This window comes from Drosophila suzukii, chromosome 2R (genome assembly GCF_043229965.1).
Source record: "Drosophila suzukii chromosome 2R, CBGP_Dsuzu_IsoJpt1.0, whole genome shotgun sequence".
NCBI lineage: Eukaryota > Metazoa > Arthropoda > Insecta > Diptera > Drosophilidae > Drosophila > Drosophila suzukii.
This window is the reverse complement of record NC_092081.1, coordinates 5,992,126-6,254,821: the sequence shown is the minus strand read 5'-3', so window position 1 is coordinate 6,254,821 and position 262,696 is coordinate 5,992,126. Positions and strand designations below refer to the sequence as shown.

General features: G+C 42.9%; 23 protein-coding genes across 44 annotated transcripts; 10 read left to right on the top strand and 13 right to left on the bottom strand.

Moving 5' to 3' along the window:
- Nucleotides 1–31,223: 31,223 nt before the first annotated feature.
- On the bottom strand, nucleotides 31,224–34,745 carry fj (four-jointed box kinase). The gene has a single exon (XM_036814148.3). It carries the CDS (start codon nucleotides 33,458–33,460, stop codon nucleotides 31,682–31,684), a length of 1,779 nt encoding a protein of 592 aa, XP_036670043.3. The 5' UTR covers nucleotides 33,461–34,745; the 3' UTR covers nucleotides 31,224–31,681.
- Nucleotides 34,746–35,272: 527 nt separating this feature from the next.
- On the bottom strand, nucleotides 35,273–36,231 carry LOC118877107 (uncharacterized). Its single transcript, XM_065863860.2, has 3 exons — nucleotides 36,065–36,231; nucleotides 35,611–35,925; nucleotides 35,273–35,550 (listed from the first exon to the last, which is right to left on the bottom strand). Exons 1-3 carry the CDS (start codon nucleotides 36,140–36,142, stop codon nucleotides 35,365–35,367), a joined length of 579 nt encoding a protein of 192 aa, XP_065719932.2. The 5' UTR covers nucleotides 36,143–36,231; the 3' UTR covers nucleotides 35,273–35,364.
- Nucleotides 36,232–64,484: 28,253 nt separating this feature from the next.
- LOC108017725 (uncharacterized) lies at nucleotides 64,485–64,780 on the bottom strand. Its single transcript, XM_017084834.3, is given in 2 exon segments — nucleotides 64,485–64,663; nucleotides 64,666–64,780. Coding segments are annotated over 2 exon segments (294 nt in total).
- Nucleotides 64,781–85,182: 20,402 nt separating this feature from the next.
- Nucleotides 85,183–93,977, top strand: LOC108018235 (uncharacterized). Of its 2 annotated transcripts, none has more exons than XM_017085762.4 (14): nucleotides 85,183–85,275; nucleotides 86,543–86,963; nucleotides 87,948–88,055; nucleotides 90,638–90,735; nucleotides 90,796–91,086; nucleotides 91,160–91,396; nucleotides 91,453–91,581; nucleotides 91,634–91,763; nucleotides 91,823–91,945; nucleotides 91,998–92,087; nucleotides 92,359–92,409; nucleotides 92,614–92,686; nucleotides 92,852–93,162; nucleotides 93,773–93,977. In XM_017085762.4, exons 2-14 carry the CDS (start codon nucleotides 86,613–86,615, stop codon nucleotides 93,926–93,928), a joined length of 2,148 nt encoding a protein of 715 aa, XP_016941251.4. In that variant the 5' UTR covers nucleotides 85,183–85,275; nucleotides 86,543–86,612; the 3' UTR covers nucleotides 93,929–93,977. The 2 variants fall into 2 exon arrangements, with proteins under 2 accessions (XP_016941251.4, XP_036670048.3); XM_036814153.3 differs by having other exon boundaries at nucleotides 85,205–85,293.
- LOC108018236 (C-type lectin 37Db-like) lies at nucleotides 89,130–89,847 on the bottom strand. Its single transcript, XM_017085763.4, has one exon. The coding sequence runs from the start codon at nucleotides 89,830–89,832 to the stop codon at nucleotides 89,257–89,259; it is 576 nt and encodes a 191-aa protein (XP_016941252.3). The 5' UTR covers nucleotides 89,833–89,847; the 3' UTR covers nucleotides 89,130–89,256.
- A 529-nt stretch (nucleotides 93,978–94,506) lies between the features above and the next one.
- On the top strand, nucleotides 94,507–96,226 carry LOC108018219 (armadillo repeat-containing protein 6 homolog). The gene is made up of 2 exons (XM_017085738.4): nucleotides 94,507–94,747; nucleotides 94,807–96,226. Exons 1-2 carry the CDS (start codon nucleotides 94,631–94,633, stop codon nucleotides 96,082–96,084), a joined length of 1,395 nt encoding a protein of 464 aa, XP_016941227.3. The 5' UTR covers nucleotides 94,507–94,630; the 3' UTR covers nucleotides 96,085–96,226.
- nopo (no poles) lies at nucleotides 96,092–97,995 on the bottom strand. The gene is made up of 7 exons (XM_017085739.4): nucleotides 97,784–97,995; nucleotides 97,506–97,721; nucleotides 97,092–97,445; nucleotides 96,974–97,031; nucleotides 96,795–96,914; nucleotides 96,538–96,738; nucleotides 96,092–96,482 (listed from the first exon to the last, which is right to left on the bottom strand). Exons 1-7 carry the CDS (start codon nucleotides 97,897–97,899, stop codon nucleotides 96,243–96,245), a joined length of 1,305 nt encoding a protein of 434 aa, XP_016941228.3. The 5' UTR covers nucleotides 97,900–97,995; the 3' UTR covers nucleotides 96,092–96,242.
- Nucleotides 97,996–98,553: 558 nt separating this feature from the next.
- On the top strand, nucleotides 98,554–103,673 carry LOC108018149 (myb-like protein AA). 2 transcript variants are annotated; one of them, XM_017085614.4, is made up of 4 exons: nucleotides 98,554–99,271; nucleotides 100,400–101,359; nucleotides 101,523–101,554; nucleotides 101,841–102,296. In XM_017085614.4, the coding sequence occupies exons 1-4, from the start codon at nucleotides 98,925–98,927 to the stop codon at nucleotides 101,993–101,995; spliced, it is 1,494 nt and encodes a 497-aa protein (XP_016941103.3). In that variant the 5' UTR covers nucleotides 98,554–98,924; the 3' UTR covers nucleotides 101,996–102,296. The 2 variants fall into 2 exon arrangements, with proteins under 2 accessions (XP_016941103.3, XP_016941102.3); XM_017085613.4 differs by lacking the exon at nucleotides 101,523–101,554 and having other exon boundaries at nucleotides 98,555–99,271; nucleotides 101,841–103,673.
- A 1,392-nt stretch (nucleotides 103,674–105,065) lies between these two features.
- On the bottom strand, nucleotides 105,066–106,275 carry LOC108017821 (uncharacterized). The gene has a single exon (XM_017084971.4). The coding sequence runs from the start codon at nucleotides 106,139–106,141 to the stop codon at nucleotides 105,362–105,364; it is 780 nt and encodes a 259-aa protein (XP_016940460.2). The 5' UTR covers nucleotides 106,142–106,275; the 3' UTR covers nucleotides 105,066–105,361.
- A 767-nt stretch (nucleotides 106,276–107,042) lies between these two features.
- Nucleotides 107,043–109,462, top strand: LOC108017776 (transcription factor grauzone). The gene is made up of 4 exons (XM_017084899.4): nucleotides 107,043–107,244; nucleotides 107,305–108,245; nucleotides 108,300–108,681; nucleotides 108,741–109,462. Exons 1-4 carry the CDS (start codon nucleotides 107,125–107,127, stop codon nucleotides 109,008–109,010), a joined length of 1,713 nt encoding a protein of 570 aa, XP_016940388.2. The 5' UTR covers nucleotides 107,043–107,124; the 3' UTR covers nucleotides 109,011–109,462.
- A 901-nt stretch (nucleotides 109,463–110,363) lies between these two features.
- On the top strand, nucleotides 110,364–111,174 carry Ufc1 (Ubiquitin-fold modifier conjugating enzyme 1). The gene is made up of 3 exons (XM_017085487.4): nucleotides 110,364–110,597; nucleotides 110,661–110,960; nucleotides 111,030–111,174. Exons 1-3 carry the CDS (start codon nucleotides 110,475–110,477, stop codon nucleotides 111,099–111,101), a joined length of 495 nt encoding a protein of 164 aa, XP_016940976.1. The 5' UTR covers nucleotides 110,364–110,474; the 3' UTR covers nucleotides 111,102–111,174.
- Tmem131 (Transmembrane protein 131) lies at nucleotides 111,159–116,351 on the bottom strand. The gene is made up of 3 exons (XM_017085486.4): nucleotides 115,582–116,351; nucleotides 111,816–115,527; nucleotides 111,159–111,751 (listed from the first exon to the last, which is right to left on the bottom strand). The coding sequence occupies exons 1-3, from the start codon at nucleotides 116,146–116,148 to the stop codon at nucleotides 111,321–111,323; spliced, it is 4,710 nt and encodes a 1,569-aa protein (XP_016940975.3). The 5' UTR covers nucleotides 116,149–116,351; the 3' UTR covers nucleotides 111,159–111,320.
- A 1,630-nt stretch (nucleotides 116,352–117,981) lies between these two features.
- Nucleotides 117,982–124,572, top strand: ATPCL (ATP-citrate synthase). Of its 3 annotated transcripts, none has more exons than XM_017085324.4 (9): nucleotides 117,982–118,120; nucleotides 118,205–118,370; nucleotides 120,130–120,315; nucleotides 120,378–121,104; nucleotides 121,165–121,488; nucleotides 122,053–122,203; nucleotides 122,268–123,501; nucleotides 123,567–123,907; nucleotides 123,975–124,572. In XM_017085324.4, exons 2-9 carry the CDS (start codon nucleotides 118,212–118,214, stop codon nucleotides 124,141–124,143), a joined length of 3,291 nt encoding a protein of 1,096 aa, XP_016940813.1. In that variant the 5' UTR covers nucleotides 117,982–118,120; nucleotides 118,205–118,211; the 3' UTR covers nucleotides 124,144–124,572. The 3 variants fall into 3 exon arrangements, with proteins under 3 accessions (XP_016940813.1, XP_016940814.1, XP_016940810.1); XM_017085325.4 differs by having other exon boundaries at nucleotides 117,983–118,120; nucleotides 122,056–122,203; XM_017085321.4 differs by having other exon boundaries at nucleotides 117,983–118,120; nucleotides 122,005–122,203.
- Nucleotides 124,573–124,655: 83 nt separating this feature from the next.
- On the bottom strand, nucleotides 124,656–125,806 carry LOC108017985 (transmembrane protein 208). The gene is made up of 4 exons (XM_017085328.4): nucleotides 125,653–125,806; nucleotides 125,432–125,587; nucleotides 125,236–125,372; nucleotides 124,656–125,179 (listed from the first exon to the last, which is right to left on the bottom strand). The coding sequence occupies exons 1-4, from the start codon at nucleotides 125,656–125,658 to the stop codon at nucleotides 124,954–124,956; spliced, it is 525 nt and encodes a 174-aa protein (XP_016940817.1). The 5' UTR covers nucleotides 125,659–125,806; the 3' UTR covers nucleotides 124,656–124,953.
- A 263-nt stretch (nucleotides 125,807–126,069) lies between these two features.
- On the top strand, nucleotides 126,070–127,062 carry Pex11ab (peroxin 11). Its single transcript, XM_017085327.4, has 2 exons — nucleotides 126,070–126,339; nucleotides 126,392–127,062. Exons 1-2 carry the CDS (start codon nucleotides 126,162–126,164, stop codon nucleotides 126,943–126,945), a joined length of 732 nt encoding a protein of 243 aa, XP_016940816.1. The 5' UTR covers nucleotides 126,070–126,161; the 3' UTR covers nucleotides 126,946–127,062.
- A 73-nt stretch (nucleotides 127,063–127,135) lies between these two features.
- On the top strand, nucleotides 127,136–129,162 carry LOC108017983 (palmitoyltransferase ZDHHC3). Its single transcript, XM_017085326.4, has 4 exons — nucleotides 127,136–127,570; nucleotides 128,167–128,388; nucleotides 128,452–128,664; nucleotides 128,747–129,162. The coding sequence occupies exons 1-4, from the start codon at nucleotides 127,283–127,285 to the stop codon at nucleotides 128,903–128,905; spliced, it is 882 nt and encodes a 293-aa protein (XP_016940815.1). The 5' UTR covers nucleotides 127,136–127,282; the 3' UTR covers nucleotides 128,906–129,162.
- A 376-nt stretch (nucleotides 129,163–129,538) lies between these two features.
- On the top strand, nucleotides 129,539–176,411 carry Strn-Mlck (Stretchin-Mlck). Of its 17 annotated transcripts, none has more exons than XM_070994724.1 (29): nucleotides 129,685–129,845; nucleotides 131,395–131,572; nucleotides 135,211–135,502; nucleotides 135,720–136,204; nucleotides 136,718–136,809; nucleotides 137,170–137,382; nucleotides 137,446–149,168; nucleotides 149,364–149,948; nucleotides 150,144–152,010; nucleotides 158,246–158,956; nucleotides 159,013–159,753; nucleotides 159,885–160,592; nucleotides 160,656–160,828; nucleotides 161,182–161,269; nucleotides 161,743–163,066; nucleotides 163,359–163,491; nucleotides 164,462–164,630; nucleotides 166,379–166,424; nucleotides 166,683–167,554; nucleotides 168,061–168,478; nucleotides 169,208–169,595; nucleotides 171,114–171,422; nucleotides 172,301–172,575; nucleotides 172,638–173,147; nucleotides 173,207–173,548; nucleotides 173,606–173,707; nucleotides 174,035–174,212; nucleotides 174,330–175,035; nucleotides 175,743–176,411. In XM_070994724.1, exons 1-29 carry the CDS (start codon nucleotides 129,815–129,817, stop codon nucleotides 176,078–176,080), a joined length of 23,997 nt encoding a protein of 7,998 aa, XP_070850825.1. In that variant the 5' UTR covers nucleotides 129,685–129,814; the 3' UTR covers nucleotides 176,081–176,411. The 17 variants fall into 17 exon arrangements, 15 of the variants coding, with proteins under 15 accessions (XP_070850829.1, XP_070850830.1, XP_070850831.1 ...); XM_070994731.1 differs by lacking the exons at nucleotides 158,246–158,956; nucleotides 159,013–159,753 and adding exons at nucleotides 154,543–155,325; nucleotides 155,488–156,243; nucleotides 156,412–158,040 and having other exon boundaries at nucleotides 129,698–129,845; nucleotides 149,364–152,010; XM_070994725.1 differs by having other exon boundaries at nucleotides 129,577–129,845; nucleotides 149,364–152,010; nucleotides 174,330–174,882; nucleotides 175,746–175,887.
- Nucleotides 164,632–166,225, bottom strand: LOC108017784 (uncharacterized). Its single transcript, XM_017084925.4, has 3 exons — nucleotides 165,995–166,225; nucleotides 165,740–165,933; nucleotides 164,632–165,683 (listed from the first exon to the last, which is right to left on the bottom strand). The coding sequence occupies exons 1-3, from the start codon at nucleotides 166,129–166,131 to the stop codon at nucleotides 164,653–164,655; spliced, it is 1,362 nt and encodes a 453-aa protein (XP_016940414.2). The 5' UTR covers nucleotides 166,132–166,225; the 3' UTR covers nucleotides 164,632–164,652.
- Nucleotides 176,327–180,788, bottom strand: Cyp4aa1 (Probable cytochrome P450 4aa1). The gene is made up of 4 exons (XM_017084924.4): nucleotides 180,596–180,788; nucleotides 178,161–178,344; nucleotides 177,438–177,821; nucleotides 176,327–177,377 (listed from the first exon to the last, which is right to left on the bottom strand). Exons 1-4 carry the CDS (start codon nucleotides 180,611–180,613, stop codon nucleotides 176,431–176,433), a joined length of 1,533 nt encoding a protein of 510 aa, XP_016940413.2. The 5' UTR covers nucleotides 180,614–180,788; the 3' UTR covers nucleotides 176,327–176,430.
- Nucleotides 179,022–180,028, bottom strand: COX6AL (Cytochrome c oxidase subunit 6A-like). The gene is made up of 2 exons (XM_017084927.4): nucleotides 179,186–180,028; nucleotides 179,022–179,130 (listed from the first exon to the last, which is right to left on the bottom strand). The coding sequence occupies exon 1, from the start codon at nucleotides 179,516–179,518 to the stop codon at nucleotides 179,234–179,236; it is 285 nt and encodes a 94-aa protein (XP_016940416.2). The 5' UTR covers nucleotides 179,519–180,028; the 3' UTR covers nucleotides 179,022–179,130; nucleotides 179,186–179,233.
- A 1,766-nt stretch (nucleotides 180,789–182,554) lies between the features above and the next one.
- LOC108017841 (trypsin) lies at nucleotides 182,555–183,479 on the top strand. The gene has a single exon (XM_017084996.4). The coding sequence runs from the start codon at nucleotides 182,580–182,582 to the stop codon at nucleotides 183,360–183,362; it is 783 nt and encodes a 260-aa protein (XP_016940485.2). The 5' UTR covers nucleotides 182,555–182,579; the 3' UTR covers nucleotides 183,363–183,479.
- Nucleotides 183,480–189,547: 6,068 nt separating this feature from the next.
- LOC108017727 (chromodomain Y-like protein 2) lies at nucleotides 189,548–190,219 on the bottom strand. Its single transcript, XM_070994629.1, has 2 exons — nucleotides 190,130–190,219; nucleotides 189,548–190,015 (listed from the first exon to the last, which is right to left on the bottom strand). The coding sequence occupies exons 1-2, from the start codon at nucleotides 190,217–190,219 to the stop codon at nucleotides 189,548–189,550; spliced, it is 558 nt and encodes a 185-aa protein (XP_070850730.1).
- Nucleotides 190,220–233,168: 42,949 nt separating this feature from the next.
- On the bottom strand, nucleotides 233,169–245,877 carry Su(z)2 (Suppressor of zeste 2). Of its 2 annotated transcripts, none has more exons than XM_065863173.2 (6): nucleotides 245,562–245,877; nucleotides 242,637–242,859; nucleotides 241,514–241,769; nucleotides 241,182–241,422; nucleotides 237,264–240,561; nucleotides 233,169–235,164 (listed from the first exon to the last, which is right to left on the bottom strand). In XM_065863173.2, exons 2-5 carry the CDS (start codon nucleotides 242,806–242,808, stop codon nucleotides 237,271–237,273), a joined length of 3,960 nt encoding a protein of 1,319 aa, XP_065719245.2. In that variant the 5' UTR covers nucleotides 242,809–242,859; nucleotides 245,562–245,877; the 3' UTR covers nucleotides 233,169–235,164; nucleotides 237,264–237,270. The 2 variants fall into 2 exon arrangements, with proteins under 2 accessions (XP_065719245.2, XP_016941012.4); XM_017085523.4 differs by lacking the exon at nucleotides 245,562–245,877 and adding an exon at nucleotides 245,153–245,287.
- Nucleotides 245,878–262,696: the final 16,819 nt, after the last annotated feature.

Genomic DNA, 262,696 nt, shown 5'->3' with positions numbered 1-262,696 from the left:
GGAATGGAAACTGGCCAAGTGAAAAGATAAAATATCGGGCGGGAGCAAAACAGAACACTTCGCAGAGGAGAGTGGCAGTTCATCCACTTGTTAGTCGGAAACAGACGGGCCACACCACTGACCCAAATCCATGCGGACTCCCCAAGTCCAGCTCAACCCATCCATCCATCCATCCATTCAACCATCCATTTCCACATCCACATCCACTTCCACTCCCTATGTGGTCGGTTGGGCAAGAAATGCATTATTTATGTACGCTGGCCGCGCGTCCTCGCCCAAAAGTCAGCAATTTGGCATCATGACATGGCCAGCGTCCGAGTTCCAGGCCCAGACTCAGTACCAAACCCAAAACAAAACCCAGGCCCAGTCCCAGTCCCAGCAACCAGAACCCAGCTCCGATGATGCACGCTTGTCAGCCGCCTGCCAGTCACCGGAGAAATGAGAAAGGGCCTCTGAGTCCGTCTCTGAATGTCTGGTTAGCGTTTTTGCCCGGCCTGTTTGTTTTAGCGCCTGTTGTGACAGCCGTCTGCCAGCTTTTTGGCACTTGAAATGGCCCAAACGCTGGCCGAGTGTCGGGGGACTGACACAGATGATAAGCCGAAGCACACTCATTACGCACTGATCATGATCACGGGCTGTCAATAGGAACAGCAGTGCTCCTCTAGGCGGAATGGAAGGGCTCCACAGCAACGGATGGCGTAGATCCGGCAGATTAGGTGTCAGCGGGTTGGTCAAGAGTCGGCTGGGAAAGTCTTCCCTCCTTGGCCTTGAAAGATGTAACATGAGTTCTTCGTACTGTAAAGTAGGTTTACGTTTGAGTTAGAGCTATAAAACCAATAGGGGAGAGGCTTGTAGGTTGGGCTCTCCACAATGTTTCTACTCTATAGAATTTTTTTTTATTTCTTCGTTTTTTGGCGACAAAACTTAAAACTTCTTAAAAGCAATATAAACCAGGCTTAAGCCAGATCTTATCTACGACAGTCGGCAGTTGGCATGTCACCTTATAATTTGTTTATTCATTCAAAAAATGTAAAAAAATCTTTATAACATTTAAAAAAATTCGTAGCCATATCCATAAGTTATTAAACTCCTTACAAGCTTACTTAAATAAATAATTAAGAAAAAATTAATTGACCTTAACAATTTAAAGTGCTTTTAGAGAAACTTTTAAAAATTTTTTAAATTGGTTAATTATAGACAGTACACTCCGTTTTTAAACGTTTTTCTGTGTTTTTAAAAGATAATAACCATTTTGATAAAAATAAAGCCTTCTAAAAGTAAATTAAACCTTTAGATTCATAAGTTAATGAAGTAACTTTAACTTGCTAAATGCTTTATTAAAATAAATGCAAGTAAACACCGAACTGCAAATTGTAATTGCTAATTTATAATCGTATTAAATACTAAGTGCCAATCCTAATCAAAGGAATTATCAATAAAATACTATTACCATATTAATGTATTTGATAATAAATTCCTAAGACTATTTATTAATATAGTTACGACCTTCCAAATGGGATTTTAAAAGAAGGAGAATTATATATTGAATCGTAAGTAGTATAAAATCAATGGTAAGAGTAATTCGTTTAACATGACATAGTTGCTGATTGGTTAGGGTACTTCGAAGCCCCGGCAGAGAAACTCAAGATATCGGGAACTCAAAGGATGGACCAAAATGGAACCACCAGCCAAGCCAAGCCAACTAGCACCGACTTGGACTACAATCGCTGACCAAACTTGGCTCGGACACTTGCGAACTGTAAATGTTGTACGAGTTGAGACCCAGATTGATTGCTAATGTCAACCGACGAACAGATGAAAGACTCTCGGTTCTCACAACTCGTGGGCTAATTATGTTCTAGACGGAGTCAGGAACTTGCAGAGGATGGCAGAGGGAGCGGTGTCGAGTTGCAATTGAAAACATGAAATCATATTTAATTCCCCCAGCTCGAGAACCTCGTAGCAATCCAGCCAGTCTCCCAGCAATTTATTTGGCCCGGCTAATGAAGTCATTTGGCGGCGAGGCCGCAGGTTCAACGTGATTTGCCTTTGATTAGCATTGTGGCCCAATAAATTGACTGTCAATCCCGGCCGGGCCGTTTAGTCGGGGCCCTGTTTTATGGCCGGCCATTTGCTAACCCACGGCAAACATTTATTTGTTTGCCCAGGCCCTCGTTCTGGATTGCCATCGCCATCGCAATTGGCGATTGTTCACGCCATGGTCAGATCCTATCGGGCGACTCAATCACGGGACAGAATGGACTCTGGGATGACGCACAGAACCAGGACAAATCCTATGCTGATCTGGATAAAAAGTTTGTTTTATATGGTTAGATATTTTTTACAGAGAGAAGAAGAGAAGAAAATATTTCCAAAAAAAAGGACATATTTCATGATCTGAAAAGATATAAAGATGCCTTATGAAATATATTAATGAAATCTTTTAGGAAATCTACAAAAAAGAATTTAAGATCTTTTTTTATGATATTACTAAAATGAAATACAAATATATTAGAACACAAAATTAAAATTTGTTAATGATCTCGAGATGTATGAAAAATCCGTTTACGATGCGTGTTTTCTTAGTTTTGAAGAGACTTTTTCAAAGAACATTTAAATTAACCAAAACATCCAATTTCTGTGTGATATTTTAGCAAATCCCATAGTATTTTCTGAGTGCAGGTACATATATACGTAACTGTTCCTGTTCGCAGTTAGGTCGATAACCCGACCTCCGCACAGAGTCCCCAGTTGGAGGCGATCGCTGTATCTCTCGCCGGCATCTGTGGGATTATGTAAAACCCCCGGTACGCCCCTCATCTAAGCTCCCCCCGCCCAAGTTCCTGGTCCACTTCCAATTCCAGACTTGTGCATTGTTGTTCATTGTTTCGGCCTGGCCCACGCAATTGATTTGATTTTTGTGACACAATTGAATTATTTATTGGATTAATGCCCATACAGAAAGCGAGCAGGGAGCTTAAAGTTTGAGATCACGGCGGAAGTTGTGTACAATAACAGTTCCACTCCGGTTTTTGGCTCGAGATACATTCCAGTATGTAAAACAAAGGGGCCGGAATGCTATTCACCAAGGGTCGGACATAGAAGGCCCCCTGGGATGCCAGACCTCAAACACTTGGCAATTTGTTACGATAAGACAAAAGTGTCAAAAGCCATGCATACGCACAACAAGTCTGTCAATTAAGGCGAGAAGAGCCGTTAACAAAGGCCCTGAGAAGAAACGCCTGTTGATTTATACTGTGGAGCCCAGGGAACCTGTAGTCGCTCCCCCCACGAGAGCTTCACCTGAACTCTAGGGGTTGATTAGATACTCTATGCAGAACTGGTGGATCAAGTGGTGCCTTATATAGTAAACGAGCTCATAAAAATTTTTGTATATCATACATGAAACTTTACATATTCAGAATTAAACAAAGAATTGTTAAAAATAAGTTCTATATTTTTAGTTTGAACAGAATATTGGACTTATTTAGTAATATTATATGAGTACCTTTTAGGGTTTCTTTGTATCCCTATCAATAATGGTATGAACATCTCTTTAAATGTTAGATATATTACCTGGAATATTCCAATCTCAATCATAAATCGCATATACCCTTATAAAGGCCCTCGGCAGGTGGCGCTGCTGAATCATTTGATCGTGGTTTGACTCGATCGCTAATACCCAAGACAAACAATGAGTCGACCAAATATGAATGTGAAATTCTTATGCAAAATTACTTTATAATTTAATTTTTATTTGATTTTTGTGATTTTATTGATTTGCCGGACACTCCCAAGCGGCTTTTGTAGCGGTGCCCCTCCAAATGCCCCTCACCAAACTTCAGGCAGCTGTCTTTCTTCTTTTTATCTGGTCTGTAGATCTTGACTTTTTGCCTTCTTTTTTTTTGGTGGTAGAGGTAACCAGCCAACAATCCACAATTGATTAAAAATGTAAATTGTTTATTTATTTTAAACGATTTTTATCCACATTCGAGCATATACTCCGAGGCCTGAGCTTTGTTATGTAAAAAATGCTACGGGCCCGAAAAATATGAATGACTCTACGAATATGATTGTTTATGGGACTTTTCTGACCAGAGTCCCGGCCATTGGACAATGTTTGCCTTACCCTCGGATTGCGGACCTTTGGGCACGGATTAAGTCATAAAAATCCCATAAAAATGTTGTCGAAAAATCGTGTAACCCGACTATATGCCATGTGCTGTATGTGGTCGGTGCACATAAAAGGTTCTTTCGCCCATTAAAAGTTGCCTCCATAAATGTCATAAACTGTTGATCAGATCGCATAGCTTGGCCCCGTTTTATGGCCTGATTGGGGTTCGGCGGAGGTGCCATCTCTGGAGCCATATAAATTTCACGACTTATCAGCCGCCTCGGCTACCGTTGACAATCCACCGAGAGCCAGGTGAAATCACTTTCCACAACAGCACTGCACTTGAGAAAAATCAAATTGAAAATCTGAAATTTCGAATTTAACGCTTTTCAAGTTGCGGCATTTGTCAAGTGGCAGGGATCGTTGTTGCCACAAGTGGAACAAATAGACAAGGCCCACGAGAAATCAAGGTGTGTGGCAGCTGAAGTGGCCCAAAAAATGCTCGATTTTCGATTTACCCTGAAATATGATGAGGCGGATTTCGTAAATATGTTGGTTTTCTTTAATTAAACCCCATTGTGCAGAGTGCCAGGAGATAGAGAGTGGTGACGGCTAAAGTATCGACAGGGCGAAATTGTAGCAGCTTCAGATATGATTTATAATTAAATTTACTTACAATTCGTCTGATGAATTATTTACATTAATATTATAAAGTATTTTAGGCTATCATAATTATGATTCTCACATGTTCTGTATTGTAAGACGTTCTATAATTTACTATATTTTTATAGTTTTTCCCCTTTTGATAGGTTGATAAGCCATTTTCTATATTCAAAATAGAAGTACAGATTAATAATCGAGACTTAAAGAGGCCCACCGATCCCAAATTAATAATAAAATCCACAGTAAAAAGGTTGTATTGTATTCTTCAAAAAGTATGTAACAGGTTGAAGGAAGCGTTTTACTAGCCGGGTCGTTTCAGCCATGTCTGTCCGTATATCTGTCTGTCCGTATACCTGTCCTTCCGTATGAACGCTGAGATCTGAGAAAAGCTAGAAAGTTGGGATTCTTGAGTAGCGCTCGTTTATTTCACAAACGCCTATAGCCAATAGGCCATTATTTTAATTTTTTTTACCCCTACCATCCGCTAGGTGCCGCGTCAATAAAAATCCCCTGGAATTTTATTTTAAAAGCACTGTTTCTCGTTTTAAAGTTGGTTACCAAATTAACGGGTATCTGATAGTCGAACCATTCAACTATACCTTCTCCGTTGTTTTCATCTCGATTTACGTTGCTAATCGGGAGTTAGTGGGGCCTCCAGTTTTTAATTAAACGCGATTCATGTTGATATTCCGCCAGTGGCAGTGCGTCCAAATGTGAAGCGTCAGAAGCGTTTAAATTTCGCTTAATTCACGGCCTGATGCGTTGCGACAAATGCATCCACCTTGGGGTGGACCGCTTTTTCGGGGGCAACACCTCGGACACCCCTCCCCCTCCCCCACCGGCTTCCTTCAGAAGCCACAACAACCACATGCCGTGCTGGAAAGGACCTGGGTATTCTTGGTATTCCTTATTTTCGGTTACCCGGTGTTCGGTTACACGTTCGATCATCGGGTTTCAAAGGCCTCTGCGAGGAGCTAGGGAGTTGGGGGATTCATTTGCATTTATCTAAGCCATGTAGCCATAAACATAATCGGGGGAAAAACTTTCCCAAAAATGCGCATAAATTAATACAGTTTATTTATCAGCTTATTAATGGCCGCAGATTAAGACATCAGGGCGACCTGCTGCTCGGCGAGAATTCTGTTTCAGGTATGAAATTTTTCACCCATCACAACAAATGACTGAATTTCCGAAGAGGCCAACGGAATTCAATTCGGTTTTGGCCGCCTGCTGTGAATTTATGCGAAAAGAATCGAACGCGCTGTCGCCTCGAGAGATCTGCTTGGGCCATAGTGTGTGCAGATCGGAGATCCGAGATCGGAGATCGGGGGCTATATCTCCCCGTCGCAGTGCATTCATATTTAAAACAAAGTGTCATATGTCATAATGGCACCGGAGTTGAATGGCTCTCACTCTGGCTGACCGATCGTTGGGCAAAATGGTTGCCTGGCGCCATTTTCTGTGCGCTTTTTTTCGAGTTCCACCGGCAAGTGGCAATTACTTTCACTGTGGCAATTTCGGAGGGTCTCCAGATACAGAAGGCTGAAAAAACGAGCGGCAGAAGCAGTAGAAGTTAATGATGTTGCCACATGCTTTTTATTGGTGGTATTCCCCCTTGATGATGATGATGGCCGACCGGCAGTGGCAGTGGAAGTGGTGGCCCCTCCTGCCACTTAACCTCCCCCTGGCCCCCGACTTCCCTGCCACTGCAGATGTGGCACCAAAGCCCCCCTCCCCCCCGGCAGAAACCCCTCATAAACGACTTCAATTACATGCGAATGAATGCCGGTGTGTGCGTCTGTATCTGTGTTTTCAAGGCGGGGCTCCGGCAAAATGGCGATTTGGCCAGCTCGTTCTGCTTCTCCTACTTCTGGGCCCGTTTTGCCGTCGGTATTTGCGGCAGTGACGCACAACTTTCATCTGACGGATCGCTCCGAGGAGCGCAGTCGGGTGCCGGTGCCATGAGCTACTCATCAGCTAACGAGCAAATCGATGCCGGGGACAATGTCGCCGCAGCTCTTATCGCAACCGCTTGAAGACCGAACCGATGCAGCTCCATCTCCATCTCCAGCTCCAGCTGCATCTTTGGCCAGCCTACTCTGTGTTTGTGCTCCGCGTTGCTCCCAGCGATCGCTCACACACGCACTGCAAAAAATAGTGTGTAACGAAGGGTCTCGGGAGTAATCAATGATCAAGGAAAGGCCAACCAAAATGTAGATTTATGCATTTAGGATCATTGCTAACTTAAAATTACACTTGGAATTGAACAGCTTGTCCAATTTTTAAGATAATCCCCACATTACAAATTTAATTTGAGTCAAAATAGCTTTTTAACACTTTTTTAAAATTAATTTTTAGTTTTGAAATTAGTTTATTGGTTTTTAAGAACGAATGTTCTCAATTCAAGGACAATGTTCTCAATTCAAGAACAATGTTCTTGGATACATCTCTGTGTGTAGAAATTACTCATTTTTACGCACCAAGTTTTTAACCGATTTGGGTTACAATACTCATAAACTTTATTTAATAAGAAATATTAATATTGGAAAAGTTATTGATACCAAATAAATAGTTTGACCTGTTTTAGCATACTTCAGTTATGATAGGGATGTTTTATTTAAACTAAACAATTTGTATGACAAATGCTAACAATCGGTGAATATTAATTAAACAATTTGTATTAAAATTCCATGTAGGTTAAATCTTTTTAAAGACCTTTTACCTTTTTTAAGAGGTTCCGTTCTTTTCTCTCACTGCATATAAGGCTCGATTGAACGCTGATCGCAATCGCGAAGGCTGCCAAACGCTTCTATGCAAAGTGCCTGCGATTCCGCCTCTTGCACGTCCAGCTCCTCCTGTTCCTCCCGTGCGTCCCGTGCCTCCTGCTCCTGCTCCTCCCCCAACCCATCCCCATGCCCATCCCTCTGATCCGCTAGCAGCAGAAGAACCTGTTGCTGCTGCTGGCTGGTCCTGGGTTGGTCCCAACTATCAAGATGACCAAGGGGTGAACAAATTCATTCAGTCATTCATCGAAACAAATTGGTTGACTGATGATGACGACGACGCGATGCTGCCGAAGAGGTGGAGCTGAGGAGTCGAGGATTTGGGGAGTTGGGCAGTTGGGATCGGGAGAGGTATGCCAGTGACGGGCTTTAACTTGTCAATCTGGTTATGTCAATTTGCTGTTTGTTTTTGCCACCACCCCGTTGCAATCCCCAGTCCTGTCTATGTGGGCTGGACAGATCCCAAGATCCCGAGACGCCGAGATCCAGGTTCCATTTGCGTGTCGGGGGATTTAACATTTTTATTTATTCGTCGCCGGACGCATTTCCAAGGCACACTCGTGTCATCCGATAAGCCAGCCGGGTCTAACAATTACTATCGCATAAATAACCGTTTACCAGTCGGGCTAAGACTGCATCTGGAATCAAATCTACGATTGCCACACACGACACTATACACTATACCATAGCACACATACAACATATAACATAACACGGCGCACGGGGCGGCGGTGGCGACACAACCAAATCAATTTGTATGCGGACGTTTTTCGGACGAACCTAACCCGAAACTTGCTGTTAAATGGATGTTTATTGCGCCCCAGGGGGAGGGGATGGGGATGGGGCTTGGGAAGGGGATCCCGGTGGGCAGGGGCGGTGGCTGAGGGGCACCGGGAGGGGCGTGAACCAATTTACGCGGCAAACGCATGCGCACCAACGTCGATATCAAACGCCCATCTCATCGGGACCGAGCGGGGGAGGCTGTTCTACACAGTGAGATGAAATAATATAGTCAAAATGTTGGAATTGGAAAAAATTTAATATTACTTGTCAGTTTATTCAGTTCAGTTTTAGTTCTTACCAGATGTAATATTAAAATAGAAAGAAAAAGTAAAAGGTTCCAACTTCCTTCAAGTAACTGTATTCTTTTACAGTTCGTATTTTCCTTAACAATATTAGTTTTATTATACTAACTAACCACTTTGAAAAAAGAAATACATTTTATAAAAACACCATACAAAATTTGAAGTTTCTTAGTGCCTAAAGAATGCCTAATGAATGATTCTTATAGTGTTCATAGTGTGTGTGCCGACCGCTGTTGTACACTGTTCGTGTGGCGGCAGAGAACAGGAAAAGCTTTTCCCTATGCTACATTCCACTTGCTATAAATCCAAAATTTAAAGTATTTGTTTTAAACATTTTTCTTCTTTGCTAAAATACATTTAGTACGTTTTAAAGGATAAAATATGGCTTACTAATTGTATAAATAGTTAGACTTTCTATGTTAAGTGGGTGTTTAATCTTAGATAGATTTTAAAGATTCGAAAACACACTATAAATATTTTTAATATCGTTTCTTCTTATTGATTATACAAAGATTCTAGCAGATGTTCATTCGAGCTTTCTTTGACCCGAATCTGTCCCCAGCTGACTTATTAAATTTATTTCCAGTGCATGCTAGAAAGGTGTGTGCAGTGCAGATCAGTGCAGTGCTCAGCTCACTCGGTGGGTGTGCGGATAGATTCTCTGGGGTCTGGTCTCTGGTCTGAGGTCCCCAGTCTCCGATCGCTGCACGCCATGCGGTGGGGCGTGCGGGACTGATGGCATTTGCAACAATTGCATAAATTTCGCATTTTTATGACTGATAGTGTAAGAAATAGGCGTGGCACATGTGAGACGGCGATGCCAACTATTTGGAGCTGCCGGAGTCCGATACTCGGAGCAGCAGGCAATTGAATTTCGCCCGTGTCATACATGAAATATACTCGCACTCGGACTCCTACTTCTCCCCATTGCCAGATAGACCGATGGACAGTTGGAATGCCCCGGTCCTGTGGGTCTCATCTTCCTTTCAGCCATAGTATCTACCAGCTTTGATCAATTGGGCGTTGCCACGGTGCAACATGCGACGTCGACGGCGGCAGAGAAGGTTTCTTCAGCAGCATCGGCGGCTGAGTAATGGCCGTCAGGCGCCCGAGGACATCATTTCCATAATGTCCTTCACAGGGCAGCTCCGAAGCCCCAGCTTCTCAGGTGCACCGATGAACTATGTAGTCGAGAATCGAGAGCCGAGCCGGCCGAGTGGCAGCTTGTAACAGATTTGTATCGCATTTTATATGCCACAATTTTCGTTTGATATTTATGTCGATAATAAAATTAAGATGATGAGCGAAATTGCACTCTGAGCGGTGCATGAAAGGGGCGGCGACTTCCGAGGCTCCCCGAGCGCATATAGTGTTATATGTATAAATATATACGTATACTCCGGACTTTGGCCATCCCCGAGAGGCACGAACGCAGATGCGAGCAACCAATCAAGTGCAAGGGGCAGCTGTCGCAGGACCAGATCAATCTTCGGTCATTTGCGCCGTTGTACTCCTCGATTAACTCGATGAGAAAGCCTTAAAAAACATTCTCCACTCGAATTCCCCAATTTTTTTGCCAGCCCCAAGCTGGAGAGAGAACTTTACAGGGCTTGCAGATTCTGTTATTAATTTGCAAATAAATTTGACCTTATCTTGGGCTTTTTCGTTTCCTGCCCAATTGAGGGCCTAAAATATTTACAACCAGTAATGAAGTCTTATGTTTTGATTTCTTATCGAGGTTTATGGTTTATGTTTTGTGCTTTAAGATTTACTTAAATTAAATGAACTACAGTTCAAGCTTAAAGATTTTAAACAATTATATTTGCTCAAGGATTTATAATGATTAATTTGAAATTAAAAGGAGCATACGATTAATATTTATTTTGTTATGCGGATATGTAAAAACAATTTACAAATTGACCCAACTCTGATTATGGCTATCAACTACCTTTCTGAATTAATTTATAAAGGTCATGTCAAACTTTAGCACTGCATATAGATTCATAAAATATAGTTAGTTAATAGACTTTTCTTTCTCTAGAATGTTACCACTTTTCAAAAATGTATCCAGGGAGCTAGTCGAAACTAAAGCAAATTTCATATGGCCATTAGGTTTACAGATTTCTGCTAAAAGTCCAATGCTCCCAGTAAAAGTAGCTCTCAGAGTAATATACAAATTATCATATTATTGCCCTCGCTTTATAGATTTTCACTGGGGCATTACCATTTGCATAGTGGATGGACCAATTTGCCTTAATTTCGTTGTGCTCTCGGGGTGCCGAAAGTTATTGAAGCCATCTGAAGTGAAGATCGATGGGCAGGCAGAGTGCAGAGGTGCTCCGGAGGACCCACCTTCCCGGAGCGAAGGGAATTGCCGATTCTGATGGGAGATTAGCAAAGCGCTGCGAGCGAAACAAGCCAGCCATCCGGGCTTAGTGCCCGTGTTCTTGAGATCTGGAGTATCTGCTGTATCTGGAGTATCCACAGTATCCATACTGGTTAATAACAATAATCAGGCATGGCGAGTACAAGCCAAGTACATGTCGCTGCTGAAGCTGCCGCTTTTGGGGCAGCGATTTGAGGGGACCGATCCTCACATCCGGATGACGGCCATAACAACAGCTGTCAAAGGCCCAAAGATGAGCTCGATGGCTGACGATCACAATGACGACGACGACGATAATGATGATGAACAACGAGGCACCGGGCGTATGGGAAAGGGCTGCCTGAAATGGGGGGCCCAATGATCGACTAGAGACGTTCGGCTGGGAATTTCCAGGGCCCCGGGTGCAAATTACCACGAAAACAATTTCTGTTGCTGCTGCAACATTGGCGGCATTGGCATTGGCATCGGCATCGGCGGCAGATTGCCAGGATAAAGTATGTCTGTTGAAAGCATGCGTCAGAAAGGATTGAAACGGGCGATCATGAGGCGACAGAGACGGCCATAGCTGGCCAGAAAGAGAGGGGGACAGCTTCTGTTGGTGGTTGTTGCTGCCTCTGCGGTTGCAGTTGCACTTGCAGAGGCGTTGCTGCAGTGCCGCTGCTGCATGTTGCTGCTGTGTCTAGCTGGCAGATGTCTGCAATGTTTTTGCCGCACTGTCATTGATGAAGCATAAAATTATGGGAGGCAACATGGCAACTTGGGAAAAAGTGGGAAAAATGGCCGCGCGATGGATTAAAGACGGTTGGTTGGCTGAAGAAAAAGTTCTCAGGGGGGAAGCAGGTTGCAGGTTGCGCGCTGCAAGTTGCCAGTTGCCAGTTGCAAGTGCATAATTAAGCCTTCCGCCAGCGTGTTTTGCATGGCCGCGATTTTGCACACTCGAGCGGCGATTGGCTGCCGTGATTGGCCAAAGCTGGTAGTGCCCAGGTATCCAAGTAGCCAAGTTGCCACTGGCGGTGGCGGTCAAGCTCATAGATCATTGCACTTGCTCGGCGGCATTCCAGCGTTTTCCCCAATCCAGAGCGGCCTGACCACCTCTCGGCCCGATCCTCTCCTTCTTTTGGCATGTGTCGGCATCTGCATTGTTCAATGACTTTTTGGGAATTAGCCAAAATAAAAGAAAAGGCAGAAAGGCCGCCAGCAGCATATCACAGTTGCCAATTTCGATAGCTGTTGCAACACCTTGACATGGCACGCAATCTCCGAGCTCCAAGCTCCGAGCTCCAAACTCCTGATCCCTGTCGCCCACAGTCCATCTCTTTCCCACCTCACTTTTCCCTCTCTAAAATCGATGTGTGTGGCTCAGAGCATCAACCACCGTACCATCAATTGGCCAAAATCAACCGACAAGAGCAGCAATAACAACAACAGCAACTCCGCTTGACAACTTGTAAGCAAAGTGAGTGAAAATTAGTGAAAACCTCTAAAAGCTGCCAGCCTTATAAAGCGGTGAATGCGATTTTTCAACATTCTCTTCGGAGAAATACACTGCTTTTCAGGGCATATTGACATTCTTGTGGTAACAACAGAGATAGGTTTATAAAATTAAAATAGAAAGCATTTAAATTGAAAGACATTGCATTGAATATAAAGATGCCTAACTTGAGAGAAACGCAAAAATGTACTTCACTTAGCCCTACAGCTTTTAAATGTTTCACCCTTTTAAGGATTAAGCATTTCGTAAAACGGGAAAATTTTTAAACTTAATTTGTTAAAGAAATTGTCTTCAAATTAAATGAATTCAGTATTCGAAGTAAGCCTTTACAATATCTACTTGATTTAAATAATTTAAATCCGATTGAAAATTAACACAAAGTGCAACCACTTAAGAAGAATATATCAAGGAATGACAGATGGTCAAGCTATTTATATCTTATACATCTTGAGAAATAGTTAGTTAGTTTAGTCAGTTAAAGGAGTTTCAAGCAAGGAACCTGAGGAGAAGAATATCTGCAGTTTTCTATTCTTTGGGCATAGCTCTGCCCGTTCTCTGCCGCCACACGAACAGTGCACAATAGCGGTCGGTACACATACGTCGACAAGCTAGAGATCTGCATATAATACTCTGATTTTTGGTTTATTTGATAATATTGGTGGATTTTCCCTTTTTCGCCAGGTTGTAAGCTCTCGAGGCGGGCTAATCTTCCACCTGTTAGGGTGTTTCCGTATTTCATTTGCATGGCGCAGATACTTTCTCTGCCCCTTCCACGACGCGATCTTCCTTCTGGCCAAGATGGCCTGTCGCATTGCGTGCCTGGCATTCTACCCACAGCGTTCTGCTCCGCTGCGATCTCGTACCGCCGTACCGGCACTGTTCATATCCTGCGGACGTTCATAAACATGACAGTTTGAGCAATTTCCATCAATCACTTTTTTTGGCTGCTTTTATTTTGTGGGCTCTTTTTGCGCTCGCCGGGATATCGTGACTTTGGGGGCACGAAAGAAAAGCATCCCGATGGACGGGGATGGATTGCTGCCTGCAAGATTGCCAACTTGAATATTTTCACTTTGCTGCGATACAGGGATTCATTCTCTTTTTTGTGGTATGCGGTTGACCACTCGGGGTGAGGGGGCGGCTTGGATCGGATCGGATGGGATGGGATGGGATCGGGCTGGGATGGAGATCAAACAACAAAGCGGTTCCGCATGCTAATGAATGCGCAAATACAACAAACTAATTTAAACGATTCTCGATCGCAATCAAGGCGATGCCGGAGCTGAGGTCGAGCCTGTTCCAATTTTTGTACAACCTTAACACCAATCAATTAGCACTGGGGCAGCTGGGAAGGGGGTTGGAGTGCTGGGGGTTTGAGGTTTGGGGTTTGGGGTTCGGGAAACGCCGCCTCTAACGAACACGCACATGGACGGCATCTTTTGAGTGGACTACCCCCTCTGCGAGCACTTCGCACCTCGACTGGGAAACATTTGTTTGGCGCTGACCAGAGAAAATCCCGGAGATGTGGTCTCATCTTTTCACACGCTGCCGCTAAAACCCCACCCCAAAAAAAGAAAATCCATATACAACTCCATTTCCAAAAAAGAGCGAAAACTGAAACATCAAATTGCAATTAAGAGAAGTTCAACAGAAATATTACAAGTGTCCGCTAAGCAGGGGAAACTGGTTTTTCGGGGGCCCCAGCCCATACAATACCACGCCATGCCACTCCATACCATACCCATATCCAAATCCCGGTCCATGTCCGAGTTGGCGGCGACTTTCGTCTAATCAACTGTGCAATCGATGTTCATAAATTTATTTCATTTCGGACACAAATTACAAGAGTGTAGGGTGTTTAACATGCCATTCGCGTTGTAAGATCAATTGGGTTAAGCTTTGATCGAGAATCGATGAATTGTCGGTAGCAATTCAAATTTGTTCCAAGTTTTTTCAACCAAATTCGCTGGGAGCACTAATAAAATCGTAGAGACAGGCGATATTTGTTGGCGAACATAAATAATGTTTAAGTTATAGGTACGGAACTAAACATCCTGCTTACTACTTTTATACTTATTTATAACAGACTCCATTTATCTTATGTCTGCACAGTATTTCTAAAATGTTGGCATAAGTGGAGCACTTTAGAAATTCATATTAGTTAAATGGCACATTAGGATGAGTTCATTTATAAGAAAGAAGCTTTATCCCTTTATTATAGGAACAATGTTACTCACTTCAGTTTCAAATTAAGTAGGCTTTAATTTCCATTTCCTTTTTGCTAAGCTTAGTAATGAACTAAAATAATCTTCAATCAATGAATTAAAATAATCTTCATAATCTAAAAATCTCAAACGTCTTTTATAACCACTGCCAAATTTTAGCATAATGTTGATATTATTTACAAGTAACAATTCGTACCATGGCTTATAATCTTGGCACACTATTTAGAATCGAGCCCTTGCAACCGAAATATATCATCCGACTAAAGTTTCAAGTTAAATAAGCTTCGTTTTATTAAAAAAATGTACAATCACAATTTCCTTAGATGTTTTTAAACGTTTTTAAGATTCAGTGCCAGCTTCAAGCATGAGGTTGATATTATTTATGGGTAGTGATTCTACCACTACATCAGAACCTAGGCACGCTATTCAGAACAGAGCCCCTCCGAAATGTTACCATAAATCATCCACTAATGCCAGACGCCGGCAGCGAATGATTGAATTAGCCGGCCACGGCGATATCGGGCACTACCAATTTCGTAAATTAGCCAAATCTAACATGTGCGATAGCCGGCCGCGACTATCGTCGGTTGCGCCTACCTCAACCTCAGAGGCCGGCCAGAAAGCCCGAACTCGATCTCGAACTCGGAGCGACTGCGGAGTGGACCTGGCCAGAACTAGTTGTACAATAATTATCAGAGCCTAATTAAATCGTTGCTTTATGCGATATCAGCTACTTGTCGCTCGGCCGGCTTTCTGACACAGTTTCCCAGCCTTTTCAGACCCAAAGTTTTTCGGCGTCGTTTTCATTTTCGATTTCATTGGGATTTTCGCACTTTGCGGCGCAAATTTGTCGCTGCGTTTAATTAGCCCGATGGCAAGTGGGCGGTGGGGGGTGCGGCTGATAAATTGCTGTTTGGTTATGAAATTGAACGGATTTATGGCCGGACCCTCGACTGGCACACAAATCAGTGGCTTTCATCGCACTTGCCGCACTGGGAGAGTCGAAAAGTCCGAGCGCAGCGTTTAAGCCAGCACATAATTTACGCTTAAGCATGGCTTTTGACCAAAATCAATAAATCCACTCGGCACTCGCACAACAAAGGAAAATGTGCAGTCCGGTCTAGCCGAGGGACTACAGAGTGGGAAGAGGGGTTTGGAGTCTACGCACCAGCATGGCCAAAATCCACACCAACTGCACCACTCTGCACTTTGGTGCACCACCACCGACTGGAGTGGACCTGAGCGGAGTGGTGCTGCATCATCAACGCGCCACTGCGGCTGCGGCCTAATATCGTTCGAAATTTATGATTTTGTACTCTCTGCCAGTCGAACGCTACCTCGTCCTATGTCTCGGAAAACAGGGGTATAAGGGGACTTAAAGTTACAAGTACAAACATTTTTAAAATATATAAGACTTAGACAAATTTGAGATGTTATAACTTATAAAAAGGTCAAGATTCATTTCAAATTAAATAGATTTCTTACAAAATTATATGTATTTAATAATAGCGAAAGTCCCTTTAAAAGTCGGTGGTATCATTTCGTAATCTGAATATTTTTAAAAATGTTATGATATGAACCATCTTAAATTGCTTCAAAATGGATGATATGGTACTAAAAGTTTGCGATGGCATATCGTTGAGCTAAAATTTCTTGATTAAACTGTACTTAGCCAAGCAATATAGAATGGATATATAATTTTTTATGATTTCCTACGATATAAATATAAACAAATATTATATATATGGTTTAATTTTGTAATCTGAATATATTAAAAATTTATATGGTATGATCCTTCCTAAACATGGTACTAAAAGTTTGTGATGGCATATCGTTGAGCTAAAATTTCATTATTAAACTGTATTTAGCCAAGTAATAATGAATGGATGTATTTCGATTTTCCATTATCTACTTACTAATTTTTTATGATTTCCTAAGATATAAATATTTCTATTATAATAGAATAACTGAGGGGTATCCTGTTAACCCTTTCGAAAATTTGCATATCCTCAGCTGACCATGGCTATTTCTTTTTTAAGCATGAAGAACGGGCTGAGCCTTACACGTGACTCTCGCCGTGATGGACTGGAACTCGTCGGCGGTCGCTGGAAAGTCGAACTCCCGTTCCCAGGCGTTTGCGTGGGCGTGTCCATGGAAGGGCGCTGGAGGGGGGCGGGGCTAGGTGGGGGCAGAGGGCAGCGGGCAGCGGCCACTTATGTGTCTGGCAAAATATTGGCTTAACCTAATTTGTGTGGCGCGGCATTGACGTTTTTGTGTTGGCCACTAATCACCAGGTGCCCAAAGTTACGGTCATGGGAGTGCAGAAAGGGGGGCTGCTGAGTGAATGGGTGAGTTAGCTGGAAAGTGCAATAAAATTGCACCGAGACAGAACCGGCCCTGTCAGGCAGCTGTCGGCGATATCTTTCCGGCAGAGGAGCAGTGGTAGCGCCTCCCTGCTCCCCTCGACCATTTTGCATTCTGCATTTTCCATTTCCCAAGCCCCCCTTTCTCCAGAAACTAACAGCTCCACAGCCCCCAGCGTTTGGCTTATCTAATCTTCTGACATTTTCGGTTTAATTTGGCCAGCCGCCGCCCCAAGGCGTTTTGGAATTGCAACTAAGTCAAGGCCTTTTGGCCAAATTTTCATGCGTAGTCAGCGAATAGTTAAGGGGGAATAGGGGGCTGGCCGTCAACCGAATGACAGGTTAACCCACTTTCCCAAGCCGCCAGCGCACGCATGCGCATGACCAAAGCACTGGCACAATCCACAGTCCACAAACCGAAACCAAAGAGCATGCCAAAATATTTCACTTTGCCCGCGTCTGTCTAGTCAGCGATTTTCCCTCTTCATTTTCCGTAATTTCCATGGTAATGAATACTCACATGGTCGGCGACCCACTTGGCCAGGGAAATTGTCAGCGCCCGGGGACAGAGGCTCGATGAGCAATGGCAGCCCAAATGAAGGCACCGACTGCACTGGGAGCCATCAATAAACGGGATTTCCATCTGCCTGCCAGGGGAGCTGGTCAGATCTCTGGCCAAAGAATCGATAAAAGGATCTGGGGGAGATGCAGAGACAATTCGGGCTTTCAAAGTCACAATTTCGGGGCCGAAACTGCCAAGTCAAATGAAAGTAGAAAACTATTAAAGATCGCACAAACTACCTTTCGAATTTCTGCTCTACTCCCTCTGGTGAGTGTCAAATAACGGTATGCATTAACAAAACTTTGCGAGTTGAAATAAATACGAGACTGGAAGGAGTTAACTACACAACTATAAATGGGTAAACTATTCCTTTCAAATGGTCTACACATTTCATTTAATTTTGAGAGTATTTCTTAAAGGTGGGCAGTCAGTAAATCAACTTTAAAACTGTTTTGAATTACCTCTTAACTTCCAATAAAATTGTTGGGACAACTTTTACTAACAAATCGTTGTCTTACTTAGCTTTATTACTTTATAAACTGCCTATTAATATAGGAATTTCTTGAAAAATGGTAGCAAGCAAATGATGTCCTTTTTTTAAATGCACAACTCTAGATGTTTAGGGAGACATCTTTATAACAATTTTGTATCAATAACACTTTGGCTTACTTATGTTTGAAAACATAACCATCAAGATTAAACTAGAAACTTAAGATATTTTTCTTAAATTACCCATTGATATATGAAAATGCAGAAGTGTAGATGTTTTGGGAGACACCTTCATAACTATTTTTTATTAACAACACTTTGGCTTACTTATGTTCGAAAACATAACCATCAAGATTAAACTAGAAACTTAAGATATTTTTCTTAAATTACCCATTGATATATGATGTTGGCCTGGGCCATGAACAGGTTGCGGATTGCGGCAGCCACTTTCCCGCTTCAGTGTTGATTGATTGCCGCGAAAACAAACCCCCCAAAAAGGCCAAAACAAAATCCGAATGCAAATCCGTAGACTGTTACGTATCTTGTTGCCGGCGCTTAACAGCCTTTTGAATAGGCACTTCGCTTTTGGTTTTGGTGGCAGTGCAATTGGTTTTGGCCACCGCTACGCAGTCTCAATTCGGAGTAACAAATTGCTTGGTAAATGTTTGCCTAGTCGAGGCATTTTCGAGGCAATTGAAAGGCCGGGATGGATGGATATGGATGTGTATATGGAAGGTGGATGTGGATGGAGCTGTTGTCCTCGGCGCTGAGCGATTCCCACAGAAGCAGGTACCGCGATGACAAGTCAAACGGCGGACAAGTGGTCGAGAGCTTTGCTCAAGGGAATGTCAGACAGTAATCAAGCGAGCGACGAAATGAAATGAATTTTTTGACTTTGCTCCAGTTTGCGGAACTGAGAGAGCTCTATAAAATGCACATAAATAAATCAATGCCATAACCGAAACCATAAAAAGTCATAAAAGAGCTCGAAAACCAACACACGGGCCAAATCGAAACGGACAAAATTTTTGAGGCAAAAATCAATTACAGAAAATGTCGCAAATGGCGAACAGAGGAAAAGCGAGCGAAAAATGTTTATTGCCTTGGCGCTGGAATTTTCAAATCGAAATCTCGAGTACGAGCGTTTTGTTGCTAACCTGTCAGTGTGGTCAACTATCAACTATCAACCAGAGCAGTGCCGCAAAATGCGGCATTTGAGGTAGCCGAGGCTTTCATTGTCAATATGAAGTGAAGTCAGGCAGCAGGCGACTTGGACTCGGGCTCAGGCTCCAACTTAAGACTCAAACTCAAACACAAGCTCGACGACTGCACGCAGTGTGGTCGGGGCAGCTAACAAATGTTGTTAACAATTTCATGCTGGCAACAGCAACGACAACTACAACGACAACGACAGCAGCAACAACAACTCGAACAACTGTCAATGTGCATGAAATAGAAACATTGGCAAGCTGCGAGCCCTGGCACAGTCCAAATCCACAGCCCCATCCACATCCATATCCACAATCCAATGCAGCTGCGTCAGTGAGGAAATGCACAAAAGGCCGAGACAGACAAGCTGGCCCAGACACACTGACAGTCAGTCCGGATCGTTTCGAACTGGGCCTGAAACTGCACAGGGGAAAATGATTAGTTCATATAATAAGGGGTAGTAGGTATTTTGGGCTACAGCTACCAACAGCTTTGTAAGCATATCTTAATGGTTTCAAAAACAAAAGCATTTTTAAAAATCTTTCCTAGCTTAGCTATATTTTCATAAGATCTATGCCATCTCAAAGGAGTTTTAGAAATAAATACGTTCATAATTCTGTAGGTATTTATTTAATGTATAACGTCGGTATAACAAGAATTTATTAGATGATTTGAGTATGGTATATTGCCATTTTACTATAGGCTCAACGTTTGCCGTCATAAAAATATGTCCGTAGATGTGAAATGCGGGTTCCTGGCCTTTTAAAATCTATTCTTTTACGGCCAATCTACTTTGTTCCCTAATACGTCTTAAACGGCTTACTTTTTTAAAAGTTCGTATACATTCTCTCAGTGTTCCATTGGGCCTGGTTCTCCGCTTGTCTCCCGAAATGCAATTGAAAAATTGTGAGTTGTACAATAAATTCCTTCTGTGTGGGATTGCGAAACATTTGAGCTTGATTGAATTATGAAGTGCGTAAGCCCGCTCGCGGGCGGCAAGGGAACAGGGGAAGTCCCGGAGATCTGTCACAGTGACACACAGACAGCCCCGAACAAAAGACCGCAGTGAGTCACTTGGGCGGCTTGGGGCTCGAGGGGCTCGGGCTCCTTTTTGCATATGCAAATCATGCTGCTGAGGACATGCATTACGCATTTGTTAACAATCGCAGCAGCAATTGCTGTCTGTGTCTAGGCGAAGCTCATAATTCCAGCTTAGATCTTAGGTTTGCGGTGCGGAGAAAAGAACAGTCGGCACTCAGAGAAAATTTATACTATCATACTAATGTTTCTTCAATCTTTTTTTTATCAAAATAATTTAAATGGGCGGTGCTAGCAGACCTTTTATAAAACTGAAAAGACTTATTGTTTTTCGTATCTCTACTAAACTTAATTAAGTTTATAATAATTCATTTTTTAATATCGTCTGGGGCAGTAAGATACCTGTTTAATGCATCATTTAAGGGGTTAATCCACATTGATTTATCTAATATCCAAAATATGGGGTTTTTGCTCCAACTTTCCAAGTCATTAAATTTTATAGTAGTTTTTACAACCAAGACCAAAATTAAAGCTGGATTTTCTCGTAAAGGCTATATCTGTCAATCGACATTATATAATTTTCATATTGAGCCAAAGCCCATTTTAAAATACCTTGTTCCCCACGATGTGTTTGCATAGCTGCCCTGCAAAACCTTAGACCCCGGCGCGATTCAGTCAAATAAGTTACGCCACGGAGACCCGATTGGGTGTTAATGGAGGGAAATCTGTGATTGGGGCCTTGGGGGACCGGCGTCGGGATCCCATTCGCATTCGCAGTTTCACCTTCGCTCAATTACGGCGACCGGCTGACTGCTGCCACAAATGTCAACCGCTGCGGGGAAGCTTTCTTTGGCTGCCACCGTCCTGGAAAGGCTGAAAAGTCGGAAAGCCTGAAAAAAAGTAAAACTAAATAAAAGAGTGGAGAGGCTTACAACTCCATCGATCGGCGGTTTCCCCATTACCATTTCGGCGCGCCAAATCGAATATTGGCAATCTCCGACTGCGTGGGCCGTGCAGAAACAAAAGGCAGTCGCAGTTGCATTTTGCAGCAGCTGGGATCAGTTGGATGTGTATGATAAATCTGTGTGCCATGCATTATATTTCATTGCTTAATAAGCCCGGCAATCTCGGTAATCCCCCCTCCCCCCCTCGTGGGCATATGCGGTGGCAACTGGTTTGGTCGACGGGTCAAATTTTTATATACATTGTATCTTTCCTTTTTTTACTTTTGTTTTCCTTCGACTGGCAACTCGTGACTTTTCATATTTATGGGGACAGCAACAAGTTTTTGTTGTGCTTTCGGGCAGAGAAAGAGACACACAAAATAATATTTATATTTAATTTAATTGATCATTAAGCTTAAGGCCAGAGTTCGCCGTGGTCTCCTTGCTAAATTGTAATTAATTTCCTCCCCAAATATGCAAATGACCCATCCCACGATAAGATCTGGCCCCAAATGATTTCTTTCTAAATGCGGCATCATCACCGAAATATTTCTGTTTTCGGTTAATCACAGAGATGCAGAGATACGCGCGCGTATCTGGGAAATATTCCACCGACCTGTGCACGTCGCAAATATTGTTAATCGAACACCCAACAAGCCGATCGGCTACTGCGTTTACACGCGCTCCATTTGGGGGCAAAAAGGCAGGGGCGGCGTTTGGGGCAGGGGCAGAGACAGGGGCGGGGGTTGGTGTTGGTGTCGGGGGCATGTTCACGCAAGTAAGACAAGACGACGTGACCATAAGAACCACGAACACCAGCACAGCATATCTCTCAAACTCAAGCTCGAACCCGAACTCAGCCCAATCTCAAGCTCAAAGTTTGGCTGAGAGCTGGCCAAGCTAAATAGTTGGCCAATTTGGAATACTCTCGCTTGGGATACAGTTGCTTTGGGTACAGGTTTGCTTAATATATGAGAGACCGTTTCAGCATCATAACGTTAAGAAAATATTTTAAAATCCCGCTTAGTTCTTGATTAAACATTTAGTTTTGCATAGATACTCCAAACTGGAATCGTATTCTGATTAACGTTAAATTCTGTTTAATGCTTTTAAGTGTTAGGGTATGATAAACTTGCTTAGGCATTGATCCTAGAAATTTAATCTAGATTATAAAATTTTTTAGAAAATATTTTATTATGTTCAAATATTTCATTTATAAAGTACATTCTTTTGATTTTTGAAAACCCATGTTGACATGTATATAATTTATTATATCATAATTGCTCTGGACAAGGAAGAAAATAGCTTAAGTTAAATTTATCATTTATATTGAGCATGTTAAGATTGATTAAAAACAGAGATTAACATAGGAACCTTTAGTTCTAGCTGTCAGTTCTTCGGTACTTCTTAAGGTTAAGGAATGGGTTGATAGATGGGTTGATGCACAAAGATCCCGTTTTTAAACATCTATCCGATATACCAAAAAAGGGGGAGTTATAAAGTAGAGGGTATCTTCGTGCTCGCAGTGATCCTCCTCCACTTGTAGGCTTTTTCGCCAACTCTCTGTAATCAAACACCGAGCAGCGAGTACAGAGCGCTACTGTTTTCGACTAGGCGATTGCTGCATGTTGCTGCTGTGGCTGCTGCATGTTGCCGTTTTGCAGTTGCAAGTTGCCAGTTGCCGGGCGTGTGTGCTTGATGCCTTGGCACGCCCCACAGTTGCCAGTTGGTCAGGTGGGTGGGCCAAGAGGGGCCAAGGGGGCTGTGCGTTAATTATAAACGCATTAGGCCCGGCAAGGAATTAGAATTAGAATTAGCTTATCGCCCTCCGCTCACACCGTGCGCTAATGTTCTGGGGCCCCCCCTCGAAACAAAATGCTAACAAGGCGGAGGGAAAATAAATAAATAAATATCGTAAATAAAACGAATCGTTATCTCGTCGGAAACTGACGCCTTAGCCGGGTTAAAAGCAGATGGGGTCCAAGAGACCTGCAATTAATCACAAGCAACCAAATGATCCCGGGCTGATTTACATAATTTTATGAACGAACAAACAAATGAGGGTCGCAGTGAGGGAACTGGGGCAAACATGTTCGGGTATTTCGAAGAGATACGTACCATCTCCAAGCCAAGATTAGCCATTCCCCGACCCACAAAAACTCCTCCGAAATCCAATGAACCCAGTGAAAGAGCCAAAGTCAAGTGCTAGAAAGGAGATGATCAACTGTCGTTAAAAGATTTATTGCACTTTGGCATTCCTGCGATGTGTTCCTCTTGCAGCCTGACTTTCAGCCATTTCAGGCCTGGCCTATAAAAACCGGCAACAAAAACAGCTTGAACTTTCGACACCTTTTCGCGGCTGTGAGGAAATGTGAGCTTTGTGCTTTGTGTGTGTTCTGAATTGGTTTTGCCTTTATTTATTTCCCCTCGATTTTAATTGCCAGCCACGAACCTGCTGAACTTTCGAGCCAAGTGTAGGGTTACCGATATTAACGGCTTTCGAGGCGGCCCAAATGCATTTGCCACAGCCCTTCGGTCGTAATGAAGTAATTAAGTCTAGAACAGTTCCACTCTCCGCCAATCGGATTTGACAGGCAGCTGGCCAAGATGGCCAAAAGATCGGATCGGGTCATTAGCACAGCCGGACGTTTTTTTTCTGGCGAAATAGACCAATCAGGGGGCGATTCGGCGATCGAGTGGCGCCCTCCCTTCGGCTCATGAATAACGCTTTAATTGAGTTACCAAGCTGGTCAAACATTTGGACCCGGCGGTCCCGGTAATTTGACAGCTCAGTGATATTAACGCGATTTGACAGCGACAATGATGTGTGCTGTGTGTCTGTGTGCTCGAATCAAACAAGACAAATAAACCGACGATCTGCGCTCTGCCTTTTGTCAACCATCCATCAAAAAAGGCAGCGAAAAACACCGAACACCGAAAAACAGGAGGGGAGCTGAGCAAGAGGGGCTGCAGCATCATCATCGGCATCGGCATCGGCCGCCTCATCCATGTATTGTCAATGAAACTGGTTTTGTGTTAACATCATTCCGTCACTCAAGCGTCGTTTTGGTCCACTCTGGGCCAAATACGCACAAGCGGCTGCCTGGCAGACGGCATCGACTCCGACTTCGACTTCGACATCGGCGGTAAACGCACCGCAGCGATGCGCTTCGAAGATAATAACCAATATGCAACAGCAACAACCACGCGGCGGCAACACCAACAACCTGTGTAACGACCACGCCAACACCAAACACTGAGAAAATACACCGGGAAAAAAAGTTACTAGTGGTCAAATTTGGTTCATTTAAATTTCGTTCTTGAATACTGTAATACATTTGATGTTAAGAGACTCTAAAGAATATTCGTACTGAGTTCTGCAAATGTAAGTCGAATTTTATTAGAAATTAGAAAAAATTTCCTAAAAAAAAGTAATTCAAGAAGAAGTCACCACTAATTCTTAATTTTTTTTAACTTTACTTACTTGCGTGAACAATTAAAAAAAAAAATACTGACAAATGTTCCTAGTACACAAAAACTAAGTCGCTAAAAAAAAATTTTTTGACACAGTTGGGCTTGAACCTTGAGTATTATGTGACATTTATATATTTTAATTTCCATTCAGTATAACTTTTATTTAACATGCCTCTCTTTTTTCAATACAGCAATTTTAGAGTACACCTACTGCTTTACCAATGCCATCCCCTTAACCTATAAATATCTAAATCGTTTTTCCCAGTGCACAACCAAATCCAAGACAAACAGGCTCAGGCACAAACAGAGAAAAAGATATGTGGCTAGGGAATGCAACAAACGAGTGAAAACTAATGGAAAATAATGGAAAAATATATTTACAATAGGCAGAGCCCAAAGAACCGCTAAGGAGAACTCGAAGAAAGAGGAAAATCTTATAAAGATTTGAGTGACAGTAAAATGAAATGACAAAAGGAGGGGTGGGGAAGGCTGGGGCCATCCAGTGACAAACATTAGAAAGCTAATGAAAGTTAACCGCAGATACAAAATAAGAAAGAAATATCCACACAAAGAAGTATTTATATAGTGAGATCCACAGATACCGATGGTGAGTTTGTAGGAGAGTATCTCCGAATGGTTTGTTATTATTAGATTCGGGATCTGGGCGATGTGATAAATCGATTGGGGCACTGTTTGAAGGTTACTCTCAGCCACTTTGCATGCGATATTTGCATTTGCATTTGTTGTGCGACTCAATTAGAATATATGGCGTGGTCAGGGGTGCTGGAAGGGGGGGGGGGGGGGGCAGGGGCAGGGGCAGTGGGTCGGGGGCACTGACTGCACACAGCGTTCGCCCACGCGAATCTTGCAGCCATGCGAAACTGGAACTGCGACTGCAACTGCAACTCAGAATCGTCGGCCAAACGGCGCCAGCAGCACAGATGTGTCTGTGTGAGAAAATCCGAGCTAAAAACGGAATCGTTCAGATATATTTCACCTTACAGTGGTCAGCCCTTCAGAGAAATATGAATTGTCTGGGGCCAGTTATGAAAAAATATTAGAAAACAGTATTCAAGTTGCAAAAAAACGAACAACAATTATATTTTCATAATTTTATATAACTTACAAATACTTTTACTTTTAATAGTTAATCCTTATATGATCAAGAGTAGATACAATTAAAGCCAATATCTTAAATGTGTCTATAAAACCATCTATAATCTTGATATTCAAGTTAAGCAAATATAAAATTATATGGGTTTTTTAACGTATTAGATTAATTGGCTATGTTCATAAAAATTATAAAGCTATTATTATTAAAAAAGGAGCTTTAGTCTGTCTTTATGTACATTTAAATAATCGTTGTCGTCTAATGGCCAGTCCTCACTGTACCCGCTGTGTGAATTATTTTAGAGACCCAGCAACATGCAATAAAAGACGTTTAAGTGAACATTAAAGCTAACATCGTCCATTGGCCAATGCAATTACGGAGCTTTTGTCGCCGCCACCGGTCGCAAAGTCTCGAAAATGTGCAAGAGGGGGAGTAATTACAGCAGAACGTATCTATCTATGGCTGAAAATCTATCATAAACAATCTATAAATTTTCATTATGCAGATCGGGCGATGGCAATTGCTTGTAGTTCTGAAGGTCAGCCGGTCGGCAGTCAATTACATGGATTGGGGTGCGACCCAAACAACTAATTAAACAGATCCATGATCGCCGATTGTAATTGAAAGAGCAACAATCGGTCCAAAGTGGCGGGGGGTCCGCAGAGCCCACTTCTGCGATTGGGCTTTGGTTTGCGGCTAGCTCGAAGTTCGGAGCCCGGGGCAACGGGAATTTCCCCCATTACTAAGCATGGGTTGCATCTATTCCTGGGTCGGTTTTATGGACCTGGCCACGCCTCTGCTCCGTCATATGCATTTGCACAGATTACTAATCGACTCTTTGTCTTCATTTGATGGCTTCGGGTTTTAATTATTCGAGAAATGGTTTTCCGAAACAGACCAGGCCGCAGATGAGATGAGAGCCCGCATATCTTAAACGTTCCGTTGTGTTGTGATGGTGTCTCGAGCCCATTTTCAGGTGTCTGTTAATTTGTTTCTCCCCTCCTCCGATTCCCAATCCCCGGTTCCAAATCCCAATCCCTCCACCGCCCGTTGGGACTGCCTTAAACTCGTCTGCGTCCGTAGTTGACCCTCTTCGTCTTTGTTTAACAACAAATGCTTGACTTGGGCCAAGGTGTTAAAGCTTGTCTCCGCTCTCCGGGCCTCAGCGCGTTTTGAGTTTCAATTTTTTGTCCAATTCTGTTTTTTCAGTTTTGAGAACCGCTTTCCTTCTTGGACTAGTTCAGCTCGTAGGCCATATAATTTATGATATTCGAATGGTTTCTATGAAATGCTGCATGGAGCCCCGAGATTGCCTTAGATTCGGGGCCAGGCATGTCGGATTCGGTTAGATGGGCAGTGGAATTAGCTCGGAGGAGGGTAGCTGGCCGGGCTGCATGCATTTATAATTCAATCACGAGCAATTAACTAGGAAAATGCAGGGAAAATGCACGCACAGCCAGCCGAAGAACAAAAGACTTAGGCAACAAACTTGAAATTTCATTACTTTGCATAACCGCCCCCCTCCCTTCGCCTCCCTTTGCCTCTCTTTCTTGTGCGTTTTTGACAAATTTGTTTGAAAATTTCCAAATTGAAAAGATTCATTCATCAGCGGGCTGCTCGCATCATCATCATCAAGGTAGGCAGGCAGGCAGGCAGGCAGAAGCTGGGCCCAGGCTATGTTTAATGGATTCCAACAGCCCGTCCGTCTTGGGCTTGGGTTCGGGTTGGTTTTTCGGTGTATACACCTCTGCTGGGATGAAGCTCAAAGGTCCCATGTGCGATCTGACCCATTGTCGTTATAAATTAGCGCAATCAATCAACTCACTTCACCTGATTCGGCCGAAGAAGCGAGAGAGCAGCACAACAAAAAGATTCCAGTCTTTAGATTTCAGTTTTCGGTTTTCAGATCTCAGAGAGACGAAAACAGGTTACCGGAGATGCAGATAGATATGGCCCGGCCATCGAGAGGGGCCAATGCCATGTCAGATAGATCAGAACAAACCCAGACAAATTTCGGCACTTCGTCAATGTCAAAACGACGGAATCATTGACCAGTTTTGTTAAATAAATCAGCGAAATCGTTTAATGGTCTCAAAGTCGCAGCGCTTCGAGCGAGTGACTAAAATCAAAAGTTATGTTTTAGCAGGAAATGTCCACTAGGGGCTTATCGTACATCCCGCCGACCCTCTCGTTTGCCTATCAGAATATCAGACATCGACCTTTCATCTCTTTCTTCTTCCCGAGCCAATGTTAACAAGAGGAGACTCCCAAGAAAAGGCTGTTAAGCATCGGTCCGCGGGTCCCCGGCCCTCGGTGTTTTTCAGGTGTAAAATGAAAGAAGGTTTTTCATCAGATCCCAAAAGTGCCGACCATAAATTTTCGGCTGGCAACCTTTTTCCATATAATTTTCCCCATGCCCCCGGGGGTTGCACTTAACCGAGAAGAAAAGCGATTCGACTCAGAACTCTCCCTTTCTTCGCGGAGCTGCCATTGTCAGGATTATGGCATGATATGATTCAGTTCGATTCGATTTGCCGGCTCAGGGCTTTCTTTCCACGAGTGGGAAATGTTTTATTTTGTGTTGCAGCTCATCGGCACAATGTCTCTCATTATTCTCGCCACAAAGGAGTTGACTGTTCGGATACCGGAGTGGCTCCATATGATTCCAGCTCGCTGCTGCATTGATTTCTTATATATATGCTTCTTACGTAGCTGCAGGTGCGGAAGCAATTTGTTTAGAATTTTCGCTGTAAACGCACCAGCAACTGCTACAAGTTGCTGAGAGGCACTGCGGACATTAAATAAAAGCGAAAAGAGTAAACACACAACACGAGAAAATATTGCATGCAACAACGCGGAGCTCCGTCCTCATATACCACACTGTACCATACTAAACCATATAGTATGGAGTCCGGCCGCCAGTGCTTGTGAGCATACAAATATGCAAATTATTGTGCACACAGCGACCACGCCAACAGCCAACAGCCAACAACCAACAACCGGCGGACAACGACAACAACAAGGAGGAACTGGCAGATTTGTTTGCCCTGCCAGGCAGTCAAGAAAAACTGAGGCAACGACTTGATCGCCGGGCAACTAGCCAGGATGTATTGGCCGAGTCAACATACGGCTGAAATATATGGGCCTGAACTTGAAATTTTTATAGTCTGAAATTAGTTCGAAGGAGTGAGCGTACAAGTAGTTTGGGAGTATCTAATATGCTAATCATTTTATGCCCTACAAACATTCTGTGATTTGGTTGGGAAAAAGGAAAACATTTACGGGTTCTTCTTGTACTACAGTCACATTATCTGTTTTAGAAGTATTCAATTCATTTCGCAGACATAACTTATAATTTACGAAAATAAATAAATATTTTAATGTATACTTGTAAACCTATACTACATAAAGACATGATGCAATAGGTGAAGAAATAGGATCATAAGTGCATGTCTGAGCCACTTTTTATTGCCAAATAATAATAGCTTATAAAAAATAGTCTAACAAGTACGTTACAGCTTAAAATGTTTTTATGATTCATCATCTAAGATAACATTACTATTATGTGCACTGAAAATTATTTGTACTACCTTATTTCATTGATAATTCATACATCGATTTTAACTTGACATCATAAGATTGCAGATATCGTGATCCATATTGTACCTTCGCCTGCATAAATTCTTTATTCTTTCAAGCTAGTTATGAATACAATTAACTTTTAGGATCTGTTTGCCCGTGATCTAGATCAACGAAGTTGATTCTTTTCAAAATACAACCTCCGTAATGCCCTTTTTAGTGCTCATATAAGTTATATATCGATCAGACGGATGGGCTTTGAAAGAATCCCAACCTTTCTGTCACTCCGTCACGAGAAACAATTAGAAGTGGGGGATTAGCATTAGTGGCATTACGTTTTACGGGGCCCTCGGGCACTTTACGATCCGATCGTAAAGCGTTTTGGTTTCAGTCGCCAGTATTAATAAGTTCATAAAGCCGGCCCGTGGATGTTGGCACATTTGTTTGGTGTTTGCAGTTTTTGGGCCATAAACCGTGTAAACTGTAAAATGTAAACAAAGACTCGGTTGGTGGGCGCCCAGATCTGCGAGACGGTGCGTTGTAGTCTCAGGTTGCTCTATCTGGGCTCCTACGTTCCTCCGACCATCTCAATTATATTGTTTTATTATGGTTTCATTCTGGAGAGATGCCGAGAGTGGCCGGGCCCCCAGTCACTGCAAGCTACATTGTACGGCCCGGAGCTGTTGGAACCGAAAAGGTAAGACGATATTCGAAAATGAGTTTTGTGGCCGGGCCTGAAGTGGAGAACGTGTTAAAGTCACAAGTTCCCTAACACGTCTTTAGGTTATTTGATATATTTATTAAACTAGCCGAACGCTGCGCTCTTTCACTCTGCTGGAGATACTTTATCTGCCGCGTCCGAAACGGGTTATCAAAATATCTGTGCTCAGCTGAAGCGTGAGTTGATTAACTCTCGGTTGAGCCACATTTTTTGGTAGTTAGCACACGGGGATAACTATCCACCGAGTGGCCATAGTCACAGCCATAGCCATAGCCATGACCATGACCAGCTCCAGCTCCTTGGCAAAGCTCCACTTGGTTCATTTCGTTTTTATTTACGTGAACTACTCTGGTGTCCAATAAAATATACGCAGCGAAATCAGATGCAAAACGTGCGACAGGGAGGCAAGAGATTCTCAGCATCTTGTCGCTGAGACACGCGGACGCACTTAATGAGCAGCGATCTTAAATCTTAAAGTCGGACAGGGGCGGCGGTGGGGAGAACGGAGGGGGTTCTTCGATGGAGACGTTGTGTCCACAAGAGCGTGCATCTCAGGCCACGAATGCAAGTGTGTGTGTCTGTGTGTGTGTGGAAAGTATCTGGAACTGGCTCTGGCGGGGCTTCATCTTTCTGCACTCGAGAATCTGGAGATCGGTGGAGCCAAGAGAACCCGAGAGAGAGGCAGCTCTCAAATGCTTATGAAGATATTATGAAAAGCAGCACAAGATTCAGACCCCGACTCCATTTGCTGGCTCTGTGCGAGTGTGAGTGTGTGTATCTGGAAGTGGAGCCTGCATTATGTGGCAAGTTCCATCTCCATCTCCATCTCACCTGCACAAAAAGATCAATGACAATTTATTGTCATGACTATGTAAGTTCTCACAGGCGCAGGCGTGCTCAGATGGCCAGATACTCGTGTATCTGCATCTGCATCTGCATCTGTTGGATGCTTTTCCATATTTCAAAGTGACATTCGACTGGCGGATTTTGTTCGGTATATATTTGTGGTTTATTGGTTGTAAAGGTAAAATGAAATCTACTTAGGCTGGTTCCTTAGACAAATATCACACACATTGTTAACGCTAGCTAGGCTTAGTTTATACAGATACATTTACGGATAGGTAAGCTTAATACTCGTGGATAGAGTCTGGCATTTACAAGTTAGGTATTTTGGTGGATCACCCTTTAATACTCGGATCTCCTTTGCGCCAGTGGCGCGGGCAGACGGCTCCTTAAGAATACGTTTTCAAAGACTCTAATTTAGTGGGTTACAAAGATTGTAAGATACCAATTTTCTAAGACCCTCCTTCCCTTTACATAGGTCCGCCTGGGCCACTGACCCCTTGACTACTGCTATCCCGATCCAGATGAAGATGCACCCACTGCTGCTCCGGTATGTACAGCTTATCAGTCGAGTTGGGAGGGGCTAGGTAGCTCAATTCATTAGCTTCCCTGGCACTTCTGCACCTGACCCAGCACCCTGTCGATGCGCTCCACCAGGATCTTCACCGACTTGTCCGGCAGCGAAGGCAGGACGTCCCGCACGCCGGCGCTCGTCGTCCGCTCGAAGAGGTCGCGCAGCCGCCGTCCCGCTCCCGCCGCCCGCAGGCGACGCAGTGCCTCGATCGTGGGCCGCCGGAAGACGCACAGGTTGTCCAGCAGGAGGCTGTGGTACGCCTCGTACTTCTTCAGCAGCCGGTAGCCGTGGAGCAGGCCGCTCTCGTTGTCCAGGAAGACGAGCAGCTGCGAGGCGGACTGGCGGGCAAGGTTGTGCGCCGGCGCGGCCATGATGTCGGCGTTCCATTGGAAGTTGTACAGGTTATTAACCACGCGATCGAGGTTCGCGATCAGGTAATCGAAGACGATTAAATCGGACCATTGTGCCAATTCAATTAGTCGCTGCACCAGCGCTCCGTTGACCATCGCCGTTGCCGTTCCTGTTCCTGCCTCCTCAATCGCGTTTGATTGATGAGCGGAGCCGGGCGAACTGGCAGCCCCCAACCGCTTGAGTAATCCCTGCGTCTGTGGCTGCCCTTCGGGTTGCATGTGCCGCGTCAGGTTCCAGACGTCGTGCTTGTTGAGGTGCCGCTCCAGGGGCTGGAAGGGCTGCGGAATCCCGGCCGGCTCCAGGTCGGCCAGCCAGCGGGTCAGCACCACCGGTCGGCGCTCCTTCCACTGGGCCTGCGTGATGTCGCCCAGGGCGGCGGCCCAACTGGGTGTGCTGGTGTCCACCACTGTGGCGGCACTGGGGGCCAGGTTGGTTATGTTCAGCAGCTGCCCCAGGTAGTAGCTGAAGATCTCGCCCTGGATCTGATCCGTGTTCTGGCGGTAGCGGGCACAGGCCCTGGTTCCGTCCGCAAAGACCACCAGGCGGTTCTGCATCCGGCCGCATCCCTGCTCCAGGCGCACCACTCGTCCCTGCTCGCCCACGAAGCGCTCCCAGGAGAGCTGGTCCTGCGAGGCGAATCCCTTGGGCAGAGCCCGCTCCACAGTGGGTCCCCAGAAGACGTCGTCCTCGATGAGGCCCGCCTGGTGCTGGCTGGCGGGACTTGAAGACGGGGTAACTGTCTCCTGTGTCGGAACCAATCGCTCCGTCACCTTCTTGGACAGCCTCCTCTCCGGACCCTTGCGGTACCTTCCGCTGGCCGTGCGCTGGACATGGAACTCCTTGATGCTGCCGTCATCGGTGTCCAGCTTCTTCACCACCATCGAGTCCGGGGCATCCTTGTCCTGCTCCAGATGAAAGGCGTTGCGGAACACCTGCTCGGCACTCAGCTCGGCGTCCGCCTCCTTGATGAACTCCACGCGGTAGCTGCTCAGCGGCTCCACGGCGACCATCTGCAGCTCCTGCGTCAGGTCTGGCGGGGAGTCGGCGTCGGAGTGGGAGTCCAGGTGGCGGGGCAGGCCGAACATGGGCACGACCACGCCCAGTGCCATGCCGAAGACGAAGGCGGCCAGGATGCTCAGGAGGCAGGCGCGTCGCTGCAGCGAACGGCGCCGGCGCAGCGTCAGCAAAGTCATGTGGGTGGCCTCGCTGGGATTGGGACTGGAATTGGTACTGATACTGGAATTGGGATTGGGATTAGCCCTGTTCTCGGGCGCTGCGATCACGCTGCAGGTGAGTTGTGGCTGCTGAGGACGGCCGCTCAGGTCAAGGCCCACTATTTGCTGTGCTTGCTGTAGTTTCTGTTGTCCCGCTTCCAGGCGCTTGATGTCGTACATTTTGCCGGCGAGCCGAAGATCCCGATCCCTAGTTCCCTGTTGCAGCCCAGACCTCAGGCTCAAAGTTCAAGCCGCTCATGGGGGGCGGGCGATTTCCGTAGGGGGGGATTTCAGGGGGCCTTTACAAAATCGTGAAATTAATTTCTGTCTTTGTTTAATAAATATCGGTGGTTCTCGGTTGCTCGCTGACTGGCTGGCTTTTCGTCCTCCGCTCCTCGTTGGGGGACCGGTTCGAATTTTTCCTCTACGATTTCCACAATTGAAATTGAAACAAAAACCCAGAAACGTGCTCCTCCTGCTTTGGCTCCTTGATCGCTCGCTGATCGTCGCTCGTTTATTTATTTTTATACTCTCCGCTGGACCGCGTCGCTTTTTTAGCTTTTTTTTTCGCTTTTTTCGGGTTTGAGTTCGGTTTGGGGTTTGGGTTTGGGGTTTGGGTTTATCGATCTATTTTCTGCACGATCACTTGCTGTAATTTTTTATTATACATTTTTGCTGGCCGTTTGTTTGTTTGTTTGCTGGCGTTGTAAGCCCGGCGGGTTAATATTTTGCGGGCTGGCTGGGCTGGCCGGCTTGCCCTTCAGCTGAACAGTTTCTCTTTTTGTTTTTAATTTCTGGATTTGTGCAGTTGGCGATTCCGGTGCGCCGATAAAAGCAATTTCGTGGCTCTGAGCTATTTGCCACACCGGCTATATACACTTTGTATGCTATATACACAGGGACACACACACTTTGGCACTCTGGGTGGGGGGGTTCGCACTCGAATTCCCAGATTCCCAGCCTTCCAGCCTTTCAGCCTCCCGATTCGCCCCGATAATTGCCCGCGAAGGGGGCAAAGAACGCGACAAGTCTGTGTGTTTGGGCCCAGGGAGAAGACAAAGTCCTAGGCTCCGCTTTTTAGGCTTTATCAATTTAATTTCTTGTCTCGCACCTCGGCCACTCCAACTCTCCAACTCTCCGACACTCGGGCACCTTCGCCTCGCTTTACTTTATTTTATTTTACTTGACTTTATTTTATTTTAGGCTTTTTGTCCGCATTCGATCGTCGTCGCTGCGCACCGAACGATGTGAGGAATTTTTATGCCTCCGCTTTATGTATTTCGCTGTCTATGGCTTTTCACTCCTTGTCGCCCGATTCGCTTTCTGGTGTTCGAACGCGTGTTTAGATTGTCGCACTGTATCTGAATCGGAACTGGAGGTGTTGTATCTTCCACTTGGTGGCTGAGTATCTGACGGATGTGCGACTGCGCGCCTGCGTACCGCTCGCTTCGAGATTCGCTGACAGACTGGCGGTGGAGCGGCTCTCGCCGGGCTTAGTTAAAGACACGCGGCTGAGTTGGTTTGGCCCTCTCAATCCGCTCTCTCTCTCTGCGTTTTGGCCCGGATCCTTGGCTTCTTGCCGGTTTTGAGTCGAGTGAAACCACTGCGCTCTCCCAAGACAAGCTGCTCTCTATCCAAATCTACATTCTCTCTCACCAGCATAAAAAATAAAATAGAAATAATCCCAAAACAAGACAAATTATTTTTAATAAGACTTTTAATTGTTGAGTCCGCCTTTGGGTGTGTCTAGGAAAAGTGCCAAGACCTTATTAATGTTAATTGGTGGCAATCTGGAAACATTATTCCATCGTGTCGGTGATAAACACTAATTGAGTGTAGAAAACATGTTTTCCAAAAACAATAACGCCTCATTTTAAACTTCATTTTCTTTAGTAATAGCCATCTCTTAAGATTTATTTGATTGTTCAGCTTTTTTTAAGGATTCTAGGCCTTACAAATTATTTAAATGGGATTTATGTATATTAACTTAAAGATTTTGCTTTATTTTGAAATTATCTGTGTTACATTTTTAATTTTCGATAAAAGACTATTTTCATTCTGTTGGTGGATGGTATAATTAGTATTTACAGTAACGGATTTGTATAGACTGATAAATTGCGTACTTCATAATAGCCCCCTGTGAGTTTGACCTCAAGTCCTAGCTTATTGTTTGCATAAATCTTTCCACTAAAAGTGTAATTAGCCTCAGGTAGATATTGCGGTATGTCTTGCCCGATGAAATTAAAACGATTAACAAAATATGTGGTGTTCTGGAAAGAAGTAAAATTAATGAGAAAATACCTTAGATCTGAAAATGAAATAACACTTACTTTTTGAAATGGACACTTGTCGGGAAAGTTGACCACTGCCCTCCGTATAGCTTGGTAGTATGCTCCCAGCAAGGAGCGCGTATCGGTATGTTTTTTCAATTGACAAAAATCCAGTCTGAGATTCTTAATATGTGTGGACTTATTCTGACCTTTGTTCATAAGTTTCACATCGCAAACTCCCACCAATTTGTCGGCTGCCTTTTGGTCATCAATGGTCACAAAAACGTTTAGTGCCGTTCGTGAATAAAGTTGACATTCGATTTTTGGAAACACGTTGTTCCTTAAGGTACATTCTATGCTGTTAAACACTACTAGCTGAGGAAAAAATACAACATACATATATTATACACATTAAATAAAGATGGGTTAATATTCTTAATCTTTTGGAGAAAAGACTGCTAACAAAAATAAAAATATTTCAAAGGGAAATATATTGAATTTTATATTAAAAAACCTTTTTTGGTTCCCCGTCGGCGAGTGAAATCCATCCCAAAAGAGCCAGGGCTCCAAAGAGGTAGTAGCTTCGATACATTTTGCAAACTGAAATATAGAACGGAAGTATTTCTGCATAAAGTATTTGCTATGAAACACTTAAATGGGTCAATTCAACAGAAAAACAAATTGTAGCCGAAATTATCAAAGCTATCCGGCTGAATCGATCAACTTTCAATTAAAATACACGTGCTTGTATTTTGACATGTCCATGTAGAAACTCATGTAAAATTACTGTCAAGAGAAGCGATCTTGATTTTCACTCAATTCTCCTGAGCGAAAAAAGCACCTTTTGGAGAAATCTCTGAGAGAGGGAGATACAGAGAGAGAAAGAGAGAGAGAGTCCATTCTGTGGGAGGCTTTTTAGAGTGCGTCTCGTTGTTGCCCCTGTTGATTTTTATGCTCAACGCGGCACATTTGCTGCGCCACATTAAGAAACTAGAATTCGCCACGAAGGTAGCGGTACGAAGAGGCATGAAGGGGTTACCATTAAGATTACGTTGTGGGGAAGCCGCTCACGAGAATATCGGGGCACTTCCTCCCGGAAAAGAGGGATCCTTAAACCAAAAATAAAATCCTTAGTTTTTTATTTGGTATCATAAGAAATAAGCAATTTATATAGCTTTGGCAGGCGAGTTCGAAGTATTATGTTGCAGAAATTCCTAATAGCTTTCTTTAAAATATTCAAAAACTTGAAAGTGCTTTCCAGACAAAAAAAAACTTCAATAAATGACAAATTAGCTGATATAACTCATAGCCGATTGAGCTTAACGTGAAATATTATCTTAAAAAGTTTCTGATGTTTTACTTAAATGGGTTCAAATTTATTTAATAAAACTTTCTAAGAAAAAAATATTTTAGGGGCACAACAAAATTTCCCATAAATTTGTGTGGTAAGAAATAGAAAAGAAGAGCCTTCCTGTTCAGGATTATCATCATCATTCTAGGGTACAAAGCGAAGAAGGTAGAGCATTTCAGGAACGAACGAAATACCTAAGGAGCGAACGAAGCTACAGAACGGAGCCAGAAAGGAGAGAAGAACTCAAGTAAGAATGCGATAGTAAAGAACCGACATTTCGATATCCCCTATTATTTTATAGTACTTTAGATATGTAGGTAAAAATGTAATGGACTCAACTTAAACCGCTATCAAGTTTCCATGCTAAATCCCAGTACCCATATCAATTCCACTTCCTCTGATTAACTTGACACTTTTAGAGATCAGCTCTTTAACGTTTATGAACTGGAACTTATAATTTTACAGTTAAAAGCCCATTTCTTCTAAGACTGGGCCATTAAGCTGATACAAAACGCTTTTAGAGTGGTATCAAAATTATAATTATTGACTGTTTAAAGGGCACGAATATAATAAATTCCAAAACCCCAGAACCGCTCTGTATTGATATGCTAAATAAATATTCAAATCAATTTTGACTTTGAAAACCATATGCCCTCGTCTGCCAGGGATACTGGGTATGAAAACAGTTGGAAAAAATATGATCAAGGAATGTAGACATAACTTGACAGCGTGTTTAGAGAATTTCTACTCGGGCCCGAGGACAGAGTCGCGATCTGAGAAGACTCCGCTCCGAAGACTCGGCGGGAGAATCGGGAAGACGAGGCGACGGCAAGCGAAGATAACAACAACTTGGGCCGCTGCATTCTTCAGTGTCTGCGTAAGAGAGAGTGAGCCAGTGAGAGATTCAACCGGGTTTTGACTCAGAATTGGGCTCACGATTTTTCGGGTGCAGTTTAATTTAATAAAGTGAGAGCATGTTCGGGCCTAATTGAATTTGCAGTGTTGGCGCACTGATCGAACCAGAAATCAGCGCTCTGATTCGCCGGCAAACAAAACATAAAAACCAATGGGTGAAATTCCCAGTCGACAACCCACAATGCACAAGTTAATTATGCGCCAGTCGAATTTGATGTCTTTCCCAAAAAGCTTTTAAGTGGGATTTTGTTTGGGGATCGAACATTATCAGTTGAGCGCCATCAATTGGGAATTTCGCCACTAAAAGTTGACTCGGTTTCCATTTTGATTTGTCGCTATTTTTGTGTCTGTTTTCTTATTTGCCATATGCCCCGCAGTAATGTGTCTGTTGAAATCGTCAGTTTAAGTCAAATTAATTAACATTAATTTTTGTGGCTCGTTTCGAGGCATGAAATCAACCGGGTGCCTGAGCTCAGCTGAGCTCAGCTCTTTTCTTTGGATGTGTGTAAAATTAATGTCTGTTTTGATGATAAATTGGAGCTCGTTGGAGCTGTGTTTTATAGATTTCGTTTCTGACTGACTCTTGCCAATATGGTGGGAACTAACGAACCGCTGGTGGTCGCTCGGGGAGTTGGGGAGCAGCGCGTTATAGTTATGACCTGGCCAGCGCCGGGCCCAGGGGTTAATCGAATTAAACAAATACCTGACAGAGAGCTGAACTCTTTGAAAAATGATCTATTATGGGCCGGCCGTGTAACTGTGCCCTGTCTTCTCTGATTGCCTGTTGATGGCTGCCCGGCCAAGTTCGTTGCCTAAGTCTTTCGTTGTGGGAAACACACACATGCGAGCGCAGGAGACACTTTGCGGCGGCTCAGCTCTCGTTTTAATTATTTGCGGGCTGCGTATAAATTTCAGGCAAAACGAACGGGCAAAGAACCTCCAAAAAGTGAAGTAAAGAAACGGGGAAACACACTGAAAGCAAAATCAATTTGCGCCAAAGATTACGGGTTGGAAATGAAAAATGAATCGGTCAAAGGTGAGCAGAGAGTGAAAATACCTTGTTGAACTAACGATGTGGCATTGAGTAGATTGGATTGTGTTTAGAGGTACACTTTTAAATATTTTACTCTTAGGTTTTAACGGTTTATCGAGTACAACTAGTTTAACTGATTTAAATTCTATAGAACTTACATTCACTTAATCATTATTAAATTAGATTCGATTGACGCTTTAAACTTTGCATTAGCAAAGAAACTTCTTTTCTAACATTTCATCAAAACCAAATTAATTAAAATGTAAGTCGTTTATATTTTTCCCAGTGCAGGTACAGAAACGGAAAGCATTTCTCGAAGTTTGTTAAGCGCAAATTCCAGGGATGTTTGCAGTGCGCAACAATTTGGAACATTTTGTTGAACACAAGAGGAGCAAACAGAGAGCAGCCAGCGGAAAAATGAAGTAAAAAAGCCTCGGACAACGCCTTGTGGCCAACGAAAGTGAACTGTGAAGGACATGAAACACGGGCCGGTGCCCCGCCCCCTCCTCCAGCTGCCCCTTTTGGACGCGGCAGTCGGAAACTGGATGGAACTCGAGTGTTCGCTGCCTTTGTTTGCTCTGCTAGATTCCAGACCACTCATCCTAGACCCAGACGCTGGCGTCGTCGCTGACGATGACGACTTGGACGACCTCAAGAGGCAGGAACTCACTCACTGCACCCAGCATCCCCAGTATCCCCAGTGCCTCCTGGCACCTCGCCCTGGGATATCGTCACGGGCCGTCAGCGCCTCCATCCCCACAGATCCTAGTCCCAGCCGCACTTGAGCCCGGCATCAACCGCATCATCCAGCGTCATAGTCACAGTCGCAGTCACATCCATATCCACATCCCCATCATCGCCACTTGCCACGGACTGTGCCTGCGACCTCGACTGTCGCGCCATCAACTTGGATGGGTCTGTTGAAGCATCTCCGCAGACAGCAGGGCACAGTGGTTCCAGGTTCCAAGTGCTAGAAATAATGTACTGCCAAGTTATTCACTTTCTAAGATAATGTTTTCAAGGATAAATAAATAAAGATCTGCCAAACAAAAAAGGAAAACATTAATAAATCGATTATTTAAACATTTCAAATTGTATTCCTTCATTTTGTATGTGGGAATAATGTCGATGCTTTACTTCTTGAAGTCTAAGTCGAAATGTCCTTATTTAAATTAGATACACCTCTTAATTTCTTATTTATCCAAATTCCCCAAATTGGTCTTATCTTTTATACTTAATCTCAATTGGTCTTCACTACTTTAAACTTTGATGGTCAAAACAGAGACAGAAAATAGTGTCAGGGTCAATTTAATATAATTATTTTTATTCAGATATGTAAAATATATATTGGAATTTATTAGCTACTACAAAGACCTATGCCAGTATTAGTTTTGTAAACTTTGCTATCATCTTAAATAAATAAATATTATAACTCATACATACTTTCATCTAAGCAACTGTCATTTCTTTTCGATATTACATTTCCTACATTATCCAAGGAAGTCGATTACAATTTGTTCGGGCTATCCCATTTCAACCTCCTCAAAACCACTGTTTCGGGTCAGAATCATATTTGTAGCCAGACGCAGGGTCTGTGGCTTTAGCACTAGGTGCCACGGCCTGACCTGAGTTAAACAAATTCATTAAAAACTCGTCACTTTGCGCAGATCACGCTGACTTGGCACATCTTGGCTGGGGGCCCATCCATCCGACATCCAGTATCCACCATCCACTATCCACCATCCATTCTCGATCCTCGTCCTCTGGCTGCAGTCCTCCAAGTCTTCCACATCCAAGCTGCATCCTCGTGTCGAGCACCGGGCACTTGGTGGTGTGTTGGTTTTGGACCTGGCCTGTGTTTCTGGCCAATGAAGTGCCGGCCACGTTGCTCATTTTCTCAGTTTTAGGGCGATGGAAGGACCCTTTTGGGAGGCCAAAGACAATATTTTCGTAGCATCCCTTCACAGTGTGTTTGCACTTCCTACGGCAGAGCCTTGCGTTCTACTCCGCATGTTTGTATTCCGTTTCGAAAGGCACTTCAATCAACTTGATCTCCAGCACACCGGCGATCCTCGAGCCTCTTCCACTGGCATTTCTCTTGAGAAAGCCCCAGCTCCAAGCGCGAATCACAGACCGGCGATAAGCGGCGGTGGCGGCGGTGGCAGTTGCATGCTTCATTGACATCTGGTGGCGGGGGCAGGGAGCAGGCGGCACTGAGCAATGGAAGCCCGGCTCTAACGGCGGCTCATAATTGTGGGACCCGAACCTGGAAGAGATAGGTTTCCAGGAAGTGGGTACGCACTGATGCCGCCCATTGATGTCGCCACCAAATCAGCGAATTCCCCAAGCACATCGCCACTGCACTCCGTTGCTCCTCCTGGCGGATGAGTCAGACTGGTTTCCTCGGGATGTGGGAGTGTGGAAAGGGGGCCCAGAACTGCGACGACTTTCCCTTTCACCGGCATTATGAATTTGCCGCCATATATACTCGGTGCAGTATCGCCCATATGCGCACGCATCGATCCACTGTCATTCCCCGCCGCTGCCACCGAAGATATCGCTTTGCTATTCCCCTTTTATGGACGCCTGGAAGTGGAAGTGGAACCCTGGACTCGGATGAGGATCCCAACCTGATTCTGAACCTGGATCGCCGCCACAGACGCAAAAACCCCGAATAGCCGGCATACAAACGCGCCTGTAATTTTAAGGCCCAAGACCGGGGAATGGAGAACTCAGAACGAACCCGAACCCAAACCCAGGCCCAAACCGAAAACCGAACTGAAGACCCCAGCCCAAGACAGGCCAAGTATGACGATGATGACAAACAAGGATACCAAACTCAGAATACCAAGGAATTCTTTGGGATAATTAAAAGCACTTAAGTAGGAATTTTTTTCGTCTCTCCTTCGCTCTGTCTCCCTCTCTCCTTTTGTTTTTTGTGACTGTCTGTCGCTGCCTTGCTCCCTCTTAAATTTATATAATTTTTTATATAGTATACATATTATGTACGCGGACCGAGGAGCGATACATAGGCTGTCCAGGATTGCTAATTAACGAAAAGCAACAGGGCAGCGATTATATATATTTTAAATTTTGTATCAAGGCAGCAGTTTGAAAAAATTAAAGATACCAAATAATACCTGAAGTAATACAACAAAAGTCTACACTGGATTAAAACATAATTAATAGCCACAAATAATCTGTTTAATCAAAAATTTCTTAGTTTTTATAAAGCTGATAATTTTAAATATTATTTAACCCACATTTGCTCATATAAATGAAAACGATGTTATAATGAAACGCTTTTACTTATAAAATTATTTAATATATAAAAATAATTTGATTTAAGTGAGTTTGCTATTAATTAAAAATCTATTAAACAAGTATTTATCCGATCTATTTTCATTTTTTCTTTACTTTGCTTCACTTCCTTTAGTTGATTGAGAAACCCAGTCAAAACCTTAAGTTCAAAAGTCATAATCGTTGTAATTTTGGGAGTGTTGTTAATGGGATTGTTCACAAATTGCTTCGGTCATTCGGTTCCATCAAAACATTAATTTTTATTTCATTATTTGTTTTGCTCGCTTGCTCATGCAAATTCATGCCGGCGTTGGGGATTGCGAAATGCTTTTAGCTGATATTCAATATTTTGCCTGCGTTTCTGCATTCAAGGCGAACTTGAACTTCGTCGAAACCGAATGGAACGGAACGGGGGTTGTGACTGTGACTCTGGTGTGATTTGTGGGCATTTCGCGCGGAGACACTTCATTTATCACCTTCGCTGGAGCGGCATCGGATTCGCTTTGAGACCCGGCATCGGTATCGGTATCGCAGGCAGCCTTGACCTTGACGCAAGATTTCGCGACGAACCCGAAATCTGGCTGGGAACCCGGGTCTCCAGGAGCGGGGGTGATCGCAAAAACATTTTCGCCATCTCTCGGTTCCGTCGAGAATCAACATTTATTTGTGCGGTTTCGGTTCGGTTTGGGTTTCTGTTTGTATTTGTGTTTTGCTTTGTTTCTGGCTGGCTGCCTGCTTTTGGCCTTATTAATGATGCAAGGCGCGATAATGACGCATGCATACCAGACCGGGTCCCATAATACACAAATGCTAAGTGCTTCCGATCCAGCCCCCCTTTCTCCTCCCCCCGCCCAGCTACTATCTCTTCTAGGAGCTGTGGCACTGCCACAAAATGCCAGGAATGGTGTTAAGCACGATTAATTCATCGACAATCCACCTCAGCCCATACCATCCCATACCATCCCATACCATCCCATCCCATTGCCATCCCAATCCCATTCCCATTCCCATACCCATACCATCCTCGCTAGCTGGAAGTGCTCAGTGTCGAAGGCGAGCGCTAAATAAATAAATGAATTAATGGCCAATGCATGTGCGGTGCAGAAAAATCAATTAAATAAAATACGAAATACGTATACGGATACGTTAAACATGCTGCCGCGGAGCAGCGAACCGAGCAAGTGGCAGCAGTGGCAGCAACAAGTTGCAGCCGCCAGTTAATGTGCGACTACACTGAAAGTTGTTTGTGATTTATCCCCTTTAGATTTACTTATCTCATTAGGCAAAAAGTAAGGTGAATTTGTTTGTTAAATGAAAAATCTTTATTTTTCTAAATCAACTTTATCCCCTTTGAAGTTGTCCCCTTCCAATAAAATTCACTTATGCCAACAGTCTTTCCAAACCTCGAAACATGCCAAATAGTCCCTTTCCGATATAGCCATCTCCGCATTCTTCGATTTTTGTATCTGTCCATCGACTCAAAACGCGTTCACAGGAGTGGTCTCTTGAGTTATCTTATTTTATCCTGAGCTCATAAAATATTTTATAAATAATCTTATTTCTACAACGTCTCGAATGAAATAACAATATTGACACTATTTCTCGAGAGTAAAAATCAGAACACCCCTGAAAATTGTATCCTATTTTATGTTGAGCTCTTAAAATATTTGATAAATGATCTTATTTCTACAACGGCTCGAATGATGTAACAATATTGACACTTTTTCTCGAGAGTTAGAATCAGAACACCCTTGAAAATTAACTCTAATTTTACCCCCCGTTTTTCTCAGTGAATCTTTGTCTGGCCCGACTATGCAGATGCAGATGCCGACCGCTGTTTGCTCCTTGGCGCAGTTGGCACTGGCTGCGGCACAGCGATATTAAATTGTTACGCTTTGGACAATTTGAACACGCGCAGGCGCAAGAAAACAACAGCAAATAAAGTAAAATAAGGGGGAATAAAAATAAGGCTAAAACGAAGAGCGGCAGGAGAGGCCCAAACGCAATCGCAGATCGGTTGCTCGATCAATGCGGCAGATTGGCAAAGCAGCACTCCACTTCCACTTCCACTCCGATCCCGATCCCGGTCCCAGTTCCATTTCCAATCCCGACTTGGGAGCTGTCAGGCTGGGCCTCCTCTATAAGGTTGGGGCATGTGTCGGAGCCGTTGGATCCGCTCGAGTCGCTCGCAGTGGTAATTAACTCGTTTGCTATTGTAAATGCCTCATTGCAACACTTCTGATGCCGATTGCAACTGCAACTGCAACTGCGAATGCGGCTCAGCCGGATCAGGAGAGGCCACACCAGTGGGTGGTCCGCTGGTTGGGCGGCCTGTTTGATGGCCATAAATGTGTGATCCACATCCAAGATTCAAGATCCCAAAACCAGCTTCAGCCGTCGCTTATGAATGGGCTTAACCTTGAGTCGGGATTCCAGGAATTAGCGACACTTTGGCCACAAAGCACCCACACACACCGCTGGCAAAAACCCAACCCAGGCAAAAACTTTGAATATCCCAGCACCGAAAACCCGTCTAACAATGACAAATCTGAGCCGAAACTCCGCCAGATTCCCAGACCATGATGGGGCAGGCTATCCTCGCACGACATCGCTGCATACATGTATACTGTGGTACCTGCCACCTAATGGATTTTATTTGTGGCCCGCTCTCACACTGATCTTTAATTTTGTTCGTTTTGGTGCTGGTCTGAGTGGACTGAGTGGACCCGAGTGTCCCTGGCCAATGCGAATATTTTTATTGTGGTTAATTTGTGTTTGTTGTTCCTCCCGCTGACTCGGCTCCATTGGTCTTGGTCTTGGTCTGGATGTGATTGTGGATGTGGATGTGGATCTGACTATGACTCAATTAGCTGCGGTGACCCAAGCGAGGCCGCAACAGCAAACTGGGCGCAGTCAATGAATTGATGATGCCTGGGGATCGGTCATTTGATAGATTACGCGACCGTGAAATGATCAAAAAAAGAGGAACGAAACCAAAAATTTCACAGTTTATATGACGTGCTCGAATTGTTTGCCAAATTTAAATTGCAAACATAATTATTTCTCGGAAGCGGAATATTGCGAGAGGTATTGGAAAATAGACAAAATTTTTAAGGTAGCTTTATTAACCTAAATTGTAGATTGATTAGGGTCACCTGTGGACCATTAAAAAATGTATATGAAACCAATAACTAAACTAGTTAAGAAGTAAAATATGCAATAAGTAGTAAAGTAAGCTTGAAATGTTAACTACTTTGAATTTAGGCTGGACTGTATATGAGATATATCTTTGAACTATTACTTAACATAAGTGTCGGATTGTCGGTTGATTAGGGTCACCCGTGGACCATTAAAAAGTGTATATTAAACTAATAACTAAACTAGTTAAGAATTAAAGTATGCAATAAATATTAATGTATTAAGCTAAACTTGAAATGTTAACTACTTTGAGTCTATGTTGGACTTCGTATAAAATATAACTATTATCTATAACTTGTTTAAAGCAAATAAAAAAATAAAATATTTATCTTCATTCAATTAAAAATAAATAAAAAATGTAAGTCAATTAAATAAAGTAAATACATTTATATCCATATCAATATAGGTACATTACAGCATTTAGCGCTCTCAATATAATTTTAATTGATTCGTATCAGGGCACAAGAACAAGTATTTATCCCTGCTAAGTTCACTTCTCACTTTCAATTGTCCAACAGGGCCCTCCAGCTCCTTGTTACCAAATCCCACAAGATCCAGAAAACGAAAGACTTAGGCAACGAACTTTGTCGCATAAAGGAATCGGAGACACGAGCAACTTATGCAAATAACACCGGTTCCAGTGGTGGCGGTGTTGTTGTTGCTGCTGCTGTCGCCATTACCTGTCTGTGGCATGTTTGGAGTGTTGGAGGCGCTTCCTTTTTTGCCGCTCAGCCAGGATAAACAAAGACCTTAAGCAGACAGCAGGATGTGTCAGACATAATTTTCATAATTTTACGCCACGAATCTGCAAGATTTCTGGCATTTACTTGCGCCCCGCCCCGTTGCCCCTTTTTGCCCGCCAGTTCTTGAAATTTAATACGCCACCAGCAACAACAGCAACATGGATGGGGAGCGAGGGTGAGAAAGAGAGTGCAGTCCCCTGCCCCAGTCCCAACCTCAACCCCAATCCCAGTCCCAATCCCAATCCCAGGAACCCCGGTACCCCCGAGCGACTTCACCGCGTGGTCCTCACTGGTCGGTCGGGTTCTGAGGTGTGAATTTTTAACCGGATATGAGTGAAACGCATCTTCCAGGACAACCCAGACGACGCCTCCATCATCGTCGTCATCGTCAGGGCCGCGACACAATTCTCAGGAGACTGACTGACAAACCAGAACGACCGGGGGCTGGGTCGTATTTAATGAAATGATAGATTGACGGGCGGCCCCAGGAACTCCCCTCCCACTCGAGAAAATTTCACCCGAGCACATGCCACTTTGGCTTTCGTTTAATACATTCAATTCGCCGGCTCCCCCTGCGATTCAACATTTTGCCATCACTTTGCCAAGCGTTTTGAAGCCACTCGCATGTAAACAATCGAATTACACATGCTCGCCTGGACTTAACACCAAACAGATTAGATGAACGGCTCCCGGGAATGGCGATCGGATTGTGGGGAGTGCTGGAGCGACAGTTCCCCTGCAGGAGATTGTCTGGGAATGCAGCAGAAGCCAAGGAAAAGAGTCCACTTTCTACTCGGTAAGGTAAGATGGAAACCTTAGGGTACATTGAAATAAAGGGGGAAGAAAGAGAGGAACCACAGCTGAACAGAATAAATATAAATAGTATTTATTTAACCAACATTCAACATTACTTTTAAGGCAATGTTACTAAATTTTATAAAATAAATATACCAGAATAAAATATTATTAAATCTATTATACGTTTAAGATAAAATACTTTTAATAAAAAAAAAATATACTAAAACCAATTATTTTGGTTTTAAAAATGTTAAAACATCAATATATTTGCATAGTACAAATTGAAGTAGTAAAAGCCGAATTATGGCATTATAATGCATTGCGATTTCGAACTAAGAAATGCAAATGTAAACCCATTACGTAATATAGTTATTAAGACCTGTTTTTCATCGTTAAAGCTACAAACATTTATTCCTATTGCTAAAGATTTGTAAAACATTACAAAAATTAATTAAAAAACAAAAAACACAACCAATAACCCAGTAAAAAGCCACATAAGAGCATATATAATAAAAGTTTTAGGCCCCTGGTACGTAAGGTTTTTAGTGCTCTGTGGTTGCGCGATCGCAGAAAGGCCTTCTAACAACAGGCTCGGTTTAACGAGCTGTTAAAATTCAGCTGGCATCGGATATCTGAAAAGTCGGGCACTCGTCCGAGATGCAGCCCCGCCACCTCAATCCTCGGGGTTTGTGCATCCGAGTGGGTCCCTCGCGCAGATCGCTGGAAGATTGCGGTCCCTAAATGGCACGACGACCTTTTCACACCTTCCCCCAGCTCAGCCGCCTGTTCTTCCTATTGTAATATTTCATTTTTATTTTTTTCGGCCCTGACAAAGACGCGCGGTATCGATTTCACTTGCATCCGCTTTTGACAAACTTCTTTGAAATCGACTTTGACAAATTTCGTCTGGCCGAAGGGAAACTTTTCCTTTGTTTTTCGTTTTTCCGCTCCATCGTTTCGGGGTAAGCGAAACCCAGCTCGTGCAGTCGTGTAGACGGGTCAAAGTCATAGACAGATCTCTGAAAGCGGCGCCAGTCGCCGACTCGATCTATTTTTACACTCAGCGCATTTCCCATTTCCATATTCTAATTGCAAATGAAAGCAAAATGTCGCCAGCGACGCCCACGAGCGTCTGCCTTTCGGATCAGCAGCTATATAAATAGGTATATCTGCTGCTGGCTCCCAGTCGACTCGAATGCCAGGGCGATAAGTTGTCATAAATTTGAGCCAATGTCCGTTCGCCGCAAACTTAAATGCAAATTCGCAGCCCGAGCTGTTGTGGCATAATTTTTATGGCCAAACGCCTGTCAAACGCAATTGAATGAATGCGAACAGCATCCATAGACGGACAGAGCTTCAGATTCAGCCGGGCCAGCTGGCGACCGAGGCATTTAGTCGGACAAGCAAACTTACAAGCGAATTCGCAGTCGGGGAAATCGGGGCGGGGAGCTTACTTGGGCTTATCTCAAGTGGTGGCAGGGTATTGTCAGGTCTAACTCCTGCCAGTCGCCATTGGAATTTCAAACTTTTTTAAAAGGAATTCGGTGCAAATTGCATAAAAGTATCTGTGGAGATTTCCATAAGGTTAGTTAACACAAAAAAAAACCAATCAAAGTAGGTTCATCATAAAGAGATTTAAAAACAAGAGAGAACGCTGTTCCCAAGATTTCACACTTTATTTGATTTATCATTCAATTTTTAACGAATAGTCCGATTTGAACATTTTTTGGGATGTACGTGGATATCAATAATCTAAACCAAATAGCATTTAAATATTTACCAAATATAAAGAAATTTTGAGTCTTCATGCCAAGTCCTAACTTCTTAACTTTTATAGTTTCCGAGATCTCAGCGTTTATACGGACGGATTATAATGATAATATTATTAGTAATTTTCTATACAGATTATAAATTGACAAAATAATTTTAAATTGCTACCAAATTTAAAAGCATTTTTTATTTGTGTTTAATTAATTTACAATTTTTATTTTTAACATTCCAACATACAATATTTACACTGACGATTTATTAGATACAACTCGAAGTCTAAGGTAACTTCCAAGTTTGTGTCTTAAGTCTTTTGATTCGTCTCATTTTAAAAGAAGTTCGGAAAATAAAATAGATAAAAACGAAAGTGTATTCACAGATCCGCAGTCCAAACCCCAACTCCATTTGCTTTATTCAACAAGCAAATTCAATTGGCGCCTTTAAAGCATTCAAATGATTTACACCGAAATATATTCGCATTGCAGCTCAGCTGTGCGCAGCTCGATGGATCGATGGAACAGGATTCAGATTGAGATTCAGTTTCAGTAGCCGGGCACATATATCGTTAGTGGGCTTATTTGTCCGCCTGGAATGTGAGCTTGGCTAATCAGTGGCATAATTAATATTAATTTATATGAGAGTCAAGTGCACTTATCGGCGATTTGCATTGGCGCATGGCAATTGTCGCCTTCCTTCCACCGAGAATACCAATCATTTCTTGGCAGCGAAATGAAAGCACATACCAGCGAACAGAATCGAGTTGGACAACAAAGAAAGTCTAGAGCGAACGAGCTGGTGAAAGAAACTGTAACAAGTTCAGCCACTCAACCCGGTCACTTGGCACTTGGCACATTTTTATGACCGGGCCAAAGCGATACAGACTCGAACTTCGAGGTTCGGGGTTCTGGGATCGGAGTTCAGAACGGGGCTGGTCGCAAAGACAACTGAAAAGTGTTTCGTTTCGATTCAATTCTCGAGCCCCCATCTCGAGCCGGAGTTTATTTTGTTTTTTCTTAACGAGGCGCTGCCAAGTCACTGTCAAAATATTGAAATAAAGGAATTTTCAATTTTAATTTCTTTAGCGCTCATCGTTCAGCACACACGAACCACGTGAAAAGCCACGAAAGGGGGAAAATAAAGGCAGTGAAACGCTAACGTTCCAAGGAAGTGACTCTGTTCTTATGTTAATTATTGTTATTCTAAGCGCTAAATGAGCGTGGGTAAATAAAAAGAAGCGGCCCCCGACTGGAAAGTAAGTAGAAGCAACCTTTTTCAGAATTGACACATGCAGCAAATTATGTATGCTCGTTTTTTCCATTAACTGCCTAACAGCAAACTGCTGGAGAATGTGTTAAAAGATCGCAAGGTATTAGCATAATTTAACGCTGCATGTTGAGCTCAAAGTAGGCTTTACTGATTCGGCCTTACGGATACAATATTTACACATAATAAGTGAGGGCTCTGAATAGTTCTCGTTTTTTGTGAGGTGGGAAATACACTTTTCAGTGAAATAGAACTTAAAGATGAAGATACTATATGGTTAAAACTAAGATTATCTAAAAACAACTTAATATTTCTCTCTAATCCCTTTCACAGCCCTCCATAACAACCTTTCTGGACTGCCCCTGAGAACCCCATTGATTGCTCGATCAAACTGCGCCCATCCACTTTATTGCCTCACTTTCCTTTTCCCAAAAGGGATTACTTATTCAATCGGGACTCCCACTCCCTATCGACCATAATTTGAGTGCAGTTAAGTCCATCCACAATTCCGATTTCTTTTTTTATCAGTGAGAGAGGAATATAATTTTGATTCAGTTTTTCTTTATTCCCCTTCGCAACGAGCGTTTTCAGTTGGTTTTGGCCGGGCTGCAACCTTGCTGGCCTCCTCATTTATGCAAATTTCACTCAATATGCAAAACATAATCATTTTGTTATAAGCCACGGAGAACGCACTGCGGAGTGGACCAGAACTGAACACGCCCTCAGCCTGGAGAGCTGGCGAGCTGGAGAGGGGATGCAGCGACTCCTCCCGAGCAATAAAGCAGCCAGCTCTAAATAACTCAAACTATCACGATGCCACAGGAGATCGGTTCGGGATCGGGTTCGAGGTGGAGGATCCCAGCGTCCCAGCATCCCAGGAGCAGCAGGGACGGCAGGAGGATGAAGAAAGAAGGAGGCGGGCAGGCAGGCACACACTCAAGGCGGAGGACGATCAATCGTTTAAAAATTTAAATAATATATATGTTTGCCAGTCGGCGGGCAACTCGCAACTTGCAGCCCGCAACGCGAAACTGTAACAGCCGAGAGATGTCGGAGTTGAAGTAGGTGGAGCAGATTCAGCTCCAGCCAAGGAAGCGGGAGCAGGAGCAGCAGCAGCAGAAGGAGCAGGAGGATTGGGGCAGGGACAGGAGTCGTGGCAAGTTCAGTGAGTTGAACGCATATCGGGCGCATGCCCTGCGGGGATTTATGCTTAAAACGGTGCAGATTCCTGTGCCGCAGCTGCACAGAGAAAAATTAATACTTAAAAGAATATTTTAACCAACAAGTTCTTCTTTAAAAATTTGTATGACTTTCTTGTACTTGTATACCAATAAGGATTATTGAATACATTATTATACACTCATCATACTCATAATATCTGTAAAGTCCTTACTGTACTATAAGTTCCCATGTTAGTCTTAGTTATGTAAACTATCCTTACAAAATAAAAATAAAAATTAAAAATATTTATACTAATTACCACATTAATTAAAGTCTTACAACATAATGTAGCTATAACTATAAGCATTGCTAGAATATGAATACAAGACTAGAAACAGGCATTTTCTGTAACTCTAAGAACTATATAAAATTTTTAACTTTTATATTTTTCAATACCATATATATTGATTCAATAGAGAATTCATCTGTTCTTTATTTGGAAAGAGTATATAAATATTTTCCAGGTGCATTGTCGGAGTAGCCACAAAGGAGCTGGGGCTTTGGGCCAAAACAGGATGGTGCAGAAGGGATCTTCGGAGTCCCGAAGAGCAGACAGCTAGGCTGCTTATTAAGCGATCTAGTGATCGCCGATCGCCGGCCACAGTGTTTTTACAGGTTAAAGAACTTTTTTGGAGCATGTCGGGGTGTGTCTGCCGAGTGCATCTCCCCTGGCAGCCCGCAGTTCCCTTCCTAGGCGAGCCCGGCAGTTAATTGATTCGAGACGAACTTCTTTGGAAATCTCACTTGAAATAAGATTTATCCGGCCGTCGATCAATGCAGAATCATTGAAGCAAATTAATGAGGCACCGGGTTGACAATCCCCCAGGAATCGGGGATGATGAGTCACATCCATCCAGCGGAAAGCTGATCATGGTGATCCCCACTCCGAGTACGGAGTTCGGAGTACCGAGTACCAATCCCCCGCCGCCCGCGCACAGAAATCGCTCTTGATGGAGGTGTGACAGCTGCGCTTTGATTGTTTTGGGCTGGGTTTGGCTTTGGCTTTCGACTTCCACTCAGGGGATCAGCTAGGAATCCCTCGGACATTCCCCGTTGATCGGCTTACGCTGATTGATAATGTAGCTCAATTAATTGTGGATTGTAACTTCCAGTAGCTACTGCCCGGCATTCAAATGCAACTGTCAGCAGACCCGTCAGCCGGAGCTCAAAGCTCTGGCCCATTGGAGCGGAATGAATAGTAAGCCGCCGACTGGCAAACCGCAATTGGATGTAAACGCTTCCACCTCCAGAGATCCTAAGCTGCAGCGCTCAGATCCCAGACAACCGCAGAGATAATCCCGAATGTGGTCGCATTTTGTCGCCATCTTTCCGCCTTTGCTTTTGGTTAATGAAATTCAAAATTCATTTCGTTTGATTGCCGCTGCCAGGCAAGCAAATCCAATTGTCTGCCGTTCGAGGTGAGCCGAAAGGTGTGGCACTTGCCCCCCGAAAGCCACTGTTGCGGTGGCTGCCACAGGATGACGGCCTATCCGAGCGATCTGGAAATATAAGATGTGAGATGGGGCCAACTGCCGCGCCTCCACCTCTCACAGAGGCTCCTCCTGGCAGGCGAAAGGTTCCAGTGGTTGCCAGCCAAAGCTCAATCAGTTTACGCGGCACTCAATGAACTATTGTCTAAGAAAATTCTATGAGGAACGAAAGCATCTGCTCGAGACCATCAAATTTCTAGTTTAAATCAAGCATAATCATATTAAACTGCATGCAGCACTATATTATTATTATATTACAGGATCTTAGCTCCTATCATTTGCCATTAACTACTAATAGTAGTATCTGAGCGGGACACTTTGAAACAAAAAACACCTTGAGAGTGTCTTTTCGATTCCATTTTTCATAGGGTCCTAAGGTAACTGATCTTTTTCTGACACCTAACAATAATTTTTCATTGACCTTTCAAAGCATTCGTGGAAAGATAAAAGTAATATTTTATCTTTTTGGAGAATGATAAATAAGAACAATTTTACTCTAGCTCTACTTGCATTTTATAATATTCTCTGATGCTTACCAAAATACATAATCAGGATACTTTAAATCCATCGTTAGTTCTTTAACAGTTAATATGGTTTATTTTATTTATTTAGCCACACCAAAAATGTAAAACATTTTTTATGACACCATCTAAGAAATAGATAATATTATCGTTGTATCCTTACAGCATGTGCGACTTCAATGAAATGACGCACGTTTGTCGAGGTCTTGTATCGACATCAAATGCGGACTTTAGAGCTGCTTTGATTGACAGTTAAACGCCGCACTGCAATTTGCAATTTGGCACATTAATCATGCGCCGCGTGTTGCACACACATTCGCGGAACAGGTGGCAGCAGGTTGGCGCGGCAAACCCGACTCATTTGTGTCGATTTTTGTCGTCGTCAGGTGAATGTAAATGCGATTCGGTGTCGCCAAAAATGCCAGGCACGAAATATAAAAACCGAAATAAAAGCAAAAACTGTTTGATTTGCAAATGACATTCACTTTTTGCCGGCGCGACAAAAATTTAATCAAATCTCATGTAATTATGACATTTGCAAATGTTCGCCTTGGCGCGACTCCCTCTGAATGGGCGGCTATCGGAGATCCGAACAATGCCAAACAGTTAACCAAATTCACGAATAGCGCAGGGGTTAATTGTAAAAATATTTTCGAATCTTTGGGGACAATCTGCGAAGGCCGTTTTAAGACCGTACCTATGCAGGCTAAATTGGAGACTATTGCTTGGGTTTTGTGGGAAGCTTTTCAATCAATTCGATTCGTTTTACTTAGTGCCACAAATGTTTGTCTGAAAAATAGCAAACAATCTGTAAAATAAAATGATTATAATTATAACTATAGTTTAAATGCCTATAAATGTACTACTTTCATCTTTGAGTAAACATCCTTAATGAATGAATATGTATTGAATATTTGATAAATTCCATAGTTTAAATATAATATTTTATTCATACTTCAGCACTTTTGTCTTTAAATAAAAATCCATTAAAAATGTACATGCCTTAAGTGCTTGATAAATTTAACTATTAAATTTTATTCATATCTTAACACTTTTAATTACTGTAGTACTTATCATAAATGATCTCATTTTATTCCCTTGTTTCTTCAATATTTCCACTTAAGAATTTGCATTTATGTACCGAACCCTATGTTTTCATTGGCTCAGCTGAAGTTCCCCTGCCTGGAGGCCCTTCGGCCACTCGAAATAGTCAACTTCTCGCAATCGCCGGGTTCCCGCGGTAATTTCAGCTCAATTAGGGAAATGTGTAATTACTCGATGGAACAGCAGACGCGGCATTTGCGAGATAATCTATCTGGTTAGCCAGTGGTGCGAACCTCACTTGACCGGGCCCAGAAATGCAGGAAAGCCAAGCGGAAGTGGCGAGAGGGCGGCGTCTGGGCTCTTGACATTGTTTTTGTCAGCAGGCTTACATGGAACCGAACATGGACCTCGACTTTGGTCGGGAGAGGCCAAAGCAGCCGCCGGAGTGGGTTTCCGGGACCGGAGGAGCAGGAGGAACAGGAGGGACTCGCCGGGGATGGCATGCAAAACAAGCAAACTGACAGACAGCCAACCAGGCAGCGACATGCAAAGTCGACAACAAGAACAAATTGCTGCCGTTGGAGGTTGCCACAGCTGCCCCATCTGGCAGGCCGTGGAAAGCCGAGGAAAACCGGGCCGGGGGTAAATGGATTTGGTCCATGCCCCATGGTCCACGGGCAGGAAGACCAAGAAGCCGGAGACGGGCAGCTCCGTCATAACTCAGTCTATTGGCTTGTTAAGCGAATTTTCCAATATAGCCGCGTTTCAGGTTCGTAATTACGAGCCGTGTCTAGGGCCTCTATGAGCTTTACACTGAGGAAAATTAAAAGTTCGGATGGCTTCGTATTTTATTACTATCAAAAATATTTCTGGGCTGTAGAACGAACGAAATGTGCTTAGAAAACATGTTCCCATATAGGATAAATAATAAATCCTTAAAACGATTTTTGACCCATTTAAATTTTAATAAAATTATTTTACTACTTATTTTGTAAAAATAATGACATCTGTTATATCCTTAATATAGTTTCATAATCTACGTCATAAATCTAATCAAATTTCAAGTTGTAGGAACATTTGTATACAAATTTAAAGTACCAAAGCAAAAGGGTCCTACATTAACTTAAATATATATATTAATTAAATACAGTACTTTATTCTCAGTGTAGGGATCGTGCGTGCTTCGACGTAGATGAAGTTTCGATTGGTCGAGTGGGAAAGGTGACCGGTGGAGAAGGGCATCCTTCGATATTTATTTTTGCGTACGAGTATTTCGGCCTTTGGGCCATATTTTCGACTATAAATACCAAACCAGCAGCTCCGGCGTCTGCCTCCTGTTGCCTGGATGTCCCCATATATCTCCTGGATTCGCGGCCAGCTGGTGGCGCGTATTAAGCTATTTTCCTTGCAGCCCATGTCCGCTTATCAAACGCATGCGAGGCACCGGTCCAAGGATCAGGATCGAGGGGCAGAAGGGCTTCGAGTGCACTCGATTGTCCATGTCGAAGACCATGTCCATGTCCTCGCTTGCAGTGCGCCAAATGATTTATTAAAAATCTTTTATTATTTATAGTTGCCTCAGCTCAGGGCTGTCAAATAAGTTGAGGTAATTAATTAAGCTCCAAAGCCGGCTCTTGGGGGTGGTGGCGAAAGGGGGGGATGGCGGCGCCTTAATCCGTTCAGTGGTTACTGAATATGATACCTAGTAATACTTAGGGATATGGAGCATATGCTACAGGATCTACGAAACAATATCCGAAGAATCTGATTTAATATCACTTATTCTTCAATAATTTCAATTACATATTCCTTCCTCTTTTCTACAATAAATACAAATTGACTTTGCTTTTACAATCATAATTGCTTAAGCGTCATTAAAAAAATGTTTATTAAAGACAACATTATAAATACTTAACAGATTACATTCATTCATTCATTCAAATAATCTATGTTGTTTGCTATTACTTACCAAAGAGTGCCAAAAGGTCAGTTTCTTACCTAATAACTTTCACTCTTTGATCTTAACTCTCTGAGTTATGTTTACTCCTCAATGAAACTCATGCTGAAAGTGATTTTTTTGTTCGCATTCGAGGGGCGGCCATCTGACACCTGACTCTGCGATTGCGTGCGGCTAATTGAAGACCCGGGCAATGCAAACGAATCATTTGAAACACCTCATTTGGATGAAATGGAAATGGCAATTTTCGGACTGCCCAGCGTTAAAGGCGTTAAATGGCCCAATAACCGGCCGAGATCCGCAAAAAGCCGAAGTCGGCAAACGAAATCACAGAGCAAACCGACAAACGAAACCGAAATGCTGAGTTCTCTGTGTCATTAAGTGGAACATGCGATGGGTCTTGAAGGGCAGGGGAGTCTGCGGACTTGAAGATGGGGATACGGCAGTAAAAAGCCTCGCCAAATTAGAGGTTATCCATTTGGGCAAATAAAAGTCGAGGGCGTGCTGGAAGCGGCACAGATTCGCGGGTGTTAATTACTGGGCGCGACTCCTCGGCCAGAAGCCCGATTCCACAGCCAATTGACAGGCGGAGGAGCAGCTGGAATGCACTCGAGGATGGGTCAACTCTAGGAACCAGCAATTTTCCCTAATTGAAGTACAGCACTGGTGGTCAGTGGCCATTAACAAAGCTATTAAATAGATAGGGATTTATTAGTTATTACACTTTAATACTTTTAATTTAAATACGTGAGTACTCAAATGTGCCATCAAACTATTATAATAGATGCATTAAAACATTATAGACTGTAAGCTCCGTGATGTGAGAGTTCTCTTGTGCCACGGATTTGCATCTGTGTGTGCCCCATGTTTTGTGGCACGTACTCGATCCGTCTCGACTCTTGGCACCTGCTACTTGGCAAATTAATAAATGATTATTACATTACGCAGCCCCGTTAAGTTAAAAAGCGATTATGTCATAACGAGGGCACACACACCGCCAATTGTTGTTAGGCGGAAGAGAAAGAGACCCACTGAAACCGAGACGGCCACTGGGTGTCCGGGGATACGGAGATCGCGGCTTGGACCTCTCCTCGTCTCCCAATAATTTATCCATTAAGATTGCACGCGCCCGATTATGTGCTACGTGGCCCGGTCGGTTTCCCCGGTTTCTTTGGTTTCCCAGGTCCCGACCGCAGTTGGCAGCCTAGATGGAGATGGTTATTGGGCTCGGCCCACAGTTGATTTAATGCGCCAAATTATAAAATTGCTGTTGATTTAATTTTATGAGTGTAAACCGCTCCGTCGGTCCGAGTGTCGGCCGATCAGTCAGCGCTACTCGTCTTTGTTTACCATCTGCAACTCCATCTTCGAGTCTTCTGGTTCCAGTCGCACTGAGAGTGGAGTCCAACTCTGGCCGAGAGTCTTGTAACCATGTTCTCGCCGTTTATCGCAAATCTTCAGCCGCGGCAACCGCAACCGAAAAACTGCAAACTGCAAACTGCCAACTGCAACTCCAAAGGCCCAACTCCGCGGAAGGTGAACGTAAACGTGAACGTGAACATGAACGTGACATGTGAATTAGGAATCGGACATGGCACATTGGGCGGGAGGACAGGAGGGCAGGAGGGCTTCCAGGTCCGCTGAAAGGTACCCTCTTCCCATACACTTATCTTGTTCTCCTCATAAATTAATTGACACTAATATGGCGCTAGATATCGGATGTGATCTCAGCTGGGTTTTCATTTAAATGGATTGACCTCAGCTTCGATTTATCATGCAACAACCTGAATAGGGAACATAAAACATCTCGAAAAGCTTTCTAAGGCATTCTTCAGGCCACCAACAAATGCTTAAATACCGCTAAGCTGATTTTAAAAGTTAGCGAAACATAAAACTCAAGCGTATATTTTAGAGTCGCACATAAATCTTGAAAGGAAAAGTCAAAGAGGTTAGGTGGCTTAAAAACCTAATCTTCATAAAACACGATTGCAGAAGAACAACCACTCCATGTACAAACGTCCATCGAAGGGGATTATCCGCAGAAGAAAGATTTCTCCTGTTGGGCCCATCAATTGGCTCTCACATCTCTGTTCGCACTGACCTGCTTGGGTGCTGTCAATTAAGCAGGGACCCTGGGACCGAGTCCATTTCCATCTTTATTTCCACCTAAAGACGACCAACATGATCCGCCACCCGCTGCTCGTTGCAGTCAATAATCGAAATACTAAACCCGCTTAACTGCACTCTGCATCACTGTATTCCAAAGAGATACATATACGTGGAGTCGGGAACCGGGAATCGGGATTCGGGGGAGTTACCCGCAGATGGGGACGTGCACAATTTGGCGCCCTACTTTGGACCCTGCTCCTACGCAAAGGGCGTCCAATCTGATCGAAACGGAGCGCGGTTAAGTGTTAATAAATCGCTGGGGACCCAATGAAGATCACGGGGATTTGTTTCAAACTGTTTTTATATTATTTTTACAACTTGGTTTAAAGCGAGACCGAGGGCCCGGGTCTCCGATCTCCGGTCCCCGGTTATTACTTAACAAATTAGCTCAAATTAATCAGAAACGAAAGTAACGCCACATGCAGCACTTTGGGGTCAAGACAAATGGACGCATGCGCAGTGAGGGGCAACTGCGATCACGATCCGATCCGATCCAAACTATCCGTCCACCTGGGTGGCTGGATCCGAGTGTGATTGGCCGGGCCAATGACACTGTCCATAAGTGCATCCATTTGGCTGCACTCCCCACAGATCCCAGATGCTTCAAACAATTTGCAAGCTTTCAATCAACCCGGCTCGGGGTTCTGCATTCTGGATTGGCTCCCTAATCGATCACAGAACTCGTATTCCCGCTCGATTCCTTCCATCATTCATGCGATCAGCATTATCTGCCGTCAGGCATCGTTGTCAGCCGTTGCTACCAAGTGGTGGCAAGTGGCCAGATCCGGGGGCAGGAGCATCTGCATCTGCATCGAGGCATCGGAGCAACGCAGCATCGCAGCACCGAGTGCGTAAGAGGTTCGCCAAAAGCGTAATTAACGTTCGCATATTTTGCTGTCGGATTATCGCGAGCGCGACTGTGCGACAAAAGCTTCCTGTGCAAATTGAACGGATAATTGCGAGCCATAACTGTAAACACAGCCGATTCTTGAGGAGAAAGAGGCGCGGTCTGTCCCAAATTAAAGCAGGCTCTTGAATAGGGATTTATAATGATGGAATACAAATAGCATATAGGATGTTTTTAATAAAATATTACCTTCAATAACGTATCAAAAAATGGTATACAATTTATATGGTGCGCCTTAAGAGCAATAGAAGAAACAGAGATATAAATATTCATCAAATATAACACTGCCTTAATAATTAATAAGTAACATTCTTATTTATACCTATAAATATTTGAATATTTATTCTGGAAGATTGGGATCCCCCAACACCTAACCATTTTTAATTCACATTCATGCACAACAGAAAGGACTTACAGGTTTGAAATAAGAAACTTTCTTGAGTTGTTTGGACTTAAATTATAGTTAAATCATTATAAATTTATTATTATTATTATAAAACAAAGAAGAACGCTATAGTCGAGTACCTCGACTATCAGATACCCGTTACTCAAAGGGAAATGGAGATATGCAAGCAGCAAAGCGAAATTAAAATGCGCCACCTACCGGCGGTAGACAGATTTAAGCGTTATGGGCGTTAGAGTGGGCGTGGCAAATTTATTTTTGAATCAATCGATAGGTATTGACGACACCAATACATTTCAGTTAAAATTTTTTATCTAGCATCCAAATTGTGGGCGTCACAGGTTTTCGCGGTTTGTGGGCGTTTAAGTGGGCGTGGCAAACTTTTTTTTAGGTCAATCGATAGGTGTTGATGAGAACAATACATTTCAGTTACAATTTTCTATCTAGCATCAAAACTGTAGGAGTTACAGTTTTGGGCGGTTTGTGGGCGTTAGAGTGGGCGTGGCAGTCTACTGAAACAAACTTGCGCTGCGTAAGAAGCTCAGGAATCTGTACGCCAAATCTCAATAGCCTAGCTCTCATAGTTTCCGAGATCTCAGCGTTCATCCGGACAGACAGACGGACAGACGGACATGGCTAGATCGACTCGGCTAGTGATCCTGATCAAGAATATATATACTTTATGGGTTCGGAAACGCTTCCTTCTGCCTGTTACATACTTTCCGACGAATCTAGTATACCCTTTTACTCTACGAGTAACGGGTATAATTATTATTTATATATCTTTCATAAGGTGTTCCGAAGAGATATAATCAAAATCACAAAAATGTAACGACAATGATTTTCGTTTTAAATATCATTCTATTTAAATATCAGTTCACTTGGTGTCCCCCGATATCAACCCACCACCGATCCCAATTAACTAAGTATAAATCGCTGGCAATTAATAATCGCTCGACAATGTTTCCCTGCCAGTGAGGGTGGTCCGAAGACCCGGGAATTTCCCAGCACATGGAGACTACAATACTACGACAGTCTCGAGTGGTTTCGACTGTTTCTAAAATGATATGAGCACATTTTGGGAGTTTCCAACAATCGAACTCTCCTTTCATCCTCTCCTAATCCTTCGCATGGTCGCTTATCGCCCGCGCCCTGGACGCTAATTTGATGAGTCATCTGTGCCGACTTCGACTGCGGTCCTATTCCGATTGCCATCTGCCCCTCCCCGACCCCTAAACTAAGGCACCCCAGTCCCATTTCCATTCCCACTCCATGGCCCATTCACCTGAGTTCTCTACCTGCTCGAATGGGCATTGTCGTAAATTTAACGTTTGTCATTGAATGGGAGTGTTTAGGCATCATCTAGGGACGATATGTTTGTGTTTGTATTGAGTTTTCGTAGAAATTGTCACATGAAATGGGAAAGCGGGGAATGTCAACACACAAAGTGCGGCAGTTGGGGGAAAACTAGATGATAATCGGATCGTACCCCTGGGTATCTCATTTCTCCATAAAAATTGGTTACAATGAAGAACCAACTATTTATTTTTCTCCCCCGGGCGCAGCGCCGTTGCTGGGAACGTAATTACTTTGATATCCGAGCTGGAAGGCATTCCCGACCTATCGCTCTGAAATGGAGAATCCCATTTACACGGCTCATCGATCCAAGGGAAAGGACTTGTGCCGCTGGCGAAAGTCGGGATATGGCATCGAATTTGGATTAGTATCGGAATGGAGCAGATGTCTAGAGGTAGAGATAACATGCGGCCTGCGAGGAATTTAAGGGATTTACTTTGAGGGCCTTACATTTAAAAGGAAACATACTTTTCATATAACTTAAAATTAAAATTCATTTAACTGGGGTAAGATAAGGAACCATTTTATAATAATTTTATTAGTAATTATAGGCTACTTTTAATTACATTTATCAACCTTTGTAATAAAAAACAAAAATACAATTTGCATTTAAACAGGGATCTGTCAAGATAATAATCATATTTATATTAAGGTATTAAAGGTATTTAAATTAAGTTAAATAGATTTGGAATGATTTCTAAAAGCCTTGTTTCTCTTTCCAAGAAAATGTTAATCAATAAAAGAATTAATAAAAAGGTAATTATAAATCCCCGGGATTATATTAACCTATAAATATTTATTTTAAAGGAAATAAAGACTTTGATAGCCAGTGAATTCTACCCAAAATTTCAAGAAATCGAAATCAATTTCAAGTTTAACACCGAATACGTTTATGGGCCACCTTGGAGGGGGAGAATCCCTGGTCGGCTCCTCGGATCCGTTTTGGGAATTACTCTCTAATGCGAATCCCATCGCACGCGTGTGTTTGTGAGTCATCTGCGGTCGCAATTTCGGAGTCAGAGATTCATTGGCCATTCAGTTGCATGGGCTGCCCCCCTGCAGCTATCATAAAATGCCGGCGTCGCCAAAGGAAGTGGATCCGTGAGGAGCGGGAGGAAGGAGGCGGAGGAGGAGGAGGCTAAGGTCGGTCGCCTACTTACTCCGGAGCTGTCAGCTTATCATTTCGCTTTTAGCGCACCACAAGTCCCCAGAAAGTGTGTCCTGCAACGACGTCTGTGTGTGCGTAAGTACACTCAAAAAAAAAAACAGTCTTCTTTATATCAAACATAATAACATACAAGTTACTTGTCATTTAAAATAGAATCGAATTTTTATATTATAAAATCAATTTGTTTTTATGATTTTTTATTTCATCATGGAAGAAATAAAAAGTCTCCTTGCCTTTCATATTGTACTTACATTGAACTTTAAAAAACCCCTATTTGTTTAGGCAAGCATGAAGAAAGCTAGAGAGAAGAAATCCAGGGGACCGTTGTGATTGAAAGTTATTATTTTTCGTTGATGTTATATTGCCATGATGTTTTACTCTTGCTTCGCGCTCTGTTTTATAACCATTCGGTTTATTCCTTAACGCGATCTATAACTGGATATCAAAAGAAATTCAAATAATAGATTTAAAATTTGTATACCCACTACTCGTAAAGTTTAAAAATTATTAAAATCGGACCATTCTTAAAAAAGTTATGAGCAAATAAAGTGTGTCATCTCGGAAACAGCCGATTTGCTGCATGCATATCTCCATCTCCCTCGCACTACCTTCAGATGAGTAACGGGTATCTAATAGTAAAGGCTGTCGACTATAGCGTTCTTTCTTGTTTTTATTCCTATTTGCAAACATTTTCCCCCAATTTTTCGAGTGTATGTTGGGGGCTCATTATCGGAGTGCGCTCAATGGAATGTAATGGCGGCCCCGCCCCTTGGTCCACCACTTGACTTGGCCCGATCTCCGGCCCGCTCACCTGGCCCGCAGCTTGCGTGCTGGAACGCCGCTGTCTCCGCTGGCATTTCGTGTTATCCTTCAGCTCAATTTCGGCTACTTTTGGATGTCTCTCGGCGAGTTGGTCCATTTTTTCCTTTTGGATTGCATTGCATGTCGCATGTCGCACTCGAACTCAAAACTCGAACTCGAACTCGCTGTGCGTCCCTCGCCCTCTTTCCGTTCGCCTCTCCGTCCGTCCGATAAGGTTTTAAGTTATGACCTTTTAAAATGTCCAAATGCGGCGATAACACGTGATTACTACAAATGTATTCGGAGAGTGCAGCGGATCAGGATGCGCCACGAAAAAATCCGATCCGGGCCCTTAAAAAAAGAGACAGGCGAGTGCTGGATGGAGTGAGGGAAAGGGAGGGGATCAAGGCAGCTTGGCAACAGGCCACGGCAACAAATTGTTTTGGCCTCCAACTAACAAATGAAATCCTAAATCACACAGCACTCCTGCTGCTCCCACTCCCTCGCGGTGCTAAGGCTTCTGTCTGCCATCCAGGAGGACTGGCTGCATGACATACATGGGCTCTTCTGGGTGCCCCGGCCACATCGAGTAGCTCTTCATGCGAAAGAATCATAAATATCGATCAAAACGTCAACGTTTTATCTATTCCACAAATCGATCGTGCACTGTGCGAAATGCAGTATAGGGCTGCATTAAATAGATCATATGAAAACAAACATTATAAAATTAACTAATAGTCATCATCATTAGTTAACTCATTGGACCTTTTCATCTTGAGTTGACTAAAAGCTTTACATATATTACAAATACTTAGCATACCAGCAGAAAAGTTGTAAGCAATTACCAGCATTCACATGCAGAGATTATTAAATGAATGATGTGCTTGGAGATTCTACAAGAAGCGTGTTTAAAAAAGAATGATCATGATTATAATCAAGATACCCATTCTTCCTTCGACATTCCCAGGTTTCGCAGCCCTGGTCTTCCTGCTCCGCTGCCATTCACCATGTAAAGGGGATCCGGGGGGCCAACGAAGGGCTGGGTCCGATCACTTTGTAAATTGTTGGGCCTTGCATAATTTAAGCATAATTCTTATTTTATTCCTGGCCAGGAGTTGGTGTGTGGATGCTCCCAGGAATTTCATCTTTCGCTGGCGTATGTCGATATGCCAGATATCCGTCGCTCCGCGCGGTCAGCTACCCGACAAAATGCTCCAAGGGATTTCCCCCTCAGCCGCTACGCCACTGATTGTTACGAGAGGGGCTCAGGGGGCGTATATATGGCTAATAATAACAATAATAATATGCGTTCGCTTATCAAAATTGACGTCAGATCTTATTGATATGCATCTGGCAGTGGAGTTTTTGGCCAGCGCACAAAGGAAAATCGTGTCAGGGAATCGCTTGGGCTTAATTGAAGCGTTATTATGCGACTGTCACATACACGCACGTATGCAAAGCGTTCCCCCGAAACGTTTGTGGGTTCGGGTTCGCGATCCCCAGATCCCCAGGTCCCCGCATCCACCCGTCTACCCAGATCCCCAGATCTCGAGATCTACAGACCAGGTCCTGCTGCGCCTGCGCGAAACCTTCACCTTCGCTCGACTTGACAGATGCCTCAGAATTTTTAAGCACCGCGGGCCATCTCGGAACTTCTGCCACGGCAGCCGTCTTTTATTAATCAGCAGACTGTCCGGCGGAGGGGATCGAGCGGGGCCCGGCGGTTGCGAATATTATTTATATCGAATTTAATAATAATTCTTGAGCCGCTGCCGCTGCGTAGGCTGCTACTCTTGGCCAGTTTGATCAGCTCAGAAATTTGCATTGATCGACGTTGCAGATATGGACAGGCGGAGGCCAGAGTCAAAGTCAGGACAAGGTCTTTCACTGAGAGAAAAACAAGGCGTTTGGCTATCTGAAGAGAAAGTAGTTCTTGCCCAACTCGCTCACCTTGACTGAATGGGTGCTCAATTTACACATTGGCATGTGGTTGGTAATAGATGTTTATGTTGACAGCCAATTTGTTATAACTAGATCAGATAGATATAAAAAGAAAAAAAAAAGAGATAATTAGGTATACGAATACTACACAAAAAGCTAATTAATTCTAAACAACAATTTATTGGAAAGAATACATAACCTCCATAATTGAGTATCTGATTTTATTAGTTAGTTAGATTATCTAGAGCTGTTTGAATTACATCATAGTTGTATATTTTGGGACAATAAACCCTACTTTCTTTAACCTAATCTAAGTTAAATGTGTTTTCTTCAACATCATTACCTCGTATGTAGATAAATCAAATTTACTTGCATATACAAAAATTCTTTTTTTGGAAACATTTTAATTTTTTTATGTAACCATTTCATATATTCAAACGGATTATGTATCATATGTATTTAATTCCTTTTTATTACAAATTTACATATTTGTTTTATGTTCCTTAACATTTTTTTTTAAATTAAAGTTTGAGTGTCTTACTAAACATAGATTTAAACCCTAATCAAGTATGGGAGTTTTGAGTTTAAAGTTTAAGTTGTTAAAAAGAAGTATATATTTTATAATTTATATAATATTTATACTTTTCTGAGTGCATTGGGACAGTCAACAACGCCGTGATGTGGAGATGCTGCGGATGCCGATCGGTCTCAGCGCTTATGATGAACGATTTCGGGCGTGGGGAGGGGCACTTGGGGGGGGTGTGGGGATAGGGACAGGGGCGGTGCCAGGGGCGGGGGCGGGGGCGGCAGGAGCCGTTCAACTTTGTGTACTTTCGCCCGGGTGGAAAGTATGCGCCGCCCTTATTAGCATGCCGCGGACGTTCCCGGTCGGCGGAGGAAAGTGGGTTAGCCCCCATTTCTGCGCCTGCCCCTCTGGCTTAATGTGCCGTTTTGTTAAATTGCAGCGTTAAGAATTGCGCACATAAAGCATTTTGTTGTCAAACTGATTTCTGATCATACATAATTTTTATCTTGATCCAAATAAGCCTTACACGATCAGAACGCCGCAGCCGCAGCATCGGGCTGCCGAGACCCTAGGGCCACAGAAACCAGTAAGACTGTATCGATACCATGCCGAATACCTTACCTCGCCGTCGTTAATATATGCATGCGTGGTCAGAGGCGATATATATTTTTTTCGGCTGATTCGTAGCTGGGTCTTTTAATGGCGAATTTGCCGGGCAACAAATGAGTCCCGGCCATATGCAAAACGTATCGAAATTATGAGCATATCTCCAAAAAAGAACGCTCTGCTCTGGGGCGTTTCAAATGCTTTGCCTTATTTGTCGCTCCGGTAACGCCCCTCGCCCACAAAAAACGATGAAAATGGCTAAGTGGCCGACACTTAAGTGCACCATAAAAATCGGAACGCATAAATCATCCCCAAAATCCACATAATAATCGGTTAAATTGATGTCCGAAACACGAGTCGGCGATAACTATCGACTCCGTTGTCTTGGGCATGGCTTTAAATTGACACAAAAATCAAATCAACTTTTTACGGCCAAAGTTATGAACCTGGGTGTTTTATTGCCCGTCGTTAACTTTCGGGAATATCAATTTGAGTTTGATTATTGTTCCAAGCGCTCCATTGATTATGCGATAACTATCAATAAAAAGGAAATCCCCGATGATCCACAGCTGTTAAGGTCCAAAAGCTAAACAATAAAGCTGCGTGTCAGGGCTATAAGTCAGTTGGTCGATTTCCTATTACGAAACCATTACAACGATGTGCTTTATTACCCGAAAAGCAGGTTAAAACGGGAATCTTGAACAATAACCCATAATAAAATACAAATGTCATATCAAAAACTCAAACTTAAGTCAAGTTGATCAATGAAATACCTATCAATATGTCTCCTATTGCCCTTTGAATAATAATTAAAATGAAAAACTTTAAATAAATAGTAACCATCTACCATCAGGTATCAGGAATCAGTCAAATTATATTTAAAAAAACCAATTTTCATGAATTTTATGTACATAACAATCCTTTGAATACCATTTTATATGATTTCCTTGTACTCAATAAATAAAGCGGAAACAATGTCGTCTTATAATTTCTTTAATAAATTAAACAATGAAGTCTTTTGTAAACCGAATATTCTTCTTTGTTTTATTACAAAACATCCAAACATTTACCCAATAATACATATTTTGTGAATTTCTTCGCTTCCTTGACCCAGTTTAAATGGCGAAAAGAAATGAAAGACCCGGCCGAATCGTACATATCCCAGAAAATTATGCCCCATGTTTGCCTGCCCTGAACTTCCCTCCCACCTGAGCGGAGGGGCACATAAATTGGCTCCCAATATCCACAAAACGACAGTAAACGGTCATTTTTATCGAAATAATTGCATTTTGTTTGTTTGTTGGCCGTGTGTTCAGTTGGTTCAGTTGGTTCAGTTGGCTTTTTGGCTCTGACTTTGGCATTGGCAGCGAAAGTTTTGATTGCGTTCCGCTGGCGTTAGCAGGCCGTGGATAATCCACTCTGTTTCATTACGAGCTCGGAGTGCAGATGCCGGAGGGCCGGCCAAACGAGCCTCTGATTGTGCATACGCACGAAATCAATAAATAAAAGAGCGGCCAGAAATTGCCCGGTCTTCTGGGGACCCAGGGTCCCACTGCCAGCAAATGGAGGCCCACGCCGCCGCCCTTTCCCATCCCCAGGATGCAGCTCACCCAACCTCGGCCTGATGCGCGCCCATAATTCATTTCATTATTGTTTTGACATTTTATTTATTGAATGCGAACAGGCTCCCACCCTCCTCATCTCAGAGCCCTTTTCTTGCCTCTTTTTTTTTACGTGTACTTCCCCCGGACCCGCAAATGTTTTGTGCAAATTGTTAACGGGCTTGTTTCATTTTAAGGCCCTGGTAAGTGAGTGAAATCAATGCCTGCGATGCGTGTGTGTGGTCCTCGCGCTGGCCAGCAAACAAAAGACTTAGGCAACGAACTTGGTGCTGAGGGGTCCAAGAAAAGTGTTTTTCGAGCAAACAAACGAAATGCTTATGGAAATGTTACAGGGCAACGCAACAAGTCGGAAATTTACATAAATTGCCCTCAAATCAATTTAGTTAGCAGAGTGAACCGGTTCGGGGCCAATGGCTTTCATGAGCAATTCTCTTAACCTCCATTCAATGGGCCTGAAGCATCAATTAATGATCCGTAGAGAGAGTTTTCAATTAGACGTCCATTAAGATCGCATTCCAAATGGAGCACTCCACACTCTTCCCACGCGACACTGCCACGCCCACGCCCACGTGGAGCCGCCCTTCCTCATCGATTGCCCAATGCCAAATGGCTGACAATTAATGCACACCTCGCTGCACTTACCGACTTGATAAATTGGGTGTCCCAACGCCGCGCAGAAGTTATGGAAATTAGCCTGCCGCAGAGAGTTAATGGAGTCAAAACGCTTATAAAACTTATATGCCCTGCCGACTGCGGCAGCTGCAACGGCCAGAATATGACAATATGGCTGGAAATTAATCTTGCATAGAGCCGGAGACGGAGATCCAAAGTCCCCAGTCCCCAGTCCCCAGTTCCCAGTTCCCATTTCCCAGTCGCCGGGAGAGAGGGCGTAGGATCGTAGGAACGCAGGAACGTCTAGGCAGGATGTGGACTGCCATTGTCGCCCGGTTTCACTCGGTCGTCTGAGACTCTCTGAATGTGAACTTGATTATGTTTTATGAGACTCGCTGCCGATGCCTGTGCTGTTGCAGTCGCCGTTGCATTGCGTTGCATGCTGCAGATGCTGCAAATCCGCCAACTAAGTTGCATCTGTACGCCATTAGATGTCGCCCATAAATTGTGGTATCATTTTTTATACGCTCTTCGGACCGGCCATCTAAATGACCCAAGAAAGGGGATCCCTTTTCGGTTCTGATACCCGGTGGGCGTTTATCTGTTTGCCACTTTTTGATTTCATTATTCAGTTTTCCCCCACTTATGGCCCCGCATTCAGTAATTTTATCCCATTTGGGAATCAATAGGTTCTGGAAATAAAGCTTTAAGGTTAATCTAAGGTCAATCAATAATCAAACGCTGTTTTGGGTTAACTAATGGCACTCTGAGACCGGGTTGTACCCGTATTCAAGTTAGGAAAATTAAACAACATTTATAACAAATAATTAAACCATTAAGCACACAATTAACACACAACAATTTTATTATATTTGCTTATGGGAAAAATGTTATGATTTAAAAAAATAAGTATAACTTTTTAAATATAATTAAGTCAAAAATATTTTTTGTGGGGACGACAAAGTTGCCAACCTATTAAAATATTTGTAGATACAATCGAAACCTTTAGATTTTTGAAAGACACGTATGAGTAAAGAACAGAGAAATCATTTTAAAAACATTATTTTAAAGTGATTCCCATTTTAAACAGTAAATAGTTTTATAAAAAATGATCATAATAGTAATTATTTGATGTGAAAAGGCAAATACATTAATCCAAACTCCTCGCTCTGAAGTCCACTGTGCCGTACTCCCACGCAGCCTTTGCCCTCAGCTAAGCACCCTGCACCCTACCCCCTTCAGCCTGCCCCTACGCCCCTGTTTCGGTATCATTGTTGATGACATTTATGTCTTAATATTTTTGCAGGCCCAAATGCAAATGCAGTGGCACTCAGGCAGTACCGTTAGCCAGCGCCATTAGCCAAGTTGAGAGGCTCAGCGGATCTACACACACACTTATGCCAGCCATTAATTTCCATTTATGGATTAAGCAAGTGAGCGGGCCGACCAGCGGGGGGTGCTCCAGGGGCGGAGCTAAGAGGAGTAAGAGGGGTCCACAGCCCGCACGCACAAAGCCTTTAATAAATGCATCGCCATTACGGGCAGCACATGCTTAGGAGCAGCAAGGAGCAGCAACATCATCAGCAGTTGCTCCTTTGAGCCACAGTCACAGTCGCGGCCAGAATGCCCAGCTGGCGAACAACTCAATTGGCATCGCGGCTTTGGTTTCCCAGCTCTGCAGCTCCTCAGCTCCGCAGCTCCTCAGTTTTCCCGAGCTGCTTATCGCCAGTTGCCGTTGTGTGGCTGCAAATTCTGGAGCTGCACTCTCGCAGTGCCGCAGTTGCAGCTTTCCATCTGCCCCATCGGAGCCACTCGCCCCAAATCTTTAAATGCCGCTCATGTGATTTTTCTTGGTCGCAGCGCAATGGAATGGAGTCTCTGGGATTAGCGCGAGTGAGTAATGATTGTGGCCTGCGCCGGAGACGGAGATGAAGATGGAGGCCGGAACGATGTGGACTCATAAGTAGGATATGGGCTCATAAGTACGACCATGTGGCAGCGGGCAATGCACAAAGAACTTACCAATCTTTAAACTTAATAATTAAAAGAAAGGGTGTTTAAAAACAGTTTAGTTTAACAAAATAAGTTTTCTTTTAGCATGTGTATAGAGGGTAAAGACTATCCATTTCATATATACACATGCTAAAAGAAAAATTCTTTTGTTTAGAAAATCTTATTTATCTTGTTTATTTATTTATTGTAACATGATCTATGGAACTATATGAAGGTATTAAACTTAGAAAACATATGGGACTTCACTTAAGACATAAAGAAGTTATGAAGTCAAATGTAGGACAACACTAGAATAGATATGAGAAACGAATCAATCTCTTCCCCATTCCCTCTCACACAGAATTTTGATAAAATGTTTTTATGAATAGAACGAAATTTTTCAAATTGAAAATGTTTTCATTGTGCTTGTGTCAAGTTAAATTGGTGGTATTAAATCAGTGTATACCTACTAAAAAGTTGTTAAATAAACTCAATTTAACTTTTCTCTTCTCTCCATTCCGTTGTAATATTGAGAAAAATGATATCAAATTGAACTTACACGGATTTTAAGAACGAATGTTCTCAATTCAAGAACAATATACTTGCATATTTATCTCTTTGCTAGTAATGCAATTGGAATCCATGGAACTTATGAAGTCAAATGTAGACCAATACTAGAACAGATATGAGAAATTAATAATTCTATTCGGTGCATATTTTGATCTTTTAAATGAACTCTTTTAATGTTTAAACTAATTCCAAGTTGAAACCCAAGTGAGAAATGTTAAACAATAAGTGTACATAAAGCAAATCAAATAATATAAATAAACACAGATTGCATTCCTGGAACTCAAGCAATTGGTTACTCCATCACTTGAAGAGTGGACTTGCGCCTGATCCGGGATCGTGGATAGCTATGCAAACACTCTCGCCAGCGAATAGTCAAAGTCACACAAAGCCTTGAAATTCCTGCCCCCAAGCCCCAAACCCCGAACCGCAAACCCCGACCCCACCCCCACGCACACCCTTTGGGCAACTGTAACGCCCCTCGGGATGATGATTGTTCAGTGGGCGGGGAAGGACGAGCCGGGCCTGAAGATGGGATGGGACTGCCGCTGTTGATATTAATGTAGCCCTGTCCGAGTGGCAAATGAATGCCATCAATCAACGCGGAGCGTGCGCATTCACAGTTTGCTTCGAGGACAAATACAAATACGAGCCCAAACGCAAATACACGAAAACAAACACCAGTACAAGGAATATGAGTGCGCGCATGCGCAGAACGCTTTGGTTTTGAAGGAAAGGTCTGCTAACCAAACAAAACAAGCCAACCAGCACTGGGAGAAATCATGCGCTACAATTTGATATCACAAAAGATTTTAAGATCTTTTTTAATTAAAGATCACGGAAAATCGACAGATAATTAAAACCAAGCCTAAGTATAGGTACTACAGAATAAAATGAAATATAATGAACCTTTTTTACCTCCCCCATAGCATCCAAGCTGGATGGATAAAAAAAAGGGTATACAGCTTAACAAAATTTAATGAAACTGCGTGCAGTTGTGTTAAATGTTTCCATTACCTTTTAAAATACATCCAGCAAGTCCGTCGAAAATTAAACATGTCATATGACCATCAGACTTGTAACCAATTAAATTAGGGCTAACTGAGTTAGTAGTTAAGTTATAAACATTGTTGAAATTCAAATCTTTTAAAGGTAAGATCCCATTAATTTGTTTTCTAGTGTCGGTTCTACGATCCCAAATAGTACAATGTTGCTAATGATAAGTGCATCCTCCATAAAAGGATCATTTTAAGAACCATTAACGACTGTTCTCCCAGTGGACCATCCTGATGAGGAGCCACAGGCCAAGGGCGCGACTGGGGCTTCTTTGGCCGCACTTGACAAATGTGAGAGTGCGAAAAGCGCCCTGTTCGGGCGCCATTAATTGTTTCGCAGGGGGAGTGGGGCTGCGATTATCGAACGCCATATTGTCAGAGCTGTCCCTCTCGCTCGCGCCCATTAGGTGACGTCTTAATTGCCAACTCCGCGGCTGCGGCGGGGCGTTATAAATTAAATTTATGTTTTCTATGCAATTTATTACTTGGAAAATAACATTTATATAGAGCTTATTGCACAAGCCACCGATTGGAGGCTTGATCGTGCTGACAAGGCTGCGCCACGCCCAACTTCGGTTGAGCTTTTGATGATGTTGGCCTGGCCAAGGCAGCCGGCTTCATTTTTAGCGATCTAGCCATGTGAGCAGCCCCTCTTGGCCCCTTTCCCCATCCTCGAGAGATCTCACCGATCTGGTCTGCCCACCCGACTTCGATTCAACCTGAGATAAGCCTTGGTCGGGCGTCAGTTTTCCGCTTTTCAGCCGGCTTCCTGCAGCTGAGGCTCTGATTTAATTTGGGCTCCTTCTGGTCTGGCCGCAGCTTTTACCCAAGCGGGTCAACTCGGAGGTTCAACAAATGTCCCAAATTTGTTTGGCTCCGTTGTTGCCGCTTGCAATTCGTTAACTGATCTGCCGTTGTCAATATATTTTATGTTGTCTTCGATTATTTTCTGGGGGCTACGGCGGCCAAGTACGTGGGTTCATTGGGGAATTTTGCACTACTGACAGCCAAGAAAATATTACAGGGATTTGGTAAGTAATTAAAAATAATATATATACCATACATTGAATATTGGATGATTTCCAAACGAAGTTATTCTTCAATGTTTCCGAAAACAAAAAAGAATTTTATTTAAATAATATGCATTGAAACGTATTATACAATATTTTTGCAAATGTGTATTACACATTTATGTTTGTTATAGAGACTTATGAAAGAATCTTATTATAATTAAGTTTGATTTCCAAGGAATCCCTTCATTACACAATTCTCAAGAGCATCTAAGTATCGTTTGAAAACCTAACAGCCTTTGATTTAACCTTTTTTATTGGATTTATCGTCTTTTGTGCATCTCGCTACTCTCGTTTTTTCGTGCCCAACAACATGACAGTAAAAACAATAACCATGAAAATAAACAACAAAAAAGCGGATACTAAAACCGAAACCAATAAAAAAGTTCGAGACAAAAAATCGAATCATAAAGCATTTTGACATTGTTACAAGTCAGCGGGAGATATTTCACTTTTAACCTTTCGCTTGACTTTTCCGCAAGCCGGGCAAAATAAAAAACTATAAAACAAGGCCAAGCTGGGGGTGGGGGTATTTTCGGATACCGAGTACTTGTAGGTATTTTAAACAGCCTTTAATTTGCTCCCTCATTCCGATTGCATTCAAAATGCAACTGCAACAGTGCGTGAGCCGTGGGCAGTCGGCTGCTGGGTACGCTGGGTACAGTGCGGAACATCCATGCCAGTGCAGTATGCACTTGCCGGTGATTTATAGGGACCGTGCGTGGTTGCAGCATGTGAAAAATGAATACGAGATTTATAACATCAGCCTAATTGAATGTTTGATCCTGGGCATAAATAACCAAATTAATGAAAATGATTTTTAATAAATTTCTCAATTGCATGTTTACCCCCGGATCCCGAGTCCCGAACTCCTTATCCCGAATCCCTGCCATTGGATCCCTGGGTCCAGCGCAAAACTCCAACTAGACACGCTGCGAACTCGGCGATATCCTGCTGGGCATGAGTAATGTTCCTCTATTAGCCGCTGCATCACTCCGGCTAATGGAGGAGCTCTGGGTGCACTGGGCACTGCCGATGGCCAGCGGATCCATTGGATCCCCTGGATCCACAGCTGCCTTCGGTGTGTCATTCACCCGCTTAATTATGAAGAAATGCATCCCTTTTTGCGATAATTAATGGCGCCATTCGCTGGTCGGCAGCATTTTCGTTGGTTTTAGCTCAATTCGCGGATAATTGGGGCGGCAACATTGTAGCCATGTCCCGGCTTCCAGGTTCCAGTTTTCAGTTTCCAGGTTGCAGGTTGCAGGTTCCTGCTCCCGGGAACCCATGTTCCCATTTCCCTTGCGCTTTTGATTTCCCGCGAATCTGATCGCCGCATGATCGTTTGGCATTGGCATTGCGGCGCATTTTTGGTGGCATGCCCCGCTTGACAACTTCAATTAACGATTGCCGAGTGCGTGTAATTAGCGCATTTCGGTCCCTAAATCCCCCATATCGCCCCTTTTGGCCATCTTGCTCAGCAGACCGTTTACCGAAAATGAAACGAAATACACGAATTTTACGGTTTTGGCATACTTTGTCAGATATACTTGTATGTACAACTGGTGGCAACCTCATTCTCCTCCCCCAGAGCGAAATAAAAAATAAAAATAAATAAAATCTTGTCCCTCAGCCAATTTGGGCAGTCGGGAGTATCGAGATATCATCAATCGATAATGAGGAAATGGAAGCCGTTTGTCATCGCCTGCACTCGCGAATGAGTTATGTGTAGGTATGTCTTTGTTGGCCAGTTCCCCCGACAGGAAAACAACAATAAATGTCACAGACTAGGCAAAGGGTCTCTGCCTGGAATATCTAATGACCTAATGGGGCATGACTTCACTTTGACTCCCCTTTGAAGAGTAGTTCCCATTGGAGGTACCTCTTAAACAATGCCAAGGGAGTTCAAGACAACTGAGAAGGTAGCAATATTGGTAAGTATTTAGTATTTACTTATTTATTAAAGATGATAGTAAAGTTTACAAAACTTAGACTTACATAGGGGAGTAGAACTTACGGCATTGTAGAGGTGCAGAAACATCGATTTGTTTGGTCTTACATAGATGTTTGCCTTTTAAAACATCAGAAAAGCGATGTTTTCTGCACCTCTACTGCATGCCCTTCGACTACTAAGTATTTAATATAGTTTCGGGAGATTTTCTAGTAAATAAAAGATATATTTCTTAGTATTTGTACAAAAATATATTTAGTACTTGCTATTCCTATTAGGATCATGTTAAATAAATAACGCTATCTATAAGGACCGATGAGCCGTGCAAGAGGTATCTAGCTAGCCAAACCAATATACCCACAGGTTGTTTACTGAAGTCACTGACAGCTAATGAATGGTTGAGTTTTGAATTTTGAAGAGAAAAGTGCATAAATCAGCTCGCGGCGAAGAAAAACAATTCAAAATATGCGACACCTGCCACAAGTCACTCACTCATCCATTCCTCGGAGGCCCCACCTGCGATAGCCGAAATTCGAATTGAAATGCATCCCTCGTCACCAAGACATGACGACACTTTGTCTGCGATAATCCCGATGGAGGGACACTAATGACGCACCACTCGAATTTATAGTTCCGGCGGTAGTTGGGGATAGGGTAAGAAAACCCCGAGGGCAGATCCCGAAAGTAAAAGTGTGCATGCCTAATGCAACTCCCTTTGAAAGGCGGAAAGAACTCCAGAAGAGCTGACAACAATGGCAGCGGTTTTTGTTTTGGTTTTTTTACGGGGCGGGGACGATCATGGCTGCCTGGCTTCGGGCAATCAAAAGCACATCACGATTGCGAGGATGAAATTGAAGCCGCCTCTGTGTGTAAGCTCCCGGCCCCGCCCCCTCCGCCTTCTCGATCTACACGCTGAAAAATATTTTTGGTTTGGGTGGGAGTATTTGAAAATCTTTGGATAAATTCGTCGGCCCTTTATATTAAAAATTGCATGTCTTATTAAAATGGTTCAAGCGCTTTTTTTTGAAGAAAAGTATTCCAAAACAATATAAAATCATTTAGGAGCCTTTGTTTCTTTTTAAAGTATCCCTTCAGAATTTGTATATTACTATCAGTTATAAATAATATCATTTTACCTTTAAATATATAACTTCTTGAGATGAGAATTACATTTTTAAGTATTTATTATCCCCATGTAATCATCCCAGCTGTAATTGTAAAACAAAACTATAGATAGTTTTTCTTTCTGTGTAGACAGTATTGTCTTTATCTCACCTGGCTCCTCACTCAGATAAACTGTTGCCAAATCTCGAACTTGGTCAGCGGGCAGCGTTCACTCGCATTCATTCGCTCGCGACAGCATCATGCGAATTTAATTGAATAAAGTTTTGTAAGAGTTTTGTAATTGCCCCGGCAGATTAACAAAACGAATGCAGATAGCAGCCGGCCCGTAGTATTCCCCACTGATACGAGCCGGGCTCGGTGGTTTCATGTCTGGCCAGGAGCCATAATTGAGATGCTTTTGAGGCGATAATAAATTATGAAGGCAGAAAATGAAACGAAACAAAACGAGGTAAATCGAAAGCAAAATAAAGCGCCAAAAGCCGGGCCAAGAAAGTAAAATGTCGGCCGGGGAGAGGTGAGTGGACCCTATCGTTCGTGTGGGCAGGGAGAAGCCAAGGCAGAGACGATTAGGCCAGGGATTAGGCCAAGTCTGCAGGCCATAAATTATACATTGTATTTTCGATTCGGGCCAAAAGCTAACGGGACTGGGGCCCCGCAAAACGGTTAGACGGGCCAAAAAAAAGGGAAATCGAAAGTGCATCGAACCCGCATAAGGATTAGTCTGGCCCAGAATCGGCAGGTTTTCGGAGGCGGAGTTCCTTGAGCGGTAAAGTATAGCTTTTTAATTGAATGCTTAGGCTGGAATGCCCAACTTATCGCCAAACAGAGCTATATGCATATGGACAAAGGGACCCATTAATCACGGAATCAGCCTTGAATGTAAATTAACTCGATTGATTTATGTCCCCCGAATAAGATGTAAAGAACTTACACCTCTGTTTTTGTTTAGGAATGACCAATGACTTGGCTTAAATTTACATATTTTATGAACTAACGTTTTTGCAAGACCAGTTAGCTTATAGTCAAAGTGTTGTGTTTTCTTAGAAAATATAAAAAATACAAAAGATTATTTTAAGACTCAACGTATACAGGTAAAATTTTCGTAATGAAAGTTTGATTCCATGTAGGTAAGTTTCTTAGGAGTATTTCATTTACTGGTTGTTAATGCCTTACAGATCACATTTACAAATGGTATTTGTTCAGCAATCTTGTTTAACTTCAACCTATATTCCTATTTACATAATTTCCCGGCAAATATTTCTCTGACAGGCATCGTAACTATTTTTATAATTCGTCGATTTCGCAATTGAAAGCGTTTTGTTCGGAAAAAAGTAATTGAGAACTGTCATGCAATCTGATATGATTGCAAATGCGAAGTGCACATAAATTCGTTGGGACTGTCCTCGGATTCGGTTTCGGTTTCGGCGTTGGATTGGACCCCGGTTCGGGACTCGGCATTTGAGTGTTTCAGTCTGGCCTGGCATTTAGTAGACAATTAGCAGCATTGCGTGTCCAGCGCTCAAGGGGGTGGCGGGTGGCGGGTGGAGCAGCTCCTAAAAACCCGAGACTCGTGAGTAAGCCACGTCCTAATGGTCAGTCGCTGCAGGGCAGCAGCAGTTAGGGCCCGGCCAATCAGCTCGTTCCCAGCTTGGCCCGGTGCTGAGCCACCCCACTTCCTGGTTGCAACAGGGATCCCGGCTAATGCAGTGCTGCTAACTTGGCTAATTTACAGCAGATTAGGGCAAATATTGAAGGGCTTTTTTAATTATATAATGTTTGATAAAAAGAAAATCCCTCATTAGGGAATTCTTAGCATAATCCAATAAGTACATCAATTTAAAATATATTAATCATATCTACCAAGTTTAATCGTACATCACTCATACGCAATGTTGTCCGAATCGGGATACTCGTAACCTTATTAAAGTCTTAACATGAAAATTTAAATAAATACAAAAATGTAAGATACACAAGTGTAAGGTACTTCCTTGTAAATGGAACCCATTTGCCATGCTTCTAATTTTCAATAAGTTATATAAGTGTCTTGATCTATACTTAAAATATTTTAAATAATACAAGAAAACTTAATTAATTAACATAGGTAAATGACTGATTTTTCATGTAAGTAAGCTTTTATTTGTTATTTAAAATTTGCATAAAATATATAGATAAAATATAAAGATAAAAAGTTGCCTATTTTTTATGGCTTAAAACATTTTATTGCACTAGGGGCTGTCGAAGCCGATTTTCATGGTTAGTTCAGCGATTTTATTATTTGTTTTCCTTCTTTTTTTATTATTACCATGCTATTTTTAGCTTTTTTAATGTATGAGATTGTTTTGGACAGCAATAAATTGGCACCACTAATAAAAACACAAGCTCAACAATCGCATAGACGGCAGCGTGACTCATAAAACCGCGCTCAGGAGGCTCGGTGGGGAGGGGGTGTGGCGGTCGGGGGGCGGGAAAGGGGAGCACAACAAAAGAGAACATCGATTTGTGGCAGCGCCTGCGCAAAGCGTGAAATTTATGCGACCCACACGCAGCGCCACTCACGACCGCTGCAAACGTTCACCAATCCGAAGACTGGGGACTGAAGACTGAAGAATCGACTCTGAAGACTGAAGACTGAGTGCTGGAGATCGAAGAGCGAAGACGGCCGCCGAAGACGAAGATGAAGACGGCGAAGAAGACCAAGACGAAGCTGTTGAGGAGCAGCCGGCGAATTTCATTTCTCGCAATAAATCCATGACTGATTTATGTACTGCACAATCGTTACAAATCACAAACGTTTACGTTTACTGAATGAACGTCCGTCTGCAGCCTTATCTTGGTGTCTGTGTAAGGTGCACTGAGAAAAATATTGTTTTAAACGTAATATTCACACCTATTTTATAGAAATATTTTATGCTTTCATGGAAGAAAGCACCTTCTTTATAAACCATCATAGGATTTCTTTGACTTTTGAATCATACACTGTTAATTTCTAAACTAAGAAAATATGCAAAATTCTATTTAGTCATCTAGAATGGTCTTTCTTACATTAGATTTTATATTTCAATGATACAAAATATATATATGGATTAAAAAAAATATATCAGATCGATCAAAACTTTGAATCACTGAATTACCAAATCATCAAATCATGAAATCACCAAAACCTGGAATCATATAATTATCGAATCAATGAATCCTTAAGTCATAAAATCCCTTAAATATTTCTTATTCGGCTGGCTGCAATACAATATGGATGAAAACGGTGTTCGACTCTATTAAAGAAGCTCTGTATGCACCAAGTGGACCGTATAATACATTTTCGGCACAAAAGTGGATTTCAGAAGCTTTGTATGTTAAAGACGCGATGGTCACTAGCTTATTACTTCGTTAAGATGTGTTTTTGCTTGATATAATAATATCAAAAGATAGTAGTTTTTTTCCGTGCACCTGTTTCTCAGTGCATCTGCCTGAAAAAGTGGGGAGGTGGGTAAAAAGTAACAGTGCACCACTCACGTGCTGGCCTTCAGCTTCAATCAGCCCAACAGCACTCGTCGTGAAGATCGAATTGCATTTGAATTAATTAAAACTCTCGACGCAGACACGAGTCCGCAAGAGCTCAACGAGAATTTGTCAACTAAACAAGGCACAGACTTCTTATATATACAGGGGTGTCTGGCCCTACACATGTAGCACTTTATCGATTTCAGAACAATTGAAAGTTCACCGAAAGCCAACTGCAAACCACAAGTGACGTGAACAAAATCGATCAGCGACAACAGCAGCAAATAAATAAAAATGAAAAGAACAAAAGCTCTTCGCTGAAGTGCAGAGTGCAATGGCAACCATGGAATGGCAATGGATCGGGAGATTTACATACTCGACACTCAAAGAGCCAGGGAAGCGCCCGAGGATCGCAGGCAGTGATGGCAACTATCCGTCGACAGTTCTGGATTGGCTATTAAATGTTTTAGGAAATATTACGAAAAATCGATTTTAAAGTGACAAATTTCCAATTGATTTTAAATTGAGTGATACTTATAGGTACTAATATTATAACCATCATCTAAACAATGGAATGAAAATTTAAGGTTTATAAAAAAGCTTTACAATCAAATGTATCTAAATATTAACCTTGCCATGGTTTGTTTTAAATCTTGGGATCCTTCTTAGGTAATCACTATTTCCTATCATTCGAAAGAATATACTTTTAAGGTTTCAGTTGTTAATAAGCAATGTTTCCAAAACGTCTATACCTCTACACAAAATTATTTTTAGGTAATCTAAGATAATCCTATACATTAATAATGTATTGCAAGTTAGGATTGCTTAAAGAGTCGTTTGCTCAATATATTTTATTTAAAATTGTTTAACTTAATTACCCTTTGTTTTAAAAGTCACCATCAAAACAAAAATAGAGTGAGGCTAGGAAAATATCTGCCAACCGAACTTTTTTCGAATTTTAAGGGACTTTAAGTTGGAATTTGGAAGAGATTCCTCAAGCATCCTTGATATCATTTAAATTTTTAATTTTTCATCCCAATAGCCAAATTGGCAACACTGATCGCCAGGCTGTGTTCGAAGTTGTTATTGTTGTTCTACCTCCGTTGGCCACTTAAGTTGACGTCGCGATGCGCTGCTTGAGTCTCCTGATCTCGCTGCCTGCCCAGAGGCGCATGCCTGTCCGCTGCAGGGGGGGTGGTTGACGAGGATGAGAGGGGGCTAGAGGATCGGAGGGAGCAGGGCCAGGCTGGGGCAAAAGTATGACTAAATGCATGCAAGTTATTTAAATGAGACATTTTCAGAGTCCATGGCCAGGCGGCGGCATGTGAACAGCTCCAATTCTTGCTACGGCTTTTTGGCTCCCACTTGATGCACTAACAAAGGGTATCCCATATTCGAGCAGAGCCTTACAAAATTATAAAAGATATATATTCAAGATTAACTAAATCCCTTTAAAAAGTTTGAAACAACTAGCACAACTGGTGGAACTTTCAATTTATATTTAAGTAAGAACCCTAGTTTGTTCTTTTCATTTCAGTTAATTTATTTCTTTTACTTTAAACATTTAATTACTACTTATAAATATGATGAAAATAAAAATACAATTGGACTGAGTGATATTGCAATTCCTAGTGTACTCTTAAGTTAAAACATAATTTCTACAAACCTTTCGAAATATTATTTAAAGTACTATTGGGGGCAAAGAGTAAGGGACTATTTGGCATGTTTCGAGGTTTGGAAAAACCTTTGGCATAAGTGTATTTTATCGATAGGGGATTACTTTAAAGGGGATAAAATAGATTTAGAAAAATAAAGATCATTCATTTTACAAACAAATTCATCTTACTTTTTGCCCACAGTAGTAAATATATTTACTAACACCTTACAAGTAAGATTAGAGTATTTCCCCAGCGACTTGTGCCGCCCATATCCTTCCTCCACTCAACGCATTATCTCGCAGCTGGGCCAAGAGCAATGCGAACTATTTATGTACATTTTGCTGTGGCGGCTGTCACTTTTGGGTGGCTGCTCCACGGTCACAGTCGCAGTCGCAGCCCCAGTCACATTCACAGTCACGGCGGCGAAGGCGATGCCGAAGGGCGGGGACTGAAGCCGTGCTAATTGTGTCGCTAGTGTCAGATTTATGTGGCCCGATCAATCGGTAATATATGCCGGGGCGATCGGAACCCCCAGATGGCGATGGTGAGATGGTGAGCCAAGGAGTTGGGGAGCCCCGGAGTCGGGTATCAAATTATAATTCAATTTACGAAAAGACAAGCGACCACCGTGGTGGCCGCTAAACACATTCCTAGCCAGTTGTTGGCCGGGGAGATTGGCTCATAAATTGTCCAAATTAATTCATAGTGGCACCAATGGCGACACCTACTCGTTGTCACCGTTACACCTCGACCATCTCCATCTCCAGTGCCGGATCCCCCATCCTGCTCCTCGACCCACCGACTTTGTCAACCGGAATGGAAACGGGCAATCGGCATGGGAGAATGTTTACTTGGTTCGTTAGTCATAAATTTATTGGCTTTATTGAAACATCAATTTGGACACCATAGCGGACGACACCCGACCAGTTCAAAGTTACCCGATCCAATTGTGTTCCCCGGGAGGAGATATAGATATGGCGATGGTAATGGAACTGCTAGATGGGGAGATGGGCTGGGACGGGGCCATCAAGGTGGTCCATTGGTGGGACCAACAGCAGTGCCTCCTCATTTTCGGTTTTGTTTTTATTCCCCAGCGCCTAGAACAGGTTTCTTCTCTTCTCTCCAGATCGTCGGATCGCCGGCTTTTGCGGATTCCGATTCGAACCCTCGGATCCAGCCAATCGCTCGCCGCTTGCGCTGTTAATTTCCAACAATTTTACAGCTAGTTATGCAAATGCCCGGCTGTTTCTTTTTCGTTTGGAAAGTCGCCAGCTCGAGGCGGGCATAATGCCGATTCGGCTGGATGATCTCATGGCCGCGGCCCGAAGAGGCGGGACAATGGGAACGCTCAGAGTTGCCAAAGTACGATTTATGCCGCCCGGTATCTAAATAAAGTCTTCCCGATCTGGGGTGTTCTGGGCTACTAACGACTAGCCGGGGAAATATGAATTCCATTGATTGGAGGGTAGGTACAATTTCAAAATATTTGTTTAGAATCGATTAATTATGAAGTGCGAATTGAAGGGGGATACAAAAGTTAAATTTCATCAAACTAAATATTTACTAAAGATACTAGAAAATAAACTAATATCACTGTGTAAGAAAATCTAACCGTTCTTTACCTCGATGGCTGTTAGAAAATCTTATACGATTTGAATCCCCATTTTTATGTGTGTTCAACAAAAGTGTGTTCAAAGTCTAAAAAAATTGTGTTTTTTTTTAAGCGCAAGTACTCTTTACCTTTTAAGCCTCAAACGAAGTTATAAACAAAAGAAGAAAGATTAAAATCAAGAAAGGTAAATCATGATAAGATAAGTTGCAACAACCAACTGTTAAAGATAAAGGCCGGTGGTACTTCTATAGTTATGACCGCAGGTGTATTTCATTGACTACGACTTCTTTCGTTTATATCTCCCTTAAAAAAAAACCAAAGTTATTTCGAGTATGTGGTTAAAAAGATAAAGAGTGGCCTTCTCCAATTGTTGTAACAAACTAACAAGCAAATAATCCGCTCAACTATCATTGCGGTTCAAAAACAGAATTTTTTTTAACTTTGAGGTAACTTTACTCAGAATCCTTGCGTATAGGACCTTTTGGTAAACACAGCTTAAAAATTTTTCATAAGAGCTCCGGAAAAAATGAACATGGCGTAAATACAGGTAAAACAAGGAAGAACGCTATAGTCGAGTACCTCGACTATCAGATACCCGTTACTCAAAGGGAAATGGAGATATGCAAGCAGCAAAGCGAAATTAAAATGCGCCACCTACCGGCGGTAGACAGATTTAAGCGTTATGAGCGTTAGAGTGGGCGTGGCAAATTTATTTTTGGATCAATCGATAGGTATTGACGACACCAATACATTTCAGTTAAAATTTTTCATCTAGCATCCAAATTGTGGGCGTCACAGGTTTTCGCGGCTTGTGGGCGTTTAAGTGGGCGTGGCAAACTTTTTTTTAGGTCAATCGATAGGTATTGATGAGAACAATACATTTCAGTTAAAATTTTCTATCTAGCATCAAAACTGTAGGAGTTTCAGTTTTGGGCGGTTTGTGGGCGTTAGAGTGGGCGTGGCAGTCTACTGAAACAAACTTGCGCTGCGTAAGAAGCTCAGGAATCTGTACGCCAAATCTCAATAGCCTAACTCTCATAGTTTCCGAGATCTCAGCGTTCATCCGGACAGACAGACGGACAGACGGACAGACGGACAGACGGACAGACGGACAGACGGTCAGACGGACAGACGGACAGACGGACATGGCTAGATCGACTCGGCTAGTGATCCTGATCAAGAATATATATACTTTATGGGGTCGGAAACACTTCCTTCTGCCTGTTACATACTTTCCGACGAATCTAGTATACCCTTTTACTCTACGAGTAACGGGTATAATAATAGTGTACTCCTTACACAAAAAATGAAACAAAAAATCGTCAAGTGCCATTTTTGATTCTTTAGCGATGTGCTCCTATGGTAGGAATTTTGACGATTTAATTTTGAAAACGTGTGTTATTTCTATTATTGTCATGTGTTTCACCCATTATCTAAAATTTGTTTTTAGTTATCCATCGACTGTTTCCCAGTTTTTAAATCATATTGTTGATGCTAGTCCTAGTATTTCCCCTACTTAATATGTAATGTAAACAGTTTTCAGTTGCCAATCCGATTCCCTTAGGTGTTAGTTACAGTTTCTTTCTGCAACGAGAAGATTTTAAGTGAAACTTTCTCTCTTAAATCCATTCACCTTAATAACATTTTTTTATTTTATGGCTTTTATATATTTTAAATGCATTTTTAATCCACTATCTTGTAAGTGACTGTCAAAAGTGATCTGAAAATTCCTTTTTTATTTCTTATTAGCATACCAAATCAAAGAAACCCTTAACTTAGCAGTTCAAGTAGCTAAGATGTGAATTCTACATGTTCTATACACTCATTTTACAATAGGTTCGCGTCATGGCTAACAACATGTAATATACTTCACAGATGTAAGTAACATGTAGAAACTTAATTGGATTTCTTTGTAATTTTAATAAAAAACAAAACAATCAAACGAGAAAACTGATATTTTTCAAAGAACACTTCAGTGGTTTCAAGGGTAAAACCGTAAATCAATGAGCTGGGTGTGATAAGAAATACGCCTAATAGACATGATGGAAAAAGACATTATTTATAAGGGTAAAGTCATCATACGATCAATTCTTCAGATGCCAATTACAATTTAAAAAAAAGAAATTAAACATAACAAACAAACAAAACATATTAGGGAGTATACTTAAGCAATTTAATTTGTGAATTGAGGCCATTAATTATAGCTGTGGCATCCCCGAAAATGAACAAAACATGTAACAAAGCAATAAAAGCCACCCATTCTGTGGGAACAGATTGTAGCTTATAAAAGTTTACATCAGGATAACAGAGTCCCGTGTGCGCAGTCCTTTGAGGAGGAGGATGTGGGTGAACTTCGGTCCCACAGGACCTTCGCTATAAACAGACGAAACTCAACAGGTTTAAGCTCAGTTGGCTCTGGTCGCTCCTAGCATTCAATCGCGGAAACCGAAGGGAAAAATACGGCGAGCGCAGGGAAAACTCCCACGTACGGAAAACTCACATTGTGAGGGGCCTAACCACACATTCCTCGCACTTGTCGCTAATAGATAATTGAATTTTTTGCCATTGTTGTGTGGGAATTTAATGTGTGGCTTTGTGCAACAAGAATTAAAGAAACTTTTTATGTGCGTGCTGGGCGATTGATTGGAAGTGCGCCGCAAATATAAATTGCAATAAGTTACAGCTGTGAAATATAAAAATTAACTTAACTTCCAGTATCTCAATTATTTCCAAGTGTAGGCAATTAAAACTTTAATCAATAAATGTGCTCATGATAAGTGTGAAAAGTAAACCAACCAGCGGACATTGCGGCAATGGAAACAGCAGAGGATAAAGGATATGTGTCTACATAGATACAAAACGCAGGCCATTGCGCAAATTGTTTACTTAGGCACTACACTGGGCGAAAAGCGGGGTCCGCCCGGGTTCCGCCTGGGGAGCAGCAATCAAATGTGCTTTCAATTAAACTCAAAGCCCCAACCCCTTTGCTAAACTCCCACCCTTCTGTTGGCAACGCTTGGTTGCTTGGCTGCTCATCCATCAAATTTGTCGTCCTCCGTCGTCCTGACGTCCTGACGTCCTGTCGTCCTGTCGTCCTGACATTTGTTTGGCGGCCAGCGAATGGGCGGCCACGGGGTGGGGGCGTGGTCCGGCCACCCATATGTGCTTATCTGCTATTTTTCGCAATTATTCTACGAGCCCTCCTCATTACGGCCCCATTGAAACTCAACAAGTGTCGCCGGAGTGAAACTATCAGATACAAATTGAACACGCAACAATTATGTACAGTCCGCACATTTGCACTTCCAGTGCACTGAGAAAAACCACACCACATACCTCTGCTTTGTTTGCTGATTTAGGTTTAATGGAAAGTGAATAGCCCCTACATTTTTTTCATATTTTACAATTTAATTTAATCACTGCAAGCTTAGGGAACCGGTGTTATGTACTACAACATTACTTAAAGTGTTGGCAAATAACTTTCCCATGTTAAAAGCTCTATACAGCCTTTACTGTCATTATAATATACACTTTTTATGTATTTATAAAGAAAAACTAAGACCCCTTTTTTCGTCCGCATGTTAACATAATGTTGCTTAAAATACTTGGAAGCAGAATGGAAATTGAGAGGTTAAAAGCTATAGCTTTTAGATTTAAGCCAAGGATACAGTGTTGTATATTCATTAGGGTTCCATGCGTAATTTCTGTCTTGTACCTTGAAACCTGTCGAATTAAACCCTTTCGCCCGACAGATTCTCTCAGTGCAGTCATCGTGTTTATGAGGCACTGGCTCTCCACATCCTCGCCTGAACAATCGGCAATATGCTAAATGGAAAAGCGCACAAGTCTGGAGATAGCCCTGACCCTTGCCCCTGCCCAGCGGGCGGCAGTGGGGCTGTGAGCGGCAGAAAGCCGACCCCCAGCGTTAAGATCGACATTAGCGCTTGCCAATCGAACCACCCGATGGAGTCGCGAATGGCCCCCGGGCAGGGGAGCCCATCCGGCGAGGGGGGCCTGCTCCTGGTGCCCACACATCACAATCTGCAGCTCGATAAAATTTCCGTGCGCTCGATTAGTTCCGAGGATATATCGAGTGGCGGCACTGGAAGGTGTTGCAACGCCGCCGCCCGTAACCCGGCCATAAAAACGGGTCGGCGCCTGCAGCTGATGCAGGTGAGTCTTCCCCGGGAACTGGGCGAAATTGCTCTACAGGTGCGAAAAACAAACTTATACGGAGCAGCATAAATTAGCGGCGGCACATGCATCTTAATTAGGACGACTGGTCAGAGTCACGTGCCGCGGCATCCACAGAGTGCGGCTAATGAATGTCGCGATTAGCGGGCCACGATAAAGACTAATCACGCCCCCTTTGCCGCCTTTTCCACCGGTACCTCCTTGCAATCAGCCGCAGATAACGCCGAGATTGGTCCGAGTTCTTGCTCCACGGAGCACATATTGATGGCAAATGAGAATATATGACACAGTGGGTCAGGGGCGAACTATCAGTCCTTTGAACTTTATGTGGAATTCCATTTAAAGCCTAGAAATCTTTAACTTTTAGTTGCTCTGAAATATGAATTAGTTGAATTATAAAAATTAGGAGTCGATTTCTCAATGTCATGTCAACTTTTGGTACTGAGTTCATTGATGTTTCGGAAAAATTAAGTTTCTTATTACCATGATTATCTTTTCCGACTGAAAATGCCTATCTTAAGGGAATTTTCCGATTGAAATTGTCGGTTGACAAAACGAAACTGACAGCTAAAAGTTAGCATACTCTTCTTTGACAGACTTCTCAGACCGAATTACCCACTGAATCCGAGTGATGGAGGCTCCATTAATTTTGCATTGAGAAAAGGAATTTGTCTTTCCGAACGATTTAATTTTGTTTACTTTTTTTAGACAGATAACAAACTAGAATCTTAGCCTGACATTGAGAATGCAAAGCAAAGCGATTCAATAGATTTAATAGAAATAGAATAGGTATCTGAAATAATATCTTAGGCGAAATCAAATTCGACATTTAAATTATAAAGTTACCTTATTACTTAAATAGTTAATTAATTTAATTTAAGACCAGAAAACAATTCAATTCCCTGAAATACCTCGCCCACTGTAAGCAAGAACTCACTCATTGACATGCGAATCCATTTCCAGATGATAATACTACCATTTATACCAATATTGGCGTTGATTGTGCAAACATCGGTGACACTGCAAGAGATCCTGGAGTACCGTTCCGCCGTGGCCGACATCGAGACGCAGGTGAGCAGTTGGGTGGTTCGGTGAGTGGGAAAGTGGGTGGTCGCTTTGAGTGACTGGATGCGTCGGTGAAAAGTAGCAAACAAAGCGAATGCGCCCCGGAAATTGTGTCTTTGAGGCGTAATTAAAATTTATTACAGCGATTCAATCAAACGCCAAGTAGACGAGAGGGGCAGACTCCCTCCTCGATGGTCAATGTTCACTTGACCATCCCGAGAAACCTTGGGTCCGTCTGTTTGCTCAGGTAAGTGCGTCCAAGTCCCCGTGAAGGGTTCCGGAGCACGAGCTCGTGGCCAGGCACTCAACTGGGTCCTGCCCACATCCCCCAACCGCCCACTTCATCTATCCATAATGCAAATGCTGAGTCCTCGCAAGAAAATATGAAAGAGAGAATGGAAAATATTGAACGTACCTATATGAGCCAAAAGGGGGTTGGGAAGGCGGACAAAGTGAATTGATAAGGACGCAATGCGAAATATGCAGCGACAGTCGCCAGTGAAGGATGGGAGGTGGAAAGTGGTGAAAGTGGGAGGACGGTCCTTGAATAGGGGCACGTACTTAGAATGCAAAGCACACTATAAACAAATCAAGGAAAAGAAAGAAGTCATCGATGGGAGAACTTTCCAATGATCACATAATGGGATTGCTTTTGATTTTGTACTCATGGAATTTTGAGTTACATAAGAGGAACCAGGATTCCAACAAAAAGTAGGACGAACAATAAAAAAGTTTTATTAATATTATTAATACTATTTACATTGAAGTTATTAAATCAGAAATGATAAGGTTACCCAAAGAAACATTTTTAAGGCATTCATAAAGTTTGATAAAATATTAAAAGGAATAAAAATGTTTAATCAATATTATCAACATGAGGGTTATTAAAGTTATTAAATTCCAAGTGATAAGATTACTCATTAAAAAATATTTGTAAGGTTATCAAAAGCTTTTTATGGGTAGTAAGAGGTAGTAATTGTATCAAATATTTGTTATTTTGTGAAACCTGCCACTAAACCAAATTATTGCTAAGTAATTACCCGTTGTTATAAACTAATATTGTTATTCAAATACAATAAATTACATTTATGGAATTTAATGAATTGGTTTTAGCAAGTCCACCGAAAGTAAGAAAAATATAATATTTTAAAATCTAATTATTGACTGTTATATATTAGAATCATTCCAATCTGCAGTCTGTGTTGACTTAAGCGGGTATCTTGGCCTCGAAGAAAGCAGAAGTGTTGAGACATAGCTGGGTCTTGAAATATTGCAGCGGAACCTGGCAGATGAGTGGTGCCCATTGGGTGCAGTTCTTCACGGCCAGGCGGTGGACACTCAAAAAGACTTCTTCAGTGGTCATGGTGACGTTGGCCAGCAAAGTGAGGCAATCTCCGCTGGCCGGAGTGGGTTGCCCCGCTTGCCAGGGAAGATACAGGGCCTGCTCTCCTGTGCTCTGCCAGTAGTAGTCGCTTCTGGTCTCGCCCAGCTTATTTCCGGCAGTCCAAAACTCCGGTTGATAGGGAGCAATGATCGGCAGCCATTCGTTGATGGCATTCAGCTCAATAGAGTTCTTAATGCTCAGGAGTCCGGCGTTGAGCGATCGACAGTAGCGGTCCGACTCGTAAAAGTTCCTCCATTTGGTGTCCACCAGGAGGCACTTGTCCGCCACCTGGGTGAAATTGGTGGGACAGACGACGATGGTTTCCTCACCGGCCACCTGATAAAGTTGGCCATAGGCCAAGGCGACCAATGCGAAACAAACTAACTTGGGCCAAAACATCTTGAGTAACTGGCCCACAGTTGACCACCGGACTCTTTTATATGGCTAACCAGCTGGGGGCAGCGATAAGTCAGCCTTCTGATAAGGGTTCGTAGTGTATTGAGTGTACGCGTGTTTCAGGTTATCTTGTTATCAATTTGACTACTAGAGCTGCTTATCAGAAACTCACAAAGATCGCCTGACTAAAAGGGCTCAGCAAATTAGTAATCCCCTTATTCTATGGGATTCCCCAAATGCTGAACCAAATTATATAAAATAGACGATTTATGAACAAGCCATTAGCTTGAGTCATATTATTTTTTCATTGTTCATATAATGATTGGAGCCCTAACGACTAAAATAAATATATCTCTTTATCTACCGAAGAGTTACACTCGGCGTATACGTAATTTATAAGATAATTTTTAGCAACAAACGAAAAGAAAAGCTAAGATAACATATCATTTAAGGCTATTAAATCCCTTTCTTCAAATAGTTGCTTACCTACTTTTTAATTATCCAAGCAGACTTAAGTAAAAGTACTTATATTTCAGTTCGTAGAACTTAAGGATTTTAACAACTTATGGTTTCACTTAAAAATATAAGTATATAAGTCGTTCCATTTATGTTTGCTTTACAGTTTGCTTATGAGAAACCACTTAAAATTTTTTAAACTATTTATAATGGAAAGTGTTTTTAATTGTTATAAAACTAACAAAAACTTTTTTAAAAATTACTTAAAATTCCATTTAAAGATATCGTATTCGTAATTCTTCAGACTTTTTTTTTATTTTTATTAATATCTCTAAATATTTTTTTTTGATAGGTTACTATTGCCACTGACTTAGGTAAAGTAGTTACTCGGCTACAGCTGGAACGCTCTGAAGTAGCCTTCTACATCTTCACAAACGGCAGCAAACAGCGGTTAGTACACCGTCACATGCATTGAAGGACCTTTGCCTTATCCTTTTACTTCCGGAACAGGGCCAATCTTACTTTGAGATTTGCAAATACGGACCATGCCTTGAACAACATGACCACCTGGAGTGAGATCAGTGTTCCTACAGCTCCGGACGAGGATGAGGACGATCGGGAGATGATGTTGAACCGATACGAGTTCCAAAGCCGACTGAATGAGTTCAGGGATCGGGTGCGCTTGGAACCGGAGGAGAGCTCGATCACTGAGGTGATGAACTGGTACACATCCATCAACCGGGGATTGCTCCATCACCTCAATGAGCAGATCAAAGAAACAGACAACAGCGGCGTGTGGCGGTGAGTAGAGAGTTCTTGATAAGTTTTTAAATTTTATTTGGTTATATACGAAATTTTGTGATAAACATGGTAGTTATCTGGTGGGATTCAAGAACCTCCTCAAAAGCATAGAGTGCCAGAACATCGCAACTTCCTTTGGCATCAGGTACTACGGTCGAGGGTCCTTGACAGCTGAGAATTTTGTATCCTACGTTCGATACGAGTTCATGGCTCGAGAAATGATAAACTCCACCCTAAACTACGCTCCCATGCTGAGGAACATGTACACCAATATCACCAGCACCAAGAGGTTTCATCGGGCCAAACAAATGTGTGTACGGTGGGGTATTTATTTAATATTTATTCTTATACAGTGTTCTTTCACAGGGGCTCCACCCTGATTAAGAATAATCCGAATGTTTCGAACGAACGCAGTGCCATAGAATACTACGAGCTGATGAACAATTATACTGATGATCTGAGAATTCTCCAAAAGGCTCTGCGACGTCTGATCAAGTATGGAGGTTATATATATCATTTGACACGTATTTTATCTATTTTTATTAAGGGAGTATGTGGACAAGACCCTGGTGGAGGCTGACCGAAAAGAGGCCATTGGCATTGCCATTCTGGTTGTGGTGCTCCTGGTGTCGCCGGTCATCATCGTTCTGGTGAAGAATGCCGCGGCAACGATACAGGTTCTACCCTAGCCACCACATCTGACCACATTCGACTCATCTCTTTCCCCTTCCCATAGCATTATGCCCTGAATCTTTCCCAGAAGGCCAAGGAGCTTAAGCGGGAGAAGCGGAAAAGCGACTCGCTGCTCTTCCAAATGCTGCCGCCAAGTGTCGCCATGCAGTTGAAACAGACCCAGCAGGTGAGTCCGGGTGTGGGTGGGAATTAGGCAGGTCTAATTGACTTCCTGACAGGTGCCCGCCGAGCTCTACGAGGCAGTTACCATTTACTTCAGTGACATCGTGGGTTTCACTGAAATAGCCGCGGATTGTACTCCACTGGAGGTAATTATTCTGGTTAAGAGATTAGTTTAATGTGTCTTATTTATGTGAATGTTTCTCATTATTTTTAAAAACAATTGAATGTTTTTTTCTATGTATGTCTTATATCTTATATAAATTTTATATGTTTTTTAAAGTATATTGCACTTTATTTCTACTTCCCCAGAATCTCTAACAACTTAAATACGTATTTCTGTTTAGAAACACTTGGGTCTATTTTCATAGCAATAACTAACCTTGAAGTTTTTAAACTCTTCCTAAATCTTTTCTACAGGTGGTAACTTTCCTGAATTCAATTTACCGCGTGTTCGACGAGCGCATCGAGGTAAGTTTTTTATAAACAAATTTTCAGAGGATTTTAAACATTTTCAAATGCCTGTTAAATCCAACATATTTAGGCATTTTCAGTGGTAGTTTCAAGTTATTTCAACTTGTCGGGTATATTCTTCGAATAGAATAAATTATTATTATTAATTATATTGACAATTATATTTATACTTTTTAAATTTATATTTATTTTTAACCCGAGTGCTACGACGTCTATAAAGTCGAGACAATTGGAGACTCATATATGGTGGCTTCTGGACTGCCGGTGAAGAACGGTAATTTATGCAAATTCCGCTGTCAGTCAGTCAGTCATTTAACCCCGCCCCCCGCACCGCCCCCGCTGCTTGAGTGCCCCAAAAAGATTTGCGCTAATTTAAATTTCGTTTGTGGCCATGCGCGTAATTTATGCCATGGAACTTTCCAAACCGCTGCCTCCGCAGGGAACAAGCACATCACCGAGATAGCAACAATGGCGCTTGATTTGCTGGACGCCTCGTCGCTCTTCCGGATCCCCCGGGCGGGAGACGAGTTCGTCCAGATCCGGTGCGGAGTCCACACGGGTCCGGTGGTCGCCGGCATAGTGGGCACCAAGATGCCGCGCTACTGCCTCTTCGGCGACACGGTGAACACGGCCTCGCGCATGGAGAGCACCGGCGAGGCCCAGAAGATACATATCACCGAGGAGATGCACAACTCGCTGCAACAGGTGGGCGGATTCCGGACCGAGCATCGCGGGCTCCTCGATGTCAAGGTATAATGTTCAAGAAGATCTTGAAATTGTATGTTTAAGCCAAGGAATGTTTGAAGTCTCAGTATCGCCGAATTCTTTTAAAAATAACAATATTAATCTTATGTATTCTTATTTAAGCCTTTTTACTGACCGTTTAAAAAGGTATAATAAGAGATAAACGTCTTAGAAGTATTTAAAAAGAAACCATTGAAAATACTTTAAAAATAGTCAGGACCTGTCGCAGCGAACCTTCGGGAGCTTTCTATACAGAATGTCATTATTGTCCGGACGAACATCTGAACCACCATGGAAATTCGTAACTTCTGATTACATTTTAAATTTAAGTACGAATGCTTTTTATTTTAAGAACTTTCTCTCTCAAAATTTTATGTACGATTCGAGCTGTTTTTTTTCTGGGCGCAATTCTCGTTAGGTCATGTCTATCAATAGAAGTGTTGATATGTAGCCGTAGAATCCCAATAACTTCTCAAACGAATCTGTATAGTATAAGTTATTAGAAACCTCTGAACTTTGTAAAGATTTTCAATCCTTCGTGTTCGGATTTAAAAATCATTTTATCATAAGTGTTACGTAGTCTTACTGGACTCTGAGAATTGAATTTAATTTGTAGGGCAAGGGCCTGATGAGCACCTACTGGTTGACCTGCAAGGACGGACCTGTAAGGGCTCGCGAGGAGATCTCGTGGCGGGCAGACATGCAGCCCGTGTTCCTGGACCACCTGAAGCTGCACCCGCCGACCGACTACAAGCTTCCCAAGCGGAAATGAGCGACGAGCCACTGTCAATTTTCCAGCAAGGACAAATTAAAAAAAACCTTAAACTGTAGACGTAAATTATGGATGCTTTCAATGGCTTTTTGTTAGATGTTCATGTGTCCCTCTATCTATCTCGGTGTGTTACTCTTTTTAAACTTAGACGCTTTGGCGGACAACCGTCTCTATGTAACTGCAGTGTAAGAACAAGCAAGATAAAGCCAAAATAAAAACCGTATGTAATTAAAAAGAATTTCAATTTTTAATTTGGGAAAATTCACACACTAAACGAATATTAATTTCATAATTCTCAAACCAAAAAATGAAGATACATATTTAAATACAAAAATATTTTTGCCCCCATTTTTATAAAACCCTCAAAGCTTATCAGCTAATTTTTCGAAATTTGTGTATAGAAATTTCGACGTATATTTTTATACCACAATCCATATTTTCAGTGTTTTTAGTGGTGAATTAAGACAACGGTACTCTCCCAAGCTTCTTGAATCGATATCTATCGATACCTGGTCAGCTGGAAGTAAGACCGCAGCGCGAAGTGCGATAGTGTGACCGCAGGGAGTAAATTTGAACTGTGTCGGAGTGTGCGTGCGTGCAGGTGTGTGTGGGAAGTTGCAGACAGAGAGAACAAAGTAAAAATTTGAAAGGTAAAAAGCTGCAGCTGCTGGAGAGAAAGACTAAAGCGGACGATTCACTGCCATGGCCAAGGTTATATCGCAGGACACCTTCGACGATGTGGTGAAGGAGAACGTGGTGGAGTTCTCCATGACTCCATCGGAGGCGAAAGAGGAGACCATCAAGCAGTTCGAGGCGCAGGTAAGTAGAGCCGATGAGCTAATTTATCCAGATGACTCACTTAAATGGACTCCTTGCAGGGCATCAACCTGGCCAACATCATCAAGGACCTGTCCGTCAATCCGCAGACCGGGCAGCCCGTCATCAACGAAACGGTTGACAAGATCAAGGAGCACATTGGCCAAAAGACAGAGGACGTCACGCAGCTGCTGGAACAGCTGGCCACCTTGGATGCCGAGTGCCAGAAGTCCTTGGCCCATCGGGTGCTAGCCGGCAAAAATGGAGCCCACGATGCTCTGATTACCCTGCTGGAGGAAACCCTCTCCGCGGACTCTCCCAATGAAACGCTGATCAAAAAGTCCCTGGAGGCCGTCAACAGCCTGACGCACAAGCAGCCGGATCTGTTTGATGCCGAGGCCATGGCTGTGGTCCTCAAGTTGCTGCCCTTAAAAGTGGAAAGCCAGGATATCACTCTGCTGACTCTTCAGTGGCTGCAGAAGGCCTGCATCATGCACGAGGTGAACCGCCAGAATATCATGAACACCCCCGCTCTCAAGCTTATGAAGCCCCTCCTGTCCAAGGGAAAGGATCGTTTGGTGAGCGAGCTGACCGCAGTCTTCCGCTTTCTGGTGCTGGACGACGACATCCGCGTGGAGTTTGGCTGCGCCCACGAGCACGCCCGCCAAATAGCCAGCGAGGTGTTGCTGCCGCTGGTGGAACTTCTGCCTGCCTACCAGGATCCCAATGTGCTTGCCGATCTGCTGCTCACTATTGGAACACTGGCTGTGCGCCAGGAACTCTGCACCGCCATCGATGAGGCTGGTGGCCTGAAGTCTGTCTTCCAGATCATGAGCGTTAATCTGGACGAAGTGCGTCTAAATAGGGAGGCCTTGAAGTTGCTCCGGGCTCTGGCTGGCCACGACTCTGTGAAAGCTCACATCGTCCAGCAGGGCGTGGCCCCTATAATAAAGCAATTGCTGGAGACGCACCAGAGCAACGAGAACATCGTAGCCGCCGCTCTAGCCTGCGTGACTACACTGACACTCCGGGTGCAGGAACACAGTGCCGCCTTCTTCGACACTGGAATTGCTGAGGTGATCGTGGAGGCAATCCGCGCCCATCCCAAGCACAAAATCGTCCAGCGGAACGGAGCCTGGGCTATTCGCAATATGGTGTCGCGATCGCGAAACCAATGTGAAACCTGGATCTCCTTCGGCGTCGAGGATCTACTGAACGCGGCGATGAAGGAGCATCCTAGCGTGGAGCAGGACATCAAGGCGGCACTGCGTGACCTCGGCTGCAGTGTCCACCTGCGGGAGGAATGGACGGGAACGGCGGAAAAGAAGATTGCTGCCTGATCACACATTTGCCTTTTGTATTTTTTATATATTTACCGCTAACTTATTACTAGTGCCTAACTCATTCATTGGCTAACTAACGAAATCGGCAATCCTCAATAGCAATCGCACGCTAATACCCAACTTGGGCAGTCTCTTATAATCACATGGCTGTGGACTTATTTGCCCAGGTTGAAGTTCCGCAGGGAGCCGGCTTTTAGGCGCTGGTTGACATTCCGGGAGAGAACGGCAGAGGGTCTGCTACTGGCCGGACCGTCTTCTTCGGCGCGCTGCGCGAAGGGATCGATCTTTTCAGAGCCGCCCATTCCATTGTACACAAAGTTAGACCCTGTGGTGGCCGCCAAGCCAGTGCTGCTCGAGCTGCCCAGCAGCAGACGCGGCTTCTTGAAGATTGAGTACTGCGGGGATTTAATCCATTAGAACAATGCCATTTGCTTAAATTGATGCGCCTACCTTTTCACTGAGATCACTACTGGTTTTCCGTATGGTTCCGCTGGTCATACTCACCCCGCCGACTCCCTTAATGGGAGATATTTTGGACTTGGCCAGGCCTATGCTACCCTTGGTGTTCAGCAGATGGGCCAAGCCCACGCTGCTGGATTTAATGTTGAGATACGGGGAGGTGGACTCTTCGATCCGCTTGATATTCTCCTTCTACAGAGTTGGAGAACATTAATAGCTGAAGTTTGCTTATAAATGAAACTACTCACAACTGTAGGAGATATGGTGCTGCGCCTCTCCTCCCGCTTTAGGGCCAAAATGTTGCTATTTAGACCACGAGAAGCGTTAGGAGAGTCCAGGCAAATGGTCTTGCTCTCCAGAGACTGAAGCTGAAAATAAAGTATAGCTCATAAGGCAAACGCGAAGTATGAAAGTAAACCATGCGAACCTTCTCCTGCGCCTGGTAAAGATCGCTTTCCAGGTGGGAAACACGCTCCTCTAACTTGCTGCAATGGGGAGAGCAATGATTAATGACGATAACCACTTTTTCGATATGGTGGACATACCGTTTAAGTTCGATCTCCTTGCGCAAATCATTTTGCACCAGTTTGACTACGTTCCTGAGTTCCGACTTCTTGCTCTCGCATTGGCGCAGCTCCCGCTTAAGTGTGGACACCCAGTTGGCCAGGACGTGTGGATCGGCCTCGTTCTTGAGCAGGCGCTCGGCATCCGCCGAGCCAGCCGCCAGAATGGCCGACACGCCCTCCATGGCCTGGATCTGTGACTTTAGGGATTTGTTCTCCTTGCGCAAGCCATCCACCACATGAGCATCGCTCTTGAGAATGCTGATCTGCTCGGCATAGCTGCTGATGAGGAACTCCTTCTTCTGCACTTTCTGCTCCAGACCAGCTATGGTTTTGCTGCAAGGAAATGGAGAGGATTAGCCAGGAACTGGAGGGAATTGCTAGGCGAGGACTCACAGGCACTTCTTTTGCGTCTCCTTCAGATTCCGCATCTGCTGCTCGTCCTTGCTGCGCTCCTTTTCGATCATCTTCATGGACAACTTGGCGTTGTCCAGCTGCTCCTGCAGGGAACCCACATCGATGCGACTCACATCCAAGTTGGCCAGGTTGAAGTAGACCCTAAATATGTTACGGGTAGTGCACTTATTACGGCACTGGGGACAGGTCTTTGATCTGCAAAGGATTTAGAAACACGTCATCGAAGATTACACATATCCTTTTTTTGGTTTCCCCACCGATCGAGCCATTGGTTGAGGCAACTGTGGTGGAACATGTGCCCACAAACTGTGGCAAACACCTCGTCGGCCTGTCCAAACAATTCGGCGCAAATTACGCAATTTAAGTTCAACATTTTTGGCACAATTAACTACATAAAAACAGTTATTACAAAACAACAACAAAAAATGCACGCCGCACAGTTTGCGCGCCCAACGAAACACAGCTGACTGCTATCGATTTCACCACCTCCGCAAGAGCAAAATTCACCACTTCAGCAGATGAGGGGATCGATAGATTTGTCATTAAAAGTCAAACCGTTGGCTAGTTTTACGCTTTTCTAGCGGGTTTATTTTTTAAGAGGTAATATACACTTGTATCCGCGAAAAAATCAATTTTTTTGCTGTTTCCTAAAGTTTTAGTTTTAACAAAACTAATACAAAATGATATAGTTTTTTATAGCTAACTACTACAGCTGGCTACCCAAGCAAACTTAAACATCAAACGCGATTTTCTCGATATGCTGTTTCCCCGAGAAGGGTTTTGCGGAAATCGAAAATGTAAAAACATTTACATAGGTAGTTTAATCAATTATCTTGTCGGTAAACGAATAATTTTGGAAAAACACCGTAAGGCACTTAAAATCGATAAGGGGCCCAGCAGTTCGTCTTTACGGTAAATAACAAATAAAATCTAGCCTTTTCCCGCTGTTTCTTGCCACCTCAACGGGCCAATCGATACCTGTGCCAGCACTGTCGCGCCGTTTGCGAAAGCACACCGTGCGCTTTCGATAGTGCGACAGTGCCATCGGTGCCACCACTAATAGACAACTATAAAAGTCGTCGAATAGCAATAATAAATAGGAATAGTTAGAGATTTGTGCATTTAATTCCGTTCGTTAGTTGCGTTCCAATCGACCGCGGGCCCCAGTGAGCTAACTGCACTTGCACCCGAAGCGGAAGCTGGGCGAAAAGGTGTTTAACTTGGCGTGCGCATTTCGACACCTTTGTCAACGCTGATTCTTATTTGGTGGACCGACGACCAGTGCACACACACAGAAGCGCGCACACACACAGGCAGTCAGGCATTCAGAAGTGTGTGGAAGGGGCAGACAAACAACGGTGCGATAACAACAACAATCGGCAGTGATCGCGGCGAGAAATGGAAATGGCCAACAACATGGTCGGCAACAACAGCAGCGGGAGCAGCAACAACACCACCTACGGCAACAGCTACAACAACAGCACGGTGGACAGTGGGCACAGCTCGCAGGGTGGCAGTGGCGGCGCCGAGGGGGCGGGAACGGGGGCGCGGCTGCGGGACGTTTGCACCATCCTAAACGCAGGCGCCACCGCTTACCAAATCCCAACAGGTGGGTGTGCCTACGACCACATCATCGCCCTGATGCGGAACCTCGACCTGCAGGACGACGGCATTGTGCTCAACTCCAAGATCAAGACCATCGAGACGGACTACTGCAACATTGTGCGCGACGAGTCGATGCTGTGGTATGTGTTTTCCCCTGGTTCGATCCATTCCGTTCCCAGCGTTCGTCCATTGATGATTAATAATATCATAAGTAGTGTGTATGCTCGGTGCCTCTTTTCGCGTATAAATACCCGGTGAGGGGATACAGTGCGTTGCGGTAGCATAGGGCCTTCGATAACGCAACTTGTTGCACGTTTCTCCATTTCGATAGACGATCAGACAAGCCATATTTATGAGTTCCTATAAAAGCTAGCATGACTAATAGGCTTATTTGAGGAGCTTATGCCATTCCTTCGTTGGTTAGAACTTTTCATAACATTCTTCAACTGAATTAGGTGATTTTCTTTTGCCATGAAGAAATTTAGCACGTTCTTCACAAGTTCTCCACTAATCAAAGTTCAGGAATTTAATTATTTTATGCTTTGTACTCGACCCTTATATTCTTATTATTCCTTTAAATAGGAACCTATTTGAATTTTAGTAATTTTTCGGTATGTTTCCAAATCGATTTATATTTTCGAAAAGCACCGTCTTTTTGAATATTAATCATTTTATAAATGTATTCTAAATAAATTAAAATTTTTAATTTTTGCTATATTTCCAAATCGATTTATACTTTCGAAAAGCACTGTCTGTGTAAATATGTGCGCACAAGTTTGTTGTTTGCGACCAGGTTGCTCGAACGTCACCGTGTCTTAAAAATTTACAGCTTTCATACAAATAATCACGGCTAGAAAGACATCGGCGCCATCGATTCAATTCAAAGTGAACACTTTTCCCTCCGATTCTCTCAGGCTCATGCTCAAGTTAATTGCTGAGCAAATAGTTCGCAGCTTGGGCTTATCAGATAATGCTGCTGTGCCTGCGATCCGATCGTAAAAATGTGTTTAAAAACATACCAACAGTTGAGGGTAAAATAATGGGGGCGTTTAGCAACTTGTGGTGAAAACCATAACAATAAATCGTAGTATACGAAGGAAATGAGCGTGCATATGCATATTATAATTTAAGGAAATACACAGATCTGAAAATGAGGCTCTAAAAATAGGGGAACCCGTGCAGGTCTTTGTAATTAACAGTGTTAGTCATAGAGATGGTTCAACCTAATGTATTCTAGTAATAATCTTTTATTCTACTCTCATACGCAGCGAATCCATGGAGTACCTCAATGACAAGGCGCTTGGCGATGGTGATACTGCGCTGAAGTTCGCCCTGCTTTTCTCCTCGCGAAACTTTGACGCCCTGGCGATGAAGGAGACGAAGGTGCGAAGCGCAATGCTCAAGATCCTGGAGACGAACTTCCTTAACGCGGACACATACCGATTGCACGACAAGAATCGTCTGTACAACTCGATCACGCTGCTGGGCGAGTACTACCATAGGGTTCGGCTGGCGGACAATGCCCCGATCACCATTCTGGGCGAATCCCTGCTGGACCTGCTCACCCGCGAGCTGAACGACACGTCGGTGGTGCTGGGGACTCGGATCGCCCGTCTGGTGCTGTCGCAGATCACGCTGAACGGAGAGATCATGCGCAAACGCCACAAAGCGGAGATCGATTTGCTGCTATTCCACGTTCGCCGCCATTTGATCATGCAGCCAGCGCTGACCGCCAAGGTGAAGGCCATGCTGCTGATGGTGCTGGACCTCTTCTACAGCCACTTCAAGCACATCGGACACGACTTGGAGGCCATGTACACCAACTTCTTGGTTGTGGAGGATGGCGAGGAGGATGGGGTCAACAACAATGGCGCCAGCCATCCCTCTGAAGACGGCCGCCCGCAGCAGCAGCAGCTTCAGCATCAACAGTCGGAGAACGGCAGTAGTGCCAACACCTCTGCCCAGGACCAGGACTCCTTCGATCCTCCGCCGACGACGAAGAAGTGGAGCGAACAGGTTTGCGAGGACTCCTTCTGCGACATTGGCTACGGTGAGGCGGACCAGGGCGATGACAGGTACTCGGAAGCTGGGGGTCACTCATATCCTGCCAACAACTCTGCTGCACTTGGCCACCGGCGTCGCGGATTTCAACCGCGTCAAGTACCTCGGCCTCTAAAGCCGCAGCAGCCACAGCATCACCAGCAGCATCAACAACCACCCAGCATAGAGTATGTATTAAACTTTTAGTGGTGAAGAAATGAATCAAGAACAAATTATATATCAGTATAGACTGATAAGAATCTTTTGATGCTCTGATAGGTATTCAAAAAAAAATGATTTATTAAACTTATTTGTATAATACAAAAAATTGCAATTGTGATTTATTTATAGGGAAATTTCCAAGATTGAGTCAAGTCCATTAAGTAAGTCAAGAAAAATCTATTAATTCAAAAAAATTCATTTGTTTTCGAAATAATTTTTGAATTACAGCAAAACTTTGCTTTGATTTCAATTTATGTTTCTTGGTTATTAAGCAATTAAAATGTGACAAATTAAATGGTGATTATTAATCAGCATCTTTAGTTTAATTTTTGAAAACAAATTTAAACATGAAGTATTTATTTGTAGTGTAGTTTGATTAGTTTTTGAGTTGACTTTTTTTGTATAAATATTATATTCAACCGATATAACCGTGTACATCGTTGACAGCGCCAACTCCGACCAGTATCCATCCATGGCCAGCAGCGAGGATCGGGACGAGAGCAAGCCGCTCCCTAGCTGGCGGAAGACACGCTTCAACCGCAATCACGACGGCGACCAGACCAACGGACGGTCGCGCGACCAACAGCGGCGGTTCAGCGTAAGCTGCGACGATGATCACCACAGCGTGCGCAGCGAAGGCGGCGGGAACCTGCGACTTTACAGCATCCACGACCGGAGGAAACACTCGCAGGAGCGGATCGAGCGCAACATGTCTGGCGGTGGCAACTACAACAGCATCGTCAACTCAAATTGGGATCAGCGGGATCGCGACGATCGCAGCGAGCGCTCTTACATTAGTAACTACGAGCGAGGTAACAACTACAAGCGAGGTGGACGGTTCAACAACCGCAACACCTACGACAAACCGCCGCGATTTCAGAAGCAACAGCAGCAGCAACAACAGATGCAGCAGCAACATCAGGGAGGCCATCAAAAAATACACAGCGATACCTGGCGGCGCTCCAACAACGCCATAAACGTTGGCTATCAGGATGAGAACTGTGCATACAACTCCAACGGACCGGAGTCGAATAGTCGCAGCTCCTCCAGGGCTCGCACTCTGCCAAGACCGCCAAAGTCTCAAATGGACAAGACGGGCTATAGGTATAACCAGAGTCCCACACATGGAGGCGGCGGTGGTCCGCGATTCCCGCGCTACAGCAGCCAGAGTAGTTTGGCCAGCGAAGCATCTAGCTCGTTTGATCGCCGCCAGCAGACTTCGCCGCAACATCAGCAGCAGCATCAGCACCAGCGGCATCGCCATTTCACGCGCCGCTCCCAGCCAGACGTCCATCAACCCCAGGGCGAGGACAACTGGCAGGCTCAGGGTGGTCAGGGCCAGGAGCAGCAACCCTCTGGTAAGGAGGAGAGCGAGCTGGTGCGGAATGCCCAACAGACCACAAAGTACATGAACTATCTGTCAGCCCAAAAATGAAACAGACAAATAGGTCGTCCTTAGGGCAGCAAAATACATTTGTAAACTAGTTAATATAGTTTATAGAGTCATCCCCAGCCACTTCCGCATATACTAAAACTGTTTTCAAGTCTGTTTAAAATTTTTTCGTTAGTCCCTGAAGTGTAAGCCGTAATTGTATCCTAATGGAGGTGTATATCCACGTAGACTGTTTTTCGTCTTCAACTGAGCTCAAATGTTTAACCAATTCAGCCCAATCACAAATCAGATCCAACTCAAATTCAGGCTCAATTAGTAAACGAAATACAACACATGCATGCATTATACATCGGATCCAATCAATTTGTAAATACCAATAATTATATATATAAATGTCTTATGTAGTCACACACCACATAAACACTCCCACACAAAACACAGTCACACACTCATTTTTATATTTATATATACAAACTGTTTAGAAACTAAGTACAAAGTCAATGAAACAAAAAAAAAACAAAAAAAAATCCTATTTCTATTGAAAAGTAAAAGCCTGTTGGTTAAATGTTAAAAGCATGTTGAGCATATAAATTTGTATTTTAGCTAAATATATACATATATATTAAATGTCATGTTACAGTGCAGATTGGGCAGATTTATTAAACGAATTATACAAGCTAAACGTATTTTTAAAGCAAATTTTGTGAGGCCCTCTGTTGGAACAACAGAGCCAAGCCGGAGTGCAGAGAAAAATATGAATTGTAGAGATATACGAGTAGTCTTATATAAATAATTATGTTCACAACATGCGTAGGTTCAAAACACTAATCAGAAATTACATAGCGTCTAACACATTTTAAATAAAAATAATACATCATGAAGATTAATTAAGCAGAAAAGCTTTTTTATATTTTATTTTAACAAGGGACAACGACCAGTACCTCATAGTCAGGTATATTTAATTCCAGACCCCGATGTGGTATGTACATCACCTCATGAGATGGATGCACTTTTCCCAGTCGCATGATTCCTTTATATTGGCCACGTCCCGTGTAGGTTACTTCTCCATCCTCAGAGTATCCGGTTTGAAGGGCATCCGATGAGTAACTTCCTTTCGTGCCTGGGACCCATTTGTAATGGCAATCGGTCAGAACTAGAACTTCCAGTTCGGTGGACTCGTAGGCCTGGCAGTCCCAAGAACATAATGCTGTTTTGGTCCTTGCCACATAGCTCGCTGGCAACAAATCATCGTTCAGGTAGACGCGAGCCACATATGTGCAATTGCCTTTGTCATCAAAGCCACATTTGACCACGCCTTTCGGAAGCTTTTTTAAATGAATATCCAAAGGAACCCATTGAACAGGTAGTTTAAATGGCTGCTCACCTTCACCATCCTGTTTATTTGAGAAATTTAAATATATCCGGCGTATGCTATCCCTGTGACAGCTCCCTCGGCATTGGGGGCAATTCAGGGACAAATTTAGCCAACGCGTAAGACAGGATTTGTGGAAAATATGACCACATTTGGCGGACGAAAATATCACATCCCAGGGTGTGTAAAACTCGGCGCATATAGCACACATAACTCCGAGAGATGACGATGGCTTAACCCGGGCTTTGGCTTCCATTGGATTGAAAAATGTTTACGATTTACAAAAATATAAGTTTTTATGTAAAGAATTGAACATTACTTGGCTGGGTCAGCAGTAAATGAACACAAGACAATCTGTTCAGAGAAACCTAGCACCCTCTTATTTTACCTACTTAGAGATTTCCGTTCTTATCAATCTGGCCGGCTTAAACAGCTGGTTATCTCTGCTATACACTTTGAATCGACGTTTAAGATAAGGTATTTGAATTGTCCATTTAAAGATTTATAATTTGGACAAATTCCTGGTAAGCTACACAAAAAAAAAATTATGTGTTTCGTCCTTGAATCAAGTATTTTCGGAGTCAAAAGAAAATTGCGTTTTACTTAAGAAGTACGTCGTTCATAAATCTACACTGTTTGCATTTAAATTTAGTAGGTGTTTTTTCTGAGTGTAGAAATTAGAAATACTTGTAGAAAAACCTTATGCGAAATATACATTATAATATATAATCTGCAAATATAGATATTTTAGGCTTGAAGCTGAACGCGGTCATTTTTAAATGATCTCATTTCTATGTGTTGCATACTTACATGTGCCATATCTGATAAAAAAAATGTTGATAAGTAATAATTGAAAAAAATACTCTTTAAACGCGATCTAAACATTAATAAATAAAGAAGTTTTTTGATTCGTCTTTTATAATTTTCAAATCTTTATTATTTGCTAGCTATCATGCTGATCAGTGCAAGCAAAAGCAACTGTACAATAAAATTTCGGGAAATGTAATAGATTAACATTACTGATAAGGCTCGAGACAGAAACTTTGAGGTAATATCATATACCTATTGGGTTAGGGAGAAATTTAGTATCGGGTGTTGAGGATTCAGAGGTGACACTACACACTCTTAAATGTAACAGACGTACATATACATAACACAGATTCATACAATAATAAGGCGTAGGTGTTTCAGGATGCAGCAGCATTAACGTTCGGCCTGCTCGCGTGGTGTGACTACCAGGACCTCGTAGGTGTTGACGTTGACCTCCTGACCCCGGTGAGGGATGTACATAACCTTGTGAGAGGGATGCACTTTACCCAGTCGAAGAATGCCCTCGTAGATCCCGCGACCCGTATAGGTGACCTCATGCGTCTCGGAGTAGCCCGTTTTCAGGGCATTCCGTGGATAGGTTCCATCCTGGCCGGCCACCCACTTGTGGTCACAGTCGTTCAGCACCAGCAGCTCCACATCGTCCGTCAGACGGTGGGCCCTACACGCATGCGATCCAAAGGCAGCCTTCTTCTCTGGCACATAGACGGAGGGCAGAAGATCATCTTGGTAAAAACCTCTGGCCACATAAGTGGGCAATCCGTCCTCGTTGGTGCCGCACTGCACCGCTCCCTCAGGCGGCAGGTGGGAGTCCGGAAAGCTGTTCCTGTCGAGATCCATGGGCACCCATTCGATGGGCATTTTGGGCGGCTCCTGATCATCGTACTCCGTGGCTTCGGAGAAGTTCAGATACAGCCGGTGGACGCGATTCCGGTTGCAGGCGCCCCTGCACTGCGGGCAGGTTCCGGACGTGTTCAGCCAGCGGGTGAGGCATTCCTTGTGGAAAACATGACCGCAGCTGGTGGTCGAGAAGATTATGTCGTTTGCCCGGAAAAACTCGTTACAAATTGCACACAGAACGTTCAGCGAAGGCGATGAGTCATTGGTAGAGGCTGCGCCTTCTGCGGCGGTACTTTCCATGTTGTCAGTCTCCATGTTTTTGTGTATATGGCGCCGAGCATTAGCAAGTGCTGTCCTCCTGTTTTATTCCAGATTTATTTCACAATGCCCGGAAAACGATTCATATCATTTCAACTGCGCTCTGCTTAATTAGAGATGGTACCAAAATAAATACCAAATTTACTGCTATTTTGAAATAAAGTGGTATTTTTTCAATACTGCTAGAAAAAAAGCACAAAAACATCTGGGGTATTCCCAAAATGGTTGAATTGCTGACTGGTTGAAATTTGGTCTGCTGTTTATCAGCTCTTCCATAAAAGCTCCATTTTCAGAAATTATGCTGGAAGCAATAGTCGTCACATTATTTCACATTCACATTTTAGTAGCAGAAGTAAGCATTATTTACTTGAAAATCAGTTTTGAAAGTAAATTTCTAGTTCTTCTTGCCTAACTAATAATTTTAGGCATTAACTTATAATGAAAAATGAGATATTACGTGTTTTTAGTTTCAAAAATGTTGACAACTGGTCATAGGTTTTGGGAAATTCGACAGAAAACATTTAGGGTCGGTCTCTCAATTCCTGATATTTTCTGCAGAATTTTCAACAACTCATCATTTTAACAGTTTAGGGAATAGCCAATAAAAATTTGTAATTAAATTTCTTAAACGAAAATTGTGGTGATAAATAGTGGGAGTAATTAATTAATTTAAAAGACAGTAAACTGACATAAACTTTACACATCACTTGGGAACTTTGGGTGTTTTATTAGGAACTTTAATTCAATTAATTATTTTACGCTTTAAATTACTTCAAAGTGCCTAAAGTGGAAATAAAAAAATAGAAATAAATCAATAACTATAATTTTTGAACAAGAAAAGTATGGTTCTACTACTCGCGGCAGATTATCGATAACAGCTAGTGATGGGGCCAATCAGCTGTGCATCGGCCTGTTCTCATTTGTAAGTTAAAACGCATTGTAACGCACTTTGTACGCTTACAGGCGCACTTTCGGTACAAATGCCTTGTTTTCTGTGCACTCAGATTGTCGATGAAGCAATCGGCAACATAGAATTCGCGTCGGAGGAGGCCGATTCATTGGGCCTGCGATGCATCATCGAGAAACACTTCTGGCTGCAGGTAAACAAAACTCGACACCTTTTCCGTTGGGTACTATCAACGAGGATTCCCCACTTTCAGATCCCTGAATCGGGCAGCGGCTATGTGTGCGGCGCCTGCTGGGAGCAGCTGCTGCTCTTCCACAACTTCTATTTGAGTGTGGAGCAGGCCCACAAGGCGCTGCAGCAAACGGTTCCGGAGGATACGTCTCCTACAGAAGTTGATGCGCCCCAAGGACCCTTGGTCAAGAGCGAGCAGGCTGAGAGCGTGGCCGCTGCCGTGAAGCGCCGACGAGGACGACCCCGTAAGGAACCTCCGAAGGATGCCAGCGAGGAATTGAAGTGCGTGCTGGAGCAAATCAACCTGAACGAGATAAAAATCGAGTTCCCCGAGGCCGATTTAACCATCGCCGATGTGCTGGAGGATCAGGTGGAGCACGAATACCTTTCCGACGAATGTATCAGCGGGGACGAAAAAGAGGATGAGGAGGAGGAGCAAAGGGAACCCCAGCCGAAGATAAAGCGAAAGGCACGCGGACGGCCAAAGGGACGTGGACGGGTGCGACTAGCTGAGCGGCCCAGTAAAGACGGTGTGCCCAACACTAAGAAGTCGCAGGAGTTCAACGACTTCATCCGCGAGCACTACAAAGTCCAGTGCCATATCTGCAGCTCTCCCATGGAAGGCTTCTCCGAGATGCTAGTGCATGTCCGACGCGAGCACAAGCAGCGCGGCTACTCGATGTGCTGCAACCGCAAGTTCTGGAAGCGGGGGTACCTCGTGGACCACCTGCGCCGTCACCAGGACCCTGAGCTCTTCAAGTGCTCAATCTGCGCGCGCGTGATGGGTCACCGCCGCAGTCTGGAGCTGCACATGCGCATGCACGATATCAAAACGCGCGGTCGCCTTTACCATTGCGATCACTGCTCCAAGAGCTTCTACAGCGCCGTTGTTTGCGAGCGCCACAAACTGACGCACGTTCCCCGGGAGCAATGGCAGGTGAAGTGCACCCACTGCGAGAAGACGTGAGTGACCAGATTACACAGTTTTCTTCATATCATAAACGTTATTCTCTGCAGATTCCCCACCCAGTACACAATGCAGCAGCATGTCAAGCTGGTCCATTTGAATTTATATGCTAAGATCTGTGATGTCTGTGGAAAATCGATCAGAGGACGCGAAGCCTTGGCCAGGCACATGAAGGAGCACACTGGCGCGCCACAGGCAGCGATTAAGTGCCACTTGTGCGACTCCACGCTAACCACCAAATACGGTCTTGCGCGCCACATAAAAATGATGCATACCGCCGAAAACCTGAAACCGATGCAGTGCCAGTACTGCCTAAAGATCTCGCCCAGTCTGCAGGCCCACCAGCACCACATTAAGTACACCCACAATACGGCGCGTAGCCATCAATGCCCTATGTGCGAGAAGGCCTTCAAGCGACCAAACGAGCTGAAGGTAATCTTAGCTAAATTATTCACCGCTTTCGATCAGCTATTAAGCAAATGTCTTTGCAGGAACACATGACAACCCACACGGGAGAGGTTTTATACACTTGTCCCCATTGTCCGCAGACCTTTAATTCCAATGCCAACATGCATGCCCACCGGAAGAAGGTGCACCGCAAGGAGTGGGAGGAGAGCCGCCACCAGCGGTTCAGTCGTTCTCGAAAATCGGACACAATTATTGCCTTGAGTGTACGCAAGACCACGGAGACTAGGCAGGATGTCGAGGCAGGAAATGGGGAAGCGATTTCATCACCCAATAGCCCTGGAGCAGAGTGCTAGCACTATGGCCCTTCGACCCAATAAAAACCAAATGAGACACTATGGCTGTTGTTGTGATCAGAGCGACTCGAGGGCAGAATGTCGAGGCAGGAGGTGGAGAAGCGATTTCATTACCCAATAGCCCTGGAGCAGAGTGCTAGCACTATGGCCCTTCGACCCAATAAAAACCAAATGAGGCACTATGGCTGTTGTGTGATCAGAGCGACTCGAGGGGTAAACAATTTGTGAGATCTTTAATGGAAAACCCTGATTCGATGGGATCAACAGGCTGAATCCGGTTGTGGTTTCCGCTGGCTTCAGTGATTTCCAGGACTAAATTCTTATATTACTTATTTTTATGGGGACAAGATAATTGTAATCTGGGAGAAATGTAATCGTCAGACTTAAGGAAAAACTTTTTGAGTGGTTTTATAATAGAATACAGCGGAATATCTATGCACTACTTTATAGTATGCACTTTGAATTTTATTTTGACTTACAGACATAATATTCTAATTTTGGTCAAAAGTGTGAAACAAAATATGTACAAATTTGATGTTTGTCACGATATTTGTCTCTATTTCTTTATTTTATATTTGTGTTTACCTTATTTTAGTCACATTTAAAATAATAAAGTCTGGAAGGGTATTAAAACTTTTGTTTGCCGTTTTCGTTAAACCTAAAGTGTATGAAAGGCCTTTATGCAACGTATAAGAAAAAGATAAACGAAAAGAAAGCGTATTTCGTTTTTTTTCGTGTATCATTTAAAAAAAAAATACCGCATCAAAGTCAGAGTTAATTCCATATAAAGGCTTAAATATTCAAATAGTCACTGGACCAAAATTTGTATTTTTCAAGACTTTGTTTAATTGCACACTATTACTGTGACGCTCTTCAAGATTTTGTTCTTTATCGCTGCCTTTATATTGTTGAATGGTAACTAAAAACAATACGAAACGGATCTTTTCCGTTTTATAAGGCGGGATTTAATTTCGCGCCTCTTATTGGCGCCAAGAAATCGATTACTATCGATTGTTAATGAATTGGCAACCAACATTACATCTTTGCGTATTTGAAATAAGGTCTAGTCTAATTTAAATCCGCTAATTGTTTGTTTTATATATCTAAGTTCAGGTCTGACTTTCTTTTACATAGAAAAAAAAGTACACACAATAGAAGTAACACCCGATAGTTTAATGAAATAATATCCTTCAGAAGTTAGAATGGGTTTTGAAGGTCCGAAAATATTATTTTTTCCAAATTTGGGTAATATCTTACCCTAGAAATGGTTAAGTTATTTAACTGACAAGGCTTTTAAACTACAATTCTAACCCCCTATTATTTATTTTTGACTACGCCCCCGCCAGCATCCACCTGGCTCAGCTGTTGCAGTTGTCTCTTTCGCACGCACAATCGTGAACGTGTCAACTCAACGCTTTTGTTTTCCCCCGAGTTTTCCTTAATTTTGGCCATATTCCGGACGAGATGGTGGACGACAGCACCCGGAAAACGCTGAGCAACATTCCCCTGCTGCAGATACGCGCTGGGCCCCGTGAAAAGGATGTGTGGGTGCAGCGGCTGAAGGAGGAGTACCAGGCACTGATCAAGGTATTCCAGATCCAGATACAGTAGTCATATCCAGAGATTCCACTAAACTATCCCCGCTCACAGTACGTGGAGAACAACAAACAGTCCGGCAGCGACTGGTTCCGACTGGAGTCCAACAAGGAGGGCACCAAGTGGTTCGGAAAGTGCTGGTACATGCACAACCTGTTGAAGTACGAGTTCGACGTGGAGTTCGATATTCCAGTGACGTACCCAACCACTGCGCCAGAGATCGCCCTTCCGGAGCTCGACGGCAAGACAGCGAAGATGTACCGCGGCGGCAAGATCTGCTTGACGGATCACTTCAAGCCCCTGTGGGCCCGCAATGTTCCCAAGTTCGGCATCGCCCATGCCATGGCACTGGGTGTAAGTATAGTCCCTTGTTATCTTGTAGTAACAAATACAGATCTCTACAAGACTATTCCCTTTTCACAGCTTGCTCCCTGGCTGGCCGTAGAGATTCCAGACCTCATCGAGAAGGGCATCATCTCGTACAAGGAAAAGTAGCTAACTAAAATACATAGATGAAATAACTCGCAACTGGCAACAAAACAATGAACAAAGTTTGATATGAAAGTCATTTATCTTTGCGTTTATTAGTCAAAAGTCAAATTGGAAAAGATCATTCTGCGTTCCTCCATCGTCGCGTATCCTAGGTATCCTAAGTGGTAAGAATTTCATTTGGTTGATTCGGTTTGATCAGTGAGCTTGCTCCTCGTCATCCCCTTAGTTCATGTGATTATGGTTGTTGCGCTGCGAGGACTGGCGCCATGTATCGGACCAGATTGAGCTGGGCGAGGTGAAAGGATCGTACTGCGTGGGCAGACTCTCGCCGGGAACTGCAGTTCCATTTACCGCTCCCGCTAGGCCCGGTTCTTGTGCAAGGTTGTGCGTCTGGGGTGCGTTCTGCTCCAGGCCTGGCGGAGGACGCATAACACCCATGCTGGGTGTGGCGTCTGGCCAGGAGGTGTATCCCAGCGGCGACCAATTGGTGGCCCAGTTACTTGGCTCCAAATTCGATAGCAGCGAAAGTTTTTCCTGCTGCATCTGCTGATACTCCAGTTTCTGGGACTGCTGTAAAAGCAGCTGCTGCTGTATGATCAAGTCGCTTCGCTGCTCCCATTGCTGCTTCTCCCGTTCCCGTTGCTCGTAGTTAACTGTTCGAGAAAAAGATGATATACATTAGGAACTTATAAACTCGTAATTGCAAGAGCTACTTACCATCTGGAGTTGAGAAGTCCACCTCTGCGTTGGCAAACAACGAATTGCTGGCCGTAGCTGAAAGAGGTTCCCACAACGATGTCACAGTCGGTGGCGTGGAGTTCTTGCGGCTGTCCCCGATCGGTCCTAGATCACTCGAAGAAGTCCCGTGACTCCAACCCAAGCCGTTGTCAGTGGGCGCGATTTGCGGCGTCCGCACCACATCCCGGAAGGAGGCGCGACTGCTCATTTCCCAAGGAGAGCTGATGCACTTCAGAGCATCCGGCGAGGATGGCGGCGTGGCGTTGTTTGTGGTCTGCCCAAAGTTCAGCTTCTGACGCTGCTTCCGCTCCGGCTTCTTGAATCCAACTCCAGCACTTCCTGAGCCATTCGTCAGCTTTTGCTCCTTGCGGCGCTCCCTTTCCCGCTCTCTTCCCGGTGTCTTGCCCATTTTCTTCGCTGATCCGTTCTGTTCCTTAAGAACGCGTGGCTCTGGTACCTTGTTGGGCTTGGGCGATATGTTCTCCTGTTGCGGGGGACTTGGTTTGGCCAACGGCTTTTCTTGTAGATCCACGACCGGGGTTGAGGGTTCTTGCTTGGGCTTGGATGCCGCTGGGGCCACTGCAGAAGTCGGTTTAACCTTCTTTTGGGGACGAACTTGATTTGAGATGGGAGCAGCTTGGGGCGAAGGCGTAGAAGATTTTTTAACCGGCTTAGCTTCCGGTATGGGTGCTGTAGCAGCAGGAGCAGCAACAGCAGTAGTAGGAGGAGTAACTGGGGTGCTCACCACCGTCTTTGGTTTTGCTTTTTGAAGATGCTTACTCAGAGCATTCATGTCCATGCTCCATGGTGACCAGGACTTTGACTTTGACTTAGATGTCGCGTTCACTACACTTCGCTTGCGTAGTTCTTTAACTTGGCCATTTCTGGCCTTCTGCTGTTGCACAGCCTCCGCTTTAGCCGCTGCCTCCTCCGCCTGCAGCTTCACTATATTCCGTAGATTAAAAGTTGGCTGCAAGGGTCCTTTGTTCCTGGCCGCATCATAGGCACTTTGCTGAGCCATTATGGCTTTCGCATCAAACACAGCCGCCACCAGAACCAGACCAAAGCTGGCCAGAAGCACGACAAGTGCGGCGTTCTTTAGGGAGGTCTCCCATCCGGGTCTCACCAAAAGAGAGGCGCACAGCTCCACACTTTCCGCAGGCATTTGCGCTAGGAGATGATAGCTTATATCGTAGGTGAGGTTTGTCAGCAGCGTAAGGGAGCGTTTGACCCTCGAGGAAGTAAAGTCCGCGCTGAAAGCAATTTCCACTTTTCTGGTTTCGTTCTCGCCGAGATCAAATCCCTCGCAGTCCATCACCTTGAAGCCAAAATCCTCACAGGGCAGAGAGCCAATTAGGAAGCCTTCGATCCTCATGGGTATTACACCCGAGTTGCGGGCAGTGAAGCTACGGGTGGCTACCACTGCCCCATTGCCTGATTGACAACCCTGAAACTGGTCAGTGGCCATTTCGAAGAGCAACGGCGATGCGGATCCCGGCCGACGATTCCCAAAACGGAACTGCGACTGCACGGCACGGGCCTGCAGCCAAACGGCCTCATACAATGTGAGATTGCTCCTTACGTGGAGCAGGGTACAGTATTTCTCCGGCATCTGGGCACTGAAGGTGATGGGGATGTTTAGACTGGCACCTCCTGGCAGCAGGATGGGATCGCCGGCATCTGGCAAGGCAAAAACCTCCTTATCTGTCAGATAGCAACTTGTTGAGCTGACGTCGATCACCTCGTGCGGTAGAGACAGCTGGGTACGGCGTGCAAAAGCCGGATCCGAAAGGAAGTAATCGAGCAGAAGCGGGTTCTGTGAGGGATTCGTCAGCGTGATCCACTGCCTCTGTACCTGGCCAACCTCTATAGCCGGTGTAGGGGGTATTGGCTGAAACTGCACCAGCTTTGGCCACTCAATGGGTATGGAAAAGTCCAGCTCTAACGGCGGTAGCTCCTCGCTATGTAGCGTCAGAGACATGGACGACAGCTGGCGTCTCAACTGCCTGAAGAGTTCCGTGCGCTGCCGCAACTCCACTCCGTCATAGAGGAGATTATTGTTGATAACGCCACCGTGTCCATCGCCTCCTCCTGGAACGCTGGGGAAGATGGCTAGATCATTCGTAGACTCCCTGATGTAGCACTGATTCCGACACAGTGCCGCCGGCTCGAAGTAGATGCGCCCAACCTTGGTCAGCGTTTGCGGAGCAATCGTAGTGCCCTTGGCGTTGAAGTCCTTGAAACGCAGGCCCGCCGGAAGAGCAAAGGATACGCCTTTTACATGCACCGGGTGTGTGAAGCTGGAGCGGATGCTTAGCACGGCGGTGCACATTTTTCCAGGAAAACAGTTTTTGAAGTTGAGCTGCTCCTGCTCAATCTCCAAGTGGCCCACCGAGGCCTCGAATTTTACGCGCACGCGAATCACCTCGTACGGCGTCCACACTTTAAGGGTTCCAAACGTGGCATCCGCTTCGTACGTCTGGATGGCCACCTTAAACACGGCGATCTCACCGGCGCGAAGCTCTGTGCATAAATGCCAACCCTTTGTCTCATTCTCGGCACTCACCAGATGTTGGCCTCCCGTGGAGCGGCAGCCCAGGAAGGTGCACTGCGAGTAGACGGTTTTTGGGTGCTTGAAGAACCAGTTGGTAATCTTCACGGGCACCGGGTTTTCGTTGCGGAGAATCACGAATCCGTCGCGTGACATCTCAGCAAATGGCACAGTGCCCAGATCTAGCTCCAGGTTGTGTGCCTCCTCCTCCAGTGGACCCTGGAAAAGTTTAAGCACAAATGGCTGCGTGGACACATGTAGGCGTCCACTGCATGAGACCAAAGGAATCTTAAAGACCGTGACGTTCGTCTCGATCCTCAGGAAGGATTTAAACGCCACCTGGTCGTTCAGCAGGTTCAGGCGCAGGAGTTCCACGGACTCGCCTGGCTGAAGAAGTATCCTGGGTTCGCCCACTGGGGTTACTTCCAAAATAGATTCGTCAACAGGGTCTGTGAGACTCACGTTGAATAGAATAAGAGGCATGGCGAAGTTGTTCCGCACCACCAGCGATCGCTTCCTCTCCAGCGGTGCACTTTCTGCGCCTTCTGCGGAAGTGGTTACAAACTTTGTGACGTTTCCATCGAAGGAGAGACCTCCATGGAAGATCTCTGCCCGCACCACCACGGTGAATGACTGATCCGTCTCGGGAATGGAACTGGTCTGGTTACTTTTGATCACCAGCAGATCATTAATGGTCTCGCTGCCTTCAAACAGCCTGGGATCCAACATGATGCTCGTGTTGTTGGCGTCGAACGAGAGACCCGGAATCTTGCGTAGGTAGCTGCCGAAGAGCAGGCTGCTATCGTCGTTCCGAACATCCAGCTTGAACTGGAGGACATCCGGAGCATTTAAGGTGGCCACACGGCCAAAGTCCGCCAGCGGATTGCGGACGTACGGAGAATGCTTAGGCAGGATCTCGAACTCGACGGGAATGACCAGGACGTTCTCCTGGCCAAGATCCAGCTCCGGCTCGGAGATCTTGATGCGTATGTAGGCGCTGTGGTTACCAGCAGTGCGGCCATGGAAGGAGATCCTAATGACCGGCTTCAAAGTGTGCGGCGGTATCTCCCACAGATTCTGTGGACCCTCCGACCCGCCGCTGGGCAGCTCCAACTGGAACTCGCCGCCGCTACTGTATATCTGGAAAAAAGTGGTACTTAATAATGGAACTGCACAGCTCTAAAGTGATTTTACCTCGAGTATCTGCAGCGGCCGCTCGTGCGGATTGTACATATGGATCTCTGGTGTCAGAGTCGCATTCATGGGCGCCTTGATCCCCACCAGCGGCTTCAGTCGGTACGGGCACTCGCTGCCCTCGCCCCGCACCGCCAGCTCGGCTTGGCCGAAGGAGGTGTGGATCAGCAGATCGGCGGCAATGGCGCCCAGTTGCCGCGGCAGGAATACCACGCTGAAAGTGGTATTGCCTTGGGGCGGCACCTCCCTCGAGCCCAGGAAGCTGCTGTAGAACGCCGGACTTGGCCCGGCCACCGCGTTCAGCTGGAGCGTTCTATTGGAGTGCTGGTTGAACAGCGTCACCGTCTGAGTGCGCGCCTGGCCGACGGACCACGTTCCAAAGTCTAGGCGGGACGGCACGAGCCGAAGGTCGCGCAGCAGTTCGCCCAGGTCATGGACTGGCGGCTCCTGGAGTCCCAGGAAGTTCTCCTGCAGCACCTTCTCGCCGCTGGCACTCAGTGTGAGCAGGACGATAAGGATGAGCAAGAATAGCCGTGGGATCGGCCTCAGCTGAGTTTGTGTGGGCATGGCGTCTGTCTTGCCGTGTCCCTCTGTGTGTGAGTGTGTGTGTTTTGGGCGGCGGTTGCGCTGCTCCGGGTGGCCCACTTCCTGTCCAGCTACTAATCTCGATCGGGGTTTCCTTGGCGCTGCGTTTTATTTATATTATCCAATATCGCTGGCTAAAAATATTCGATTTCTGGTGTTATTTATCCAACTTATCGGATCCTCTTCTTCTTCGATATCAGGAGGATACTTTATTAATCTAAAAAATACCAAAAATACCGTCATTTATATAAGGGTAACCATATTTTACAGTACTTATTGCCTTGTTACACCATGTCGGGTATCCTATCGAGGGAGCCAATAACCCGTTCCTTCAAAAAACCTCTGGAGTATATATTTGATTACAAAAGAACACTTTTTAGTAATAATTTTTAATTATCAAATTCGAATTATAATTATTTATATTATAACATAAATATTATCGAGCTTCGGTGTGGCCGTTGGGATCATACAAGCAAACCACTCGGGTCAAGAAAATACCAGTCAAGTAGGGTATTTAGTCAGCTGTTTACCAGCTGCTCAATACGAACACCCTTATCAAAATTGTAGCTATTGGACAACATTATTGTTTTTGATTTACTGCAAATCACCTTATTTTATTAATAGGCCAAAGCACTTATGTAACATTTTAGAATCATTAGTAAGCATTATTTACATTAAAATAAATAAATAATGGGTAGTCCTTAACTTCTGAGAGATGGTTTGGGTGCAGGCCTTAGTGCAAGGGCTTTCGCAGTCGCGCCGAAAAGCATGCTTCCAATTCGTTTTCCCCCAATTATATCGCCTTGTATCCAAGGGAAAACAGTGAAAGAGTTATCGATTCCCGCCCATCGCGGCTTTGCCATCGCTAGGTTAATAAGAAACGACAACCAAAAGAAAGTTGCAGTTTAGTTTACGTGTTAATAATAATCGCAGGTCGTGACGCTGAGATAATTTAAGTGAGTGTCCAGGATGTCAATAGCCCTTGCCGGCCACATCCACCCCTTGATCTGATTGAAAAAGGGGGCGAGGGCGGGAAAAACATGGATAGAAGAGATTTCGCACAGATCGCTCCACAAAACCACACATACACACGCAATTCGCACAATCTTGCAGAAATATTAATGCGAAAACCTGCAAAATATTTTGCAATAAACAGTGGCCACGCTTAACGGCAGCTTGGCCTGCTGTTTGGTGATGCAACTGCCTTATTGATTTTGCCCACTTTCACCGCTTACAACATTCGCTTTTAGTTTCCGCTTTATACATAGTTTCACCAGGCGGTCGAAATTTCCATACGCATCAGCAAGGCGTGAACTTCGTTTCCAGATGTAAATTAGATCGGGTGTACTTGCAAAGTCATCACCCCCCTTTGAAAAGTGCTCTCTTTTCGAATTAGATTCCAGGCAAATGGGAAACAATTCGCGAGCAATGCCACTAACTTACTCTTTAGGTATTTCGGAGAAAGTTCAGCCCTCCGTTAAGGTGACCCACTGACTAACTGGGTTCGTTTCGTTGCAATGATATGATGATAACCGGTTCCGAACAAGTTCCCCCACACACTCAGTGGTCCAGGGCCAGATCCCGTTGTATAGTAGCCCTAATCTCCCAGAGAGCGAGTAGAGCTGCACACAAATCACCCAAAATTCTGAAGACCCGAAGCCGAAGCTGAAGCCGAGGCAGCGCTACGAAATCGAAATCAGAATACGCCTGTTGCTGGCTCATTTTCGTGGCTGGTGCTGTCGCATATTCGATTTCAGTTTACTCCCAGACGCGACGACGTGCAGGTTGACTAATTGCTTGGTCCCCCTAACTCAAACTCAAATCCAACCCCCCAGCCAAACCCAGCACGCACACTTAGAAGAGAACTCGAAACCTATTGCACCTGCACACAGTCGCGCTCTAATCAATTCTAAGTAAATAAATCAAAGTTTGAAAGTACAGGCAAAGTCAAACGGTACGCGCGAACACGAGCCCTCCTCTATTCGTCTTTGAAGAACGCTATAAATCGAGCTATACCATTGAACTTGTTCTATTACAGCTTCATCATGTCGGCGAAAGCAATCACGGAGGCCTCCGGCAAGGACATCCTGAACCGCCACCTCAACGCCCACGGCGCCGGCGTGGCCACCTGCCGCTTTGCAACAGTGAACTCCAGCACAGATTGGTCCAAGCTCTCCGTCGACCAGCCCTGGCTGCTGACCACGGTGAGTGCCAGTTAAAAATAGCCGCGGAACTCGACGATTGCGAATCAGCCGATATGCAAGAACAACAATTGCGACAGCGACAACAAACGCTAGGCGGGATTGTTGAATTGTCATTGAACTTGACCTCGTGGTGGTAGCTCTACCACGCCGTGGACGGATGACTAAGCGCGGCTCCTGATAAGAACGAATTGGGCGCCAGACGGGCGATTGGTTTTCCGGAATCTGCGGGGTAGACGGACGGGCGCACGGCTCACCCGACGGCGCACTCCAGTTTTTATCAGATGGTTCGGGCTCCCAGTCGGAGGTCGCGTGGCTTGGCGCAGCGTGGCGTGGTCTTGGCCCGATTGGTTATCCGCCGGCGGATCAGGCTCACCTCATTTGCGAGCACGATAAGCGTGCGTGGAGCAGATTGGGATTCTCGATCACGCACCTATCTCTGATTGACCTTCTGATCGATAGTGGAAAATTTGGCTGTAGCCCAGTACTTATCTTGAGGGTGAAGCTTGTTATTATGGTAGATTGGGCGATTCGGTGGAACTAATATGTACTGTTTTTGCAGAAAAGCCTCCATCATCAAAATCCAAGAAATCGAAATCTTATCTTTAAGTTATTTGTTGATATTAGAGGGAGCGTCTCGTTGGTTCTATCTAACTAGGTTTAAATGTAAGCGGTAGACGTTGATCTAGTCCAATTCGAAATCCATTGGCACATTTTATGAAATAGTTGAGTGGGTTTTTATTAGATATCTATCTGTCGCGAATTTTTTTTCAGCAGAAGATCGAAATCCACTAAGTTTAAATCTTATCTTTAAATTATTTGTTGATATTTGAGGGAGCGTCCACAGTTATTAGGCTTATCTTAAAGGGGTATTTGTAAGGTGTAAAACCAGAAAGCAAGAATAAAACTATGATGGAAATCTATAAGCAAAATCTTATCCAAAATTATAAGTTCCCAATTCATTAAGTCATAAAGAAGAAAGTATTAGGAGCCTATTTTTAGAGTACTTCAATTCTTATCTTGAACTTATGACATATCCCAATGTTACCTCTCCATGGGAAGTTGCCAAGTACTTATATTAACTTAGTGATTGTATTTGCTGAAGAATCCCCGTTGATAAAGATGTTTACCCCTCCAAAGTGCGATGGGTAAACAACCACTTCTAGTCTGAACACACAATAAAACTCGCACAATAACAAACTGTGCACAGTGGTCATTCTTCGACACAAAAACTTTAATTTTTCCGAATTTTAAGATGATCCAAATTCCTCAATGATTAACTTTTATTTTATGATCCCACATTTTATTTGAGTGCTTATATTTGAAAAACAAGAAGTGATTTTTAAACAAATATGACAGCTTTAAAGTCACTAATTCTGAATTGATGGAAATGGGGCAAAAACTACTGTGTTTTAGAGTTCTTTCGGCTATAATTACACTACAAAGTTGATCGCCTGACGACTCGGATGACATTTCGTACTCGTACTGTTTGCTCAATTTACACTCGTACGATCTTCTAATAAGCATATGAGATGTGCTTTTGTGTGGGCACAAGTACAGGTTCGGGTAGGGGTACGAGCACTGGCATTGTCATTGCCAATGACGCGAGAACGACCCCTGGCGCTATCGGCTGATCTTGCCGACAGATGCTGGTCGTTGGAACCGGCTCCGAGCTCAGGAAGCTCAAGTTCAACGATTTTCGCTTATTTTTATTTTATATTTTGTACACATTTAATTAACACCGTCTTTTTCTTTGTTGCAGCCGCTGGTGGTCAAGCCCGATCAACTGATCAAGCGCCGCGGAAAGCTGGGATTAATTGGTGTCAAGAAGACCTTCGAGCAGGTGAAGCAGTGGATTGGTGAGCGCCTCAACAAGGACCAGAAGATCGGAAATGCAGTCGGCAAGTTGCGCAACTTCATCATCGAGCCTTTCGTGCCACACACGGATGTGAGTTGTCTATAGTTTTTCTTCCTTGAATATCTTCTTATTGCTTATAACTACTCTTTCAGGCTGAGGAGATGTATGTGTGCATTTACTCGCACCGCGCGGCCGACACCATCCTGTTCTACCACCAGGGTGGCGTGGATATTGGCGATGTGGATGCTAAGGCCGTGAAGTTGGACGTTCCTGTAAACTCCACTCTGTCGCTGGCCGACGTAAAGAGCAAGCTCTTAAAGGAGGTCAAGGATGCTGGCACCAAGGAGCGCATTGCCAAGTTCATTAGCGCTTTGTACACGACCTATGTCGATCTGTATTTTACATATCTAGAGATCAACCCTCTGGTGGTGACAGCCGATAATCTGTACATCCTGGATTTGGCGGCCAAGCTGGACTCGACCGCTGACTTCATCTGCCGTCCCAAGTGGGGCGAGATCGACTACCCACCTCCGTTTGGCCGTGATGCCTATCCCGAGGAGGCCTACATCGCCGATCTGGACGCCAAGAGCGGTGCATCGCTCAAGCTGACGATACTCAATCGTAACGGTCGCATCTGGACAATGGTGGCGGGCGGTGGCGCCAGTGTCATCTACTCAGACACCATCTGTGATCTGGGTGGAGCCTCCGAGCTGGCCAACTATGGAGAATACAGTGGAGCTCCTTCGGAGCAGCAGACCTACGAGTACGCCAAGACGATCCTCAACCTGATGACCTCCTCACCAAAGCATCCTGATGGCAAGGTGCTGATTACTGGAGGTGGCATTGCCAACTTTACCAATGTGGCGGCGACCTTCCAAGGTGAGAGATATAGCTTGCCTATCTAATCAGCCATCAATCTAAATGTGATTCTCTGTGCAGGTATCATCACCGCCCTGCGCGAGTTCCAGCCCAAGCTGGTGGAGCACAATGTTTCGATCTTTGTGCGACGTGCCGGACCCAACTACCAAGAGGGTCTCCGAAAGATGCGCGACTTCGGCAGCACTCTGGGCATCCCTCTGCACGTCTTTGGACCCGAGACCCACATGACCGCCATTTGCGGAATGGCGCTGGGCAAGCGACCTATTCCCCAAGTGTCTAGCGTTGAGTTCTCGACCGCCAACTTCCTGCTGCCCGGTGGACAGCAGGCCCAGGCAGATCTTAAGGCGGCCAGCGATGCTACCGAGACTTTGGGCTCCGGTTCCGGTAAGTAGATAGGAATGAATTGTGAAGTAGCTGGGTGTTTTAAGAGTTTGTGTGCGGCTAACCCGGGATCTCACTAATCCATTTTAGCTGTAACTCAATGAACTGTTTGTATCCCTGCTACAGAATGCAACGCATCGATCGTCCTCACTTATCTGATCTCTCTCTTTTTTCTCTCTGTATTTTGTATGTTTGCATTGCTCGCCCTCGACTACAACGACAACGAATCTTGTCGCCACACTCACAAAAAAAAAACTAAAAAATATCCACAAAATCCTCCACCAAATTATTAACAAAACCAAATTCGAAACCAATTTGAAATGCTCGTTTGGCCAACCGATCTGCACCCGATCTGATCCCTCATAACCCCGTGTTCGTGTAATGTGTTTGTTTGTGTATCGTATTGGTTTGTCGATCTTCTACACGTCCTGATCTCGCTCTCTGCTCCTCCATCATCATACAATCGATCCCTGACATCGATCTCGACTCTCGTCTCTCGACTCGTTCCATTTGGGATAGCCCTGAGCCCGACCGCAGCTAAACCGATTAAACTACCACCTATCTCAGCAGATGAGGGCGACAGCGCTAGCGTCGCCGGTGCTCAGCGCAACGGATCGAGTCTGAACCGAAAGTTCTTCTCCAACACCACCAAGGCGATTGTGTGGGGCATGCAGCAGCGGGCGGTGCAGTCGATGCTCGACTTTGACTTTATCTGCAGGTTAGTCAGAGTTTGCTACTAATTATATCAATCTCAAATACATATAACTGGTATACTCTTTTAGACGCGATGAACCTTCTGTGGTGGCAATGGTATATCCCTTCACCGGGGATCACAAACAGAAGTACTACTGGGGTCACAAGGAAATCCTCATCCCCGTGTACAAGAAAATGTCTGATGCCATTCACAAGCACAAGGATGTCGACGTTATGGTCAACTTCGCTTCTATGCGCAGTGCTTACGAGTCGACGCTCGAGGTGCTCGAATTCCCCCAGATCCGGACAGTAGCCATTATCGCCGAGGGCATTCCGGAGAACATGACCCGCAAGCTGATCCTCGAGGCGGACAAAAAGGGAGTCGCCATCATTGGACCCGCTACCGTGGGAGGTGTTAAGCCCGGCTGCTTCAAGATTGGCAACACCGGCGGTATGCTGGACAACATCCTGCACTCGAAACTGTACCGTCCAGGAAGTGTGGCGTATGTTTCCCGCTCCGGAGGAATGTCCAATGAGCTGAACAACATCATCTCGAAGGCTACCGACGGCGTGATCGAGGGTATTGCCATCGGAGGAGATCGCTACCCAGGCTCCACTTTTATGGACCACATTCTGCGCTATCAAGCCGATCCAGAGACCAAGCTGCTCGTCTTGCTGGGAGAAGTTGGTGGCACCGAGGAGTACGACGTGTGCGCCGCTCTGAAGGACGGTCGTATTACCAAGCCTCTGGTGGCCTGGTGCATTGGAACCTGCGCCAGCATGTTTACTTCCGAAGTCCAGTTTGGGCACGCCGGATCCTGCGCGAATTCCGATCGGGAGACGGCCACAGCTAAGAACAAGAGCCTGCGAGAAGCAGGTGCCTATGTTCCTGATTCTTTCGACTCACTGGGCGAGCTCATCCATCACGTGTACGGTGAGCTAGTGAAGACTGGTCGCGTTGTGCCCAAGGAGGAGGTGCCGCCACCAACAGTCCCCATGGATTACTCGTGGGCCCGTGAGCTGGGTCTCATCCGCAAGCCCGCCTCCTTCATGACGTCGATCTGCGACGAGCGTGGCCAGGAGCTGATCTACGCAGGAATGCCAATTAGCGAGGTGCTCAGCAAGGACGTCGGCATCGGCGGCGTTATCTCGCTGCTGTGGTTCCAGCGTTGCCTGCCTTCCTACGTGTGCAAGTTCTTTGAGATGTGTCTGATGGTCACTGCGGATCACGGACCCGCCGTTTCGGGAGCTCACAACACCATTGTGTGCGCCCGTGCTGGCAAGGATCTGGTCTCCTCAGTCGTCAGCGGTCTGCTGACCATTGTAAGTTATCGAAATGATCTATTTAACCATTACAATCGTAACACATCTTATGATTTCTCTTACAGGGCGATCGCTTCGGAGGTGCTCTGGACGGATCTGCCCGTCAGTTCTCAGAGGCGTACGACACCAACCTGCATCCCATGGAGTTCGTGAACAAGATGCGCAAGGAGGGCAAGCTTATCCTGGGCATTGGCCACCGAGTGAAGTCCATCAACAACCCGGATGTGCGTGTTAAGATCATTAAGGAATTCGTGCTGGAGAACTTCCCTGCGTGCCCGCTTCTTAAATACGCCCTGGAGGTGGAAAAGATTACGACCAACAAGAAACCGAATCTTATCCTCAATGTGGACGGCGTGATAGCTACCGCATTCGTGGACATGCTGCGCAACAGCGGCTCATTTACCAGGTGAGCGGATAAAGCTGGAAGTGGATTGGGAACAGGAACTTAACACACTTTCTTCTTATTCTTTCAGTGAGGAGGCACAGGAGTACATCAACGTGGGCGCAATCAACTCACTGTTCGTCCTGGGCCGTAGCATAGGTTTTATCGGCCACTACATGGATCAGAAGCGTCTCAAACAGGGCCTGTACCGCCACCCGTGGGACGACATCTCATACGTCATTCCCGAGCAGTACAACTAGGCGGGCAGATCGTGCCGCGTCGATGTTATATATTTACGTATATACAAGCATATATATATATTATTCGGAAGTTGTTGTAGTTAAGCACAGATGTATGATGTTAGGCAGGGAGGTAACCCGCTCCCTTGGCTGGAATGATCCACCCCGGTCTATCCGCGCATGTGCCTCTCCCCAATTCCCTTCCCCTCTCACTTAACCTGCATTTAAAGTTCTTAAGTTACCATCATTACCCTCGTTGTTCTTGTAAGCTGTGCGAGCCTTGGAGCCCGTAGGGGTTTTGGAATCTAGACCTAGTGAAATTTAGTGCTCCGAGCCGCACTACATAACAGTACCCCAGCATAACACTATTTGATACTTTTATACTTTAGTTTGGATGCTCACAATTGTCTAGACAACAAGAGAATAAATTGTTGCAAAAGCTTAATTTTATTTTTATCGCCCTTTTATTGCTTATGATTTGAGTCCCACGCTCCCTTTGCCAGCATCTCGAAGAGAAACGGACACTGCACTAGTTCCTGCTGCACTGAAGCACATTTATTTATAAACAATTACACGAATATATTTACAATGCACAAAAATTCGGCGGCACCTCGGTGAGGAAATGGAATTTCCCTCGCGGAGCTTGTCGTCTTGGAAAATTCACCGCAATTAAATCGCACAAATGCTTTGACTAACTAAAACCGTGAATTGTCTTTTGTCTCGAGCAGTTTAATTTGCTGAACATTTAACAATTTGGAAGCGCACACACAACTAAGCGCAGAATCTCATGAAAACCAGGAACCCCTTAACCACTAGAGCACAGAGTGTCTCCTATCTCATGCGCCGCATCTTGCGCTCCATCTTCCTTTGCTTTTTCTCGTCGACCTCGGGATTATCGTCCTGGGCGTTTCGCTGCGAAAGCCAGGGTTGAATGACGGTGCCCCAGAGCATCCAGCCGGCGCGGACTGGCGCCAGAAGGAGCACCAGCCAGAAGTAGTTAGAGATCAGGGCCAGCAGCAACGTGCCGGAGGTGAGGATGATCAGGTCCTTGACGTTTCTGTAGGGAAGTCTTTTGTAAGCAAAGTGGGTGGATACTACTTTTGGTGCACTTACTCCGCTATACCACCTTCCATGTTCAAATCGTTGCCGGAGTCCACAAGAGCCCCGCTCTCAGAGTATTGCGCCTTCGACATGAAGACCATAAACTGATAGGAGCTGCCGAGAATCAGCAACGCCAGGATGTGCATGAACTGTGGGGGAGTAGGAGACTTATGATTAACCATGTTAAGGTGGACGTTCGAAGTCTTACCACCGAGGTTTTGGTGACTTCAAAGACGAGGAAGCTGAGGAGCAGGGCGGGTGCAGAGCATCCAATGGCCATGTTTCGGTAGAAAGCCAGTGTCGTCTTGTTCTCTTCAACGATTTGCTTGGCGCCCTTCGTGCCCTGTTTGCCCTTCTGCTGCGGCTGCAAGTAGACAAACGATTTTGGGTAATCCTCGAGAGCGTTGTCCTGGTGCTGGAGGCACTTACCGCCATGGTGGTATTGCTAGTTGTGTGTCAGGTATTTCGAAACCAAAATCGGACCACTTTTTACGTGGCGAAGACAAATTTTCAACAATGCGAATGATTTGCAACACTGTGTGTGATAGGAGAGCAGTGTTGAGAAATACGATTTTCTCTTTTTGCTAGCAGAGGCGTAGTGATCAGAGGGTAAATTTATAGTAGGTGGTTATTAAATTATTTATTTCAGATAAGTAAAAAGTTTTGTGTTTGTACAGAAGATGTTGTTTTATTATTTATTTATTTAAGTGGAAATCAGTTTTTGTTTTTTTACAATAAACTGAATTAAAAATAAATTTCGCAATACGATAATAGTTTCACATAAGCCTATGCCTCGCGCCTTTTTCAAAACGAAAGTCTTGCCATTCAGTGCGAAACGTAGGAACAGCTTATGAGTCCCTTCAGCCAAACATTCGACCTTTGGATTTTGGATCTAGCTTAAATTTGAATTGCTGCACAACTAACCGTGCGGTCACAACATGAATATGGATCGACTGGTGCAATTGAACAACCAGGCTGGCGGTCGGGACAAGATCGCTCGACTCGTCCAGTATGCCTCGCGGGCCATGTGGGATTCGCTGGAGTCCGCCAATTCCAGCCCAGCGCTGGTGGACAACTTTAAGACGATCGAATACATCCTGAGCACCTTCCGGAAGTGTAGGTATCCTTTTGACCACTCAAGTGCCCATCTAATCCCTCCAGATTGCAGTGCTCCGCTTCGGCAAGTGCGTCGATGTGTTCTACGGCACCCTGAAGACACTCCATCATCCGGATCTCACCATTCGAGTTACGCTTACCCTGAGCAAGCTGTCCCAGTCGCTGTTCCTCTTCGCCGACCACTTCCTCTGGCTAGCCAGGACGGGATTGACGGCGGTGAACGCCAAGCGATGGTCCACTATCGCCAACAAGTACTGGCTTTTCTCGATCATCATGAACCTGTGCCGCGATTTCTACGAGATCCTGAGGGTTCTGGACCTGCATCGATCCGGCTGCAAGGGCGGAATCTCGCGCTGCCGCATTCCCACGAGCATTAACTCGCCGGAGGACTTCAAGCGCCTGGCCCTGCAGTCCTACGTGCTCGTGCAGGGACACAAGGACGTTGTGGTGGACACGGTGAAGAATGTGTGCGACTTCTTCATTCCACTGACTGCCCTGGGCTACACGAGTCTCACGCCCCGGACAATTGGACTCCTGGGAGCGATATCATCGCTGGCCGGACTCTGGGCCCTGCTGGAGCCCAAGGCCAAGTTAACGCCTGCATAACAACTGATATTAAAAACCTTGTAGATAGGGCCCCATATTTCCTTGTATCTATTTTAATTGTTATACTTGTATTTGTGCTCGGATTAAGTTGAAAGATAAACGAACGATTTTACGAAACCACCTCGCCTATCCGCCCCCATGTTACCGAACGGGGCGAATGGCGAACAGCTGACGCCACCTCCCCCACAGTGAATGGCAGATTGGTACGGTTGTGTTTTCTGTTCCGCATTTGCCCCTTTATCAAACGCATTTTGGCCAATGGTCCGCAGTCCGGTGGCGTTATCAGGGAATTGACGAGGCCGATGCGTCACCTGAGCGTGGGCTTGATCCGGACACCATGAACTACTCCTACTCAGCTCTCTCGCCCGGCGGAAGCGGAGGATTCGGTGGCGTCGACCAGCACAACCGATGCTGCGGCAACAAGGCCTGGTGCGTCAAGGACATCTGCGGCATTGTCTGCGTGGTCATGACCTGGCTGCTCATCCTGTTCGCCGAGTTCGTGGTCATGCGGCTGATCCTCCTGCCCAGCAACTACACGGTCTTTAGCACCATCAACATGATAGTGTTCCAGGCACTCGCTTTCCTCGCCTTTGCCTCGCACATACGCACAATGCTCTCGGATCCGGTGAGTGGGTTATGGCCAGTGATGGGGGGGTTCGTATTTCATTGCCCCTTATCTATGTGGGTAGCAGATATCCCTGATGGGCATGATTATTGGAAAATATAGATGATTCTACAAAAGCAGTCGAATTTTTATGAGGTAAATGAAATGGGGGTTTTTAGATTATGGCTTAGTATCTTCCTTAAATCTAGATTTGTATCTATATATAGGACAATATTCTATAAAAATCTATTTCGAATAAAAGATGCAAAAGTTTTTTCACTATGTAAATTGGAAATTTGTTTTGTAAGTAAAGGTTTTTAGTCCACAAATCCAAACTCTAATATTCAAAATATGTTTTTAAGTTGCAATACTTTAATAGAGAACTGCACGAGTGGTGCCATAGTTTCCTTCATTTTTATTACCCTACCTATGTTTTTTAAGTTATAGCTCATAAGCTCATGACTCATAATCAATATTTTCGACTTGATTTACTCGAAATAGTCTACTTGAAAATGGATAAATGGTTGGTTTTTTTCAAAAACTTGATATTTTCAGTAGGTAAAATAGCTACTAATTAAGCATTTGCTATAAGTAACCGTAATTAAAATCATTTTCAGGGCGCTGTACCCCGAGGAAACGCCACCAAGGAGATGATAGAGCAGATGGGCTACCGCGAGGGCCAGATGTTCTACAAGTGCCCCAAGTGCTGCAGCATCAAGCCGGAGCGGGCCCATCACTGCTCCGTTTGCCAGCGCTGCATCCGCAAGATGGACCACCACTGTCCGTGGGTCAATAACTGCGTGGGCGAGAACAACCAGAAGTACTTTGTGCTCTTCACCGTAAGTGCAACGCTCTTTACCGAATCGAGCCGCCAGTTAAATGCTCTTTCCCCCGACCCGTAGTTCTACATAGCTTCGATCTCCGTGCACACGCTCTTCCTGGTGCTCACCCAGTTCGCGGAGTGCGTGAAAAACGACTGGCGCACCTGCTCGCCGTACTCTCCGCCGGCCACTATTTTCCTGCTGCTCTTTCTCACCTTCGAGGGCCTTATGTTCGGCATATTCACCATCATCATGCTGGCCACTCAGCTGACGGCCATCCTAAACGATCAGACGGTGGGTGCTTGGCTAGATCTCAGCACGGCATTATCGGCTAACTTTCTCCCATCTCTCCCGCTCTCTCTCTCTCTGACAACAGGGCATCGAGCAGCTGAAGAAGGAGGAGGCCCGCTGGGCCAAAAAGTCGCGCCTCAAGAGCATCCAGTCGGTGTTTGGACGCTTCTCACTGGCCTGGTTTTCTCCCTTCACGGAACCCTCGTGCCGCACAAGGTTCAACTCGCACTTCTACTCGGTCTGAGCCAAGGAGCTGGAGTTGGAACACGGACTAGCTTAATCGAACAATACTAACTAACTAACTAACGTACAAGGCAACAAGTTGTCGCCACTTGTTGCGCCGCTGAGTGCAATTTGGTATTTTGTAACTGCTATTTTTCGATCAATTGTCAACTATATTTACTATAAATCGTATGCGTGTGTTTAGGCTTAAGCAAAAGGATTAAATGTTCATTGCCTTGGCCAGGTGGAGATGTGTACTTACCTGAGAGCCCTACTAAATGCCTTGTGTTTTTACCATTGGGTGAGAGTAGTCCCCCAACCAGAAGACATGCGCGGCATCTCTGATTATTTTGAGGAGAGCTCTCTTCTCGGGCTGCTGCTGCTGGTGATCTGTCTGCTCAGCTCAGTTCGGTTCAGTCTGAGAAAAACGATCGGAGATCCAGGAGGTGTCTGCTGGACGTGGTGTGCGCCATTCGAACGCCGATGCTGTGTTGTACATATTGTTTATATATAGAAAGATAGAACATCTCTGTGTTCCCAAACGTGAGTGCGAGTGTGAGTGTGTGCGAGTGTCTGGTGGATTTCAAATTGGAATTGGAAGAGGAATACGTGTATATCCGCTGCACCAGCCACAGGCCAAAAATGTGAATATATCCTAATTACACATTTACCGATCCATTGTGCCCGACGAATACGCGTAATTACCAGCGGAAAATTTCATTTCAGTGAATCGGAAACGGAAAAATTCAAATTTCTACCGTCGTTTGTGTGCGGCCCGTTCTAAATATAAATAAGAAAGAAATCGCTTTCGGTTAATGCCGCGTTGAAAATACCCAACCGACCATACTGCGCCCTAATCCTACACAGCAAGTCCTGAAAGTCCCATGCCAAAGTGGCCCTGTTTCGGCTAATTATATAGCGAGACCTGAGCATGGAAAGATCGCCAGCAGCCAATGCCGCGGGTAAGCATCATAGTCCAAGTGCCCCGGCGCCGGGAAAGTGAGAGAATCTCCTTTTTTCTCGCCACCTAAGGCCCGTTCCCGTTCGCGATCCCGATCCCGGACCCGAGTAGAGTACTTCATGGCTATTTGTGTGGCTGCGCCATGTATTTTTATGGCCTGCCACGGGCTCCGTCTCCGTTTTCCTCCTCATCGCCATTGTATGGCCATCAGTGCGGTTACGTAATTGTGAATTGAGTATGAGAATTTTTCATAATTGTACGTTGGAATATGCGCTGGCCGAGTGTCATTATTGTGTCCGCATCCCGGCGAGGATCGCGGACCGAGTACCGAGTACCGTGCGTTCCCATCTGCCGAAATACTATTTACGAATCACATTTGATTACGGCTCCCCATGCAGAAGATTCGACATGCTCGCAAATAGTGCTTGTTGACGCGTATGAATAATATTTGGAACTATTTTTAGTGAATATTCCGAATACTCGATGTTTGTGCAGGGTGTGGGGATGAGCACGGGACAAGCGAACTTTTTAGTGTAAACACAAACATTATTAGTCCAAGAACTAGAATGTTTATTGATTTTGGATTCGGAAAAAACAAATGTGCAAATTACTATAACTTTTTTAAAAAGAATTTCTTAATATCCAGTAGATACATTTTAAAGACTAAAAGGTATAGGGTATAATTGATATACTAATTTGTTTTTCATTTATAAAAACCTTCTATAAAAACAAGGCCATTTCACTTGGTTTTTGCTTACAACTTAGTTTAACAACTATAGTAATCTCTATTAAAATAGATATAATTCTTAATTTAATAATGTCCGTAGATACTTTTCATAAATCGGGGAGAACAACTCGAAATTCTCATAAGCACCAATAAAAAGCTCTAAATTCATAATATTATTGATTTATTTAAAAAACTTTAAATAGGAATGAATGAAATTCTGTGTCAGTCACACTTTATCCTATGTATTTATCTTTTGTGACCCAAAAATAAAAAAAATAATTTTTAAAATAAATTGTCATATTTTTGTATCCCGGGTTCTACAGAAATCGGTTTTCACAACTACATACCACATCTTTATGTATGGGAACAGTTTATCATAACGAAGTCTATGTTTGATGTTGTTTAATACACAGAAGAAAACTATTGGTTCAAAGTGACAATATAATAGTTAAAGGACCCATCGAATTGTTATTTTTACCAATGAAATAGTAAGCAAAGCAACCAAAAAATACACATTACTATTTTGAATAGTGGCTAAGGTTTTTTATAGTTAAGTATTGGTCAATTTAACAAATGACCTCTTTTTTGTGTGTAGTTATCTTGGTTAGGGTATTCTAACGTCGAATTCAATTTGAATTGGCAGCTCTCCTCCTTTGTTGCCGGCATAACTATGTGTGTTTATGTATGCCCCTGGCAATTCTTGACATTTCGCAAATATTTATGATAATTTGTTCGGCAGACGGCTTCCTCCGCCATCGAGACCTATAAAGCGATTAGTCATGCTTATAATTAACGCACTATGTGTCCTAAACCCACTTTGCAGAGCCTCCTGGCGAGGACGGAGGATTCGAGGCGGACCAGCGCCGACCACCTCGCATCACGTTCAGTGATAACTCCAGCTCCCTGATCCGCTGCATCCCCAACGATCGAGCCACCTTCTTCGTGAAGATCGACTGCGCCGAGGAGGATGAGCCGGAACTGCTGCCCTTCAAATTCGAGTGGTAAGTCATAAATCTGTCGGGCAGAAGTCTATTTTCCCTCGCTTACCTGTGCACCCGGTGAATCACCCGTCCTTGCTCCGCCCGGTCTGCTGTGCATAATGCCGAATGCCAAAATTTGCGCATTAGCATATGAGTTCCCCTTCACGGCGACGGATTTGCTCAATTGAGCGGACCGAGAGCAGAGCGGATCCACCGGCGTCTGCGCCGCCAAAGAGCACCGGGTACATCTTGGGGTTCCGTTCCGATTTTCTCTGATTTTTCACCATGGGCCGCGGAAGCTCTTGAGCGGCCAGTTCCACTTTGACGATCGGCGCATTAACATATCCGTTGCCCAGCGGGCGGACACACAGAATAGCAGCAGTGCGGCCGCAGTGCTATACGAGAGTTCTATATATACCCACCACTGCGTATACGTGCTGGTTCGTGCAATCTGGGGGTGTCCACGCGGCGGATACTCAATAAATCATCTGCACATCGAAATCAATCAAACTACGCGAGAATTCCAGCGGAACGCGGTTTGAAAAAAAAAAACAGGGAACCTGGTGAATGAGGGTGGCGGGATCGCTGGCCGAGATCTGTAACGAACGTCTAATTATAGCCACATTAACAAATCGCCGCGAAACTTTCGTCTGCCTTGGACTTTTTGTTATTTTTGGGGGTTGTCTTGGGAAACAGCGCAGGAATTTCGGCGGTGTGCGTCAAAAACGTTTCAATTAAATGCCCTAAAAGTGTTGAAAATAGTTTTTCTCAAACGAAAACGAAAATTACATAATGCGCCTGGCGGAGAAACAAAGCGGAATACATAGGTAGAGAGTGCGATCAGTGTTTAGCAATATCCGCGAGAGCAACGGATAAATAAATAAAGCGATTCCGCTGGGCCCCCAAGAAACCACCTAGGAACCCCCAAACAACAGACACACAATCGAAACAAGAAACAATTTGAAAATTCTCGAACTCAGGGAAAACGACAGCGAAACAACAAGTTATTAGCAGCGCTCAACATCAAAAAACACGCAGCCCAAAAATAAATTGGCAAACGCGTTGCTGTCTAGCTAGCGTTTAAATTATTGCAGTGCGCGGTTCTAGCCGAAAGCGAAATACAATTAATAGCGAAGCAAGTTCAAGCACTTATTTATAAACATTCCTGCCTCGAGTTCGATTCAGAAACATTTTGTCCAATTTTCTCTTTCACAAAATTGTTATTATTGTTTTCGTGCGGTGGTGTTTGCGGTGCCTGTTTGTTTGCGTTTATTGGGCAATAATTATGCCACATAAATAAATGACTCTTGCGCCTCAAATGTTTCGGTAAATGTTTGCACGTGCAATATGAGTAATTAAAATAAACTGTACATAAACAAATTTTAATATCCTAGAAAATGCATTTTTGTTTACATAGTGACGGAATGGTTTAAGATCAATGGCATATTGTCTATCAAACAAAAACACCTCTTAGCGAGGTAAAAATCTAGTGACGAGCGCACCTTCAACAAACAAAAGTTCTTCTGTTAGAAAAACGTAAACAGTATTTCAAAATACCTTTCTAACGACATATAGCATAAGCCTTTAGCTTTAGTAGTTCACAAGTTAGGAGTGTACGAAGTTAATCTACTTATAGCTGTTTTTCCGCCAAGCTAGCGAATTTTTCCAAAAAGGGTAGAACTAAAGTTTCTAATATTAAGCTGTTTACCATCGTCTTTAATTTCAAGGACTCTAAAATAACGTTTTGGGACAACATGACAAACAAAATATTGTTTTGCGTATAACTTTTGAACGGATCATCGGATCTTTACAAATGAGAAGCCATTCGATGCGTATTTCAAATGAGAAATGTGCATTTATTTCCATCAGACCAAATTTCCACTTTTACACTTTCACCGCTCTTTTTCCCAAACTAATTGATCTTTTTAAAGTCTTGGTATGCAATGTTTCTAGTTTTTGGGATACATTTTGATTGGTGTATCATCAGCTCTATTCCCTATGTCTGCTTAATAGGAAAATGTCGCCCGCTGTTTTATATTCTTATTTAGTATAACTTACTAACAATATAGGTAATAAAAATAAAAAAAAAACACCGCAGTCTTGTTGGATATGAAAGCGAATCTTCCAGTGCAATTCTACCAATTATCAAAGTCAAATATCTTCGAATCATTTGATATTACTATTACATTGTGTTCCTAATTTAAACGGGAATTAATTCTTCTTTCTCTCTATTCGATTAATCAGATATGTTATGTTTCAATGCCAAACTTTCCAACTTGTATGTGTTTTCTTTATTTTTTAATTTACTACTATAATACCGTGCAGCACTACACAACAAATACCAACTATTTACTTTTCTCTCCTCTACCAAACCTTCTTTCTCATGCATTAATTATTTTCGACATCATTTCGATGGATTTACCATTTAGGAAGTGTGGGAGGGAGGAGAGATAGATATCAGCATATGCATATATATATTTGTATAAAGTTTTGTTTACTATAGTTTTAACAGAGCGAACATTATTTCAGTGTGCTAATGTTTCAAGCTGCTCTCATTTATAACATTTCAGTTTCATGGAAAACTTTCATGCCAACATTTCTAACAAATCGAACAGTGAGAGAATGTGTGAAGCTTTTAATCCCAAAACCTAAGTTTGAAGAATTCAAGTGTATTTTAATTAAATCATTTACTGGGGCGTCCCCCTTTATCAGCCGTGAAGGCACTTAAAGTGGAAGACGTATTTGGCTTTGCATTGGACTAGAACTGCACCACGAAATGGCCTATTTCAAGACCACCAAATATCCAATGGACCGCTGAGAAGATTCCAATACATGTGCTATTTATAAGCATTCATTGCAGAATAAGTTCTTGGGAATTATAAGGAATGAAACCCGAAGGATTCCTTGACCCCCTAAAATGCTGCTAACAAAAGATTATGTCACTAAATCCTATTGGAAGCAGGTAGTGTGACCGTCGATTAGCAGAGAATTTCAAGATAAAAGGAAATGGAAAACTTGCACATGTTTGTGTTGTTACAGATACAACCCGAACTACTATTAATTATATCATACAAATAAATGAGCGGTTTATTTTACAGTGGAGGTTTATTTTGACTTGAACTGTTTTCAAAATGATTAAAAACTAAATTAACAAACAATAATTTTCGTGTCAGACTGCATGGCCGTCGATAGGCAGAAGCCGGTATATCGAAATATACCAAAAAATACCAAGTCGCTTGACCTAGCAATCTCATGATTCAATAACTCAAAGCTAATCTTTCTTGAATAACAGGTTGTATAGGCTAAAACGATTAGATATTAATTAAAATTTGGAAAATTTAATTATGAAAAGAGTTTGACATTCCGTGGGACTTCAATTGGAAAGTGAGGTGAATTCGGTCAAATTAGCTTTCAACTGCAAGCGATCGTAGTTTTGGTTTTTAACCAAGTCAAACGGCATGGGCAACGGATGCTCCAAATGCTGCCAGTGCAATGAGCACAAACAAATCAACGGCACTCTCTCCTCCGCCTCGTCGGTCTACAGGAAAAGGTGATCTATTAACCTGCTTATTTTTATAAGGATTAAAGTCACTTTACAAAGCTCAGGCTGATTTAGATGCTTACTTCTAGGCTGACCCTAATCCTCTTGTGATTTTTAGGACCCGAGGCGATGTTCCCATCGAGAACTCTGACCGCTTTCGCATCACGGCCACCAGCAATGCCGTTCAGTTGGCCGTGGAGCATGTGCAGCGGGAGGATGCCGGCCACTACACGCTGTTCGCCCGGACGAAGAGCCAGGATGTGGTGCGCAGGCACGTGGAGCTCATCGTGGAGGACAGATCCACGGGCGATGATCCGCCGGTGTTCCTGCGCCGCCTGCTCGACCTTTCTGTAAAAGTGGGCACCCGGACACGCCTCCTAACCGAAATACGCAGTTCCACAGATCTTAAGGTAGGCCAAAGTTTCAGGAGAGGGTATTCACCTGGCCATGAATATTTAAATAATACAAAGAAATCCTTAAATAGCTTATAATTTATGGTATTTTTCATAGGAATAGTTATACAAAATATAACTTAACATTATTAGATTTCCCCATCTTATGATAGTTTTGTCGTCATTTGTTACTTTTTATTATTTTTAATAAAACTAAATGTACTATTTAATCTAGCTAACCTGGTACAGAAACGACCGCAGGGTGTGTGCGAATGACCGCATCACGGAGGTCAATGAGGGCACCTTTCACTATCTGGAGGTCAGTCCCGTGACGCTGGATGACGGTGGTCAGTGGATGCTCATGGCGGAGAACTTTGGTGGACGCAACTCCTGCTTGGGAACGCTGAACGTCTTGGTGCCGAAGGCCTACAAAACCCCAGAGTTCGTGGAGGAGCTGCGTGCCGTGCTGACGGAGCAGGGAACCGTATCGCTGGAGTGCAAGGTGGTGGGCGTGCCCACGCCCCATTTGCGCTGGTTCAAGGACTCCAAGGAGATCAAGGCGGGCGACATCTTTGCCCTGACCGCCAACGCTGATGACCCCACCTCACTGGGCACCTACACCTGCGAGGCACGCAACTGCATGGGCGTCACCTACTCCAGCTCCAAGGTGCATGTGGTGGGACGCGGGAGTCGCGAGGGATCCCTGAAGCCGGCGGACAGGTGAGGAAAGATAGTTGTTTAACTTAGCTTGTATCTTTTTACTACTGAAAGTACTTACTTTCACCCATTTGGTTTAATTTTGAGGTATATGACGTCGGTTTTTTAAAGTTTTTTGCCTTTCTTTACTTTTGTTTTATATGTTAATTTAACGTATTTACAAGTTACAGTACTAATAATAATACCTTATATTGGTACAGTCAAAAAACAACTAGTATAAAATTTCTATTCGCGTTCTTATTCTTCCAATACTTTGTATAGATATAACCATAACATATAGTAATTATTAAGTTATTTACCTAATATTTGTGTAGCCAAAGAACAAATAATATAGAATACCTACTCGCGTTCATGTTCTTCCAATACTTTGTATACATATAAGACATAAGATATTGTATCTATGAAATTAATTACAAATTACAATAATCAAAACTATATTAAAACACATTTTTAAATTTGTTAAGATCTTATTAGGGGTTTCCCATGTATTTTACTGATGTTTTTATCTTTTCGCAGCGTGGCGAGCAATGCGCCACCTCCGATATTCACGAACGAACTGCGGGACATGAGCCTCCTCATCGGGGATACCATCATTCTCGGCTGTCAAGGTGAGCACTCGGAGTGTAGTACGTAGCTCTGGTATATCGGAACCAGAGAAGATCTCCTGTTGGCACCGGGCCAACGTGGTTTGTTTATCTTCTCTCGGTCACTCGGACGCGCTGGCAAATTCGCACCAATTCTCGCCGGCGCTTGTTGTTTTTAGATCGTGCTCTAGAAACTTGAACTCGATCGCACGGTCGGAATGCCTCGAATGTTGAGGTGGGTCATCAGCATTTGCGGCAAGTGGCGAGCAAAACAAAACCGCTAATTGCCCGCCAGAGAGAAGAGAAGACCCGATATGCGAAGAGCACATATATTGTTTACCCGATCTCACCGATCTTTCCTCTCCTCCTCCCCCATTCCCGCAGTGGTGGTACCGCCCTGGCCCAAAAGCGTCTGCTGGTACAATGCGAACGGACGGGTGGAGACCGCCGAGCGCTACAAACTAATCGAGGACGGACTGGGCGTCTACATGATCGAGGTGAAGCCCTCGGAGTCCTGCGATGGTGGCGAATGGAAGTGCGTGGTGACCAGCTTCGATGGCAGTGTGGGCATTACATCGTGTAGCGTTGCCATGGATAGTGAGTGAACTGGAATTGGAATCCCCTGAAGCAGAACAGTACTAATCCGAGTTTTTATTGCAGTCCCCAGGAACTACCGCAAGCCCAGGTTCATGGAGAGTCTGCGCGCCGTTCTCACCGAGGAGGGCCTGGTCTCCTTTGAGTGCAAGGTGGTGGGCTTTCCCACGCCAGTGCTCAAGTGGTTCAAGGACGGCCACGAACTGAAGCCGGGCGATGTCTACCAGCTGACGGGCACCAACTCATTGGGCACCTACTGCTGCATCGCCCGCAACTGCATGGGCGAGACCAGTAGCACTGCCGTCCTCACCGTGGAGGACATCCAGAACCAACTCACCGACGAGGAGCGTCTCGTCTTCACCCAGCAAAACCAAAACCAAGCGCCAAAGTTTCTCACTGGACTTAAGAGCACCGATGCCAAGATCAACGAACCCTTCCAGTTCAAGGTGGTGGTGAAGGCCACTCCGGATCCGATACTTTCCTGGTTCCGTGACGAGCTGCCCATTGATCCGAACGAACGATATAATCATTACCGGGGCGAAAACGAGGACTGGCTGTTGGACATCAAGTCCGTGGAGTTTGTCGATCAGGCGGAGTGGAAATGCGTGGCCGTAAATGATTTTGGCACCAGCATTACCTCCTGCTTTCTAAAGCTTCAGATTCCTCGGCACTACAAGAAGCCCCGCTTCCTGGAGTGCCTCCGAGCGGTGTTGACCGAGGAGGGAGCCGTGAATCTGGAGTGCAAGGTCATCGGAGTGCCCCAACCCGCTCTCAAATGGTACAAGGATGGCGTGGAGCTGAAACCGGGCGATATCCATCGCATTATTTCTGGACAGGATGGGACCTGCTGCCTGGGCACCTACACCTGCGAGGCACGGAACTGCATGGGTGTCGTCGCCAGCTCGGCATCGCTTTTGGGCTTCGAGGATGCCCAAAAGAGCCAGCAGCAGAAGAGCGAGCAGCTGCACGAGAACGAGCTGCAGAGGAACTACTCCCTGTCCACCATCCAGGAGGAGCGCACCTCCCAGCTGTATGAGACCCCTGTCGGTGACATAACCATCGATGACAAGGGCGACGTGTCCTTCTCCTTTGACGGCAAGGAGGTCTCGGTTTCACTCTACGAGACCCCCGATCTCACCGAAGAGGAGGCCCTCAAAATTGTGGAAATGTATGCCGATCAAATCTCGGAGCATGTGACGGAGCACAATATAGTGGAACTGCCACCGCTGCGTTTCGTCAAGGAGACCTCACAGTCGGGAAAACTTTTGATGGAAGCCGTGGTCATTGACATTTCACCCGAATATTTCACAGTCGAAGATGATATGCGAACTGAAGCCGATATGGATGACATTTCCATAAACGAGATCACGGTGCATGGATCTTCAGGAAGGGAAGACAAAGTCGACAAGGAGACTCAGCAATACGTTCAGGAGTCCTTTGACAAAATGGAGGAGGAGCTATCGCTCTCAGCTCCGATTCGAAAGCGGAAGAAGTCCAAGCCCACAGAGACGGATGAATTCTTCAGCCTATCCAAAGCCTCGGCTTCTGGCAGCCAGGGCGAGGAGGAGACATCCGATTTGCAAACCTTTGCCAGTGCCCAGATGTCCGCATCCCAAAAGGGCGCTTCTGGAGCTCAAACCAGTCCGGAGAAGGACAAAGATTCAGCGGCACCGCCGAAACGGAAGAAGTCCAAGAAACCCACGGACAGTGATTCCTCCAAGACCACTGAGGATGAAGCTCGTTTACAGGACATTTCAGGTGCCGTGGGAGATGGACTCCTGGTCACACCCTCCTCCCATGCCAAGGCCGTCACCGACGAGAATGAGATAAATAAAAATTTGATTGCACTCGTTCCGCTGGCGAAACTGCTCAAGGTAATTGAGAATCACTTGGCAGCTGTCGAGAACGAGGTGATGGAACAGTCCACCATGATGATGACACCATCGGCTGCAGATCAGAGCATAGCCATCATTCGCAACATCATAGATCCCATCAAGCAAATCGAATCGAAGCTTCGAGTCTATTCCGGCGAGACTCAAATCGACGCCCTTATCCAATCCATGGACGAGGATATTCGACGGCTGCACATGGGCCTGCAGGTCATCGAAAAGTGTGTGGAGATTGACGAGACTGGAGCAACGCTTATCCAGCGCACCAGTGTCTGCATTATTGACAGCGTGGCCGACCAAATGAAACGTGCACTGGAAGAGCTGAAGATCGTAAGCAGGAAGTTTGAGTCGGAGTGTCTACGGGCACAAATCGAATTAACTGCCGACGACATCCAACAGGGATTAGAGATCACGCAGGGCACTATTAAATCACAGGCCCTTCTGCAAGAGGCCCAGGAACTGGAGGCAGCTAAGCACTTCTCCGAAGCCGTGGAGAAAATGCAAGAAGTCCCCGATTCCATATCTTTTGCAACCATATCGGAGGCCAATCTTCCTAGCGAAGCAAGCGCTTTGAAAGAGATTTGCCAACCAGTGGCGAAGATTCAGGAAGCCCTGGAACGCGTCGAAATGGAGCTCTCGTTGGAGGAGTCAGAGGAGCAGATATATAAGAAAGTACACCAGAAAGTACTCGAGAGCATTGTGGAGCCCATTAAGAAGCTTCAAAGCACGCTGCAGGCAATCGAGGATAAGACAGAATCCCTGGCCGGGTCCGAGTCAATGGAGCAGAAAATCAACATGGCCATTCTGGATATTGTCACCCCACCCCTCTTTGAGCTTAACAAGGGCCTTGAGGTAATCCTTAACGAAAAATCAGACAGTGTGGAGGGAGGAATGCTGACTGTTAGCACTGTGGAATCGATGGTTCCACCTCTGCAGGAGATTCAAAATGGCTTGGCGCAACTGGGGCAAGATTTGGAAAGTGGTCAGGCCACCATGCCTCAGGAGGAGCATCGATCTGAGCCGGCACTGGATGTGGCTGACACCCAGAAACTTTTGCAATCATTCGCCCAGGCTGTTTTGCATTTTGAGACGAACATCGAGAGGATCTCTCCCCGACTCTCCTCCAACGTTAAGATTCGATTGCTAAACCTAAAGGACGAACTATCAGCTTTAATAAGCACAATTCTTGAAAGAGACATAACCGGACATCATGTAGAGCTGCTGGATAGACTGAAGCGGCCCGTCGACGAGCTGAACTACTGCATTCGACAGACAGAGGTCAAGAATATGACCGGTTCCCTGGCGGACCTGATTGAACCCCTGAGCATGTTGCAGGAAAACACTCAAAAAGGTCATGGCCGTTTGCTCACAGCTCGGGAACCCGATCAGCAAGCTCTCCAGACCCTGGACAACATACGCAGCATCATTCGCAACGTGGTCATAGACATTGAGGAGCACGAATTTAAGATTCTGCAGCAGGAGATTCAGCAGGATGAGGAGCAAGCCTCGCAGCAACACGATAAATCATTTAGTGCCTTGCGGAAGGTGCTAGAAACAAAGGTGTCTCTGGAGGAGGCAGTGGGCAACATTGAAACGCTGCAGGAAGCCCTAAATAAAATAAGTGAAAGCCCAAAGGCGTCTGAGAGAGTGAAAACCTCCTCCAATGAAGCTCAAGTGTACCTACTTCGTATCCTGCAGATTGCCAAGGGATTGGCTACATTCAGCGAGGCAGAGACAACGCTCGATGTCAACGAGGCCAACACAACCAGAATTCTCTTCGAGTGTGGCAAAAGTTTTGCTGACTTGGCTAAAGCTCTGGACAGTCCCGATTCTTTGACTGAAAACGAATTTATAAATGCCCTGAATCAGTTTGGTGATATTGTTGGCCAGCAAAAGCAATCGATGGATGAGAAGCTTTCTATTGCCAGTCCCCTCTCCAGTCTGATTCATGTGCTCGAAAATCTGAAGCCTTTGAAAGCTTCTATGGAGGATTTATCCACCTTGGACGATGTATCAGTGCTTAAGTCAGCCGCAGAGTCTTTGCCAACTGAACCGGAGGCGGAACCCTTAAGTGCCGAGAAACCCTCGCCCTTTGCTGTCTTACTATCGGACTTGAACCAAGGAATTACTTCGGTTCTTTCACACTGTGAAGACCCTGACGTGGTCTCCTTGTCGGGAACAGGTGCCCAGCATGTCCAGGAAGCTCTTGTCAAGATGCAAGAACTGCAAAACAGCTTGGCATTGGTTCAGGAAACTAACGTGGTGGAAGCAGCTCATCCCTTATCAGAGGCAAGTCAACAGGGCACTTTTGCTGAGGCCCTCTGCAGTTTGGAGCGATGTGTTCTCCAGGTGGAGGAGTGCATGGCCCACAGTGGCGTTGAAAGTCTTACTGATCTTGAATTGTCCAAACTTAAAGCCTTGGCCACTCCATTGCGTGATGTTCGGCAGTACTGCGAACAGATTGATGTACAGCTTCTGGAAAATGTCGCTGATATATCTACGCAGGGGGATATATCCGACTTAAAGAGCAGTGGTCATCAGCAAACCGTTTCAGATCATATCCACGAAGTAGCTGTTGTGGAAGAAGAGCCGAAAGTGGAGGTTTTCGACATACAACAGGGTGTCGCTAGTGGCATCAAGCAACTAGAGGCTTGTCTAGAAGTCACCCAGACAGATGCCAACAAAGAGCTCCAGCAAGTTGGCAAAATAATGGAGCAACTAAAGTCGGATCTAGAGAATATTCAGACGGCTCTGGTCACGGATACCGTTCAGCAGGAAACAGTTCTGGCTCAGGCGGAAATAGCCCGCACCATGTTTAGATTGAAGGAATCCTTGGTACACACATATGAATCTGGCCTTGTGGATTCATTGGAAAACGTGGAGAGTGCCTTTGAAGACATATTGCTTTCGTTGCCAATACTAGAGACTCAGTTAGCAGAGGAAATGTTTGGCAAAATCGAAAAAGCCTTCGGCAACTTTGTGGCCTATTGTGAGCGACTAGAAGCTGTGGATCATCAACAACTTAAATCTCTCACGAATCCTATTGAAAACCTTGTTCGTTCCATTGGAGCTGTCGCCACTCAAGCCACTGTCGATGTCGATAAATCCTCAGCAGTCGTTGTTCAACTACAGACCAGTCTGATGGCAGCTTTTCGAAGTCTAAATGAAGTTAGCGAGCAGGTCGGTAACGAGGTGTTGGGAGGACTTCTTAAAACCCAAAGTAGCTTAGTGACTGTCTTCGATTTTATTGAGAACAATGACAACACAATACGAGTTATAGAACTTCTGCAGGAAATTGATTCCATTACATCGGAACTAAAGGCATTATCTGAAATTCCTGTGGAGCCTACGGTGCCGATTGACATTAGCGTAATTATTGAAAACGTTTTGTCTGGAAAAGCTTTCCTTACCGAAATCGAGGAGGGACTTCAAGCTAATAGTCCTCAGTGTATTCTTTTGCTCGATGAAAACACTGAAGATATCGCTCAACTAGAAGCAACACTCGTCCAAATTGAGAAAGAAATCCTATCTCAACCGCAACTCACTCAGATTACCGCTAAGCAATTTACTCTCATAGATACACTGCAGCTCCAGATAAGTATTCTACAGGAAAAGTTAAAAAAGCTGAATGTATTTCTTTCTGAACTTCAAAGTCAATCGGACGTATCGTCGCCTGAATCGGCTTTGGATACTGACTTAGATCACAAAGAGGGATCAGGGAGCCAGGAGGACATTGAACCAGAAGCTAAACGACCCAAGCTTTTGGAAATTGAGCAACAACTAGATTCTGACACTTCTGTTATCACTCAAGAAGTACCTCCAGAAACTACAGAAGATAGCAAGAAATCAAAGGAAAAGGAATCGGAAACTCAAAAGGAAAATCAGTTGAAAGGAAAGTCAGTTGTTGACCAAAAGCTAGAGGATAGTTTAAAATCCCATTTGGAGCAGACTGAACTGACATTGGAAAAGGCAAAGATAGATAAGATGGAAAATCCATCTGAGCTTTTGCCTCAAGGTGCATCTCCAGAATGTATTTTAGAAGCTTTAACGGAGAAGTTATCCGAATCCCTTAACAATAGTGCAAATAGTGAAGCAATAAAATCTATTATTACAGAAGGCCAAGATATTCTTGATAATATAAATGATATCGACAAAGTTTCAAAATCAATATTCAAATTAAGGGAGCATATAGTTCACACTTATGATGGTAAACCCCCAGAGGAACAGACAGACAAAGATCTTGCTGAAGAAATTATTGAATCACTTTTCGATGCCTGCCCAGAAGCTACTGAGCTAATAATTCAAAACTATATTAAAGAAATTAAAACCAACGTTATTTTAACAAAGGCTGCTATTCAACTTATAGACGATAGCAACATGTTCATAAAGCCATCACTACTAGTTCCAAAATTGGTTAATTTGGAAAGAATTTCAGAAAAGACTCAACTGGAACAACATTTTGATAAGTCATCTGAAAAAATGATTAGTCTACAGCAGAATTTGATGGACATTTTTATTATACTTGATGATCTTTTAGATGAAAAGACGGAAAAAATAAATCCTAAGATAGAAGAAATAAAGAAAATATTGCTAAGTGAATATGACTATATCGAGAAAAAACAGGGTCAGCTAAATACGGCTGTAATTCATGGAAAAATACAAATTATTACTCAAAAAATTCTTACCATTTGTGAGGACTTTAAAGATCTTATAGAAAAACAAAACCAAAACAAGGATGAAGCACTTGAAATAAAAATAGCAGAAGAAAAGGAGCAAGACGTGGTAGACCATTCAGTAACAGAACAGAAGTCTGAGATCAGCGTTACTGCAAATAAACCAGAAAGCGCAAAAGTTTTGGAGAAGCACATCCTGGATGAAACGCAGTTGGAAATTGAGGTTCAAAAGCAAGCTGACAAGGACTTCGAACAGGAGTCCCAAAAACCAGAAGTAACTGAGGTTGTTGCGGAGAAGGTATCCGAAGAAAAGATTGAAGAGCCCAAAAAGACTGAAGTAAAGGATACCGACACTAAATCAAAGAAGGCCAAGGCTTTGGAGAAGCATGACCAGGAAGAAAAGCAACTGGAAGTTGAAGCTCAAACACATGCTGTTACAGATATCGAACAGAATTCCCAGAAACCAGAAAAAAGTGAAGTCTTTGAGGAAAAGATATCCGATGAAAAAATCGCAGATCCCAAACAGGATGAAATAAAGGATACTGAAACTAAATCAGAGAAGGTCGAAGCTGTGGATAAGCAAATTCTAGCAGAACAGCATTTGGATGTTGCTACTCAAAAGCATGATGAAAAAGATGCCGAACAGAAACCAGAAGCATCTGAGGTCGTTTCATTTGAAGCTCAAAAGCAAGCAGACAACGATTTCGAACAGAAATCCCAAAAACCAGAAGTATCTGAGGTCGTTGCGGAGAAGACATCCGAAGAAAAGATCGAAGATCCCAAAAAGGCTGAAATAAAGGATACTGAAATTACATCAGAGAAGGCAGAAGATTTGGATACGCAAGTTCTAGCCGAACAGCATAAGGATGTTGAGACTCAAAAGCAAGCTGACAAAGATGTCGAACAAAAGCACCAGAAACCAGAAACATGTGAGGTCATTTCGGAGAAAATATCAGAAGAAAATGTTGAAGTACCCAAAAAGGATGAAATAATGGAAACTGAAACACAATCAGAGAAGGCTGAAGTTTTTGAGAAGCAAATCCTAGAAAAAAAACAATTGGAAGTTGAGGCTCAAAAGCAAGCTGACAAGCCAGAAGTAACTGAGGTCGATTCGGTGAAGATATCAGAAGAAAATGTCGAAGAACCCAAAAAGCCTGAAATAAAGGAAACTGAAACAAAATCACAGAAGGCAGAAGCCTTAGAGATACGACTCCTAGAAGAAAAGCAATTGGAAGTTGTGGCTCAAAAACAAGCTGACAAAGATGTTGAACTGAAATCCCAGAAACCAGAAGTAACTGAGGACGTTGCGGAAAAGATATCCGAAAAAATGGTCGAAGATCCCAAAAAGCCTGAACTAGAGGATACAGACACTAAATCAGAGAAGGCCAAGGCTTTGGAGAAGCATGACCAGGAAGAAAAGCAACTAGAAGCTCAAACACAAACTGTCACAGATATCGAACAGTATTCCCAGAAACCAGAAGAAATTAAGGTGGTTGCGACAAATATATCCCCAGAAAAGATTCAAGATTCCAAAAAGCCTGAACTAACGGAAACTAAATCAGAGAAGGCCAAGGCTTTGGAGATGCAAATCCTAGAAGAAAAGCAACTGGAAGTTGAGACTCAAAAGCCGGCTGACAGAGATGTCGAACAGAAATCCCAAAAACCAGAAGTAAGTGAAGTCGTTGTGGAAAAGATATCCGAAGAAAAGATCGAAGATGCCAAAAAGACTGAAATTAAGGATACTGAAACTAAATCAGAGAAGGTCGAAGCTGTGGATGAGCAAATTTTAGCAGAACATCATTTGGATGTTGTTACTCAAAAGCATGTAGAAAAAGATGGCGAACAGAAACCAAAAGCATCTGAGGTCGTTTCGGAGAAGATATCAGAAGAAAATATCGAAGAGCCCAAAAAGCCTGAAATAAAGGAAACTCAAACAAAATCGCAGAAGGCTGAAGCTTTGGAAAAACAACTCCTAGAAGAAAAGCAATTGGAAGTTGAGCCTCAAAAACAAGCTGACAAAGATGTTGTACAGAAATCCCAAAAACCAGAAGTAAGTGAGGTCGTTCCGGAGAAGACATCCGAGGAAAAGATCGAAGATCCCAAAAAGGCTGAACTAAAGGATACTGAAATTATATCAGAGAAGGCCGAAGATTTGGATAAGCAACTTCTAGCAGAACAAATTCAGCAGGTCGTTGCCGAGAAAATATCTGAAGAAAATATCGAAGAATCGAAAAAGCCTGAAATTAAGGAAACTGAAGCAAAATCACAGAAGGCGGAAGCTTTGGAGAAGAAAATCCTAGAGGAAAAGCAATTGGAAGTTGAGGCTCAAAAACAAGCTAACAAAAATGTCGAACAGAAATCCCAAAAACCAGAAGTATCTGAGGTCGTTGTGGAGAAGATATCGCAAGAGAAGATAGACGAACCAAAGAAACCTGAAATAAAGGATACAGAAAACAAAGCAGAGAAGGCCAAGGCTTTGGAGAAGCAAATCCTGGAAGAAAGACAAATGGAAGTTGAGGCTCAAACACAAGCTAAAGCAGATTTCGAACAGGAATCCCAGATACCAGAAGTAACTGAGGTCGTTGCGGAGAAAATATCAGAAGAAAATATCGAAGAACCCAAAAAGCCTGAAATAAAGGAAACTGAAACAAAATCACAAAAGGCTGAAGCTTTGGAAAAACGACTCCTAGAGGAAAAGCAATTGGAAGTTGAGGCTCAAAAACAAGCTGACAAAGATGTTGAACAGAAATCCCAGAAACCAGAAGTATCTGAGGTCGTTGCGGAGAAGATATTCCAAGAAAAGATTGAAGAGCCCAAAAAGCCTGAAATAAAGGATACAGACACTAAATCAGTGACGGCCAAGGTTTTGGAGAAACAAATCTTGGAGGATAAGCAAATGGAAGTTGAAGCTCAAAAGCAAGCAGACAAAGATTTCGAACAGAAATCCCAAAAACCAGAAGTATCTGAGGTCGTTGCGGAGAAGGTATCGCAAGAGAAGATAGACGAATCGAAGAAACCTGAAAAGAAGGATACAGAAAATAAAACAGAGAAGGCCAAAGCTTTGGAGAAGCAAGTACTGGAAGGAAATCAATTGGAAGTTGAGGCTCAAAGACAAGCTGACACTGATGTTGAACAGAAATCCCAGAAAACAGAATTAACTGAGGTCGATGCAGAGAAGATTTCCGAAATAAAGATTGAAGATCACAAAAAGCCTGAAATAAAGGGTACAGATACGAAAGCAGAGAACGCTAAGGCATTGGAGAAGCAAGTCCTGGAAGAAAAGAAAGCGAATTCACAAGAAGAAGTACTGAAGACTTTGAACGACAGATTTATGGAACTATCACTGGAAGTGAGCTTTAGTAACAATGATATTTTGGCAGAATGTCAATATACTATCAGTAACCTTGAAGATATCAACGCAGTTGCCAAATTGATGTTTAAAATAAGAGAGCACATAGTTCGCGTTTATTCTGGAACAAACGCCGCAGATCAAAAATGTAAAGAACTTTTTGAATCATTTATTGAATCGCTGTGCGATGCCTGCCCTGAAGCAGCTGAGCAAGTTATACACAATTATCTCAAAGAAATTAAAACTAACGTGATTCTAACAAAAGCAGCAATTCAACTTATCGACGACTGCAATATGTTCACCAAGCCATCATTATTAATCCCAAAACTTGTAAATCTGGAGAGAGTTTCCATGAAAATTCAATCCGAAACACATGTTGATAAATCATCTGAAAAAATGATTAGTTTGCAACAGAGCTTAATGGATATTTTCGTTATCCTCGATGACTTGTTAGACGAAAAGACGGAAATATTGAAACCAAAAATAGAACAAATTAAAACAGTATTGCTTAACGACTATGACTATGTTGAAAAGAAAGAAGGTCAACTACATACCGCCGTAATTAATGGAAAAATTAAAATTGTAACGCAAAATATTCTGACTGTTATTGAAGACTTAAAAGAACTGACAGACAAACAAAGTCTGAAGTCAACCGAAGAGCTAAATCAGGGTGAAGAGGGCCAAAAAGAGATTGCTGCTGGAGAAGAAGATCAAAAGGTTCTAACCGATCAGATATCCGAAGAAAAGGTGGAAGAAAGCCAGAAAACCGAGGTTAAGGACTCTGAAGCTAAGTCTAAGAAAGCAAAGGTCTCGGAGAAAATACCAATCGAAGAAGAAAAGCTGGAAGACAAGAAACAAAAACAGGCTGAGATCGCTCCTGCCAAGAAAGCTCAAAAGGCAGAGGTTTCCGAGGTTGTTGCTGAAAAGATATCCGAAGAGAAGGTAGATGAAAGCCAGAAGTCCGAAGTTAAGGACTCTGACGCTAAACCTGAGAAAGCAAAGGCCTCGGAGAAGAAACCAATCGAAGAAGAAAAACTGGATGACAAGAAACAAAAACAGGCTGAGATCGCTCCTCCCAAGAAAACTCAAAAGGCAGAGGTTTCCGATGCTGTTGCACAAAAGATATCTGAAGAAAAGGTAGAGGAAAGCCAAAAGACCGAAGTAAAAGAGTCTGAAGTTAAATCTGAGAAAGCAAAGGCCTCGGACAAGAAACGAATCGAAGAAGAAAAACTGGAAGACAAGAACCAAAAACAGGCTGAGACTGCTGCTGTCAAGAAAGCTCAAAAGGCAGAGGTTTCCGAGGTTGTTGCAAAAAAGATATCCGAAGAAAAGGTGGAAGAAAGCCAAAAGACCGAGGTTAAGGACTCTGAAGCTAAATCTAAGAAAGCAAAGGCCTCGGAGAAGATTCCAATCGAAGAAGAAAAACTGGAAGACAAGAAACAAAAACAGGCTGAGATAGGTGTTGACAAGAAAGCTCAAAAGGCAAAGGTTTCCGAGGTTGTTGCAGAAAAGATATCCGAAGAAAAGGTGGAAGAAAGCCAAAAGACCGACGTTAAGGACTCTGAAGCTAAATCTAAGAAAGCAAAGGCCTCGGAGAAGATTCCAATCGAAGAACAAAAACTGGAAGACAAGAACCAAAAACAGGCAGAGATAGGTGTTGACAAGAAAGCTCAAAAGGCAGAAGTTTCCGAGATTGTTGCTGAAAAGATATCCGAAGAAATGGTGGAAGAAAGCCAAAAGACCGAGGTTAAGGACTCTAAAGCTAGATCTATGAAAGCAAAGGCCTCGGAGAAGATACCAATCGAAGAAGAAAAGCTGGAAGACAAGAACCAAAAACAGGCAGAGATAGGTGTTGACAAGAAAGCTCAAAAGGCAGAAGTTTCCGATGTTGTTGCACAAAGGATATCCGAAGAAAAGGTTGAAGAAAGCCAGAAAACCGAGGTTAAGGACTCTGAAGCTAAGTCTAAGAAAGCAAAGGCCTCGGAGAAAATACCAATCGAAGAAGAAAAGCTGGAAGACAAGAACCAAAAACAGGCTGAGACCGCTGCTGTCAAGAAAGCTCAAAAGGCAGAGGTTTCCGAGGTTGTTGCAGAAAAGATATCCGAAGAAAAGGTGGAAGAAAGCCAAAAGACCGAGGTTAAGGACTCTGAAGCTAAATCTAAGAAAGCAAAGGCCTCGGAGAAGATTCCAATCGAAGAAGAAAAACTGGAAGACAAGAACCAAAAACAGGCTGAGATAGGTGTTGACAAGAAAGCTCAAAAGGCAGAGGTTTCCGAGGTAGTTGCCAAAAAGATATCCGAAGAAAAGGTGGAAGAAAGCCAAAAGACCGAGGTTAAGGACTCTGAAGCTAAATCTAAGAAAGCAAAGTCCTCGGAGAAGATTCCAATCGAAGAACAAAAACTGGAAGACAAGAACCAAAAACAGGCAGAGATAGGTGTTGAAAAGAAAGCTCAAAAGGCAGAAGTTTCCGAGATTGTTGCTGAAAAGATATCCGAAGAAATGGTGGAAGAAAGCCAAAAGACCGAGGTTAAGGACTCTAAAGCTAGATCTATAAAAGCAAAGGCCTCGGAGAAGATACCAATCGAAGAAGAAAAGCTGGAAGACAAGAACCAAAAACAGGCAGAGATAGGTGTTGACAAGAAAGCTCAAAAGGCAGAAGTTTCCGATGTTGTTGCACAAAAGATATCCGAAGAAAAGGTTGAAGAAAGCCAGAAAACCGAGGTTAAGGACTCTGAAGCTAAGTCTAAGAAAGCAAAGGCCTCGGAGAAAATACCAATCGAAGAAGAAAAGCTGGAAGACAAGAACCAAAAACAGGCTGAGACCGCTGCTGTCAAGAAAGCTCAAAAGGCAGAGGTTTCCGAGGTTGTTGCAGAAAAGATATCCGAAGAAAAGGTGGAAGAAAGCCAAAAGACCGAGGTTAAGGACTCTGAAGCTAAATCTAAGAAAGCAAAGGCCTCGGAGAAGATTCCAATCGAAGAAGAAAAACTGGAAGACAAGAACCAAAAACAGGCTGAGATAGGTGTTGACAAGAAAGCTCAAAAGGCAGAGGTTTCCGAGATAGTTGCCGAAAAGATATCCGAAGAAAAGGTGGAAGAAAGCCAAAAGACCGAGGCTAAGGACTCTGAAGCTAAATCTAAGAAAGCAAAGACCTCGGAGAAGATTCCAATCGAAGAACAAAAACTGGAAGACAAGAACCAAAAACAGGCAGAGATAGGTGTTGACAAGAAAGCTCAAATGGCAGAAGTTTCCGAGATTGTTGCTGAAAAGATATCCGAAGAAAAGGTGGAAGAAAGCCAGAAAACCGAGGTTAAGGACTCTGAAGCTAAGTCTAAGAAAGCAAAGGTCTCGGAGAAAATACCAATCGAAGAAGAAAAGCTGGAAGACAAGAACCAAAAACAGGCTGAAATAGGTGGTGACAAGAAAGCTCAAAAGGCAGAGGTTTCCGAGGTTGTTGCAGAAAAGATATCCGAAGAAAAGGTGGAAGAAAGCCAAAAAACCGAGGTTAAGGACTCTAAAGCTAAATCTAAGAAAGCAAAGGCCTCGGAGAAGATGCCAATCCAAGATGAAAAACTGGAAGACAAGAACCAAAAACATGCTGAAATCGCTTCTGACAAGAAAGCGCAAAAGGCAGAGGTTTCCGAGGTTGTTGCAGAAAATATATCCGAAGAAAAGGTGGAAGAAAGCCAGAAGTCCGAAGTTAAGGACACTGGCGCTAAATCTGAGAAATCAAAGGCCTCGGAGAAGAAAGCAATCAAAGAAGAACTGGAAGACAAGAAACAACAACAGGCTGAGATCGCTGCTGACAAGAAAGCTCAAAAGGGAGAGGTTTCAGAGGATATTGCAGAAAAGATGTCTGAAAAGAAGGTAGACGAAAGACAACAGCCCGAAGTTAAAGACTCTAAAGATAAAACTAAAAAAGCAAAGGCCTCGGAGAAGAAACCAGTCAAAGATGAGAAACTGGAGGGCAAGAACCAAAAACAGGCTGATATCGGTGCTGACAAGAAAGCTCAAAAGGCAGAGGTTTCCGAGGTTGTGGCAGAAAAGATATCCGAAGAGAATGTGGAAGAAAGACAAAAGACCGATGTTAAGGACTCTAAAGACAAAATTAAGAAAGCAGAGGCCTTGGAGAAGAAAGTACTCGAAGAAAAAAAACTGGAAGACAAGAACCAAAAACAGACTGAGATTGCTGCAGATGAAAAGGACAATAAAATATTTGACGTCAATGATGTTAAAGTTGATGCTGAGAGGACGGCGGCCTTGGATGACGAATTAGTTATTCCGAAACGAAAGCCGTACGATGCTGAAGATACTGCCGACTCCAGCAGCTTGCAAACGTACAAGTCAATGGGTTCTGAGTACAAGGATAGAAAGGAGTCCCGAAGTGCCAAGCGGAAGCCAACTGTGGACATCCAACTGACCAACCGAAACACGGCGTCTGGCAGCGACCTCAAGTTGACTTGTGGGCTGTCAGGTCACGACATGAATGTGCAGTGGTTCAAGGAGAATTGTCCCATCGAGAATGGTGCCAAGTACAGGAGGACATTGAACGACGGACTGTCGTGCCTTGAAATTAAATCGGTCGAACTTACTGACTCTGGCATTTACCGCTGCATAGCGTCCAATCAAAATGGAGAAGTCGAAACTAGCTGTCTTGTGACTATATACGAAGCACCTTCAAGTAAATTTGGCACTCCGCCAATATTTACACGCAACATTCGAGGTAAGTGCCGATTGTGCCCACTCTACCTAGTGATCCAATGCCCGAATTTCAAACTTAATTAGTGCTTAATTGCGAATGCAGATATTTCTTTCGTTTCGCATTATGCACCTTGCATTTACTTGTACGTAGTTGTATGTAGCATAGTCTTAGTATATAGGAAGCTAGTTTGTAAGGCTAGAATAAATCGCGAACTTTATGATATGTCGGGCGAATTTACTTCTTGACTAACAAATCGTTTCGCACTTTCGGTTCGCAAATATGGCAAGTGCTCAGAGATTAAGGTAAACGAGGCACTTTATCATCGCATTTAAATAGATTCCCCTTTAAATAGCTCATTTAATTCAAATGGCAGCCGTGCTCTCACTTATATAACTTCGTTTACTGCCTGAATTCAATAAAAAAGTGCCTGGTATTTAAATAGAATCGCATTTTGGCAATCAATGTTGCATGCGTGTGTTTGTGCGACGTCGGCAGCGAACAAAACAGAATTCGTAAAATTGTTCTTAGCATAACAATCAATTGGGGACTAAGATCGATCCGATCCGATCGATTCGAGAAGGAATGTGTTTTCGAAATTTTCACCACGTTCGGTGACAGTCGTGAATCTTCTTTTGCATCGAACGGACGTCTTACGTCCCAAAAATCTCGATCGAACCGTTGCGGGCTATATATATTGATTTAGAAAGTCATACATATACGACTCGGACGGATATCAATTTTTTCGGTTTTCATTTACGAGTTTTATCCTTATCCAAAAACCGAAAGAGGCCGTACGAAAACGATCCGAAATGGGAGAAACGGAGAACGGGGATATCGAGCCACGGGCTTCGGCCGAACCGGAGGCGGCATCTGCCCAGGATACCCTGCAGGTGCCGACGCAAAAGAAGCGCAAGCTTAAGTCCCCAACTCCTGGAAGCCTCCGTGGCCGCAGTGCCACGCCCATCCATGGAAGGAGTCAGACCCCCTTTACCCTCTACATGACGCGACGCAGTGCAACGCCTTCGACATGGCGCAGCATTACTCCGTTCCTGAAACGCGAGGAAAAGGAGAAGACCCCCTTCGAACTGGGTAGGGACATCAAGAGCCAGACCACCTGCAATATCGCCGTATTCGATCGCGCCCTCGTTATGGATATTTCCGAGCCGTTGGACGTGCAAAAGCCCGTGCGTTACATAACGTCCGATTTGTCGGTGATCGATCGCGCTGCCGTAATGGATGTGTCCAACGTTGAGGTTATCTACGTTGTGGAGGAGTATGAGGAGGTCGAGGAGGAGGAGATCATTGAGGAGGTTAAGCCGAAGAAGAAGGAAAAGAAGGCCAGAAAGCCGCGCGTCCAGCGCAAGTCGATCGACAAGGACATGAGTCCTTCCGGTGCCGAGGATGGCGAGGATCTGGGCGACTTTGGCGCTGACGATAGGGAGGACAGTGCCGACTTCGACGATGGCGATGAGCCTGTTAAGAAAGGCAAGAAGAAGGCCCCGCCCAAGAAGAAGGACAAGAAAGAGAAGTCGCCCAGTCCGAAATTGACCTTGAAACTGGAGATCGGCGGCGGCCAGAAGGCCAGCAAGAAGATGTTCGAGCAGCAGCAGGCCAAGCCGCCGCCGAAGAAGAGCAAGATGGTGCTCCAGATGGAGGAGCAGGCGAAGGCAGCGGCCAAGGCCGCCGAGGAGGCGGCTGCGAGGGCCAAGCCCAAGGGCGAGACCTTCGAGGAGCGCCAGAAGCGCCTCCAAGCAGAAAAGGAGGAGCAGGACCGTCTGGAGGCCGAACAGCGGGCTCAGGAGGAGGCTGAGGCGGAGGAGGAGGAGGAGGAACCATCCGCCCTGGGCGAGGAGGGTGAGGAGGGCACCGAAGCCGGATACGGCGACGAGGACCAGGACCAAGAATATAACGAGGAAGACATCGAGGAACGCGAGCCCGAAGAGGAGGAGGAGGAGGTGGTCGACCCGAAGAAGAAGAAAGAGAAGCGCCGCGGCAGCGACTCCTCCGACGACTTCGTCCGCCCCGATCCTCACGAGGAAGAGCGCTGGCAGCGTATCGCCGCCGTCGAGGGCGAGGAGTTCATGCAGCAGATGCGCAAATACAGCCAGGCCAAGCGGGTCAGCGAGAAGGAGCGCGACGCCGACTGGCAGCGCCGCAGGGAACAGGCCCGTAATCCCAAGTTTATCAACTTCCTGTCCGATCGAGCCGTCGAGGCCGGACAAAGTGTGCGCCTGGCCTGCGCCGTGGACGGACCGGAGCTATCTGCCAAATGGTTCCACAACCGCAAGCAGCTGGAGCGCGACGGATGCCACCGCATCATTAATAACAACAACATTCTGGTGCTGGAGGTGCTCAACACCACCATCCTGGACTCTGGGGAATACTCGTGCGTGATCTCGAACCAGAACGACGAGACGTCTTCGTCTTGCATTGTGACCGTCTATGAAATATTCAAGGACGAACCCAAACCCCCTTCCATTCAGTACATCAAAGGTATTTGTCGGTCCTTGGGATAACTTGGCACTCCTAAGATCTTCTAATTGCCCATTTCAGAGTACTACCATCTGCGTGACGACGAGCTGACCATCGAGTGCCACGTCCACGGCTACCCCCGACCGGTGATAACCTGGTGGCGCGGCGCCTTCCAGGTGAAGCCTAGCTACAAGTTCACCATGCTGGAGGAGGCGCACGGTGTGTGCAAGCTGCTGATCTACAAGCCGGGCAACAAGGATGGAGGCATCTACACCATGAAGGCCTTCAACTCCAGCGGTGAGGTGCAGATCAACCACACGGTGGAGGTGGCCCGCAACCTGCACTACCATGTGCCCGGCATCTTCCACGCCCGCGATAAGATCCAGCTAGACAGCTTGAAGCAGGCCAAGAAGGCCATGGATGAGGCTCTCAAGTCGAAGGCAGACTCCGACCTGAGAAGGGCGGAGGCGGAGGAGGAGCAGCAGCGCCTGCATCCGGCAAGGGCCACTCCGGAGAAGCTGGTGCCTGCCAAGCAGAAGTTGGCATTTGCCACCCAGCTGCGCGATCGCATGGCGCTTGAGGGTTCCACCGTTAAGTTCGTAGCCACGGTGATTGGACCCTCTCCCAATACCCGCTGGATGAAGGACGACAAGTGGGTGGTGGTGGGCGGCAACATCAAGAACCTGTCCGAGGAGGGCAAGGCCATCATCGAGATTAGCAACGTGACCGGCGCCGACTCCGGTGTCTACAAGTGCGTGGCCAAAAACGATCTCAGTGAGATCGAGACCTCCTGCTACTTCAAGGTGTACGCGGCACAGGCGGATGGTGACGAGTCGGAACCCATTTTCGCCCTTCCCCTGCGAGGTATTCCAATCCCCCGTTCTGTGTGTGGTGTGCTCTGTGGCCAACTGTTGTCGGTTACACGATCTCATGTCCATGTGTGTCCGTCGTGTGTCGATGTTCTTTTGCGATTGAGGTCGATCGCGTACGAAAATAGCCAAATTGATTGATTGACTTTGTTCTCAGATGTGTACCATGCCTCGCAGAACGATCTGATTCTCGACACGAAGGTGCGCGGCAACCCCCGCCCAGAGATCTCGTGGACCAAGGACCAGATACCCGTGGTGATCGACGATCGGGTGGTGCAGATCGAGCACTTGGACGGCATCTGCGAGCTGATTATCAACAAGCCGACGATCAATGACAACGGCATCTATGTCTGCACCGCCAAGAGCAAACTGGGCACTCAGTCGACCACCCACACGGTCGTTGTCGACACCACTCACACGTCGCGTCGGTCAAGCATCCTGTCCGCCATTGCCATGCAGGAAGGAGGCGAGTCAGCCGAGGGGGGCAAGGCCAAGGGCAAGAAGAAGAAGAAGGACGACGAGCCGGAGGCCGCCGGAGAAGGTGGTTACGAGCGTCGCAGCCGGATGCCGGATCCTTCGCCCAAGCAGATGCTGTACTTCACGGTCAACCTATCCAATCGGTATGTGGCCGAGGGCTCCAAGGTCAAGTTGCAGGCCGTTATTGGCGGACCCGAGCCGATGATCAAGTGGCAGAAGGATGACCAGAATGTCACCTATGGACCCAACATTCGCAACATGAACCGCGACTGCTTGGCGGTGCTAGAGTTTGTCAATGCCCAAGTGGAGGACTCGGGCACCTACTCCATTATTGCCCAGAATGAGTCGTGCAAGATCACCACCTCCGCCATGCTGCATGTCTACCAGGCCAAGGTCAACACGGATGTGCAACCCGTCTTCATTCGCTCTCTGAAAGGTAAGGTATTGGATGTCGGATGAGTGTGTTCGATCGATCGGATCGAACAGTCTATATTTAGCAATCGACATGTATGATTGTGCAATGCCATTGATCGCATTCCTTATGCAATGGCTTTCTTTTTCGGGATGAGTCCTTATGTAACCCATCTCGGTGTTTCTCTCTCAGAAACCTATCACCTGAACACCAACGAGCTGATCCTGGAGACGGCTGTGAGGGGTCAACCTACCCCCGAGGTCCAGTGGTTCAAGGACAGCATCGAGATCCAGAGCGGCGGTCGCTACCAGCTTATCGAGCACCAGGACGGCACCCGTGAGCTCATCATCGATCGGCCGGACAGCAAGGACTCCGGAAAGTATGTGCTCAAGGCGGAGAGTCGCGCCGGCAAGATGGAGATCTCGCACTACGTGCTCTTCGAGGGTCAGGCCCATCACATCTCGGACAACATCCACGGTGTGTTCCATGCGGACAAGAGCCTTCTGCGTCCCAAGGAGGTGGAGAAACCGGTGGAGAAGAAGCCTGCTCCTGCGCCTGCTGCCGCCGAGCCGGAATCCGAGGCTGAGGATGGCAAGACCAAAAAGCGTGGCCGCAAGGAGGAGGATGACTCCTCGGCCTACGCAACCGATTACGCCTCCGATACCGCCAGCTTGTCAAGCAAGCGTCGCGAAAAGAACATCGCGATCCACTTCAGCACTTCGATGAGAGATCGCGTGGTGGCCGAGGGATCCAAGGTGAAGATTTCCTGCTTCCTTGAGGCCAAGGAGCCCCAAGTCAAGTGGTTCAAGGACGGCGAGCAGATCCAGAACTCGCCGAAGATCAGGGGCAGGTACAGCGAAGGCCTGTGCCTTCTGGAGATCACGAGCGCCACCGCCGAGGACAATGGCGAGTACAAGTGCTGGGGTCGTGACGAGACCGGTGAGGCATCCACCTCGTGCCGTCTGGAGGTGTACGAGGATCCGGGCACAGGTGACGTGCCACCCACCTTTACGCGCAACATCAAGGACACGATGCACGGCAAGATCAACGAGCTGCAGCTGGACGTACATGTGCGCGGCCTGCCAACTCCCTCGGTCACGTGGGTAAAGGATGGCGTCAAGGTGGAGAACAGCGACAAGTACCAGCAGGTGGACCACGATGACGGCACCTGCGAGCTGTTCATCAGCCATCCGAAGGCCTCGGACAGCGGCAAGTATGTGTGCCAGGCGGAGAATCGCGAGGGCAAGACGGAGATTGTCCACATGATCACTGTGGAGCCGCGAGTCAGGGCTCCTCGCATCTCGCCGCCCAGGGAGGGCAGACCTCCACGTCCGACCGGTGATGAGGAGGCAGCTCCAGCCGGAGAAGAAGGCGCCGAAGGTGAAGGCGGCGAGGGTGGTGAGGGTGGCGAGAAGCGCCGCAGGAAGCCCAAGCCGGATGAGGAGGAGCAAACCAGCTCCAGACGTGAGGTCCCACCGCCGCCGGATCTAAGGAAGCGCCTGTACTTCAGGAACTTCCTCTCCAACCGAACGGTGAAATCGGGCAGCAACGTGAAGTGGATGGTGAATATAGATGGACCTGAGCCGACGGCCAAGTGGTTCTTTGGTGACCAACCGATAGCCTTCGGACCGAGGAGCAAGATGTCCATGCAGGACGGTATCGCCTGGTTGAACCTCGTCGGAGTCACTGAAGAGGATGCCGGAGAATACACTTTGCGGGTCAGGGGTAGTGAAAACGAAATCGTGAGCACTTGCAATTTGTTTGTGTACAGCACGGCCAAGCCGGAAGTTATTTCGCCCACCTTTGTAGTGGGTATCAAAGGTAGGACGCTCTATGTATGTGGGTTTCTCCCAACTGAGTGCGTTCAGGTGATTGTCTGTGTATCTATGAATCTATGTATCTTTATTTGTAGCCCTAGGTATTCTTTAAGAAAACTAACATCCTACTGCACCACTTCCTTCGCCTTTTGTAGTACTTTGTCTTATGTGTCTTGGGTCTTGTCTCTTTATCTCCGTCCATGTTCCAGATGCATATCATTCCCAGGGCAACCAGCTCACTTTGGAGTGCAAGGTGTCGGGTAGTCCCAAGCCCCACATTTACTGGCAGAGGGATAATACCCTGCTGCCCATTGAGGGCACCAAGTACCTGTATGCAGAGCAGAGCGACGGAGTGAAACTCCTGACCATCACCAACTTTGGCAGCAACGATTCCGGTCTGTACACTTGCTATGCGGAGAGCGAGAATGGGCAGATGAAGATCAGCAAGTTCGTCCAGGCCTCCGACTACGTTAGAGAGCGAACTGCCGAAAAGAAACCGATTGACAAGGTCATCCAGGAGATTAAGCGGGAGGAATCCTCACCTGCCTCGGCCAATGACAATGCTGCAGCCAAGGCCAAGGCTCGGGAGGCTAAGCTGCGACTGAATCTGGAGACCAGCTTGAAGGCCATGACCATCGGCAGTGGTAACAAGGCGCAGCTCATCTGCTATGTGACCGGCATCATAGAGGACGTCCACTGGCTGAGGAACGATGAGCGTGTGACCAAAGATGCCCGCCACAAGATCTACAACATAAACGGAGCCATCAGTCTGGAGATTTACGATGCCCGAGTCGAGGACAGTGGCCACTACAGATGCGTGGTTAAGAATAGTCGACAGACTGTGGAGAGTGCTGGCCAGCTAAGTGTGCTGGATCAGTCTACTGGAAACTTGCCGCAGAGCTTCTCCAGTGGTATAATAGGTAACTATACATAGATCATTATTGAAAATTTCAGCTGATTGTGTTTTTTCTTTTAGAATCCTACGATGCCCAGCGAAATGAGATAGTGCTAAGTTGTCAGGTGAATGGAAGGCCCAATGTCAGTTGGATGCGCGATGACCACTCTATATGCAATAACCGGTACAGGGCAATCGAAGAGCCCGGCGGTGTAAGGAAGCTGATTATTCGCAATCCCATATCTTCGGATTGTGGAATCTTCGCCTGCTATGCCGAGCACGAGGATCGCATCGACTCGACTAGCACCACCATTAAGGCGGCCGATCTAAAGCGCCTTATTAACGTTAGCCAGGAGGAGATTCCCAGTATTAGCGATCATGATAGCTCTCACTGGTCACGAAGTCAGTCGCACTTGAGTTCCGGAAGCCAAGTGAACGGCAATGGAGAGCTTCATCGAGCCGGAGATCGGGTCCTACGCAGCGTGGGCAAGGCGAAGCCGCTGTTCCACACCCTACTGCATGATCGCACTGTTTCGGAGGGGGCCAATCTTCGACTGCTGTGCGCCGTGTCGGGAGACGAGAACACCAACATCGAGTGGCTGAAGAACCACAAACCCCTGCCCAGGGATAATCGCTATCAGACGCTCTACATGAACGGGGAGGCTTCGTTGGAGATCTTTGCTGCGGTGGCCGATGACAGTGGCAACTACACCTGTTGTGCCACCAACGACTTTGGCGAAAGTTTAACACATGCGCAGCTTCGTGTGTACAAGCATTTCAAGGAGGCCACATTGCCAAGTACTTTTACGCAGCCAATCCGAGGTATTACCCGTCTGGAAAGAGCTACGGATTTCATCTTCGCCTTTGTACATCTTTGATGTTCTAACCGCTTCTGTTAATCCACCTGTTTTTAAAAGCACAGAAACCCTCTAACAGTTATCTTCCCTTTGCAGACACATATTCTCTCAACGAGAATGAGTTGGTTCTGGATTGCCGCGTGCGTGGCCAGCCGCGTCCCGATATCCAGTGGGTCAAGGGAACCGAACCCATCGAAAGCAACGAGAAGTACAAGCTGAGCGACCAGGCCGATGGCTACGCCAAGCTGACCATTTTGAATCCCACGGAAAAGGATTCGGGCGTTTATTGGTGCGTGGCCCGCAACGAGGGAGCCGAGAACAAGATCTCCCACCAGGTGGACTTCAAGGGCCGCCAGCACTACTCGCTGCAGAAGACGCACGGCTTCTTCCACCGCGACCCCAACAAGCCGCACTTCCTGCTGCCCTTGGGCAACCAAACGGTCTGCAACGGCGGCACCGTGGCCATTTCGGCCGAGTTCATGCAGACCAGCACACCCATCGAGGTGAAGTGGCTCCGCGATCGCCGGGTGGTGGATGGACCCAATGTGAAGGCCTTGACCGACAAAGGCGTCTACACGTTGACCATCATGAATGCCGGTCCCGAGGTTGAGGGCACCTATACCTGCCGCGCCTCCAACGCTTTCGGTCGCATCGAGTCCAATGTCAACGTCGACGTTGCCGTGGGAGCTGAGAAGGATGAGCGTCCTCCGTTGTTCCTGTCGCGACCAGACACCGAAATGAAGATCGCCGTGGGCGATCCCTTCTCGCTGTCGTTCCGCATTGCCGGCGATCCGAAACCGAAGCGTAAGCTGGACTCTCTTCCCCCTGATGTGGAGCAACTTCTAATATGGATTCTTTATTTTGCAGTCACCTTCATGAAGGGCACGAAGGACATTACCCAGTCGGATCGGGTCAGCAAAGAGGTGTCCGACGACTACACAAGATTCTCTGTGCAACAAGCCCAGATCTCCGATTCTGGCACTTACTTCGTGGTGGCCCGCAACAACTTTGGCACTGACAGGATATTCGTCACTGTGACGGTACATATCTATATCTGTGTCGGGATCTGTAGATCTGCAGATCCCATAAGATCTTTGCAGATCTCTTTCTGTTGCTTGTGGCTGTCCCTCTATCGCTTTCGCAAACTAACCGCTGCAATTATTTTTCTCTTCTCTGCTTTTCTTCTCTTATTCCAGATTAAAATACCCAAAAAGAAAGAATCCGAATAAAGCTTATTAATACAATTTATTTTGCAAATTTCGAACGCCTCCCTCAACAAGCACCAAATACAATTACAATTATATCATACTTAGCCCTCAGTCTACTTTCCTGACCTGACTCTATGTGTTCATTCAAAGCAATAAATATATCGTTCTGACTACAAAACTTATAGGTAAACCCGCGCGCTCGCTCCGCCACTCCAACGCAACCACGCTGGGGCCTTCCCCTGGACAGCTATAGCGACACTTCGTATTTCAGAGGTGAGTTCTACATGGTGTTATATGGTTATATGGTTGTTAGGGTCTTGTGATAGTCCGTTTTGTCCCGTGTTGTCCGTTTGCGTATCTGTCTTTTGTATCTCTACTGTAAGACATAGCCTTATTTGCCTCTCTTCCAGATCGGTTTAATCGCCCCAACAAACCAAACAAACAAACGACAAAAGAAATTTCCTGTGAGATCGTAGAAACCCAGCACACAAAAACTATTCCTGTATTTATCTTTTGTTAGTATTTCTGAACGATTGACTTAATTACTTTTATTATCGTACCTACATATATAAATAATGTATTATATAAAGCACAGCAATCCAGCTTATACATTTACGTAGTGGAAACAAGAAAATAAAAAATATTTCTCCGGGGCGTAAAGAGTTTTAATCGAGGTCATCCTAAGATTCAGCACCAATTCCATTTAAGGCTCATTTACTTACGTCTTTTTGTGTACCATTCCTCAGATCCACCGGGTTGCATTTCCACCGAACCCCTGGTCGTTGATTCTGGACCCACCCACATCTCATTGTCATGGGGCAAGCCGGTTAGTGCCAACTCTGCTCCGGTAATGGCCTACAAGGTGGAGGCCTGGGTTGTGGGTCACGAAGGCGGAGCCTACTGGCGGGAGCTGGGCCTGACGCCCATCAACTCCTTCGACGCCTTTAACCTGAAGCCCAACGTGGAGTACCACTTCCGAGTGACGCCCAAGAACCGATATGGTTGGGGACCCACTGTCCAGACCAGCAGTGCCCTCCAAGTGGGCGGCGTCGAGTGCCTGCCGGAGTTCGTCAAGATCCTGCCGGGCCAGGCCAAGGCTCTACTAGGCTCCTCCTTCACCCTGCAGTGCAACATGCGTGGAGCGCCGAGGCCGCAGGTCAACTGGTTCAAGGATGGCATTCAACTGAGCAGCAGTTCGGAACGCGTCAAGATCAGGCAGATCGGTTCCACCTGTGCCCTCACCATCGCCACGGTCAGCGAACTGGACTCCGGCCGATACACCTGCGAGGCCACCAACTCGAAGGGCAGAGTCTCCACCTTTGCCCGCCTCCAGGTTGTCTCTGATTCGCGGATCTATGAGGCGGACTCGCGTCTGAAGGAGATTGCCCATGGTCGCAATGTGGCTGATGTCGGTGACTCACTGCCCATCTTCACAATGCGCCTGAGGGATCGTCGCGTCCAGGTCACCTACCCAGTGCGACTCACCTGCCAGATTGTGGGCTATCCCGTACCGGACATCCTGTGGTACAAGGACGATCAGCTCATCCATACCGATAGGAAGCATCTCATCAGTGCAGAGGGACAGTTCTTTACGCTGGAAATTGCCGCAACCACGCTGGACGACAGCGGTACCTACACCTGCTTGGCGAAGAATGAACTGGGCTCCGTATCCTGCCACTGCACCCTGGTCGTGGACAAGGGCATCCGGGCCTACATCTCACCCGATTTTTATGTGCCCTTGGATCCCTTCTACATTTTCCGTGAAGGCTCCGAAATCCGCCTGTCCACAAAGGTGGAGGCATATCCATCTGTTGGTGTCACCTGGCATCGCAACGGGATGCGTCTGCGCCCCAGTCGTCGTCTGACCGCCACCCTGGACTCCAATGGATTTGTGGAGCTCATCATTGCCGAGGCTACGATGAGGGATGCCGGCATTTATGTGTGCGTTGCATCCAACGTTGTGGGCAAAGTAGAGACCATCTGCCGGGTGGCAATTGAGGAGGAGGAGAACAAGTCAATGGTTCCGCCACGTCAGCTGGAAATTCCCAGCATCAAGACTGATGATCTTCCGTAAGTAAAGCATATTCCGGTTTTCTAATTCTCAAAAATGTCAAGATGTAACACAGTTGTTATACAATTTTAAATGGTTATAGCCAGAGAAGTACTTAATATTGTTTAGGGTTTTACATATGAGAAAGCATTTCTTTGAAATCCATATTTGAATTTTGAGCAAAATTTGTATCCAATCAAAAATGATTTTAAATGTTATCCGACGTCCAGAGATTATGTTTTCCCAAGAGCATTTAGTGAACTCCGGAGCGACATTATAGAAAGCCCTAACTAATGATGCATTTTCCCCCAGTTATTCCAAGGAGCCCCTGTTTGTGGTCAAGCCGCGTTCCAGCGAAGCCTACGAGGGCGACAATGTCATCATATTCTGCGAGGTGGTCGGCGATCCCAAGCCCGAAGTCGTTTGGCTGCGCGATTTTCTGAACGTGAGTATATGACGTTTTTCGCGAGAGTCAGCTTGTTGCGCATGCGCAGTTCTCCGGCGGTCAGTCAGTCAGTTGCATTCGCGGCGTCAGCAAATGTGGGTCGTCCAATCACTACCTCCTCTCGCTTCCAAACCCGTTGTCTTATCAGAGGCTCAAGTTCAGGTGAACAGCAGCCACGTGGGCCCTACTGGCATCAGGAAGTTGGACTATACACAATTTCCGCCAAGTTCACTATAAAAAGGCAGCGCCCAGTGGGCCAGACACTTTAGTAGACCGTTTTTTTTGAGTTGCCACAGTTGCTCGCGCGGATAGAATTTTTGTTGATTGATCCGCGAGTGCGCGAACAAAGTGTCCAAACAAGCGGAGCATCCCGCCCAGAGGTAACCAGCCCAGAACCCGATACGGCCATATAGTGGCTACAAAAGCACGTGAAGAATAGAGCGCAGGGGCAGCTGGCTCGGATTACGGACAAGTGCGTCATACTGAAACGGTGCGCGTTATACAAGACCACAGATCTTACAAATCCGAATCGCTGTCAAACGCTAATTCAAGTTCAACCCATATCAAATAACAGGCTTGTTCGCAACAAACAATTACGCGAGCCAAAAAGGAAAAAAAGCGCAAAAATAAAAAATATTATTAGCCACTGTCGTGCACTGTCGACCAAGGAAGCGAGCAGGCAGGCAGGAGGCGCCGGAGGAGTAGGAGGTCAGGGTGGGCAACGTATACCCATTACCAGTTTTCCTATTCGACAGTCTCGAAACTCAATTTTGTGCTTATATGGCCATAAGCTTAACACAATAATAACAACGACAGCAGAGCCGTCCGCGTCAACGGCTTCGATATTTGTATAAAGACAGTCGTGATTCATGATCTGCGACAGCCGCACAAGTCCTTATAGACGAAGCTCATCGCGACGTGACCTTGAGTCAGCCAGCCCACTCATCGCACCGTTTTCTTTCGCCCGCAGCCGGAGTACTACAAGGACGCGCCCCACTTCCGGCGCATTGGAGACGGACCAGAGTACAGATTGGAAATACCCAGCGCCAAGTTGGACTTCACCGGCACCTATTCCGTGATAGCCAGCAATTGCCATGGCGAGGCCAAGGCTGTAATATCGCTACAAATATTCGCCAAAGGTAAGTGTATACTTTCCATTTATTAACCAAACTGTGGGTAGATATTCATAAGGCGGGGAAAGACTACGTCGCGCCAGAACTCCTCGGCCATGGCCAGCAAACTGGACACGAATTCCGGATCTGCCTGTACCCAAACGTAGTGCAGGGCTCCGTTGACTTCGAACGTCGGGCTCAGCACACAGTAGAGCGCCTTTTTCACATTGGCCGCAAACATCTGGATCTGTATCTGGGCCATGTACTTGGGTGCTATTGACTCGCGAGCCTCGAGGTACTTCTCAAAGTCCTCCTCAGTCTTTGGCGATTTGATTTCGACGATGTGATCGTCCGTTATGCCATCGGGGGCGGCGCATAGAAACGGAAAGCTCTCGTGCAGGATCAGTCCGCACTCGATATAATTCTTGTTCTCCAGCTTTTCCGTCTGTTTCAATATGAACCGCTTGTGCTGCTTCTGCTGCACTCGATCCTCGTTGTTCTTGTCCCGTCCCTTGCAGAACATCATGTTGAAGATCTGATCGTCATCCTCGGCACTTTTGCGGTTGATGATCAGGTGCATCATGGAGCAACGGATGCGCATGTACTGCACCTCCACCCACAGTCGGGACTTGTACTGGTCCCGAGTCACCTCGTATAGGCTTTCGATAATTCCGGTCTGAGCCAGTTGCTCCGTGTGCTGCACGTAGGTGGCCAGATCGACGATGTTGTACTCTGCTGCCCTGAGCAGCGCATGGTGAACGAACAGGGGCTCGAACTCATCGGTGGTGTCCACACATTGGCGATAGAGAGCGGAATCCCTGCCACAGGTGGCAAGTTCCTCTAGAACGGTCTCTAGGAAAGCCTGTCCCTCGCTGGCGCTCAGCTCCTTAGAATTCAGTTCGCTCTCCAGTCGCACCTCGTCCTTGGGTATCATGTCACATATGCGAGTGGCCGCCGTGGGCTCCGGTTGCACCAGGTTTTCCAGTTCGTGGCCCCAAAACTGCACCACAGCGGAGGGATTTCGGTCGGTGCTTTTGCTTAGCAGCCAGAAGGTGAAGGCCACAATGTGGGCACAGGTACCTATGCAGGGTTAAATATTAGAAGCTAGTTGCTCCCGGGCAAAGGGTAATCCTAACCAGATGTGGGGCACAGGCTGCACTGACCATCCGTGATGATACGGGCACTTTCCACGACCTTGAGCGCCACATTGGCGTGGGATTCCGTGTTGGCAAAGTCGGAGGCGGGGAACACGAGTCCCTTCAGTTCACAGGTTTCGCCATGCCTCCTCATCTGAACATAGTCCGTTAAAAGATCACTTTTTTCCGTGGAACTAAGGGGAGAAATGGAATATATTTGATATACCACACAAGTGCGAAAGAGATGGAACTCACATTTGTTTTGTTTTGTCAGAGGCGGCGGATAGGCAGAAATTGAACACCATTCCGCTGTTAAGAGTGGGTATGTTGTGTATGTCTGCCTTGCGGAAGCCGGGCTCCAGGTCCATGGGCACGATAATCATGCCCCTCATATTATAACTATGACCGAAATTTAGCAAGAAAACAAGGAAAAAACTTTGCTAAAAATAAACATTGGATTGGTTGTTAGAGCAGGTAAAAAGTCGATAATTGCTATCGGTTGATGGGATATCGACGCTCAGCAAAGACACCAACCTTGTAAACTGCTTGTCTCGTAGCAAGCAGTTTATATTGGCGCCAATTTTAAAATTCCTTTAAATGTTTATATATTACCACTTATTTACTCTTTACTTTCACCAGATATACTCAACAAAAGCCGCATGGATAAAGTGCACACGAGACATGGGTGAGTTCATCTTGTTTCATTAGAGAAGTACAAAGTACTTGAGGCAATATTTGCACAGATAGGTGTACTAATTTAAAAGCCTAACTATAACAAGTGACAAATTAAGAAAAAATGAGATTGACTCTCTCTTTTCAAATGTGTTAATATCAACTGTATATGCCTATTAGGCCTCGATTCTGAATTGAAATACTCAAAATAGTGGCTAGGCTACATTTTAGCAGAATAAAAAATAGTAATAATATTATTAATAATCCACAGCAACATCGAGACCCTTCCCCGATTCGTTCGCAACCTGCGAAACCTGCGCTGTTGCGATGGGGATGCGATATCGCTGGAGTGCCACGTCGAGGCCGATCCGGAGCCATTCATCATTTGGGAGAAGGACGGGCACGTGGTGCCCAGCGATCGGGACTACGTGATGTCCTTCGATGGCACGAAAGCCACGCTGAGCATTCCGCGTGTGTATCCCGAGGACGAGGGCGAGTACACGTGCGTGGCGAAAAACTCGGTGGGTCGCAGCCTCTCCTCCGCCTGCATCATCGTGGACGTGCCCGAGGAGAAGGAGAACATGCTGAGTCGCCAGCTAACGCGTCCCAGTGGCCTGCTCTCCGCCCACTCCACGCCCCGTTCCACGCCGAGATCGACACCCGCCAGGAGCTTCTCCCCGCTGCGTCTATCCTACCGCACCAGCAGCATCGATCTGTCCGGAATTTCGGAGCGCAGGCGAAGTGACGCCCGCAATGCCATCACGGCGCCCAAGTTCCTCGCCATTCCCTACAACCGCGTGGTCGAGGAGGGCGACAGCGTACGCTTCCAGTGCGCCATCTCCGGACATCCCACGCCGTGGGCCACCTGGGACAAGGACGGCCTGATTGTCACGCCCACGCCGCGCATCGCCGTCAAGGAGATCGACGACCTCCGCATCATCGAGATCGATGAGGTGTCCTTCGACGATGCCGGCCTGTACCGCGTCACGCTGGAGAACGACTTCGGGCGGATCGAGGCCACCGCTCGCTTGGATGTCATCCGCTGCTCCCGCTACTCCAAGTCGCCCTCCGTGCGTAGTGTGCGCGCCTCCTCCTCCCGCCGAAACGCCCACTTGTACAGGCGCATCATGGGTCCATCCACAGGTGGGTGAAACTTTGAACTTCTCTTTCAATTGGTTTGAAATTTGAAAAAAGACAAGATTTGTTATTTGTTTTCTTCATGAACCGATTTTAAAATAGAGATGATTTTGTTTTTGAAGATGAAAATAGTCTTGCAACCAAATGAATCTTAGCTCACTTTTGAGATCTTTAAAACGGTTTTGAAAACCATTTTTATTAGGTTAAAGTTCTTTGGTTCGAATTATTAAAAAATATTGATCTACGAGTTAAAGTGCATAAAGAAGGAATGTCTTCATCATAAAATAGTTTATTTTAGATAATACTTTAAACAAGATTGATTTTTTTCTAGGACTAAAGAGATAAATGGAGATTATTTAAAAGCTTATTCAGTAGTTTTAAGTGAATTCCTTTCTAACAATTTCCTACTCTCAGCCTTACAAATCTGTGAAGTAACTCATGTTTAATGATCATAGAAATGCTTACTTTCTTGTGCTTTCAACTCAAATACCTATTTTACTTAAATCCCACAGCAATTGGCGGACGCATGGCTCTAGCAAGTGGCTATCGGGGCTCCTCGGTGCCTTCGGTGAGGTTCTACCACAACAACGTGGAGCTGGAGGAGTCGGAGCGAGTGCACATTCTGCTGCAGGAGGAGGAATCGATGGCCCTGCTGATCGTGGACAATGTGACGCGAGAGGACGAGGGCCTATACACCTGCATCATTAGCGGCGACCACGATCCCCTGATCAGTTCCACCGCAGTCACCTTCCACGAACCAAATACGGAGATTCTGAGGCGTCGCGCCGTCATCACGGAACCACTGCCTGAGATTACTAAATCGCTCGAGGGCGAGGTGATCGATCTGTGCTGCGCAATCGATTGCGACGAGCCCTACAGCTACGTGTGGCTGCGGAATGGCGAAATTCTACCGGACAGTGATGAGTTCAAGTGAGTATATCTGATGAAGTACCTGTAATTGATCATACAGTTTGTTTATGAATATATAATATATGTCGGAGAGGAAGTAAAGTCTTTAAGGTCTGACCATGGGTTGTGCTGGCAGATACTAGTTCTCCGACATATACAAATCGTTGCTACATTAATTTCATAATTTATTTTATTTCTTATTTAAACGTTACAAATATTTTCGACTCCAATTGATTACAAATGTTGTTTATAAATATTTATAGAGTATTTGTTATTAAGTACATCCCACCAATTATTAAACTAATTAAATTAAAGTTTATGGAGACTCAAAATATTTTTAGACCACAACCCCATAGATACAAAATACATTTAAAAATGACTATATATTAAATATTTTTAATTTTGTTTATTATAGATATTATTTTTTATACAGCCCTTCTTGGCTGAACTACGTCGAAACGAACTGATTTAATATAAAATCTGTATCGTTTTAATTATGAAAAGACAGTTTTCGCAATTAACCGAACCATTTAAATCTACAATGTAGTAATAAACCTACAATATAGTAATATTATTCACTTCAATTAATTTGTGAGAACAATGTAAATGTGCTGACCGCAACTGAGTGTTTTATAAGCACCCATTTTCGAACGATTAGCCTCGATTGAATAACAACGTTGCTTTTCTCCCTTTGTGTTCGCCATACGCAGCGACAACTATTTATCGCACTTGTATTAATACTTATTGCAGTTACATTGATCACGGCAATGGACGTCTGTGCCTGCGAATCAACGACGCCTTCGACATTGACTCGGGCATCTACAGCTGCCAGGTGTTTACCAGCGGAATCAATGACTCCGCCTCCACCTGGAACTGGAGCTCAGCCTGCCACTCTGATTCCCTGTCCATATCCAGCGGATGCGACTGCAGCACCAGCGGGGAGCTGTGCGTTCTGGAGCGGGATCTTCGTGGGCAGGATGAGGAGTGTGTCCAGCTCCTGAAGTCCCCACTTCCGGTTGTCTGCGGCTCCGGAGAGGAAGCCCTGTTCTACGCCCGTGTTTTCCCCTGCCAAGCGGAAGCCGAATGGTACCTCAACGGGCAACTTTTGGCCCACTCGGATGACTCACTTAACATGACGGTGCGTATGCGTAATAAAAGTAATAAAACCCGAACAGAGCGATTGGCCCCAAAATCGCAAAAACAGAGCTCTTCATTTCGACTCTTGCCTTGCCGCAGGCTGCTTGTTCGCACCTTTGGCGGAGAAAACAATAATAATAATTGTGTGTATCGGTATATCGGGCCAGAGTCGGAGTGTGTGAGAGCATGCTCATTTGCATAAGCCGCACATATTGGAGGCCCAAAAGCGAAGATTGAAATACGCCGGCAAGCGAGCTGCATGCCAACGATGTCGCCTTTGCTGGGGAAACATTCGTTCGTCGGCGCTCAAGCGGCGCACATCTCGGTGCCCTCGGTCCCCGGTTTTAAGACCCGAAAATTCGCAACTATCAGATACAGATACACCCCCGATCCAGATGCTTGGGCAGGCCAAAGTCCCAATCTCAATCGGAATCTCAATCGAAAGCAAGGGCGTGACAAGATGTCACAGGTAGGCGAAGCAGTTCGATTGCACTTGCATCCGAGTGCGAGTGTATCAATGTCGCTGGCATTCATGAGCCCTCTATAACTATCCCCCTTCGATAAGGTTTGTGCTCCAATGAAAATGAGAGCGGGCGTGAAAGTGTCATTGTCACGATCGTTCGGTCGCCGCTCATGGAATTCCGTTTGGCGAGGTCCGCTCGGGGTCCCATTCCCGTTCCCGATTCTCCGTTCTCCGTTGTCGGTGCTCGCTTAATTGGTGCGTGCCACGGAGAGGCCTTTCAGTTCTATAGCAACCTCAGTTGGCGTCGCGTCACTATAGTCTGCTTCGGTCCCGGATCGGATCGGTCGCTCCCTCTCCTCTCCAGACACTTGTGCACACAGTATATAATTGTTTACCCATGTGAACGGGCTACACTGAGAAAAGAGTTCAAAGAACTAAAAGTTAACAGAAAAGTTGTCGTTGAATCACTGTACTTCATTGCTTATCCCAAAAGTATTATAAAGTGGGTCGTAAAAGATATATAGTGGCGTACTTTCAAATATCGGAATTCCTTTACCCCAATTATAATATTTGGTAAAATGGATTTCACTTAAAAATCTCCGTTTTGTACTTTTATAAAACAAACAAAGTGGAATCATGTTAATTATTTGTAAACCTATAACTTAAGTTATATTCTTTTAAAAAACATCTTGAAAGGTCTCTTCGCTTCGCTTGACACACTTTGAATTCAATTAACACATAAGTAAATATTTGATGGAACCAATTTCCCTTTTCACAAGATATTTAGGTTGGCCTTTCAATACACTAAAAGATATTTAAAAACCACTCTCTTAATTAAGAAAACCAAACCGTTTTTCTGAAAATATCTATCAATAACATGGTTCTTGATTATATTTATGGCTCAATAAAATATCAATTGATAAAGCTTTGAGAAAGCCCAATAATATTCTTCACTTAAAGAAGTAATTATTCTTTAATTAAGAATTCTATTACTTTTTCCCCAGTGTATATAAGATTCCTAGCTAATCCTCCATATGTTCTCTACCCTTTCTTCAGTTGGAGTCTTATCCAGAGAACGGCATTCGGCTTCTGCGCATGCGTGACGTCACCGCCTCAAGGAGCGGAGAGATCTGCCTGCAGGTGAAGCACCCCCAGGCGGAAACCCGGCGGATACCCGCAACCCGTACTTACACCACCCTCCTGGTACTGCCCGCCATCAGGGGCAACAGCTCCAGCTCCTCGCTGGCGGCCAGAAGCTGCATTTTGAGACGCCCCGAGGACTGCACCGCCCTCATCGGTGGACATGTTCGGCTGAGCGTTCGCTACGAGCCATTCCCGGGCACCAAAGTCATCTGGTACAAGGCGGTAAGTCCTCAAAAGGGGTTTATAAATATAGAAATACCTATATCATTGTGAGGCAGTAGGCTTATGGTAATTGGTCCGGTTTCGAGCCGGAGCGAGGTGTTGTGCAATCTTGACCCAATTTGGCTAAAGCAGGCAGACCAGGGGATTATGGATCCACATATTCCATATTCTTTATCTGCCATAAGCCCACTCTGCACCCTATCTCGATAGCTCACTGTCTCGCTTTGGGCATTTAGCCTAGGTCTCCGATTGTTGTGACTGTGTCACGATCAGTTTGCGGTGTTGTTCGGTCGGGCTTGGGTTCGCTGGGCTAGTTGGGCTGCTTGGGTTGCCTAGACTGGCTACGTAATGGTTGCAAACCGCAAATGCTGGGCGAGTCGCACCAGCGAAGGTTGGCTGCCAGAGCTTGAGGTACACTACCAAATAAATCACCCCGAAATTGAGTTATTCGTCATTCTTTTATCTTGAAGAGGCACCAAATTTATCTAACTTTCACACTAAAGGCTGTGTAAACAATATATTTGCAGAAAAAATTACTTAATCCGTACAGAGATAAATATCAGGAGGCATTTGATGCATTGAATAGTGTTAAGTTGATATTGAAAAATGTAATTTTTCGATTTTCCATCTTCATCAATAAATAAAACTTAAATTAATATTAAGAACTGTATTTGTTCTTGAATTTATCAAAACTAGTAATATTTCTTATCAATTTTTCTTTGTAATACAGAGACTTCTACTCGAAACCTTAAAGATGTTAATCATTTAGGAAAATTAAATCTTAAATATAATATAGTAACCCTTCAAGCCCTTCAGTAAATCTTCCTTTTCCCTGTGCGTTTCTCAATTTCTCACACAAATCTCTCTTTTCCCCACAGTGCCATCCCATTGTTGAGAGCTCCAATGTGACGATCCGGACTTCGGGCCAACAGTCGACGCTCTATATCACGGACATCTCGGCGGACGACAGTGGCAAGTACACGGTGGAGGTGATGAACGACTACGGCGTGGAGGCTTCGGCTGCCTCGGTGGCAGTTGAAGGTCCTCCGGAGCCACCCAGTGGCCAACCCAGCGTATCCCTGGGACCAGATCGCGTGGCAGTGGCCTGGTGCGGTCCACCCTACGACGGTGGCTGTATGATCACGGGCTTCATGTGAGTATTCTGAAGTAGAACCCCTTAAAGGCTGATCACTCACATCCTCTTTAAACCCCTAGCATTGAGATGCAGACCATTGGTGAGGACTGTGATAAGGACAATTGGCAGCAGGTGACACGAGTGGTGGACACCCTGGCCTACACCGTCAAGAACCTCCAGCCGCAGATGCAGTACCGATTCAGGATTCGTGCTGAAAATATCCATGGACGCAGTGAACCCGGTCAGGCCAGCGAACTGGTGCAGATCACCAGCAAGCCACAGAGGACTACAGCGGATGTCACCGATCATTTCGGCCAGTCGGTGAGCGTCCAGTCCGGCGGAGATTTCAAGTCGCGATTCGAGATCATTGAGGAGCTGGGCAAAGGACGCTTTGGCATCGTCTACAAGGTGCAGGAGCGCGGTCAGCCGGAGCAACTGCTGGCCGCCAAGGTGATCAAGTGCATCAAGTCGCAGGATCGGCAGAAGGTGCTCGAGGAGATCTCCATCATGCGTTCGCTGCAGCATCCGAAACTGCTCCAGCTGGCAGCCTCCTTCGAAAGTCCCCGGGAGATTGTCATGGTGATGGAGTAGTGAGTATAATGGATTGCCTTTATAACAAGATCCCCACTCATCTTGTATGATTCCCCAGCATTACTGGTGGTGAGCTATTTGAACGCGTGGTGGCTGACGACTTCACCCTGACCGAAATGGACTGCATCCTGTTCCTGCGACAGGTCTGCGATGGAGTGGCCTACATGCACAGCCAGAGTGTGGTGCATCTGGACCTGAAGCCCGAGAACATTATGTGCCATACCCGCACCAGCCACCAGATCAAGATCATTGACTTTGGCCTGGCCCAACGGCTGGATACGAAAGCCCCCGTCCGCGTTCTCTTTGGAACGCCCGAGTTTATACCACCAGAGATCATTAGCTACGAACCCATTGGATTTAAGTCCGATATGTGGAGCGTGGGTGTCATCTGCTATGTGCTGTGAGTGCAGAATCTGGGTTATTGGTTTAGTTGCTCTGTGACTCCGTTCTTTTCCAGGCTATCGGGTCTCTCTCCTTTCATGGGCGACACCGATGTGGAAACCTTCTCGAATATTACAAGAGCCGATTACGACTACGATGACGAGGCTTTCGACTGTGTGTAAGTCCTATGATACAGTAATCCTTAAGATGTACCTCTTAATAATGAAATCGGAATAATAGTATGAGTTGTATTGTAGCATGTCCATTAACTCTTTAAAAATTCTGGAAAGTTTTGTTTCCATTTCTAAAGAATTCGACTTCTGTTATTCATAAATCAATCTAATGCTCTATACAATGGAACCTATCAAATATGTCAATCTAGATAATAAATAACCATAGAAAAACCATCCAATAACTAAGTTAACTAAGTCAAAATTGGATCCTCTTGCTCTGAAGAACTCACTATTTTATCTATTATCCTTACTTAAGTCTGCCCTTTTTATAGTTCCCAGGAGGCCAAGGACTTTATCTCACAGTTGCTGGTTCACCGAAAGGAGGAGCGCCTGACCGCCCAGCAGTGCCTGGAGTCCAAGTGGCTGTGCCAGCGCCATGATGACCATCTCAGTAACAATAAGATCTGCACGGACAAGCTGAAGAAGTTCATCATTCGGCGCAAGTGGCAGGTTAGTAAATGCTTTAGCCAGCTGCTCCCTAAGATCCTAACCCAGTGCTTCTACCTTTTTAACCCTGCCCGCTGTTGCTTGCTGCTCCTGCTACTGCTGCTCCTGCTAATCCTCCAGAAAACGGGCAATGCCATCCGTGCTCTTGGACGCATGGCCAGTTTGTCGGTGTCGCGAAGGAACTCAGCCATTGCGTTGGGTGCACTGAGTAGTCCGAGGCCCTCGATTTCGGGACTGAGCATGCTGACGGCCAGTGCCATTGGCATTGGGATGAGTTCCCAGATGACATCCCTCCACGAGGAGGAGGACGACTTCAGCGTGGAGATGCCACCAGTGGAGAAGCGTACCGTACTTAAGCTGCGCGATAAATCACAGTGTAGTGAGCGAAGTGACTCCGGCTACAGCGAGTGCTCCAATTGCAGTGGAGCCCAGGAGACGCTGCTCCTCTCGTTGGCCAAGTCGAAGCTAGAGGCAATTGCCAAGGCGAGCTCCTCCTCGCCCACCGTTGTCCAGGACACGGAGCTTCACCCTGTCACTCTGGAACTGCCCGTCAAGGGCGGCGAGGCCATCATGCGTTCCGACTTTACCAACACCATCAAGATGCGCAAAAAGTCACTGGAGGACAGTGCCGCCCGGGAGAAGCCAAAGGCCAAGCCCCAGGTCAAGCCTCTGTGTGAGTCCAAGCTGAAGGTGTCCCAGCTGAAGGACAGGTTCCAGGTGTCCCCTGCTCCTGCTTCTGCATCCGCATCCGCTGCTAACAAACCTCCGCTTGCCTTTGAGCCCTTCAAAATAGCCAAGGTGGCGAGTGTGGGACGCATCAGTAGAAGTAACTTTGTCCCATGACCCCGAACGGATCTTGAGTGTATTGCCTACAGTTTTGAAAACAATAATATTAAACAGGGAACTAAACTTAATTTATTTTTTGGGTTTTAAAATTATAATTGCTGACCAGTAAATAACTTGAATCATGAAAATGACATCACTTAAATCAAACAATTTCTACCAAATTATCTCTTACATATTAAATGACTTTCATCCATTGCATTATTTATTTTAAATATGGAAATATTACATTTAACAAATATATATAACTAAAGGGCTTACAACTTATTGACCTTTTAAAATGCCTTAAGTAAATGTCTTACTAATTACATATACCTTCTACCCTTATTCTAATATTTTCATATTTAATCATCCTTTTAAATATTCTTTTATTGTACTTAACTTTTATATAAAATACGAAATTTGTAATTCAATATGCAGCTAATTGTTCTTACAGTTCCACTTTTTTTTATCAGCTTACTAACATTTTTAATTGACTGTATAGATAATATCCACTTAATTTACTCACGATGACAAATAGGTCAAACCATAACCTTATCGTTTTTAAAATAGTAAACAACATAATCAAAGAATTCTTATAATAGGCGATGAGTAAGGACATACTGACCCTGCAATATGATCATGATCCGTTTGTGGCTCATCTTTGAAACCCACTTCTTGATTAACCCCCTGTTTTTTTTTGTGTTACAGCAGAGGAGTCGGGGAAAACGGGACGAGGCACCGCTTCCAGCCTGCCCAGTGGATCCTCTAAAGGCAGACCTCCTCAGGCGCGATCCATGCCCAGCTCTCCGCTGCCCCAGCGATCCGCCACGCCGACGCGGCTGATGAGCCAGCGGGTCCGCGAGGCCGCCGAGCGACTTGCCCAACAGCACACGGTGGCCAGTGCTCAGCGGCAGTTCGGCAATGCCAAAAGTATTGGCAATGGTAATGGCAATGGGAACGCGGCGAACACGGAGACAGGTCGCGAATCACGCGCTCGACGTCTCATCAACCGATTCAACAACGAAACGCAGCATATCACGTCCTAGATTAAGTCGGTTAAATGGCGACCAACATAACTTTATTACAGATTTAGCAGATATAGCATTGTTAAGCAAGAAACCCCAGAGAAACTCTACGAACACTCGAATATGAAGCGAATGCGAAGCGACTGCGGATCAGAACGCACCCACAATCCAGGATCCACAACACACAGTGCACACCCAACCCCCCACTCACAGTAGGATATGTCGGCATCCAGGTGGATGCACTCCCTCCAGTCAGAGGGACTGTACTTAGGCTAGAGGCAGCTAAGTGTTTAAATTATTGTATCGATTTATATACATATTTACCATACTAATTAAAGTTAATGTAACGAAAGTGGATCAGAAATCAGTGATCAGTGATCGGTTAGCGGATGATCGCGGGGCTTGAGGCGCACCCACAGTCCGCCGGAGGCTCTCAGCGTGATCCGGAAGGTGGCCGCAATGGTGGTCTTCCCGGGGACTGGGAGCAACTGGAAGCTCCTCAGCAACCGCGACACAATGGTCTTGATCTCCATGATGGCGAACCGGTTGCCGATGCAGTACCTCGGTCCGGCGCTGAACGGAATGAAGGCATACGGGTGGCGGTTCTCCGAGTTCTCCGGCGAAAACCTCTCCGGCAGGAACCTCTCCGGATCGGGATAGATGCGGGCAAGACGATGGGTGGCATAGGGGCAGATGAAGACGTTGCTGCCGGCGGGCAGAGTGTGATTCGCCAAGCGAACCTCCTCGCCCAGCTTGCGGGCAATCAGCGGTACACTGGGGTACAGACGCAGTGCCTCCTTGATGCACATCTCCATGTAGCGCATCTCGTGCAGATCGGTCATCGAGGGAGCCCTATTGCTGCCCCCGAAGATGGCCTCCAGCTCCTGGAGACAGCGTTCCTGGCACTCGGGATTTTGCGTGAGCAGAAAGAGAGTGAAGGCCACGGCAGCGCCTACCGAATCCTGGCCAGCCAGCATGAAGGTGCAGGCCTCGTTGACGATATCCTCCTCCGTGAAGTCCGGATTGCTCTCGGAGATCTCGATCATGTGGTCCAGCAGGCACTTTCGCTCACCATTCCCATTATTATTGTTTTGGATCTGACGACGTCGCTGGATCATCTGGCGAGTAAAGTCATTCAGACGCTTCTTCTGGTTGAGCTCTTCGTTGGCCATCTTGGTCCAGTGGTAGATCCCGTCCAGCAGCAGCCAGGGATGGGTAAACCGCGTGGGCATCATAAGCTTGCCCTGGCGGAAGGGTGAATCCTCCATGCTGACCGCCTCCTGGCCCTTTTTCTTGATGGGCACTCCCAAAACGGCCTCTGTGAATGGTTGAAAGATTTAGTAAGGGAAATACCTCAAGGAACCCCCTACAGACTCACCATTGAGTATGTCCAGCACACAGCTGTTTACATATTTGGCGATATTGATCTCTGTGCCCACGGCGGAGGCATCCAGGTTCTCGTACAGCGACTGGGAGGCATCCACAAAGGTGTCTATGAACTTCTCCAACAGGCTGTGATGAAAAGCTGGCTGGATGAGCCGGCGATGGTTACTCCACTTTGAACCACTGCTGGTTATCAGCCCGTCACCCAGGAAGTTGTGCATCAGTCGGTAGAAGAACACTTTGTTCGTGTGCTTTTTGGAGGAGAGTATAACCTGCAGGTCCTCTGGCTCCAGTACGGCAAAGAAGGGGAAGAGGAGCACCCAGATCCGCACCAGCGATCCATATAGATCAAAGGCCTTTCCAGCGCATTTATTCATCACTGCAAGAAGGGGTTTAAAGAATTAATTTGATTTCACATACTCTACATATTCGTAGTTAAATTGGTACACTTTGGAAACTTACGGTGCCGTTTTCTAGTGTGCATATTAACCTAAAAGTAGGTTTTAAACTCAAAATATAAAACGTTTAAAAATTTTTAAACCAGTTTTTAGTTTAACATGCTGACTAAAAATCGTTACAATCGCTTTTATATAGCGAATTCTTAAAGAATTTCATTTGATTTTTGACTTAGTGAGATTTCTGTAGCAGTAGACAAAAGTAGAGATACGAAAAAATTCATTCTGATAATTTCTTTAGGGCTTTTACTAAGGGATCTTACAGTCCTTATCCGTGACCAGCATGCAGTTGCCCAACAGTGGGAGCGATGGTGGACCCGTTAGCCTTAGCGATAAGATCACCGATCTCAGATATGAACTCAAGGTGGCGTAGAAGGTGTAGATACTCAGGCTAATGACCACGAGGATCAGGATCGAGCACAGCTCCGACTTGGTAGCGCGTTCCAGCTGTAATTATAAAGTGATAAACACTTGGTCAGTAAGTTATGTAGATAATTGCATTTGTAAACGGATCAATATTTAGTTTGCCATCGAGAACCGAGGCTCTCGAAACGCACTTCATCAGCTACGCACTATTCGGCGTATTTGGAGTCTAATTAACTGGGGATCTCGGAGCACTTGGGTATTTGTACTTGGAAGCTGGGAGTACTTGTACTTGCCCTTGCCGCTCGTGTCGCAAGTTTTCGGCAAACACACGCTATCGTAATCGCAATCGCAACGAAAGTATAAGTTATGTATCTAACTGCGGTGTGAATTGCTTGGGCCAACACGGCGTATGGGCGATGCGATCCATGCGATGCGATCTCTGACTTTGGAGCAGATATGTGCGAGTATGTACGTGTGCCTAAAAGATCGATTAAAGCACTTCCACCTCGCCTATAGATGTACGTGTTATTTGGCCCATTCGTGTCAGTGGTGCAACAGGTTGCGATGAGCACAAAACATGACAAATGATGATGGCCGACCAAAGTTCCAGGGACAATCTTTTGTTTTGGCCAGTTCCCACACACCACTCGACCCCCCTTCCTATAACTCATTGTTTGGTTCTGGGCGAGAGTAAAAGCCCGAACCATTAGCGAACCAGATGCGACAGGTCTCAGGGCCAAGTGAAACCACAGACTGACTCAGATCTCAATGATTAATTTATTACTTGCGAAGAATCTGCAAACGAGGGGCCACACAGGTGATGTAATAATAATTACAAGTCCAAAAATCAAATTACCAAAGGGTGTTCTGGAGGGATACAGGTTAGATTACCAGGCCAGGGATCCGGATAGATGGATCTTACCATGGAAGAGTGTTGGGAAAATCGATAACGGGGTAAGAGAAGAAGTGACTAGTCCTCCTCGGCCACCTCGTCCTCGTAGCCCTCGGGCAGGGCATTGACCTCGGCGTTGTGGAACAGGCTGCGATTGCCGTCGCCCCAGGGGAATCGCTTGGTCCTGCGCCTGAGGTACTCGTACTTGGCGAATGGCTCCCGCTCCACGTGCTTGTGGCCGGAGAAGGCGTTCAGGGCGCACAGGGCGATGGCCGGAAGGGCCAGCAGGAAGGTCACCCGCTTCCACAGACCAGCGGTGTTTGCGGGCATGGTGCCCATCTGCCGGATATCGAATCTCGGCATGAATCTCGGAAATCTCACAAATTTATTCTGACGCTTTAGGTTAGGTTTAGTACGGTACGTATCCCAGATAGGTACTGGTGAAGGAAACTACGATTCAATCTGATCCACAACGCCCACGCCTGCTGCTGCCCCGAAAATAGTTGGCAAATTAGAAACTCTCAAGGGGATCGTAGACAAGGTCCAACAACCCCCAAAATCTTTGTTTAATCAGCTCAATATTTAACCAAAGTCCGGCGTAGCGTTTAGAAGGCTTCCGCTCTTCTATTTCTTTTTATATTTTTCGGTTTTTTTGGGCACGGCATATCCAGGCTGCGAGGTGTGCAGAACCCGCGTGTTTGCTCGCCAATTGGCACCTGCTCACTAATAAATATACATCATGATTATTTACCACTAATTTCATAAATTATCATAATGGTCTTCCGAAACGAGATGCTACTTGCCGAGACGGCCTGCTGGAATCTAACGCCCAAAAGTAATTCCCGCTAAAAATGTTTCATATACTAACTGGGTAACCAAGGCAGGTGAGATAATTCATGGAAAAACTGAATTTAAATTACAGTATTTGTTACGATTTTAGTTTTCTTAAGTATCTTTAGTACTTAATTTCTTGAAAAAGAATAATTCCGTTTAAGAATTGAGCAACTAAGACAGGTGAGAAAATTCAATAAAAAACGAAATTAAAATCAATGGATTAATATTCGCACTTAGACTTTTCTTAAAAATCTAAAAATGTTTAATCTTCAATAATACGTTTACTGAATCATAAATGATGTCTTGTGTTTAGACTGATTTATTTTTATAAAATTATGTTTAAACTGACCCCTCAAAATAAATACTTGATACAAATTTAGATTATGTTATTATCAAGATTACTATATATATAGAAAGAGTATACACTTATAATACTAATACTGGGTTATATCCTTGGCCAATCACAATTTAATATTTGCTTGCTTTTAAAATGTTAAATCTATAACATTTGCATATATTCTTGATTTTTATGAAATTTTTTTGAAACTTTAGAGGTACTTTTAAAATTTGTTTCGTTTCAAAATGCTTTCATCTTTTCTCACTCACCACTTTTTCCACAATCATTTTTAGTCACTGTAATTGAATATATTTTTCGAATCTTTATTCACAAGTCCTTGCCACGAACACTTGGCTTGGAGCCGCACATGGACGGTCAAGTTGGTTAGTGGGTAAATCCGTTTTTGGGTATTGTTATCCAGAGTCACTTTCGCCGACTGATGAGCTGCAAATGCGGGACCTCCGCCGGGCGGCGTCTATTTATAACCGTTTTGGGCCGATCAAGCTCGGCTTAAACCCGCCGAAAAAGAGCGTACGTGTCTCCGTCTTCCTCTCCGCCACCGCCCCCGAATTCCCAGATACCCGAGAGTATCGAGTATAAGTAGTAATTGCCAACTAGTCGGCACTCGAAGTGCTAAGTAGCTAGAAGTGGCGGTGATGCTGGATGCCCCGGCCAAGTGGCGGGGCAATCAATTATCCGTTTTGTGCCCTCTCTGGATCTACGCTTGTTTGATGTATGTACATACCATCTCCCCTGGAAAGGCATAGACCCTACGCGATTCTTCCAGTGGCACTTCAGTCTCAACGATTTGAGTGGTGGAGATCTCCCCCAGACGCGTGCCAGGGGATCGAACTTTGCTCGGAAATGCAGCCCGTCAGACGGGCCTCTTCAAGATATTAATTACATCAATCATTGGTGTTTACCGATCTAGTCGTCAGAATTTTCGCAGTCCAACACGCGGGCTTTTAACGTCATCATAAATTCTAAAAATTATATTCGGGAATTATTTCCGCGAAATTTCTGTTTGTGATAGATTCGTATGCCCACATTGTGATGTTTACGGAACTCGGATATATTTACTTTTTATTCATTCATTCACAATTCTCCTGGATTTGGGTTTTCAGGTGTCTTTATTATACCCAGAAATATGAGCTTTTCATTTTTTTACATATTTAAAAAAAATCTAAATATTTTTTTGATATTAAAATGTAATCTTGTTATATAGACTTTATGGATGAACAATATCAACAACTCCTAATAAGTAGGTGTGTGCCTTGTCTTAAAGAATCTTTATTAGCGGACCAGTTGTTATTATGGCTATCAACCCATGCGCTGGGCGGATATAGGGGATAGATCTCCCTTACTCGATTTAAAAAGCATATGTCATATGTATTCTATTCCAAATTTTTGATTTCTACTTGACACATTTTATTTATATCCCCCCACAACCAAATTCTGGATCCGCCACTGTATCAATCTGATTAGTATATCGCTTCTGTTTGTGGTAGCTGCTAATGGCCATTTTGGGCTATTAACAAATCTTGGACATACAAACTTTGTTATTCATTCACTAAAAATACTCTTGGATTTTGAGATTTTAGATAGAAAATCTTTCTTTATATCTAGAAAACTGATCTCCTAATAATCCCTTTTTCGCACCACCCTAATGAGTGGGTAGTTGCCACGTTTTAAATAATCTTTATTAACAGACCTATTATTATTATGGCTATCAGCTTGATTAGACTATCGCTTCTTGTACTGTTCTTGTGAGTACCCTTGCACCACCGATTATTATAGTAAATAAATCTCAGCTAACATTTCCGACGCCACTTATCTGGAGACACGATTCCATTGAGTTCGCGACTAAGATTACGGCTTAGACTAGACTTCTTAGTCAGTCCTGATGAGTAAAGTTCAATGGCTAATGAAATAGGGTCGACCAGTGACTCAACTGAACCACTAGCTGATAATCCACATTGGGTTCCCCTTAACTGGTCAGTTGGCTTTCTTGTGGCTTTGTGGTCATTAGGTCTTTAGAAGCCACCGCCCAGTTTATAATGGATATAAAAAACGTATTGGTCTGTGAGTCCTATAAACTTTACGATATCGTGCCAGAATTTTATTAAAATCCAAAATTGCTATCGGGGATCGGGGATGATCGCTAAATTCGTCGTTTTGTGATAAGTGATAAGCAGGTGAGTTTGGCCCTATATAAAGAGTCCCCATCGAACCACTTTTTAAGTTTTTCGGAAAATGTCACTGCGGTTGGAACTGTGTCTTCTGGGGCTTCTTGGCCTGGTTATCCTAGCGGAATCCGCCTCCATAAGCCCCCGCATCGTGGGTGGCGATCAGGCGGACATCTCGGACTATCCCTACCAGGTTTCCGTTCGCCTGGAGACCTATATGCTGCTCCACATCTGCGGAGGATGTGTCTACGCCCCCAAGGTTGTGATCACGGCCGCACATTGCATCAAGGGACGCTATGCCTCCTATATCCGTGTTGTGGCTGGTCAGAACTCGATTGCCGATCTGGAGGAGCAGGGTGTGAAGGTCAGCAAGCTGATCCCGCATGCCGGCTATAATAAGAAGACGTATGTGAATGATATCGGTCTGATTATCACGCGGGAGCCGTTGGAGTACTCGGCCCTGGTGCAACCTATCGCCTTGGCTTTGGAGGCTCCTCCGTCGGGAGCCCATGCCGTTGTGAGTGGATGGGGCAAGCGGACCGAGGAGGATGAGGCTCTGCCCGCCATGCTGCGTGCCGTCGAACTGGAGATCGTGGAGAGGAACACCTGTGGAGCCCAGTATCTGACCAAGGAATACACGGTTACCGATGAGATGCTCTGCGCCGGATATCTTGAAGGTGGAAAGGACACCTGCAATGGCGATTCCGGTGGCCCATTGGCCGTGGACGGAGTGCTCGTGGGAATCGTATCCTGGGGCGTGGGATGCGGTAGGGAAGGGTTCCCTGGAGTCTACACCAGCGTCAACTCCCACATCGCTTGGATCGAGGAGCAGGCGGAAGCCTATCTCTAAAAAAAATGTAGAAGAAATGTAGAAATGTAGAGTTCTAAAGCTGCAGCGAACAAAAATTAATCGAACAAAATATTACTTTAATATGTATATTAATAAATACGAAATGAGCATTTAAAATATATTTGTTTTTAATAAAACCAGTTTTTGTAAAACCGGTAAAGTTCTTTATAACAACTTTAAACTTTGTTCTGTGATTATTTATAGTAGTCGTTCGAGAATAAATATCGCGTATTTTCCGCCTTTGAATTATAAATTAAGCATTTAATTTAATAACTTAACAAAAGGCCAAGTTTATGTAGGTGCATAATAATTAAATTTAAATTTTATACCTCTTTAATAGAATGTTGATTTTTTAATTTATTGGCCACGTGTCAAATAAATAAATACATCTGTGCACACATGTTTTTAAATGCTTTTAAGACACAATGTATACTTTAATGTAACATAGTTATTTAGGTAACGCATTTTATTTAACCAATTCTTATTCTAAGTATTTAATGGTAAGATAACGTGATTTTATAAATAACATTAAAGTTATATAACGAATAATAGCGAACATTTTTAAGTTATAAATAAAAACGAAATAAGGAAGAACGCTTTAGTCGAGTTCGTCGACTATCATATACCCGTTACTCAGCTGACCAATTCAATTTATTATATAATGGTCCGGCCTAAACCACTTTTGAAACACCGATAGATATTAACAAATTAAATAAAATGCAATTTACACCAAAAAACATCTTCATTGTCACATTGCAAAAAATCCTGTCAAATCCAGCCTAGCCTAAGCCTGTCAAAAAGAATGGCAAAAATATTAGCAACGAGACCATCAATATACTTAGCAAAAAAGCCAAGCAGGGAGCCTACCAAAATGCAAACAAAAAAAGAATGGCCTGAAAAAATCCTAGCAATAGGCCTGGAAAAAGCCTATCAATAAGGCTATAATGAAGCGGGGCTATAAACCCGGCACAGGCATGGCAAAAATGAGCCTATCGAAAAGCCTAGCATAAGCCCGACAAAAAGTCTTTAAAAAAGACTGGCAATAAGCCTAGCATCAAGCTATTCGTCGAGCCTGAAAAATAAACTTTCCAAAAAGCCTCAAAAGGTTAGTTGTCATAAAATGTATGATATGAATCATATTTTACCCGATCTGGTAACACCAACCTCTCCTTTATCTTTAACACCATTTGCGTAGCAAAAAAGAAACCGCGCTCTTTGCTAGTATCGCTGTAGTTAAATAAATAAATATAAATTCTGAGAATCCACGTCGCCATTGCTCAATATCATTACTAGCTCATAATTTTAATTATTTGTTAGCTCTTTATAAATAAATAAATAAATAAATATAAATTCTGAGAATATCAAAATATGGTTTGGGTCCAGACTTTAATGTAAGCCGTTTGTTTTTTTTACGTGTAGGTAAGTTAGTTCGTACATATACCTCACACTGTGGTACGTATATTTATTCACACACCCCTCAGATAACTATGGAGGTTCGTGTCCTTACTTCACATACAGTGCGGTTGCCGTCTTGGCTAACCGTATGATCAAGTTTCCATATGATCGTACTTGCACAGTGGGTGTGCTACAGTATTTTTCACCAGTATTAACCAGGGCTGCTCTATGTTTCAAAACCGAGTGATTAATATTTATTAGATGCAGAAAAAACATCGAAGAACGATATTTTATTCATTTTATTTTACGTATGTATTCCTAGGGAGCTCTGCTAACTTCGGATTGATTTTAAAGTGGTATAAAAAATAATTAAACGTGAATAATAACTTCAGTTTGCAGAATAAAATCGTCAAAATGAAAGCTTTCTCGGTTTTCTGGAAAAGTTCAGCTTTAAGCGGTAAAACAAAATGTATTAATTAGTAAAAAATGTTCAGCCCACCAGATTATTGGGGGTGATTACAACTTATTTTCTAATTACATAAAAAAGATGTACAGAGCAGTAAACGTGATCAGCCAGTTCTGGCGAAACTGGCATAAAAGGCTTTGTGTGTCCTAAACAGACTTCAACAGAGTCTGAGAGAATTTTTGTAAGGCATTTGTGACCGCAGGCCGCTCTTAAACCAAACGTCGTTGATCAACTTCTATTTATCTAGAAAAATTAGAAGATTACCAAAATTAAGAATTCAATTTAATCTCAAGTCTAGCGGCTGGACTGCTACTAACTAAGCAAAGGTATACACGTTTTTATATAATATTCTGTTATTCTTATAATATTTTAAAAAAATTGATGCATACATAGCAACATACAGAAACTAATATTAATAGAATTAATAAAGAATACCCTTTTTAATCTAGCTAATAAAAATGATGGCGTATCATCATTGGCAAATATTAGTTTGGGAAAAACCTCGAAAAATCGCAATTGTCGTTATCGATGCTTTCCCAGCAGAAGAATAGGGACGAGTACTACGTATGCCCGCTTAATAGCTTACTCGGAGAGAGGGGTTTTTTGCTTCAGTGACCAAAGTTCGCCTCAGCGACTTTTTCTTCCATAAGAAATACACGTGCTAAAAAGAGACGGAAGAAAGTCGCTACAACTCGGTTCAGCGGGAAATGGGACCGCACACTCAAATCAATTTAGTATTTCAGTGTTTTATTCAGTATTTTTGACGAGTTTTTTCTACTTATCGTTTCGGGATTTTATTTAGAAGGAAATGCATTTGGACTCCAATTGCTCGGATATATCGAAATTGTTATTGGTTATTGGTGCATTCCGAAGGAGCCTTCCAACGACAAGGTCAGCACATTGTCTCGTCTTAAATGGCCAGCCTCCAGCTTATGTCCTTCTGGGCAAGAACTGGTACAAAAAATTAAATTATTTATCTAAAGAAAAAGCCATTAGAAGGCGCATACACCTCTCAAATTGTTGCCTAAGAAGTAAATATATTCAAAAAAGGATGGTGATATAAATACTAAAAGGTTAAAACGGTTCTAACTGGTATTGTATTTTAAAACATTTAAATAACTGAAGTTTTAAAAGGACCATAGGGGGAACCCATATGCATCGTTTTTAGCATTTGTTGCTCCTGCAGCAGACTATGCTGACGTTTATCACTTCGGATACAAAATCATGTCAATTACCAATGTTGTTATGAATCCGTAACACATTGATATGAACACTTGACAGATAATTACATTTTCATGTCAAAGTCTTCGACATAGTTGTGTGACCACAACTACTCTATTTTTAGATATATATTATATTATATTATTTGACTGACATTCCGCGGTCCCCTGACAGTCTACAAAAAAATTTTATAGAAAAGTTCTTAATTTTACTGTAGATATTTTAATTTGCTATTTTTTCGTATCTCATACTAATATATAAATATAAATTTAAATATATAAATATAAATTTAAATATATAAATATAATTTAAAAAAAAATCCAGACGAATATGTAGGAGTTTTATATTTATTTCTACACAAACATGAATGTGACATAAAAAATTTTAAATTGACATGAAAGAAAATTAGTTTATTAAAAAAAAAAACAAATGGACAACATTAACGAATTTTACTTTTTACATGTAAAAGGAATAAATATTCTTTAAAGAACTTTAGCAACATAATGGCTTTATTGTTTGCATTGCTTTTGTTTTTTACCTTGTAATAATAATAAAAATTTATTTCATTGCAAAGTGCTCAACAAGTGGAGCTTTCTATTTTGGAGTTGCTTACAAATTCAACTTTAACCCCTTTTTTATAAAATTTTTCTGAAGATATTCTATTCTAAGAATCTGTACACCGTACTTTTAGTCGCAGTACAATGCTTCTTTCACTTGCCGTCGAACAACCCCGAAAATGCCAGGAGTTCGTGTTATACATACACACGCAGCGACGGACCGCGATTCCCTTTGTTTTGACTGCTCTTTGCTCACTTTGAAAAGATATCTTTCCATATGGCTGACTTTGAATGGAAGGGGTTTGGTTTTCTTCTATGTCGTGTTCGCAAATGAATAATGAAGGGAAAACGTGACGGTTTTTTTTTTGTTCACCAAATGATTAAAAGATTTGGCCTTTAGGCTAGGCTTTAATAACAGCTCAGGCTTGGCGAACACAACTGTACCCGAGCAGAAAGTGTCATTAAGCTAGGGTCTCTCAATCATTTCACCATTTACTCGACTTTTGGCGTTGGTATATTGCTTGGCAATTTCCTGCTTATTCGCCTCAACCACCCGGTTAGCCCATCAATCAATATTCCATTAAGCTGGCCCGAAAAGTCTCCCCCAGAAAAGGGAAAAACATCCACCCACCACCCAAACTCGGAAAACGCCCAAAACGAGTACTACTGAATTGAATCGAAGTTACTGGCCAATCATTGAGTCGCACTACAATCGGCAGCCTATGGCATCGCGGTGGCTCTTCGGCTTTTCAAATCCGACCAATTGCAGTGTTTAATGCCTAGAAACCCGACCAATTGCCATGTTTCGCCTCTGCGATTTCGCCGCACGTGCCGTTCTCTTCGGCTCGTCATCGGAACCGGTTTTCTCTGCCTTTTACTTTTGGTGGTTGTTCTGCTTTGCTCTCTCTCCTGTGCTCTCCGTCGGCCGTCTTCTCTTCCTTCATTTTCTTGGGGTCAAAAAGTGTGCTGCCTGTACTTTCTGGACCGACTTCCATTTTGAACGTACCGCTGTCCCAATGCTCAACGAAAATAAATTCGGAAGAAACCTCGCTAAATTTAATGGGGCTTTCAAAAAAAATGAAACACTTGAAAAGTGCTGATTTTATTGCACCTTATGTTCTTTCTTTTTTAGCAAGAATTATTATTGATTAATCACTGAAGTATTAAAACGGAAACCGGACTTTACTTACTACTGACTCCCTCGTAAAAGAGACCAGTTCTATGGTTCTTACTTACACATTTTCAACCCAGCTTTCGAATTCAGCTGGCTTGGGACTCTGTTTTCAAAAACTAAAATGTACTTAGTCGCTTTTCTTGGGGTCAAAATGTGTGCTGCCTGTACTTTCTGGACCGACTTCCATTTTGAACGTACCGCTGTCCCAAGGGAAATAATTTCGGAAGAAACCTCGCTAAATTGAATGGGTCTTTCAAAAAAAATAAAACACTTGAAAAGTGCTGATTTTATTGCACCTTATGTTCTTTCTTTTTTAGAAAGAGTTATTATTGATTAATCACTGAAGTATTAAAACGGAAACCGGACTTTACTTACTACTGACTCCCTCGTAAAAGAGACCAGTTCTATGGTTCTTACTTACACATTTTCAACCCAGCTTTCGAATTCAGCTGGCTTGGGACTCTGTTTTCAAAAACTAAAATGTACTTAGTCGCTTTTCTTGGGGTCAAAATGTGTGCTGCCTGTACTTTCTGGACCGACTTCCATTTTGAACGTACCGCTGTCCCAAGGGAAATAATTTCGGAAGAAACCTCGCTAAATTGAATGGGTCTTTCAAAAAAAATAAAACACTTGAAAAGTGCTGATTTTATTGCACCTTATGTTCTTTCTTTTTTAGAAAGAGTTATTATTGATTAATCACTGAAGTATTAAAACGGAAACCGGACTTTACTTACTACTGACTCCCTCGTAAAAGAGACTAGTTCTATGGTTCTTACTTACACATTTTCAACCCAGCTTTCGAATTCAGCTGGCTTGGGACTCTGTTTTCAAAAACTAAAATGTACTTAGTCGCTTTTCTTGGGGTCAAAATGTGTGCTGCCTGTACTTTCTGGACCGACTTCCATTTTGAACGTGCCGCTGTCCCAATGCTCAACGGAAATAATTTCGGAAGAAACCTCGCTAAATTGAATGGCTTTCAAAAAATAGAACTCTTGAACAGTGCTCATTTTATTGCACCTTATGTAATTTCTTTTTTAGCAAGAATTATTAATTAATCACTGAAGTATTGAAACAGGGCCAGAAACGGACTTTACTTCAAACGTAGAACGACTCCCTCGTAAAAGAGACCAGTTCTATGGGACTAATCAATTTATCAACCCAGCTTTCGAATTCAACTGGTAATGTCCGTGTTCCCGTCCACTGGAGAGGGACTCTGTTTTCAAAAACTTAAATGTACTTATATATTTTTAATGAACATCAAATTTAAAATCTTTTCTATCAATACTTTTACATATGATTTTCATATAAAATTTCTGCTGTTATCTCTTCGGGTTTTTATTTTTAGCTATTTATTGTTTCAGTATCAGTAACATCAAAAGTGCTCGGGATTTCCATTTTTGGCGGCAGGAGCGGGGTTGGCCTTGGGCTTGCCCAGATTGCGCACAGTGGTCGACGGGCGGGCCTTGCGTTTGTTTGGCGGCTTCCTCGAGGTTGAGGCAGATGTGGAGTGTGAGACCGAGGAGCCGGTGTCCCCATTGGAGCCGGCGATGTCCTTCTCCTCGTTGTCGCTTTCCGGGGCGGTACCGTTTTTGCGCGACTCGAGCTTCTTGCGGCTCAGCTCCTCGACCACCTTCTTCTTGCCCGGCTTCACCATGTTGCGTCCGGTTTTCTTGGGGGATTCCACGTTCTTCTGCGTGACCAGGTCGCGCTTGAACTTCTCGATCAAGCCCTCGCAGGAGAGGTTCGACTCCGGCTCCCAGGTGTCGTCCTTGGCACCGAAGCCCTTCCATCTGATGCGGTACCATGTGTCCTCGGCCTTGGTGTAGCCCTTCCAGCGAACCTGAAAGTAAATGGAACACATGTATGTATAATTGTCCATGATGAAATAGCCCTTCATAGGCCCAAAACAGAGTTATGCAATAATAGCACCACCGTCGGTGTTCTTAAACATTACTAAATCTCCATCCTCGCATCCTCCTGATCCCCACTCATTTGCACCCATCCAGAGTGGCTGGCGAATGTTTTTGACAGCTTTCAGGGCCATGCCCATCAGCCTCCCGACATTTGGCGTCACTCACTTCCCTCCTTGGGTCTCCATTTTCGGGTTTTATGCTCGTCGGCCGTCACTCTGGATTTTGGGATCCGGAGTCGCTTTTTGTGAGCCAGCCTCTGAAGTCTGCCTCCGTTCGTGTTTCATTTTCTGCCCCTGACTGACAGGCCATAAAATGGCTTCTGCGCCCCCGCTGATCCCTCATTCACGTCAGCGATGGCAGTTACAGCTGCTTTACTGCTCTGCCAGCCGTCCCGCTGCAAATTAGCATTTTTAAGGAATTGCCTGTCGAAAGCTTGGATTTATAGAGGCCTCCGGTTGGCAAAAATTCGGTAGTGGAGCTGTAAAAAACGGTAATTTAGGGAGTGCGTTACTACTGTACCAGTTTCTGATTGTCGTTATTGATGGTCCCAGTTTATTTTTACTTTAGAATTATAATATGTAAAAAGGGGATATGTTTTAAATAATAAATTTTATAGTTGCAATCTGCAGGATAAAACAAAAAGAAAATGTTTTGCGCATAAAATCCAATCTATTAGTAAAGTCTACCAACAAAGTACCTTCATATTATATTTCATTTGACCATTTAATTATTCACTTTTAAGACACAAAAATCACAGATTGAGTATTAGTTTATATTACTTAAAACATCAATAATTTAGTTTTATAACAACAAAAAGCGGTGCTCACACACATAGTGAGTTCAACTAGAATCAATTTTAATTTTAACTCAGTTTGTTAATTTAAAAAAGAAAACACAACTTATATGAAATCTACTTAACATTCTCAAAATTAAAATATTTCAGCACCCTAAATGTCTGGCTGGTTGAATTTTTAAACAGCTGTGACTAATTTTCAAAAATAAAAACAGCTTCCATTTGATTTTCATTATAAGTAAATGCCCAAAATTATTAGCAAGGCGTGAAGAACTAACCCTAAAAATAACCTTTCTACATTGATTTTAAAGTAAATAATGCTTAATGTCTATACCAAGTGTTACAGAGTTGCCGTAGCTTCTTAAGGAAACAAGGTGACAACTCTGGTTTTGAGGAATTTATCAATTTAGAGGTTGTGAAATTGCTGAAATTTATGAAAATGAAGTTTGTTTGTAATAGTTGACCAAAATTCAACAATTCAGCAGTTCAACAGTTTAGGGAATCTTCTAAGCATGTTCGAAAGACCTTCATTATAACAGATCAAATTGACCCTCTGTTTATATCCCTATACTTTTAGTGTGTATATCTAAAATAACGACCGAACCACGAATAAAAATAATAGAGTGCGAGTCCCATTTCGCTAACTGACAGTTATTACCGCTGGCCAAAACAGAAATGCGACCCCGACCGCATAAAATGGCGTCAAAACTGAAGGTCAGAGGGGAAGAGCGGTGACTTTGGCATCGATTGACGTCACACAGCGCCAGACACGGCACCCACACACTTGCAGTTCCGCACCCGCACACACACACCCACATCCACTTGGCAACCAACTGTAATCTCGAAAAATAAAAAAAATGAAATTTAATCGGGGGAGCAAATATTTTCGCTTTAATTGAAAACAAAAACGCGCAATCGAAATGCCAAAGCGTCACGCAAAAAGTTCTATATTTAAAAATTACCCAGGGCCGAATCGGTTGAAAATATTTATAAATAAGCGCTGTAAGCAGCGAAAACGGGTGAGCAAATTAAATTATCGCTACGATTTTCACCTAACGGGAAATTCGAGGGGAAATGGGTGTGGGGGAAGGTGCCGAAGGACACTAAATGAAAATCGAATTAAAATTCGCCAGCACGTTAACTTAATAATCGTCACAAATGGCGCCAACGTGTGTTTTATACCCTACAACCACCCCTTCAGGCCATGCCACTCCCCCCGCCCAGCCGCCCACCACCCAACGCCCCTTTTTGGTTTGTTCGTTTTCGCCATGCTACGTAATAAATGAAAAGCGGCAACGGCGCTCTATCAAAAACCGAATTGTAGTAAGTGCGTAGGTGTGTGTGTGTGTGTGCGACGACTGACAAGATATTCGAACTCAATATTTTATTCGAAATCCCAATCTCTCTCTCTCTCTCTACTTCTCATCACAGCGAATTCGCCGCGTGCTAAAGCCGGCTGTTGTGTGTGTGAGATTTCGAAATAGAAAGAGAGAGAGGGAGAGAAAGAGAGCCGTTTGTTCGAAAAGCGCGGAAAATTTCACAAGCTGCTTCCTCTTCTTCGGTTCGCTGCGCGCCACTTTTCGTTTTTGGTCGTACCGAAGTGAAAATGGGCAACGCCGCTTAGCAAATCCCATTTTCAGCCCCCCAACAAACACAAAAAAAAAACCCAAAGCGAGAATTCCGTGTTTTTCGGCGCTCCGCCAATGTTAATTGAACGTTTCGTTTCGAAACGACGCAAAAACAGGCCTGCAAATGTGTTTTTTCCTCTTCTCTCTTTTCATCACGACTCCGCTAATTATATTTCGCTGTGATCTTTTTTGCTGGAAATCTGAAAATCCGCTGGGGCGCTATGTTTTCAGCTCATTTGCCGCCTCAGTGGCCAAGAGTCCATTGTTTTTCCCGCTTGTCTGCAAAGTTGGCAAAACAACCGAGCGAACGAACGAGCTTTGTCTAACAAATTGGCCAAATTGCGGGGGACTGCGAGATTTGAAAGGCCCGCTCGCGAAGAAGAAAGAAAGCCCTGGGCACTGACAAAACTTTGCTCCACTTCCCACTTTCTCCGAATTAGCATGAATAGAAACGGGAAATTCATCGCGAAACTTTTGCAATCCTAATGCCAAAACCAGTGGAAATACACTCATCATAAATTTTAACCACACACACCAATGAATCTTTTGTGCCTTTCATGAAAATAAAATAATGGGCTGTAAACTGCAAATATAGTTAATTTATTTGTTTAAGATGATAGTAAAAATAATGTAGTATATAGTAAATTATAATTAAAACGAGTAATATTCTAGCAACGTCAAGGCTCGAAAAAAGATTTTAAATTTTTTAAATTGATTTAATAAGAGCTATATTTTTAAAATATTTGAAGCTTTCTGAGCTATCAAGGCTGATTATTGGAATGTCTTTATATTTGTCTAACATATTGTCTTCCAAGGTATTTTAAACTTCTGTAACGTCTTGCTTAGTACTTGCATGAACAATTTGGTGAAAATACTGCCATCCTCGCAGAAGCAACTTGCTTTTATTCGATTAAATTCTCCCGAGTTCATGGAAACCCATGTTTCTGTAATACAATTTGTTTTGACATACAAAAATGTGATTTGTCTTTCAGAAAAACGAGTCAGATATAAGTAAATCGATGCCGATTTCTACGGTTCTACATTGCCACGACTTTAGTGTTGATGGTTAGCATCGGCATCTCCGAGCAGTACTTGAGTATATTTTTATTTATTTATTTTCTTTCGAAACGCAAAACATGATTTTTCTTTTACGCAAAACGCTATTTTTTTCGTTTTGAAAACGACACAATTTTTATTGCGTTATAAAAAGTAAAAGGTCTTTTACCTAAAATCGTTTTTATTAGCAAATAATAGATGACTTATTGTTTGATTAACATTAATTTCTCACCATCACAAGAGCAATTATTATTGCATTTGTATATATTCCTAGTACCGCCATCCCACAGAAATCGATCAACCATCTATTATCCGTTGAACGGATGGTCCAAAAGGTTTTGCCGTTCCGAAAATTTTCCAGTTAGACCGCCATCCAAATTCGACGGACTTTAAGGGACACTTTTATGCGAGACTTGGGCGATGTTTTTTCGGCGCAACTCGAATTCTTCTTGAAAGGGAAAATTGACAAGCAACATTTTGGAAAAGGGAGGAGCAGAAGCAACAACATCTGTTTCCAACGGATGGATTCTATTACCCTCTGCACACAGCCGCTTAAATACATAGAGAAGCGCCGTAGCGATCAGCTGATCGGCATAAGCAAACCGTATCCGAATGTAGAGGATGTGCAAATTCAGTGGCTTCGAAAAAATGCAAAGCAACGCAAAACGAAATACAATTTGATCGAAACATGTGGTATGTTTTCATCGCCAAATGATTGTTTCATTACTATTAGCAAATTGATCAAGGATAAGATTTCCATTACTTACCATATTATTTGCACAAACAAAAGACAAAATGTGATTGGGTTCCGCGCCGGCAGATGTCAGGTCTTGCCAAGAACATAAGCTGAAGGTGGTTTGTTTCCTTAAAAGTTTTAAGTTTAGCAATATTTATTTTCCAGATGAGATCAATTGCTGGGTTCCCAGCCGTTGGAAGGCATATAGGGCCTACAGCAACAACAATTTCCTTCTAACGGCGCCGTTGCATATCAACTGTTTTTCTTTCTCAAAATATCCTGAAACTCCAAGTACAAACATTACATGAACTTGTAAAACAAAAAATACTGATAAAACACTGGAAAACAGAATCGATTTGCGAGTACGGTCCCATTTTCCACTTTTTCCGTCTCTTTCCTACACGTGTATTTCTTACGGAGGAAAAAATCGATAGGGCAAAATTTGGTCGCTGAATCGAAAACCACGCTGTGTGAATATTTCGATAAATGTATCGTCGCGCACACAAACAACTAAAGAAACGGTGAGAAAATGAAACGTTTCGACGACGAAACGATAACAATAACTTTCCGAAAGCCTGAGCACGTAACAACGAAAACAGGAGCCTGTCTGGTTAAAGATTAATTTTGATCATTCAGTTTATGACCGCACGACGCACACGACATAAGTTTTTTCTAAAATAAACTAAAAATTGTATAAGGATTGTGTCGAAAGAACGCAAAAATGACAAAGGTACTTGATTATACGAATTAAAATGTAACTAAGACAATATAACAACAACAACAACAATAGTAGAGTATCGGCAAATATCTTTAAAAAAAAATTGGCAAATAGGCAATACATAATCCCATTGCTTAAATGACATCTTTCAGATACAGTCGAAGTATTTTACTGGGGTGGCTGGCGACTATATCTTATTGATAGTAATACATTTAATCTTTGTTTATTTTGTATGCAGTCTGTGCTTAGCTGAAATTGGATGTCTAATTTTTCATTGCTTTAAGCAAAATATTCGGGACCTGGACTCCCTAATCAAGAGGCCATTCCACCAACAAATAGTCTTATAAAAAAGAAAAGATAAATGTTTTAAAGCATTGAAATAATCTTAGTACTTTACCTTTGGAAAGAATAGGTCGTTTCTCCTGTTCTGATTCGGGCTAATCATGTTCCCTAATGATTCTTAGCATCGAAATAATATTACTACTTTACCTTTGGTAATACTAGGTAGTTCCTCTGGATCGGATTCGGTCTCATTATGGTCCCGAGCACCGATGGCAGTTTTGCAATTCCGCTGGAGCTCTGAGATTGCTCCGGTCGGTCAGGGCATGCTGAAGGCGTTAAAGTAAAGTTAACAATTTTTTGGAGCTGGGGGATGGAGCTGTTGCGGGATTTGGAACTTGAAATCGAAATTGAGCTTGAGTCGAGTTGGGTTTGGAGCAGTCTTTTCAGCTTTGTAATCTTTCTTTTATCATTATCTCAAATTTAAACAAATGGTTTTGTGAATGTTTTCTAGCCGACAGCTTGCAACAGTAGTACAACTTTTTAAGATATTCTGTATTTTACCCACGTTAGGTTGGTCGTTATTGCTTCGTTTTTCTCTTCTTAAAAGTTAAATTTAATTTAGGTAAAGTCGATATCATAACTAAAACGTCCCTTAGACCAATTTTTTCTAATTGAGCTTTTGTCATCATCTGAAATTAACACTGATAAATACATTAGCTGATATAGTCTGGAAGAGGTATTTAAGAAAATCCACTTACAAATTAAAAGTACCCAATTTTCTTGCACAAACAAAGCTGGAACATTAAAAAAGTCAAAAAAGTCTGCCCACAATATACAACTGTTAATAAATAAACATAAAAACCATAAATATTTTTTAAAAAAACCTTAATAAAAAGGTATGTGTAAAACAATTTCCGCATTGTAACCAAACTGATAATATGGCAATCTACAAATTGAATAAATCGGAATGCCGCCAGATTTATAAAATCACATATAAAATCAATTTTGGTTGGTAAAATGTAGGACACATCATTTGGTTATTTGTTTTAACAAAACATTGACAATTTGAACATTTTCTAAATCGGAATGCTGCCAGATTTAATAAATCACAGGTAAATTTCAATCAATTTTGTTGCTTTAATTCTCACAAGTAAAATGTTGGTTATTTGAGACAAAAGATTCCGAATACATCAAAAAAATATTTTTTTCCATTACCCAAATTCTTTTTTCAAATTAGGGACATTTAAAAATACGTAATAATACGGCAAGATACGTTTTTTAAAAGACTGAGATGTCGACAGGCGTCGAGCGGCAAAACGAAATATGTATGTATGTTTGTATGCACATAAACTGAATGCTCGAAAATCAGGCACAAATCAAATCACAAAAAAGAGTAGCCGCAAAATACGCACATAAATTTTGCGTTCATGTAAATGAATTTTTCGAATTCCGCTTTGTGGTCGCCACTTTGCCGAAGCAAAGACGGCGGTAGAGAGGGAAAAAGTGAAAAAAGCAGAAAGAAATAAACAGAAGCAGCGGCAAAACGCTGATGTTCCAATTCAGCGCAACTTTCGCTAGTTGTCGCCGCTGGGGCCTAAAAAACGGGTGGGGTGGGTAAGAAGAGGAGAGGAAGGAGAGGGGGTTTTGGGTGGGGGGACGGGCGCTGTGCAAACGTCATCAACATAATTTTCATCACTCAGAAATATGCTGATGAAAGAAGCCGAACGAAACGACGAGCAAAGCCGAATGGCAAACGAACCCACGAGAGAGAAGAGAGTGGGAGAGCAGCGGAGAGGAAAGAGCGCGAGAGCGTGGGCAACGGAGCAAATACACAGAAAGAAATATGGCTGATTTGACTTAAAAAGTTATGTACAAAATAAATTCGTATATTACTTTAATAGTGGGTGTTGGTAGGTGCTAGCCAAATATTTACTCCTGTACAACATTTTTTTTGTTTTACAATTGATTACAAGCAATCACTATAACCTAATATATGGAAAGCCGCTTACTAAAATATTTTTTTGGTGCCGACTTCAAATGAAACACATGGAGTTGAAATTTGGATTCTATACCTTTACAAGTTTGGGTTTATTATTAAATTTTTAAATTTAAATAAACAGTTTTTAAAACAATTGTTATACAAGATGCTTAAATATCTTTTAACATGTACAATTCTACTGAAGTTATTTTTCCAGTGTATGGGGTGGCAGAGAGACGCGCACACAGCACAATGCAACGGAAGCAACTCATCGTGGCACAATGGGCAGACTTTGTCCGAGGGCCCTCCACCACCCCCTCTCCACCCTGCACCCCCCTCTCCCACAAAACGAACGTTTGCCGTGACACTCCATTTTTATTTTCCGTCGCTGGCATGAAAGCAATTTCTGCAGCTACACCCATGCACACTCCACCCTCCCAACCCCTTTGACCTCCCGCCCGCCCACTGGCCGCCGCACTAATTGGAACACATGATAAAGTAACTTTTGGAGGCAACACTAAAGTTCCAAGAGCGTCTGGCGTGGCACTCACATAAACAGGAAGAAAAAGTACAAGATTGTGCCCTCAATCAGTGAAGAAATGTTTAAATCTTTATAAAACTAAACTGAATTGTATGTCTTGCACTTTCCAAGGAAAATCACATAATGAAATAGATATTTGCTAAACTAAAATCAATATATCATGATGTTTTCCGACATTTTGAAGTCCATTTTGGTTTTAATTCTAAATTCTTGTTGAGCCTTCCTAATCAACGCCGAAAATATGAATTTGTAAAATTGATATGTTAAACTAGAGGAACCTCAAATGGAGTTTCGATGAGTACTTTCAGGTTTTAAAATCCAAACAGTGGTTGCACTCAAAAACCCCAGCAATGTGACAGCTTAAATCTTAAAACTGGACCGAAGTAATTTGTTAAAGTCCTCCAACAATTTTAAAAGCTATTATCAATTAACCAAATAGATTCAGAACTATTGAATCTGGCACATTTGGTACAAAATTACTAATAATCGGAACACCCAAAAATATCTTTCTGAACCAAATTCAAATTGTAGTCTGAAAATTGTTCAGTTTTATTATATCTTGTATGTTGTTTTCCTCTTATCAGAAACTGAATCAAGATTAAGAACTATTGAATCTTTCAAATTTCATACAAAATTACGTGTACGAATCAGACAGAAATATCTTTCTAAACACAATTTTAGTTGTAGCTTAAAACTTTTTAGGTATATCTTATCTTTTTTTAAATTTTTCTAGCACTTGTACAACAGCTGTTAACAAGCTATATCTGGTAAAATTGTAATTTAACCTAACCTAATTTTCGTCAAAATCGAATAAATCTTTTTCCGAATTGGTCGACATCTCAAGTGTTCTTAATAACACTTTAAAATAAATTAAATATATGCCTTGAAATTCAAATATACGTATTCTTAGTTTCTAAATATATCATTAAAAATAATTGTATTCGAATAAAGTCGTGAGTAATTATTGTCGACTTTATTTTTCCTACGTGATCCCACCCACACAGAATTAACTTCCCGACATTTGTCACAAAAGGCTGCCAACTTCCCATGCTGCTCTTTACCTTTCCACATTTGCAGTTTTCCTCTTTCGTTTTTGCGCAAAATGTCAAAATATAAATCAATTAACTTTCCGGAAAACTTTCGGTAGAAACTTTCAAAGCAAATTTATCGCTGCCACATCGTGGTGCAAGTTCCCTGGGAATGGTGGTGCAGCGTTATTTATGCGGCAAGAGAGAGAGGGTCATTCGTGCGCCAGACGGAGTGATATGTGGGATCCTCAACCACTGAGTGAGTGGGTTGCCGTTGCCTGTCGTTCTCCATTTTGTTGCCCGAAACTGCGGGTCTTTGAGATGTGGAATTTATTGGCCATAAATGCACAGAGTTTTAAAATATTAATGCATAAAAGAGAAAATAACTATACGTTTGTAATATACCGTTTTAACATAGTTCTGCAAGAAAGATAGATATCAATACGATTATAATAGATCGTTTTCGATTTTTCATTAAATTTATCCATGCAATCAAGAATAAATCCAATACGTTATGTACAAAACTGGGCATCCTTTTGGTAATGATACTTAATTATTAACAAGATCATATGCAGTTATATTGAAATCAATTAAAACTGTAGTTCTTGTTTTGTCAATCTATTTATTCTCGTGTTCACTGGTCTATGATTTAGTAAATCCACTCATGCGATTTCCAAACCTTGAGACAATCAAACAGTATTGTACTATATCTCACGACCACATTTCAAAATGGTGGAAGAAACATGAATATTCCCCAGTGATCGTTAATAAAGCACGTGGAATTATGAAAGCATTTTCATTTCGTAACGCTATTGGCAACGGCTCCCTGAGTGTCTATTATTTATGGCGAAGATCATTATCTGTAGCCATAAACTGCTTGATAGATCCATCAATTCTCGGCCTTGGCCCGTGCCAACTTTCCTCCACAAACAAACAAATCTGTGCGCCGCGAAAGTTCATTAATTTGGACCATGTTCGGCCATAGAAAGTTGATCACTGACTCGATCGATCTTGATATCCCAAGCACGAGTGCCTTCAAAGGCCTTCATTCGCCAGCTTTATTTACAAACAAATAAGACGATCGCATTTATATACATTTATATTTGTTCATATTCGAAATTATATCAGACAAGCAGTTGGACGTATTGAAGTAATGATAAACAAAGGAATCATTTCAAACCCAATTTCAAGGCGAGCAAATGTTTACACAGAGATATGGCGTGATATTGTGAGAGTCAGCGATAGATTGGAGGAGAGGAAGCATTTAATCAGTGGAATTCATTAAGTTGAATGGAAATGAAAAGATTAAAATAAACAAATTGAAAATGCGTCTGCTAATCTGTTGATCTTGCTCGGAATTCGACTCCCTCTCTTTGGGTTTCTGTCGTAAAGATTATATTATTTAAAGATCTATTCGTATTGATCTTATAATATCAGCTTCCAAAATAATCTTATATAATACCGCATGAACTTTGTATCTCAATCTCCCTTTCAACCATTTTTCGTGCTATTTGTTCATTTTGTTTGATCTCCCACTCTTATTGCCAACGAAATTTGATACTTTTTGCCAAGGAGAGGAGACAAACAAACAAACAAACTCGCACACAAACTCGTACAAACACTCGAAAACTTAAAGATACCCGCGAGACTTGGCTGTTCGAACCTGGTTTGAAATTGCGAACAGCGACTCTGAATTTAGATGCCGATAAGTAAAATGTATCTGCGGCCAAAGCTAAAAATCGAGGCGCAAAATTCAATGCGAAAGCAGCAACAACAACTAGGCACAATACCAAAAGCGTAGCCCACAACAACAACTAAGACAACAACAACAACAGCAACTACAACTACAACAAACACAATAATAATAGCTTGCATAAATGGAACCAGTTTTGAGGCCGAGGAGCCCAGCTAAAGTCGAGACTTTAGTTAGCGTCAGCTTTTGAGTAAATTTATGCGGCCAGTTGAGAAGAGACTGCGGAATGGAGGTGGCTAGGAGGGGGGAAGAATTGGGGAGGCAGAGACAGAGACAGACAGACGGCGGCCTCTGTTTAGACATCCAACTTCGGACCAGAGAGCCTGAATTTCAAACCAATTCCAGCGACTTCGTTTGAGGCCTTTAAGCCGACGAAACACACGGAGAGAAATATAACACCGAAACTTAACCAAGACTCGGAATTTTAGCAACGAAATACTTGGCTATTATAAATACATTTGTAGGTATGATCTCATAGTAAAATTTTTTCAGATCTTCTGAAAAGGTTCTTCAATTTAATATATTGTATCTCAAATCTCGAACCGCCGAAGAAAAATGGTAAGCATATGCAAAATCTTAACTCAACTTTTAGCTTCCTCATGAGTTTTATCATTAAAATTAATGTCATGGTTGCCAAATACTTTCGAGTCTTACCTCTTCAACAAATTATAAAGTTAATAATTTGGTATAAGCAAAAATATGTTTAATACCTTATCACATCATTTCCAAAAACTAAGAAATTTGTTGGTGGGGTTGAACAGGTTTTATAATACCGTTCTGATAAGGTAATTTCAAAATACTTAGGCAAAGGCAAGCGTTTAAAAGCGTTCAGCGTTAAGACCTTTTTAATAAATACATAACTGAAACCTTTAGACTGATAATGTCGATATAAATTGTTTAAGAAGAGAATCCTAAAATAAATAACTCCTGGTTTATGGTTTTTTCCTGTGCAAAAACGACATGTGAATATTAATGCCGCCGATTCGGATCGCAATTCCAAGTTCTGGTGACAAAATCTGTAGACTGTCTTCCGCTACTTCTTCGTTCTTCTCCTCTGTACTCTTTGCATTTTCGTGCGCAATTTCAGCTTTTTTTCGATTGTGCAAATCGCAAATGAGAACGTGAAATGCCAAATGGGATATTCAATGGGATGGGATGGGATGCGTGTTAAGGATCAAACGGGTTTCCACAGACTATGTTGCAAAGACTCCGCAGTGCCGCTTGACAACTTGATAAAGATTTCATGCCTTTGATTAATATGTTAAGTCTCGACAAACGGCCAAACGGGACTCACCGGCAAAAAAAAAACAACTCACCCAGCAAAAACCGCAACGGGGAAGGAAAAGTGGGGAAAATCAGGCAACACGCACGATACCAAGGTGTCCGGAGTCCAGAACATGACAATAAATTAACAGCCAGTTGCAGCCGAAGGGAACGGAGGTTAAGCAAAAACCAGGATGTTTAGGATGGGAGTGGAGGAGAGAAGGAGGGCCACTCGGAAAATTCAATTGATCATCGACCACTGACAATCCCAACATCTAATTTACCTTCGTTGTTTCGGAGATGATTTCGCTAGAGAATACCTACAAGGAGTACTCTGTTGGTTTTAAAAACGAAGGAAAAATAACTCGTTTATTTGTAGGTAGCGACCCCCATATCTTTTCATTTATTCCTTTTTCTTTCTTACTAAAAAAATATAAGTTTAATTGCTTATATATTTTCTTAAGGCCTTCCTTCTCTTCCTTATGGAAAACTAAAAGGTTTAGTTTTTCATTTTGTAAATGTTACCTGCACCGACCAGTTCATAGATGTATGTATTCCGGTGCTGTTGTACACAGTACGTGTTGCGGCAGAGATCGAGCACAGCTATTTCCTTTGCTCTCTTAATGGGAGGCCGACTACTGCTAAAGTTTCAGTTTACCATGAGGATAAAATAAACAAATTGAAGTACTCGATTTTAATACTAAGTTCTTTACCATTGATAAATGATCGTTTTATCTGATGATGTTTTGAATTTCCATCAATTGTCAATCATCAAAATTGATAACCGAATACGTTAGAGTAAACTTTAGAATTCCATAAACAAATTTTAAAATAAAAAATAATATTCTCTTTAAATATGATTGACAAATGTATACTAATATTTTTTTAAAGTTAAGACTCGATTTATAAATGTACCAATGGCTAAGTAAAAGCTGTAACCGATGGATCTTAGTACAGAACCTAGAATCATTTATGTTCCGAATGACCATAATTTCGTTTCGAAATGCCCACTAGACCATTGGAAAATTGATCGAGCGGCGGAAAAGTTTATTTTCCGAGACAATCATTAACTCGCCTAATTGTAGCTCAGGGGATTCGCCCCCTTGGCGGTCAGTGGCGGGGCAAGCAATCCGAAAATATCTATCGTAATGTAATCAAATGTCGAACGCATAAAATGGAAATGAAAGGAAAGGAAATTGAAAACGGACCGAGTCGAGGAGGGTGGAAGAACCACCCCCAAAGTGCATCCAGCAGGCCATGCAATAATGTCCTTAACACAAAAAGTCAAAACCAAACGAGAGCTGTTTTTGTGGGTGGGCTGCACGAGTGGGTAGAACGATGGGTGCGTAGTTGGGTGGGTGGGTGAATGAGAGCAAAAGAATGCCTGAGGCGAGGGCTAGCAAACGGGTACAAAGCACGCGTCGAAAAGTTTCGTGTGCCCAGCCTCGGAAAAACAGCAAACACACATACACACATAGCTGCAAGACACACACACACACACACACACACAGAGAGAAAGGGCCAGGAACAGGAACAAGGACAAATGCGAGGACAGCGCATCAAAGAGAAGGAAAAGTTTTTGCTGCTCTAACTTTCTGTCGCACTTGCTGTTGTTGTTGTTATATTTCCATCCCACAATCCCCCCTCCCCTCTAGCTTTCCTCCTGAGCAAATATTTAATTTTTATAAAGCCTTCATGCTCTCTGCCCTCCTTGTCTGTGTGTGTGTGTGTGTGTGTGTGGGCCAAAAAGGCTCCCTGGGCTTTAAAAATATTAAAGGATAAACGGCCAACGCACATAAAATGTAAACTTTATGACACTGCTGAGGATATCCCGAAAGCTTAGCTCAGGGATCAAATGGACCCAGCTGAAAGGGGAGTTTGGGTTGAGGCAAGTCCAAGGGGGAATGTCTCTCTCTATTAGCCCTAGTCCTAAATAAGTAAAGACCCTGAATAGGTTCCATCGTAAAATGCATGACTTGCGAGTTACTCGAGCTTTACGTGTGTCCTGCCCCTTTTCATTGACAGGCATGACAAGTACAGCCCATTTAATAAGGGCTGTACATGTCAGTGTGACCAGGTAAATGAAATTAACATAGAATCAAGAGAAAATCCCTAAGTCTCTTTAACTTTCTGTGAGAGGAGGTGGCTTGGGGATACTAAAAAATTTGTATCTTACTTGACTAATTAAAGAGATCTGTATAGAAGGCACTGTTTTAGAGTGGTTTTTGTTTCAAGCTCTTATATATTCCCCATTACTATAACTTTACGTGTGTCCTGCCCCTTTTCATTGACAGGCATGACAAGTACAGCCCATTTAATAAGGGCTGTGCATGTCAGTGTGACCAGTCAAATAAAATTAACATTGAATCAAAAGAAAAGCGGTAAATCTCTTTATCATTCTGTAAGTGGAGGTGCCTTAGGGATATTAAAACATTTGTATCTTACCCATCTAATTATATATATCTGTATAGAAGGCTCTATTTTTTGGTGTTTTTTGTTTTAACCTCTCATATATTCAGCATTACAATAACTTACTTTACAATTATTCAAATTACTCAAAAGTTGATTTACATATTCATTGGGTTACATAACCCAACCCTTTTCGAAAAAGTTTTCCAACACTTTGCCAACTCTGGTCACCCTGAGCCAGTGCTTACAAAATGGAGTTGCCCTGCCTTCGTACGTGCTGATGCTTTGTGTTTGTGAGCGTGTTCGAGGCTACCAAAGGGCTTGGCTGGCATTCATATTCATGCCGTTCAGCTCACTCGCTTTCGTATTCCTATACCTATACCTATACCTATACCAAAAATAAAGGCGAAACCGGGGGACGACTTTGAGGTGGATAAAGGGAAGGAGGGAAAGGGCACTTTCGAAATATTCTAAAAGGGGACCGAGGACGAGGACTACACAACAGAATCGAAGGACGAGGCCGAAGCCGCGACGAACGGCGGAAACATGTTCAATTATCTGAATTGCCGCTGCTACCACCCCGATATACATATACCTATGTCGGTATATATGCAGACAGTCCACAAAGGGCTATGGAGAGTAACAGAGAGCAAGTCCTGGATAGTCCAAATGCTTCGGGGTTAAGCTAAATTCATGCAATGAGGTCGTCCTCGTTCTCCACACCCCTTCATCTGAAATTTGTGGCGGGTGGATGGATGGATGGATGGATAAATGGTTGGATGGGTGGATAGATAGTCGGGCTGTCGGAGGGTTAAGGGACTACGGGGTGCGGGGTTGACAAGGACTGTGTGTGCAACATATGGAATTGGCGTGTCGAGTGTGACGAGGTCGTTTTGTGTGGGTGGGTGCTCCAAAAGTGGGCTGAGCACACACACAGACATAAAACACTCAACACGGCATGAAAATCGGTATGGGCTGCCCACATGGAAAACACGTCACTCGTGAGCCGTAAAGCGCCCCTGGGAATTCGCCAGATATAATTTATTTTAAATCTCGCCCCGCTCTGTCGTCCGCTTTAAATGGAAATCATTTATTTATGCCCGCATTCCCCTGTCCCGGAAATAAAATTCCCAACAAAGTGCTGGGGAAAATATTAAAAACGTTTCACACACAGATCCTAATTAGCTGGCGAGTTGCCTAATTGACGAGGGGAAAAAATATTGTCCGCAGTTCGGCAATAAATACCAAAGGCTTCGGGATGAGTTAAATTTTTTGCTTCTGTTCGGCTTATGATATTAAAACTGGTCTAACAGAAGCTCTGAAAGAACATTATTTTACTGATAACTGGTTAACATATTAAAAGAAAGTCCCAATCAAACAGATACTGACAAAAGCATAAGGGTATCAATATTTTTTAAACAACCTTAAGCACATTTTAGTAAGAAATAAGTATACTGTCCGTTGAAACAATAAATCGGTTGAAAAATAAATCAAGTCGATTATTGTTAGCCGTTACTCTGGTAACCAATTTTAAATTGTATTCGCCTCCAAATGTGGACAGATGGTGCCAAGTATAATTATTTAGACGTACGTCATGGGCTTTCTAATTTAAACAAGGAAGAACGCTATAGTCCAGTACCTCGACTATCAGATACCCGTTACTAAGCTAAAGGAACCAAAGAGAAATGGAGATATTCAAGCAGCAAAGCGAGATTGAAATGCGCCACCTACCGGCGGTAGACAGATTTAGGCGTTATGGGCGTTAGAGTGGGCGTGGACAACTTTTTTTTGGGTCAAGCGATAGGTATTGAAGAGAACAATACATTTCAGTTAACATTTTTATTCTAGCATCAAAACTGTAGGAGCCACAGTTTTGGGCGGTTTTTGGGCGTTAGAGTGGGCGTGGCACTCTGGTGAAACAAACTTGCGCTGCGCAAACTGCATGCCTAATCCCAGTATTGTACCTTAAATAGTTTCCGAGATCTCAGCGCTCATACGGACAGACGGACATGGCTAGATCGACTCGGCTAGTGATCCTGATCAAGAATATATGTATATACCTTATGGAATGGTATATACCTTAGGAAGCGACCCCTTCCTTCTGCCTGTTACATACCTTCCGCCGAATCTAGTATACCCTTTTACTCTACGAGTAACGGGTATAAAAATGTTGCGTTTTGATAATATCTAAGTGTGTCGATATATATTACACAAAAAAACAAGAAAGAATGCAATGATTGAGTGCCTCGACTATCGTATACCCATTACTCAGCTAACCAAATTAACTTATTAATCCGCATGTCAAGTTTTAATTCTTTCATTTTGAAAATGTGAACGTCGAAGCGACTGTTTTCGATTTCGCCAGTTGGCTCCACCTAGCGATAAGAAGTTTATTTGCTCATAACTTTTTAATAAATGGTCTGACTTGATTTCTTGGCATGTAGATGGGTATTGATAAACAAATCAAACATCGGTATAACAAACATGACCTCCACTCGAACCTATAGAATCTGTATGCCTAACTCCCTGACAGACAGACGGACATGGCTAGATCGACTTGGCTAGTCATCCTGCTCATATAGGCTCGGAAAAGCTTCTATCTACTTGTAAGATACTCTTAAACTAGTATGTAATTCAATTTAAATATCAAAAGAATCCAGGGAATAACAGTTTTAAAACAAACTTATTCTGCGCAGAAACCACTAGAATCTGTACGCGAAATGTCAGCTTTAAAGTGGTTACAGAAGATAGGATAGGCAGAAGGACATGGCAAGATCAACTCGGCTAAATCAAACGCCTTACCACTCAACAATCTTCGATTTACTCTTTGAAGTGTGTTACCATAATCGGTAGTTTCTCGGCAAAGCGCTATTAAAAAATTGTTTCCCCAAACATAACCCTTATCAATTTTTAAAAATTAAATCAAATAAAGACCTTTAAAAGGGTCACATTTGAGTAACAATGCATTGTAAGTTCAGATTTTCGAAATATGTGTTCAAAGAACATGTAAATAACTGGAAACGTAGTAAGGAAAGTTTATGACCGTCCCAGATATCTTTCAAATATATTTTTTCATTCAGAACTTAGCTTGAATTCCACTAATCCGAGATTTGCAATACAAATTTCGTATAATGATTCAGAGATTATTTCTATAGATACAGTAAGGGGATTTCATTATGACCCGACTTAGTCCGATCCATTTTCCGCATTCCGTCTAATCCGGAAACCCGTGAATGGGTTGCGCCACCGTCACTGCTGTTTTTGTATCGACACAGCAGGTTGCCAGGGACAATGGACGGGCACCCTGGCAGTTGACATTTGGCGTTGCCTTTTGACCCCTTGCTACCCATTTCTCATTCGTTTCTTTTTTTTTTGTTTTTTGGTGTTGTTGGTGGTGCAATTAACCACAAAAGGTTTCCTTTTGTCACTCACTGGGTCTTCGGCCCTCTCGCCTGCACTCCCTCCATCGAATGAGTTTCCTATTCGCTTGAGCGGACACTGCCCAAGAAATGTTAGGTTAGCGTGGTTATCCAACGAACTTGGCCACATTGCTTTAAGTCATGAAATAATAATAGGCTTCTGCCCCCGGCCCAACTTTAATGGCAGAGTTATTAACTTTCGTCCGGAAAGTGCCCTGCCATCGGATTGATTGCCATTGTCCTTCCGCTGGCATTCAACCTCTCTCTTATCGCTCGACATGATTATTATTTTTTTACTTTGTACTTTCCCTCTTGGTTCTCGGGTAATTTGGCCGTTTTTCGGTGTTTTTCCAACAAGATTGCTTTTGCCGCAAAGAGGAAATAAAGTTTATTTGTCAAGTGGGGAAAATGTGCCCCAACGGCAGTGACTTCGTCCTTTGTTATCCCTGCCACAAGAAACGCGGTCCTCTGTAATATTTTGCGAAATAAACAACCCACTGCATGAATTATCATCTATTAATAATAATTGGCAAATATTCTTGGAGAGTATTTCAAAATGAGATTACTTTATAAGGACGTTAGAAAAATATTGCCGGAAAAACTTTGAGTTCAAAATGATCGGAAGAATAAATAAATATGTTTAGACATAGAGCAATTTCAAATAATTGCTTCGAATACTCAAGGCATATTGTTTTTGAGGAAAAGAATGTAAGGAGTAGAAGAAAGAATATGTGAATTCTTCGCTCTGATTCACCATAAAATTGTAACCCGAATGCCACGCCCACTCTAACGCCCAAAAACGACCACAACGATAAGTTATGCTTAGCGCCAACATTAAAACTGCAGAGTACAAATTTTACATTCAGATTCTAATAGTCCCTATAAAGCCCATGCTTGCTACAACCGATTACCACTCTAACGCCCATCTATTTATATCTATTGATGTACTAAGACGTGGTTAAATCGGACACTTAATTTATAAGTTAAATTGGTTTGCTGAAAAACGGGTACATGATAGTCGAGGCACTCGACTACATGAAATAAATAAATTGAATAGAGGATAAAGAATGTCGATCCTTACATTTTTACATTTTACACTTTTTTCTTTTATCTACTGGTTGTGACGTTATTGACGATGTTCTCCAAGAATCCCTAGATTCTTCCGCAGCGCAAGAATCTCTACAGCTACTTGCTTAATCCCCCGTTACATGCTTTTATAGTTATCGAGATATCGTACGTTCGTACGGATGATTTCGTGCGGCTTGTGGGCGTTAGAGTGGGCGTGGCGCATTCGTATAATAAACTTGCTGAATAAGAAGCTTAGGAATCTAAATCCGAAATCCCAACTCTATAGATCTTGTAGTTTCAGAGATCACAGCGTTCACACGGACAGACGAGCATGGCTAGTTCGACTAGACTAGTGATCGAGGTCAAGTATATATATATACTTTATTATGTCGGAAACGCTTTCTTCTATCTGTCACATGTTTTTCCCCGGAAACAATATACCCTTTTATTTTACGAGTAACAACTATAAAAATAAATCTTATGAAAAGAACGAAAAATGGGGAATAAATATAAAAAGAAGACATTTAAAAATAAATATGTGAGTGTAATTTTCTCTCTTTATGCTTGGTTTTTAATGACCAAGTGATAGGCTAAAAAGAAAGCTTTAAGATCTTAGTTGTTATACGATGGATGTATAAGCCATTTTATAAGTTTTGAATTGAGTCGAATAAAGCTTCAACACTATACAAAGCGAAATTCAAGTCCCATTTTCTCATCATCATGTTGGGCTTATACATGTATAAAAAAGTACTTTGTACAATAAGAAATATTTCACAAATGATTTTTTATATCTTAAACGCAAGCAAAATCTCAGACACTTGCATGATTTCCCAGGAAGCACTTTCCGAACATAGAAAATTTCCCTTTCACACAATTAAATTGCAATTTCAGTGCTGCAGCGGAAGCTAGCCAATTCAAAAACGATTTCGACGGCACAATTCTGGCCAAAGTATCTCTATTTATGTATCTAATCGACGTCGCTTGCCAAGTTTTTCAGTTGCCGAGGAAATAAACTTTTTGCGGCCTTGCCACCAAAGCGAATCAATACAAATGAGAAATGGAATCGAGTGTTTGAGTATGGCAAACATTACCTAATCAGAGTGTCAACAGACTGGCGATTGTATTTTGTTTGTGGAAATTATCGGGCGGCAGCGGCAATCAATAATACGCAATAATGCGAAATGCATTAATGGAGCGGAGCGGGCCGAACGCCCCATAAAACTGAAACTGAGTGCAAAATGCAAAATGCAAGAGTCGTAAAGCGAAAAGAAAGTCATAAATTAAATAATTAATGCAATAAAATTTTATAAATATTGCAAATGTGTGTTTTTGTTGCACCCAGCGTGAGGTGGCACTGCCAACGGCAGCAACCAGTTTATGGCGGGGCTAAAATAAATGCAAAAAAAATCGAACACAAAAAAGATACACGAACACAGAACCCGAGTGCACAGAACAACAACAGATACAAGGCGGCGCAAATAAATGCAAAAGGCCTTCGCTTTATTTGCAAGTACAACAGCCACAACAACTGCGAAATTGAAATCGAAATGCAAATTAAAACGATCAATAAAAATGCGAATATGTCAATAAAAGTCAAATGCAAATTTGTTTCATGTTTCGAATGCAACCGAAATGAAAACAGAAGGAAAATCGCCAGCCAGAAGAAAATCAAATCCCTCGGGTGACGAGAGACGCGAAACATTTGCGGAAAATTCACTGAAATGGGATGCGATTAAAACGGAATGGTTGCGAACTTTTCTAACTTGACTTTTGCCAATTTTGAAAAACACCAATAGTCTATAGACATTAGACTAAAATGTATTAATATAAGTATTAAAAATAGTAGTCGAAATATGAAATACACCTTCATTTAGTATTTCTAGTTATGGAAACAGACCTGTCTTATCTGTAAAGTTAATCTCCGCAAACTTATATATGATCATTTAATCATTTAAGTGTAACTTGTATAGAGCCATTTTTATTGCTTCCTTATTGCAGTATTTATTATAGTATACAATAAAACAATTTCATTAAATCCGCTTGCTTATGTTTTATTATTTAATTATTCAAAAGCTCGAAGCCTTTTTCGAATGTAAATGTATTTTTTACAAATAGCGACTACCAAGTGACTAATAAATTGTGTTATATAAAAAACAAACCACATTTCTATTCAAGCTGTAACGAATCACAAAGGAATTGGTAAAATGATTCTTAAATATTTTCAATCTCTGTGGGACACCTGATTTTTACGCTTATTTTAACGGCAATGCATTCTTTTTCGTCACTTTCTCGGCTTAAAAAAATATAGTAAGTGGTATTTGTTGGCCGGAAGTTATTAGTTTTTACTTTCAAAGAGGTCATTGCAGGTTAATTGAAATGTGACAGAAAGGGATTTCCTAAATATCAATATTCAAAGATAAAATGTAAGACCAATTTATATAATAGATAAAATTAAAAAACAATTTTGCAGAATTATGTTACTAGAGCCCTAATTATAATATCATCTCGTAACACTATAGTGCGATCCTATAGGATCGTTGAAATAGGAATAATATATAAAACAAAGAGTTTCATTCGATCCCAAAATGGAAAATCGATGTTTGAAAAAATGGTATTTCTTCACATTCCATTTGAGGCCCTTAAAAACAAATGTAATTTGACTTATACAACAAATTCAATATAGGCTGTAATATTGAAAAACCAATGCGGAATGACTGACCATTAACTGATTGCGAATTGCAGGACATTTTGCTGCCATCCAGGCTATTTCCGAGCAACCTGGTCCCTTTGCAGTCGCAACTTCCAATCAAACGTGCCCATTACGGGTGGCATTCGACGGCAAACCGCAATTCAATTTAGTTGGCTCTTGGGCAAACCTCCTTAACCTCACGTGCTGGGGTTTTGGACCAGCCCAGAACCCAGAACACAGGGCCTGGAAACCGCAGTGAAGCCTGGCCGAAACGATCGATTTAGGAGCATTGGCGCCGTTTGCTGCGACACAGGAATTTCAATGAGCTGCAGTTGTGCAGTTTGGCGGGCTCTGCCTTATTTATTTATTTATTTTTACTTTCCGCCCGATGGGGCCTGTGCCCCCATGGGTGTTAAAAATCGAGAAGCGAATAAATTTCCGTGCTCACGGATACAGAGATACACAGATACAAAGACACAAACAAAGGCAGCCAAACGTGGCATTCGTGCAGTGCATTCCCTGCAGTTGTAGCGCCCACTTAGCGCAGATACAGATACACAAGATACGCAGATACATGCGGCGATATGTGTCTGGACCAGGCTGAAATCGGGGGACCCAAACGGAAAGAGACGGGGCGAGTGCCAGAGAAAGAGAGGCAGCAATCAGCGTCATTAGCAATTGCCGATGTGGAAGTCTCCCCGACTTCTGGCGACTTCTGGCCACTTCTGGCCGCTTCTGGCCTCTTCTGGCGACTTTTCGCGTAGGCAGCCGTTGCAAATGGGCCAGTCGTCGCGTCGCGTCGTTGCTAATTAAAAAATGCTCGCCACAAAATAAAACTTAATTGCGATTTCAATCGCGATAACGGCGAGCGCCGAGAGCCACAAGATTCGAGATTCGGGGCCGAAAGCCAGTTGCCAATTGCGACGGCACACGCGGCGTATGAGCGACAATTGCGGCCACAACACAATTCAACACACAACAGAAAAACTTGCCTCAAAGTTGCACTTTAAACTGGTTTTCTTGGCTTCTTACTGCCGGCAAGCTTGCACTTAATAAAGATTGATTTACACACATTGCGGTCTGCCGGTGGGGAGTCGGCCAAGAAGTAACAAAAAATCAACGAAAAAAAACGAGGTATACGAAAAAGCCTGGGTAAGTCCAAAGTTATTGCAAATGAAGCCCGCTCCCTGGGATTTCTTTCGGCTGGACAACACAGTGCAGCGATGCCGATGTCTCTGCCTCCAATCAACCGGCTGCTGGCGCTGTTGCCATTTATGGCCTTGATTTATGTATCTCAGCTACTGGATCTCTAATGCGCACACAGATACTCCACTCACACACACACACTTAGGTCGACAGGGAGCCTCATGCATAAAAAACGCCAGCCAACAGGCATATTGAATTTATTTGCCATTTATTTCATTTCCTTGGCTTTTCGGCTGGCAAAAAATCACGGCTCTTGAACAGAAGCAAAAGGAAAAGAGGAAGGATTTGGATTTAGTGCACTTCTAAGTGTGTGCACGAAAAGAAAAAGGTACTGTATACAGAATAATATGGGGTTTCCTGGATTTATAGAGGCAATATAAGCTAATAAGTTAAAATGCTCTAACTATAAAGTACTGACTTAATTTATCAATTTCGAAGTTACCTTTAAGCTGGAGCATTATTAAAAAGTACACAGAGAAAACTATCTAAGAACATTGTTCTTGAATTGAGGACATTGTTCTTGAATTGAGAAAATTGTTCTTGAATTGAGAACATTCGTTCTTAAAAACCGTGTAGGTACACTGGTATCAATATAAGAACGAAATGCTGAGAAGAGAAAAGTTAAATGGAGTTTATTTAACAACTTTTTGATAAATATACACTAAGACTAAACTAATAGTTTGTTTGTACATACAGTATACTTAAATACCGCCAATTTAACTTGATTCCAGCCAAATAAAAACATTTTCAACTTAAAAATGTCGTTCTACTTTTAAGAACATTTTCAACTCAGATGAGAACGTCAAAATGTTCTCTGTGTATTTAAGCATTTACTGATCTTCTTGAACTTTAAAAATATAATTTTACAGTGCTCTTATACCATTTTAAATAAATAGAAAACGTTTACATTTCACAAGATGGTACCATGAAGGATTAAAAAACGGGATCAAATATTTGCCTGTCATAATATTTTTCAGATATTCCGGTAATGAACCATTTTAACAACCTAGATCCCAAAAAGGGACAACCAAACGAACATTACGCAAATGCCCCGAGATAAGTCCGCTTACGGTCATATCTCAGTGGATTAGATTGGCACATCGTTAGCCGCCGTTTAGCAACCCCAAAACAAACCCTCTAGATACCATGCCTTCGGAATCGAACAACCCCCGAAATTTCAAACAATAATCGCCCACAAAAAACCCACCGAGTTGAGGACATTTCCCCGGAAGAGGACAAAGCAAATTGAATTCGAAGAATCAGATTCAAGATAGCAGAGCTTGAGTTCCAAGTCTTGTCTTCAAAAGTCGCCATTGTTGTTCAACTCCGGATATCAGCAGCATGCATCCACTTCACTTGTTTTTTATTCGGGCAACGAAAACGTATACTTGATCAATGTAAATGAGGACCTAATTGAGGATATGAGGTGCACAGGAAAGCCTTTGTAAACGCTATACCATAATTTATGTTTATTGCTTTCTTGAGCTAGTTTAATCTTTTCTTTATCGTTATTTTCCTTTTTAGAAATTTCTGGATTATTATAAAAATAAGCGAAGAATATTTTTAAACAAGGTTGGACACTGGTACAAATTTACTAACTTTACAGGTGTAAACTATTTTATATTTATAGTATAACAGGGTGTTTTACTTTTAGGTTAAAAAATTCACTTGGTCCTACATACCTCTAAAAAGTTAATGTACCTTTAATCCATAGGCACAAAAAGTATCAACTGCAAACACGTTACTTTACTTTACGTATTTAAAAGATCTATTGACTTAGCTTTTTACATTTATTTGTTCCTGATATATGTAAGTAAGTATTCAAAACATCATCGATAATAACAGTCCCAGAAATATCTGATGTATACAAAATACTTCCAAACTTATTTCGAAAAAGAGTACGTTACCTTTTTAGCTTGGTGATTATTTTGCGAAACCGCTCTTAAGTTTTAGCAGTAAATAATGTCTTTTTAACCCAAACCAACATTTATCCGAAATTGGAAACCATTTACTGAGAACGGCAAAAGCACTCAGAGCTCAGGCCACCCAAATAGAGTTTGCTTTGCGCTCGAATATCAGACAAACATAGTTTATTTTTAGTAAAGTCAACTCCGGTCTGCTCTTTCCCCACCGAAACGAGCTTAATGAGTCCAAAGTGATTTTAGTTTTCAGCTTTTTTTGGGCAAATGCAAATGGGTTTTTGGTTCCGTCCTAAATTGCGCTGAAGAGTTGGCAAACATTTGCGCACATATTTGTCTATTTAAAAACGAATCAGCCAAATATGTAGTATAAATGAGAATAAAGCTGGGAATTCTGAAAACGGTCCACGTCTCAGCCAACTACTTTCCACTTCAACCTGTTCAAAGACCGGCCTTTGATATATGGTTAAATACACGTATTTCTGCGTGGCTATAGTAGATTCTTCAGATTGCAGACGCGCGCAGAAATTGCTTTGGAAAATTTGTGCCATCTCATGGCATTTAACGCGCTCGGAACAAAGCTGAAATTTTCTACTCCGGACAGGCCGCAAAAACCTCAAGACCCCAGACCAAAGAACCGAGACCCGAGACCTCTCCCGAGAAAAAGCTGCTAAATAACATCGCACAGATAGGCCAAGTTAAGAGAGGGGAGAGCTAAGGGGCATCTGAAGTGGCAGAACAATGAAAACGCCAAAATACAAATACAAAAGGCGAGCACAAACGAAACTAAGGCAGCCACTAAAACTAAAAGCATACAAATGAGCATCTGGGTGAGTATATGGCTATGTAAATAAGTACCCACAGTTGCGGTCAACATTATTGCGAAAAGGTTGAGGCAAATAAATTACGGTGGTCTGCTGTAAAAATAATAATATGAATAATTAATTTTCTTGAACAAACATTAAAGCATCTAATGGGAGTCAGTTAAAAACCATATTATATATTGTAGGAACAATATTACTAAAATGTATTATTCCAAACTTAAGAAGTACTGTTGGTACTTCATTCATGATACAGCAGACGATTTATACTTTAGTTAACGATAACTCCTTTATTAAAAAATAAACAAAAAAAGTAAGTATGCCATATTGCTTATTTCAGATATCTTAACAATATTACAAATTAAAATAACAATTTTTTCCTTTGGTTTACTTAGAAGTTAGAAAAAACTTAAAAACTTGATACATTTTGTCCACAAAAGTGATGATACATTTAAGAATAATCGAAATATTGATATTTAAAATCTTGCCAATAAATCTACAACTTTTAATAAGTACAATCTCTAACTGTTTTAGGATTTATGGCAAGGTAATAAAAGTTACAGTAGTTTTAAACAAACTATAAGTAAAAATAACACCTTGCTATCTTCACTTTTATTTATCTTCAATCGAAGACTAAATAATATTCTCACCGCTTTTTCGTTATAGGTGGTTTTTGCTACTATCTTTTCGATAAATTTATACTTTATACCAAGAAATGAATGATACTTCCTTAGACATTGCTATTATATTGACCGCAATTGTGAGTACGAATATCAGACGACGCGCGCACACTGTTTTGCGAGAGTAAATAAGTTTTTCTACGGTTTTTTTATTGCACGACATTGCTTTAGGTCTAAATAAAAACAAGACAGAACAGTGCGAATAATACGAAAAACAGCAGCCACGCAAAAGTTTCTTATCTTTAGTGCCCTGCCGAAAAGTCGCAAAAAGCTGACGTTGGCGTAGGAAGAAAAGGGGAACTGAGCGTTAAGTCGCTAACTAGCAACATGTCGCAGAGAATCTCTGTTTCCAAGGTGGAGCCTCTTTACAATTAATGCCCTTTCAGAGGGTATTGTAATTTTCGCAGATGTTTCCAACAATATTCAGAAGAATCCCTAAGCCTTTTAAGAGAAATATTCTTGATCAGCATTTACTCACATGTCGATATACACCTAGATATATTTCTCATTTCGGTTCCTTGTTTATTATACTGTTTCTAGGAAAAGACAATGCTTAATATTTCCAAATCAAAATTGATTTTTAAAAGGTAAATATTATAAAAGTCAGTTGGAACGGAAGGATTTTGACTTTATTTGATAGCATCTATGTATTTTAGTGATCGGAGCCAACTATGGTGAACAAATGTAACTTTTGTGAATCAAAGCGCATCAAAGTCTAATCAAACAAAAGATCAATATCGACAATATCGAAACTAAATAGAACAAATTTGGGGTTTTGAAAATAAAAACCATCAAACTATTAATCCATTAAAAGACATTAGTTGTTCAGAGGTATTTTACGGGAATCTTAATAGAATCGAATACTTTACCAAAAGTTAATGTTTTTAGGACCAAAGGTTTCATTCCTTACCTAAATGTGATTATACTGTTTCTATTCAAACATAATTCAATATGCGTCATAATCAATGATTCAAGTAACAGATTCTTGAGAATCTTGAAGTTCCTGTTTAAGAATGCTGGATATTTAAATCTTCTAGTTCCCAAAGCCTGCACCGCAAGGGTATTCCAAGCTTTAGTCCCCGAGGCTCATCCTTCCTACTTGTTTTCAGACTCTTTGTATGCTTTTTTGTGGGGGTTTTAATTTGCTTCTTTTTATCTGCTGGGTTTTTCTTTTTCCCCGTCTTTTTTTATGTTTTCTTCGCACATTGAGCCCACCCACAAGTGTGTGTCCGTCCGATTTTACCTGTCGTCATCGTTAAAATGAATACATAAGTGAGTGAATGGGCGAGGGAGAGCGACTGCTCTACAACGCGCCTCTTCTCGCCGCCTGCATTCGTTCTACTTTGCGTCTGATGACTTTGTCGGGGTTTCGGAATCGCTTTATGTACATATATAGATACAGATATGTGTGTGCGGCTCTACCTACGGGTCCATTTCACTCCACTCCAAACAGAATAAACGGCGGGCGGTGGCGTTTTTATGGCATTTTATCTCTCAAAAGCATTAGCACAGCAGCCGCAACAGAAAAAACAGGAGGAGGGATATGGCTTTGTTTTAGGGCCTCGGAAAGTGTGGATTTTGGTTAGGAGAACCGAGCCCCGAGATGAGCTACGTCATTTGCCGACGCCATTTTATGCGGCAAAGGTCGAAGGGCGAACTTCCTCTATTGAAATTTGATGATATCATCCGGATACAGCCAAAGTTTTGCGTGTGTGTGTGTGTATGCTAGAGTGGGTGGTTGGCGATAAAACGTGCCGATTACCAGAGCTTTACGAGTGAAAATGGGTCCCATGCATATCTAAGCAAATTATGGCAATTGTCGGCAAAAAGGTGTTGGGGAATTACACTCGTCGCTTGGGGCCAACAAATTGTGAAATGTGCTTGAACGAGCATTGAATTCACATTAGCCGAGGAATTATTATGCAAAGTGTCAGCTTTTATGGGTTTTATGGTTCTGTTCGTCCGTGTCGACGGTTCTCCCGAATCTTTGACTGTGCGACCGAAAGACATTTCTGGGGAATTGATATAGAGAGTCTAATGAAACGTGTGAAAATTGCTTGTGTGAAATAAGCCATAACAATAGTGATAAAATATTCAGAATTACCACGTGATAACATTATTACCTTGTGGGTACCTTAAGTCAAGATATTTATGGGTTTCCAGTGAAAGTAAGAAAACAAGTGATCATAGTTTTTCAATTGTAAACTCAGGGAAAAACTCAAGTACAAGCAGCCTTGATTTACCATTTAAGAACGTTCGTGCCGAAAATGTTCTCACATTGAGCACATTTTGGATTTGGACTCTAATAATTCCCAACTGTTTATTCTGAAAGTGTTCTGTAAGCGGCAAGTCGTAAATAAACTTAAAATATTAGTATTTTTTAGATATATCTTGTTTATTTCAGTTTGCAATACTTATTTCTCTTACTAGTATATAGTTAAAAACCAATTTAAATTTACAATATATGTATATTGATTTTAGAATTATTTGTCGTTAAATCATGCCTGCAATGTTCTTACTTTTTATTAAATCGTCCTCGTTTTCAGTACAAATGTGACTAGATTTAAGAATTATTCATACCGAAAGGTTCAAAAACCTAGTACTTTCGGTCTTGAAAATTCCTGAATTTTGTTCTCAGGTTTTGTACTTTCCATGCATTGCGAAGTTTTGACACCGAAAATACTTGATTCAAGCTCAAATTGCTTGTTTTTTTCTGAGTGTAGCTAATTTCGAATAATAAATTCCTCGCTTGGAAAATAGTCGCCATAATCGCTACCATGCTCAGCCAATTTCCAGATAAATCGTAGGCCTCCGATGGCCTTCAAGTTTGCCTGAATATCAATTCATTAAAGTTAATGAATGTAATGAGCAAAGCACACACTCAATCAAAAGCGGTGCCTGTTTTATTCATCTGCGCTTATAAGGCCCCGGCAATTTCGAGGCCTCTTTCCGTGCATCTCGTCGAGCTGAATATCAATTCGTTGACTGGAGTTTGTTTTTATGGATATTCTGGCTGTCGTCAAATTTAGTGCTTTCGGTTTCTATATTTGTCATAACTCAAGAGTTATGACCAATAAAAAACGTCTCAAAATGGCCGCAGCTGGTTTTCATATGCGTCTCACTTATAAGGCCCAATATCGCAGGCCGTCATTAAGGAAATTGCGGGCCTAACTTAATATGGAAAGATGGTACTGAAATAGGAAAATATGTGATCACACGATTTCCTTTTTAAAGGGTACATTTCTAATTGAATAACCTTCAAGACCAACCTCTTTTCAATACAAAATGAATACTATCTTTGCTGCAGACCTGCTTTCTCAGAAAGAAGAGCAAGTTATTCTTGAAAATATTTGAGAAGAGTATTTATACTCTTTGAATTAAAACGGATTTTGACCAAAACTGCACAACTGATGGTATATACCTTAAATATGTAAGTTAATTATTGAAATCATAACATTTTCTTACCCACTTAAATATTTAAATTCGTTGCATTATTAAAGTATTCCAGAAGAAGACTTTAAAGAAACTCAGCTCAAAATTATATTTCTTGAGTTCAGTTCATTGGTATTCTTTTTGATGTATGATATGGGCACATAAATATGCAAATTTGATGCCCATGTCAAATAAGTTTCCGCCTGACCAAAGCCCGTATAAATAAGCCTTTAAGAACTTTCGCTTCCTGATTCGCATTCCTTCGAGCTGTCTGCACCACAAATATGCTACACTTCAAAATCCGAAAAGTTTTCCTAAGCTTAAAGTTTGCAAACTTGCCACATATAGTATATGTAACATAGTCCAGATGTGAGCATTTAATAAGCCCTCCAGAAGGGGGAAACAGAAACAAAGCTCATAAAATACTTTCAGAGATTTCAAAAATCAATTTCAGCCGAGCGGAGAGCGAGCAAATCGCATGCATAATTGAACTTCCTGGATGCTGGGTTCTGCATTCTGGCGGATGGCAGTTCGGATGCAGCAATGTCTGCAGCTGGGTAGCGACGGCACCTGACTGCTGCACCTGATGTCCGACGCTCCTTTGAATGCCAATCAAATTGGCGCACGTCGCTCCAGGGGGTTATGATGTGGGTCGGGATCCTACGTGCACGAGGCGTCGTCAAATGGCTGTCAAGGGGGGCCGCCAAGTTGAGCGGATGCGGGATGTGACGCCATTTTCATATTACTCTGCCACAGACTGGTCTCAAACTCAGCTCAACTTTGGGGCAATTGTAATCACATCAATTTCATTTTAAGTCCCATCGACGTCAAATGACGCGGGGAACTTTTCAGACTAAATCACTTCTTGTCTATAAAAACAGGAATAACAAAAGATTTCAAGTTGAAGAACAAATCAAAATATTTTGTGTAAGGCTATTACTTAAATTTTAATAACACAAAGCTTAAGGAACCAGTAGACAAAAGATTTAAACCAAGGTCTGTAAAAAGGAGGTATATAAGACTTTTATTTTCCTTACCTCTTTTGATGATTTTTATACACTTCGTAGACTGATGAAAGTAAGATCTTAGGTGTTATTTTTGACCTGAAGATAAACTAATCTTTAAGTAAAATCTTTAAAGTATTTTTCAAGTTCTTTTAAACTAAAACCCTGGATAGGCACAGAAATTAAATTGATGTTCGTAAGAATTCCACCTGAATTCAACGACAAGCGATGTTGCACCACACATAACTAATACTGGTAGATTTGGTTTTAATATTAATGACTTATAAGCTTTCTAAATATATTATTTATTGGTTAATGAACTGAATAGCTTCAACTATGTTCTTAACATTGTTTTTGGTTAGGCAGTTCATACTTAAGCCCCTCACAACATCCGAAATGATATTTAAAAAGAATATGAAATAAAGTTATGACTTATAAGAAATGACTCACAAGAATCTGTAAACTCAATCCTTAGAGAGGATTTACATTTTTTGAAAATGACACTGTGAATCACTGTATTTTGAGCCTCAAAAAGTGTGATAAAATTAAAATCTTTAAAATGCAGAACAATGTTTTGGTTATTTGAACGGGTTTAAAATAAGTGTTGACGTAATACAACACTTTTACAAAGAACTTTTATATTGATAGTGCAAAAATGGTTTCAAAACTGAACATATACATTTTCGTTTGGATATTAAGTTAGGAACTGTTTCACTGTACATGCAAATGTACTAATTCTAATGACATGCGATAAATAAATAAATATTAAATAAATATTTCATAATTACACAAAGAAAATTCTGACGTCTCATTTGAGTTGGAAATGTTCTTAAAATAGAACGACAAAATGTTTTATGTACATTGGATTTATGTACATTGTATATCTCAACAAATAAACTATGAGTTCAGTCCGTAGTGTATACTTAAAAGTTGTTAAATAAACTCAATTTAACTTTTCTCTTCTCACCATTTCGTTCTAATATAGAACATTGATACCAAAATGTACTTACACGGCTTTTAAGAACGAATGTTCTCAATTCAAGAGCAATGTTCTTGGATATTTCTCTCTGTGTAGGTTTGTATATTTTTTGGACGGTTATGATGTACCCTACAAATTTTATTTGTTGTAATAGAGTTAGATAAATTGCTATAACAAGAACTTTTCAATGTTGAGTGATATTAAAAGTATATACAAATAAAAGTGTTAGTAATATATTCAAGTTCTACGTTTGAATAATCATTTTTACAGCACGAATGACTTTTTAGTCAACACATGTTTGCAGAAATACATTTTTCCCAGCTCGGCTGGCTGAAAAAGTCGTTTGGGCCACGTTAGCGAAGGGCCATCGAGAAGCGGGTAATTAAACAGTCAGCCCAGACACTAATTACATTAACACTTGCGGTTAATTTGAATTTATGAAATGCTCTTCAAATGCTGAATAATGAAAAGCTCGCGGCAAAGTTTATCCCTCAAGTGGGGGGAGGGGTGGCGGGGTGGGGAAAAAGGAAACTTTACGAATATAATTAAAACGATTTTCCATGAAATTTAAAATGAAATTTCGCTGCGCAAAAAGTTGCCAACAATAATAAAGGCGAGGTGAGGAGAGGCGAATGAAAAAAATAAATGAAATGCCAAATAAAGCGAAGCCGTTGGCTGATTACACACACCAGCGCACTGGCACACGGCACACGAACACACGCCAAGTACTCGGGTTGCTCTCCCTCCCACCCCACAACCCCTCCGCCACCCACCACCTACCCAGCCAACAACAACTCAAACAGCCAACGAACTGACGAGAGCTGAAAAAACGCTAGAAAATTGCCAAGAAGAGCGGTCTCTCGGGAGAGAGAGCGAGAGTGGGGAGAGCAGCAGCCTGAGAAAGAGAGCAGTGGGGCCAAGAAGGCGTCAGAAGTGATGGAGAGGGAGTGGCAGGGGGTGGCAACAGGGGAGAGAGCGAGAAAAGTTTTACTGCCAGCAATTGCCACGTTTATGCGTTCGAAAATAAAACGCAGTTTGATTGCAGTAATCACGATAAGCCAACTGATTACGCGAATTGAAAGTGATTTTAAACGTGATTATAAGGTGAATCATCAATGATTTTGTCAGCGGTTTGATTGATTCATATTTGATTTTACTTACATACAAATGCGAAATAAATATTTTTTTTTACTTTCCTTACACCCCTATGTACTCTTTCTAAAAGGTGGATTCGAACTCCTATTTCCTACAAAAATAAGTATTGATACCTCTTTGATTTGTATTCAGAAGAGGAATTATGAGTTTTAAAACTCACTTAAGATTTTTTTTTTCAAGTTTTAAGGTCTACTTGGATTTAATTTATACCATAAACGCGATAACCATCGTGTAAACGGACTTTTCTGGGCAAAGGACTGAGCAACTGTTGAGAATGGCAAAAGAAATAGCGGGGCATTGCTGATGAATGGGAGCTGAGAGTCTTGGGGGGCGGGGGTGGCCAAGGGGGCGGAGTGGGTGGGCGGCATTAGCAGCTACAACAACTACAAAGAGCCAAGGAAAAGCAACAAAGGCGACACATGACAAATGGCGCAGACTGCGACGTCGACTGCGAAGCTACGAAACAATGTGCGGGTGTGAGTGAGTTAGCAACTGTTTTTGGCCAAAAGCAAAAACCTTGAGCTGTGAAAACTCAAATAAAAATAATACGAAAAAAGAGCAGAGGCATAAGCAAGTGGCAGCAACAGCAACAACAAAAACAATCGCGACGCTGCTCCATTTTTGGCGCGCACTGCAATTTAAAATTGCTGTCAGCCAGTCAGTCATGAAATGAAATACGCCAGCAACAAGCTACAAAAAGAGCACTAAAAAACTACAAAAAAAATCCTACAACAAAAAACAATACAAAATACAATACAACAGCACATCGCTTTCAATTTGTTCATACGAATTTATCGCTTGTCCGAGACGCTCTGGAATTTCGACCGAAACCGAAACTTTTCGTGTTTTGCTTTGTGGCCAAAGTGCAAAATAAATGTTCTCGACGCGCAAAAAATGATAGCAACAACAAAGCTCACACTAGGAAAATACAGAAAAACAAAATCCGCACGGCGGCGATAAATATTTCGAAATTTAATTTATAGTTCATCGGCGGAGGGTTGCGACCTCGCCAAAAAGGGGATGGGAATATGCAAAATGGAGGGCGCGACACGTTCGCTTCCGAACTGAATCATAAAGCACACTGTTAATGAAATCCATGGAAGAGGAATTTTGCAATCATAGCTTCATTTCACAATCCGCTTCATTTGCAATCCCATGTTTAGAAGCTACTGAGAAACGGGTACAGCTATCTTTGATAATCGTATTACCCATTAAAAGAAGGGAAGAGAGAGGTCTTTGCTATAAAAACGTACACTACCAACTGTGCGATTAGAATAAACAATGGTTAACGAAAAACTCCAAATTGATTTATTTGTTCAGATCTTAAGGGTCCATAATTTATTTTAAATATTCCCCATTCAACAAATTAAAAACCTACACACAAAAGAACTTTAAGGTACAATTGACCAATATAATAGTTAAATGGGCCCAACCCATCGAATTGGAATTTTACCTATAAAATTGATACTTTCACAACAACAGAATATATTCAACATACCTTTTAATGGTAGTTTCACTATTGAATAGTAACAAAAGCAACGCTAAAATACACGTCAATACTTATACTAGTTGCTCACCTTTTTTAGCAATTACGTTACTATCCGTAATTGTAAAATATTGCCCATACCATTAAATATATTGCGAAGTTATTGAAAAACGGGTACAATTATCTTTGATATTTGTATTACTATAGTAGTTAACAAAATAGATGAGGGTTGGACAGTGGCGGATCTAGGGTTGCTGGCGCCCGGGGCAAAGCGAAAAATTCCGCCCCCTCCCTATTTGCTGTACGAATAACATTAGGAGTATTTAAAGTGTAAATAGGTTATTAATTATTAAAAGATTTATACAGCAGAGGTGGCAGCCATCTATGCTGCATGTAAATACGCTGACAAGCAAAAGAAAAAAGTGGTTATCTGCTCTGACTCCCTATCTGCTGTAACTTCAGTTACCAACACCAATAACCAATCTTTCTATACCGTTCGTATTCGAGACATCCTCAACCGCCACCAACCAAAGATTATATTACTGTGGATTCCAGGCCATAACAATATTCCTGGTAACGACACAGCAGACCTAGCGGCAAAAGAAGCTCACAAATTCCCACAGGTTATGGAATGCAACTATAACTTTACAGACACACAGTTATTCATTAAAAATACCTTCAAAAAACAAATGGAATCGATCTGGCAAAACGCATCTAACCACTACAAATATTTCAACGAAAAAAAATTATCAATTAAAGATTACACCATCCCATCCGAAGACAACATCAACCGCAGAGATCTCACAAAATTCTTAAGACTACGTTTTGGACACACTAGATACACCCATGAGCATGTTCTCAATAAACAACCCCCACCCCAGTGCGAGCACTGCAGTACGCGAAACAACGTGCGGCACTTTTTCCTAGAGTGTCCAGTTCATGAAACTTCAAGAAGCAACACCCTCTCCATAAAGTCACCTGATGCCCTATCCCCAAAATCCACCAATATCGCCAGCGCCAATGTTTTCATCAAGGCCATACGCTTATATAACAATATATAAATTTTGTAAATAACCATATATAAATACACTTTTTCAGAAAATATGTAAATAACATCCTCCTAGCTTAAGGCCCAGTAGCTATAGCTAAATTAAGTGGTTGATGGCAATTTGCAATTGTCCCAAAACCAGAATATAAATAAATAAATAAATAAAATTATTAAAAGCTTATATGTTTGAAGAATTGTATTTCATATCGATTCTTTTGTCAGTTACAACGGAAAAAACATTATTATTTGTGTTTTTGCAAGACAAAAAAATATTACTTTTAGAATATAACTTTGTAGTCGAGTGATGCTGCTACTTCATTTTCGATAGAAAAATATGAATTCTCGAAACATATATTGCTAGTCGGACTCGATTTAGCGCCTCTTAGATTTGGCGCCCGGGGCGCTTGCCCCTTTCGCCCCCCCCTAGATCCGCCACTGGGGTTGGATATACCATAAAAAAGGAACACTACCAACTGTGCTTTTAGAATAAAATACGGTTAAGGAAGACATGCTATTGATTTATCTGCTCAGATCTCAGAGGTCTGCTAACATTTCAATTTAAACATTTTCAGATCCTGTGCCTATTGATTTGTCGTCATCATGGCCAAAAGTAGGTATAAAGCTCCACAGTTCCATACGTTTTGTAAGCTTATAACCTTCACTTACATCGTAATTAGAACGAATTGTTCAGATTTGGCACGCTATTGCCCACAAGCAAGATTTATAAGTTGAAGATGTACTTAAAAGTCACTTGTGTCATCAGTGGCAGATCTAGAATTTGGTTGTGGGGCGATATAAAAAAAATTTGTGACACCACAAAATTTGAAAAAAAATACACATTACATATACTTTTTAGGGGAATTTCTGTAGTAGACATCACAAAATTTGGAAAAAAAATACACATTACATATACTTTTTAGGGGAATCTATTCCCTATATCCCCCCTTCGATCCGCGCATGTGTGTCATAAATAAAAGGTGGCATTTAAGATAATACCGTACTAACATGCAGGTATAGCTATTTTAATGATAACCCTAAAAAAAATTTAATATTTGAGTAAGTGAAAGAACCTGATAAAGTAATGCATGTTTGTATCTGCACTTTAAGGCAATCTTCTTTTTGTGCACATGTAGAATTTTAATCAATGTCTAGCCAAGGTGGATTAAACATTTATGCGTCTTTTGGGCATACAATTACCTAATTGACAGCTTTTCATCAGGCAGTACTAAACGAACGTTCCTTGCTTGAGGATTTGCATAAATCAAAGCAAGTCTTGTAAGCATCCATATTTCATTCCAACTTGAGGTCTCAATCAAGAGATTGACTTGATAGCTGTGGGGGAATGACAACGTAATGCAACAATCCAACTTGGGAATTTGAATGCAATTAATGCACAGACTTCTGTCCGACATAAATTGAAATGAAATTGACGTTCGATCGAAGGGAGCTGGCTGCAATTGAAAGCAATTTTGAATCAATTAGAAGTGAATTTGAGGAACTCGGCGCGCTGCTTTCAAGTAGCACCGCCACTTGATCGCTGCAGATACAGATACAGATACATAAGTATCTGAAAACCACTGGATCTTTTCTCACGCACCGAGAAGCTCCCGAGAAACGGAAAATTGGAGAATCAGAGAATCAGAGAAACGCCGCGCACTTCACAAATGAGTGCACATCATTTTTGAACGAGGCCGAGGAGCAAAAGAGGTAATAAAACAGAGGAACGGAGCAGCTCGTATCATCTTCCATTCCCGCTTTTTGAAAAACACGCCAATTGGTCATGACTCCGACCTCCGTGGGGCCACAGTCCATATATGTATACGATGTGGTGTATCTGTATCTTGCAGTGCGTGTGTGCGCGCCTATTATTCGATTAACTCGAATCCCCCTGCAGCGGCAATATAAACTTTATACGAGTTACGCCCAAAGTCAGAGCATCCTATCAACAAAACAAGGCAACTGCCACAGACCAAAAACCGGAGCCAGCAACCGTCGGCTAAAACCCGAAGTTCCGAAGTTCCAACGGAAGGCAAAGTTCAGCGAATATGGCCAAAGAGGAACAGAATCGTTGGAAGACAGGTGCAAGCTCCCACACACAGCTCTCAGATGCCGAATACATCTACAGGTCCATAAACAACGAGCCCTGATTGAAACACCTTCCGTTTACCTCATCTCGTCACCCGTCATCACCCCTGAAGATGCGAGAAAAGAGAGGGATTGCAAAAAAGATTGTGTTCGGAAAATGAAAGCAGAATATGCCCTTTCCGGAGCACCGGAAAGGTTCTGAGTATAGAATTACGTTTTTGACTAACCATACGGTTTCTGCCAAGTAAACTACTTTTGCTATCTATAAATTTTATCGGCAACTCTTCTTTTATTTGATATACGAACTTAGTTAGGACCTTGAATTACAGAATATATTTTGATTGTATTGAACTCTATATTACCGCTAAACCTTTGTTCACTTGAGGAAGTTACTGTATTCCCACGACCATAGAAAAACCAATAAACTTCTAAATACCCAGGTGCATGTCTTAACACCCAGTGTCATAACTCCTGGGATTCTTTTTGTGCCCATGCTTTTTCTTGTATCATAAAGCTCAAGGGCGTTATGACACTGGTTTTTACGACATGCACCTAAATAACCAATAACTACTCTTAAAACCATAAGGTAAGACTTTTCCTAGAGTTGCTAAGATGCCAGCTTTACTTCATTAAAACTGAATTGAGTCCTAACATGTAAAGTGTACACCTGTTATGTACAATTTTAAACCATTGCCTATAAAAACGTACTTACTTATAGGGTGGTACTATGGTAAACTTTAATAAAATGTTATAGGATTAGTCGCTTTTGTTTTCCTAATTATAGGATATTCCTGAATGTTGTGATAAGTCTAGTTACCCAATTACAACGTGATAAATGTTGAATGTTATGATAAGGTTAGTTACCCAGTTAGAACGTATTTTTAAATCACTACACTTAATAGCATTTGTTTTATATTAAAGACCATGTTTATAAATTAATTGAGGTACTTTACCAACTTTAATTTAGCATAATTCCATTTATTGATAAACTAGTAATACTTTAATTGATGTTCCTGCTAAGTTACCAGATTTATATAGAAAATTACTAAACAGAGATGATTGCATAGGAAAAACTACCAATGCTTCACAGTATGTATTGGCTCACCCAAAAATAAAACTTCCCTTTTGATGGTTCAAAGTTCAAAACTCGGCGAAACTCTGTGAATTTTGAAGAGCCGAAAAGGCCACGTTCCAACCCCGTCGACCCCCCTCCCACGCACCAGAGTCGCCGCCTTTGGCATCCAATGAAGCCGCAAAACTGCGGTTCGGCCTCCTCGCTCGGCTTTGTACCCTGTTTTCCCATCGGCACCCCTCCTTAACCCTCCTTACCCGCCGTAGCACCCCTCTTAACCCTCGGCGAACCTCGAAGACCCCTTCCCAACCCCCGGCGCTTCGCTTCGTTGTGTTCAAAATGGCAAATTGCCATGCTAGCCATGCAATCCATGGGCAGGGGGATCGGATGGGCAGGAGGGGTTGGTTGGTTGGTTGGTTAGTTTCACAGCAAACTGAACTGATGCAGCGAAATCAAATTCGTTTTGCGTGTTTCGCATAACGTCTGTGCTCCCCGTGTGTTTCCCCCTCTTGACCCCCGCCCCTTTCCAGACTTCCAGACACACCTTGGTCGAAATAGCCCCATCCAGCCCCCTTGGCCCCCTCAGTTCCAAGTCCCCGTAACTCCTGGCCTCGTGTAAATTCCAAAACGTGCCGAGGATTCGCTTGGTTAACGCTCATTTTGTTGTTCCCTTGCCATATATGTTTGTGTATCGCCGTCTCTGTTTCTCAGGGCCCTGCATGTGCCTTCCCTCTTCATTAACTTTAATGGTTATACACGACGCATAATACCTTCTTCGGATCGGGGATCAAAGTTGAGGCTAACTTCCTTTATTTTTGGCACTTATCGCCCGCAACCGATCTGGTTCGAAAGTCGAAAATTGCCAGCGCAGATTAGATTCGGACAATTCCGCTTTTATGGGCACCCTAAAACTAATACGTTCTTAATTGGGAGTGATTTACGGCTAACGAGATTGGCCTAATGCCAACAAATATTTTTACAGCCCATCAAAACCTTATAAAATTAAACAGGCATGGTTTTTTAAGGGCAATAGTTGGATATGCATCTAGAAAAAATTTACAACTAAGGAACTGTGATCCTACGTTGAGAACTTTACAAGTAATATATTACTTGCATAAAACCCTGAAACCAAACTACAAAGGGCAGATAACTAGGGCATTTGAAATCCGACTATTCTTATTATTTCAATAAAAACATTAGGTATACTCATTTATATTTATTGGACTTGATGATAAGGCAAAATAAATTAATATTAAGATAAGAACACCTGGGTAAAGAATCTTTAGTTCAATCTTAGAGTAAGTACACATTTGTCTTCATTAGTTGATAATACTGATAATACCAGAGAGAATAACAATCTTCTTCTTCGTTCCTACTACTAGATAGAGTACTACTAGTACTACAGCCATTAAACTTTTTCACTTTTAATAACTTTCTGCTTCAAGAAACATTGACGCCTCAATTTGTATTTACATACCTGTCAATATCTAGAAGACACTTGGGATATGGCGAGTATTATTTCAAATATTCAAAATATTCACTTTAGCAACAAGTTATTAAACTATGCAGATCGATTAGGTGCCCTGCCCACTCGGTACTAATTAGCTATGCATATAATGAGTGCAATCCATTAGCATTAATAACTGTGCGCGACAAATCGTCGGCACGGGCTGCAAAAATGCCAGTGAAATTGCTCCGCTACACACTGATAATATCAATTACGTAAGCTAAGTAAGTAAGGTATAAAACACGTGATTAATTAGCATATTTATATTGGCGACACCGCCTCAAATATTTTCATTATTGTCAATGTGTAAAAGTTGAGCAACACGTTAGCTTTCAGAGCTGGGAAAATTGTTTATTTCAATCTACAAACAGTATCCATTTTAAAACAAAAGAATAGTTTTGGGCATTAGCTGTTCACCACCAAGTTCGTCAACACCTTCGGGTGTATTTACATTTTGAGTTAGTTATCAGGGAGTGGGTTTATGGTTGGCGACAGACATTTGATTAATTGGTTTTTAATGCCAATACACTTGAAAAATATTGCCTAAGATATAGGTACTTTCAATTAGATATACATAAGACAACACTTGTTTTAAACTTACTAAACATGTATACGAAGTTTTCGAGAATTCCGAACTTAAGATCAAACATTTTTAAGATATGAACATATCATATCATATGACATCATTTCGGCTAATTATTTTTTTTAACTAACTTCTAAAGGCATTATAAAACTATTTCAATGATATTACTAAAAATGTACAAGCTCAGTAATATCCTTTTTGATTGAAACACACTTAAGGAACACTTCTTAAAGAAGGTATTTTTTCTAGAAGAAAAAACGATTCTAACTCAAGTTACCTTAAAGGTTTAAATCAATTACAATTCTTTATTATTGCAATGATTCCTATGTATATTGATGTTAAAATCAGGAAATAGTTTGGTTGACTTTGAAAAATATATTAAAAAATCTTTTCTTTGAAATTAGAATGTAATATTAGCTGTATCTACAGTTAGGTAGCCATTAATTAAGTTGGCCCGCCAAGCGATACGACGTACAATAATGTGTCAGCGAATCAGTTACATCAGCAGCGAGTCGGGAAAACAAACAGATAATAAATCATAACAGCTAAGTGTTTTCAATTACCCAATTTACCAATCGCGAATCGCAAAGCTGGGCACGTTCCCGCCGAAACAGTCGCAACAACTAATACTTAAATGCCATTTATCAGGAGGTAATGTCGGGGGTTGTGGGTTTCGGTGGGGTGTGTTGGGGCATTACTGGGTGGCGGGGGGTGCTGGGGGGCGGCGAGGTGGCGGCACATGCCAAACGGGTGGCCGGATGGAGCGGGACAAGGCGATTTGGAAAGCTTTCAGCCGGCGGAGGCAACGGCAACAACTACAATGCAAAGCTGATAAGTCTGTTTTCGCAACGACAGCAAAAAGTCAAACGGCGTCTGCCAACCCCCCCCCCCCCTGCTTTCTTTTCCTCTCTCCCTTACCCTCGCTCTCTATTTTCCGGGGGTGCGCAGTAAAGTGCGACATTTTGCTGCTGATTAAGTAGCGTTCGTTTTTAATAAAAGTACGACAAGCAAATAAAACAACAAGTTGCCTCGAAAGGCGATGGCATCGTGACACGACCACAAATATCGTTGGTGCAAAGAAAATATTGTTGTAAGATCGGAAAAGGTTTTTAAAGGCATTATCTCAGTTTCATACATAGAAATGTAAATTTAATAAAGTCATTGCATTAGAAACTTATTTACGTTTCCATTCTCAAGATTAAAAAACTCTTTTTTTATAGATTTGGCTTCTGCCGCCACACGCACAGTATACTTCTTACCAATGTTGATCGACAAGTTGACCATTGTACAATACAAATACACTAAAGATACATAACACACATGTACATACATAAATATGTACATAAAAGAAAATACTTTCTTTTTCTTAGGATTGGGATATTTAAGGATAGAAGATAGATAGATAGATTTTAAAGAGGTATGCAATATCAAAACGACTTAAATTTGTAGGATAGGATAATTAAGGGTAATTTTGGATAGGATTAGAGGCTTAACATGTCCTAATGTCTTAAATTTCTTGAAGAATACTATCTATATAACATGCCTTATCAAGTTCCCATCGCTGATACCGTTGGCTGGTGCATAGCACACATGCCCAAAAAGAACCTCAAAAGCTGCTGCTTAGTGAGGCAGCCTTCCTTCGGCTCGCCTTCGTCCTTCGTCCTTGTGCACGTCCTCGTGAATCCTTGGCTTCGGCGGCAATCGCCCTTGCAGAAGGTTACGCCACTGGGCTGGAACTGATGGGGGAAGGGGTGGCGCGCTGGCACGTGTCCTGTTATGTGGATGCGACTGTGGCAAGACTCTGCGGCTTTGCGGGGAAACAGTGACCACACTCGACAAAATATATACTACACTTTACTTTTGAACTCGGATATATCTATTAGGCCACATATCAGTGAAGAGGTATCTTAAGCAAAAAAGAATTTGGAACTAATTCTAACCATATTGAGCATACAGATTCATTTTGACGTAAATAAAAGTATAGAAAAACGTTTCCTTTGTATAAGTTGTAAGCAGAACTAAGCTAACTAAACATTGTTTTAATTTTAATACTATTAAAACACACAAAGACCTTGATCTTTCCGCAGTTTACCGCTCTGGTGTCGCTATAATTCCCAACCAGTTTTAGAGCTGCAGTGTAACCTACTTCGATCGCTTACCAAGACAGGGGTTTCACTGCTAATGATTGTAGTTGGCTACTACATTAGACATTTATGTACAGTGAAGCCTCTTTGCTCCTTTTTGTGTGTTGGCATAATTTCGAGACTTTGACTTCTTGACATCCAAGCCGACATCAACTCGAGTTGGCTAAAACCTCTCACTATTAATAAGCATTGCACATAGTTAAGTTTTTAAATATAATTTTCAATTAGAAGAAAATAAATGATCTTTTTTGGGAATATTTATACCTTTAATACCGTTTACCTATAAACCGCAAATATTTGCAGTGCAGTCAGGATAGGAGCAGCGACAAAGGGCTTTGGTTTTAGCGTGCTGCCATATGTTTCCGCCACCCGCTCCTTTATGAGGCATGAAAAGCGTTGAAATCCGCAATGCCAACAAGTAACTGCGGGCCAAGCGGGGTGGCAAGACATCGGTGATTTGTGGACTCCGAGGACCGAGGGGAAACGATGGAACGATGGGTAACTTGAGCCGACTTCCTTCGGCCGAGGCGACACCTTCTGTCGACGCCGGGCGCCCTGATTTATCCACAGCCCATAAAAATATAAAGCCACACTCGCATTTGTTATACACTGTGTTCCATTTTCATGTTTTTATTGTTTTCGAAAATCAGCTAATTTAACTTAGTGTGTGAGGGGTGTTCCGTGTGTGTGTGTGGGTTTCATTTTTGGATTACATTTCGAGGGTTTTCTAACAATATTACATACAAGACGTGTGCATACAATCAGATTTCTAAACATATATGCTTTATATTTAAGTATTCATAGGTTTATTTAGTTAAGGTGTCCAAACAGTACAATATCCGCTTAGATACAACTGGATACATCTCGTATATATATCTCGATAATAGGAATATAAATAAATATACAACAATCAGGAGTCGAGCCAAAGTTATTGGAATAGCTGGATGTCGATCCGAGTCCCGAGGCCTTTCAATTTGTTTGATTGCCTGGAAACTATGTTAATTTCGCGCCGATCACGAGGGATGCTGCCAACGAGCAGGGGTTGCAAAAAGATACGGATACATCATGGGGTGGATCTGCCACCATATTCTACAATCCAGCTATTCCTCTAAGAAACTCATACAATTTAGTGTTTCCCTTCCTCCCTCATAAACTTTTTAATTCATTCTTCGCTTAAAATATGTACAGACGATATATGCATAAATAACAAAACAAAAAATATCAGCTAAGAGCAAGAAGAGAATAAATGTACGAAAACCTAAAGCCTTTTCGAGTGTACGAATATCGTAAATATAAGAGGAGTATATCAATATTTTTATAATGCGTGTGTTCTTGTGTATATATAGTATTTCATTTGGTCGAAGCTCTAAAAATTAAAATTCATTTCCAAGTGCTGGGGTGCTGGTTTGTATCTTTTTTCTTACTTTTTTGTTTGCCTGGCTTCGATTTTTAAATTTATGTACAAAACTCGTGCTTCAATTAAGCGCAACTCGCTTAAACAACTAATACGAAAAAGTATCTACAAGATATATATATATATTTATTCGGGTATATGTATATAAATATACGCATGTGTGCCAGTGCGAGTTTGTTATTTTCATTATTCCGTTTTGTTTGCTTTTGTTTATATATGCCCAAGTATTGTTTTGTATCTTTTTATGCCTGACACGCTCGCTCAAAGCGGCGCAAAATCGTTAAAATTTTATCGCCCCGATGAGGAACGTGAGTGTGTATCGGGTATCGGCTGTATCTTTTGCCTACATACGAACAATCTGGCTAGCTGGCCCAGCCACCACCACCGAATTTTCACACTTCGTGGCAGTTTTCCCGAAGGGTGTGGGCCAAACACTTTCGGCACTCGCTGTATGTTTGTGTCTGTAATCAAATATTCCTGATACGATTTCCGTTTTCCTATCAGTTTGTGGTTTTCTTCTTAGTTATTTTATCTTCAAAAACAGTTTTACTATCGCCCTTTTTTAAAATAATTTGCTATTTATTAGTTTTTGTTTGGTTCCGTTTGGACTTTCCCCAAAAAGCAAAAAGCCAACCGAAGATCTATCTATTAAAGGCATGTGTTTGTGTGTGACCTTATCGCGGTTTAACACATATTTGCTGTTGATATTTTATAATTAATTTTGTTTTTGCCTTGCCTGCTTTCGAAAATGCCAGCGAACGCCAGCCGTTTTGATTATTATTCTCCTCCTCGCCTCTCTCGCTCTCTATTGGATTATTTATTAATGAATTTTGTTGCTGGCATTTTTGAATTTTGCTTGGATTATTTATTTAGTCGCGTACTAATTCGATTGCAAATGTTTGCACATACGTATGCAAATGATGCGGTTTCCCTATGTGTAGATATTGCTTAGCGTTGAGTGTATTTCGGATTAGTTCTAAGGCTTACGATCCATTCTACTGATTAATAAATTGCACTTTTCTTCGGGAGCGAGGTTGGGGAACTTGTGCTGCAGGTGTTGGATCTACTCTTTTGTTCCTTTTGTGTAGTTATCTTTCATCACCTCCGTTGCTGTCGGTATTCTGCAGATTCTCCAGCGGCGCCACAAGATACATTTGCGTTCCGCACAGCCACAGAAACGCTGCAAAAGAGACGAAAAGAGGCAGAGAATGAATGAAAATGCTATTCGCCTTTCTATGGGTGAAAATACAAAATGATGTAATGACTCTACGCGGCCGATGTTCATTAAAAGGCCAACCAAAACAGAAAAAAGAAAAACACAACACGAGGGAATGCGCTAAGCCAAAAACCGAAATAATACAAAAAAAACAAAATGGAAATTAAAACAAGAAAGTATCTCAAAGTCGAGTGACACGACCATAAGATGCCCTCTATCTATGGTAACTTTATTAAAAACGATATGATGAACATTATTTTTGGGATATGAGTAGATAGGGATATTACAAACATGTTCCACGAAAATAAAATGAAATATCAGCAAAAACTTTATTTGTTATATTATATTTATAATGACCAAAAATTCGAAATACCCTTAGGCTTAGTAAGCTTTGTAGATTTATACATGGGTTAAATATTTGTAGGTTTGTAACGACTGAAAATGTAGAATACCATTGAGCCTAGCAAGTTATATGGGATTAATAGTTCCAGTTGTTCAAACGGACAAGGTTATTGAATCTATATCTAACCGGAATGCAACTTTTTGCCATGCTACAAACATAGGTACGTGTTCAATATACCATTTTATTCGATTAGCGGGTATACGAACACATCCAAAAAGTCAAAACTCAGTGTAGTAACGTCTAAAATAAAAGCAAAGGCAAAGAGTCGTATGAATGACCGACCACGACCGCTGCCGAGTGACGAGCGACAAACAGAGCGAGATGGCCAAGGAGGGAGCGAGAGAGGCAGAGCGTACGTAGAAGATACATTATTTGTGTATAATGACTACTTGAGAAAAGCCAAAACAGAAAATAAACAGAGACAAAAACAACAACGATGGCTAGAAAAACGAGGCAAAGAAAACGCAAAACACGAAATGTAATTTGTATAATTTGAGTCTCAATTCCATCAAGTGTGGGAAATGCGCCAAAAAGAAAAATTATATAGCCAACTCATAAAGGAAGTGGGAAGAAAGAAGGGAAGCGAAGAAGAACTAGCCAAGTCGCCGAGTTCAAGAAAGCTGGCTCTAACAAAAGAGTTTACTTTGCTAATGTAGCGTAGAGCTTGAGAGGTCACAGTAGATCGTTAAAAAGAAAAACAATTAAAAAAAGAAAAAAAAACACTAGGATCGGTCAGTCAAGCTTATTTAGGCGATAGCAAAGAAGTTGAATGAAAGAATGAAACTAGAGCAATTAGCAAATAATGAAAGCATAAACTTAAACCATAAACCATAAGTTAAAATGGTTATAAATGAAAACGTCCAGAAAAACAACTAAATATTATAGAAAACCAAGATCTAAAGTTAAGAAACTAAAGAGAAATCATGAGTCTACATCATTAAAGTCGAACCATATGAATTCATTTTTTTCAGGGTTGCCAGAGAAATCCCTTAGTGCAGAATTCATGTAGATTCAAAAATCATACCCAAATTCAGCGCTAAGAGATTTTTATGAAACCCCCGTATGCTACAAAACAACTAATACATTATAAATATTGTTTCTGAATTTAAAATGTTTTGAACTTTTTTTGAGCATTCATTCAAAATTAAACAGGTTTATGCAAACTAAAGAAAAATCGTGTTAGTCATATATCCAAAAAAACTTTTAGGTAAAATTGACCAATGCAATAGTTAAATGGTCCGAAACCATTGGATTGTCAATTTGACCAACGAAATAGTTACTCTCCCAAACAAAACAAACTTACCCAAGTTACCATTTTATGATAGTTTTACTGTTTAATAGTAACGAAAGCAACAAGGTGAAACACGTCACTATTTTAAATAGTTCTTGGCCGTTTTTACAGTTAGGTAACTATCCGTATTGGTAAATTTTACCCATGACATTTTTTTGTGTGGTACAAATATTCTTGGATCGAAAAAGGTCTAAATAGGGGATTTTTCACGGAAAAGGATGATTCAAAACCACTTTTGAAATTCTTTTTTAAACATGTACTGCTCCTGACAATGTTTTTGTAATAAACCAAGAACCTAAAATGAACCCCCTTCAACATTAAATTCCCAAGTGCTTAGCCTAGATATATGTAACTAAAAACGACACTCACCTTGTGACTAAGCGGAACTCGCCACCGGGGCATTGGCAATCTGCACGGGCGGCTTGGCCAGCGACTCGGGGACTCCGGATCCGCTGGAGACGGCGGAGGGCATGGGCAGCAGGGTGCTGGCCGCCGAAACGGTGATGGCCGTCTCCTTGGCTTCCGTCCGCGAGGCTGCTCCTCCGGCCGTGGTCGTGGTCTTGGCCAGTTCCGGTGACTTGGCCGCATTGCTGCTCAGAACGGGTGGCGCCTCCTCGGCGAGGGCAGCGGCCTTGGCCTCGGCGCGTATATTCAAATTGGCCGCCACCTGATCAATGGTCGTGGGCTTCTTGGTCATGGCCCGTGGGGAAGTGGCTGCACTGCATCCAGAGTTGCTGTTACTGCTGTTATTGCTGCCAGTGCTGCTGGTGGGACTGAGTAGACCCGGATTACTGGTGGCTGTCTTGGGCTTTTCCTCGGCCCGCACAGTCAGTGGTTTGCTGATGCTGGTGGCCGCTGCACTGGAAGCCACTGGCTGATTGCGAAAAGCCAAAGCCGAGGGATTGGGTATGCTCCTAACCGAAGCGTTCTGTGGTCTCACCAACGCATTGGCATTCTTGGGTTTCGTGGAGCTGGTGGTGGTGGTACTACTAGCGTTATTGCTGCCACCGCTGCTGGCCGCCTTGATGGAGATCTTCTCCCTGGCCGTCGCCGATTCCGAGAGCATATGCAGATTCTGCAGATCATCGCCGTTGCTATTGCCATTTGAGTTCGAGCCACCCGATGTGGTGGTCGATGGTCCACCATTGCTGTTGGCGGATATGTTCTGTTTGATTTTGTTCAAGGCTGCCTCCAGGCTGTTGCTCGTGCTGTTGTTGTTGTTGTTGTTGTTGCTGTTACCCGCGGGCGGTGATGTGGGCGCCAATTTGGCGGTTGTGTTCCTGCCCGGGTTAGCTGATAAATCAAGTATATCGGCATCCTTGGCTGCTCCTGCTGCTCCCGCCGATGCCGATGTTGCTGCAACAGCCGCCTGAACTGCTGGCCGAAACTCGCGCAAACTCGTTTTCGACTTGTCCAATGCGGCAGTGCCATTGGTTTTGCCCTGGCACCCAGCTGGCGGGGATTTCTTTGAATTGGCCTCTACCTTTGGGCTCGACTTTGATGGAAACGAGTGTGGAGTCGTGGCTGTGTTGCGCAGATTTATTAATGCAGGCGGTGATGTGCGATAAGCGTTTGAGTTTGAGTTGGAGCCGGAGTTGCTCTTGTTCCTTTGGCCGCTAAGAGCAACTGACAGCGGCGGCGACTTGACAATCGCTGGAAACGTGGTCATCGGCATGGGCAGCGGCATTGGTGGCGACTGGCTGGTCCTCTTGGCCGCACTGTGTCCTGGTTGCTTGGGCAGAGCCGCCGGTGGTCCCATCAAACGGCCACCGGACGTTGCCGGCGGGCTAAGAGGCGGCATCGTTAGGCTCTTGCCCCCCGCACTTTGTTTACCAGCCGGCAATCTCACTATTTCCAGAGCGGGCACATGGCCAGTTGGCTCTGGAAAGGCATAAACCGACGGCGTGGTCCTTGGCCTGGGCGTAATCGTCACTTGAGCGGAGCTGGGCAGGCTTAGACTCAAGTTGGCGGGACATGTCAGGGGCAGCGTTGGCTTGCTGCCCATTTCGGGTCCATAGGAGCGTATCTGAGGATTGGGCAGAAAGGCGGCCGCCTGCGTTTTGTGCATCTGCATTTTGGCCGCATAGCTAGCCATCGCCTGGGCCTGGCTCATTCTCGCCGTCTTGGCCGCTGGATGCGATTCGTCCAGGGACAGGGAACGCTTTGGCTGCTTGTTGGCCGCACTGGCTATGGAACTGGGTGTGGACAGGTAGCGTTGCATGTGGTACATATTCCGGTTGGTTGGAACTTCTGGCACAGCAAAGTGTCCACTGTTTGGCTGGCGATTGTTGTTGCTGCTCAGCGGCGGTTTGACGGGGTTTGTTTTAGCCAGGCTCTGCTGTGCCACAGGTTGATGTTGCTGTGGGGTTTGCTGTTGTTGCTTGGGCTTTGCTGTCACTGTTTGTGGAGCAATTGGCGTTGTGCTGGGGGTATAGGCCTTGAACAAACTGGGCGGCAAAGGCGGTGATGTGGGCAAGGTCAATTCCTTGGTTTTTGGCACTACCACCTGCTGTTGCTGCTGCTGCTCTGGTTCCGTTGTGGGCGTGGGCGGCGGCGTGGGTGCTCCACCCACCACTAGGCTACTAATGCTCCTAGCCTCCTCGCCCAAGGTGCGATTTAAAGCCTCCGAAGTGCTGGTACTGTCCAATTTCAGCTGCTGGAGAGCCAGCTCTCCACTGGCAAGCGAATGGGAACGCTTAAAATCCAACTTGTGATTCGGTTTGGCCGTGATCTTCACTTTCATTTTGCCATCCGTCTGCGAGGAGATCTCCGCATGCAACTTCTTGCGCTTGCCATTCGCATCCTTGGGCTCCTTGGAGTGCTTCTTCTTGCGCTTCCGATGGGAACTGGATGTGGTGGTCGAGGTACTGGCATCGGCAGTGCCCAAACTACAGGTGGATCCATTGGTGGAGCTAGAGCACGAGGACATGGGCGAGGCATTGGGACTGTATTTGCTATCGGGATTGGCGGCAACACTCTGAACCAGGGGCTGCTCAATGGGCTTCAGGCCAATGTTCTTGGCATAGGTTTCCAGATCGAGTTGTTGTTGGATCGAGGATGAGGTATCCTCCAGTCGCGGACCAGCCGACAAGGGCATGCTCAGCTTGCTCTTCATGCTGTTCAGTTCGATCTTCAGCTTGGGCAGATGGCCCACTCCCTTTCGATTCGCCGTCTTCAACTCGAAGTCCTCAGCATCGACGTAGGATTTGCCCAGTTGCGAGGGGGGAATGCTGACCACTATGTTCATGTTGGCCTCCAGAGGCTGAGGTTCCCGTTCCCTAGGCAGGAGATCCTGCTCCTGTTCCGGTTCACTTTTAACCTTGGACACGGCATAGTCACTGTAGCGCATGTCGTTGCTCCGCAGACTCTTGAAGGTGCTCACCGGTGATTCGGGTTCTGGTTCCCGTTTACTCATGGCCACTCGCTTGTTCTTCGACGAGGGCGAAACCTTGGGCGATGTCTTGCTACGCGCCTTGGAGCGCGGAGAAACGGAGTCCATTTCCGATTCCAGGTCCTCGGCAAAGGTCACCGATTTGGCCGACTTGGAGCGACGCACCGAGTGCTCCGGTTCAATGTCCTGGTTAATCCTGGATAGGTTGTTCTCATCGTTTTTTGCTCGCTCGTTCTCGTAGAGCAGAATCCGGTAGCAGAAGGCCATGGGCGATTGCTAAATGGATTCGGAGAGGGGAGAAAAAGATAGGAAAAAAAAGGGCAGGTTGACAAGGGTGGAAAATTGAAAGTGGACATTGAACGCTAAACTGCCGGCACAATTGGATTGGGTTTCCCCTGGCCAAAATCTATCGGGTAATTGAGATAGACCACAAAAAGGGACAATAGACCGACCCACACAGAGGGAAAAAGGGCGTATTTTACACTTAAAACTGACCAAAGATGGATCGGTTTTTAGGGTCTGCTCTGGCAGCTGAAACACCGCAAATCAAGAGACTTTATAATCCTATTTCCCTTTAGGATATTACGAGTTTTATATTGACTGTAGTTTTTAGAATGTAATATGTTTAGTGGTTTTTAAACTGATAGATTTTATTAACATTGATATGGTAAGTTAAAATTATATTGTAAACAACACACACATATTTCAAGTACTTCCAATATCAGAATGATTTTTCTTGTTTAAGCTGTTGTATACAAATACTATTTGTCATGGTTACTAAACCCTTAAAAAACTGGTTTTTAACTTGTTGGAAAAGACCAAATGATTACTAAGCTAGATATACCTCCACTTACTCGCTCTGTGCAGGGAGAAGTATGATTAAAAACTTCACTTACCCGACTCCAGTTGTAGCAGTAACCCACGTCCATCAGCGTGAAATTGGAGGGCAGAACCTCGTCCTCGTAGGTCACCTCCACCTCAACCAGCTTGTTCTCTGCCTCTATGTTGTACTTGGAGCAGAGGAAGCGTTTCAGCAACTCCACCCGCAATCCGGCGGCGCACTGCAGGTAAATGGTGGGTGGCACCTCGCCAGGACCGCACTGATGCAGCATGGCAGGATGGTATTCCAGGGATAAGCTGTTCGATAGATAGAAGATAGAAGAGAAAGGCAAGAAATTGCTTAGCTTAACCCGTCAACGCTTTTTTTCCCCCCGTGATGGTCACTTACCTAACGAGTTCCGTGGTGGTGAAGAACTCCTGCTCATGGGTCGTTTGTTCATCCACCAAATCCTCGTGCTGCTCCTCGAAATCCGACAGCTCCTTGCATTCCCTTTGATAGAGACCCGGCACCAGCTTATAGATCAGCGATCGCAACGTGTCGTCCGATTTCAGATTCAGTTCGCTGATTTCCTTGCCTCCGCTGGCCTTGCAATCCGGACAATAGACCGTTCGCAGCAGATGTTTCAGTATGCAACTGCGGCAATCTGTTGGGGAATTACAAATGGAACAATATAGTACAGGATATATTTTGGGCTCTACATGAACTATAAATCAACCTTTTATAGATTAATTTCCATTTAAATAGAAAGTGTTCTTACACATATCTTGACTTAAGTCAGTAATTGATATAATATTTTACAAAAATAATAATCATCAGTTAAGATAAAAATAGATTTTTTTTAAATTAAAACTAATGTGATCGAAATAAAAGTAAAAATGGAACAAACGTAAAATATAAGTGATCTCTTCAAAGCAGTGGTCGGCAGCGGCCTATCTAGTGAGCATAGGGAAGTGTTCTGCCCATCCTCTGCTCGCTCACGTATAACGTACATGTTCGTGTGACTTCGGCATGGGTCTTCGGGTTATTTTTTCTCAACTTCGGCGCGCTTTTTTGTTGCTGCGGCAGAGGATCTTAGTGCAAAGCAGAGAAACGTCTCGCTTTAGCACGCCGCGCGCAAACTTCGTGTTTGTTACACTCACACTAATGCAAGGCAAACTTGTAATGGTATGTGTGTGCCGACCACTGCTTCAAAGCTTTAATTGTTAGCATGGTAATCAGAACTGAGAAAACTTTACAATCTTGAATAGTTTCATCTATAGAAAAGAAAACATGGAAGTTGATTTTGAAGTTTCTCATAAGATCCGAGTGACATAGTACTTGTAAATTAAACTTTTTATAATCAAATCTGTTCTTTATTTATTAAATGAAAACAAATATGTTGTTTATTTATTAAATTAACTAAGAAGAATTGAAAAACACATGCACAACATCTAGTTTAAGACTTGTTTAAAGAAGTTGTATCCTACTTTTATGGATATGTCAGAGTTTTATAGAGTTTATAATCACTTACAGGTGTGGTAGCAAAAGTCCACTGTGGTTGGATCGATCATGTAACCGCGACAAAGTCGGCAGGTTATCAGATCGTGGAACTGCCGCACATCCCGAGAAGCTGGAGATGCGGAACCCATATCCGAGTGTGGTACCTCCGGTTCCACCGTTTTGTGCGTGATTTTCAGGTGCATACTGCTGCCTATTCCTCAATCCTTACTTTTAGTAGCCTCTTTTTTGGGGTCCTGGAAAGGGAAACCAAGATTGGGGTTAAGGGGCGGCATTTCCATGTATGGCATGTGCTCAACAAGTGACAAGTGACAACTGATGATGGCTAATCAACTGTTAGGGTCTCCTCGTAATAATGACAAAGGCTAGAAGAGAGCGGGCCACAATGGCCAAACAAAAAGTAGGAAAAAGACACACAACTGTGAGAACCAGCAGACAGCCCGCAATCCCATCGCCAAACCATCATCACATCACCATCATCACCATCATCACCACCATCATCATCATCGTTGTCGACATTTGTGGTTGTCGCTCGTCAACAAAAAAGCCACAGAGGCAGATATATCAACCGTGTATCTGTATCTTGTCCCAAAAGATATGGCAACGTCAGCACACTCGCACAATACAGAAAACTTTAGACTAGTAAGGCAGCCATCCATATCCATGAATCGGAACAATGTGCTGCAAGCTTACAAAAATATGAAAAAAGGAAAAGAAAAAAAAAAAGAACACAAATGTAGCAACTTTGTGGGCGGGTTGAGAGGGGGCTTTTGGGAGGTGGGGTCTTTGGTCTTTCGGGCGCCCTTCGTGCCACAGAGGGCACCTAGCCGAGAGAAGCCGAGGAGAGCCGAGAGAAAAGCACAGAAAACGATGCGATGTGCACTCGACGGTGTACTTGAAGCTAGTTTTAGCTTGGCGCCCCTTCTCTTCGGCTCTTCGTAACCCCAACCCCCCACTTTTCCCCATAAAACTACGAAAATTACGCTTTTGTGCCCTGCACACCAGTGGAAACTGAATTTTCATCATTATGGCGATGCCCTGACGATGATTACGAGTTGATGGCAGGCAGCCGAGAGTTCAGGGCAAAGTTCAGGGCATTGTGGATCAGCAGGTTGTTCGGAGACCTCGTATCGGAAAAGTTTGTGATGCTCATAGAGGGTTCTTAGGATATTGCATTAGGATTGGGTGTACTTTCTTGGTAAGTTTTAAAACTATTCCTATTTTTATTTAATTTAGTGCATATTCTATGTTTTTAAGGGTGTTTTAAGGTAAATTAAGATACTATTATGTTGTTTTCCTAGTTAAATATGTTAGTGCCAGTAAATATACTAGATGGGATTTGTATTGAAGTACGTTGTATTTAGCATTTTAAGCTGAAGCTTTACTTTGCATTGGAACTACAGTCCAAACGTAATATTTTAAGGATGGTTTATAAAAAGAGTTCAATTAAACACAAATTTACGGGATTCTTAGAGACTGACTTTATATTCTGAACGAAACTGATAGATGGAAAAACTAATATGGAAAAAAGTGGTCTTCAATCCTTGTTTCTCAATTTGCGTGCTTTTCAAATAAATAAAGGATTACTATTTTTGGTTATGTCCTTAATTATATCATAATTATCTGTGCCCCTATAAATTCAAAAGACTTTAAATTATATAAAGCAAGACAAGATTACTTGTAAATGACAATGTACTCTAATCACTTTCGAAATATAATATAACATGTATTACTGTAAAGATATTCCACCCTAAATTCAAAATGAAATTTGACCATTTCTCGATTTCAGTCAATTTAAAACTCTATTTATAGCTGACAGGAAACTTGAGATTTTGAAATTGTGACATTATAATGCATTACGGCATGCATTATTCATTATTCAACAAAGTACTTCGCAAATAAGACCACCTATTAGTCCCACAGCCACCCCAAAAAAGCCGCCCACTTGCATAGCGCAACCAAAAGTCGCATCGCTCGCCCATTTTTTGTCTCCGGTGCCTTTTGATGCTTTTCGTTTGCCGCTCACGCGAAAATGGCACGCAAAGGGGAGAGCGTGAGGAAGGGCGGAGATGGGAGGTGGGAGGCAGAATAACGGAGGCTGTGCTAGCAAAACAAAAAAGCAAACAAAACAAAAACAAAAGGCCGAGCGGCTTGAGCTAAAACTAAGGCGGGCTGAAAAGTGGGTGGCTTGTGTGTGGGTGGGCCGACGCCCACTCAGCTGGAAAATGACAGTCCAACATTTGATGACGCTGTGAAATTGATGACGTCGCTGGCGAGCGCTTTTCTTGATTTTCTTTAGCCCGCTTTCTGTTTATACGCCGCAATTTCGTAAAAGGCGCGCACTTAAACTTACACACACACATACACATGGTCGCAGCTTGAAAGTGTCGGCAATAACAACAATTACAGTTAGGCCGGCACGAGCGCCCGCAGGGTGGTTACACACACATTCACACTTTCTCTCCCACTCTCTCTCTCCCTCCACACACACACACACACGCAACAAGCTGACACGAAGAAGAGACTCACAAAAAAAGACGAAAACATGGACGAAAATGTACGAAAATATCGTAACAACACTGGGAACGATTTTTCCGCGCCGCGTCCAGAGTTCAACTGAAATCCAATTCGAGAAATCCCAACTGCCACTTGCGCTCAATTCGCCGTCAAAGCGAGAGCACACGACACACACAAATTTGTATCTATTCGCCGCGGCGAGAGAGACGACGACGACGACGACAAACAAACTTTCTACTTTTGCGCGGGCGCAATTTCGCCGCTAGTCGTCGTTTTCGCTGCACGACGAAAATTCCAATACGCGGCGAGAATAACACGCACGCACACCAAGGCATTTGTGTTTACAAAATTTTCACCCATACACACATATAGAGGGAAATTTTCTTGTTTTATTTTTTTTTTAATTTTCCCGCATACGTACTCAAAGCAATTGCGTTGTTACTCGCAGATTTTTCCTCTGTGGCATTTTCCTCCTGGATTTTCCATTAAATTAAATCCATTTGCCGACACCCACACACACGCGCTTTCGATTACTCCGCTGCTTTTCCTCCTCCTCTTCTTCTTCAGCCACTTCAGCTGCTGTTATCGATTTCTCGTACACGCACAGATTTTCGCTGCCTCTCTGTCGCACACTCTCGCGCCCTCTCCCTCTCTCAGTGTTTTGAGCTCGCGCCGCGAAAAATTTATATTCTCCGTTTCACAAAGTGCTCGTCTCGAAAAGTCTCCACAGACTGATTCTGATTAGACCTGCTGGCGCTGTCGCTGCCCAAAACGCGCGGCTCGCTCTCTTGTACGCATGACCGCGAGAGAGAAAGAGCGACACGAGGCGGACACGAGAGAGCCGCACGAGAAGAGCCGAGAGAAAAGTCAACCACTGGCCTACCGCAGCGCTGCGCGAGCGGGATGGCGCGAGGGCGTTCGGCAACAGCAGGCCATCTCCGTTGCACTCCCTCGAATCGGGCTCACAGTGCGACTGTGTGGGTGGCGGCGTTCCTAATTGAATCCAACTGTCAAATGAGAGAGATTAACGCACATATTCGTATGTATGTAGTGTGCCCGTGTATTGGCCTTGGCGTTTATAATTAACGCAAAAATGCCCGTTTTCGCTGATTATTTGCTTTTTCTCCTTTTTGGCCTGCGCTGGCATTTCATTTTGTTGGAATCCGCGACGAACCTGTTTTTGGCCATATGCAAAGTGCGTTCGCTCGCTTCATTTGCCGCCGCCACTTGATTTTCCGCCGAAGAAAAGGGGGAAAATGGCAAAAAGGAGGAAAAGCAAGAAGCGGCGACGCAAAATTTGCATTTCAAAAGATTTTGGCATTGTCCTTGAATAATTTCCAGCACGTTTCACACAAAATGTTTCATGCTCGCCTGTACGTAAAAACAAAAAGGGGACAAATTATGGGCGAGTATTACGTTGGATAGAGTGACGAAGATAAATGATGACAAGAAGTCCGTGATGTGACGCCCCATTTCAGACATATCAGCGAAGGTTAATATATTTACACTCATAACTTTCCTTTCAAACTAGTACTTCACAACAATTTCTTTGGGCAAATTGACCAATGATCCAATTAAATGGCCCTATAATATTTAATCTTACGTTATTCCTTAGCGTAAGGTTTCCTATATAATAGTTATATAACTATAAATAGTAATTTATAAGTAAAATAAAAATAAAGCAGTTTCCAAAACTAAGTTCATCACACCTTTTAGAGGCGTGCCTTGTTCTTGACTTCCAGCGAATGCTAAGGTATGTTACAGACCTAAAAGAATATATGTTTTAAGTAAGGTCACATCATTTCAGAGATATGGGAGTCTTGGTGCACGAACCGGTAGATCCAGTTGGGAATTGGAAGTTAGAATTTTAGGAAGTTAGTATAATTGTTGTTGCATATGTACTTTTGCGCTTCGTCACTACGTAGACTGCCGCCTAAAACTCACCTTTAAAGTCAGATAATTAAACCAACACGGAGAAATAAAAAATACCAAAACTGGTCATCAATCGGGTATTTTTTCTTATCAATTTTGGTCTCTTATCAATATGGTATTTTTTATACCAGAGTTATATGCTGCACATATCAAATACGTGACATAGTTTTGGGATTTTTAATACCAGTACGGTAGTTTTCCTTATCAAAGTGATATTATATTCTCTGATTGATATGCTTGTAGTATCAATGTTAATCAGTTTGGTTTTTACTTTTTGTATAAAAATAAAAAAAAAAACCATATATATTCGCTTATTGATTTATTTTCAGTATGCTTCGGGTCCTTTTCAATGTATGGCCGATCACTCTGAACTCCGACCCCTCATGTAGGTTTCAATAGCTCCAGGGAGTCCTTCTGTCCTCAATAGATAACTCCAAGCGAAGTGGTGGACGATAACTTGCCCAGCTTGGCATCCTCTCTTAGTGTAGTGTGAGCAGTCCGGCCAGACAGATCGATAGCAGTTTATAGGAAGAGCACGTTACAGTGTCCAAGAAGTAAATGAACTCGAATTAGACAAACATCAAGTTAATCCAATCGAATTTGGGGTACTAACCATTTGAAAAATAAAATCCGCGAGTGTCACAGTGACCGCGGAAATTCAGTCAAATAATATCTTAAATAGCATAGTAAATACCATAAATACACAAAAAACATCAAGTTAATCCAATCGAATTTGGGGTACTAACCATTTGAAAAATAAAATCCGCGAGTGTCACAGTGACCGCGGAAATTCAGTCAAATAATATCTTAAATAGCATAGTAAATACCATAAATACACAAAAAATACGAACTCACAGTCATACTTTTTTCGGAGACTTTTTGATGTTACATGTACATTTATTAAGTATTCATATCAATATCATATCAACCACAAACGTTGATATGAACCCGTAACGTATATGTATATGACATCCTATTATTTTGATATGAAAGAAGCGTAATGTAATGTCAAAATCAAACGGGTATTGTTCCCTTTTTTTCTCTGTGTATATCTAAAAAAAATTGCCGTAAATGTAAACGTATTTTACCCCAAACGGCTTTAATTTTATTTTAAAATTGATTTTTAATTTTTAGTAGCTTAGCATTAAAACTTTGTGTATCACAGCTTTCATGATTGGCTCTATTAAGCGGCAATAAGGTAATTACAAAATGTAATGGTCTATTTAGCTTTTAGGGTGGAGGTATGTATATATACACGAGAACTAATTTCGATTTTAAATAAAGGCTATTAAGCTCGGCGCTATTAGCCAGCTATTCACAAACAATTTTTGTCTACAATTCAGCACTTATACACACATTTAGCAATTATATAATAACACCCCAATATAGAATATAATATTGATATCTAATCTGGTAGACTTCGAGGGAAATTTGTATATCCGTTACTCGTTAAGTAAAAGGGTATGTGAGATTCTTCGGAAAGTATGTAACATCCTAACGTCGTTCGTATGAACGCTGAGATTTCGGAACATAAAAAAGCTATAAAGTTGGGATCTGACATGCAGATTCTAGAGGTTCTTGCGCAAGCGCAAGCTGTCTAGCGCCCACATTTTGTAATATTTTGTAAAAGTTTTAATGGGAATTTGATCTGATTACACTAGCTTACATAATAATATTTCAAAACTACCCCTAGAAGGATGATGGTAGTTCCTAGTAGAGTTGGAACCCTAGATCACAAAAAAAGAAAAAAAAAACTAATTATTGCTTGAATAAGTTTTTTAAAAGACTTTTTTAAGAAAATTTTCATTGTATTTCCTTGTTTTTAATTATACCTAGAGTTGGGACTTACCAAAGTAGGTGATATATGTTTTATTGTACAACTGTTATGTCGACCTTTAATATTAACGAATAAATAAATAGGCTGCATTGAGTACATTGTGAGCTGCAACTCGACAAACTTTGAAAATGTGGAATTTTAGAACAATTTTGCGACTGTAAAGCTCTATCACATAAACTGACAAAGAAAGCCACACCTCTAAAAGGTACACCCAGAAAAAAATCCGTTCGAAACGTTCAAAAATCAAGACCAAACGTTGTCAAAAAGTGCGTGAGCCCGTTTGTTGACAGTTCATGAACGGTCGACCGAAACTTTAGGGTCGGGTTCCGAACGAATGGTGTCAGTTTAAGAACATTTCGGGCTTAACCTGAGAACATTAAAATCTAAAAAAAACGAGGTTTGTGTACACGATACACTTTCTGGACGCCTGGTAGAGATTTATTTAATTTCCCACCCTCTGTTTTTGCTAGAATTCAATGTATTTTGGATATTTTGCTGAAGACAAAGAATTTATTTATTAATAGAAGTATGTACATGTAAACATTAGAAATAATATTTTAATAAAACTTACAATTCACAACCGTCTTATCGCGGACTCGAACCTGTGCTACCATGTGTCGGAGGCGGACGCTCTAGCAGCTGGACCACCGAGCGAATTTTTCGAGTGCGGACAATCGGGACACTAGACCTACATACATGTTTTTATGAACGCTGTTTATAATTTATCGATTTCGATAGACTTTAACGCGTCTGTCGCAGCTTTTTCATGAACAGCAATATAAAAATATTGCTAAATATATATATAAATATGAAAATGCCTTTTTAAACTCCAACCGGTGCGTTTGGGCCCATCTACCCATTTTAAAAACGTGTTACTATTATATTGATCAACTTGAACAAAGAGTGTTTTTTTTGTTTACCTCGTCAATAAATAATTTAGCTTGATCAAATTGCAATACACATAAAACTATAATCTAAATTTGGGTGCTGATTAAGGAAACTAATTGAGGTATTTATATTTAAGTGTTTTTTTTAGGCAACAATAGTTTCCAAACAGCATTTTAACAGCCTTTAGATTGAAATACTTAGTTTAAAAACAAAATTAGTTCTCGTGGATACGTCAGCCCTGAAAGATGAATATGAAACATAATTGTTTCGTTGTATTTCTTGTGACATTTTTTTTAATCAGACAAGTAGATAATAATTAGAATAATCAAAAGAAATAATTCTTTCAATGTCTTCTTTGCAGGTTCATTCTTTAATTGAGTTTACGAACATGAAGTGTGAATCAGTAGATAAGGATTTCGCGGAATTCGAGTATTGTCATCTTAAATCTCAGAACCGGACATTCAAATACATTTCGTTAAAAGTTAACCTCTTCAAAGTTCCCATATCCAGGATTAAGGTATGTACGTACATTATAAACTTTTCAATAATTAATTTAACTTTGAAAATGCTGCTTAGGTGAATATTGCCCTTTTTCAACGGTTGAATGGATATAAGCCCTTTCTCTACAATATAACTGTTGATGTCTGTAACTACTATAAGAACCCGAAATCGAAACCGGTATATACGTTTTTTTATAATTTGTTTAAAAACGCTTCCAATATGAACCACTCTTGTCCTTATAACGTAAGTAAATCTGAAAGCCACATACCTTCTTACTTTCAAATATAACCCCTTTCAGCATGACCTTGTGGTAGAAAAGCTTACAGCTGAGTATATAAATCAACAAATGACTACTGTTTTGCCTTTTCCGAATGGAAACTACATGTTCAAAATGCACTGGATTGCCTATGATGTTTTGCGAGCTGTGTTTAGGATACATTATTCACTTTCCTAAAATATATAAATTACGCTATAGTCGAGTACCACGACTATCAGATACCCGTTACTCAGCTAAAGGGACCAAAGGGAAATGGAGATTAAAATGCGCCACCTATCGGCGGTAGACAGATTTAAGCGTTATGGGCTTTAGAGTGGGCGTGGCAAATTTTTTTGGATCAATCGATAGGTATTAAAGAGACGAATACATTTCAGTTAAAATTTTTATCTATCATGAAAATTGTGGGTGTCACAGGTTTGGGCGGTTTGTGGGCATTGAAGTAGGCGTGGCACTCTGCTGAAACAAACTGCGTAAGAAGCTCAGGAATCTGCACGCCAAATCTCAATAGCCTAGCTCTTATAGTTTCCGAGATCTCAGCGTTCATCCGGACAGACGGACAGACGGACATGGCTAGATCGACTCAGCTAGTGATCCTGATCAAGAATATATATACTTTATGTGCTCGGAAACGCTTCCTTCTGCCTGTTACATACTTTCCGACGAATCTAGTATACCCTTTTACTCTACGAGTAACGGGTATAACTAGAGAGAACGCTATATGCCTCGAATATCAGATACCCGCTACTCAGTTCAAGGAAGGTCGAGAGAGATGGATGTATGGCAGTACCAAAGAGTTCTCGATATCTTTATTTACTAATACATAACGTTTTAATGAATAGTAAGGTTTAAGCCGCTTCTGCCATGCAGATGGGCATTGATAATCAACAGCAAATCCCGTTTACACTTTTACCAAATATTTAAAAATGAGCGCACCAGACAGTCAGATTTAGAGTGCATGCGCTGCGTGGGACTCCCTAGTATTTGCATCCTTTATCCCAACTTTGTAGCTCTTATGGTTTTTGAGACTTCAGCGTTCCGATGGACACGTCTATATCGACTCGTCTATTGATTCGAAACCTTATTCTTCGCTGCGTTACAAGCTTAAGACAAAAATTATAACACTCTCTGCCTTGGTATACGAAAAAGTGGAAACATTTTATCAGACTATCAGATACCCTATGGTTATGTGGGCGGTATACAGATTTAAGCGTTATGGGCGTGGCAAACTTTTTTTGATTGATTTACGAGATCTTATCTTATCTTACGAGATTAGCGACAAGCTTTTTGAAATTTGCTTATATTATTTATTTAGTCGCTTACCAATTAGATTGCAAATGTTTGCATAAATGTATGTATGCAAATGATGCGGCGTCCCTATGTTTAGAAATTGCTTAGCGTTGAGTGTACGTCGGATTTGCTCCAAGGCTTTCGATCAATTCTACTGATTAATTAGAGCGAGGCTGGACAACTTGTGGTACAGGTGTTGTTGGATCTACCTTGTTGTTCTTTTTCATACCCGTTTCACGTATAGGGTATAGGCTATAGTAGGGTATAGTAGATTCGTCGGAAATTATGTAACAGTTAAAAGGAAGCTTTTCCGACCCTATAAAGTATTTACACTCTTGATCAGGATCACTAGATGAGTCGATCAAACCATGTCCGTCTGTCCGTCCGTATGAACGCTGAGGTCTCGAAAACTATGAAAGCTAGAAAGTTGGGATAATGCATGTAGATTCTTAGGATTCTTGCGCAGCGCGAGTTCATTTCAACAGTGTGCTAAGCCCACTCTAACGCCAATAACGATAAACCTGTATAATGCCCACATGTTAAAAGATATTGTAAAATTTTAATTGAAACTGATTTTATTGACCAACACCTGTCTAAGGGCCGAGAGTCGTACCAAGCCATTGTTATTTAAAAAGTTATTACGAACTAAGTAAAACGGGAATTGACATGGTCAGTAGTTCCGCAACTATTTGTAATTTGAAACAGAGTAATGGGTATCTAAAAGTCGAAGCATCTACTATATCGTCTTTTCAAGTTTAAAAAACCCTTTTATAAAAGTAAAATATATATTTGAATTACATCTCATAGGCAATTCAGTTCATTTTGTTCATGTGTTTCCCTTCCGGAAAAGGTAGAATACTAGTCATTCGGTGGTTTGCCACCTCTGTTGAAACCCTGTCCGCCATAAGGTCATGCTTAAAGGGATATTTCAGAAATTTCTTTAGTAGATGTTTCATAAAAATATTAACATACGTTGTAGGAACATCGGTTACCGGAGTTTTATAGAGACTTACTTTTACAAAAAGTATTTCAAGATTTCAAAAGACAATATTCGAAATTGCAGAACTCCTTATCTACAGTTTCGCCTTTGATATTCGGAAAAATAGAGCATGACGGTTTGTTTTTGTATAGGTATAGCACTTTCTACCTTATCGACCAATTTCAAAAGAAATAAATGGCAGGCAATTAAAAAATGTCGGTTTCTAGTCAACATCGCGAGTCAATTGAACTCTGGGAAATATTACATTTACAACTTTTTAACTCGCCGCTACCACAGATCCTCAGAAATATGTTGATTGGAATACTCATATACTAGTGTTCCATTGTGATTACTACAGTAGAACTTCACCAATTTTATTGGCAAATCATGTTAAAGAAGTTCGCCTGTAATGTATTTTAATACAATACAAGGGTGATGGGACTACAAAATGTATTGATTAGAGATGTTTAAAGAAGCGGAAATAAATGCTCTTACCTAATTATATAATACAAAGTTTAGATGGACAAACAATAGCAGCGTACTATATTTTCTACTTGTATATTCCCCTGAAATAAATTAAGCACTTCCGACCTTTTTAAGTCCGTTTGACACTGCTTGACCCTTCTCTCTGTGTCATAATTTTAATAAACTCATTTCGGTATGGGAAGCGATTATAAATGCTGTCCCAAAAAGTGAACTGCACTTGCACCTACACCTACCCACGTGGAACAGCAGACACACAATGTGGCTGCGGGCGAATCCTTTAGAATCCTGTGGCAAAATGAATAATTAATGTTGCAACTGCTCTGTGGTTTTGTACGTGCGGTTACCAAGTACAAACGCAAATACACGGAAGTTAGGTGGGCGAACATTGGGTGGCCAGATACTAATTGCATTTACGGTTGCATGGGCTCTCCAAAAGGGGTTATGGGTGATTCATTGACCTTGCGGGTGCTTAGAAAGTAATTTACAATCGGAAACAAATACCGAATGGGTTTCAATTAAGTCCAAATACAATTCAATGCTAATAGAGTTTACGTCAAAATTAATGGAACGTGCACCCAAAAAACACACAAACATGGATGGTAATACGTGTGTTTAGAAAGAATGCTTCCTAAAGATTACTTATAAGCTGGAGACACACATTTTTAAGCATCAAATTCATAAAAAAAAATCGTTCTACAGCTGATCTATCATGGTAGACTACAAGATTTTTCAAGAGAAAGCTAAATTACTTCAGTTTACTGTGGCACGCTTTAAAAAAGGTATTTAATTTTATATCAAAGCTTAGAACTCACTTAAAAAAACCGGCATACAACATTCACAATATTTTACATCCCCGCAACAGCGCCACCTAGTGTCGATTCCTTTTTCAATAGAAAGGTAAGTTACTACAGTTCTCTGTGGCACACATAAAAAAGTCGTTTAATTTTATATCATAGCATTTAGCTCATTTAAAAAAAAGTCGGTATACAACACTGACAATTACACCATGCATCAGCGCCACCTAGCGACGATTTCTTTATTTGCTTATAACTTTTTAATGGACAGTCAGATTTTGACATTTTTTGGCATGAAGATAAATATTGATAATAAACACAAACAAAATTTTACAAAATCTTCAAAAATATGGGCGTTAGACAGCGAGTGGGCGTGGCACCCTGGTGAAAAAAGTTACCATGCCTCACAACCTCAAGGCATACAACATTTTCTCCATTAGGTTTCTTGTTTGAAGAGCTAGTCTTAGGATCGACCGATTTCGTTGTCTACAAATACAATGGGGTTTTTATTTCGAAGGTCAAAAGATTATGCATTTTGGTACTTAACCATAGGAGAGTACTACCTATTACTTTGCCTTAGAAACCCTTGTCCCAGTCGAAATAATTTTGACAGGTGCACTTATTACGCGGCTTTATAGCAATTACTTTCTGCCCGCCCACTCGGCAACCCACCCTGCCGCAATTAGTCGGCAAATGTATGCTCAAAGTGACATTTATGAAAAAAAAGGGAGCATAATTTATTTGGCCGCTCATGTGTGCGAGCGAGAGAGGGAGAGAAACGGAAACTGGAGTCGAAAAAGGGGATTTTATTAAGGGTATGAAAGATGAAAGATTTGCATTGCGAGCAAATCTGTGAACCGCACTGAAAACATATATTTTTCGTACTAACCCTCGAAAAAATCTGGCAAGTTTTTCTCTTCGGCTTGGGTTATTTTTCTTTTTTTTCTCGCCGTGAATTCGTAATGAGCACTTGCGGTACACGATAATGCGGGGTATAGCGCTTGTGCTTATTCCGATTTCGAATCCGAGTCGAGTGCAAGATACCGAAAGGCAAAAACAACAGCCGTCGCTCATACAGATACACACTCACACTGGCACACCGATGTTGTGTTCACTGTATACGCGCCTGTGTTTGCCTGATTGTTGTTGTTGCCCTGGCTCTTGCCACTCGTTCATCGTTCCATTTACAGCGCCAGCATGCCATCCACAGCACAGCACAGCTCAACTCAGCACAGCACGGGCACAGCATAGCACAAGCACGAAAACAGCGTGCCCAATGCCCAATTCGGGGCTGATATTCGAGAAACTCCTAATCCGGTTTAAAATGTTTCTCTATATTGACTTTTTAGAAATGTTTAGGATAAACAAGTAAGCTGTTAAACAAATTGATAAGAAATTATTTTCGTTTCCTTATAATTATTCACTTGAAATGCATTGCATTTTTCAGTATCACTTTAACAATACAATGTTAATAACTTACCTGTGATTTTTATGTTGATCCTGACATCTATTTTCCTATGTAGAGAATTGCGTCTCTCGTAAGCCAATAGTACTTCAAAAAGCCCATTATAATAGCCATCAGAAAAGTTCGAGCGAAACAAAAAAATGGTGGATCCTCTTAATAACAATGTTATTATGAAGAAACAATCAAACAACCATTCTCTTAAAGATGAAAATTAGTGACTTCAGGTAGACATCAAACACAATATTGCTATTGGTCAGTGATCCCAAATAAGTATGCAATGGTTTTTACAAACTGGCAAATAATTTGTAATTTTAAATATTTTTAAAATGTTTAACTCGTACTCATTGAGCCAGAAAATATAATTATTAGAGGAATAGCCTTGCAATAAAAACATCATATATCATATGATTAACTGAATAAATGTGTAGATTTCTTTTAAATGTAATATTTTTTTAATTTTGATATTTAATGTAATATATTTTACAAAACGACATAAAAGGGTTAAACATTTTAAGTTCAAGAATATCAAATTTGATGCAGTTACTTATAAAATTTTAGTTAATCCTTTTCTTCTTATTTATACATTTTGTAGATACAACCAAATGGTTACACAATAATTTACAAAATAAAATAATTAAACTATTAGATATTTTATAGTGTACTTCCATTTCCAACTGGGTTCTATGTTTTCCTCATTTCGCTTTGCGTGACGTGTCGGCTGGGCAGAGGGGAGGGGGAAGGGTAGGGTGGTTGTTGCTTGGGGCGGGGGGCGGGGTGCCTGGCTTTGGTATTGGCATATTTTCTGCCGACGTCGGCAGCGACGTCGCGTCGTGCGCAAACATGGCGTTGCTTTTGCTTTTGCTGTGGCTGTTTCTGTTTCTGTTGCTTCTTCTGCCTTTTGCCTTTGCTTCGCCAAAAGTGCGCTCCCACACACACACGCAACATTTACTTTTGGATTGCAGGCCGGCCAACCCCCTCGCCCAGCACCACCCCGCCCCCACCCCCCGGCGACCCAGGAACTGTCGGGGAATATTTACATTTTGATTGGGAAACTGCTGAGGCTCATTTTACGGCTACACTTGTGTGTACGTGGGTGTAGTTTAACATTCAGCTCTTGTCTTTGTTTTTTCTTTTTCCTTTTTTTTTCTCCTTTTTCGTTTCGATTCGTTTCGTGCACGTGTGTGTGTGTGCGCTATCCGCTTTTGTCCAATTATAATTTGTTTCGATTTATCACACGATGTTTTATTGAGACAAGGCAACAGCAACAACAACAAACGATACCTGGCGCATGATTAATTAATCGCCGAGAACCGAACTGCGATAATCTTATGACAATCGGCCATCTATTTGTTATATCGAATTGAGCTATTCCAAATATTTTCCATGTGGATAATCCGCCTTGAGGCAAATGCAGCTTACGTAACACTTTGAATTTGGGTTGGCTAAGCAATTTCTGCGCATTTATGATTTTTGTCTGCCATTTTAATGGCCTTTGCAATCTTTTTTTATCGGTATATTTAGTTTTAACTCACGGTGATTGCTTTAAATGACCGACTACAAATGTTTACTATAATAGTCGAAAATACCAATAAAATTAGCCTAATATATTCAGGTCTTTATGATAATGTAGTCATTAGTTGAAGATACAAGCTATTAACTATACATTTTTAACTCTTGGTTGTTTCAGGTTTTACAGAAATGTCGTTTGTTCGAATACCATAGAAGTCCTTTTAAATATTAGATTTTTTGTTTTATGCAGACTTCTATCCAAATTTCATTTTTTTATAATTATCAGTACAAGCAATGAACCTACAACCTGTTTTGTAATAAGTGGGTATTTAAAAAATATTTAAACTGCACACTTTTAAATACCATATTTTCGGTAAACTTGCATATGATTGGGGGATCTCTTGATCACCGTATTTTCCGTAAACCTTTCGTACAATTACGGGATCCCGTGCATAGGTTCAGTGTTTTTAATCAGTAGTGATAAAGATATCTCTTTCTACGAAATATAGGCAAAATGAGAGAGTCCGGGAGGAAGACGCAGAAATCGCTTTGGGTGAAATTTTTATTTCTTTACGTAAGTGTACGTTTTATTAGATTTTTCAATTATTAATTTAAGAATAAAGCCTAGTCTGGGCTGTTACAAACATCTGCTTAGGTTTTGGGGACGGTTGGTTTAAGAGCCAACCAAAAAAAAAATTTTTCATAGACTTTGGTAAAACACAGAGAAAATTCGTTCTCGTCTATGTTGAAAATGTTATTAAAAATAGAACGACATTTTTAAATTGAAAATGTTTTTATTTTGCTCGAATCAAGTTGAATTGGCGGTATTTGCATAGTATATCTCCACAAATAAACTATTAGTCCAGTCAGTAATGTATATTTTTCAAACAGTTGTTAAATAAACTCAGTTTAACTTTTCTCTCCTCACCATTTCGTTCTAATATTGAGAACATTGATACCAAAATGTACTTACACAGTTTTTAAGAACGAATGTTCTCTACTCAAGTACAATATTCTTGAATATTTCTTTCTGAGCATTTACATAAAAAAACTGCTTGGTTTTTAAGTGGTTCCAGTGACACCAAGATTTCAATTTAAATGTAACTTCTTTCAGAGAGATTAGGATAATTTGGAACCTATAGTTCCAAGATTACAAACACAAAGTGTTATGTGCTAGAACTCAAAGTTAATTTTTTAGGACCATAACATTAATTAATAGCATTAAACATGTTTTTTTAAATAATTTCTAAACCAAATATTTTTTTGTTGAGCCTTTCGAAGTTGACGACCATCAGTAGCATCGCATCAATTCTTTCCTTTTTTAAATGCCAGATGTCTAACTACTTCAGCTGAAAGCTTTAACTGTTGACCAACAAGCAGGCGAAAACGTATATTTAATTTCCTCCGACGTCCGACATCTGCCAATCTTAATTTGCCAAGCGTTTCCGATAAACGACGGTTCTAAACCTTTTTTCGAAGCATCTTAAAATTGAATCGAAAGACCGTAAAATCCTGAATATTTAGTGGGAAATAAATGAGTTACTTAAAGTACGGATTTGTTATACCTTAAACAATGCAATTACTCCCCTGGCAAAGGCTCTGTTTCCAACCATTATCGAGCGGAACTTGTAGATCCGTGTAATGACAAAGCAATTTTTCATAATTATTGTGTAATATAATTCGGTTCGCCTTTGACAACCTGCGGGATTTGTCACACCCCTTAACTTAGGAGACCGGTCCCGGACCCCGATCCCAAAAAAACCAGTCGCGACTTTTTGAAATTATGTCACTAATTAGTTTATGCCAGCGATGTTCGGTAGAATTTTAAGCAGGGGTTTGGTTTTGGCGGGTGGAAATTGAAATATGCCAGGATAACAAGGATGAGGCAGGGTGAAAAACAGAGCGACGGACACGGACTGGAGTGACTTTTCTCCCCAACTTTTGGACGGCCTTTCCTTCCCCGGGGATATTGCGAAATTTGCAATTTAAGAGCTCAAATTGTTGTTTGTTGCTGCAGCTTAATCTCTGACGCTGTTAACTTTAAAATTCCAATTAAAGTGGATTTAAATTGCTCGAGCAACAAACAGGCCTTCTGTCGGGCTTTTTGCGAATGCCCGTCGCCGAAAATTTGCATAATTATGGGCCAAACTTTCAATATAAAATGCCCAGTGACTCGATTCCGCCTTGATCAGCATTCAGTCCCAGTCCGAGTGGCTTTTTGCCCGGCTAATGATAAGTTAACGGAGTGGGTGCGGCCTTCGGACTTGTTTTCCCATAATGGCGCACATAAAAACATTCCTTATAAATAAATTCTTAGCTTGGGTAAAAACGTAGCCTGTAAAGAACTTAACCACAATAAAATCGTTTCTTTTATAATTTTCAAATATTTATCCAGTTGTATCAATTTATTCGTACATTACAAAAATGCAACTAATATTTTCTTGTAACGACAGACCCTAAACAAATTACTCTTTGAATAGCAACCAAAAAATGCGAAGGTGTACATTAATGATTTGGTGTGCTTCGAAGTACATTTTATATAGTTCCATTTAAATCGTCGGTTTTTGTGAGACCAAGATTTGAATTTGATTTGGAATTGGTTGAAGAGATTTCTGTGCCACCCGTGATTGAGAAAATTTGTATTTGTGTTTCAAATTAAACATAATTTGACTTTCTCTAATTTCTCTACTGATGTACATATTAAGAAGATTTTGATCGGTTGTACAATGTTGCATAGTTTATAATAATTTTGTTGAAAGGCCTTTAAAGCACTAAAATATAATTTTCGTTTCTTATACTCTATATATTATGTATAACCAGCGTCACTAGATAAGTCCATATAGCCACGATTTCGATTTGAAGCTTTGCCGATTGTCATAAAATATATGCAAGCATGGTCTAGTTAGAGATGACACTGATCGCTTGTCTATATTCTACAGCTCCCATAGAAACGATAGGATAACACTTGGCTGAAGTAGTTTTGTTCAGAGTAAAAGTCATAGATATAAATATATTAACATGATGGCTTCCAAATCTGATTAAAACAAAACATCTTGCTTATTGGTCCAAAACATGTTCTATATACCATAGGAACTTTAGGATGAAAAAAGTAGGGGAATGTAGGGTAAGGTGACAAGTAGAGTAAGGTGACACACTCGTCAAATCTCATATGTAACGTCACGTCAAAAATTCAAAATAATTGTAGTCGATTTCTCTTATCGTGCCGACAATGTATTTACAACAATATTATTAAGAGATCGCGTAATTTGACTAAAAGGTGGAGCAAAAATTAAAATATCTATTCAATTTGTATGTGTTTCAGCAGTGCCAGAACAAAGATTTATGGAAAACCAAGTCAGATAAATATTAGCAAGTATTTACAAGATCTTTGTGCAGCAGTTCTTGATACTTTGTTTTTTTTTCCGCTTTATGAAAGTGGCACCATCATACTTCCAACAGTTCCTTGATACACTAGTGACGATGTTTTTGTAGGGTATGAAGATTTAATTTTTTTTCGGTGTTTGTTGGCACTGTATCGTTATTTGTTTCTTTTCTACCTCCGATAACCAAAAAAATATTTTTTTTTGTGTTGATTTATGAAAATAAGATATTGAACAACTTAAACTCTCTTTCTCTTTAAAGTTTAAACCCAGAACCGAAGGAGACATTTTTTTTAAATTTTCATTCCATTATTGAAAATGTTCAACCTTTCTTGAAGAGAAAATAAATATTTTTGACATCTGCGTTAAATTGTATTGTGTATTTATCAGTTCGTCACCTTATCCTACTACTTTTAAAATTAAAAAAGTATTGGTTGGTTTTACCATGGAACTTCAACAGTAATATGCTCAATAGATGCCATCAACTTTCTACTTTTAAACTTTAAATAAATATTAATTTTTGGAAAATAGACATTCAAAAAACAAATCGTTCGACACTAAAACCTGCACTTCCTTAAAATGTAAATGTGCTTAAAGATGTTCTCATAATCTTTGCTGTTTATTATTTTATACTTTTTATTTATCGAATTTAATCATATTTTAATTTATGAATGTGGAAGTATATTAAAACTTGTTCTTGCCGAATATAGCTTCCGTACTTCTTAGTTGGTTGACAGCCACAAAGTTGATTGAGATTTATGCATTATAAAATTTTGAATTATCATCTATTCACAGATTTCATTTTGTAAAGATTGCTTTTAATAGGCAAAAATGAACAAATTAAGCTTTTATTTTCACGAGGCCTGAAACCACCCTCTTTTCGAATTCTCCCTGATTTTTTATGTTTAACCCTTAGGCATATATTCAAAGCATGTAATTGAAATAATCCTCTTACATTCAATGTCTTTTGATTCTCGTTGAGAACGGAAATCTGCAGTTGTCATTGTCCTCCATAGTTACTTGACGGACTTATTATACCTATTACTCGTAGAGTATAGGGGTATGTTGTTTTCGGGGAAAAGTATGTAAAAGGTAGAATGATGCCTTTCCGACCCCATATGTTCTTGATCAGGATCACTAGCCGAGTCGATCTAGCCATGTCCGTCTGTGATCTCGAAAACTATAGGAGCTAGAAAGTTAGGATTTCAGATTTGGATTCCATATTTTCGTACGCAGCTCAAGTATGTTACGCGAACACATCCACTCTAACGCCCACAAACCGCTTAAAACTGTAGGTCCTACCTTTTTGAAGCTAAACAAGTTAAGCTAAATCGACTGTTACATATGTATTTTCCGACGAATCTAGTATACCCTTTTACTCTTCGAGTAACGGGTATAAAAATGTTGCTACGCCCATTCTTACACCCATGAAACGCCCACAAACTTAAAAAATCGTCCATATGAACGCTACTGTCTCGGAGACTATCAATGCTAAAGAGTTGGGATTTTAGATTTAAATTTCTTAGCTTACGCAGCGAGTTACGCTAGTGCACCACTCTCACTGTAACGCCCATAAACCGCCCAAAACAGTGGGTCCTACAGTTTAAGTTATAGACAAAAATTTTAACTGAAATATATTGGTTTCGTAAAATCGTATCGATTGACCTAAAAAAAAATGCAACGCCCACAAACCGCCAAAAATTGTGATGCCTACAATTTTGATGCTAGAATAAAAATTGTAACTGAAATATATGGTTCTCGACAATACCTATCGATTGACCTAAAAAAGTTTGGCACGCCCACTCTAACGCCCCCAAACGCCCATAACGCATAAATATGTATGCAGCCCACATTACAATATATTGGTATCGCGTTTAGAAGGCGTTTTACAATAGAGGTGCAGAAAACATCGCTTTTCCGATGTTTTAGCAGGCACACATCGATGTAACATCGAAAAACATCGATGTTTCTGCACCTCTATTTTACAATCTCGCTTTGATGCTTCTATATCTCCATCTTCCTTTTGCTCCCCTTAGCTGAGTAACGGTTATCTGATAGTCGGGGCACTCCGCTATAGGGTTCTTCCTTGTTTTTAGTTTTTTTAACTTTTTCGATTCTAGACTAATAGTTTTTTTAATTGTTATAGAAAAAGGATAATTAAATACATACTTCTGTCTAAAAAAAAACATATAAGCCGACTAAACTATAACATTTATGCAAA

What these genes read in the sequence shown, in the direction of transcription:
- LOC108017784 (XM_017084925.4), bottom strand. Translation starts at nt 166,131, where the DNA reads ATGAGGGGCATGATTATCGTGCCCATGGACCTGGAGCCCGGCTTCCGC. An exon ending in TCTGACAAAACAAAACAAAT is followed by an intron (nt 165,934 to 165,994) that starts GTGAGTTCCATC and finishes TTCTCCCCTTAG; the next exon opens with TTCCACGGAAAAAAGTGATC. An exon ending in CAGCCTGTGCCCCACATCTG is followed by an intron (nt 165,684 to 165,739) that starts GTTAGGATTACC and finishes AACCCTGCATAG; the next exon opens with GTACCTGTGCCCACATTGTG.
- LOC108017841 (XM_017084996.4), top strand. Translation starts at nt 182,580, where the DNA reads ATGTCACTGCGGTTGGAACTGTGTCTTCTGGGGCTTCTTGGCCTGGTT.
- COX6AL (XM_017084927.4), bottom strand. Translation starts at nt 179,518, where the DNA reads ATGCCGAGATTCGATATCCGGCAGATGGGCACCATGCCCGCAAACACC.
- Tmem131 (XM_017085486.4), bottom strand. Translation starts at nt 116,148, where the DNA reads ATGCCCACACAAACTCAGCTGAGGCCGATCCCACGGCTATTCTTGCTC. An exon ending in GGCCGCTGCAGATACTCGAG is followed by an intron (nt 115,528 to 115,581) that starts GTAAAATCACTT and finishes ACTTTTTTCCAG; the next exon opens with ATATACAGTAGCGGCGGCGA. An exon ending in GGACTTCTCAACTCCAGATG is followed by an intron (nt 111,752 to 111,815) that starts GTAAGTAGCTCT and finishes TTTCTCGAACAG; the next exon opens with TTAACTACGAGCAACGGGAA.
- LOC108018149 (XM_017085613.4), top strand. Translation starts at nt 98,925, where the DNA reads ATGGAAATGGCCAACAACATGGTCGGCAACAACAGCAGCGGGAGCAGC. An exon ending in CGCGACGAGTCGATGCTGTG is followed by an intron (nt 99,272 to 100,399) that starts GTATGTGTTTTC and finishes TCTCATACGCAG; the next exon opens with CGAATCCATGGAGTACCTCA. An exon ending in CAACAACCACCCAGCATAGA is followed by an intron (nt 101,360 to 101,840) that starts GTATGTATTAAA and finishes CATCGTTGACAG; the next exon opens with CGCCAACTCCGACCAGTATC.
- LOC108017727 (XM_070994629.1), bottom strand. Translation starts at nt 190,219, where the DNA reads ATGGCCCTGAAAGCTGTCAAAAACATTCGCCAGCCACTCTGGATGGGT. An exon ending in GATGCGAGGATGGAGATTTA is followed by an intron (nt 190,016 to 190,129) that starts GTAATGTTTAAG and finishes ATTTACTTTCAG; the next exon opens with GTTCGCTGGAAGGGCTACAC.
- Strn-Mlck (XM_070994731.1), top strand. Translation starts at nt 129,815, where the DNA reads ATGGAAAGATCGCCAGCAGCCAATGCCGCGG. An exon ending in ATTTACACGCAACATTCGAG is followed by an intron (nt 152,011 to 154,542) that starts GTAAGTGCCGAT and finishes TGCCCATTTCAG; the next exon opens with AGTACTACCATCTGCGTGAC. An exon ending in AAAGTGCACACGAGACATGG is followed by an intron (nt 166,425 to 166,682) that starts GTGAGTTCATCT and finishes AATAATCCACAG; the next exon opens with CAACATCGAGACCCTTCCCC.
- LOC108017983 (XM_017085326.4), top strand. Translation starts at nt 127,283, where the DNA reads ATGAACTACTCCTACTCAGCTCTCTCGCCCGGCGGAAGCGGAGGATTC. An exon ending in GCACAATGCTCTCGGATCCG is followed by an intron (nt 127,571 to 128,166) that starts GTGAGTGGGTTA and finishes AATCATTTTCAG; the next exon opens with GGCGCTGTACCCCGAGGAAA. An exon ending in AGTACTTTGTGCTCTTCACC is followed by an intron (nt 128,389 to 128,451) that starts GTAAGTGCAACG and finishes CCCGACCCGTAG; the next exon opens with TTCTACATAGCTTCGATCTC.
- LOC108018219 (XM_017085738.4), top strand. Translation starts at nt 94,631, where the DNA reads ATGGCCAAGGTTATATCGCAGGACACCTTCGACGATGTGGTGAAGGAG. An exon ending in TCAAGCAGTTCGAGGCGCAG is followed by an intron (nt 94,748 to 94,806) that starts GTAAGTAGAGCC and finishes GACTCCTTGCAG; the next exon opens with GGCATCAACCTGGCCAACAT.
- Pex11ab (XM_017085327.4), top strand. Translation starts at nt 126,162, where the DNA reads ATGAATATGGATCGACTGGTGCAATTGAACAACCAGGCTGGCGGTCGG. An exon ending in CCTGAGCACCTTCCGGAAGT is followed by an intron (nt 126,340 to 126,391) that starts GTAGGTATCCTT and finishes TCCAGATTGCAG; the next exon opens with TGCTCCGCTTCGGCAAGTGC.
- LOC118877107 (XM_065863860.2), bottom strand. Translation starts at nt 36,142, where the DNA reads ATGTATCGAAGCTACTACCTCTTTGGAGCCCTGGCTCTTTTGGGATGG. An exon ending in CCGACGGGGAACCAAAAAAG is followed by an intron (nt 35,926 to 36,064) that starts GTTTTTTAATAT and finishes TTTTTTCCTCAG; the next exon opens with CTAGTAGTGTTTAACAGCAT. An exon ending in ACAAGTGTCCATTTCAAAAA is followed by an intron (nt 35,551 to 35,610) that starts GTAAGTGTTATT and finishes ACTTCTTTCCAG; the next exon opens with AACACCACATATTTTGTTAA.
- LOC108017776 (XM_017084899.4), top strand. Translation starts at nt 107,125, where the DNA reads ATGCCTTGTTTTCTGTGCACTCAGATTGTCGATGAAGCAATCGGCAAC. An exon ending in AGAAACACTTCTGGCTGCAG is followed by an intron (nt 107,245 to 107,304) that starts GTAAACAAAACT and finishes CCCCACTTTCAG; the next exon opens with ATCCCTGAATCGGGCAGCGG. An exon ending in AGCGACCAAACGAGCTGAAG is followed by an intron (nt 108,682 to 108,740) that starts GTAATCTTAGCT and finishes ATGTCTTTGCAG; the next exon opens with GAACACATGACAACCCACAC.
- Cyp4aa1 (XM_017084924.4), bottom strand. An exon ending in GCTGGTCACGGATAAGGACT is followed by an intron (nt 177,822 to 178,160) that starts GTAAGATCCCTT and finishes CCCTTCTTGCAG; the next exon opens with TGATGAATAAATGCGCTGGA. An exon ending in TGTGCTGGACATACTCAATG is followed by an intron (nt 177,378 to 177,437) that starts GTGAGTCTGTAG and finishes AACCATTCACAG; the next exon opens with AGGCCGTTTTGGGAGTGCCC.
- LOC108017821 (XM_017084971.4), bottom strand. Translation starts at nt 106,141, where the DNA reads ATGGAGACTGACAACATGGAAAGTACCGCCGCAGAAGGCGCAGCCTCT.
- ATPCL (XM_017085321.4), top strand. Translation starts at nt 118,212, where the DNA reads ATGTCGGCGAAAGCAATCACGGAGGCCTCCGGCAAGGACATCCTGAAC. An exon ending in GACTTTGACTTTATCTGCAG is followed by an intron (nt 122,204 to 122,267) that starts GTTAGTCAGAGT and finishes ATACTCTTTTAG; the next exon opens with ACGCGATGAACCTTCTGTGG. An exon ending in TCAGCGGTCTGCTGACCATT is followed by an intron (nt 123,502 to 123,566) that starts GTAAGTTATCGA and finishes TTTCTCTTACAG; the next exon opens with GGCGATCGCTTCGGAGGTGC.
- LOC108017985 (XM_017085328.4), bottom strand. An exon ending in AAGTCACCAAAACCTCGGTG is followed by an intron (nt 125,373 to 125,431) that starts GTAAGACTTCGA and finishes ACTCCCCCACAG; the next exon opens with TTCATGCACATCCTGGCGTT. An exon ending in ATGGAAGGTGGTATAGCGGA is followed by an intron (nt 125,180 to 125,235) that starts GTAAGTGCACCA and finishes ACTTCCCTACAG; the next exon opens with AAACGTCAAGGACCTGATCA.
- fj (XM_036814148.3), bottom strand. Translation starts at nt 33,460, where the DNA reads ATGTACGACATCAAGCGCCTGGAAGCGGGACAACAGAAACTACAGCAA.
- LOC108018236 (XM_017085763.4), bottom strand. Translation starts at nt 89,832, where the DNA reads ATGTTTTGGCCCAAGTTAGTTTGTTTCGCATTGGTCGCCTTGGCCTAT.
- LOC108018235 (XM_017085762.4), top strand. Translation starts at nt 86,613, where the DNA reads ATGCTAAATGGAAAAGCGCACAAGTCTGGAGATAGCCCTGACCCTTGC. An exon ending in TGGCCGACATCGAGACGCAG is followed by an intron (nt 88,056 to 90,637) that starts GTGAGCAGTTGG and finishes TTTTTTTGATAG; the next exon opens with GTTACTATTGCCACTGACTT. An exon ending in ATGCCGCGGCAACGATACAG is followed by an intron (nt 91,764 to 91,822) that starts GTTCTACCCTAG and finishes CCCTTCCCATAG; the next exon opens with CATTATGCCCTGAATCTTTC.
- Ufc1 (XM_017085487.4), top strand. Translation starts at nt 110,475, where the DNA reads ATGGTGGACGACAGCACCCGGAAAACGCTGAGCAACATTCCCCTGCTG. An exon ending in AGTACCAGGCACTGATCAAG is followed by an intron (nt 110,598 to 110,660) that starts GTATTCCAGATC and finishes CCCCGCTCACAG; the next exon opens with TACGTGGAGAACAACAAACA. An exon ending in CCCATGCCATGGCACTGGGT is followed by an intron (nt 110,961 to 111,029) that starts GTAAGTATAGTC and finishes CCCTTTTCACAG; the next exon opens with CTTGCTCCCTGGCTGGCCGT.
- nopo (XM_017085739.4), bottom strand. Translation starts at nt 97,899, where the DNA reads ATGTTGAACTTAAATTGCGTAATTTGCGCCGAATTGTTTGGACAGGCC. An exon ending in CTCAACCAATGGCTCGATCG is followed by an intron (nt 97,722 to 97,783) that starts GTGGGGAAACCA and finishes AATCCTTTGCAG; the next exon opens with ATCAAAGACCTGTCCCCAGT. An exon ending in GAGACGCAAAAGAAGTGCCT is followed by an intron (nt 97,446 to 97,505) that starts GTGAGTCCTCGC and finishes ATTTCCTTGCAG; the next exon opens with CAAAACCATAGCTGGTCTGG.